Source organism: Hemicordylus capensis, chromosome 4, assembly GCF_027244095.1.
Source record: "Hemicordylus capensis ecotype Gifberg chromosome 4, rHemCap1.1.pri, whole genome shotgun sequence".
Taxonomy (NCBI): Eukaryota; Metazoa; Chordata; class Lepidosauria; order Squamata; family Cordylidae; genus Hemicordylus; species Hemicordylus capensis.
In genome coordinates this window covers 10,648,833-10,937,190 of record NC_069660.1, presented here as the reverse complement: position 1 = coordinate 10,937,190, position 288,358 = coordinate 10,648,833, and the positions used below count along the sequence as shown (strand labels likewise).

At 45.7% G+C, this 288,358-nt stretch overlaps 1 protein-coding gene across 6 annotated transcripts; it reads right to left on the bottom strand.

Annotated features, from left to right (window-relative positions):
- Positions 1–69,091: 69,091 nt before the first annotated feature.
- Positions 69,092–247,953, bottom strand: KCNQ2 (potassium voltage-gated channel subfamily Q member 2). Of its 6 annotated transcripts, XM_053245603.1 has the most exons (17): positions 247,199–247,953; positions 172,182–172,272; positions 170,256–170,382; positions 166,626–166,801; positions 165,686–165,811; positions 161,760–161,870; positions 160,312–160,407; positions 156,006–156,100; positions 132,791–132,820; positions 125,267–125,335; positions 122,939–122,968; positions 108,415–108,638; positions 103,681–103,789; positions 101,715–101,846; positions 96,960–97,061; positions 83,943–84,066; positions 69,092–83,124 (listed from the first exon to the last, which is right to left on the bottom strand). In XM_053245603.1, exons 1-17 carry the CDS (start codon positions 247,489–247,491, stop codon positions 82,402–82,404), a joined length of 2,658 nt encoding a protein of 885 aa, XP_053101578.1. In that variant the 5' UTR covers positions 247,492–247,953; the 3' UTR covers positions 69,092–82,401. The 6 variants fall into 6 exon arrangements, with proteins under 6 accessions (XP_053101578.1, XP_053101573.1, XP_053101576.1 ...); XM_053245598.1 differs by lacking the exon at positions 96,960–97,061 and having other exon boundaries at positions 247,199–247,951; XM_053245601.1 differs by lacking the exon at positions 96,960–97,061 and having other exon boundaries at positions 108,415–108,602; positions 247,199–247,951.
- Between the last annotated feature and the right edge of the window lie 40,405 nt (positions 247,954–288,358).

The following is a 288,358-nucleotide window of genomic DNA, read 5'->3' as shown; positions in this document are numbered from 1 at the left end:
ATGAATCAGTACAAGGCAGCTTCCTAGAGAGTTTATTATTACACTTCATCTGTTAGCCATGGGTAGTTTACACATTAAATAAAACAAAAACATAACAATAAATTAAAATCCATTTAACAATCAAGAATAAAAATAATATAAAGCAGTTTAAACCAGTTTTCAAACCTTGGAAGGCCAGACTAAAAAAGTAAGGACTTTCTTGAAGGTATATACTGTTAAGTCTTGGATATATGTGCAGAGTGTATGCCACCACATAGGAGCAGCTGTGGAGAAGGTCCACTCTTAAGTCACCACCACACAATCAGGTGGCAGCCAGAGACGATGCTATTTACATGCCGATGCTGCACAAGGGACGCCGGGGAAGCATCCCATCGCCACGGCGTGGTGTTTTAAAGCGGGAAGCCACACAATCTGCCACTTTCACACAGGTATTTAAGTTTGAACATAATCTGTCCTTTGCTATATTGGTCAAAGACCGAAATAAAGATTGATTAATTGAAGTTTGAACAGTGCCACAGCAGGGTGGCGCAGGGTGGCAGGAGATTGGAGGACAGGCAGGTTGGACATGCCCACCTCCTCTTAAGGGAACTCCTCACCCCATGCCGAAACGTTTCGGCACCAGGGAGCTGAAGCGTTTTGCTGCCTCTCCAAAGAGGCGCCGAAAGGCTTCGGACTCATCCTTATTTCAAAGTGATAACCAGCACTTTATAATTTACCTGGAAACTTATTGGCAGCCTGCGCAACAATTTATGTCACCTGGTGTAGTGGTTAGAGTGCTGGACTAGGACCGGGGAGACCCGAGTTCAAATTCCCATTCAGCCATGAAACTAGCTGGGTGACTCTGGGCCAGTCATTTCTCTCTCAGTCTAACCTACTTCACAGGGTTGTTGTGAGGAGATACATAAGTACGTAGTGCACCTCTCTGGGCTCCTTGGAGGAAGAGCGGGATATGAAATGTAAAAATAAAATAATAAATATAATAAATAATGTGATCTTTCCAGGACTAGTAATCCCTGATCTAAGTTTCACAAGGTAATTCTCACCTTGAAACCGTCATGTTCTCCATGCCTTAGTTTTCTGTTCTTGGAATCAGAGTAAACCCTGGATGTCATCGGTTGGAGTGGCAATTAGCTAGATAACATTATTTTGAATTTGTCATGAGCATTTTCAAAGAACAAGCATCTATTGGGGGAAGTTGTCTCTTTGAAAGCTACCGTGTGCATGGTAAACAGAGCTCCAGGCTTATAATGACAAGGAGATCATTAGTAATGAGGAATGTTTACCCTTCCAGGGTTGCTTCCCCAGGCTGAGGTTCATCTGCCAAAATGTGACAGGCTGGGTGTACACAGTGCTGGCAGGCCAGTAGGAATGATCAAAGCTGAAGCAGGTGGGAAGGTTTTGCAGGCCATAGGGAGGGCTGCACTGAAATCAAGAGAATTCCTTATCGTTATTGTGAGGTTACCAATTGGGGACCAAATAATGACAGATCAATGTTATTGCTAGGCACTGAAGAAAGGGATGGGAAGTCTCTTTGGTTGGGATCAAACCCCTAATGTGGTTTGGGTCCCCAGGTATTGCTGAATTACCACTCCCATCATCCCTAGCCACAATAATCAAGGGGGGTGATGGGAATTGTAGTCCAACAATATCTGGGGGCTCAAGTTTGAGAACCCCTGCCCCAGTGAATGCAGCAGCTTCTGATAGTATCTGATGACTTCTTTAATGACTTCAAGATGTCAGACAAATTTCAGCTTGAAATTTCACTTCATCAGCCAATTCTTTCCTGTTAGTAAAGATTAAATCCAGGAGCCTTCTTCCTTCTTCTGAAAGATGAAACTGTAAGCAAGGCAGGGCAAGAATGGATTGGGCATCCCACTCTTAGCAGAGTTTGACTTCCAGCAGATGTCAGAATGGTGGGCCCCTTTTTGGCAGTCTGATTTAGGAAAACATAGTTCCTGTCTTCTGCTTGGCCAGATGATCTCTAATAAGCCTCAATGATGTTATTGAGGTTTATTTCTATTTCTTACTGCTTTTATTTTTACACAGACGCTTTCAGCTGGGTTTCCATGTTCATCATATTTATGGATTTCTGTACAGGTGTATACAATGTTTACATATAATACAACTTCTCCTCCCTTTCTCTTCAGTCCATTTCTTTTGAGCAAGTTATTCCCCAGGAACTTTATTCCAATTATGACTCTCATTCTACCAACCTTCACTAATACCTATCAGATCATCTTTCCTTTGTTTTTTTAAAATCTCAAGATCATCCATTTGTTTCCCATGCTATAAGCTTTCGTGTAAAGACATGGGAGACTATAGGCATCACCTCTTCACTGGCTTACTCCCACCCCCAGAGTAAGTCCTTCTGAAGTCAATGGACCTTTCTTCTAAGAAAACATGCATAGGCTCAGGCTGCAGAGCGAACGAAATGTCTATTTGGATGTAAATTTCCACACTGGGAGTTTGAAATTTTGCCAAATGCTGGAGGCTTACAGTGACTGGTTACATCACTGTCTATCAGCCCTGCACCATTGATAAATATTTAACGGCACCTGTGTTCTCTTGGTTTGTTTCTAAAGTGTTGGGATTTTTCCATAGACTATAAGGGTATTTACACAACCACATGAGTGGGTGGGTGGGCGGACATGGAGATGAGAAGGAGGCTATTCCAAAATTACCTTTCCCTTGCCTCCCAGTTGACAGCAAAAATGTTGTTGCGAGCACAGACCACATACCCAGATGATTCATGCTGCACATGACCTATGCACATAATGACCTGCGCACGTAATGACCTGTGGATCATGACCTGTGCCGATAAATGGGGTTTGACTGGCCCACTAACACAGTTCTAGAAATATGCATGGCCACCAGCCCTGAGCCCCTGTGAGACGTTATATTAATATGGAAGTCTATTAAACTCTACAGTAAACATCATCAAAAGCCCTTGCTTAGGTAAAGGTAAAGCGTGCTGCCAAGTCGGTGTTGACTCCTGGTGACCACAGAGCCCTGTGGTTGTCTTTGGTAGAATACAGGAGGGGTTTACCATTTCCATCTCCCACGCAGTATGAGATGATGCCTTTCAGCACCTTCCTATATCGCTGCTGCCCGATATAGGTGTCTCCCATAGTCTGGGAAACATACCAGCGGGGATTCCTGCTAAATTGGCAAAGAGGCACCTTTTTAACGTGGTGATTCTCCTTATTTAGCGGGGGGGGGGGAGCAAGTGGCCCTCTCCACCCCCAGCACAGTAACTCCAGTGACTGTTGCTGGTGTCTGTCGTATATTTCTTTTTAGACTGTGAGCCCTTTGGGGACAGGGATCCATTTTATTTATTTGTTATTTCTCTGTGTGAACTGCCCTGAGCCATTTTTGAAAGGGTGGTATATAAATTGAATGAAAGAATGAATTAATGAATTAATTCAAACCGGCAACCTCTGGCTTGCTAGTCAAATCATTTCCCCACTGTGCCATTAGGTGGCTTCTTGCCTTGTTAAGACTCCTGAATTTCCAGAACATGGTTGACCAGTGGAATTAACAAAAAGGGTAGCATAAAGCCTTCACCCACTGGGGTTGGGGATGATGGGAGTTGTAATCCATTTGGGGATCCAAGTTTGTGAACCCTGCCCTGGCATAAGAGTTGTTATCAAGCTTGGTGGCTGTACAGTGCAGGGGCATATCTACAATAAGGCAAGGGGAGACAGTTGTCTGGGGGCCCACTGCCTGGGGGGCCCCCAGAGGCAAGTCACATGACTGACTCCCCCAGCTGCACACCCGCCCTGGCTTCCTTCAGTTGTATTCGTCCTCCAAAATTGATGTGGGTGTTAAGACCTCGAGCTACCAGAACAGCATGTCTTTCTCTGGTACCATGATATGCCTTGCATCGTCCACAATTTACAAAACCTTTAAAAAAAATAATTTAGGATGATGTTCTATTGTGGCATGTTGGAGATAGATAGATAGACAGACAGATAGATAGATAGATAGATAGATAGATAGATAGATAGATAGATAGATAGATTTTACTGTGCTTTTTGTTACCTGTTGTTACTTTTGTTACTTGTTGCTTTTTGCTATGAGGTTTTATTCAGCCTCTTTTAAGATTTCTTTACTTCATGAGCTGAGCTTCAGTGGGGGGGGGGGTGTTTAAAATGCCTTGCTACGCCCCTGGTACAGCGCCTATATGTCAAACTCCTAGATGGTGGTGCTTATGTACAAAGTAGTCTCTGACTACTCATGGGGATGGAGCAGTAGCTCAGTAGCCAAGCATCTTACTACAGAAGATCCCAGGTTCAATCTCCAACACTTCCAGGTAGGGCTGGAAGAAAGACCACCTTTCTGAAACCCCAGTCAGTGTAAACCATTCTGAGCAAGATGAACCAATGGTTTGACTTAGTATATGGCAGCTTTCTATGTTCCTGTGACTTCCACCATCTTGACTGTTTCGCGTGTGCCTAATGAGATGACCAGTGCTCCAAATGGCTACCATTCTCTTGGCAGAAGAGAGAGACGGAGAGGGGAATGTCGAGTTCAACACAGCTGCCGGCTATAATTTCTGTATTGTTCTTTCTGAATAATGTGAGACCAGGAAGTAGAGCTCTGCCAGAATTAAATCAGAGCAGCCAAGGATTTAAAGAAATAGTGCACAATGCATGGTAATATATGCTTCCCTAATTCATTGCAAGTGGCTGCTAGTCGGTAGTGAATCACTCTGATTGTATATGTGTTTGAGCTCTGCACGGAAATGTTAAGAATGTGTTTCATAGCACGTTGGTCTCACTTCAGGGGCAGGGGGGGCATTGCATCCAGAATAGACATATGACTGCATTTGGGGGCTCTCCCACCCCCTCCTCCACAGAGCAGCTCATGTGCCCCTCCCATTTGATGCTGGGTGTCAGGGGACCCTCCAGGAGGGGGTGAGACTGCAAGGGGAGAGGAAATAAGCTAAAACTGAGTGCAAGCCTCTTCCACAAGCACCGCAGAGCTTAAGACCTATGGAGTCCTGGTCCTAAAGGACAGGTAGTCTGGAATGGGTGAAGGCAGTCTTTAAGATAACCCATTCCCAGACCATGCAGGGCTTTGAAGCTCCATACCAGCACATTAAATAGAGCTCCAAAACAAATTGGTAACTTGTGTAACTGTTCTAAAATCAGCACAATGTACATTAACTGACTGGCCCCGTCAGCATCCTCACGCCCCCGTTTTGAACCAATTGCCACTCCCAGCTCTCTTTAAATCTCTAGTTCATGGAAGCTGATGCCACAATAATTGTGCTAGTATTTAAGGTGCACAAGAATTGGTTATTGTTTTCACTTCATAATACATGTTGTCCATCCTACTAAGATTTTAGCTCCCTCTTTGGAATCCAGCCAGTTATGTAAGCAGATAGGAACGGTGGGGTGGAGGTTTGCATTGGGTGGGTGGGTGGCTGGGGTTGGGGGAGAGACTTAAAGGTTTTGGTGGGGGGCTAGAGGGAGAGTATAAGGGCTCTGAATTCTTTTCTGGCTCAGATTTTACTTTAAGACAGAGATTTATTTATTTGATTGATTGATTGATTTCTATACCACCCTTCCAAACATAGCTCAGTGCAGTTTGCATTAAAACAAAACTAAAATCAATTAATTATTAAAATAAAAAACTGTAAAAACAACATAAAACCATCATTAAAACAATTAAAATAGTTTTTTTTAATTTTTAAAACCCTGGAAAACCAGGCCAGACCTTTATGGTTTAAAAACAGTTTAAAAACCCTGCAAGGTCAGGCCAAACAGATAGATCTTAAGGGCTCTCCTGAAGGCCAATAATGAACTCAGATTACAGATTTCTGCCGGGAGTTCATTACACAGCCCAAGAGCAGTTACAGAGAAGGTCTGCCTCTGAGTCGCCACCAGTCATGTTGGTGGTAACTGAAGACGGACCTCCTCAGATGACTGTAATGTGTGGTGGGGATTGTGCAGAAGAAGGCACTCTTTAAGATAATATTGAGTCAAGAAATCTGAATTTCTGATCCAGGAAATATGAGTTTTGGCAACACCCCTACATATGAAGCAGAATACAGTATTTGGAATCAGAAAATCCCTTGAAGAGATATCAGAATCCCCTACCCCACTTTAACATTCAGCAGAATGTGGAGCAGGGGCAGAATAATCTATTTATTTATTTATTTTTTGCTTGGGGCAGCAATCTATCTTCAACAGGGAAGGAGTAGGCCCTGGGACAAAATGTGAAGATGGGCCCTGCTTCCACCAGCCCCACCTTTTTCTCTTTCTCCCCTTCTTTTTAATGCCCCCAAAGGGTGCCAAAAACCTGTGTAATTGAAGACCTTCATCTCAGTCTCAGCCTCAGGAAGGAATAGGGAATGGGGAGGAGTGTCAGGCAGCATCTCTCCTGCCTCCACTCCATATTACTGGCCAGCTGGCTGATGCTCAGCAACATTTCTCTAGCTGCGGAACCTGTCAGTCAAGCTGAGGGAGGGGTGAGCCAAACCTGACACTAGCCAGCCAGTCAGGAGGAAAGGAAGTTGGAGGGACACTACCTGACACTCCTCCCTCCCTCCCTCCCCTTCTGGAGAGGATGAAGTTAAGATTGGGAGCCAATCTCATGTCAGTGGACTCAAGGAGGTGGGAGGGGGAGAGTGAAGAGCAAGCTGACACCTAGCCAGTGCCCTACCCCCACCCCTTGAACTCCAGATGTTAAAGGAGTTCAAATTCTCACCTGCTGCACCACTGAACTCCAGATGTTTGCACCAGGTGAGAATTGGGCTCCTTGTTATCTCATTATCTGAATATAGTGTGATCCACCCTGGATTGTGTGAAAGTTGACTGGACAGGAAACAGGAAAGCAAAAATAGCATGAATTATTCATTGTGTGTGTGTGGGGGGGGTTCCTTTGAGTAGAAAAACTAAATGATACAGAGGGGACAAATCATTTCAAGGACTTCTCTTTGCTGTGCTTCTCACCTTCAACAGGAATGTTGTTTTCCAACAGTGAGGAAACACAACTTAGGTTTGCATTTTAAAAATACACACACGTCGGTCTCAGTCACTCTGATTCTAACTAATTTTTTCAGGAGGAATCCTCTGACCTGCTGCCTCAGACAATCCATCAGTAGCTTTCTAAGTCTTTTCTTTACCTGTTGGTTGACAGCAACAATTTGCCAGTCCTGGAGGTGGAACTGAAATTTAGAACACTCATCAGACAGGCACCACGGTTTGCAATGAAAAGGAGGAAAGTCCATATCCACTGAATGCAGAAAGAGGGATATTTATGAGAGACCCTTCCAGGCAGTAGCTCAGCCATTTTTCAGCACAAATACCAGTAGTGGATAAAGCAGTGTAAACCAAATTAATCCCCTCAAGTAACCCAATCAGCTTTAGAGAAGTGACTCCAAGGGTAGCGTTGGCCGTCAATCTCAGTCCCACTTCAGATGAGCTTTTTAATCAACGCTTGTGGGTTTCGGGTGACGGAACAGCGCCAGTGTTACCTCTTGGAACCGGCCTCACACCTTTCAAGGGTTCTGTGAATATAATCTCTCTCTTCCAGACGCTTATCAATCTCTTGGAAACTAAGAATTGACAAACATTTTTAACTCAGTCCAGGAAACCAAGACCATCAAGGGACGGGCTAATACATTTGTCATTTGGTTCCAGAAACATAATCCTGCCGGAGCAACAGCTCAGTGGCTTCGTGTGTTGCTTTTGAAATGGAAAATCAATCAATTGAAAAGTTTCTGGAGAATGGAAATAGGCCCTTGTTTTGAAAGTGCTGCACCAGGCTGAATGTTGCTGCATTATGTTTAGAAGTCGTTTTTCAGCATGACCCCCCTGGCCCCAGCACACACACACACACACACACACACACACACACACACACACCTTTCTCCTTGTAGAATGCATTCAAAAGGAAGCCTAGTGTGCTATTCTGCATGTTATCTTTGCAATCCTCAGAAGAGCCCTATAAGGCACCAGTATTATTATCATAATTTTGCAGGTGTGGGGAGGGAAGGTTGAGAGAGCAAGTGACTTACCCAAAGCCACCTAGTGAGTCCCTGGCAGAAACAAGATTTGAATCAGTGGCTTTCTGGTTTTCACTTTTAATCACTATGCTGCTGTCTCTCACTGAGGTTTAGCAATTTGGAAAGATGTTGAAATGCAGTTCAATTACGGCCTAATTGGTTTAAAGGCTAGAGAGTTGGTTGATTAAAAAATTATGGAGCAAGTCAATAACATACCTACTTTCATTATATATTATTGCATTATGGTATTGTAGATTATTGTGTTATATACAGTGACACACCCCCCACCACCACCACCACCATAAGATTGAGGTTCTACATACCTACATACAGTGCTGACTACCACTGTATACATTACTGTATCTTCTCCTCTTGGATCATTATATGATCACTGAACAAGAAGAAAAAGGAGATCTTGTCTGATGTGGTTCTGATTAGTGCTGAAACAAAATGTCCCCCAGTTTCCCCCCCTCCCCCCATTCACAGGCTGCAGTCTTGGGGGCATTTCAGTGGTACTGGGGATGATACGAACGGGGTGAATTCATCAGCAGAGGTAATGGCTCCTGACAGCTGCTGGTCATTATTTGGACCCCAGAGAGAGAACAGGAAGAAGCGCCCTCACTCTGATTTGGCTTCGTGACCATACCACATACCTAAAGCCAAATCAGAGTAAGGGCAATACTTTCTGCCCTCACTCTGAAGCCTTGAGGGTAACTCAGCAGCAGCAGCAGCAGCAACAGCCACAAGTGAAATCACTGCTGTCAGGACCAAGAAACAAATGACTGCAAAAATAAGGAGAGCAGGGGGTGCTTGCATGAAACCTATCCCCCTCCCAAAGCCCTCAGTTTTGTGATCAAATAATTTGAAATACATTTTTCAGCTTAGCTCTAGTTCTGATCCCAAGTGCCTGATGAGCTGATCTCCAATAAGGTCGTTCACATGACCAACTTACCTGAAGTCAGAGAAGGCTGGTGGGGAGGCAGGCTCCTACCTACCTCCCCACACACCATCACTATTTTACTGAGGGCTCTGCTGCTCATGTGGCACACAAAAGGCACCGCAGCAAGCAGCAGAGCTGGAAGCTGGGGGAGGAATCCTCTAGCATCCCAGTGGGGGCTGTGGGGATCAATGGCCACTTGGGGAGCCATTCTGGGGGGACCCCCAATACCAGGAGGCTGTTGGTATCCTCCTGGTCAGGGGTCTACCCGTGTGCCACCATATGCCACAGCAGCACACAAGCAGGAAAACAACAGAGCATCCATTAACCTAGTTTAAGGGAAGGGTATTTAGGCAAGCTACCCACCTTGGGAGCACTGGGCTCACCCGCGAGTTCCCACGATCACTGGAAAGCGGAATCGCCCACTTTCCAGTGATCGCGGGAAAAGCCTCAGTATCAGATACCATATTATAAGACAATGAAGCCATAACTCAGTGAAAGTGCATCTGCTTTGGATGCAGAAGGACCCAGGTTCAATCCCCAACATCTCCAAGTAGGGCTGGGGAAGTCTCCTGCCTGGAACCTTGAAAAGCTACTGCCAGTCAATGTAAACAATACTGAGCTAGATGCCCCTATGTCCCTACACAGGATCAACTACAACTTCCTGTGTTTCTACCAGGGGTGTAGCTATAACTGAGCAGATGGCTTCAAAGAACCCAGGCCCCCTAGCAACTGAAGGACCTCCAGATCCACCCCTCCCTATTTTCTTCATTATCTCCCTCACTCTGAGGAGCTGCCTGGGAGGGGGGCAAACACGGGCTCCATCTCCCCTAACTGTGCCCCTGGTTTCTATAGTCCCCCTTAGTGCCCCTTAGAGAACAGAGATGGGACCATAGCTCAATATCTGCTTTGTATGAATCTGCTTTGTATGCAGGAGGTCCAAGTTTCAGTTCCTGGCAGCAGCTCTAGCTGGGATGGCTTTAAAAAGGGCTTGGACAAATTCATGGAGGACAGTCATTGACAGTCTATCAGTGGCTACTAATCTGGTTGATACAGGCCACCTCCAGCCTCAGAGGCAAGATACATGTAAATACCAGTTGCAGGGGAGCAACAGGAATAGATGCCTTCAACTCTTGCCTGAGGGCTTCTCTGGAGCCTCTGGTGGGCCACTGTGGGAAACAGGATGCTGGATTGGATGGGCCTTGAGCCTGATCCAGCAGAGCTGCTCTTATGTTTTTATCTCCAGGTAGGCCGGGAAAGACTCCTGCCTGTAACCTTGGAGAAGCCACTGCCAGTCAGCGTAGACAATACTGAGTTAGATGGACCAATGGTCTGACTTGGTATAAGGCAGCTTCCTATATGTTGTGTTTTCTTTGCAGTATGGATTAAACAAACAGTGACGCTGTTCACACAACCAAAAACTGAGGAGGACCAGTGGTAGGGAACTGTGCATGCTCCCAATTTTCAGTTGTGTGGGAGCATGGAGGAAGGAGCGATTGTGTGACAGGAGGAGGGACCACTCAGTAGTTGGAGGGAGAAGCGATTGTGTGGGAGGCAGGATCTGGGTATGACTGCATTTCCTCCTACCTTGTCAAATCCTGGGTATGAAAGCTGGGTAGGACGATGCTGTCCTACCCAGATCCTGTCTCCCACACAATCTCTTCTCCTTCCTCCTAGCTAGTTGTTTGCTCCCATACAACCAAAGACTGGGAGTGCTCAGTTTCCAAAGCTGGGTAGGACATGTGTCTACTCAGTTTTAAGTTTTTGTGTGAACAGCCTCATTCTTTTCCAAGGTGGTAGATGGAAAGCCAGCTGTCAGAATGCTCAGAAGCTTAGTGAAGGCAGCAGGCCAGACTGAGCAGCGCCACTGCAGCTTCACAGGGGCCCTTTGCCTGCATGGTCTACATTCAGCCACTGAATACGGCTAGCGGAGGAGAGCCAATCAGAGATGGACAAGAGCACTCCTCGGATCTCCTGCATAGCACCTTCTAAGCAAGAGCAGTGAGGGCAGCGGAAATTTCAGCAACAGTCCTCTTGATGCTCCACAATCATTCCTAAGGTGCCCTGGTGCCTGGAATGAGGAGCCTGCCCTACTCACCGAAATGACTAATTATAGCACTGATAGCTGTCAAAAGCTGCAGCCTCTCCTGGCTAGTAAAAACAGCTGCAGCTAATCAAGTGGAGTCCCGACAGCTCTCTTTATATACATATATACACTTTTGCAAAAGGGAGACCCTGTAATTCAAATCAAGCCAAAGATGTCACCTCTTTGGCAAGGTCTGAGTAAGCCATTCTGTGGCTTAATGGCATTCAACGTGCCAAGAGTTTTGAAAACCAGATTGGAAATTCAAATCAGCCTTTTCCATCAAGCTTTTCTTTAAAAAATAAAATAAAATAAAAGGAGAGAGCTAAAGAGAGAAATCCACATGATGAGATGAGCATTCAAGGATCTCTGAGAAGGGGAAAAAGGGAGATGGGAAAAGCAGGGGCTGATTGTAGCTGGAATCTGGAACAATGCAGTCGCCGAGCTTCATTTATCAAGGTATTAAGGAGGATGTCCAGGGTGGAATAAGGATGGCTCGATTCATTCATTACTGCCAGCCCAGGAACCACTGTGGAATTGCTGGTAATGTCTGTAGGAAGGAGTCACATGGGGCTGCCAATTTACAGTCTGTTCAGGATGGACAAAAGATGGTGGCTGGCATCCAGACGAACACTGCACTAGTGCCATGAACAAAGAGGCAGCCAAGCATGAGGGTCATAGAGTTGAGCGGATCCTCCAGTTGCTCAGTCCTTTGTACTTCTGGTCCACTTGCACAAGCATTGTAATTGCACAAAGATAGTGGATGGCTTTGCCCAATTCCCTGTGACATATACGAACTGAGGAAGAAGGTTCACAACAGGAGACACCACATTAGTCTGGGATGCAGGCTCCTTAGAACTGGCTAGCAAAACATCCATGCACAAGTTCAGTATGAGTCTGGAGGTACTTCTGCACACAATGTGCCATTAATGTAATTCACTATCAGAAGACGTGGCGGTGGTGGCCAGCAGCATAGATGGCTGTTGATAAAGCAGTAGTTGGATGCACGGGGGACCAGCCTATCAGCCATGAAGCAAAACAGAACCTCCATAGATAGCTTGTAGGAACAAAGAACAGGATGGGGAAGTCCTCCTTATGATCTGCATATGAGCCTCAGAGGCTGATGCTAAAAACCAACTTCTGCACTAGAGGAACCTGGGTCTGAACAAGCAAGGCAACTGTGAGGTCCTTCCTTAGAAGCTGCAGGAGGCTTCCTTTGTGTTCTAGCATCCAGAGGTGCTCTTGCTCCAGACTTTGGGGCTGAGGTCTCGGACCTTACCACTCGCTGGGAGCCCCCAAATCCTCTTTAGTCTGTCCTAGTGGTCGCCATGCCCCACTGCAGCCTGTGCTGAGCTGGGCGGCGGAGCGTGATTGTGAACTGCACCAGGTGCTTTGGAGACAGATGGGGGAGTGGGGAAAGAAATATTACCTAGATGCACCTCTGCTTGCATCACCCAGTAATATATCAATCAGGCCTAAGCGAGTCCATTAATCCATAGGAACATAGGAAGCTGCCATATACTGAGTCAGACCATTGGTCTATCTAGCTCAGTATTGTCTACACAGACTGGCAGCGGCTTCTCCAAGGTTGCAGGCAGGAATCTCTCTCAGCCCTATCTTGGAGATGCTGCCAGGGAGGGAACTTGGGACCTAGCTTCTCTTCCCAGGGTGGCTCCATCCCCTCAGGGGAATCTCTTCCAGTGCTCACACTTCTAGTCTCCCTTTCATATGCAACCAGGGTGGACCCTGCATAGCTAAGGGGACAAGTCATGCTTGCTACCACAAGACCAGCTCTCCTCCTAACTCCATCAGCTCAATACTCTCTTCTACCCCCATTTGGAGCAGCTCTCCAAAGTCCTTCCCCTTCCCTGCACAACTTTCACTGGAGATGCCAAGGAAGGGGCCTGGAACCCTCTGCACGCAACCTGTCTGCTCTGGCAGGGTGCTGCTGAAGGTCTCGCCCTCTTTCGTGCAGGATTTGTTTGAGTCAGCTGCAGTGCTCAGACTCTGGGTGGAAGATAGGAGCCCTTACTGAAATCTGAACGCCTCCCCCCTCGAATCCTCCCTCCACTTTTAGCCATTGCCAAAGATGCTCCCCTCTGCCCCCCCCCTATAATTCAAGCATTAGATACAGTAGATGCTTCCCCTGCCCCTCCTTTGTGGCAGCTCCCTCTTTGCATCCTCTGTGAGGCATGAACAGCACTGAACCACCTGGGCAACTGCCCTGGGTCAGTTCTTGAGTGCCCAGATTATCTTTTGCCCTGCCTGACCATCCAGGTGTGCTGCTGCCTTCACAACCTCAATGACAGCATCAGCCTCCTACCCTTCACAGCCCCCTGCCATGCTCACTGCATGGCCTCTGCATTCTTGGCAGGCACCCCCAAAGTGCCATAGCAGCACTTGCTCACCCAGCTCCAGCAAGAAGCTCCTGCAGTGTGTGCACATGGTGCTGAGTGACAGACAGCAGCACCTTCCTTCTTCCGTCCGCTCCCACCACCGAGAAGCCAGCGGGAAACCGGAGAAAGCATGTGGAGCTTGCTGGCACCATGCTTACAAGGGAAGGAGTGGGGATGAGGTGGAGCAAAGGCAACCTTGTGTGAGGGGTGATGGGGTAGAGATCTGGCTGCTTAAAAGGACAGCAGCTGACACATCCCAACTAAGGCTCTGCTTGTTCAAGGAACAAAATTGCGCTAGTGCAAGGCAGTTCAGAACATAAGGGCAAAACACAAGCTTTTGGCTATAACCTATAAAGCCCTAAACAGTTTGGGCCCGAGGTATTTAAGAGAACGTCTTCTTTGCTATGAACCACATCGCCCATTGAGATCATCTGGAGAGGTCTGTCGGTGGTTGCCACCAGCTCGTCTGGCGGCTACTTAGAGACGGACCTTCTCCGTTGCTGCCCCGAGGCTTTGGAACATACTTCCTGCTGAAATAAGAGCCCCCCCATCTCTTGCAACTTTTAAAAAGGTAGTCAAGATGCATTTGTTCACCCAGGCTTTTTGTTTTCATTGTGTTTTTAATCGTTTTAACATTTCAAATTTTAATTGTTGTAATGTTTTAATCTTTTATCTGTTTTTATTGTGTTGTTGAAAAGTGCCCAGGAACTTGCGTTTTGGGCGGTATATAAATGTCTTAAATAAAATAAAATAAAATAAAATAAAATAAAATAAAATAAAATAAAATAAAATAAAATAAAATAAAAAAATAAATAAATAAATAAATAAGAAAAAGAAAGAAAGAAAGAACATCCGTACATAAGAGCAGCCCTGCTGGATCAGGCCCAAGGCCCATCCAGTCCAGCATCTTGTATCACATAGTGGCCCACCAAATGCCTCTGAGAAGCCCACAGGTCAGAAGTGAGGGTATGCCCTCTCTCCTGCCATTGCTCCCCTGCAACTGATATTTAGGCATTGTGCCTCTGAGGCTGGAAATGGCCAATAGCCACCAGACTAGCAGCCATTGATAGATAGACCCATCCTCCATGAATTAGTCTAAGCTCCTCTTAAAGCCATCTTAAAGCCATCCAGGCTGGTGGCTGTCACCACATCCTGTGGCAGAGAATTCCATAGGTTAATGATGCACTGGGTTAAAAAGTGCTTCCTTTTGTTGGCCCTACATCTCCTGGCAATCAGTTTCATGGGGTGACCCCTGGTTCTAGTATTGTGAAGAGGGAGAGAGAAAATATCTCTGCCCACTTAATTTTTATATAATTTTTATACATTTTATATACATTTATATTTTTATACACACACACACACACACACACACACACACACACACACACACACACAGACGCTGTGCTAATACAGGCTTACCTGCACAAAGTTGCAGGGATGTCCACAGAAGTTTCACCCTTGGGCTCTTGCACAAAACTTCCCTGCAAGATAGATGAAGAGGGGATTTCACAAAAGGAGGCTCATCACCTTGCTGCATAATTGCAAATGTGTTTGTGCTGACAGCACAGCACTAGTCTGGGATACCAACTCCTGATGGAGGACGCCTGACTAGCACAACAACATGCTTGCTCAAGCGCAGCACTAGTCTGGATGTTAGCCAGGATAAGAACCTGCCTGGGACCATTTGGCTTCAGAAACTGGGAGAGAACCAGAGATGGAGAGATTCTTTGGGAGATGAGGCAAAGTTTGATTACCAAAATGGGGCAAGGAAGTGGGCTGGAGCTGGACTTGTGGACCAGGGGTGTGGACCCCCCACGCCAACATTTGCAGAATTCCCCCCTTCATTTTACTGAACTCCCCCCAAAACATATGTTTCTCCCCTTCCCGCCAATTCTCGTCCCAGTGCTAGATTTAGGCAAAAGCTAAGTAAGCTACAGCTTAAGGTCTCACATTATGAGGGGCCTCTGAATACCAAAAATGACTATATTTCAAGTTTTACATATATATTTTCTTAGTATGATAATGTCTGTTATACACACACACACACACACACACACACACACACACACACGGAAAAGACTAGAAAACAGACATTATTATTCTAAGACAATAATATCCTCACATATAATATAAGTTATATCAAAATTTTATTAGACCAGGACCTGGTTTAGACCAGCACCCACCATCATGCTTACAGGTAGTGTTTGCCTCTTCAGATGAACGCTGCTTTAAACATGAGCAGCATGGTTGCGGGTGGTGGTGGCAGGTGAGTGATGCGCCAGGTTGGGAATTCTGAGCCATTTTGTAAAGTTATGGGGCCTTTTAAGCTTGGCATAGCTTAAGGCAGGAGTGGGCAAACTTGGCCATTCAGCTGTTGTTGAACTACAACTCCCATCATCCCCAGCCACAATAAATTGTCCCTGGAGACGATGGGAGTTGTAGTTCAAAAACAGCTGTGCTCTTTCCAGATTACACTCTGTTCAGCAGTAAAATGCTTTGGCACCCCTGCCCCACCCCCCCAATTGAGGAGTTTACTCCTCAAGCTTTCCCTCTATCTGTACCCCTGCTGTGGGCCCAGCAATGCCCCTCATCTGACTCATGAACAGAGACTGTTCATGACTGATTTATCATGAACAGAGACTGCAACCCTGGATGCCACTCTTAAGCCTCTGCTTTCCGGCTGGTGGGTGGCATGCAACTTTACAAGTTTGCCTCCAGCATTTGTGAGATGAATTTGTCCTCAGCAGGGAGCTGCCATGAACACAAAGGAAAATGTCTGTCATTGCCGCCTTGTGTGCTGCCACCTAACGGTTTCTCTGCAAATTGTGATGTACACACACACACACACACACACACACACACACACACACACACCCTGGACAGAGGGGAGAAGGATGCATAAGTCAAACCTGGACGTCACCCTGAGCAGCCTGTGGCAGAGAGATCACTGTTCTGCCAGATTACGTGGCGTGACCGGCCGAGGCTTAGTGGATAAATATAGAGGCTTCCCAGTCATGTCCCAAACTTAATGCACTTCCAGAAACAAAGGCAGCTGTGACGTCAGCCGGTGCTTCCTCTGAGTCCTCAGTGCAGATGTTTCAGCAGAGCAGAGGCTGCAGCAGAGCTGTATTTATGAGCATGCCTTCACTCCAAAAGAAATCACAGAGAGGCTGCAAGGAGCTCATTTTCAGCTATCAAGGAAAACATTCGTCTCTAGTGGAGGAATCATAGTGGTAGCTACAGTATTTGCTCTGGATCCCTGAAATCAAACTTTTGTTGTTGTTGTTGTTGTTCTTATATAGGTTTTCAACCCCCCAAAAAGTCTCAGTGTCATTTACACAGAAAGCTGGCCCCTGGTTCTAGTGTTATGGGAGAGGGAGAAGAATTTCTCTCTCTCCCCACTTTCTCCACATCATGCAAGATTTTATAGACCTCTATCATGTCTCTCTGCAGTTGTCTCTTTTTCTAAACGAAATAGACCCAGGTGCTGTAGCCTTGTCTCATAACAAAGGTGCTCTAGGCCCCTGATCATCTTGGTTGCCCTCTTCTGCACCTTTTCCAGTTCTACAATGTCCTTTTTTAAATGTGGTGAACAAAATTGTACGCAGTACTCCAGGTGTGGCCGCACCATAGTTTTCTATAAGGGCATTATAACATTAGCCGTTTTATTTTCAATCCCCTTCCTAATGATCCCTAGCATGGAATTGGCCTTTTCCACAGCTGCCGCACATTGAGTCGACACTTTCAATGACTGATTTAATCAATCCATCAATCAACCTGTCCCTTTAATTTCAATCGGACTACTCTTGAGTAATTTAATCTGGATGTCAGCCACCAGCAATAGTCAATGGAGGTACACACACTGTGCTGGACTGAACAGAGGCTGGATCCTGCCTCCTACTAAATATAAAAAAGTCACCACTTTAACAACAACAAATATTTATATACCGCTTTTCAACAAAAGTTTCCAAAGCTCAGTTAGCAGGGGATAAAAACAATATTAAAAAGATAGATTTAACCAACAGCCTGAAAAAGAGAAAGCAGGTATGTCTTAAGCAAACCCCCTCCCCCACTGTTTACCATGATGAGCAGTGTTTGAATAGGGCTGGTTACATGTCCCCATTCAAATGAGCAAAGTGTGCTGTGGCTACAAATTACCTCCTTTGACTGTCCTCCAGCATCTGGATGTGGTTTGAACTTCCAAATTTTGAAGTGGACCAGCCTCATTTCACCATACCCTAAGTGGCAGAAGACAGGCTTGTTTGATGCCCTGCCCCTGAGCAATCTTGATGGTCTCCAAGTATATCTGCAGGGAGGCAGAAGGGGCAAGCATGACGAATGACAGGAGCTGTGCTTTTTGACAGCCGCAACAAAACTCAGCTGAAGAACAGAAGACATCTTCTTTCCTACACATGTTGTTTGCGGTCCCAGCCCTACATCAGAACTGGTTGGCGGTGGAAATGGCGCATCTGCCTATGACCTACCCAGTTCTTTCTGAGCCTTTTATACAGTTGCAAAGATGGGACATACACACACAACAGAAACAAAAACAAAAACAGAGGCAGAAGTGAGACCTGTTGATCTGAATGACTGAACTGAAACACCTCTTCTGGGAGGAATCCAAAGGTATTGGGAATGTGGAGCCATCAGCTGTGGACCACCAGTATCCACCTGCAGCATCCCAAGAGACAGCAGGAAACCACCACCTGCTTGGACAGATTCTCCATAGGAACTGGAAATGCTGTATCCTCTTTGATATCCAGGGTGAAGAGCTCAAAGTGTTCCTCTAACAGTTTGTCACTGCAGTGTCTGTTGATTGACACCCCCGCCCTATGCCCTTATATTTCCTAAGACATCCCCACCCCGAAACCTATGTCCCACAGGGATTTCCTGCTGCCATGTCTTTCTGCATCCTCAAACTGAGCTTTTATGGACATGCAAAGAGAAAGGTGATTGGGAATTGTTGTGGAGCCACCAATTTTAAGATTACAGCAGAAATCTAACCAGCAGGATCAAGAGTGAATACTTGGCAACCCACAGGCAGGGCTGCCAAGGTAGGATTGATTGATTTATTTTTAAAACCCACACTAGTCTGTGGGCAAAGTCAGAGGTCAGTTAAGGAATAACTTGGTGGGTCAGAAGCTCATCTTAAAACTGTGTAAATGTATGCAGTCATGTGTAAATTATGCAGTTTTAACTGAAACACATTTGATTGACTAAGAATTCTTTAATCAACTGGCAGATCTAATGTATTTTGATGAGGATTGTGATGATAACTTGAACTAACTGGGCAAAGAGATTACTTTTTAATGTGGTGATTCTCTTATATTTAGCAGGGGGAGAACAACTGGCCCTATCCATCCCCAGCACAGCATCCTTCCAGTGGCTGTTGCTGGTGTCTCCCTTATGTTTCTTTTTAGACTGTGAGCCCTTTGGGGACAGGGATCCATCTTATTTATTTATTATTTCTCTGTGTAAATAGAGAAATGTTCCCTCACTTTGGGAACTTTTGTTGAAAAGCAGTATATAAGTATGCATCATAGTCATATTGTTTTAATTGTGTTTTAAATTGTTGTACACTGCCTTGGGATGTATGTGTTGGGTGGTTTATAGATATGATGGATTAATAAATATATAGATACATTAAAGGACCTCAGCATACAAGTGCAATGCATTTTGGAGACAGACCTCTCCAGACAATTTGAATTCCAACTTCTAAATGTTGACCAAAAAGTTTCAGATATATATAAAAATGAAATTATTATCTCTGTTTGCAGCAGGAGCTCTCACACATGGGTCTCCAGTTGTTGTTGGACTGACTGACTGACTGATTAAGTGTTGTCCAGTCAGTGTCAATTCTCAGTGACCACACAGAGAGATTCTCTCCAGGATGATCTGTCTTCAACTTCTTGGACTACATCTCACATAATCCCCAGCCACAATGGCCAAAGGCCATTTAGTTTACAGGCTTCCAGTTGTTCATACCCAAAGAAAAGCATGTGAGTAAGGTTGGGGCAGGGGAGGTGAGCAGCAGGAGAAGAGAAAGCGCCACATTTGGGAGCTACTGAATGCAAGTATGGAAACTAAACCAAGAGCCCGTACAGCTAAACTCAGAGCAGTGCATGACATCATCAAGGTGATCTAACACTCTGGATCTGGTGTCATCTTCTGCTATGCCACGAAGTCAATTTAGAGAATACTGGTGCTATTTCAGCACTGCCTGTATTCCCGGAGGGGATGAGTTCAGTTCTGAGAAGGAGTAAAAGGAACATATCATCCTCTAGGAAGAAAAATATTTATTCCAGCACAAAGAGAACCTTCTTTGTAAGGAAATCCCTTGTGTCAATTACATTGTCAGGAAAGTTACCAAAGCATGAAATTCTCTCTGCGGTTCTAGTATATTGAAATGGAAGACACTTCTGATGAAAAATGCACCACTCCTGGTGGAAGAAGATACTCATACTGCTGTTTGAAACTTTCAATCATCCAGGAAGAACAAGCCCATGAATGCATTTTTCAAAGTGAAGTAAGTGTGTGTGAGAGAGAGAGGGGGGGAAGGAAGGAAGGAAGGAAGGAAGGAAGGATACTTGCCCATGCAAGTCCCAAAGGAACAGAAAATACCTTTAGATCTTGCCATTATTTTCTTATCCAAAGTGGAATCAAACAGAATTTGGAACTATTCCCCCCTGCTGAGAACTACAAAGTGGAATTTCTTCATGAGCAAAATCTTCCAAGAGGTTTTTGCACAAACTATTTGTGCAGGCAATCATTTGACAGTTCAGTAAAACCAGCCTTTGAACAACCAAGTCTCTTTATTTGCCTGTGCTTTTAAAAATCTGCTTTTAAAAGTCTCTTTTATTTGTGTGCAGCACGTATACTCAGGGGCAAGTCCCACTTTGTTCAGTGGGACTTAAGGCTTTGGGCTTCTTTTATGAATTGATATGTTAATTTTCTGCTAAAAAAACACACACACACAGTGACTTACAGAAGTTCAAAAAAACTACTCAAAACACCCAGTTCAAAAATGCCCTATTTAAAGATGTAAGTCCAGTTAGAATAAGGGTCTTTTTTAGTGGTGGCCCTTTACTTGTGCAATTTCCACTCTTGGACTGAGGTTCTTTTCCAGAAATGTCCACCAGCCACATTACTGCAGAAATCTGTTACAGTCAGAAAAGAGAGAGGCACTGAAAGAGTTGCTTTCCTTTGAGAGAGCCATCATAGATCAGAAGAGGGTGCCACTGAAGAATGCTTGAAAATGAAATGCAAGGGCAGCAGTCTGAATTAAGAACCAGCGACCTTGAACAGCAAAGAACACCGCTGGATTAGTCTCCTTCACATGACAGGTCCGAATGTGGACAGTGCACAATAATTCTCATGACCAAATCAGCTGGGTCTGCAGAGGGTTGGGGAGAAGGTAGGGGACTACAACCTGCCTCCCCCGACATGATTCAAGCCTGAAGAGGGCTCCACTGCTCACATGCCCAGATGACTGGCATGGCAAACAGGAGACAGGGAAAGATAGCTGAGTTTCCAGGTATCCTACAATGCACACTGCTGGATATATTCCCTGCTGCCAGGCTGCTCCCTCCCACAGACTCTATGGTCAAGATGGCTGCCGGCAACCTGGTAGGAGCTGCCTACAGCCCAAGACAGTGAGGTAGGAGGCGCACACACATCCTCCTACCTTACTTTTAGCCCAGGTTTAAAACCAGGGCTACCCAGGGGTGGCGTGCTGGGATTGAGAGTGATCTCAGTACTTCACATGACCAGCCCTACCTAGGGTAGCCCTGTTCTACCCCATCGGGCTGGTCTGTGAATGACCTCCTTTTCTGACATGAAACCAAAGCTTCTGAACTGTCTTTAAGAGAATCCCCATGTAGTAGGATGTAACCAATCAAGTGCATGCGTGGCTGGAGCTCTATTCCCACAAGTTCAACACAGGCACAGATCTGGATGTGAATAACTGTTCAAGCAAGAAGGAAGCCCACACAGACAACTACCCTACCTTTCTGCAGTCTTGCTGACTGCTGAGAGGACACTCTCCGGTGCGCCTGAATGCAGACATAAATGCAAGAAAAGGCGTGCAGAACCGTGGGTCCATTGGACTTGCAGTTCTGTGTTACACATGAATGAATGCACTCAACTTGCCTACCCTACCGGTGATCATGTGAACAAGCCTAATCTCTCTCCCAGCCAGACCTTACCAGATCACAAGCTTTCCACAGCCCTGAGATGATGCAATGTCTGAAAAAATAAACATAAACATGTAAAATAGCAGTTTTGTAAGCATTCAAAACTTCCTCCTCCAGTTCTCAACTTTCCCACCATTTTTGAATTCTTGTAGTTTAAGCTACGCTTTTTTCTCCCACCTTCATCCAAGGACTGCTTTAAAACAGAAAAACAAGGAGTTGATTTTTTTTTTTTTAATGAATTGGATGATTACAGGGGAAGCATATGTTAATGATCCTCCTCTCACCAAATGGTGAATTGGCAAACAAGTGTCCTTTGCATGTGGCATTTAACACATGTTAATCTTTGCTGGCGGAAGGATACACACGTGTTGTCTTGGCCACCAGATATTTTCCTTCTTCAACAAATAACCTGTCTACTCATTTCATAAATATCTTACAAAGCTATATAAGAAAAATGTGACTGAAAGCCGCAGGCAAACTTTTAGAAAAGCGTATGCTGAAATATTAAATAAATACAATGCTACATTGAGGTTCTTTCATGACATCAGTGCACTCAGTATGGTGCTTTGATGGCACTAAATATGGATACAATATTTAAAAGGTCCCTTAACTGAGAAACAGTGCAAATGCAAAGTAATACATGAATACCGGGATCACTGCATAAATTATATGCATTATTAGAGATTATAAACTCCTTTTGTAACTAGTGGTAATTTTCTAGATAAGAGGAAAAGTTAGAGGCAAATGCATTAATTTCTGCAAAGATAAAAACAGGGAAGTCCTGGAAACCTCCAAATGCTCCAGAGATTGAAGTATGGTTCATTGGAACATGGAAATAACTAAATTAATTATCCATCCTCTCTGATCATCAATGGAATCCTTGTTCCATATTGGACTGCTGACTGAAACTCAGCTGGTGGGGATGCAAGACAGGGCCTTCTCCGTGGTGGCACCTCAGCTATGGAACAAACCCACCACAGGTTGGCTATAGATGCCAGGTGGATTATTTTTGTTTCATCAGGCCTTTGATAAGTATTGAACTGACCTCTTCTATCACCTATTATTTGCCTGATTGATTGATTGATTGATTGATTAAGTGCCATCAAGTCGGTGTCAACTCTTAGCGACCACATAGATAGATTCTCTCCAGGATGATCTCTTCTCTTCTCTCAAGGAGAGGAGAGCTGGTCTTGTGGTAGCAAGCATGACTTGTCCCCTTAGCTAAGCAGGGTCAGCCCTGGTTGCATATGAATGGGAGACTTGATGTGTGAGCACTGCAAGATATTCCCCTCAGGGGATGAAGCCGCTCTGGGAAGAGCAGAAGGTTTCAAGTTCCCTCCCTGGCTTCTCCAAGATAGGGCTGAGAGAGTTTCCTGCCTGCAACCTTGGAGAAGCCGCTGCCAGTCTGTGAAGACAATACTGAGCGAGATGGACCAATGGTCTGACTCAGTATATGGTAGCTTCCTATGTTCCTATGATCTGTCTTCAACTTGGCCTTTAAGCTCTCTCAGTGGTGCATTCATTGCTGTGCAATTCATTGCATTATTTGCCTACCACCTGTTATTTATTATCTGTCCTGAAGCTTTTTGTTTGTTGTGTTTTTATTTACTTAAATGATATTGTTCTGTTTTATTTTTTACCTGTTGTGTGTCATTTTTGGCTGATCAGCTTCAGAGGGTCTTGGATGAAACTGATTTATACCACTGACCATGGTATCCTCTGGATTGCCTTTCTGGATTGGGACTGGCAGACACTGTGGTGTGCTTATTCTGGCCCTGTCTAGAGGGGAGGGTCTAGAGGTCACTCTGAAAAGTGTCACCAGGACATTGCTCCTTGGCCTTTGGCTTTGGGGGTCCTGCAGGGTTTTATCTTGCCCGCTTTGTCTACATGAAACTGCTGGGAGAAGAGATTTGCAGGGGCAATTCACACAACCAGGTGGGAGGAGGTGCAGGTGGGGGAAGGCTGCATGAAGTTTACCTTCCCCCCAGACAAGCCATGGAAGTTTGCTGGGAGCACGAACCGCTCTCCCAGACAATCGGCTGCTGTGCCAGGCAGCATGGAGCTCTGGAAGCTGGGACATCTCTGGAGTGCGGTGCATTGGAGGATTCCCTCAGAAGACAGGTGCTCTAGATGCCCATCTCTGTGTCTCCTAGGGCTAAATGTAGCCTGAGGAGACACACGATCCCAGATCCTGGGTTAACGATGCGTTGGTGCCATTAACTCAGCCATTTTCAGGCTAACAGCCAGGCTAGGCGGTGCTGCCATGCTGGGATCAGGCCCTTAGTCACGTCATCATTGGATTACTGCAATGCGCTCTACGTGGGGCTGCCCTTGAAGAATATTCAGAAACTTCGCTGGTGCAGAATGCAGCTGCCAGGGTTATCTCTGGAACTGCTTGCTTGGAGCATATTATACCAATTCCGAAAGAGCTGCATTGGTTGCCAAATTGTTTCCAGATTCGATTCAAGGTGCTGGTTAAAGCCCTTAATGGTTTGAGCCCTGGATACCTGAAGGACCACCTGCTCCCAAGGATTCCTGCCTACACAACAAGATTGTCAGATGGGCCTTTGTTCCATGTGCCGACATTGAGAGGGACTAAATTACCATGCAGACGGGACAGGGCCTTCTCAATTGAGCATTCCCCAGGCTCTGGAATGCTCTTCCCGTGAATGTCCACTCCTTGACTACTGTGGCTATTTTTTAAAACAACTAAAGATCTTTGGATTTGCACAGGCTTTTACCCCTTATTGGCCGCCAGATTTCTCACCTTTCTTGCTTCTGTTTATCTTTTTTTTAAAAAAATTGTTGGGGTTTTTTTTAATGGTTTTTAATGTTTAACTGATCATAAGGTTTCAAAAGTAACTTTTATGGAATTTTATTGTATTTTAACATCTGTAAACCCCCTGGAGACACATTATGAAAAGCAGTATAAAAACTGAACAATAAACAAACAAACAAACAAACAAACAATGCACTATGTGACAAGCGCTGTGCATTGGGGGATTCCCCCAGGAGAGGGGCGCTCTAGGCTCCTGTCTCTGTGGCCGCTGAGGCTGGAAGCAGCCCAAGTGTTCACATGGACCCTGGCACCCTTAACCTCAGCTAAAGGCCGGGGTAAAAATCAAGGTTTGGAGGGAGGGCAGCGCTGGGAGTGACCTCGCTCCCTACACTGCACAAAAGCAGCCTAGGCAAGGTTAGGCTGTTCGTGTGAATAGCCTTATTATCATTCCAATAAGACAGAAATATGCTTATATGGCTACACAGTTATTTTTCATACTGAGCTTATTAATCTGTGCCAAAAGAACTGTAAGTTATATCAAAAATGCTTTAGAACGGTTTTTCTGGGATTCTGGGATCCCAAGATCAGTTTTGATCCCTTCTCATATTTTCAGCACACTTTTCCTACAGGATCCTATGATGCTATAGGGCCTTTTAAGCTTGTGATCATCCTCATAAGGGCCTCAGTATGTCATAATCCAGCGCTGCTGGCCACGGTTATCCAGGCTTTGGACACATCTCATTTAGATGATTGCAATGAGCTCTATATGTGGAATAGATAGATAGATAGATAGATAGATAGATAGATAGATAGATAGATAGATAGATAGATAGTAGTACCCTCAAAAAGCATTCAGAAAAAGCAACTGGTCCAAAATGCTGTGGCTAGATTGCTGATGGGGACCTCTCGGATGCAGCACATCACTCCAATTTCCATCTGTTCTGGGTTCAATTCATTTGTGCTGGTTGCTACCTTTAAAGCCCATGATGCTTCGGGGCTCTGGGTATCTTACGGACTACCTACTCCAGGACTGCACAACTTCAACTCTCCAGCTGGTTTTGAACTACAACTCGCATCATCCCTAACTAGAGTTGCCAATTGTATGGGAGTTGTAATCCAACAGCAGCAGGAGGGTAGAAGTTGTGCAGTCCTTACTTACTTCCCTGGAACTACTCATCCATTAAGATCCTCATCCATTATGTTCAGGAGGTGTTCTGTTCCATATGCTGACACTTGCTGAGACTTGGCTTAAGTGCACACAAAACAGGACTTTTCAGAGGTGGCCCCCAGACTTTGGAACTCCATGGTACAGAAGATCTGGACTGTTTCTTCCTCCTGCCTCCAAGAGGATTCTAAAATACCATTTATTCCATCAGGCCTAAGGAGCTGTGGGGCTTTGATCAGTGACTGCAACTATCTTTTCATCTGCAGTTATTTTGCTATGTTTCAGGCTGTTGTAGTTGAGTAATTGAGTATTTTTTTACCCAATAGAAGATGACCTTGACTTTAAGGTATAGGTATAGTGTGCCAACAAGTCAGTGTCAACTCCTGGCGACTACAGAGCCCTGTGGTTGTCTTTGGTAGAATAAAGGAGGGGTTTACCATTGCCTCCTCCCACACAGTATGAGATGATGCCTTTCAGCCTCTTCCTATATCACTGCTGCCTGATATAGGAGTTTCCCATAGTCTGGGAAACATACCAGCGGGGATCCGAACCGGCAACTCTCTGCTTGTTAGTTTCCCTGCTGCACCATTAAGTGGCTTGATGGCATCAGGCAGCAGGACCTTTTTGGTGATGGCACCTCTTCTTTTGGATGCCTTCCTGAAGGAAGCCAATCAAGCCAGCTCTGTGTTTATTTGAGAAAATTAGCAGCTGACATACAGAGCAAGGATACACCGGTGCAGCAAGAGAGCTACAGGAGGGGTTTACCATTGCCAACTCCCACACAGTTGAGATGATGCCTTTCAGCATCTTCCTATATCGCTGCTGCCCGATATAGGTGTTTCCCATAGCCTGGGAAATATACCAGTGGGGATTCGAACCAGCAACCTTTGGCTTGCTAGTCAAGATGACTCCCTTTAAAAATATGGGTTAAATAGAGATTATGCTATTTACCCATAAGGAAGAGGGCCCTGAATTTAAGACAAACTCCCAGTTTCTAACATCAAAGAACTTGGGGGGAAACCTACTCTTGGATGCAGTAATTATGTTTTGGTTTTTTGAATTTTATTTTAAATTACTGGTTTTTTAACTTCAGGTTGTTAGCTACCTTGGGGCCAGTCAGTGAAAGCAGGAATACAAATTTTGAAATAAAAATTTAAAAATAAAATAAAATTTGCTTTAGGAATGTTCTGTCTCATAGTTTATACTCCGAAGCCCTGCAGAACTCTCCTCTGGCTCGCACTGTATCACTGGTATTTATCAGAATTGTTTAAAAATGTATTCCAGTTGCACAGCTTAGGCCCAAAAGCATACATTTGCTGCCGCTGCCCTGAGGATATCCCTCTAGTAAAGCTCTTCCCCAATCACGCTTAGTTCTGTAATCAACTATCCTTATGTTCATCAAGATGTAATACAATTTTGACAACGAGTCTCTAAATTTGATTGATGCTGATAAAGGCTTTTTCCACCCTCAAGCACTTGCAGTTCCATTTTAACATGATTTGTCCTAAAATGTAATATAAAGTTGAATCTAAAAATATTGAGGCGGGGCGGGGGGCGATCTGTAGCTGGCCCAAGGGTAATTATCTTTCATGGAAAGCAAACTGGTAAACTTAGGATGCCTGCAAAAGAAATAATGCTCATGCAGAGAAGTTAAACCATGTAAGCAGAAGATTTAAAACTTATCACCACAGAAGTTTCCAGAGGGGTGCAGATTTAGAAAGCCACTGTGATAGGAAAGCAATGCCAGCAGGGAAATCTTAGTGATGACAATCCTCTCCTTTATATTTATCCTGTCTCATCAGAGTAACTTTAGAAAAAGCATTGACACTTTTGAACTTTGGTGCTGGAGAAGACTTTTGAGGATGCCATGGACAGCCAGGAAAACAAACAAATGGATCATAGAACAAATCAAACCAGAATTTCCACTTGAGGCACAAATGACCAGGCTCAAACTCTCATACTTTGGACACATTATGCGAAGACCCAGCTCCCTTGAGAAGTCCTTAATGCTGGGGGAAATTGAAGGAAAGAGAAGAAGAGGACAACCAGCTGCAAGGTGGATGGACTTGATTACGACAGCAATGAATGCACCACTGAGAGACCTGAAAGGCTAAGTTGAAGACAGATCATCCTGGAGAGAATCTATCTATGTGGTCGCTAAGAGTCAACACCGACTTGATGACACTTAATCAATTGATCAATCAATCAATCAATCAATCAATCAGAGTAACTTCAGTACTCATCTGGGGCAGTTTCATGTCAACCGCCAGCTCCAAGTGAGTAAGCCACAAGTTCTGCTCCCAGCATGAAGCAGCCAATGTTAGTATCCCAGCCACATTTCCCTCAGGGAGGAGAGCTGGTCTTGTGGTAGCAAGCATGAATAGTCAAGGAGAGAATCGTCAAGGCAGTCTAACACAGACAGTTGAGAAGTGGAAACTTCTCTAAAATAAGGTGCTTGGTGAAAAGAAAACTGAAAGGGAAAATCAGGCGTGTCACTTCACTCCAGAATGCATGGAGTTTTTTTTATAAACCACAATACTAGAAGCCCAATTATAATGTATACCCAAAAAGGAGGAAAGGTACCACCAAGTCTGGGAGGATGCCAGTGTGGCTAACAGGTAAAGTCAGGGAAGTTATAAAGGGGAAGAAGACTTCCATCAGAAATTTGAAGGCCTGTCCAAATGAAGAGAACAGAAAGGAACACAAACGCTGTCAAAAGAAATCCAGATGATTTAATGTGTGTTTTTATCTCATGTTTTAATGTTGTGTTGTAAGTAGGGATGTACACAAATCGATTTTTCAATTTCAATTTGTACCCCAATCAAAACACCCCTGATTTGTTTGGGGTCTGAATCTGACCCCCTAGAATCACCCCAGATTTGATTTGTACCTGAATTTTCCAAATCTGAATCTGGATCGATTCAGATTCTAAAAAAGAGTATTGGGGCTAAAGGGGGGGGTAGTGCCCACTTTAGCTACCACCCAAATTTCTAAGAAATTGGGCAAAGGGGTTATTTTTAAAGAATTTTTGAAGTTTATGCATCTTTAAGCATTTTCCCATAGGGAATAATGGGGATTTCAGCAGCCTTAGTTATAACTCCCTGGGAGGGCACCAGGATGGCCCAGGGTGGTTTGTGGTGGGTGGTAGTGCCCAATGGGTGCAAGGAAGCTACCACCCGGATTTTAGAGTGATTGGGCAAAGGGCTGATTTTTAAATGATTTTTGAAGTTGGCATGTCTTTTGGGCAGATTCGGGGCAGAAAAGGGGTTTTGGGGGCAGAAGAGTGGGTCAGGTGGTAGTGCCCCAATAGGTGCCTGCTACCATCCAGATTTCAAAGGAATTGGGCAACGGGGTGATTTTTTTAAAAAAAATGTGAAGTTTTTAAGCTTTTTCCCCATAGGGAATAATGAGGGTTTCAGCAGCCCCATAACTCCACTTGGGGGGCACAGGGGTGGCCCAGGATGAGTGGTGGTGTAGTGCACATAGGGTGCCAACCACCCCCATACCCACAAGCCCATGGAGTACTGAGTTTTGTTGTTTCTGAGGTGTTCTGGGAGTAGATTCTCTGGTAGCAAATAAGAGTGGATTCATTGTTTGTCATTGAAAAACAAACCATCCAGGGCATTTGAACTGCATAATACATATACTGCTAGACCTGAGATTATGTAGGGGGGGAAGCATGGGGGGGAAGCATAGTGCTCTGCAGAAGGGTTAGTGAGTTTAGGGTTAATTTTTGTCATGGCCTCAGAATTCTGCAGTTGGGGGTGGGGGGTAAATTGGTACAGGGAGGAGGTGAGAGTCTGTGCCTTCCTGCCCACTCAGAACCTGTAGGCTGCTGGGCAGAGAATAGTGATATTGATATATTATGGGCACAGAGGGCTGGAGGACAGGCTTCTGTTTTTTAAAAATGCTGCCCCCCGCAGATCTTTGGAATGGGGGAAAAGACAGAATTGTTTTTTAAAACCACGAGGCTACACTACCCTTCTAACCACCTACTAGTACTAGCTAACAGGGATCCCTCCCACACAGAACCCCTGTTTAAACTTCTAAACTAAACAACACACAACTTTTTAAATTCAATTGCAACCCGAAACCTCCCTCCAAACAGGAAGGAAAAAACTCCAAGAATACACAGTTTCAGAGGTGTGTGTGTGTGTGTGTGTGTGTGTGTGTGTGTGTGTGTGTGTGTTAAAATGGGCACTAATCCAGTCTAGGACTTCACCCATGTTGTGTCCAGTTGTCCACTTCTGTGGGTCGCTGAGTCTACTCTTTCTTCTTCAAACTTCTTCTCCTACCTCATTCTTCAGATTGTGGGGGGAGGGGAGCTGGGGCAAAAGCCTGGAAAATCTGGGGGGAAATGGGGTGGCCAGCTGGGTGGCAAGGCTCAGGCTGGCAAGGCAGAATAATAACAACAACAATTGTTATTGTTATTATTACTATTATGCTATTTACACACAGTCTACCAGATGTTATTGACTGGATTTGGTACTTTAATTATTGGGTCCTTTCCAAGGGTCTAGGATAACTAAAGAAAAATTAAAGGTAGCATCGTAGTGTTTGTGCTGTCCCAAGTAGTGTGGCCTTCTGTAGCTGATGTCTTGTAATTTTATTGATGCCCAAGATGACAAGATGGTGTTCAAGTTCTTTTGGTACTGCACCAAGGGCACCAACAACTATTGTCACCACTATTGTTTTCTTTTTCCAGAGCCGCTCAATTTCAATCTGAAGGTCCTTCTATTTAGTTATTTTCTGCAGTTGTTTTTCGTTGACCCGTCTATCCCCTGGGATTGCAATATCAATTATCAGAACCTGATTCTTCTCGATGACTGTCAGATCCGGCGTATTGTGCGCTAAATGCCTATCAGTTTGTATTCGAAAATCCCAAAGGATTTTTGCCTCCTCATTTTCTGTGACTTTCTCAATCAGATGATTCCACCAATTCTTGCTTGCTGGCAATTTGTAATTCTTGCAAAAGTTCCAGTGGATCATTGCAGCAACTTTATTGTGTCTTTCCTTATAATCAGTCTGTGCAATTTTCTTACAACAACAAGGTGCTCAACCGTCTCATCCGCTTCCTTGAATAACTGACACTTACTGTGTTTCTAGGTCTTATCAATTTTTGCTTTTATAACATTTGTTCGTAGTGAATCTTCCTGGGCTGCAAAAATGAGACCTTCCATTTCTTTCTTCAGTGTCCCCTTCTTTAACCACTGCCATGTTGTGCTATTGTTGACTTTTGATTGTATGTCATTAAAGAACTGACCATCATGAAATGGTTTGTTGTGCCATTTTTCTTGTTGATTCCTCAGCTGCTGTTTTTTGTATTCATCCCTTGATTCCTTTATTTTCAACAGTCCTGTCTTACTCACTTCCTGTAGCATTTCTTCTTGGCTTTCATTGATGTATTCCGCCAATGCTCATTTTTCTACTTCAACAGACTGTCTGACTTGAAACATTCCACGTCCACCTTCATTTCTTGGCAGGTAGAGCCTATCAACATCACTTCTTGGGTGCAGGGCATGATTGATGATCAATATTTTCCTGGTTTTCTGGTCCAATTCTGCTTGTGTCCTATCAACAACACCTGCTATATATTGGATTACAGGAATTGCCCATGTGTTGGTTGCTTTGATAGTGTTACCACCATTAAGTGTGGAATTCAGTGTCTTTCTTACTCGCATGATATATTCCTTACTAACTTTGGTCTTCATTTCAGCATGCTTGATCTTGTCACTTTGGAGAATGCCCAAATACTTATAACTTTCCTCAGGTGACAGACTCGTTATGTTGTTTCCATTTGGCATCTCAATTCCTTCACTAGTTGTCATTTTTCCTCGATTTATTGCCAATATAGCACATTTGTCCAGTCCAAACTCCATTGCGATATTACGGCTATGAATTCTAACCGTATTGAATAATGACTTAATATTGGATGGTGACTTTTCCATAAAGTTTTAAACTGTCCATGTCAAGAAGGTGGGAAAGTTTAACTGATGTTTTTGAAGTTTGGTATCCAAGGTTTGTTTTGTTCAAGATAATGGATAGCGGAATTAGGGAGATTACAAAAAGTAAAGGCGACAATGAGTCTCCTTGAAATATTCTTCTCTGGATGTTAACTTCTCCCACTTCTTCTCCATTTACTTGCAAATGAGTCTTCCATGTGTTCATTGCCTTTTTTACAAAGCTATCATTCAATCCAGCCATATCCAGGCATTTTAAAATCCAGTTATGTGGTAATGAGTCAAACGCTTTCTTATAGTCAATCCAAGCTACATTTAGATTTGTCTTCCTTCATTTACAATTTTGCAAGACCATTTTGTCAATAAGAAGCTGATCTTTTGTGCCTCTTGTTTTCCGATGGTTTTCCTTCTGTTCCATTGGTAACAATCTGTTCCTTTCTAGGTGGTCTTTCACAGCATCTGCTACAATTGCTGTCATGAGCTTGAACATTGTTGGAAGGCAAGTTATTGGTAGGGATGTGCACAAAACTGGTTCGCTCGGTTCGGTTCAGATTCGAACCGGGTCCGAACCAGGAGGGGATGGTTTGGTTTTGGTTTTGTTCGAACCACCCCCTGGTTCAGTTTGGATTCGTACCAGTTCGGAGTGGTTCAGACCAGTTCAGACACTCCAAAATTGGTAGGATGGTAGCTGGCACCCAGAGGTACCTGTCACCCAAACCCCAAAGCAATCGAATACTTGTACGATTATTTATGAATTGTTGAAAATTATTTTTATGTTTTTCTCATAGGATATAATGTGACCTGAACCAGGCCATTATTCCTTCTTGTGGAGCACCCATGGGTGCCAACAACCATGCAAACCCTGAAGCAAGCAGACACCGCTACGATTTTTTATGAATATTTGCAATATTTTTAATTATTTTTCTCATAGAGTATAATGGGACCCAAACCAGTCCATATCCCCTATTGTGGAGCACCTAGGGGCACAAAAGCGGGGTGGGTGGTAGACAGACAGGGGTGACTACCACCCAAAAAATCCCAAGGCAATTGGACACTCCTCTGATTATTGGTGAATGTTAAAGTATTTTTGAATTCCTCATAGAGAATAATCAGGATTGCAGAAAATGTATAGCTTCACGTTGGAGGGAAAGGGGTGTAGTAGAATGGAGTGTGGTGGGTGGTAGTTCCTAGGGTGGGCAAGGAAGCTATCAGAATTATTTGAAAGGAATTGGGCAAAGGGATTATTTTTAAGTGATTTTTGAAGTTTACGCGTCTTTAAGGTTTTTCTCCATAAAGAAGCATGGAGGTGTCAGCAAATGTATAGCTTCACGTTGGGGGCAAAGGGGTGGCCTAGAGCAGTGTGGGGTTGGTGGAAGTGCCAGGTAGGGGCACGGAAGCTACCTGAATTATTTGAAAGGAATTGGGCAAAGGGATTATTTTTAAGTGATTTTTGAAGTTTACGCGTCTTTAAGGTTTTTCTCCATAAAGAAGCATGGAGGTGTCAGCAAATGTATAGCTTCACGCTGGGGGCAAAGGGGTGGCCTAGAGCAGTGTGGGGTTGGTGGTAGTGCCAGGTAGGGGCAAGGAAGCTACCTGAATTTTTTCAAAGGATTTGGCTGATTTTTGGTGAATTGTTGAAGTTTACGCATCTTTAAGGTTTTCCCCCATTAGGTATAATGGAGGGTGTATCGCGTCACATCAGGGGGAAAGGGGTGGCCTACTAGAGCAGTGTGGGGTTGGTGGTAGTGCCAGGTAGGGGCAAGGAAGTTACCTGAATTTTTTCAAAGGATTTGGACAGAGGGCTGATTTTTGGTGAATTGTTGAAGTTTACGCGTCTTTAAGGTTTTTCCTCATAAGGTATAACGGAGCTTTCAGCAGCCCCATATGTGCACTTGGGGGGTGCTGGGGTGGCCCAGAGCGAGTGGTGGTGTAGTTCACATAGGGTGCCAACCACCCCTATGGGTTTCTAACCCATGGGGTAAAGGGTTCTGTTGTTTCTGAAGTATTCTGAGTGTAGATTCTATGATAGCAAATGAGATTTTCAATGAGACACCATGAATCCACACTAATTTGCTATTTATTCCTGCAGTGTATCTAATAACAGGTATAGCCCAGGTGTTTATGGTTTGTATGGTGTTCCCGCCATTGAGTTTGGACTTGAGGATTTTTCTAACTCTCCTGATGTATTCACTTCAGATCTTTCTTTTAACTTCAGTGTGTGCGATGTTATCAGCCTGGAGAATGCCCAAGTATTTGTAAGGTTCTTTCTCTTCCAGGTTCTTGATGTTGCTTCCATTGGGCAGTTCTATTCCTTCTGTTTTTGTTATTTTCCCTCTGTTCATTATTAATGCAGCACACTTGTCTAGTCCAAACTCCATTGCTATATCAATACTGAATATACGGACAGTGTTTAGCAGTGATTTGATTTCTGACTGGGACTTTCCATACAACTTCAGATCGTCCATGTACAGCAGATGGTTTATTTTACTTGATGTTTTAGATGTTTGGTAACCTGTTTTGTTTACTATTTGTGAAAGTGGAGTCATGGCGATTACAAACAACAGAGGGGATAGTGAGTCCCCTTGGAAAATGCCTCTTCTAATGCTAACCTGTCCAAGTGTCTCACCATTGATTGTTAACTGTGTACTCCACATGCTCATTGCTTTTAAAATAAATATCTGAATATTTTTGCTGACACCAGTTGTTTCTAAACATTTTAGTATCCATGTGTGAGGCAATGAATTGAAGGCTTTCTTTTAGTCAATCCATGCAACACTTAGATTTGTTTTCCTTCTCTTGCAATTTTCTAAAATCATTTTATCAATCAGCAGCTGGTCTTTTGTGCCTCTGGTGTTCGAGCAATTTCCTTTCTGTTCAACTGGAAGCTGTTTGTTAGTTAATAAGTGTTGCATCGCTTCATCTGCTATTATTTCAGTTAATAATTTGAACATGGTTGGCAGGCAGGTTATCAGTCTATAATTACTTGGAACTGCACCTTTTGCTGGGTCTTTCATGATGAGATGAGTTTTCCCAGTTGTTAGCCATTGTTCAATATCACCTCCTTGCAAAATGTGATTGAACTGTTTTGACAGTTGTTTATGAAGGCTTGTTAGGTGTTTAAGCCAAAAGCCATGCAGTTCATCGTCGCCTGGCGCAGTCCAGTTTTTAATTTTCTTTGCTCTTTCACTTATTACTTCTGGTGTTATTATTAGATCTTGCATTTGTTTGTTACATTTTTTGACCTCTTTCATCCAGCCTGCTTTTTTAGTATAATCTATTGGATTGTCCCATAATTTCCCCCAGAATTGCACTGTTTCTTCTTTATTTGGTGTTTCTACATTTCTTGCAGTTTCTCCTTCTATGCTTTGGTAGAAACGTCTCTGATTCGACTGGAATTCTTCTTTGACACTGCTGTTATTTGCTGCTTTATTATTTCCAGGACTTCTCTAATTTTCCTTGAATCTAGGTGGTATTTTTGGATCAGATACTGTTTGGTGTTTTCATTCTTCAGCTTCTTGTCTTTCATATCTTTCAGTTTACTAGCATCTGATCTAAACCTGGAGATTTTATTTTCTAATCTAATCTTCCATTTAGGTGATGTACTGCTTTCTTTTTTTTACAGGTCCACTGATCTTATATCCGAGCTCTTGTGTTGTTATTGTTGCTGCACTGTACATGAGTTGGTTTGTTTCTTGCAAATTATTGGTTGTTATTTCTGCAAGTGCAGCACTGACATCTTTTAATGCCTGAGCAAGTTGTTTTTTGGCAACTGTTTTTAGAGCTGGAAGTCGAACCCTGGTGGTTGTTTGGTTCATGTGCTCAGTTATTTTTTGCTTTAGTTCTTGTTGCTTTTCTGTTAAACGGCATTTGGGTTTTTGAGGTGAAGGCAAAGGGGAGGTTGCCTGGTTTTGATTTTGAAACAGTTTAGCAACGGTGGCATCCTCTATTTCCAACACCTCCTCCACCTGTGCCTGAGCAACTACTTCAGTTGGTGTTAATTCTTCTTCCATATCTTGAGCCTGTGTTGCAATTTGCAGTTCTTCCAGCTCAACCCCTGTGAATATTTTGTTTCTTATTATGAATCTTCTCTGGTCTGCTAGTCTTTGTTCTGTCATTTTGGTATCCGGATGCTTCTCTTTCCAAATCTGGTACATTCTTTTTAAATAACCTCTTCTATTTGGACTAGACTTGTAATAGCTGATCATTATTTCCTTGTTGGCATTTTTCATATATTTTTTTCCGGTTAAGCGACGTTTCAGTCTCCAGCCCTGGTTGCTCAACTGAAGATCCTGAGTCCTGTTGCCCACTTGCCACCAAGTGTCCAGGAACTATAGCACCTGGCGCGGTCCTTGTTGACCAGGGCGACGACGATCGGTATAGATTTATTAAAGTTACGTCTCACCATATTGTTGATGGGAGAGGCACTCTTTGTCTGGCTCCTCTGGTGAGACCTGTCCAGTATGGTTGGACCTCTGGCATAGCTCTCACCTTCCTCGGGGCACGCAAGCCCCACAACCACGCCAAGGTATTGCCTCACTGGGAGTTGTGGTTGTTGTTGTTGGAAGCAGGGCTTTTTAAGGGGCATTCCCTGTCATTCATTTCATTACATCCCCTAGAGTATATGCTTTGCATAAAGAAAGTCCCAAGTTCCCTCCCTGACAGCATCTCCAGATAGGTTTGAGAGAGACTCTTGCCTGCAGCCTTGGAGAAGCCATTGCTGGTCTGTGTAGACAATACTGAGTGTAATGACTCTCCTCTGCTGACCTCTCACACTAGAGGGCAAACATGTAGCCATCAAAACTAACAGCCAACCATTGGAAGACTCCAAAATTTGTCCAACATCCAGCTTTTACCATGGTTATGTATGGATCCAAAAACTGAAAATAAAACAATATTTTGTATTTACAATATATACTCAAAGAAGATGGCATTTTGTTTTGTTGAAAGTTGTTGTTACATTCAGTGCAGAGTCTCTCTCTCTCTCTCTCTCTCTCTCTCTCTCTTTATATTTACACATGTTGCATGTTCCCCCCTCTGCATGCATGGTGCAGGATGCAGTGGTATATTACTGCTAGTAGTTCAGCTGCAATCAAAAATTCCCAGTTGGTGACCTTTCATGTTTTCATTGCCAAGTGAAAAACCAATGCATGATATGCTAATAAACCAGCTTTGAAAATTGCCTTTAAAGGACACAGCTTTGTATCACAACTAGAAGAACCTGGGCAAGAAGCAAGTCTGAGGAGTTGCTTTTTCTCCTTCTTTTCTTTTTTGCAGTATCTCTTCCTTGCTTCCCAACTGCACATTCCAACAGAAATACTTTCCATGCCAGCCTCATTAAGAATATCTTGGCCAAGCCCCTAAAGAACAAAAAGTAGTTCTCTCCCTATAGGCAGCTCTAACCAATTTGCTTTTGTCAATGTGATGCACCAGACAAAAATGAATGCCAAACTTACTCATTAAAACTCTTACAGTAACTAGCTTTAAAAAGGATCCTTATTTTCTGCACTTGGAGGGTAAATCCAAACAGGAGCCAACATACTGTGCAAATGTTATATAACAGTTGTTCAGGTTGTGCAAGAGACAGAAGAATTGTGCAGGTGTGTTGGCACAATTTTTGCATTTAGCACAACAGCACTCTTGCACAACTGTGCAATTGTTGATGCTGCAATGTGTACAAAACTTTGCACAGTTTGTCTGCCATGGCACCAAGGAAACACAGGTTTATACAGTTAGAATCAGTGGTGCACAATTGGTAACACTGAATACAGAGGCACTCTTATCCCTGGACTTTAGGGCCGAAGTCCAGGGCCTCCACACACCCCTGGGAACCCCCCAAATCCTTTTTATTCTGTCCTAGGTGGTGTGTTTGAGTTACCACATCACCTGGTAACTCAAGGTGATGTGTAACTACTGTGTGAGAGGGGGTGGGGGGAGGCCTCCGAAAGCCTCTAGGTCCAGGCTCCAAAACTACCTCGGTGCCCCTCTGACTGAATATAATATATCTCATTCAGTTTCCATCTGGTTTCAGACATTTTGTGGCAATAGGAACATAGGAAGCTACTTTATACTGAGTCAGACCATTGGTCCATCTAGCTCAGTATTGTCTGCACTGACTGGCAGTGGTTCTCCAAGGTTTCAGGCAGAAGTCATTTCAAGTCCTACCTGGAGATGCCAGGGATTGAACCTAGGACCTTCTGTATGCACAACGGAAGCTCTGTTGCTGAACTATGACCCTATGCTCCTGAGTAACCCTGGAACCGAAGCCAACTCACCCAACATCCAAAGCCCTGCCCAGGTTCCCTCCTGGTCTTTGAAATGTCACTAGAAACTATCTACATATTTCCAAGAGAGCTAGAAACTTGCTTTTTTGTATAAAGTTACTCATCATCATCAAGTGGTATTAATCCATTTACCATAACAGCATAACTCAAGGGGGGAAAGGAACACAGGAGCAGAGCAAAAGGAATAATGTACCCGATTGATTATCCAGCATTAAGGGTCTGGTATTAATGGCAGGACATAAAAATGAGGCTACATTCAAGGTAACTATGGCCATATTCACACATAAGATGGAACCATGGGTCCAGTGGACCCACTCCCTACCCCCTGCGTCCTCTCTGCAGCCCCTCCCCCCCTGCATCCTCTCTGCAGTCAGGGAGAAGGGAACTGGCTGTGCAGTCTTCCTTCTTGCATGAAGGACAGCCCACACAGCCAATCACAGCCAGATAGAGGGAGGATTTTCTTCCCTCAACTCTGGTTTCAAGGAATGCAGCCTGCAATTCAGAATTTGGCTGTAATGCAGGCTGTGTTAAACCTCAGGTCAGTGTGACAAAACTCAGTACAACCTGAGGGTTCAAAATGGAGTTTGCAAGGTGGAACCTCAGCTCATTCTCCACACAGAACTGGAGTTCAGAGGGGCTGTCCTTCATTCAGACATCCAGGTGTGGCAACCTCTGTCCCCTTCAACTCCAGTTTTGGGTTATGTGCAAATGTGGCCAGTATGAACCCCTTCAAAACAGTGCCTGAACAAAAATTCATCAGATCTCCCAATAAATGAATCTAAGTGGCAACATCAGATTTTCCCATGTATCCTTCTAGAAACTGCAACAGAAAAAATGTATGGGAGATTCTATCTCATCTGAATCACATAGTCATAAACATTGTGCCACTGGGATCTCTCTGAAGCATCCAGTCCACGCCCCCTAGACAGTACTGGGACCTAGGCCAAGATGTCCCCCAAGCCTGCAGCCAGATCTTTGAGGAAGTGAAGTGTTATAGCATTTTATAAAATGTGTAGACTTTTCTCAGATTCTAAATGCAGTTCATCAAGAAGGACTGCAGGGTTGAGAGAGCTCTGTTTCATTGTTCTCGGTGGCTCTTTCATGCCCATAGAGCTTATCAAAGCACCCTGTAAAAAACAATGATTCACAGTTATAATCTTTTTTATTTGGCTTTAACTTTGTTGCAGACAAGACTCACATGTTGTAGCACACATATTGTCACCTCGCCTCTTTGGGTGTTAAGACATCCCCAAGGTGCTTCCTATAGGATCTGTTTCCATGTAATAAAGGAACACCCGATACTTCTGATGTCCTTGTAATATCTCTTTATTGGAGTGATGAGTACCTGCCTCCATCACCCTGTCTGCCTGGAAATAATTTGGGGAACCTGGAGTATTTTGCTGAATCTCCTCCAGACCTCTGTGGTGGGCCACTGTGCAAAACAGGATGCTGGACTAGATGGGCCTTGGGCCTGATCCTGCGGGGATGTTCTTATGTTCTCCATAAATTCTGGGAACCGTGGGAACTACAATTCGTATGGCTCCCAGCATCTATGGATGCTGTTACATATGCATAGACACCTGATTCCAAAGGGCCAATGAGAGTCCACCAGGTGCTATAAAGCCTACACATCTGCTAGGGGTGTGCATAGAACCGTTCCAGGTGATTTGGTTTGAATTTGAACTGAATTTGTACTGAACGGTTGGTCCATGAACCGGTTTGTTAGAACCAGCTGGCAGTTTGGTTTGTGTGCTCGAACCGGATCAAACCAGGTCGGCCCAGTGCGACTTGGTTCAGGATGCTTGTAAAGGGGAATCCAGCCAGCCTGCACTGATTGGTGGGGTGGGGAGTATCAGCAGAGTCTAGGGGAGTTGCTTCTGCCCCGCTGCTGCTGCAGAACCACTACGGCAGGTAAGGTGATCTCCCACCTGCTTCCCCACCCACCCTTTCCAACCCCATTTCACTTCCTAGGGATCCCTGATGTGGGATTCCTAGAGATCCTCGCATGCGCAGAGGTCACGCTAATGAACTGGGACCCCACAAGCCCAAGATGATGGGGGGACCCCCCAGGCCCATGATGATCCTTGGGGGGCCGCCATCACTCCGTCACCTCCCCGAGGAGCCATGCCACCACTGGGGCAGGTAATGTAACCTCCGGCCACCACCCCCTGCCCACTCTTTTAAAACCCCATAGGGTTCCCCCAGGGGTTGTAAATGTGGAATCCTTACCAGATTCCCCTTTACCTGATTCAGTGGGGTTGAATCAGGTTGAACATGTTCAATCCCAGTTCTATTGCTTTGGGATTGAACATGTTCAACCTGATTCAACCCCATTTCTAGGCATGAACCGAACTGTCCGCCAGCACTGATGGGGGGAGCACCAGCAGGGCCTAGGGCAGGGATTCTCAAACTTGGGTCCTCAGATGTTTTTGGACTTCAAATCCCATAATCCCCAGTCCCAGTGGCCTTTGGTTGGGGATTATGGGAGTTGAAGTCCAAAAACATCTGAGGACCCAAGTTTGAGAATCCCTGGCCTAGGGGATCAACCACCAGCCCACCGCCACTAGGAGATGCCACTGTGCTCCTCTGCCCACCCTTTACAACACCATTTCATTTCCTAGGGATCCTTGCATGCGCTGAGGTCACTCTAATGGCCTCCAGGCTTGCGCGGAAGCCCAAACACGGGGGAGCCCAAATGGTGGGGGAGGACCAACTGGGCCTAGGGGAGCTACTGCCACCCCACCGCCAGCCTGAGCAGCTGTTCTTCCACCCTGGCAGGTAAGGTAACCTCCCACCCAACCACCCTTTTAAAACCCTGTAGAGTTCCCCCAGTACTTGTAAAGAGGAATCCTTACCAGATTCTACTTTACAAGCACTAGAAGTGAGATCAAACTGGTTTGACCCGGTCTAATCTCACTTCTAGTCACAAACCGAGCTGCCACCAGTTCAACAGAACTGGACTAGATTTGGACCAGGTGGTTCAGTTCAGATTCGGTTCAAACTCAAACTGAACCACTCTTAGCGGTTCTGTGCACACCCCTACATGGAACCAGCATGAGTACCCTGTTCTTGTATTGTTGGGGTGCTGCACAATATGTAAGCCAGTATTTTACTGGCACTGGTTCTGTGCTTTTAATTGCTGGAAGTCCTTCTATCGCCCCAGTTGTTTCTTTTCTCAGCATTTCAGTCCAAAATCTGAACCAGATGAAAGTTCAGATACACTCTGATCTCAGCTTCATTTGCTTTCCTTCCCAACAGCTGTTCCCATTGTTTTTCTTCTACAGTGTCTTAAAGAACAAGCCTTCTTGGGTCATCATCCCATTGATTGATGGACTCTTGTCCCTTATTGCTTCCCATAGAAACTTCCCCAAGGGACACAGAATACCAACTTCAAAGTGCACAGGAAATTTGTGGTTCTATCAACATGAACATGGTTATTATTTTTAAAGGTCATGACATCATCCTTCAGAGGGAGGAACTTGACACTTCTACTCTTTCATGTCATCGATTTGTGATACAGTTTGTTTATTTTCTATTTGAAACAAAAGAGGGAGGCCCTCAGAATGAAGCAAAAGAAAATGCAGGCATCAGCTGAGATGAAATCTTGCAGTATCAGGCCTCAGCAGCAGTCAGGCCTCTGGCAATCAGGCTCCAAGGGACCAGAAGCAAGTCCACAGCCCCTGTGCCCCACAAAACGCAGCTCCAAGGCAGCAGTTATCAGAGGGTCAAAGGCAGATGTTAGGGGTGTGCAGAACCGGTTCAATTCGAACCTCACTTAATAAGAACCAGCCTGGTTTGACTAGTTCAAGCTTGGACTGGACTGGGCCCCCGCCAATCCGAGATTATGGGGGGAGCATAGGTGGGGCCTAGAGGAGCCACCGCTGGCCACACCGCCACCGTGCTGGCTAAGGTAACATCCCACTCACCCCCTGCCCAACCTTTTAAAACCTGTTGGGTTCCCACGGTGGTTGTAAAGGTCAAACTGGTCGAACCTGGCCAGTTCTCCTCGAACCCAGTTCAAGCTCAAACCGGTCTACACGCCCCTAGTTCCGTGCAACTCCAAAGCCTGTCCACATTGCTAGTAAATGTGGAGAGGCTCCGTGGCTACTAAGAATGATGTCATCTCTGTAGCAACATTTCTCCCATTGGGAAGCATGACTACCGCAAGGACGCATGATCTTTAGTAGCCACGGAGCCCCTCTGGCTTGCCAGCATTGTGGACAGATGTTGGAGTAAAACAGAACCAGCATGTGTGCCCTATTCAGTCCCAGCCCAATGTCACTCCAGTGGCTCTTGCTTGTGTCCACCTTGTGTGTTTGTTTTAGATTGTGAGCACTTTGGGGATAGGGAACCCTCTAATTTATTTTTTAAGCCTTCTGTATGCAAACGGCTTTGAGAACTTCTGTTGAAAAGTGGTATATACATATTTGTAGTTTGTAGTTCATTTGTAGCTCCTGGAGGCACTGTTTAGAATGCAAGCCAGAGAAACCTGGGGATTGCCAGTTGGAGAAGGTGCTGAGTATTCGCTGTTAGCAACCTTAGCTTCACACACGCTGGGCAACATCCAGATTAGTCAGTTATGACCAGAGGTGCACCAAGGTAATTTTGGAGCCTGGACCTAGAGGGGTTTGGAGGCCCCTCCCTCTCCTGCAAATTAAGCATCATCATGCTTGGCTGGGTGACCACACCACCCAGGACAGACTAAAGAGGATTTCCCCCCCCCACCAGGGGCTGTGGAGGCCCTGAACTTCAGCCCCAAAGTCCAGGGGTAAGAGCGTCTCTGGTCATGGCGAAGAACTACTGAAATCAATGAGACAAGTTAGTCCTGACTAACGTTAATTTCAATGGCTGACATCCTGAATAAAGCTGTGCCCATGCATGCAAAGAAAGCCCATGAGCAGCAGTAGTATCCCTGTTTCTGAAGCAGGGGTGTTCTCCTGGGGGAGAAGTTTCACCAATCTTTCCTCCCTCCAGAAGCAACACACAACGATGTCCCTGAGAATTGCATGGCGAGAGGAATCCTTCTGGGGCAGGGCTGCTCAAATTCGGCTCTCCTGCAGATGTTGGCCTACAGTTCCCATAATCCCTGGCTTTTGGCCACTGTGGCTGGGGATTATGGGAGCAGTAGTAAAAAAAAACAAAAAAAAAAAAACAGGGGGCCTAAATTGAGCAAGCCTAATTCCAGAGGAAGGAGAGTCTGGCAGAAATTACACACACACACACACACACACACACACACACACACACACACACACAAACACCACAAGCATCTGCACTTCAGAAGCAGGGACTCTTGTCACTGCACAGGTGCTTTCTTTGCTTACATGGGCACAGCCTTAGTCAGGATATCAGCCAGTGAGACTTTGTCATAACTAACTCTGTTTAGATGCTGGAGTTCCTTGGCAGAGAGAATGGTCTTAAAACCTATTTAAAACCACAGTCCTTACTGGGGAATCCTATGTCCCCTAACTTCTAAGTTCCATTGAGAGCAGTGGGACTTACTTCTGAATGAATGCACATTGTATTCAGGGTGCACGGCTCTTTATTGTGGAAAAGAGGCGACTAAGAGGAGACATGATCAAGGTGTATAAAATTATGCATGGAGTGGAGAAGGTGGACAGAGGGAATTTTTTCTCCCTCTCTCACAGCACTAGAACCAGGGGTCATCCCATGAAGGCCGGGGAATTTAGGACCAAGAAAAGGAATTACTTTTTCACACAGTGCATAATTAATCAATGGAATTCTTTGCCATGGGATGTGGGGATGGCCACCAGCTTTATAAGGGGCTTAGACAAAGTCATGCAGGACATATGTCTAAACAAACAAACAAACAAACAACAAATATTTATATACCACTTTTCAACAAAAGTTCCCAAATCGGTTACACAAATAAAACAATAATAAAGTAATAAGATGGATCCTTCCTGTCCTCAAAGGTCTAACAGTCTACAAAGAAACATAAAACGTACACCAGCAACAACCACTGGAAGGATGTTGTGCTGGGGTTGGATAGGGCCAGTTGCTCTCCCTCTGATAAACAGAAGAGTATCACCACTTTAAAAAGGTGCCTCTTTGCTCAGTTAGCAGGGGACTGCTAACTATCAATCTAACTATCTGTCTGTCTAACGATCAATGGCTACTAGTCTGGTGGCTATAGGCCACCTTCAGCCTCAGAGACAAGATGCTTCTCAATACCAGTTGCATTGCAAAGGAGCAACAGCAGGAGAGAGGGCATGCCCTCACCTCTCACCTGTGGGCTCCCCAGAGGCATCTGGTGGGCCACTGTGTGAAACAGGATAGGCCTTGGGCCTGATCCATCAGGGCTGTTCTTATGTATCACGATGCACATTAGTTGTGGAGACATGCTATAGGGCAGGGATTCTCAATGTTGGGTCCCCAGATGTTATTGGACTTCAACGCCCATAATCCCCAACCAAAGTCCACTGGGGCTGGGGATTATGGGATTTGAAGTCCAAAAACATCTGGGGACCAAACGTTGAGAATCCCTGCTATAGGGCACTCTGACTGGTCTGTGACTCTCAGGGGGTCTTGAGAGGAGAATGCCTCTAATGAACATACCAATGAGGTAAAACAGCATCTATATTTCCCTCCATTCTCCTAAATTGCAGTGATTTGACATCTTGCGCCATTTCCCACCCCAGGCAGCCATCTGTATAGAATAAGAGATCCCTCTTGGTTCCTTGCAAGTTCTGCCGCTACAAATAATAATAGAAAGCACAACCCCACCATGGATTGGAAGGTATGTAAACATTCACCCCAGGGTTCTGTTTTCCTTCTGAAAATGAGACGAGGTGCAATCCAAATTGCTGAGCTGGTCTCTGGAACTCAGAGAGTCAGAAATAGGTTTATGTTCCAATGACTCCCTTGACATCCACAAAGCTGGCTGTGAGCGTAGGAAGTTTTCCTTTTCAGGTGAGGCAGATCTGCATGAGCAGGTGCTGCCTTTAAGACGCTGACTCTGCAAGAGGATCATCCTCTGGTGGCAACTGACGGTAACAACATTCTGTGACGTGTTGCCTCCCATTATAGTTCAAAAATCAAAGCCAATAGGAATAGTACCGTGAGTCTGTTTTCAAATCAGCTAGATCTGATCGAACCTCAGCAATTATCTATGGACATTTTGGGCACCCGTGTCTCTAGGAATAGAAGATACCGTATTAAAAATGTACAATACTTCAACTACTTAGTTCACTAAGCATTTTACATAGAGAAATAAAAATAAATAAATAAAGAGGTCTCCCTGTCCCCAAAGGGCCAACAATCTAAAAAGAAACATAAGGTAGACACCAGCAACAGTCACTGGAGGTCCTGTGCTGGGGGTGGATAGGGCCTGTTGGTCTCCCCCTGCTCAATACGGAAAATCAACACTTTTAAAAGGTGGCTCTTTGCTCAATTAGCAGGGACAATAAGCTATCAAAATTGCTATCATACAGTATAAACTACGTTTAAACTACAACCCCAATTAAAAATTCAAGGTCTTAACCTTGAAAGCTAGCCAAAAGACACACATCATATTTGTAGCTGACTATGGGGATGCTCTCTTTTGTAAATGAGGAGCACCAGGAGAAGTTGGTAGCTGACATATCATGCAAGGGTACATCAGCCCAAAAATGTTGCATGCAAGCAAGCTGTGCAAATGATGTTACAGTAGAGTAAACTCATTGGGAATATTGGGCTTACTCCTGTGTAACATCATTTGCACAATTTTAATGTTTGTTCAACATGCATAATTTGCACAATTTATGTGCATGCAGTGCTACTGAGTTGATGTACTCTTACACAGTATGCCAGCTCCTGGCAGCAGAAGTCTCATAGTCTAGAACAGTGTTTCTCAAACTTTTTGGAGTCAAGGACCGCTAAATTCTTCGTGCAGAGTTTCAAGGACCGCTACATTCTTCATGCGCAGTTTCCCGGACCAGCAGTTAGTAAAGGGGTTTCAAGTCTATCTATCTATCTATCTATCTATCTATCTATCTATCTATCTATCTATCTATCTATCTATCAGACTTCTATACTGTCCCAAACATGCATCTCTGGGCAGTTTAGAATGAAAATAATATAAGCATTAAAATAATTAAATTTGGAATCTTTTGCAAACATGGAATATTAGGGGTTCTTAACCTTGGGTCCCTCAGTTAAACTCCCATAACCCCCAACAACAATGGCATTTGGCCATTATGGCTGGGGATTATGGGAGTAGAAGTCCACCAATGTCTGGGTACCCAAGGTTGAGAACCCCTGAATCTAAAAGCCTGGGTGAACAAATTTGTCTCCAGTATGTCTTCAGTATGTACGGGGTGGGGGTGGAGGTGCTTCTGATTACTCAGTGGAGAGGGTATGTTGGGCCATTAGAAACATTCAAAAGCTACATGGGGCCAATGAAAACAACATACAAGCAAGCCCCACTGATGCAAGAGGGAAACAGCGTTCCCTCTCAAGGCACCTTGACCACAACAGGCAGCTGGTTTCAATCAACCAACCTTGGGCTGCAAATAATGAGCATGCAAGAACCAGCAGCCCTTCAAGTGGCGCCCACTGCCATACTTTTTCCTCCATGCCCCCGCACCGCATACAGTTTGAAGCTGTAAAGATAGGGAATAAGATAGATGTAGGAAGATCTCAGCAGCACATGGAGGCAAGACACAAGAAGGGTCCCATGCCTCCGTGATACTCTTCCTCTTCCGTGCCATGTGCAAAATTGAGGAAGTGAGTGCCTTGATTTCAGTTGGGGGGGGGGGTTGACTCCCAGTCAGGGACCGGCACTCAAGCCTTCGGGGACCGGCAGCGGTCCAGGGACCGGTGGTTGAGAAACACTGGTCTAGAAGAGGTTCACACAGCCACTGTCTCCTCCTCCTCCTTCCCTCCCCATCAACAAGTGGGCATCTTCCCAGAGGACCTTGTGATGATGCAGGCTCATTTGCTTATGGGGAGGGTGGAAGAAGGAAAAGCTGCCACTGATGCTGGATCCTACAGCAGTGGTGGAAGCATCTCTTCCTATCCCAAGGGCGGTCCTTCCATGAGGCAAGGTGAGGCAGTCATCTCAGTCAGTGGATTATTGTGGTGCCCACAGAGTGGAAGGTGCCCTCTGCACTGGAACAGTTCAGGACTACTCTCACCCTTGCAAGCTAAGAAATGCCCCCCCCCCCCATGACACTTTTACAAGGATCAATTTTGGAGGGGTTTGGCTTTCATCAGGGATGTGGTGCAAAATAGAATTTGGTGCCTTGCTTCAGGCAATACCTTAGGCTTCCCTGTCCTTTTCCACTCTTCCCAACTGTAGAAGATGGGGATTGTCAGCAGCAGCAGCAACTTCTCTTCCTCCTACCCTCTGATGCTAGGAAGTGCCATAAAAGAAGAGCCCCCCCCCCCGCAACTACAGTGAGCCCCAAAATACAGGTTGGAATCCAGCAGGAGCAGATTCTCTAAGAATTCCTGACCAGAGGTGATGGTTTCTGGCACCCTAGAAGCAGCGGGTTTTTGACTGCACTGACTGTGGCCATGAAATTAAAGTACTGAGTGGGGAGCAACGGAGGCAGGGCATAGATTTACATGCTAGCTAAGCCAATATTTTCTGCTGCAAAAGCAACATCCACCCAGAAAATTGTGTACATGTTTTGACTCGCAGTCCACAGTTGATACTATTGTTATTGTGTACTTTTATCTCATCCATAGCAATTCATGCAACATCCTGTGGGGTGTCAAGAGGCGTGGAGTTAGACAGCGTGGCTATACTTGCATCCCCAAGGGCACACCCCCTCCCCCACTCAAACTAAGTTTGGGCATAATGTCTGATCAAAGAAACAGCGGTCAAAAGAGGGGGAGGGAGGGAGAGAGGATACCTTCCAAAAAAAGCCTCCAAAAGCTTTATTTCCTAGTGTTCTGATTAAATAAAGATATTTTTTAATCAGATTTACTGTGTGCCAGCCTGAGTTCTATTATGCTCCAGTCACTTGAGTCAGCACCTAAATAGGAGTGTGTAGAAGGAGAGACTGAATTATTGGTCTGCCTGCAGTTTGGCAGCTAAAGAGAGAAAGGGCTGGGGGGCCGGAGGCATGGCTGACCTCTTCATCTCTCTACCCTGCAGTGTTGTTGGGATGGGAAGCGTGAATTGTGAGCAACCATATGGACTCACCAGTTAGAACTGAACCAGAATTTCAAGCAATGGAAGATTTAACCCAATCCTTTCTCGTAAGGCAGGAAAGCCTGTATTTTGTGGACTTCGGCTTACTGTATGATGAAGTTATTCAACAAGCAGGTCAGAAACAGGAACATAGATAGGAAGCCGCCTTATACTGAATCAGACCATTGGTCTATCTAGCTCAGTATTTTCTCCCCAGATTGGCAGCAGCTTCTCCAAATTTGCAGGCAGGAGTCTCTCTCAGCCTATCTTGGAGATGCTGCCAGGGAGGGAACTTGGAACTCCTGTGTCTCCTTAACAGATGTCTGGTGGTAATACATTTTCGGGGTGGGGGGGACTTGATAATACACAAATTACACAAGTGAGAGTTTGGAATTTGAAAGATGTGAATAGCATGGTGGGGGGGCTCCATCCAGATCAGGACCACAGCAAGGGGAGGCTTAAACCCTTTGCCTCCACTGCAGTCTGGATCCATATTGGGTCCTCACACAGCTGCTATTTCCCCCTGGAGAGAAGGTCCTCTTGCCAGCTGTGGATGGAAGTTATGGGACCATGGAAGGGGGCAAAGAGCTAAAGCCCTTTCCTCTGCACCATGGGACCAATATGGATTATGCATCTGCTTTGCAAGCAGAAGGTCCCAGATTCATTCCCTGGCATCTGCAAGCAGGGCTTGGAAAGAACCCTGCCTGAGACCCTGGAGAACTGCTGCTGATCAGTGTAGACAATACTGAACTAGGCAGACTAAGGCTCTGACTCTGTATGGCAGCTTCCTGTACTCCTATGTAGCAGCAGCAGCTGGTGGAAACTGGGGCGCGGGGGGGTGGAGTGGAAAGCAGAGTCTGCCTTAACTCCCGATGGAAGCTCCTGCCGCTGCCCAGCACTCCCTGTGGCAAATGAGCCGCATGAAACCGCCCCCACTGCTCAGCTGGCTAATGCGCATGTGTGGCAGCCATTTGAGGGGTCAACACAGTAAAAGCTTGAGGGGTCAGCACAGTGGGGCACCTGGCTCATTGGCTGCACAGAAGCCAGGTGGTGGTGGTGGTGGTGGGAGCTTTTACTGGGAGTTAAAGGTACTAGCCGACCCCGCACAGAGCATCTGTGTGGAGCTTTGGGGCTGGCTGTTTTCCCCTCCCTCTCCTTCATGCCCCATCTCAATTCTCTTCCCCATCCCTCCAGCCTCACGCTCTCTAGCCCTCCCCCCTCCCGTTCCTCCCCACACACAGAGCCTCACCAGGAGGCGGGAGGCCAAAAAGGGACCCGCCGCCCACCCTCTGCCGCCGTTTTTTCCTCCCTCCCATCCGCCCGCCACCATGGCTTTTCTCTCCCCCCCCCCCGCCCGCTGCAGCCTCTGCCACTTTCTTCCCCATCTCCTCCTCCCTCCTCCGTCCCTCGGTTGGGGCCTCTCGCCGGAACTCTTGCAGCGTGTCGTGAGAGTTCTGCCGCCAAATCCTGGACACGCATGCCAGCTAAGAGAATTAAGTATATAGATTCTCCACCTTTTGCTTGTGCCTCCTGCAACCCCAGACTCCTCCCTTCAGCATTGTTATGTACATTTAATAAAAAACACACAACCAAACTCCCATTCTCCAGTCACAGTGCAAATGTGTGTTTCTTTGAGTTTGGCCCTCCAGATTCATGAAGTGCCAGCCTAAGTGAGTCAGTGGGTATACTCTGAGTACAGAGAGAGAAGCAATTGTACATGGGTTTTTCTCTTTTTTTAACAAAGTGAGACCAAAAGTTCAACCTGTGCCAGAGACCGTTGTAGGTGCCTCACAAGTGCTGTGCTGAGTGCAGATGAATCCAATCCAGTGAATAAAAGATGCAGTCAGCACTGGCATGACTCACTTCTGATTAGCAGCCATGCTATGAATAGGCAGAGCAAGCTCAGTGGTGGCAAATCAACACCTCAACATAGATGTTTCTTTTCTATAGGGCTCTAGCTATTCTCAGGACTTGTTGGGACCAGATTCTACACTACCAGATTTGCAAATTAGTGCCCATCCATTAGCAAACCAGTTGCCACTCACACACAAGGGGATTTTTTGGGCAAATATGGAGGATGCTGCCCAGATTAGATACCTGGAGGAATTTAAAGGAAGCTTTTCCAAAAGAGTTTTGGTAAGGACTAGGTGTTGTGGCCAGGGAATCAGAATCCCTCCCTCAGTCCAGAGATGATGCAGAAGAGTCAGGAGATTAAATTAATTTGGAAATTCCCATAGCCCAGATCCTGGAGACTCCTATTTCACTGGAACCCCTGCACTAGGGGAATTAGGGGACCAGTTCCAGACCCCCTTCCATAGCCCAAGGATATGACTCGATGCTCATCCTCCAACTCAGAAGAGGCCCTTGAGGACCCAACAATTGAAGAGAGAGCCACCATCATCACCACCACTGAATTTGGTGCCTCTAATATTGGGCAAAGCCTCTTTAAGCAGCTTCACCACAGAAATGACAGGGCTAAACACCCTAATTAATCAGCAACCTACACAAGGCTGCAATACCTTCCAGGTCTTTTGCTGGAACAACATTGTGTTTGCTCTGGCATTACTCTCCAGCTCAACTATTCCTGTTTTTAGCTGTCTTAAGTCCTGACCTCTTTGCCTCACTCTTGTTCTCTCTTGGAGTCCAAAGTCTGGCTTTGCCTGGGACTCTTGCTTCAACCCAGACTCCTGCCTTGGCTGAAACCCTGACTTGGCTGATGACTGTACCTGGGACAAGGCAGTAGCACAATTTTTTAGTGGGTATGTACATATAGGTCATAAATCCCTAGCTTGTTATGAAAGCTTCTCTTAAGTGAAATTTTGGGAAGACTATGGTAGTGCCTACTCAGAAAGACACTGCCAAGCAATATTCAAGGAAACTAAGGGGCTGTTCTCACGATTAACAAAAATCGGGCTGGGAGAGCCTAGCCCAATTTTTGTTAATCGTAAGAACCACCGGGCTCGCAAGCAAGCCCAGTGGATCTTGAGCGGCTAACCCACTCAAGTAGCCCACCCCTTAGCCTGGGTTTGCGGAGCAAGCACTCCGCAAACCCAGGCTATCTACTCATGAGTAGACCCCCGACCAGGAGATGAAAAGCTGCCTCCCGGCTCCGGGGGTCTCCCCAGTATGCCCTGCACACTCACGCAGGGCATACTGAGGCTTCCGGGTGGTGTGCGGCCCCGCTCCCCCCAACCCCCCCTGGCTCCATCATGGAGCCGGCAACTGTGTGGGCAGCCGATCCGGCCAACCAGGGCTCTCTGTTTGGTCGTCTGCATGGAGAACGGGCTTAGCCCGTTCTCCCCACAGTTTTGGAGAAAGCGGGTCTCACGGACTGTGAGACCCGCCTCTAAGAGTTTCGATCATTACTAGTGAAACTTCTTAGAGTGCTTTTTTACCCAGCTAAAATTTAGAGGAGTAAACTGACAAATGAGACCTAGAATTGGATGTAGCTGTTACTTATTCTCTGAAGACAAATTTGAGAGCATTGGAGAGTATGAAAGAGGCTTTTTCCCCAGGAAGGGGTTTTTTGGGGGTGGGGGGCATGCTCAGGACAGATTGGCTAGTGTCTGATCTCTGGAAGTGTGTGGTTAGACTTCCCTTCTTGAGGTATTCTATGGTAACTTCTCTGCAACTACCTTCCAGCATGCACCTGCTTGCCACATACTGTATCATGGGACAAAAGTGGGAAGTGGCAGATGACTTTTTATTCTTTCCAACAATGATTTGCACATTATCTGTTTGTTTGTTTTTTAAATCAAGCTTTGAAATGGATCTCCCTATAAAGACAGATCTGAGGTTCAGAGACTGAGGTTGGAATTATGTTTGTCCTTCTTCCTGGCAGTATTTGTATTTGAAATAGGCAGATCATGGTTCAGAAGGCAGCTTTAAATAATACAGCATGAGTGATAAATAAATTATCAAATAAGAGCAAAATGGTGTTTGTCTCCTTCCCTTGCCCTTGATTTGAAGGGAAAGAGGTCAGACAGGCACAGCTGGAGAAATTTTTCTTACATAGACAGTCTTACATAGCACAAATGAGTTAAGGTAGATTTGTTTTGGTAGCATTTTGGAGTAGCTAGACTCTATAGGACCCAGATCCTTTTTGACTGGTGGTTCTTCTCCTGGCTTTCTTAGTTCTATTTCAAATGGGATGAGACCACTCAAACCGTTCTGCTGAAGGTTGGCTCTTCTGGTGAGTATCTACTGTGCAATGAGGAACCCACATTTAAACCTGAATGCAGAAGGTCCCAGGTTCACTCTCTGACATTTCCAGGTAGGGCTGAGAGAGTTGCTGCCAATTAGTGTAGACAATACTGAGCTAGATGGACCAATGGTCTGACTCAGTAGATGGCAGTTTCCTTTGTTCCACTGGTCAACTGCAAAGGAGCCTTGACTCTCTTCACTCCTACATGTCAAACAACTGCTGAAATTTCTCCTTCAGCACGAGTCTTAGAACTACAGAGGCTATGCCCTCTTTGGCAAAGCAGAGTGGGAGAATACAAGTAAAACTGCTTTTCAACAAAGTTCCCAAAGCGAATATATGGATACAAATAAATAAAATGGCTCCCTGTCCCCAAAGGGCTCACAAAAGAAGCATTAGACACTAGCAACAGCCACTGGCAGGATGCTGTACTGGGGATGGATAGGGGATGGAATGTGCTAAATGTTTTTCATTCACTATAAAGGGCAATTCACAAGACCAAACTTCAAAGCTCAGTTTCCACAGTGCTGAGCTGTATGTGAACCATCTTGTTGGACCAGTGGTCCATCTAGCTGGGCATTCTGTTGCTGGCAGTGGCCATTGGGATGCCTTTGGAAACTTCACCACAGGGTGTTAAGGTGCTGGCTGTCCTGTTTTCTCCCTTGCATCCAGAGGTATAGTGCCTCGGAACATAGAGGTTCCATGTAGCTATTATAGTAAATAGATGTGGATGGATGCATCCTCTGTGTTGAGCCAATCTTTCTAAAAAGCTATATAAGCAACTGATCATCACCACCACCTCTTAGGGGGGGACATTTCATAAGCCAGGGATCCTTAAACCTGGGTCCTCAGATGTTGCTGCAGTACAACTTCCAAAGGCAATTTTGGCTGGGGGTGATGGAAGTTGTACTGCAACCACATCTGAGGAACCAAGTTTGAGATCTCCTAGGGCTGAAGCCTTTGTTTTAAACAAATTTTGTGGAAGTTTTTCATCTGGTGTTTAAGGGAAGGGAAAGGATCTGTGTCATATCTAAGTTGCCATAAATCTGTTCTAATCATTACCTGCTAATTTAGAACAACGGATATTGGAGCCCAAGCTAGACCTGAAATCTCCCCCCCCCCCAATCCCAAGTAGATTAGGAAAAGGATAAAGGCACTTTGCAGATGCTTGACAACACTCTTCACAATTACATCATACTTTCCAGGTCGAGTCCTTGTAAAATGGCTCAAAAATGAACTTCCTTCAGATTACAGAAATGCACATGAAGTTAGAGTTTTAGCAGTAATCCTCTCTGTATGATTGCAGAATTATCTCTAAAGCAAACAGTTCCTCCAAATTCTTAAAGAACAAACTTCTGTAGAATTCTTTTTGATACATCCGGAAATTGAACTGCCCAAAGTGGCATCCTTCAAAGCCAGTTTTTTTTTAAAGAAGAAAAATAACAGAAGGAGGAAGACACATTCTAATTCCAGATTTGCATTGGTGTGATGTTGTCCCTCCCTGCCTTGAATGATATTTCATATGTACGCTATTGGACAGCCTTGAAGAAAATCCCCATGGAAGAGCTCATTCATCACCGCCACTCATGTCACTTGAATTTATTGACTGTGATTGCTTGAAAACCACATATGCCAACCGACCATAGAATGGGTGCATTTGTTTAACCATTTGGCTTGCTGAGCCCCACTGGCTTGGCTGCAATTACAGCACAGCACATCTGTATCCTGCAGCAAAAAGGGACTCCTCCAGACCAAGCAGGAAAAGCAGCCTAGCATTCTGTCTCTGGCATGCCAACTCCACCACCTAGGGGACATTCTTGGGTACTGATCTCTGCAGTTTGAATCCTACTTACAGGTTCAGACTAAAATCAAATGGTAGCCCAGGAAAGGGGCGCCTTTGACAACTCCCTCTATTCGTGCAGTTTTTCAATGCCTTCTTTAAAAAAAAGAGAGAGAGAGAGAGAATGCATAGTCCTTTCCGTGACTTGGAAGCATAATCAGCATGCTTGGCTTATTGTCTTCATATGAGACAATAAAACTGTACATGTGGCTCTCTAAATCTGTTTATTCATGCCATATATAAGCAGATAAAATAAATTTGCTTCCTCTAGTCTTATAGAATCTTTCTACTCTCAAGAATAAATGAAATACCTGGTGCAAAAATACAAAAAAATAATAATCATAGGGTCCTAAGTCAAATTTCTTCAACCACTATGCTATGGGACACTGACTAGTGTGTGACATTGACTCCCTTGGTCGGCTCCAAAAGCAGGGCCCACACATACTGTGCAGCACCCTGTGGGCACTGTGTGCCCTGTGGGAACTGCTGCATGTTTCTAACACACCACCCACACAATTGAACAATAGTGCTCTTGCTTGCACAAATGCCAGCAATTGCACACATGCCATTGTGCAATGGAATAACACACGCCGTTGTGCCACCAGGAATAATGGCCATACAATCGTGCAACTGCTTTCATACCACCTCTGGCATTTGTGCAAGAGCACTCTGCACAACTGTGTGTGGATAGTGTCTTAGGTACGCTCAGCAGTGCCTGTAGTGTGCAAAACATCCATGGGATGCTGCAGAATAGGCAGGCCAGTGAGTTTAAACTTGCCGCATAATGCACCAGGAAGGATGAAAATCTAAACAAGTTGTTCTAGTAAGAACTAATCTGCCTACTTTCCTTTCACTACCCCTACAACTGGACTAAATTTTGTCCAGATTGGTAAGGAAGTTTACAAGTTAGCCCACTTACACCTCAAACGTTCACACGTCTGCCATCTTGAACTGGGGTGGGTGACATCATCACAAATGACACCATTGAGGTGTCCCTTTGTGTCACTCACTATAGCTGTACCAAATTGTACCAGGGGTTTCCCAGCAGTTTCTAGTTTCTCTGCTACAGCAGTTTCAGGGGGCTTTAAATACGGGGCTTTGGGCATTTCTACACAATTGGAAAGGGATGATTGTGCTGTCAACACTTGTTCATGTATTGTGCACAAAACTCTCTTCTCTAAGCTGAACGTCGGATGCAAGGGTCGAGAGAGACTCCTGCCTGCAATCTTGGAGGAGCCGCTGCCAGTCTGTGTAGATAATACTGAGCTAAATGGACCAATGGTCTGACTCAGTAGAAGGCAGCTTCCTATTATTCCTAAGCACAACACTTGCACAAGTGGACCATAAGCACAAGAGACTGAGAAGCTGTGATCCATTCAGCTACTACGTGACCTTCTTGCATGGGTATATCTGTGTTTGCTGCTTTCGTGTAGTGATTGTCTAGATGTCAGCCATTCCTTTTTTTGCATATTTAAAAAATATCATAGCCAAGAATGGTCTGTCCAAGAACCTCAGACAATAAACAGTCTGAGCCAAATGTAATCTTCAAGTCAGTCAATCAAAGGAGAATGGGAAAGCCCCCTTGCTGTCATCCACTAAATCCCCGATGTAATTATCACAAGCCAAACAGATCTCGCTTGCTATAAGTACCTTATTAAAACTACAAGACCCATAAACATCACCATCTGGCTTGTCTATAATATCAATATCCCCAAGCTGTTCTAAAAATAAACTCCCTTCCTGAGGAGCAGAGACAGGCCCAGAGTTTCCCTCAATGAAAAGCAGCCATTTTAATGGAAAGCCTGTGGCCAATACATTTTTGCTGATACCATCGAACAGGAAAACATTGAAGCGTAGCTCATTTTTGGGACGGTCCTGGGAACCAGAAGACATAGCTCCTTTTTCTCCATGACTGCTTAAGCAAAGAAGGGTTACATTCCAGAACAAGAACTGCTCATCCCAAATGGGAGCTGGTCCCTGCCCAGGGGTTGGCTTACCCTTAAAATGTCAAATAAAAAAACCCATTAGAAGTTATATCTAGAAAACAGAAAAGTATGCAACAATCTTGGCCAACGTATCGTCATTTGCTCATCCGTCAAGGTGTAAATTATGAACTTAAAAAGCTAGAACATATGCAGGATTGGAATATTTCTTGGTTCCAATACCATCAAATCAATGCTTTATTTAAGCAAGACTGTAAAAGGGGTTTCAACCAATTAAAGTCAGAATTTGAACTACAGCTGTGCGATAAAGAAGAAAAACTTGTATCCAGGATGTATGGTCTATTACTATTGGAAGATACAAGAACGGAGGTAGTAAAAACCTCAATGATTAAATGGGCCCAGGAACTTGGTTATAACATTGATTTTGAAAAATGGGAAAAACTTTGGATAAAAGATATAAATTTTACTGCTTGCTCTAACCTAAAGGAAAATATTTTGAAAATGATGTATAGATGGCATCTTACGCCCAAAAAGTTGGCCATAATTTACAAGAATATGCCAAATAAATGCTGGAAGTGTAAGAAAGAAGAAGGTTCTTATTTTCATTTATGGTGGACATGCAATAAAGTGAGAGGTTATTGGGACTTAATATATAACGAACTTAAAAAAAATTTCAAAATGACCTTTCCTAAGAGTCCAGAATCCATACTATTAGGTATTGATAACAATGCTCTCCCAAGGAAATATTGGACCCTCTTCATGTACCTAACAGCGGCAGCAAGACTGATATTTGCACGCAAATGGAAAGATAGTCAATGCCCATCTAAAGGGGATTGGATCCTTAAAATACTAGAATTGGCAGAAATGGCGAAATTAACATCACTACTAAGAAATAAATTTGAAGATTTCAAAAAAGAATGGGACCCTCTTCTAGTCTATTTAAAAATACACCATAAAATGGATTTTTCTCAGGCCTTTGAGGGCTATTAACAAATGCGTCAAAATATTCTTAAGTTTATATGATTTATTGGGAAGAGAATGTTTAATTTACAGGCAAGAAATGGTTATTGCCAATAACACTTGTTCCAATGATTGAGATGGAAGTCTTCATCGTATGTCTTCGTGAATGTTTGTATAAGTTGTGTTTGTCCTTTTGTGTTGTGAAACTTGAATAAAAAGTATATTTTTTTAAAAAGTCAAATAAAAAAACCTTGTTCCAGATGATGTAATTCCCTAGCCAACTATCTATGACCTCTTTGTCATGAACCTTGCCACCTATTAATATCATCTGGAGAGATCCAGTTACGGTTGTGGCTGGCTTGTTTGGTGGCAGCTTGGGACCAGGCCTTCTCTGGTAGGGATGTGTGAATTGATTCAGGTACAAAACAATGTGAACCCAAACCTACCTGTTTTGGGCAATTTGTGGACAAAACAAATCACCCCTGTGCTAGCTGGCCAGATTCAGGTCCAAAACAAATCACTCAGATTTCAGACCTGAATAATTTGTAGATTCAGACCTCCATTTTGTGGCGATCTCTCTTGCTGTCTCCATTTTGTATCAGGAATTTAAAAATAATAATAATTCAAAAAAATCCTGCCAAGCTTTAGATTGGTGACTTACAGTGTGCAATGATTGGCTGGCGATTCCCCCCTGGTTCCAGATTAGCCCGTTTCCATTCAAATTGTGTATTGCCAGGGGTGACTGACCGCTCACTGGCTAGGGGAAGGGTCGAAGGGACAAGGGTGGGGGGAGTTCAAAGGAGGAGTTTTCAAATGTACTTAAGGAGGCAGCCAACCTTTTCCTTGTTGGAGAAGGTGGGGGGCAGAGGAGCTTTGCCTTGCCTTGCCTGACTGCCATCTGGGGTGGATTCTTGGCTTTTTGTTCCTGCTTTCCTGATTGAGAAAGAGCAGAGATTTTTTTTTCACACACACACACACACACACACACACACACACACACACACCTGCTGCTGAGAGAATCACTGCCTGCACCTGCTGTCTGTGCAAATCGATTTGGGTACAAAATGGGTTGTACCTGAATCTGTCTGTTTCAGGAGATTTGTGGACAACACAAATTGCCCCTGTGCTAGCTGGCCAGATTCGGCCCCAAAACAAATCAGGTGTGATTCAATTCGAGTACAAATCGGATTTTAAAAAGTGATTCGTGCACATCCTTGTTCTCTGGGGCTACCCCAGGGCTCTGGATTATGCTTCCATCAGAGTTTCTCTTTGCTTTTATGAAGACCCTCAAGATGCACCTGTTTTCTCGGGCTTTTAACTGGAAATTTAAAACTATTTAACATGTTTTCATCTTCTGAGATTGTCTCCTTTGTTTTGTGAATTTTAACTGCTTTTATGTTTTGCATTTGCTGTGTTTTTAACTTTATACACTGCCTAGAGATGCATACATAAGGCGGGATGGATAGATAGAGTGAGTGAGGGAGGCTGAGCTAGAGATGAGGGTTTCCCTTCCTTCCGTTTAACAACTGAGCCACTTTTTGTTGTTGTTGTTGTTGTTGTTGGGTTTTTGTGTGGAGGGAGTCCCCTTAGGGCAGCAGTTCTCAAACTTGGGTCCCCAGATTTTGGACTACAGCTCCCATCATGCCCAGCGACAATAGATGATGCAAGCTGTAGTCCAACAACATCTGGGGACCCCTGGCCAACCAAGCCATTGCAAGGGATGTGTAATATCCAAAAAATAACAGCCTTGTACCTTCTCCCTGGTAAGGTCTATAAAAAAGGAGAAGCACAGAGTTCTGCCTTCTGCCACAGGGAGAAGGCGATGGCATGGAGAAGGAAGCGGAGCCGCTTGTCATCTTTTACTAGATACTAGCTTAACCCACGCAGAGCATCTGCATGCTAGTATTTGATTGCTCCCCTCACCCCCTGCAACAACCCCCTCACCTAGGATATCTCTCCACTCTCACCTGAGGCGCACTCCTGCTGCTCCTCCTCCTCCTCTATTTATTTATTGATTTGATTTGATTTGTATATCGCCCTTCCAAGATGGCTCAGGGCGGTTTACAATTAAACCACTAAAACAGTAAAGAGCTAAAACAAATTTAAAACAATATAACAACAATTAACAATTTAAAAACATTTTAAAACAACAATAAAACAATTACAGTGATTAAAAGCCCCCAAATTGGGGTTAGAATATTAAAACAGATTTAAAAACCTGGAAAGCCAGGCCAAACAAATACATTTTAAGGGCTCTTCTGAAGGCTAATAGAGAATTCAAATTGCAGATTTCCGCAGGAAGCGCATTCCATAGCCCCGGAGCAGCTATAGAGAAGGCCTGCCTCTGAGTCACCACCAGACAAGCTGGTGGTAACTGGAGACAAACCTCCTCAGATGACCTTAATGTGTGGTGGGGATCATGCAGAAGGAGGCACTCTCAAAGGTAACTCAGGCCTAAGCCATTCAGAGCTTTAAAGGTAATAACCAGCACTTTGTATTTTGCCCGGAAACATATCGGCAGCCAGTGCAATTGTTTCAAAATAGGCGTAATATGGTCTCTCTGGCTTACCCCAGAGACCAGTCTGGCTGCCGTATTTTGAACTAATTGAAGTTTCCGAACTAGGTACAAAGGCAGCCCCACGTAGAGCACATTGCAATAGTCAAGCCGGGAGGTTACCAGCTGGTGCACCACTGTTTTGAGGTCATCCTCCTCAAGGAACGGGCATAGCTGTCGAATCAGCCGAAGTTTGTAGAAAGCACTCCTGGCCATGGCCTCTACCTAAGAAACCAGGGTGAAGCCTGGGTCCAGGAATACTCCCAAGCTGCGCACCTGCTCCTTCTGGGGGAGTGTAACCCCATCCAGCACAGGAAAATCTAACTCACTCCTCAGATTCTGAGCCCCCACATGAGCACCTCCGTCTTGCTTGGATTCTGTTTCAATTTCTTATCCCTCATCCAGCCCATTACTGCCTGTAGGCAGGCATTTAAGAGAATGAGTGCCATTTCCTGAAGGTGAAAGGGAGAAGTAGATTTGGGTGTCATCAGCATACTGATAACACCCAGCACCAAATCTCCTGATGACCTCACCCAGCGGTTTCACGTAGACATTGAAAAGCATTGGTGACAGAATGGAGCCCTGAGGGAGTCCATATAACAGCTCCTGCTTTGAGGAGCAACTGTCACCAAGTTCCACCATCTGGGATCTACCCGAGAGATAGGAACGGAACCACTGCAAGGCAGTGCCCCCTATTCCCAACTCCCCCAGTCGATCCAGAAGGATACCATGGTAGATGGTATTGAACACCGCCGAGAGATCCAAGAGGACCAACAGAGTCACACACCCTCTGTCGATTCCCCAGTAAAGGTCATCCATCAGGCCAACCAAGGCTGTCTCAACCCCATAGCCAGCTCTAAAGCCAGTTTGAAATGGGTCTAGATAATCACTTTCCTCCAAAACTGCCTGGAGCTGGTTAGCCACCACCCTCTCAGTTAACTTGCCCAGCCAGGGGAGATCGGAGATTCCCATTGTTTCCATCCCATTGCTTCCATCCTCCTCACCCCTCCTGGTCACTCCTCCATCCCTTTACTCCATCCCCTTCACCCTTCTTGGCTGCGGTGTTGCTGGCACCTATTGGCCAAGCTGCAGCCCCTGTCCCCAGAGACCTCCCCACCCTCACCTGAGCTCAGCTCTTCCCCACAAGAGCAGTAGCACCAGTGGCTGGCCGGGTCTTTCCTCACTGCCGCCGCCACCATGGCCAACCTTAAATATTAAAAGTTTGGTCAATACATATGAATAAGATTTTTAACTTCACAGAGGGCTTCAGCTGAGTGTGGAGCACTTGCTCTGCTCCAGAGAGTCTCAGGGTCAGTCCTCTGGCATCACCAAGTATTGAACACCGCCGAGAGATCCAAGAGGACCAACAGAGTCACACACCCTCTGTCGATTCCCCAGTAAAGGTCATCCATCAGGCCAACCAAGGCTGTCTCAACCCCATAGCCAGCTCTAAAGCCAGTTTGAAATGGGTCTAGATAATCACTTTCCTCCAAAACTGCCTGGAGCTGGTTAGCCACCACCCTCTCAGTTAACTTGCCCAGCCAGGGGAGATCGGAGATTCCCATTGTTTCCATCCCATTGCTTCCATCCTCCTCACCCCTCCTGGTCACTCCTCCATCCCTTTACTCCATCCCCTTCACCCTTCTTGGCTGCGGTGTTGCTGGCACCTATTGGCCAAGCTGCAGCCCCTGTCCCCAGAGACCTCCCCACCCTCACCTGAGCTCAGCTCTTCCCCACAAGAGCAGTAGCACCAGTGGCTGGCCGGGCCTTTCCTCACTGCCGCCGCCACCATGGCCAACCTTAAATATTAAAAGTTTGGTCAATACATATGAATAAGATTTTTAACTTCACAGAGGGCTTCAGCTGAGTGTGGAGCACTTGCTCTGCTCCAGAGAGTCTCAGGGTCAGTCCTCTGGCATCACCAAGTTATTGGTGATGCCAGTTACTGTAGAGTAACTTTTTTAGCTGTTTCTAGGGATTTCTTGCAATGATTATGCTAAGTATCACCTTATGTACATAAGCAGAGAGTTGCAAGAAAGAAAGACATTTTAAAATTTGACAAGAACACACAGTTCTCTTTCTGGTGAGATCTGCCTGAATATCTGGCCTTGTGCAAAACTGTGCATTACAGAGACAGTGAGAGGCAATGAGTCTTACAGCCCAATCCTATGAGCTTCTGTGCTGAATTCTGATTGCAGAAATGAGCCCCAAAAGGGTCCATATTTATGAGAAAGGCAGTCATAGGGATTGAGCACTCTTCTAGCTTGTAGAAATGGGCATTGCTGCCCTCTGCTGGCAAGTGACATATCTTCCCAAAGAGCGATTTTGCTTTCCTGTCCAGAGAATTATTGCTGTGTAGAAAGCTCAAGAACCGGAGCTATAAAGCAGCTTCCAATGTCCCAGTTTGCTGCACCAGCTCTGTTCATGCAATGGAGTCACCCAAGAAAGGCAACACATGTCTAAGTTCTCACCATTCCTATTTTCCATCGTTGGTTCGTTTATATAAGCAATAGACATGATTGTTCCTAAGTGCCTTCTCCAACCCGCTTCTAAATTAGCTAAATTATATGGAAGAACTACGAGGGCTGAAGTGGCAAGCTGGACGGATTGAGCTCAAGTGGAGAAAGACTCCATTTGAATCCAACAGATTAAGCACAAAGAGCATTTGAAGATCTATGCTCTGGCAAGGCGTGCAGCAAAGAAACAGTTGTTTTCTGCTCTCAGTCCTTCTGCAAGCATGACTAACAGAGTTGTCTAGGGCTATGAGAGGGCTAGTACATGTCCCTCCTCCCCTGAAGGAGTATTTGGATCCATCAGTTACCCATTGTGACATTTTAATGAGTTCTTTGCAGATAAAATCTCTCATATTTGAGCTGAACTAGACTCCACAGTTATTGCAGAGTCTAATGTAGAGGTGTCTCGTTCTTCTTGTGTGGTTAAATTAGATTAATTTCAGTTTCTGATTCCCGAGGATGTGGATACTTGGGACACTGCGCCTCACCACCTGTTCTCTCGAACCCTTGCCCAATATGGCTTAATGACCAAGCAGCAAAGTTATCAGAGAGGGCCTTGTTAAGATCATTAATGCTTCTCTGAGGGAGGGCAGGATGCCTCCTTGTTTCAAGGAAGCCATTATTAGACCACTCCTGAAGAGGCCTGCATTGGATCACTCAGAACTGGGCAATTATAGGCCTGTCTCCAACCTCCCAATGACCAGGTGATGGAGAGGGTGATGGCATCTTAGATCCAGGCTGTCTTGGAGGAAGCAGATTATCTTGGCCAATTCCTTCTGGAGCACGTGGGCTAAACATTTGAGGTGAACTTTCCAAAGGGAGTGCAGAAAGGTGTTGAACGAAATGTGAGTAACTGGCTGACAGATGATGATATGATGGACGATTTAAAAAAAAAAAATTTAGGACAATAAATTTTTTATTGAACCAACAAACTACCAAATTATACAGAAGCCTCCCTGCTGCTTTGCTGCCACAGAATAGAAACCATCAGTACCATGGACAGCTCTCCTCTCGGTGTATCTTGGAAGAGCCTAAAGCAGGGGTTCCCAAACTTGCATCCTCAGACTCCAACAACATCTGAGGATGCAAGTTTGGGAACCCCTGCTTTAGGCTCTTCCAAGATACACCAAGAGGAGATCTGTCCATGGTACTGACTGGTTTCTATTCTGTGGCAGCAAAGCAGCAGGGAGGCTTCTGTATAATTTGGTAGTTTGTTGGTTCAATAAAGTAGTTTGTTGGTTCAGGGCTTTGAGAAGCCCTGGCCTAAAGGATGACGAACTCTTGTTTTCAGATGATTCAGTTAAGTAATTATGTTGATCCAAACTTAATTACGTTGGATCAATTAATCTGGATTAATTCTGAGTATAAAGGCTCGATGCTGCATTTCCCTAAAAACATTTGCCCCTTACCCAATGGCTGTCCTTAAAGCTCTCTAGATTCACTCACCACCCCCACCACCACCACTGTCATCACTATCCTTTTGGTTATGGGTCTAATTAAACTTGCACCCTTCTGATTACCCTAGTAATGGGAACTACCATGAGCTCTATGTTGTTTGTCCATGTGTGTAAACAGCAGCCATGTGGCGAGGGGACATGATCCGGTTTGGGATCCTGGTGAAGTGGAGGGGGGGAATTAATTGCTTCCACATGGCACATTCCTGTGGAACACACACAAAGAATGTGCAAATAATCCAGATCAGTGTTAATCCTGCCACTAGTTACATCTTTACCTGCACAATATTCCAAAGGACACTCCATGCTAGTAAATTTGGAATAAATTTTTGAATGGAAAAATAGGTTACACACTCATAATCACTTGGAACCTCTATGCTGTGGTGGCCAACTTGACTCTTCCCAGCTGATGTTGGACTACAACTTCCCTCATCTCTAGCCACAATAAACTGTAGCTGAGGATAATGGCAGTTGTTGTCCCCTGCTAACTAGGCAAAGAGGCACCTTTTTAATGTGGTGGTTCTCTTTATTTAGCAGGGGGAGAGTAACTGGTCCTATCTACCTCCCAGCCCAAAGTTCAGTTCAAATCAAAGGGGTGATTTTTAAATGATTTTTGAAGTTTGCACGACTTTAAGCTTTCCCCCTTAGGAAATATTGGGGATTTCAGCAGCCTTAGTTATAACTCCCGGGGGGGGGCACGAAGGTGGCCCAGAGTGGGTTGTGGTGGGCAATAGTGCCCAATGGGTGCAAGGAAGCTACCAACCAGATTTCAAAGGAATTGGGCAAAGGGGTAATTTTTAAAGCATTTTTGAAGTTGACATGTCTTTGGGGCAGATTCAGGGCAGAAAAGGGGTTTCAGGGGCAGGAGAGTGGGTCAGATGGTAGTGCCCCAATGGGTGCCTGCTACCATCCATATTTCAAATAAATTGGTAAAAGGAATGATTTTTTAAAGAATTTCTGAAGTTTGTGCATCTTTAAGCTTTTCCCCATAGGGAATAATGGGGATTTCAGCAGCCCCATAACTCCACTTGAGGGGCACCAGGGTGGCCCAGAGTGAATGGTGGTGTAGTGAACATAGGGTGCCAACCACCCTGAAACCCACAAGCCCATGGGGCACTGGGTTCTGTTGTTTCTGAGGTGTGGATTCAAAGTTTGTCATTGAAGGCTGCTGAAATCCCCATTATTCCCTATGGGAAAAAGCTTAAAGAAATGCCAACTTCAAAAATTCTTTAAATACCACCCCTTTGCCCAATTTCTTTGAAATTTGGGTGGTAGCTTCCACACATTGGGCACTACTACCCACCCCACACTTTTGGCCCCGGGACCCTTTCTTTTGATCCAAAACAATTCAGATTTGGAAAAGTCAGTTACAAATCAAGTCATGGATGTTTGGGGGGGGGAGGCAGATTCAGACCCAAAACAAATCAGGGGTGATTCAATTTGGGTACAAATCAAAATGAAAAAATTGATTTGTGTACCTAAGGTTGGCAGGTTTGGCCTTTTTTAAGCCATACTTTGGGTTACAGCCCATTTGACCCACGAGTATACCCCTTAGGTTCTGGCAACCGTACATCCCTATTCTTTAACCATCTTGATTACAAATATGGCATATGGTTACAGGAAACATGCTAAGGACCTGTGTGTGTGTGTGTGTGTGTGTGTGTATAGAGCTAAAACGGGGTCTGCGAGGAGAGCAGGTTTGACCTGCTCTCCCCGCAGATGATCAGGCAGCCCTCCCTGGGCAGCTGGATTGGCCTCCCAGATAATTACCATCTCCATCACAGAGCCAGTAGGGGTGGCAGGGTTCAGAGGCCTCCCAGCTCCCAGAAGTCCCATAAGGTACCACGAACCCCTGACACCAGGAAGCTTGTTGTAAGATCCCTGTTGGGGGGTTACTCATGAGTCGGTGCAGCATGGTGCCACGCCAAATCCTTTAACCTGCTTTTCGGGTGCGAGTTAAGTGGCAGCTACCCAAGAGGGTTTGCTGCCGCACCAATGTCGGGAGCCACACAGCTCCAGGTGGCTCTCACATGCAGTGGAAACTGGGCTGGGCTTCCTTAGCCTGGTTTCCGCTGCCCATGAGAATAGCCTCGGTGAATCCTTTTTACAGCGGGTTGCATACCTGGCTCAGGACAGTAGAGTGAAATGCACAAGAAAACTGGTTTGAGTCCATGAGCCTTGCCTACACATTTTGGCCTGCGGTACCCTCGCAGGGATGGATGCTCATAGTGATTTTTTTTTTTTTTTTTTTTTGCAACATCTACTCTCCTAGAGATGGAAAGTAGGTGATAGCATTGTTGCACTTTCAGCTTTCTGGGTGTATCACTCTTCTTTATCCCTACCTCCAAACAATTAGGATAAAGTTACAGGCATTTTTGCATAGAGAAAAGGATTAGGGTAGCAATGAACAAATGGTTGTCCTCTTTCCATGGAGTAATCTTTGGAGGACTTTCTTGCCAATTTCATTTCCTTCCTTCTGACAATGTTGCTAAGATTGCAGATTTGTCTGCTGCAGGTCCAATGATCAGGACAATAACAACAGGACACACACTGAAAGCTGAAGCTACTACAATGCTTTCACCTATTTCCCATCTCTAGGAGGAGGGTCGACATTGCCAAAAATCACTGAGCATTCATTTCCCTCCCCCGCCTGCCCCGCAAGCTGGTATTGACCATCTCATGTACAACTTGAAGGCAATGTTGAGCCCTGTCTCATGTTTAGGGACCTGGGCAGGTGGGCTTGCAGGGAGGAAGGCTACAGAAGTTTACCTCCCCCACAGATGACCTGGTCCCAGTTGCTGGGTGTGCAGATCACATGCCCAGATGATCCACTGCTACCCCAGGCACATCATTCCAGCCCCCAGAAATCCCACAATGCACCACACACATGCATAGTGCATTGTAGGTATCTCCCCCACCTGGCAATGGCCAGGCACCCTTCTGTGTGCAGCCAGTACTGACACAGGGCCACTTAAACAGGGTTAAGGAGCACTCGCTCCCTTACCCTTGTTTAACAGCTGGGCTTCATAGCCAGGTCTGCTGCCAAGGAACCACCAGGAGCCTTGTGGTTCCTGGCAGTTCTCATGGGCAGGCAAGCCTGTGCTTGACTGCTTTCACCCTGACTTGGCTGCTCATGAGAACAGCCTCATTGTCTCATTTGTTTATTGAGTAGGATTGTGATCTGGCACAATCTGGAGAGGGTGCCTCCATCATTACATTGGCTAGCATGCTACGGAAGTCCCAAGGAAGCGATAAGATTTGTGATGCCATTGTTCCAGACCTAGAGGCAGCAGCATTGCCATAGAGAACTAGCAATGATAGCACCACAAGTGTTACCGTATTTCTTCCTTTTGCCGCAGATGGGCAAGACGGAGGTGATGCTGGTACCACCACCACCACCGGTTTTCTACAACAGAACTGCTGCCTCCATAGGATTTGTATATCATCTCAAACACTGATCTTTAGAGACCTGGGGTGGAGCAGAGTGGCAAAGGGTGCACACACGGTGCAGAATGCAGCCCATCTTTAATCAGAAAGTCCCAGATTTTAGTCTCACCTGCCCCCACCATAAGCTTATTGGCTGGCTTTAGACAAGCCAGTCTCATAGGGCCAGTTCATAAGGTTCAGTGGACCTGCTCTCAGTGGATCCCACTTTCATAGGGTTCAGTGACTCACGGTTCTGTCCCTGCCCTCTCTCTGCATTCAGACCTACTGCAGTCTCGCTGACCTGCAGAGTGGTGGGGGAACGGACTGTGTGGGCTTCCTTCTTTCTTGAAGGATAGCCTGCACAGCCAATAGGAGCCAAAGTGTGGGAGAAGCTTCCTCCCTGAACTCTGGTTGGAGGCAAAGGGAAACTGCATTCCTGGACTGGATGCGATGAAGACGCCACTGAAATTCAGTTATCGGTGGTGTAACTCATTACAAACTGCAGGTAATAAATTGAGTTAGTGGAAGGAATTGCAGACGTATTTTTTCTTTTAACTATAGTTCCCCAGGTTTGGACAATCAGCTAGCAAAACCAGAGGTGAATGGATCTCCAGTTTTGTGTTTCATCTGAACTCGGCCATAGTCTCAAGAAACTGACCTACCTTGCAAGATTCTTGTATGGGCTCCAAATAACATATGGGAAACACTTTGCTCAGAAGCATTATCAGTGCCAAGCATTATTATTAAATCCTCCCATGTAGGAGGAGAGGATGTCCCTGATTTCTTCAGCCTGTTCCTTTCCTGGTCTAGTTATTCACTCCATATGCTGCAATAAACAGGATATAGCATGCAGGACAGGAGACATTAGTGACAGGAACAAGAGATGGATCAACCAGGGTTATAACCTGGCAACACTAATCTTCAACAATATAGTGTGCTTAACTGTATGCTTTCTATGCTTTTTTGTTGTTGTTGTTTATAACAAAGCATGGACAATCCTCTGTAACTTTGTCTTTATTGAATATCTTGGTTTTTGCGCAAACCTTGCTCCCCTTACACCTTTCCTTATGACATATAGGCATCCTCCATACAAAACTACTCCCCCAACCTAGCAAGGGAAATCTGTATTTGGAAGCAGTTTTCTGCATGCACACAGCTGACTTCAAATATGTGCTTGTGACCCAGGGAAGTAGCTAGCTAGATCTTTCTTCATTGTGCATAGTGATGTGCATTGCCACTGAGAGTCACTGGCTCTTACACATAAATTGTGCACTGGAACGAGTTGGAGCTATAGTCTACATACTTCAGAGATCATCTACAGCCTTCTGCTTCAGCATTTACAAACCCATCCATAAGGCTCTTGACCGAAATTTCAGATAGCACAGGGACATAGTCCTTCCCAGTGGTTGCCGTTCATTTGTGAAAATTCTTTCCTTCTAGGTTAGAGAGGTCTGTTCAAATCGGAGCCTGTTCACCTTCCAGGAGAAATGCGAGGACAAAACACAGCCACATGCAGCATACCCAATGGTCCTGCAGTTTTTTAAAAACTGAAATGGGGGCTGTGAATCAAAGCAGTAGCACTAAGCTGGGTGCTTAACCTTTTCTCTAGAGGCCATTCTGCAAATGATGTCCTGTCAGTGGCTGGAAAAGATACATTTTCCCTCTCCTCTAGGAATTAAAACATGGGGTTTCTGACTGTAGAAACACTGTGTGAAGGAGATCCTGGCCATATTCTTCAAGATCTCCCTTGCCTTCTTCTAGTGTAACAAAGTCACCGTTTGGTGTCCTGTGTAAAGACAACCGACCTTTCTTTGATCTTTTGTTAGAATCAGCTACAGGATCCTTAAAGACATTGACCCCAAGGCTGTTGGTAACCACATAACTACATTTGAAGGTTTCTAAAACATGGGGTTGCTGCAGAGAGAAAAAAGCAGCTGGGGCATTTTGATCAGAAAATTGCCTGCAGAGAAATGCTTAAGCACCCCTCACCCCTCTGATCCAATTGAATTAGCTGTCCCTCTCCAAGAGCTGTGTTTCAGTTAAAACAAAAACCTGATGCAAAATCATGTGTGGGCCTTCCTCATATCTACTTTAGCCCCAAGACTTTTTTGTTTGGGCAGGCTTTTATGGCCAGGTGTAAGTAAGTACCAGGTAACTTGTAATTCAGCATAGTATTTTATTCCTCCTCCTTCTCCACCATCACCACCCACCTTAAACTCCTGTTTGCAGCCCCAAGAAGAGACAGGACAAAATTGAAATACTCAGAATTTTTTCCCCTTTCTTTTGAAATGTACTGTAACACATTCAACAAAGGAAAATAATCATAGTAATAATAAATTTCCAATCGCTATAGTACAAGATAAAGTGTGTTCCCATTCGATACATTACAAAAATGTCTTAAAATTGTACATCAGTACCAAAGGCATTATGAAATATTCTTTGGAGCAGGAACAAATGTGCAAGAAAGCCAAGGCAACACAGCAAATGAAAGGATGCCGAGAAGCCATCTTTGCTGTCAGAACAACGATCCAAGATCGAATGCTTGGTTGAGTGTGTGCGGTGAGCAGCGTGGTGTTGAGGGGGCAGCAGAAAGCCCCTTAGTGGACAAACCTAATACAACAGCAACTTTGCCCTGCCTGGAAAATCCATCACCACCTATAGAACAGAGCTACAGTATCATATTGCACCACTGAGCCATCTAACTCTTCTTTCACACATTGGTTAGGAATGGATCGATGCCAGCATGAAAAATGTACTGTAACACAGCTATTGTGGCATGTTTCATCCCATGTAGCCCACTCCAAGTTTCTATTCATAACGGATTGCTAGAAAGGTTAAAATGAAGTTCGCATACATGGGCTATTTTCTGTGTTGGGAAGCCCAGATCCAGTGGTAGCTGTAGGGAATACCAAGCACATGAAAACCCGTGCCCCCCGAGGCATATGCACAATCCCCATTCACACCCCAAATACTCATCTAACCAGTTGAATAGGACTCAGATGAACATCATGGTGTGGGTGGAGATGTGCATCTGAAACACAGCAGCAAGGCTGCTGATGCCCTTGGATATTGCTTGATGGATATGGGCAATTTTCCTAACGAGTTTAAGCAGATGGTAATTCCTATCCTGCTATTCAAACATTCAAAGCCCTAGGTTAATCCACTTCCAAATTATTTTCTTAAGAGGCAGGTGGATCAAAAATAAAGATGCAGATGTAACACTGGAAAGGCAACATGATATTATTCTCCAAAGAAAACCGGCATTCGTTGAGCAGGCTTGCAGAGTTTGGCAGAATCTTCCCTGGGAAATAAGAGAGGTGTGTGGCCCTTACTACATTCCCACTTACAAAGATGCATGTTCGTTGTTGTTGGACCTTCCTTATAATATGGCCTTAGTACAGGAAAAGGACTTAGATTCCTTAGGGTTGAAGGGTGAGTGGTCTTTGATTTCCATCACTGGCATCATCGCCTAATCTCAGAAGATCCCACTGCATGAGTCTGGTCTCAGCCTCCTTCTCCTTTCATGGTGTGGGCCATGGCCTAGTCCTCACTCAGGTAGGAAACTCATGCCTGGGCAGTACAACTGCAGGTTGGGGTTGATATAACTTAATATCCTCTGAACAACAACCTCAACGCAGAGAAAGGTAGTGTGGCAAGGAGAAGGCTAGGCTAGAAAACAAACTCTTTGAGAAAATGCTTTCCTTGATGTAGTTTTCTGTGTGTGGCAATGCCGTGACAATGGAAGAGTGTTCCATTGTATGAGCCCTCCATCTGCAGTTTGAAGGGGTACAACCAAGACACAGGTTTACCATCTCAGTGAGATGTGGGCCTATGTGTTCCTGTGAAGGTGTACATCAAGGTGTGTATATATGGATTTGTACACACAGGGGTGTGCATATATGGGTCTGTACAAGCGGCAACACACACATCATTTGGCAGCCAAAGTTATATTGTCCTTAGGTACAACCCAAGAGGAAAAGAAATGGCACTAGCCCCATTGAAACCAGTGGGCCTAGAACAAAAGGTTGCATAACTCCCATCCATTTGCAAATTTGCTTCCAGAACCAAGTCAAGGTCTGGTTTTAACCTTGAAATCCCTTTATAGCCTGGGACCTGCATACCTTAGAGAAGACGCCTACCTTTATGAGGTAGGGCTCTATGGTGAATTCTTACAGCAGAAGAGCTCAGGAGGGTGACAGGTAGAAACAAAGCCTTTTCTGCCTTAAACCCAAGGCTCTGGAATGAGCTCCTAGCAGAGATGTGGCAATGCAGCTCCTTATTCCGAAAACCATGCAAGGCAGATCTGTTTGGGCAGGCTTATAAGACAGGAGCTGTGGAAGAAGAGCCTGGTAAAGAAGCTTGTCTCTTCCGCTTTGCAGAATTATGGATCCAGCCAGTGTTTTATTGAAGCTTAAATTTTGGTTCTGAAGCCACATCAAACGAGGCCAGAGGTGGAATAAAAATAGAAATAAACACCATCTGGGAGGCTTGTGTGAGAGCCTCCCCACAGTTGTACACAGCTAATATGCACATGTGCAACGCTCCACCTCCCCACGGATTACCACATTCAGAAGTGGGGCTGCTTTACCTCCCTGGCTTCTAACTTGATTGGCAGTGCCTGGTCTTGCTTTAGTGGTTCGTTTCCCTGGTGGATTGCATCCCTTTTCTTCTGTAGTACATGAGAGAATGTTTATATAGCATTCACCTTGTGCATAACTCACAGCCCTGATGAGAGACATGGTGAATAGGCAGAAATACAGCATTCATGAGCAGACTGGTATTCTTTCACTATGTTGCTTTGCTTGTCCCCTATCTTTCTTGAATTAGTCAAGAAATGTCTCATATCTTTTGCGTTCTGGTAAAATATTGTCCTCATATAAGTATAGAAAAGCATTCAAATGCAGCATTCCTCATAACAATTTCTAAAAGGAGGGGTATTTCTCTTTCTGTCCAATGACACAGTCCAGACACACAACTGGCAAGTCATGTTTAATACATGATTTGGTGTTGTCTAGGAAGTAATTTAATTGCAGGCTTATTACACATAACAAGATGCAAAGCCTCAACAAGGAGCCCAAAACATAACGTTTATTGGGGAAAATTCAGCATGCTTGGCCTGTATTGGTATAAACCTTCTCCGGGGCACAGAAAAATTGATTGATACTTGGAAGAGGTTCCACAAGTAGTGAAAAACCTCAGAAGGGTATGATGTCTTGAGCCCTATTCACGTGGTATGTTCAACGCATGTGCAATTTGTGTGCAGGGCACACATACAATTATTTACACATTATGTTCAATGCACATACAGTGGTACTCTTCCTATCTGCACCCTGCACTTGAAACACATGCACAGTCATTCACACAAAAACATGCACATGTGTACACCTTGTGCACACATGCAATGTAATGTCTGAATGGGGCTTCAGTTTCCTATTCTGGTGCTGCCCTTTTTTTCTTCACCTTTTAGGTAGCAGACAGCCTCCATAATGGGCAATTTATTCTCGATTCATTAATATACGTTATTACTCCCACACCCATCCCCTATAGATGCATCCCTTATTACTTCATCTCATCTGAGCAGTCAAAAAATTAACAATGTATTTCTGTCTTCATGCAAGGCAGATTTTGCAAGAGCTAAAATGCTAAGCTGAAAAGAAATTAACTGAACGTCTGAACTGAGTTGCTACATCAGACTAAGGGGTCCTTCCAGTCCAACAGAGCTCAACCAAGGGCTTCCTGGAAGCCCCCAAGCCAGGGGCAAGGACCCCAGTCCACCACTACTGTGTCTCCTCTCACCTACCAACTGGCAAGCAGAGGCATACAGAAGTTCCATTTAGTGGTCATGGAGAGACTTCTCCTAACATAACATGGGGAGACTTCTCTATGAATTTGTGCCATCCCCTTGAAAGCCATCTCTGCCAGTGGCCGCCACCTCCTCTGGTGGCAGTGAAATCTGTAAGTTAAATTATGAATCAGCCTCTGAATGAGGGCCTGCCCCCCTCCCCATCTCTGTACTGTGCCGACAGTCTCTCAATTTCACTGGGCGACCTTAAGTTCTACTAGCAGAAGCATTAAAAGTGGTCTTTCCCCACTTTTAAAAAAATACAGAAATGGCGTATGTGAATTCCAAGCTCCAGAGATCCTGCTCCAGCTCCAACCACATGCAAAAGGGTGCTGATATATGCTGGAGAAGAGTGTGGCTGGGGGTGCACATGGACATGAACACGAGAATGTGCATCCCATTCAGAAAAATATGGCTGCAATCCAGACGAGCCCACATTGCTTTTGCAAGAGAGAATCGGGGTGTGATACTCTACCCCCCGGTGCTGAATCACAAACCACTTCTTCAGAATGGTTTGGAGTTAAAGCCACGAGTGTGCACAGCATTGGTCTGCAAGACCCAGTCTTGGAGGCTGGAGTTAGGGCCTGCTTCTTTGGGAGCTCTGTACACAAGAGGTTCATAAATGGTACTCCCAACTTAATGAGAGCTAGTGCCATATAATGGCTGTGCTACAAATCAGGAAGCAGGGGAGTAACCAGTTGCAGGGGAGTAACAGCAGGAGAGAGGGCATGCCCCCAACTCCTGCCTGTGGCTTCCAGCGGCGTCTGGTGGGCCACTGTGTGAAACAGGATGCTGGACTAGATGGGCCTCCCTGGGCCTGATCCAGCAGGACTGTTCTTATGTTCTTAAGTCACTGATTCAGATCTCATTTCTGCCAATTTATTAGGTAACCTTGGGCAAGCCCTCTCAGTCCCATATCTACAATACCAGGATACTACGACTTAATTACCTTACAACACAGCTTCCCAATCTTGGGTCCCTGGATGTTGTTGGACTACAACTCCCAACATCCCCAGCCACTGGGGATGAGAGGTGCTGTAGTCCAGCAACATCCAGGGATCCAAGATCAGGAACCTCGGTCTTACAGGAATGTACCAAAGATGACCACACATCTGAAGCACTTTCAACACTGAACAGCAGTATACAAATGCGAAGTGCTTTTAATTTTCTTCTTGTACAAGTAGCTGCAGAGGGCAATTTGCATTAGGGATGTGCCGTGGGGGAGCGGGTTGAACCCTCCCCCCCATATCGCAACCCTAACTGCTTCCCACCAAAGCTGAGTTAGCTACCGAAGATAAAAACTTATGGGCACAATTTGTGCCTGTTCATTTTCCACTCAGTGACTAATAGCAGTTTAGGGGGGATTTAGTTCAGGTTATCAGAATGGGTGCAAAGGGTTAATTCCCCCCCCCACACACACACATACACGCTGTGGCCCCAATGCAAAGTGAGGCACCCCTATGGCTGCTTCTCCAAGAGGAAACCTACATTGGGGTTCCAATCCAATGAGCTCCAGGCAAGGAGGTATTTCCTGGTATGGAGCATCTTATTGCCTTGGAGCTCTTTAAATGCATCTAACTGGGAATGCATCTATGAACTTGTGCATCTAACTAGGAATGCATCTATGAACCTGTAGTCTTGTTAAGTGGGACAGCAGCCTATTTCCCTGGAATGGACCGACTTGGGGAAGAGAGCTGATCTTCTGGTAGCAAACATGACTTGTCCCCTTTGCTAAGCAGGGTTCACTCTGGTTTGCATTTGAATGGGTGACTACACATGAACACTGCCTGCTTCAGATAGTCTCCTTAGGGAATGGGGTCATAGCTCAGTGGTAGAGCATCTGCTTTGAATGCAGATGCTCCCAGGTTCACTTCCTGATATCTCCCGGTAGAGCTGGGAGAGACTACTGCCAGAAACCTTGGAGAGCCGCTGCCAGTCAGTGTGGACACCACTGAGCCAAATGGACCCAAAGTCTGACTAAGCAGAAGGCAGCTTCCTAATTCCTAATTTTGTATCCCCTGTATTTCTGTCCTATACAAAAGTATAAAGGCATAGTGCCTCAGAGACGAAGTGGTAAACCAGTATTCCTTAGTACAAACCCAGTTTCTGGTATGAACTTATGAGGTTGTGGGCAAAGCACTGCCCTCTTAGCTTCAGCCCCACCTCTTCATATGTAATGGCCTACTTGGCAGGATTGCTGTGAACCTTAGTGAGCTCACTCATATACATTATACATTCATTTTGGACACTCCGTGCTGCTCTGCGAATGCTGAAAACCAGTGACTGACATTCTGGTTGCAGAAGCACTGATGCAAGGGGAAAGCCCCAGTGTTTCTGAAAAGCTCAACTAACTCAATTCCACTGCTCGCTCAGCAAATGGGGCAAATTTTGACAACCTCCCCTTCTCCGTGCTCTGTACCACCCTCAAATATGTCCCCAAGGGTCATGCAGCCCTCAGGAACATCTTTTCGGGTGGCACGGAGGGTTTCTGGGGGAAGGGGAGGTTGTCAAAAATCTCTCTCTCTCTCTCTCTCTCTCTCACACACACACACACACACACACAGAGTGTTAGTCTGGTTGTCTTCAGACTAACTTCAGCGTTAGTCTTCAGATGCACAAACGTTACACCAGTGCTTCTCCTGTTGCACCAGTGCTGCATTAGTCAGGATGCAGCCAGTATTATTAATCAGATGTCTCAACATATACCACCAAGGTGCATGTCATAGAACTCAAGAATTCACACTTTGTTGCAGAAGATAGATATTATATGTGGTAAATTCACAGATGTTCAGTACAGGAGGACCTCATTTTTCACAGGGGTTAAGTTCCTGTCTACAACCGTGAATGCCAAAACCACAATATTTGAAACCTTGTAGTTACAGGAAACTTGGGTTTAGGATCCTCAGCACATATAAAAGTGCTATATATCACCACAAGAGAAGGGGAGCAGAAAAAAGAGGAGTACAGCACAGCTCTGCAAGTAACGGCCCACCAAACCCCCAAATCCTCTGAATTTCACCAAAAAACCCAACAAAAAGTCCTCTAAATACCGGGGGGGGGGGGGTGGGTAGGCAGAGGCCCAACATGACTCCACACTGCCTCCAAGCCAGAAATGACACAAAAAATGACATTGCAAGTATGAAATGTGCAGGCAGGAACCGCAAATAGCTGAAAATCACCCCCACAAAAATGGCTAACAGGTGTCTATAGCCCAAACATGGATTGTTGAAACCATGATGGGAGAATCCATGGAAAACAAGGGTCCCTTGGATATCAACATCACCTGTCAAATCTACCACGACAGTAGCAAATTTACCCCTGCTGCGATGGATGTTCCCTGCTACCATTTGCACATCACTACATGTTCTGCAATGTTCCTTTTTGCAAAGATCTGGGTGCTCTTCCCCCCAGAGCTCTGAATGGAAATCTGGCCCCGCAACCCCCCCCCCCCGCGAGGGGGCACATGCTCCTTAAAATGTCCCGGGGGCAGGGGTGGCTGTGCTGTGCTGCCACCAGCCCACACTGCACTGGGTGGCCAAGCATGCATGCAACTGTGCTGAGGGCAGGCTGCGGCCAGCCTGTGGTCTGTTCGCGACCCGCCCAACCTCCTCTCATGTGCAGAGCAGGAGCTTCTCCGCCTGCCCTGCAGCGCATCTGCACAGTGTGAGCAAGCACATGATGCACATATTGTGCAAGCCAGGAGCGGAGGGTCTTGTGAGGGAGTTATGATGAGGCCAGCACAGCAGTCCCTTTGAAAAGGAGGAGAAAGGACCTCATGGAGAGAGAAGTAGAAGGCTGAGGATGGCGGAAGAGTGCTCAGAACGCGCACTGCCACCTCATGTGCTTCGACTCTGGCTTCCTCTCCCTGGTTGCTGCAGCTTTGGCAGCCCCAGCCAACAGCCGCGCTGGAGAACCGACGCAAAGGAGACCTCTTGAAGAGGTAAGTGTGTGTTTGTGTGTGTGTGTGTGTGCGTGTGTGGAGAAATCCCAAAGCCCCAGGAGTACAGTACCTTTTAAAAACAAGGATGGACCAAAATGTCACAAAATACTCCAAAAGCTTTTGGAGTATGCAGAATGCTTCTTCAGGCTGGATCTTCAGCAAAACATTAAGGGGAAGGGGAGGGAGAGGAAAAGGTGAGCATGATGTAAAAGATCTAAAACAGTCTTTATAAGCTGATTCATCACGCCTCCCTTCCTTTTCTCCACCCCACTGCCTGTTTTGCTTAAGGTCCAGCCTGAAGAAGAGTTCTGGAGGAGTTTGCTCACTGCTTTGAGATACTATGTGGTCCCAATAAAAGGAAGTTCCCTACCGTGAGGCCACTTGGCTGTTCTCTAAATACATGTTAAAAAATACTCTGTGTCATTGCGCATGTCACCGTGTGTATGTATAAAGGGATAGTGCTTATGGCAGGGGGTGGGTGCAAAAGGTCTCTAGGTCCAGGCTCCAAAATTACCTACCTGTAGGTGCATCTCTAACAACAGTCTTGGCTCCCACTCATCTCAGCTGGCATACATTTGCAAGCAAAGGCTGAGAGTGCATATTATGTAAGCTAGCCTCAGAAACACATGGCCACTATATTGTAAATAAAATTTTCACAACCTTTCAACAGGAATGAGGGCCATGAGCAGGGTTCCCTCTAAGGCACACACATGTGCACGCGCACACAAGTTTTTGGTTGTCTGCTCAGTTAATATTTGATCCTGCTCAGGCTGATTCAGGAAGGCCCCACTCTGAATGCATGTTTGCACAACACTGCCTTGATACTGCTGCCTGGGGGTGGAAACCTCATTCTGCACATAGAAGAAGAAAACATAAATGGAACATTGGCCATGAGTGACATTATTTCAGAACTAAAACTATCAACTTGGTGAACAACTATCAAAAATTTGTATTTACCTCTCTTTAAGCATAGTCTAAGGCAATAGGGCATCAACACCTGTAATGCACCAAAGGCCCAATGGCCCAGTGTATTCATATTCAGTATTAACTCCACGACAAAAAAGACCCTCACTCCAGCTATTGAAGTGACCACAAACAGTTGTGAGGGAACTCTGTCCCATGTCTGTGTGGTCCACATCACTCACTACAGCTCGAGAACTTAAGAACATAAGAAACAGCCCTGCTGGATCAGGCCCAAGGCCTATCTAGTCCAACATCCTGTTTCCCACCCTGGCCCACCAGATGCCTCTGAGAAGCCCCCAGGCAAGAGGTGAGGGTGTGCCCTCCCTGCTGCTGTTGCTCCCCTGCAACTGGCATTGAGAGGCATCTTGCCTCTGAGGCTGGAAGTGGCCTATAGCCCTCAGACTAGTAGCCATTGAAAGACCTGTCCTCTGTGAATTTGTCTAAGCCCCTTTTAAAGCCATCCAAGCTAGTGGCCATCACCACATCCCGTGGTAGAGAAGTCCATAGATTAATTACGCACTGTGTGGAAAAGTACTTCCTTTTGTCAGTCCTAAACTTCCGGGCTACCAGTTCCTTGGGAGGACCCCTGGTTCTAGTGTTGTCTAAATTATATCAGTGATAAATGCCAAGGGTTTATACATCTGCATCCTTCTGCCAGCAAAGCCAAGGTTTACCTAGGCCAAACAGGGCAGTCTCTTGAGTAGGAAACGAATGGGCACAAATCAGACATTAGATACAGCAGAAGCAAATATCTGCCGTTCCTTAAGATGTCCTATTTCTAAACTCAGGTTCAGAAGCAAAAAAAAAAAAAAGGCTTAACAGACAGGTACATCAGACAAGTGCTGGACTGGAGTTCATTCATCAGCTTTGAATCATGATTCATATTAGTTGATGCACTACAGACAACAATGATCTTATGCCTGACGCCATGCGTGTTGAGGCTAAGATGATGCTGGGAATGATGATGCTAAGGATGGTGCTAAGATAATGTTAAGGCTAGATGATGCTGGGAATGATGATGCTAAGGATGATGCTAAGATGATATTGAGGCTAAGATGATGCTTTGCATGCAGAAGATCCCAAGTTCTCAATCCCTGGCACCTCCAGGTAGGACAGGGGGAAACTTGTTTGAAACCCTAGAGAGCTGCTGTGAATTAAATGTAGAGCAGAGTTTCCCACCCTCAGGTCCCTAAATGATGTTCCCATCATCCCCAGTAACAATGGCCTTCTGTCACTGGCAGGGGATGATGGGAGTTGTAGTCCATCATCATCTAGTCGGGAACCTCTGGTATAAATGATACTGAGCTAGAGAGACCAAATAGTCTGACATGGACTAAGGTAGCTCTATAAAGCCCCAGCACTGCACCTCTGCTTTCAGGATATGTTCCTTCACTTCAAACATTTTTACACTGCACAACATTTCTCCCCATTCTCTACTCCCAGACTCATCTATGTTTGTATCCCTTATATTCCAAAGCACATCATCTGTTAAGTCTCAAGATGCTGCAAGACACTGTTAGTGGGAAGAGACCATGCCTGAGCACTGCTCCGTGAACTCTTGCAGAGGTGCAAGCAGAAGACTTCTCACAGAGCAGCACCCACAATGCATCTGTCAGGAGATGGTGTTGCTGTATGGGCGGGGGGAAACACACACACAGCGAAGAAAGAAGGTGCAGGCTGCAGCCTATAAACACTGGAAGGGCTTGTGGAAAGTCTTGCACAGAAGCTTCCAGAGATGAGAGAACTCTGGACCTGGGTCACCTTCCTCACAGAGCGCTCTTCTGCTAAGTCAGAGGCCGCCCTTCCATGGATGAGAGGCTTTCTAGAAGCAGAAGGGCTCCTTTAGTTCCAAGCCTCTATTCTTCTTGCTGCAAAATACCACTCCAGCTAGCATTCATTCTTTTTATGATCTTGAATATGCACTTTCCTTTTTTTGACGCTGGCTGACTTCCTGACTACTAGCCCTGTGCGGGTCCAACCAACAGAGATGCACACACACAGAGGCTGCACAGCTGAGTGGATGCTCAAAGTTGCACACTCTTGTGCTCTCGGTCTGCTTGCGCAACAAGGAGAGTGGATAGCCCTGCACCATATATGGACCGAGGAAGAGGTCTAACAGCAGGAGGCATGCCACAGGTTGTGCAAGTGTGCCTTGCACTTCATTAGTCTAGCGTCACAAGTGTGCCTTGCACATCACTAGTCTGGAATGCAAGCTCCCAACATAACAGAACTGGATAGCATAACATTCTTATGGTAGGAACATAGGAAGCTGCCATATAGTGAGTCAGACCATTGGTCTATCTAGCTCAGGATTGTCTTCACAGACTGGCAGCAGCTTCTCCATGGTGGCAGGCAGGAATCTCTCTCAGCCCTATCTTGGAGAAGCCAGGGAGGGAACTTGGAACCTTCTGCTCTTCCCAGAGCAGCTCCATCCTGAGGGGAATATCTTGCAGTGCTCACACTTCTAGTCTCCCATTCATATGCAACCAGGGCAGACCCTGCTTAGCTAAGGGGACAAGTCATGCTTGCTACCACAAGACCAGCTCTCCTCTGGTCTTGTGGTAGACCAGAGGAGGTAGTGCAACACGTAGCATTAGTCTAAATGCCATCCATTCATTCCATCCCAATCTGGCACAATGGTCGAATCCCCATCATGGGAAACACCGAAGATGAGAGTAAGTGTGTCTACCTAGAAAGAGCCTCCTCTAGTGCAAGTTCTTTATGCGAGGGCATGCTTCGGAGTGACTATATTTGGCTTAAGTTCAAGCACACCAATTAAGCAGTTCTGTTGGCGAGAAGGGTGGGAAGTGGACATTCTGGCAATGATGGGAGTTGTAGTCCCACAACATGTGGGGACCCAAGTTTGAGAACCGGCAGCCTAGGCTGACAAAGAGGAGAGGAGAATGGTCTTTAGGTACCACCAACAAAGCAGTGCCCTGGCAAGCATCTGCTATGACATACCTTGCTGAATAACAAATGGCTACAGTTGCTCAATAGATACGGACTGCCTTTCACACCATGACTTGCATCACATCGTGACTTGCATCTCACATTTTTGAGAGTGCAAGCTAAGACAGAAGATTGAATTGAAAATGTCCTCCCCTGATCTATACCAAATATTTATAAATGGACGCTGGGAATCCACCTCCCTGGCTTTGCACACTGCTTGCTTTTCTTCCTAGCGGTTCCATACTAGAACATTACTAGGCTTTTAAAACAGTGAAAAAGAAAAAGGCTGCAAACCTCATTTGACACCACTTGTAAATAGATACAGGCCGGGGAAATCAAGGCAAGTAGCCCCAGACTGGGCCCAAATTTTACAAAACAGAAACAAAGAGGAATCAGGGAATATCCACAGAATTTGGGTCAGGTTGGAGGGAAAAAAGGAGTTTTCTTTGCAGGCAGTGTGGTGTATGCTGAAGCAGCCAGGCACAATATAAAGTGTGGATGTTACCCCTTAGAGTTGCAAGATCCAGAGGCTGTTAGCCTCCATTTAACCTATGACCTCCTGTATCTAAAGCAAAGTGTCTTTCATCACAGCAAAGCATCTCTTTCTTTGTACATTGACCACAAGACTTTTGATCTTTTGAGCTGCTGCATTCCTCCTGATGGAATTCCAGGCTTCACCGATGCCCTGCTTTGGAGGCACTGCAAGGCATTCTTATCACGGAAGATTGCTCCTCGGCTGCTTCCACAAATGACACAATGAATGCCTCTTCTCCCCTCTGGTCTTTTTGAAATTGCAAACGTAGCTACTGCAGCATATAGTGTGGAAAACAGCCATTCTAAATGGGAACCGTTGACCCTAGAGATGTGGCTATGAAACATGTATGATCTAACGAGCAGAAAGCAGAACTCAATCCTTGCAAATGGACACAGTCTTAAAGGATGAGCATTTGTCGTTTCCAGCCACCATTTCCTACCACAGCACACGGACTTTCCTCCAAGGGGGCATGTTCTTCCCACATCGGAGAACAATATTCCAAAGAGTGCAAAAACATTTAAAGATCCAAGCATGCATGTCGAAAGCTGGTCTGAGATGCCATCTTGCAGATGTGATTTTTAAAAAAAATAAAAATAAAAATTGAAGCATCTCATGTGAAAGCAGCCTCATGGCCCACAGAGTTTGCTGTTCATTGTATTCAAGCACTCCAGCTGAAGCTGCAGCCCTATCCTGACCCAATATTACAACATAATTTTCTTTTTTGTTACTCAAAATTTGTACACGTGTCACTCGGACACCAGGCATTGCTTGTGAAACCCTTACTATGGTATGCTCCATCCTTGGAAGATCCTACTGCTAATTTCCACACAATTATGATTAAACAACCATTTGTTGATACACACAATGTGCATAAGATCTGGTTCCCCCTCCCCGAAGACATAACTAGGGACACAGTTCCTTTGTATCACCAGCTTATTTTTGCGGATGATCCAATAGCTCACTGCCACTACCTATTATTAGTAAAAAACTGTTACTCACCAATTACTCAACCACTCTTTAGTGATGCCTGTGACCTCTTGAACTGAAAACATTATCGAGAGCCATGGATACCAACCCTGGAGTACAATAATAATTTCACCTATCAATTTTAGAAAGGTAGTAAGAAAGAAATCCAGACATTTCAAGGCATCAAATGATTCACTACAATGTCCTCTCTGTGCAGAGAACTGGCACAGCAACTGCTCCCCCACCCCCAGAATAAGATGCGACAAACATCCACAACATCTGGGTCACCGAATGTTAGCTCTTCATCTTCTGAAGATGCTCAGAATGTAGACACCACGACCAGCCCATGCTCTGGAAGATGTTGCCCTCACTGTCTAGGAGTCGACCAGCCCATGTCACTGAAAGGTCCCTCACCCGTTGCTGACCGTGGTGGAGGCCCACAGGGTGTGCAGAGATCGGAATCTGTATCGGACTCCCCTTCTGCAATGTAGGGTCTGATTTTAGCCACAGCTGTGTAACACCCGTTGTTAAGGACGTCCAAATTTTCTTTGGACTGAGAAATGCTAAATCCGCTGAAGGAACGTTCCAGTTCCTCATGGTCAACTGATGGGATGGAAATAGAGGTGTCGCTGTCCCTCAGGGCACTCTCTGGATGTTTGGCGGTAATGTCTTCATTCTTGGCATAGTCGGCACTGGCCCTGTTCCCACCGCTGTAGGCAGATAAGGAACGCTCATGTGAAGGTGGCGGTGGGATCCTAACCAAAGAACCAGGGTCACCAACTGGGGAGGTCCCGTGGCTCTGCCGCTGATATGGCTGCCAAGAAGTGGACGGGGGACATGAGTTGTTTGGCACCGTTGTGGCTGGTGGTGCAGAAAAATTCTTCTGTCCCATGGAACTCGTGGAGCGAATGATCTTGATAATGCAGCCGTTTTTGTCAATGTGCTCTCGGCTGTCTTCTGGACTGTGGTAGGGTGGTGCTGGATCTGGTTCTTTGGACCCAAAATAAGCTTCAGTTTCTGTTGGTGGGATCCCCATCCGTTGCATGTAGATGTTGACCAGGAAGTCCAACTTCTTCTCCATGGACAAAACCTGGAAAATATCAGAGAGGTTCCAGTGCATCATTAGTTACAAAATCACAGGCCCAGAAGGCCTTGTTCTTATTCCCACTTCATTTAAAAAACAAAACAAACACAGCATGAATTCATAGATGCAAGTGCTTCGTTATTCAGGATGTCGGCCTGCACAGCAAGCTACGTGTTTAATGTAATGTGTAACGTGACTCTTAGTATAATGGTTCAATAAGTTCTTAAAAGTTTTTAATAGGGATATCTGGCTGTGCGGGCTTCCTTCTTGACAGAAGTACAGCCAGCACAGCCAATCGGGCAGGAGTGAGGGAGGAACTTCCTCCCTCAACTCTGGTCCCATAGGACCCAAACTGCAATGCCAGTGATCAAAGGCAACACTGGAACTGCAAAACCAGAGTTAAGGGTGATGAAACTCCACTCTGACCAAAGATTCAGAGTGGAGTTTGGCGAGGGAAACCAAAGGTCCCTTTTCACCCTTAACTCCAGTTTGCCATGTTCGGATGTACAGCTTCAGAAGCCCGAAGTGAAGAGAGCTCCAGTTTCCAAGAAGGTCTAAACACAGCCAAAGGGTCATGTACACGGTTGGCATTATATACCTATGGGAATGGCTACTCCCATATGAGCCTGCCCAACCATTTACATTCATCTGACAGGTTCACACATTCATCTGACAGGTTCACACATAATTCGGAACATACCTGTAAAGCAGGCCTGCTCAACTTAGGCCACCCAGCTGCACTCTCATGAATTCATGGACATCAGAAACAGCCCCGCAAACATCACATTGTAGGAGGCTGAACGATTTCAAAACAGGCCACGTACCTGCTTTTCCACCTTTCCAAGTCTGCCCATCATACTTGGATCTTCAGGAAGCTCCCCTTCAGCTGGACCTTTGGTCCGATCCTTATCTGTCATTGATGGCCCTCGTCCAACGATCTGGTCAACTCTACCAGGAGCACAAACCCCACCCCAGAAAAAACCATGAAGTTAGCGAGCTACATCAAGGACTGGGAACTCTGTTCTATGCTTACTCCTTGGTAGGGCAAACCAACTGTCTTTCTCTTGGCTGATAAGTATCACAATTTTTCACACAAAGAGAGGGAGGTAGCTAAATATAAACTTGGATGCAAACACACCTCTCTATTTCTGCAAGTGGTATTGGTTCAAAACGCACTGGTTCCATTTCTAGAAAAATTATCTGGCACATTATGCATAGTAAACTTGTCCCTTGTGAAGAATCTGGCATCAAGCTTGCTTTAATTCCCAAATAACTGGCATTTAGATTAACCTTCGAATAGATTTGTATGCAAAGTTCACCTTATGTTTCTAATCTAACCCTATCAGGGACCTGGGAGCCTCCAATATGGTCTGCCTTGGTTGTATATTACAGAACTGAAATATATAATGTGAAATAAAAAATAAAAATCAAGTTGTCATTTTAAACTGTAGTGGCTCGTCCTAATGAACTGGGGCTGAGGGAGACCAAACGAGGCAGCTGCACTTCATTTGGCACACCTCTTGCTCATTAGGACAAGCTGCTAAAGGTTTAAAATGTACAGGTTTGAAAAAACTGACCCAAAAAAGAACTTTGAATCCAAGGTTTCTGGGTTATGAGTTCTTAAATTTTTATCACACCAACTTGTAGTTCTGCATTTCAGGAAAATAAACTGGTGTTTCAAAATCTCTGGCTCTAGGATCTTGCTCACAAAAACTGAATTTTGCCTCCACAGTGCAAAATTCCTTGATACATGGACATCTCTCTAGGTCCCAATTTGTCATTTATTTATTTTTCTCTTTGCTAGATTGATTTACAGATCATAGAAACAAACAAATGTCTCAGAAAGGAACTTATTTTTAGCACTAGGTTTACATAAGCTGTTAAAGGATTGCTTGTTTTGACCGCAATATGTATTCATGTTGTTTATCAGCTTCAGTCTGGTATTTTGTCATTCTGTTTAGTGTGAGCTGCTTTGGATGTATTTGTATATGAAAAAAGTATACAAATAAAGCTGGCTGTGACTATGCTTTCTTGGGTAATAATCTTGTGGTTTATAGCAGTAATCACCCAATCTTTCAAAACCACGATCAATTTTAAAACCAACCAGCAACATGGGACCAATTTTTAATTTTCTCACTTGAGACATCCTCCTTTCCCTACTCTCGAGGGTGACTATTGTATTTACCTGAATCCAAAACTAGTTTCCCCCCAAGTTTTTTAAAATTAGAAATCAAAAGGTCATCTTAAATTTAGGCCCCCTCCACACATAACGCCAAACTCACCTCCGGTTTGGCCTCTGTGTTGTCTGAATGATCAGAACCGTGGTTCCCGGACTTAACCATGGTTCCATTATTGGCCTCAAACCTAGGAATGAACCCTCAGTTTGTAATGAGTTCCACTCACCCACCCAAGGGTCCATTCCTTCCTCGGTTACATCGGGATTGGGATTCTTCCCCAAACCAGAGGAAAGAGAGGAAGCTCCTTCTATGGGCTTCCCTCCCATTGGCTGGTGCGGGATGTCCTTCCAGGGTTGGAGAAAGCCCACAACGCCAGTCCCTCCCACTTTGCTGGCTCCTAGACTTGAGAATGTAATCATCTTGGAGTGTGTGTGGGTGGAGGCAAAGCTCGTATCCACTGGACCTGCAGTTTGCCATTCTGTCCTAAGGGAGCCTCAGTCCTGTTCCTTTTGAGTAAATGCAGCTATAATCTGTATTTAACGTCTATTTTTAAGAGGGTCATCTGAAATTCAGGGTCATCTTCAATTTGGGTAAATACAGAAGATACAAAGGAAGACTGTACAAGTCCTGCTCCTTTCAACATGTATGGAAAAGAACCAATTCTGGCAGGTGCAACTTTTCTTACCCTTGTGTGACAAGCTGCACGGACCAAATTTTGATATAAGCCAATAATGGTAAACAACAGGTCTCTCCATCTCTTCTGTGTCTCTGCTAAAACGGTGGTGATGACATTGGTGAGGCCGACCGTAGGTCAAGGATGCAATGGACTTGTGAGTCACAACCTCAGCTGAACACAGTGTAAGGGCACATGGCAAATATTAACTGCTTTGTAATCAATTTCAAAATTCCCTCCTTATGAGGGCCTTCTTTATGAGGCAAGGCTACATACAATGGGGCTTTTTAGTTTGGAAAAGAGGACATTAGGGGGAGACATGGTAGAGATTTATAAAAATATGTGTGGAGTAGAGAGGAACTTAGACCTGTCCTCCATGAATTTGTCTATCAATGGCTACTAGTCAGAGGCAAGATGCCTCTAAATACCAGTTGCAGGGGAGCAACAGCAGGAGAGATGGCATGTTTTCCTCTTGCCTGTAGGCGTCTCAGAGGCATCCAGTGGGCCACTGTGGGAAACAGGATGCTGGACTAGAGAGGCCTTGGGCCTGATCCAGCAGGGCTGTTCTGATGTTGGATTTAATTGCTGCAGCCTTCCACAAATAAACTTGGTCACGGATGTTTCATGCTGAGAATTCTTGGTTAAAAGATCCCGTCACCAAATACCTTGGGTGAATGTCATGACAGTTAAACAGGTCTGAAACATATTGATATTTGTAGGGTAGCAAAGACCTTGATCGTTGCTAGATTATAAAAGGTGCAAGCAATCATAGGAACATATGACATAGGAAACTGCCATATACTGAGTCAGACCATTGGTCCATCTAGCTCAGTATTGTCTTCACAGACTGGCAGCGGCTTCTCCAAGGTTGCAGGCAGGAATCTTTCTCAGCCCTATCTTGGAGAAGCCAGGGAGGGAACTTGAAACCTTATGCTCTTCCCAGAGCGGGAATATCTTGCAGTGCTCACACATCAAGTCTCCCATTCAGATGCAACCAAGGCAGACCCTGCTTAGCTATGGGGACAAGTCATGCTTGCTATCACAAGACCAGCTCTCCTCTCCTATCATTATGCGAGACTGTACACACAACCCAATATCACTAATTCCCTTTGATTCCTGAAATGAAAACAATTTGCACCAGTGGGACTGTAGTTTGTAAGACCAGGCCACAGAAAATAGCAAAGCAATACTTCCATTGCGTCCAGAAACATGTCATTAACAAATATTAAAAGCCAATCTCAATGAAATACTTTATTATGAAGGAACATCACATTCCTTGCTGAAAATGCTTGCCAGATACCCGACCAAGGATTGATTTGGCAGCACTGTCCTGCTGCTAAAGCTAATCCTGTCAGTTGTCTGTAAGGGAGCCCTATTTATTTATTTAACCACTACCATTTTCCCCATGCTGACTAGGCAAAGAGACACCTTCCATAGTGGAGAAGATACATAAGATGCTCTGAGGTTTTTTTGGAGGCATAGCAGGCACATTTAAAATGTGGGGAATGAACATCAGTTGCACCATTCTTAGAATGTCTCAAGAGTTGGGCATATCCCAAAATCTCAATCGCATAAATTATCTTTAGCTTTGATAAAATGGAAGTGCAGTTTACTGCTCAGTTCTATTTCCCAGCATCCTTTGGAAGAGCGCAGATGTAAAAAAAGCGGGTGTCACTCCCACATGATATGATAGGCTTCATTCTACCCGATGAGCAGGCCTTTGGACCTAACCCTCAACCCTGGTCAATTTTACCTTTGCATAATATGCCAGAAGTGCACAGGTGATGGAAAGAAGAAGAAGAACAAAACTCAAGTCCATTAATCTGTTTGAAACCAAGTTAGTTGTCCGGAGCAGAATTTAAACAATGCTTCTTATGCAGTTCTGCAGTGTAAGCAACACAGCTCCATGCACAAAGAAATGAGAGAGAGAGAGTTATGAGACTGAATGCAGACAGACAAAGGAGGGGGAGGAAGGGTTAACAAGACTCAAGGTCATACAGCAGCACTTTGCAAAGTATAAGTGCTGCCTCCGTTCCACAGAATAACGAAAATCAAGGAAAAGGGTGAGACACAAGGCCATGTCCAACACTGCAGCCACTCAAATTGCCTTGATGTGGCAGAGGAAAGAGCAGAGTTTTATTTGCATCTCTTTTATGAGAATTCAAACTCATTGATGATGGCCCTGTTCAACCCTTGTGTGGTTTACTAGGCCCTTGTGTGGTGGAGAACCACCCAACCTTGCATCCCAGATGTGGTTGGACTTCAGCTCCCATCATCCCCAGCAATTGTGGCTCAGAATGATGGAAACTGTAGTCCAACCACATTTGGAGACCCAAAGTTGGGAACCCTTGATATAACACTCTGATGCCCAGAAGCCCTGAACTGAGGGAGAGAGTAATTGTCCATGTGGGGCCGTTTGTATGTTGGAGTTTCAGCTAGGGATGTGCAAAATGTTTCATGCTTGGAATGGTATGCCTCAAAACAGGATGTTGAGAGTGTTCCAAACACAAATGGAACAACCATCAAATGAAGGACTCATTCTGTCAGAACAACCGGCTTGACCAGTTGTTCCGACAAACCAGTTGTTCCCCTGGTTTTTCCAGTTCCATGGAACGGAACGCAAATGCCCGAAGTGTGCTGTTGGAAGAACTGATCGAGCCAGACATGCTGACAAAATGAACCCTTCATTTGAAGGGTGTTCTGTTTTGGCTCGGAACACTAGCAATGGCTGTTTCGAGGCAGGGTGTCCAAGCTCGAAATGTTCTGCACATCCCTAGTTTCAGGATGTCCCTCAATGCTCTCTCAGTGGCATAGAGAGTAAGTTTATTTTGTGACCATCCAAATTGGTCACAAAATAATGGCCAAAGGTCTCCAGGAGAGTGCAGAGATTTGCCACCAAGTATGTCCTAGACCCCAAAGTGTACGGGTGTGAACATGATAATCTGGATTGGAGTTATAACTCTGCGAATACCCCATACATTTCACAACTCCAACATTTGTATACTAAGTCTCAGTGAACACTCCAAGGGACTGCAGGAGGGGGGATTTTAACATAGTCCAGACCATGTAACCCAGTTGTGCGAATGCTAACTTTGTGGGATGTTAACGAGGATTTCAGTTAGTTTCAGCATACCTGAACTGCACCTAAGAACAAATATGAATACAACTTATACCACTTAACAGTTAGTAGGGCTGTTCTCACAATCCTCAATAAGGTAGGAGATGGATCCTACCCAAGTTCGGGAGCTGTGCATGTTCCCGTTTTCCCATTGTCTGTGAGTAAAGAACAAAGGAGGAGGAGGAGGTGATGGTCTATTAAGCAGCAGCTAGGTGGAGAGTTTTTCACTTCTACGTTATTAAAGAGTTGTGTGCAGCTGTAGGATAGGATGGAGCCCTCTGACCCAGTTCCACTTAGTAGACGATCCCTTCCTCCTACTCCTACCTTGTTTTTAACTCACACATGATCAGGAAACAAGAGTGTGTGCAGTTCCTGAACATGGGTAGGATGCATCTCCTATCCTATTGAGGATTGTGAGAACCAGCCTGTTGATTACTGATAAAAGACAGTCAACCAAGTGAGGGTATCTAATCACGCCCCATCATCATAATGTGAGAGGGAGAAAGCCTTCACTATACATTAAATCATCTGTAATGAAGAGTTTCCATCTTTGAAATGATACCAAAAGAAAAATGTACATTCTTGGTTCAGCCATGGTGCAGTTTTCTCTCATGCTTCATTATGCTCCATGCTTACGGAAACATGCAAAGAGGCGTGTCTGGAGATTCACCCTCTGGCCAAAAGCAGACAGCACAGATCAAGATGGCTCAAAAGAGGCAAATAAATAAATAAATAAATAAATAAATAAGAGGGAGAGAGAAAGAGAGATGAATTTTTAAAATCAACAGTTTGGAAAGTGTGTTCAAATTGCCTTTTGAGCACAATCCAGGTACTGTCGCAAACACCTTCATCCAGGTCACATGACTGGCTACTTACCCTCAGACTGGTTCAAAAGATTAGTGAGGCATTCCTGACAACGCTACTGTTCGTGGCTCAGAACAGCAAACACCAGTAGCAGATTGCATTTAAAAAAGAGAACACCAGTCTGGACACACCTGAAGAACCAAACCATGTGTTCAAAAATGTCACACGGTACACTTCTTCTGCGACTGTACTTATTCAGAACTGCCCTACTCTGCATGTAGAAAGGTAGCACATCAGAGAGAATTCTAGGTGATACTAGCTTTCCAGGAGAAGGGAGGTTTCAGGGACCAATCAGTGATGTGCTCTCCCATCTGCATTTGAAACAGAACAGGAAGACTGTACCGTGCAATATTTCCGAATGTGTAGTTTGGCTCTACACTTCTCTAAAGCTAACAGAAACCCGCCTCTGAGAGCCCTGGATATCTCACCTGAGACAGGTGGTGTCTGGGGAGAGGGCTTTCTCAGATGCAAAGCCTGACTTGTAGAATGCACTCGCCAAAGAAGCTTGCCTGGTGCCTACTGCTATATCCTTTTGGCACCAGCGAAAGAGGCTTTATTTATTATTCTTTGTTTGTTTTGTTTTCCCAGGACTTTTAATTTGTGATCTGTTTTTTGATGCTTTAACTGCTAACTCTTTGACTTTTTCCTGCTGCTGATTTTGTTGCGGTCCACAATGGTTGCCTTAGTTTTGATTTTATTGTCTTATTGTAGTTTTTATTAACTGCCCTGGAAATATACCTATCGAAGCACAGGGTTTAAAAAAATAAGATAAAGGAAGCACTGGCTAATACCCAGGCTAGATAACTGATAACTGCTCAAGGGTAAGTAGCATTTGTTCTGTGGCCAATGTTGCCACCAGGTTAAAAATCTAATCCTCCATACGTCTACTTTAGAAGTGTCCTAGGAAGAAGGCTGGTTCATATGATTATTAATAGGGCAGGACAAGCATCCTACCCAGGTTCGGGATGGCACACACTATCATTCTGTGATCATCTTTGAGCAAAAAGCAAGGTAGGAGGGGGAGGAAGTGATTGTGTATGATGGATGGATAAGGTGGCTCTGTCCTACCCAGCAGCTATATGGATAGAGCGTCCTACCCAGCAGCTATATGGTAGCTCTGCCCTACCTAGCAGCTATATGGATAGCAGCTATAAGTATATACCCAGCAGTGATAGATAGGGCGGCTCCATCCTACCCAGCAGCTATACCCCACTGATGAACAAGGTAGGATGCAAAGTTGTCCTACTCAGTGCAAGCCTCACACATTATTACTTCCTCCACCTCCTACCTTGCACAGACAATTAAAAACAGGAGAGCACACTGCTCCCACACTTGGGTAGGATGCTTGTCTTACCCTATTAATGATCATGAGAACAGTCCTACAGTAAGGTCATTCAGAAGACCTCAGTTGGACGCTCAGGAGGGCTGGTGGGGAGGCATTGGCCATCTTGGGCTATGCTACACCGCATGCACATGGGTTGCGTTGTGGCGAAGTCCAAAACTGGAATCAGGAGGAGGAAGTCCTCCGGCATCCCAGTGTGCCCCATGCCAGCAATGGAGTGGGTTGCTCTCAGCAGAGCAGCTGCTGTGCTCAATGCAGCCACTCCTCCCACGCCCCCGGCTTGCTGCCCCAAACGGGAGTGGGGAGGAAAGCCTAGCTACCCAGTGGTGACCACACTCTGCCTTGGTAAAATGCCAGCTGCAAAAGGTGGGCTACCCTCAACTGGAATAGCTGGGAGCAGAGGGCTTCCCATGCTCCAGACCAGGGATTCTCAACGTTGGGTCCCCAGATGTTATTGGACTTCAACTCCCCTAATTCCCAACCAAAAGCCACTGGGGCTGGGGATTATGGGAGTTGAAGTCTAATAACATCTGGGGACCCAGCGTTGAGAATCCCTGCTCCAGACAGCATGAGCTGCCTGGGGTAACCTAGGCAGCTCATGTCATGAGAATGTCCTCAGTATGTTCCCTTAGTAGGGTTTGTGACATTTCCACTCTGAACAGCACTTGACCAGCCATCCACTCGCCAACCGTATCTCCAAATACGTTTTTGAAACCGCTCATCTCTTCCATTTCAAAAACCATCTGCCATGTGACAGGCGAGAGGGGCTGCTGTTTAAGAAACATAAATCCAAGCTCACTTGGCCACGTAGTGGTGGTGGAGTCCCCTTCTTGGGATCCTTTCGGTCTTAGATAGCTAACTGGATTCTGCCAATATTCAACGGGAGTGCATGTAATAGCACATCCCGAAATTTCCTTTCCTCTTCAGTAGCAAGCTGCACTGAACTCCTCAGTACTGAGAAAGCTAGACGGTTACAAAAATAAGCACTGGAAGCCCCTGCAAGGCTGCGAATAGTTAAGAAAGCGGCTTGGATGAGAATGTTTTCCCCAGAAGCAGCACACTAATTAATCGGAAGGATTTAAGACCTGCAGTTTGCTATTTTAAAACTAATCAGTTTCCCTTAGCTACGTGACACATAGACGGACCAGCAAAACACGGAAGCACAATGAATCCCTAAACATTCAGTAGACACTGAAGCTCAACAGACACAAATCGTGTGTGGGAGTGTGCGCACACTTGTTTGAAATGTCTTCCTTTAGAGGCTGCTCCACACAGCAGGGTGTTCATTTGCAATGGCTCACCATGTGGATTCAGTGATTTGGACCGCACCGCCACAGGCATTTACGTTCGTTGGTTTGCCATGCCATGGTGGTGGGCATCCCAGATCCATGTGGCAACCTGCTCAACTGCAGCTTTAGCAGCCTCATCATTATGCTGGGTCACTTTTCTGCTATTCATGTGAACCAGGCCAAAGAGTCAGGTTTTAATTAACTGGTCTGACATCCAAACTGAGTTATCCGGTAGTACTACTCAGGAGTTACTCTAAAGTAACTACTTAATTCCAAAAGGACTATCCCAGAGTAGTCTGGACATCAACTCCTGTCTTTGGTCATTGTCCGGCTACATGTCCCTGTCTCCTTTACCGAGCCTGGCTGGACTTATCGGGTCCAGCCGCAGAGCAGGGACAGGGAGGGGGTTGAGCATCATTGCCTCCTCCGCCCCAGGCTGCTTGCTCCTTGGGTCTGCCCCTCTCTGGGGGGCCCTGACACTCTCCACCAGCCAGCCTCTCATCCCTGGATGGCTCCTTATATGCCTCCTCACAGGCTATGCATCGCCTGCCCCCAAGTACAGGGCCAACACCCCTCTTTATTACCTGTAGACTACCCTTTACAGCTGTTGCCAATGCCTCTCCGCCTTCTCCTTTAGGAGGCATGCTGCTGATGTTATCCTCGCACGCCTCCCCTTCGGCCTTATCAGGGCTCAGCTCCTCTTCCACTGGAGCTGAGTCCCTGCCTGTTGGCAGTCTTTCCTCCATCTCTCCACGGCTGCCACCTGTCCCTGTCACCTTGGGCCCTCTCACCACTCCGTCCTCTGAGGTAAGGACAGCCGGCCTTGCTGGACACTCATTTTGTAAACAGCATCGCCAGCAGAAAACAAACCAACCTAGAACACATGTTCGCTGCATTACTGCATTTCATAGTGTGGGCCCAGTGCCTAAATGGGATTCAAATTAGCTACAGACTCAACAACTGGCTATGGAAGACTCATAGAAGGGGCTACTCACACAGACATTTTGTACATGTACACCAGTGTTCCCTCTAAGGCATGCACAGGTGCGCACACTCACAAATCTTTTGATGTCTGCTCAGTTAATTTTAGATCCCGCTCAGATTGAACCAGGAAGGCTCCACTCTGAATGCTCATGCGCACACACACACGCCCAGAACAAAACTCATTCCGCACACAGATGGGGGGGGGGAGAACACTGATGTACACCTACAATGTTTTGAGTGTACACTTCAAAATGTAAAGCATAAAGAACTGGGGGATAAACTTGTGTTTGCAAATACATGTGTATCAGTAGGGAGGCAGAAGTGGCTATAATCCCCTGCCTAGTGTACTGTTAACAGCAATCCTGAAAAGGTGAATGTGTGTGGTGGCCTACTTCAGGAGTTTTCAGTAAGGACAAACAAGAGCGGGGGGGGGGGGGGACACGCATAGTAATTTGAATCAGATGGGCAAATTGTTAATACTCAAGCACAAACTACCCACAAAAAGCATTTTCAAGGCTTCTTGACTTCCATGTGCTTAACTCTCTCTGACTGAAATCAATAGCACTTAAAAGGTACTTTGACTGGATCTCACCCATTGTTTTCTGTTTTACATTTTGAGTCAGCATCATTTAGCATGCTGTCACCCTTGCACTATGAGCTTTACAGGACAGCCTGAAATCTAAATAAAAGAATGTATTTTTATTGCTGTGAAATCTATTGCCCACTGAAATAATTCAATCATGGAATGCATTCTTCTTACTGAACTCAGGACCAAACAAGGTGGGAGATCTGTGACTGGATCTTCTGCTGGTTTTTTAAAATAGCAAATACAGCCACTGGGGTGGGTGGGGAGGAGATGAGTAAATCAGCAGTGGGAGAGCAGGCAATTGTATCATTATATTAGGGGGGAATTATATCATGCTTCCGCGCCCAATCCGAATCCCTTCCTGAACCTGTTTTTTGCCACAAGGAAGGGGAACAATCAAAGGGTTGTTTATTTACTTATTGATTATTATTGATAATGTAATAATAATAGTAGCAATTGTAATAATAATTTAGTAGTAGTAGTAGTAGTAGTAGTAGTAGTAGTAGTATATACCCTGCCCCCTCAGTGCACTACTGTTTAAGGCAGCTTACAACATTAATAAAATAGATGCAATATAGAATTAAAAAATTAATAAAGTTACTTATTAACTAGAGGTTTTAGAGTTGGAAAGGACCTTGGAGGTCTCCTAGACCAACCTACTACTCAGTGCAGGAAGCTGCCACAGTAACTCTTACACATGGATGTCTAGTCTCTGCTTGAAATCCCCCAGTGAATGTTTCCACTGTCAAACAGCTCTTGCAGTGAGGCAATTCCTCCTAGTCTCTACCCAGAATCTGCTTCCTTGTCATTACAACCCATTGGTTCTAGTCCTATCCTCAGGAACAACAACAACAACAACAAAAATGGTCTGCCCTGTTTCCACCATACATTTGAAGACAGTTCTCCTATCCCCCTTTCCTCTCCTCTCCTCTCCTCCAGGCTAAACCTCCCCTGTTCCTTCAACCGTTCCTCATAGGACTTAGTTTCCAGAGTCTTCACCATATTTCCTGCCTTGCTCTCAACTCATTCCAGTCCATCAATGTCCTTCTTAACATGTGGTGCTCAGAACTGGGCACAGTGGTCCACATGTTGTGCAGGGCTAAGCCAGCATTTCCATTTGGCCTGTGCTAAGGAAACACCAGCAGTCTTGCACAAGACCAGTCTCGCACAAAGTACCTTGGGTAAATAGTGCAAAACGTGAAAAGGGCATGGTCCAAAAGTCCATGAGCAATGTGGTTTCTCTTGAAGGAAAATGTTCTGTGAGTGCAGGATTGCTGTTCATACACACCAGCTGAGTTTTCATTGGCTCCTAGAAGAGAATGGGGCCCCTAGCTCTATCTGTGGACTCTGCACATAACTCGGAGAGTCACAGCCTGGCCCTTGAGTAACAGCCAGGAGGGAGAAGAGCCAGGCAAATCCCCAAAACCATTTGCTACAGTGTAGGATCCAGGCCCTGAAAGTAAATATGAACCGGGCAATTAAGAGTGCCAGGAACCAGACGTCAACCCCCAAAGATGGCCTCTCCTGAACTGGATTCACCCAACCAGACCCAGGTGTACTAGAAACCTTTTGCCCATCAGTACCCACTGACTGACACAGGCAAGAGGCAGCTGAGAGATGGTGGAAGGCTCCATTCCAGGTCTGAGGGGTTGCCCCTTGAAGGACCCACACTTAAACAGGGTGGAGCCTGAGGCCTTAGTCTCAAGGCATAAGGCATAAAAGAGCTCAGCTGGAGCTGGGATTCAGGTCGACCACCATGCTCCCTTGGAACTCTTTACAGTCCTGCAGACTGGCTTGGCTTATAGGCTCTAATGAGAGACCAGGACAGGAGATGATGAGGTCATTCTCATGACCAGCTCTACCCGGGTAGGAGAGCTATAGCCCAGGTAGGGCTGGTAATGAGTACCACCAAGATCAGGATTGGGCAATCCTCAACCAGGTAGCCCGGTATTAAACCCGGGCTTAAAGTTGGGTAGGAGGATGCACATGAGCCTTCTACCCCATTTGCTGGTTGTATGAACGTTTGCGTTGCCTGCAGCCTGAGCGTCCACAAAGCCAGGTGACTAGAGCACCCAGCAGCAGGGAAATCCACCAATGCATCACACTCGGTTCGTGCAGTGCATTGAAGGATGCCAGAGGACTTCCTCCTCCGGCTCTCAGCTCTGCTGATCACCACCATGCTACTCAAGTGGGCGCAAGATCAGCAGAGGTCTGAGAAGTTGTGAGGGATAGTGCACGGGAAGGCAGGTGGGAGCCTGCCTCCCTCCAGGCCTCCCCGACCCCAGGTAAGATGGCTGTGTGTATGACTTCACAGGCTTTCAGACTCTGTCTGTTTATAAGCCCTGAGCCTTTTAAAAGCTTCCAACATGCATTTTAACATCATTGCCATTGTATTTTAATCAGTATGGGCCAAGGTTTACTTTTCCTATTAGTAGGAGATAGCTATCATTCCTACAAGGGTTCTTTTTCATGGAGAATGAAACTTCAGCAACAGAACACCATGACTTTTACCATTCCAAGCAGGAAAGCCTTGAATGCTCCAAGCAGGAAGCCTTGAATGGTCCCCTCAAAGGGAAACAAATGATTAGTTAAGTGTTCTTTGGCCATTTCCGAGTTTGCATGGCTGTGAAGGCCCACCTTTGGTGTCTCTCAAAGTAAAACTTGAAGCACATCCAGGAGAGCAAGCCATTCGGTGTGATATGCATCAGCAGCATGTGACAAAATGTCATCATTTATCGTGGCATGAAAGGGGTTTGACAGGAAGCAAATGAAAGATTCAGAAAAAAGAGGCACTAGGCAAATCCTAACCTAGGTGAGTACTGGGGTGATTCTTTAGGAGGAAATCCTTTGGTTGGATACTTCTTATGCCGGGGAGTTGAAGGGGGCGGGGGGCCCACAATCATATCTATCCTGGCGAAAATAAATGAGAAGAAAAAAGACACCAGCAAAATGCATAATGAAGCAACATGTCGGAGAAAAAGTTGACTGGAAAGTTTGCAGAGAACAACTCAAAAGACAGGGAGAAAGAGGAGAACGTTGAAAATTATATTCCACTCTGAATAGAAGGCAGTAATCACATCACTTGATTGTTTGGGAAGCCACCAAATTTTACCCAACTGAATGAAAGATGTCAGAGGTTTGAGCAACAATGGAATAGCCCTTCTTCCATTCAAAAAGGCAGCTGCTCTACAATTAATAGGCAACACATGCTAGAAAAGCTGGAAAGTTTTTGGAAGATATTCCATTAGAAATATAGACTCCTTACTCTCATGAGACATGGAACACATCCTCAGCTAGTTTGAGAAAACACAGGCTTTGAAGGAGGCAAACACACCCATGGATGGGATGGGACAAAAGACAGAAACAAGATATATCAAAAAAGAATGTCATGGTATACTTCACAAAAGCAGCAACAGATATCATGAGTGGTGAAAGAGGAAGTATGTATGAACACCCCCAATATAAAAAACATTGCAACATTGCCTTTAGCCAGCTGAAATCTGGTGTAATTACTGTTGGGAAATAGTTACACAAAGTCAAAATACATGTTTTACAGAATTCCAGGTTCATTCCTCCACATTTTTTAAAACCAAATTTCTCCGTAGCAGGCTACAACTCTTTCATTGGCTGACATCCTGCCTGACAGCACATGTGCAGCAGCTGCATGCCAGACTAAAGCAGTGGAGGTGCTCATGAAGGGGAGTGATTTCTGCAAAAGTGCTCTGTGTCTCTCAAAAATATGTCCCTGAGGGTCATGCTGCCCTCAGGGACATATTTTTGGGTGGCCAAGAGTGCTTCTGAGATCAGTCAAAATCTCCCTACTCACGTGAGCACCCACACTGCATTAGTTACCCTGCACACTCACTTTGCCATGTTATTTATTTATTTATTTATTTGATTCATCATATGTGTATACTTGTCACGCACTCGCTCTCAGATAGCAAGGAGGAAGGGGAAGCTGACAGCCTTTCAGCTGATGCAGGGGTGCCGGAGGGGCAGAGCCCAGCTGTCAGTTCCCAACAGATGGCTGAGGCAGGTCCGGCTGATGTTTCAGAGCAGGCACAGCAGTCTGAGGCAGCAGAGACAGCGATGGACAAATCAGAAGATGAGCTATGCAGGCAAACCCCACTGACTCCACAATAGAGGCATGTCCCAAGACAAAGAACACAGCTGGAAACTATCAGGAGAAGTAAACGTCTCTTGCAGAGGGGCAAGCCGAGAGTTATCAGCTTGGACTATAAAGCACGTCAACAGCTTTTCATTAGCCGCTGGAAGACAACGTTTGTCAACCCTCCTGTCGACAGCTTTCAGCCCAAGCCAGATAGAGAGAACTATTCCCGAGCCGTGTTTCACTTCTGCAGCCCAGTTGTATTGTGGACTATCTTCCTGGACTTTCCTTCCGGGTGGCCAGATTGCTGACAATACTGCCCACTACCGAAGTCTCTAGGCAGCTTACAACATCAAAACAAACCAAGAAATTTTAAAAGAATTTAAAACATATAAAAGTTCAAATTAAAATAACTACCCATAAAAACCACCAAATAGCTAAAACCACCAAATAGCTTGGCTGAAGAGATATGTCTTCAGTTGTTTCCTAAAGGTCAACAGGGATGCAGCAACTCTCATCTCAGCAGGAAGTGCGATCCCCAGCTCTGAGGCAATTACAGAGAAGGCTCGCCTTTGAGTCGCCACCAGGCGAGCCAGCGATTCCCTCAGACGAACCTCCCCTGAAGATCTTAATTGGCGACAGCGCACATAACAAAGAAGGCGTTCTCTGCTAGTTTGGATGCTGACCTTTCTTTTTATTGTATACCAATCTGCAAGTTTTTTAAAAATTAAAGTGGCTTTAAACTATCTTAAATAAAACAAAGAAAGAAATCCTGAGCAGAAGAAGAGTAAGCAGAGAGGAAGGGATTAAGCCTTTTTGCTCTGGATGTTTTGCTGCTTAAAATCACCTTTTGCAAACTTTTTTCACCTGCAGGGGGGAAAGATACAGAGTTCCCTGTATCTTTTCATTCTAGGGGTGAAAAGGCAACTTGGGGGATATGACTCAAAAGCTACTAGAGGGTAATGGGATAAACATTTCATTCTACCCAGGCTAAACCTTTTACCCTTGGTTAAAAAAAAACTAAACTCAAGAGCTCCCTGGAATGTGTGGTTTTGGACTCAGTTGACATCCAGCTTCAGTTATACCATTTCCCAAGTGATAATTTACTATAATCTGCACATTTAGCTACTTGGTAGCTGGCTGTTGGTGTCATTCTACCAAGTGGCAAGGGGCTCCCAACTCTCTGTCCCCAGATGTTGTTGGATCTCCATCTTTCCTAGTCAAAAAGGTTGATTGTGGCTGGGGAAGATGGGAGTTGTAGTACAACAACATCTGGGGACCCAGGATTGGGAACCCCTGCTTTAGGGCCCCGATTTGCAGTCAAACAGGCAGGAACAGCCAACAAAGACAGCTGCAAGAGGTTGGAAGGCTCATCGGCCTTGTCAGAGTCTTTATTCTTCATGGTTGCTCTCCTCTGCCCATGGATTCAAGTGTGAAACAGCCAGGCCTAGCAAGACAGGTCCCCTGGAATCCTTAGGCTCTAGCAAAGGAAGCCTGCAATGTTTTATCTGTGCATTGACACAACTGAGAATGAACTTTTCTTTTTCAAAGCAGACAACTCCGATTCCATCCCACTCCATCTACTCATTAAGCATCCTGTAAAATAATGTTATTTTCCCTCTTTGGCTGAATCCCCTGCAGCGCCACTCCCAGGTGTGTATGCGGGCTGTGTAATCTGCATATATAGTAGAATATATATTAAGTTCTGCTGAGCTTTACTCCCTGCCCTATAACAATTTCTTCTGGGTGCGTGAGCTTAAAAAAAAAATGTTCAAAAGCAAAACGATTATTAAAATAAGAATTGGTTGAATCATCTCTTGATTTAGGTTTTTTTCTTATACAGAACCCTAATACACAGTGAGGTGCTTCACACAATCAGAGTGTGAAGCGCTGGAGGGGGTTCTGCGGGGAGAGCGGTCCATGAACTCGCCCCCAAACCAAATCGAACCGGGGGAGTTCGAGGGGGTGCTGGACCAAACTGGCCCAGTGCCAGACTCAAACCGAACTGGACCAGCTGGTTCCACACACATCCCTACCACAGATGCCGGGTCCACAATTAACGAGGTTCTCCTATACATTATTTCTTTCCAATTTGCGCTGAGTGAACACCCCACCCCACAGTATTCAGCCCCTGATATTGTCCCCCAGTTTTACCCCAATTTGGGGTGAAATTTTGATTTCAGCTAGGGACCACTCAACCCTAGCTCAGGCATGCTTAAAACAAAAGGGAAGGCCTCTAGATTCCTTTATTATGGTCATCGACCAGACAAGGAAGGCCTCTAGAGTTAACTTCTTTTCCTACTGGCCACTACTGTTTGTCAGAGGAGATTCCTGTGCTGACCCAAATCAAAGATAACTGTGGGTAGCAAAAAGTTCTGAACCTCAATGGCTTCTCTCTGCTTCACTAAATTCATTTTTTTTTAAGGAAGAAATGCAGCTGGAAAAAGCAGATAAATGAACAATGATCTTTTTTCTATCCTATCATCTTATACAAAACCTAAGGGTATTTTCAGATACCATGTATCCAAGGCAGTAATTTTCAGTGGATGACATGAGCTGCAGCCCTCTGGCAATGGAAAGAGAGCTGAAGATCCACAAGAAGCCCTCAGTGAAGACTTCTTTCCGCTGCAAACCAGGCACAGGGGGGAGGAAGGAGTGATTTTTGCATCTCTCCCCTTCCTCCAAAGCCCTTTCCATTTGTATAAAACTGACTCAAGGGTCATACAAGGGTCTCAGGAGCATGGTTATACCAGTGGACAGAGCTTCTATACAGAGGAGGGGGGAGATGTGAAAATCACGTCCGCCCTCCCTCTCTGCATGCTGTCCGCTGCTCAAAGAAGCCTTCAGTGCAGGAATGCTGAAGGCTTCTTGAGGACCTGCAGCCCTCCTTCAGTCACCATAGGAAGAATGGTGGCAAGAGGGTACTCACCGTGAGGAGATTATCAACCAGTGAGCACCCTACTGAACACTCATCATGCATGCATGCTTTTAAAAATGGCAGCCATGTTATTCAGTGCAAGGGTGGAGAAAGCTACCTACACCTGAGAATTTTAGGGCGATCCCAAGAGTAATATGTCTATAAAATTACTGTTCGGATCACCCTAAAGTAGATCGGACATTGGAGTAGGTGGCTTTTTTCTTGCACTTGATAGTACGGCTGCCATCTTGAAAACAATCAGGAATGCATGGAGAGACTTCAATAGGGCACTCACTGGCTGTCATAACCACTCAGAACTATGAGACTCTGAAGAGCCAATCTGAGCTTCATGCTCTATAATACAGTACTTGCAACCCACATAAAAATAGTCTTTACTCACAAAACCCAGTGGCTTTTCCCTGCTGGACAAAAGAAAAAGGTTAGGGGGTGATTGCCAATACAGTCACCCCATGAATCATGATAACACTTGCTCAGTGGGTGGCAGAAAGCAGAATACTGAAAGAGGAGAGGCTCTTGCCTGGACTGGAGGTTTTTGATCCGGGAAAGCATATCCAGGTGTCCCGCTGAGTACTGTTCAATGACGTCCATTACGTCGTAGGGCCGCAAGCTCTCCTTGAACTTCCGCTTGGAAACCAGAAATCTCATAACACTAAAGCAGAAAGAGAAAGAAAGAGTGGCAAGTGGAAATTCAGAGCGATGTGAGAGGGATCCTTACCCCCGCTGATTACTATCTCTCTGTGCTAGAGATGTGCAAACTGGCTCGAGCTCAAGCTGGTTCACCATTGAACTTGGCTGGCTCTAGGGCTCTCCACCAGTTCACCCTTGAGCTGAACCAGACCCGATTTGGCTGGAACTTGAGCCGAACCCCGTGGCCAGTCTGGGGGTTCTAACAAATTAAAGTTTATTTATTTTTGTAGAAACTCACCACCTCCTGGGGGTGCTGTTGTGGCAACGAGTGTGAGTCTGACGGGTCCCCCTCCCTTCGCCAGCCTCCAATCGGCCTGGTTCAGGCCATTTTAGTCCATTTTCAGCCCATTCTGGGCCTCTTCGCATGGGTGTGGGCCATTTTGGAGGCCATCACACAAGTTCACTGGTCATCTGCATGACCAGGGGGGTCACGCAAAATATGTTCTTGACAGCCACATAGCCCTCAGGGACATATTTTTGGGAGGCTCAATTTAGACTTGGAAAAGAATATTCTCAAATGAATATTCTATCCATTTGATAGAATTGATAGAATAATTCTTCGTAATATTACCTTCAGTTCTAATTAATGCACTGGTGAATATTCTTTCCAAGTTGGGAAGAGGCGATTGGTGAAAATCGCCCCCCACAGGAAAACCCACACTGATTTAGTCTGGAATGCAGCACTGCACTTGGGCTTCATTAGTCTGGATGTTGGCCATTGCATCTTCAGGATGTGGTTTTAATCTGCTGCTGACCGTATTTTGATATCTTTTCCTATTGTGGTTTATGAGATGTATATGACTAAAAGGATATATGTTAGCTGTCTTCAGATATCTGAAGGGCTGTCACACAGATGGAGCAGTTCTCTGCTGCTTGTTTTCTGAGGGCTAGAACCAATGCCTGGAAATTAAGGCGGGACATTAGGAAGAATGTCCTAACTGTAAAAGCTGTTCAACAGCCTGCCTCGTACAGGCAAATCTTGGTATCTGCGGGGTTCTGTTCTGTGTGGGAGGGCACAGATGCTGAAACCACTTTCAATGAAGCCACTGACTCTATGGGATGTAAAAACAACCACCACCACCCACGAAAGAAGACCTCTACCGTGATTCACAAGTGTCCTGCTGTCCAGGAATGCGCCCCCTGGCCCAAATTCCCCCTTTCATTTTCGTGAAAAATCATGGGAAAATGCTTGTTTAAAAAGAAATCAGGCACAAAATTGCTCCTTCCAACAACATGGTGGCCAGAAATGACCTCCACAGTCACTTCTGGCCCTCTAAGAACTGTGGATACATGGGGTTTAAGACTTTTGTATCTGCGGATAATATAACTGTGTGTCAATTATACACCTGTGAACACATGAAACCACAGATACAGAGTCCGCATATAACGAGGTCTGCCTGTACAGTGGTTGGCTACCATCGAGAGGGCAAGCTCACATGTTCCCATCAGTTAAGCTTCAGAAGGTGGTGGGAAGCCTATGAGAGCTCCTCTGAAAGACTGGATAGAACAGGCAGATTCATGTGGCAGAATACCAGAATTCGGCTGGTATTACATCCATTTCTTATGCTTCACTGCTATGAAACAAAGCAAATGGAAACATTTCCACACAAAATTGAGGCAGTGAAGCCAGATTTTACCCGCTTGCATCTGCTGCTGTATTTCAAGGACAACGAAGAGACTGATGGAAGCCAGTCAGTAGCAATGGAGCCTACAGCATTCTTCAGCATCATTTAGATTTATTATGGGGTCCCCACCCCGCATCCAACATTTACACATCCCTCTCCATCCTCCCTTACCACACTGCCCTGATGCCGACTTTAAGGCCCGGTGTCAGATCTTCGGTCACAAATTCACAGTTGCAGGTTTTGTTCTCATCAGGAATGTCTTCTCCAGGGAGGCTTGCATCTAGGTTAAGGAAGACAGAAGGGGTGGGCGGAAGCAGAGAGAGCATAACTAATGAACCTCTCAGTGTCGTGGAGAAAGCAGACACATACAATTACTAGGCAAGCAAACAGGAAATCTGGACAAGGCACGAATGCATGCAATGGGCTACAAACGTACACAAATAACGACATGTCTTTATTAGATAGCCTTCCGTCGTGTAGTGCAGTGAAAATGGTCCTCTTCTGAGAGGCATTTGGGGCAGCTTAACACGATCCACCACAGTCTAGTGTCCTCCAGGGAGCATCTGTTCCTGGCAGCCCTGTCGGCCGAACTCCTGTTCTTGAACCCAGCTGCTGCTACTTGCCTGACATTTGCAACCTACCTTTGAAGGTGGGCAAAGCTTGTCAGGTGGATGCCAGCAGCCTGGCTCAGGATCCAGACTTCAGCAGGTTCAGACAACATGCCCACTGGGACTATGTGGACTTCCTGCTATGGACGCAGGGGGGTCTCTGGCAGTTCACCCTCCCCCTGCCAGCCTCCCCTCCCCCGGTATCCAATCAGCCCAGTTCTGAGCCATATTTGGCCTGTTCTGGGCCTCTTCATGCTGGTGGCGGCCATTTTGGAGGCTGCCATGCATATGCACTGGCCATCTTTAACTCTCATTAGAACATAAGAAAAGCCCTGCTGGGTCAGGGCAAGGCCTATCCAGTTCAGCATTCTGCCTCTCACAACAGCCAACTGGCGCATGTGCGAAATGCGCAAGTGTGGGGAAGAGGGAACTGTCCCCTCCCTTCGCTGCTCCCTAGCACCTGGTCTTTAGGGGCATGCTACCTCTGATCCTGATGAAAGTATATAGCTACCAAGGCTAGTAGCCATGGATAGAGGAGAGGAGAGCTAGTCTTGTGGTAGCAAGCATGACTTGTCCCATTAGCTAAGCAGGGTCCACCCTGGTTGCATATGAAAGGGAGACCTGATGTGTGAGCACTGTAAGATATTCCCTTCGGATGGAGCCGCTCTGGGAAGAGCAGAAGGTTTCAAGTTCCCTCCCTGGCTTCTCAAGATAGGGCTGAGAGAGATTCCTGCCTGCAAGCTTGGAGAAGCCACTGCCAGTCTGTGAAGACAATACTGAGCTAGATAGAACAATGGTCTGACTCAGTATATGGCAGCTTCCTATGTTCCTATGATAGCCCTATCCTCCATGAATTTGTCTAACCCCTCTTTTAAAATGATGTATATTAGTGGCCATCACCACATCCGTCAACAGCAAACTCCGTAGTTTAACTATACATTTTGTAGAGAAGTACCTCCTTTTGTCTGTCCAGAATCTCCCAGCATCTAGTTTCAACAGATGACCCCAGGTTCTAATATTATGAGATGGATAATATTTTCTATCCATGCAGTGTATAATTTTAGACACCTCTATCATGTCCCCCCACTTACCAACCATCTTTCTAAACTAAAAAGGCCCAAATATCGTCATATTTCTTCATAGAAGAGTCGCTCCAATCCCCTGATCAGTTTGGTTGCTCTTCTCTGAACCTTTTCCAGCTCTACAATGTCCTCATTAAGGTTTGGCAACCAGGACTGTACACAGTATTCCACATGTGGTCTCAAAACTGATTTGTATAAGGGCATGACTATATTAGCAGTTTTATTTTCTATCCCTTTCCCAATGATCCCTAGCATGGAATTAGGCTTCTTTACAGCTGCCGCACACTGGGTCAACATTTTCAAGGAACTGTCCACCATGACCCCAAGATTCTTTTCCTGGTCAGTCACTACCAGCTCAGACCCCATCATCAAATCGGCGAAGTTTGTATTTTTAGCCCCATGTTGCATCAGACAATGTGCATAAGAAGGAAACAGGGTGGACTATACTCCATTTGAGAAGGCAGGGGCGGGGGGGGGGGATCATAAAAATCTGTTTTCAGTGTTCTGCAACTCCATGTTCCTGGTCAGGCTCAACTTTAATGAGGTTAAGGTTTTGCAGTTAATAAAATGGCAGTTTATTCTGCATGAATATTGGGTTTTCAATGTTTTCAATGATTTTAATTGTAAACTGCCCAGAGATGCAAATTTTGGGCGGTATAGAAATATTTTAAATAGATAAAAAAATTAAAAAAAATATTTTAACTATTATTGTTTTCAGCAGAGTTTTAATACTCAATGATCTCAATAACAGTTAAAATATGATGTTCAGAATGTTTCTGTATAAGGGCAATGAAATATGCATTTCCACACTTCTACATTTTTAATGACCTTTTTTAATGTTCAATTGAAAGCTAAAAGTTTAAAAAACATTCCAAAGTTTAAAAACTTTTAAAAAACTAAACCACAGATGTAGCAAAATAGCAAACTTTTCAATGTACGAAACGTTTTGAGGTTTGTATGTATATTTTGTATACAAAATGCTATCCTTAGAATGAACACAGCACTGATAAGTCCTTCATGGGGCAGCCTCGGCGAAAAATACTGAATATCCGGACAGTTTTTAAGGACTTCCTAGCGAAAGAATTATTATCACAAGCTTCAGGTAACAGAACGGACTATTATTACAGCACATTTCTCTATGCTGATTTTAAAGGAGTGGAACTTTGCCAACATCTCCTATAGATTTATGTACTTTGGGAAATAGTGAACTTGTTTTACTGAGGGAATCTAGCACGATTCCCTGAGAATTATCAAATTTTGATAAGTGGCAGAGGAGAGAATAGAGTACAGCAAGCAGGAGCCTAAGACACTGGTCAAAAGCCATCACCATAGCAAGAAGATGCTACTTTCAGAAAAGATTTTGTCTTTATGGAATTTTAAGAGCTTGGCTTCAACACCAAAATAACACCATGTCCCTCTTCCCCCTACCTTATCCTCCACTCATTCCATTCACTCCTCCTGTGGGGAAGGCACCTTAAGCACCCAAGCAGCCAGGGCCTGGGTGACAGGGAGGGACATCTGGAGAGCTCACCAGAAGAGAGGAAGCCCAGTCAAAGGAGCAGGCAAGGACAGGGTCACTGCTTCTAGCAGCAGCGGTGATCCCACTACATTGCTGCTTGGCTGCTCCGTCTTCGTTACCGCTGCTGCTGCTGCTGCTGTAGGGGCCGGCTCCAGGAGTGCAGCCACCTCCCCACACTGCCGGTGCAGCAGGGGGGCTGGAAACAGCCCCCCTCTGCCTTACCCTCTGCGAAATCCCACTCGCCCACCCCAGCCCAACTCGTTCGACTGCTCCCTGAGGTACTGCCAGTACTAGGGCAAGAGAACTGAGTGAGAGGTGGGGAAGTGCAAAGAAAATGACACCTCCAAGGAAATAGAGTTCTTTTGTGAACTGTGCACTGGACACCGGGAGATTTCAGGTGTCCCTCTAGCCACCTTCTTTCTTCTTCTTCTTCTTCCTCCTCCTCCTCCTCTTCCTCATCTCCTTTCTTCCTCCGTCCCTTGCTGGGAGAAAGCTTCCCTCTCTCGCTCTTCCTCACATGGGAGGGGCTGAGGAAGGAAGGAATGACTCGCCAGCAGTGCCCTCCCCTCCAGGCTTGCCATTGGGGCACAGCACAGTGGGAGGGGAGAAAGGGAGGAGTGGTTGGCTGCGCTCAGCATGATGGTGGGGGAGAGGAAGAGGTGACTTGGGGGCAGGGGGAAAGGTTCAGTTCAGTTCCCCCCCCACACACACACACACCTGCATGTGATCCCACATTGTGCAACTGGAAACTGTTAAAAGGAAGGTGCAATGTGGCTTGACTTAGAGGGAAAGGAGCCGGTGGGTTCACGTGACATGCTGGGACCAGAATGTGCAGCTCCCACAGGGAACATAAACTTTCTGGGAACCAGCTGTTCATGGCAACCAGATCTGTGTGAAGCCTCCCATTATTTCAAGCAAGTCGATTGGGGTCAGGGGCGTAACTCTAATAAGGCAAGGGGAGACAGTTGTCTGGGAGCCCACTGCCTTGGGGGCCCCCCAGAGGCAAGTCACACGACTGACTCCCCCAACTGTGCACCCGCCTAGGCTTCCTTCAGTTGTATTCATCCTCTGAAACTGATGTGAGTGTTAAGACCTGGAGCTAGCAGAACAGCAAGTCTTTCTCTAGTACCATTAAATGACTTGCATCGTCCACAATTTACAAAACCTTTTAAAAAATAATTTAAGATTTCTTTACTTCATGAGCTGAGCTTCAGTGAGGGGGGGACATTTTAAAATCTTGTCTCTGGGCCCATAACAACCTTGCTACGCCCCTGGTTAGGGTAAACTGAGATTGGCCATTTGGGACATCGTGAAGAATATTGGTTTATTCTAGCTCAAATGGAAAGCAGATTTTCATGGGGACATAGGATGAGGACACCGCACGCTTCAACACTCAAGGATGTTACGCAGAACCAGGCTTAACCATAGTCCCATATTACATCCGAATCAGGCCAATGTTGAACAAATCTCCTTCCTCTGCCTTTCTCTTCCACTCTGCCCCACTTCCCTTGTGTGCCTTGCCTTTTTAGTTATGAGACTGAAGAGACAGCCTGTGTCATTTTATGATTGGTGTAAGCTCTCTTGGGAGGCAATATTTGTCTGAAAAGCACAATACAAATACAGGAATAAAACAGAACTGGCCGGGCCTTCCGGTTCAAGCCTTCCACCAATTCTCCTCTGCCTTGAGCCACCTCACCTTCTGAGTTTTGACGAGACGCAGCTCCCTTGATACGGAAAGCTTGCCGGGCTCGGCTCCGGTCTCCAAAGCTCCAGCTCTTCGGCACTTTGCTTGGGCTGTCTTCGATGCTCTGGTCCGCACTGGGGGATCTTCGGACACCCGGGGCCTGAGGGGAACCTTTACCTTTCGTGGCGGCACCTCGGGGGCTGGAGAAGACACGATCTTTCAAGCTGACCTTTTGACTGTGCACAGAGACAAATCGAAACAAGAGACAAAAAAAGAAAAGGGGGGAAGAAGAGGAGACAAGCGGGGGGGGGAGTCACTCCAAAAACACCATGGCGGCTCCCCTCCAGCCATTCAAAACCAATTGTCTTTCAAAGCGGCAGCGGTAGAAGCAGCGGCAGTGTGAGGTGGCTTTTAAGGCTAAATTGCTTCCAAAAGGCATTTCAGGAAGGGTTTCCATGGTAATGAATGAAGATGAGGTGGGATCGTTAACTGAAGAGGAAAAATGAAGAATGAACATATAAACATAAAGCGACCTTGGTATGAAATATTGTTGAGTGCGATGGGAAGGCCCAGGGGGTCATGTTGGTACAAAGCATAGGGCAGGCGTGGCCAACCTGAGGCTCTTCAGCTACTAGACTACAATACCCATAATCCCCAGCTGCGTTACTGCAGCTCCAACTGATAATGTGAGTTGCAGTCCAACAACAGCTAGAGAGTCTCAGATCAGCCACCCCTTAAAAAAGGATTGGGCAATTATACGCAGGGAACGTACACAAGGATCAGCTATTCAAAGTATGGACCTTGAGTCTTTTTCTTAAATAGGGACAATGAGAGAATAATCTCCAAGATATACCAATCATAAACAATTTCTGCCAATATCCTAGCACAGAGAGCCTGGATCAGCCGCCCCATACAGATGTACACTTAAAACCTTCTACCCACTAGAACAAAGTGGGAGAAGAAAGCCCTACAGAGCTCCTAGTTTCCATTAGCCTCACTAGCCACAATGCAAAGTTCTATGTTACAGTCAAGACAGAAGCAGCACGTCATGGAAAATATTCCCTAGATTCATCCTTATTGGAAGTCCACAGTTTGAGACCTATTTAAGAACATCTTATATGTGACAAAATTTGTCATTGAGAGCTTTTAGTACAAGTATTAGTGAATCCTCCTTTCCGCCATCTTTGCTCTAAGTCATTTTGTCATTCTACTTTCCCCCATGACATCCATACACATAACATATCTGACAATGTAGTTTACCTTGATGTAATGACCCATTTCCTAGGGGCTCCTTGCAGATAAGATAGGGGCATTGAAAGGGTTAAGCATCTGCTCCTCCCTGCTGGCTCTCCTCAAGTTCCCTCCTCCCAAAGGTTCATTTTCTTTCCCTTTCTAAATGGCATTGTGTATGTGTGTACTGTGTGTTTTGTTATGTGCATTTGTGTGTAACACACAATAAATCCCTCAGGGTTTTATTGTGGAAACCCTTCGGGAAACCCTTTTATTGTGGAAACCCTTTCCCTCAAGGGGAAAGGCAACTCAAAGGTAACAGGCAGGCAACTGATCTACTGAGTGAGGGGAAGCTATTTTAAACATCTACTTTGCACTGGGGAGCATCACACGTTTAAACAAAGAAAAAACTCATTTGGTGGAAAAGCCATTGTTTGCTTTGCATGCATTGACCATGAAGGAAGATTAGAGTCCTGCCTCCATGCCATTCACTTAATTTTAATAGATGGTTTAGCTGGAGAAAGAGGATAGCTTAGCTGTTAACAGATCAGAGCTGTTACTGTTGCTATTGCTACTGCCAGTGCCAAAGGAGTCATAATGTAGGACCACAGCATTCTCACACCATAGAAGAGCTCGAATGAACCTGGTGTTGGAAGTGAAGGACTTTGTGCTGTCTCTTGTCTCAATGACTTATGAGGACAGACTAGTGAGACAGAGGGCTAGAGGGTCAAGACATTGGTCATCCCTTCTCTATTACTCTGACACTATCCCTTTGGAATGTAGATTGCTACTCTTAGGGACACTTCCTGCCTGCCTGCCTGCCTGGTCACTTCCTCTCTCTCTCTCTCTCTCTCTCTCTCTCTCTCTCTCGCTCTCTCTTTCCTTCCTTCCTTCTACCTTGCAACATGCAAGCTCCTCTCCCTGCACCATGTGTGCAGAGATGCAGAATCCATCTGTATCCAGCTAGCTAGCTAGATTAGAGATCCAATCTCCTCACTTTCCTATCTAGAATGGAGTTCTCTAATAAATGCCACTTATATTGATTTGAAACTATGAACTGGCTCCAAGTTACTTTACTCTCAGCATACACACATGCTTAACTAAATTCTGCTGTGTTGTTCCTCTGTGCACTCTGCTATAATGAAAAAGGTTTCTCCTACCAAAGAGAATTCCCAATACCTGGGACAGTCTGGGAAACATACCAGCGGGGATTCTAGGTAGGGCTGGGGAATTCTCCTGTCTAAAATGTTAAAGAGTTGCTGTCAAACATTGTAGACAATATTGAGCTAGATGGATCAAGGCAGCTTCCTATGTTATGTTAAGTCCTCTTGAGATCCATGAGGCAAGAAAAGCAGGATATAAATGTAATAAACAGAGAAGCACCTAAGATAAGTTAGAAAACATATAGCTAGTCACACCTTAGTAGGACAGATCTGTCTTACTTGATCTACCCAAGACGGCAATTCTAGGTGCAACCGTCCTGAGGGAACCACCACTGTTATCCAAAGTTATATCACTGAACTCAACAGAATGCAAAGGAAAGCAAACTATCAGGGTACCCTGAGAAACATTTTTTTAAAAGCACACCAAAAAACCTTGACATTAATTGTGGGTAACAGCTAAACCAAGATGAAATCCTTGAACGCCCCACTGCTCCGAATAAAAAGAAAGCAGAACCTCTTCCACACCTCTTGAATTAAGAAAATCAAATAAGATGTTCATAAGAGAGCTAGACCCACTGCTACATTCAGGTTGTCATTCAGCCAGACAATCGGTTTCCAAATTAATTAAAAACCTTCCAGGGTTTTAAAACTGTTTTAAAACTGTTTTAAAACTGTTTTAAACGTTTTAATTGTTAATGGTTTTATGCTGTTTTTAAATTGTTCTGTAATGATTGTTAAAAGGATTGATTTATGGGTTTTATTTTTATTGTGGTGCACTGCTCAGAGCCATTTGGATAGGGCGGTAAATAAATGCAATTAATTAGTTAATAAATAAATAAGTAAATAAGTAAATAAATAGCTGCAGCATGCAGGCAAAGTTCAGCAGAATTCAGTGCAGTTAGGAAGGCTGCAAGAACCAGGGAGAGGCGGGGAAACAGAACGGCAAGCATTTGCAGCTGGTTCAGGACCATGGTTCCATCCATACAAGATGTCTCAAGGAGAGGATACGGAGGCACCAACAACTCAGGCTGGCCGGTGAAAAGGCATTTCTGTGATGGCGTGGGCATGGAGATTTGTTACGTAGGGGTGACTAGGTAAGGGGAGGGTGGAAAGGGGTGAAAAAAGACCAGCTTTTGCTTGTTGGCACCCTTAAGAACTATGAGCATGGTGCACTGTATCAGACACTACAGCCTCCAGGGTTGGCAGCCCCCAACTCTAACATCTTGTGGAAACACATATTAGGGCTGAACAACAGGGATGTGCAAACAGGTTCGACGTTGAATGTGTTTGATGTCAAACCTGTTCAGTTCGACGGTTTGGGGTCAAACCAAACCATCCCCTGTTCAGCCCAACCCCGGACCGAACACCCCCTGACTGTTCGGGAAGTTTGCAGACTTTTTGTTTTTTTAAATTAAAAAACTTTTTTTAAAACTTACCCCCTTTGGGGGAGTTTTTTGAGGCAGTGGGTAGAGGGGTCTGCAGAGTTTCCCCCTCCCCTTGCTGGCCCCCCTTTTTGCCGCCACCAGCCGTTCGGCCAGCTCTTCGACTTGTTCAGGTCTCCCCCCTCTGGTGCAATGGCCATTTTGGAGTCAACCGTGCCTGCGAAATTGGCCTTTGCATGGCCTTGGTCATGCAAAGGCCAACTGCAGGTGCGGCAGCCTCCAAAATGGCTGCCGCGCCAGAGAGGGAAGGCCTGAATGGGCCCATGAGCCGGCCGAACACTTGGTGGTGGCAAAAAGGGAGACCGGCAGGAGGAAAGGGAACCCCCACAGACATAGACACACACACACACCCCGCCGCCACCTCCAACAACTCCCCCAAAGGGGGTAAGTAAATTTTTTTTTAAAGTTTGAACACCTCCACCCCCCAGACCAAACCAAACCAGGGTGGGGGTTCGAGGGAGTGCCAGACTGAACTGGCCCGGTCCGGTTTGAGTCCGGTCTGGACTTGAACTGAACCAGGCCAGCCAGTTCCATGCACACCCCTACTGAACAACACTTTTCAGCACACATCCAGGCTGCCCCCACCCAATGCATCTCCACATTGCGATCTCCCCTATTTCCTTGTAATGTGTAGTTTCACTTACTCTACCATGGTCACATCATGCGTCCCCCTTGCCACTGGCTGCCACTGGAGGAAGGGGCAGAGAAAACAATGTCACATCATAGGGCAGGGGTCTCCAATGGCCAAAGGCCATTGTTGCTGGGAGTTATGGTCTGGGGACCCAAGGTCAGGAACCCTGTCAAAAGGTAAGGAAAGTACTCATTGTAAGGAGAATACAACATGGTGGTGCTGGTGTCAGCAGTAGCAGACCTAATATGTCTGCCATAACCTGCCATTTGGTCCTTGCTACACTGACTTGTGGCTTGACTGTACAAATGCAGAGAAACCCTGCCAATTTTGAGCTGAACACTAGGTCACCAGCTTTCATTTCCAAAAAATCTGGCATCCTGAGTTGGATACTTCTGACCATGTGCAAAGTTATTTCCCCTCAAGGGGAACAAAGCTTGTTTCTTTGTTATAAATCTTATTTCTTTATTTTTCTAAATTGACCACTTTGAGAACTTTGCTTGAAAAGCAGTATATAAATATTCGGCGGAATATATCCTACCCCTGCAGTACAATAGTGTTCAGGGCAGCTTACAAGAATAACAAAACAATGAGACGACAAAACAAAAACATGTCCAAATTTAAAAGTTGGAAACAGGACCCAATTAACACCAACATCTAAAAGTGTTTTAAAAATAAAAACCCACCAGATGCAGACTTTAGATGAAAACAATAAAAAGCCTCTCAAAAGGATGGGGGAGGTGTTAAGAAAGGGGTTAAGAGCAATGTGCCCCTAATCATGAAAGGAATGCTTCATCCTTTGTCTCAGCATGTATCCTGAGACATGGTATCCTGTGTCATGTCCCTCTTGTTCAGGCCACATGTGCATATGTCAATGCACTGTGCATACATTCACACTGCAAGTGCATGCACATTACATTGTCCGTGCAGCTACCCTACCTGAGCACACCTCTTGTGTCCTAGGACAACTCTTGCATTCTCACTAATAGCAAAAACATCTGAGATGGAATTTACTCCAGTTTTGTATCTTCCAATTCTGGCAATAGGTCTGTAAGCATTTTATTTTCTTTGTAAACCACGTTGAGAATTCCGTTTAAAAGCAGTATTCCGCAGTAGTATTAGTATGTATGGTATGTAGTATTAGTATGTACTAATATTCCATAGTAGTAGTAGTAGTAGTAGTATGTATGTATGTATGTATGTATGGGCAGATATCTCAGGTTCTGCTTCATCTGAAATTTGCTCATTTTCCTTTCATTTCCATTTTGTTCTCTTCTGCTAAAAATCCTTGAATTTATTTATTTTTCCATTACCAATAAAATTCTGCATTCAAATATGTTTTTAAAGCATTTTCATGTATTTCCTAGCCAAACAACTGGTGTGAGAATGTGTTGCAAAGCACACATTTAAATATGATTTTTTAAAAAATATTAACCTTAGGGAATGCATAAAATCTGTAGAAATCACCCTATTTTATAAAATCTGATCTTAGAAATCTGGTAACATCTAAGAGAGTCATATTCTGGTTGCATGTTACTCCTACTTACTACCATCCCAGGGGTGAATTTAGGGTACGGCAGGCAGGGCACATGCCCCGGGTGCCACTTGAATGGGGGTGGCATTTTTTTAAATTAATTTTTTTTTAAAATGGCCACTGAAAACAAAATGGCCACTGTGCATGCTCAAATGGTCTCTGTGAGGCCCTAGGCCATGCCAGGCCTCACAGAGGCCATTTGAGCATGCACGACGGCCATTTTTAAAATATATATATATTTAAAAATGGCCACTACACCATCTCCTTCCCCACTGAAATAAAGCAAGAAACTCCAAGTATTCTTCCCCCTTTGTCCTGGTCTCCCACTACACTATCTGCTGTTTTAGTGACTTCCTCATACTTTGAGAAATCAGGCTTTTAAAGTTCAATGGATGACATCCTTGGTGCATCCTTGGAAAGTTAGTCTGGATGTCAGCCAACATTTGCCGCGCATGCTTTATAAAAATTATGCATACAGGTTATTGGAATGCAAAGAAATGAATTTTACTCTTAACTCTGCAACTCATACGTAATATAAAATGATGGCTTTGGGTTTCAGTTTATTAGCATCTCAAAATGCAACATTTTGAGTTATACTTCACATTACTGCCATTAAATTAAGAACCCACTGGACTTCATTTTCATTTCAAAACAGTAAAAAATGCATATTTTTTCTCCTGGATCTTAAAAAAAAAAAGTCAGCACCATTGATCTTCCTGTAGCAGCAGGACTGATTAATGTAAAGATTCCATATGCACACCAATATATGACAACATATCATAATCCTACCAAATGCAACTATCTTAACTTGAATACCCAAACGGACTGTGGGGATAAATGTTAACAAGGCAATATTCCAAATTGCAATAAGCACTGACAAAGAATAAAGGTGGACACATCCTTGCCACAGTCAACTTGCAATCTAAAGGCTGTTACAGCTGCGACCATGGAGTATGAGAGCATTTTCCAAGACAAAAGCAAACCGACAAGCAAATCTTCCCTAGCCAAATGTTTGAGGTTTTACTGTTTTCAGTATGGACAAATAGACAGAAACATATGACTCAAACCTCAAGGAAAGAAGAAAACTATTGGTAAACATGCCCAAAATTCAAAACAAGACGATGAACTGGGTCTCACAATCAGTGAGACCCGTTTTTGTCTGGTGAGCAGGAAGAGCGGGCTAAGCCCACTCTCCCCGCTCACGAGTGGGCAGGGAACCCTGGGCGGCCGCCCACATGATGGCCGGCTCCGATATGGAGCCAGAGGGGAGTGGGGGGAGCGGGGGCCATGCGGCCCCCGCAAGCCCCAGTATGCCCTGTGCGAGTGCGCAGGGCATACTGAGGAGACCCCCGAGCCGGGAGGCTGCTTTTAAGCCTCCCGGCCGGGGGTCTACTCATGAGTAGGCGCGGCGTGAAGGCGCGCCACGGCTACTCACGAGCGCAAAAAGCAAGTTTGCAGGAGCGCTCACTCCGCAAACCTGCCTTTTGCCAGGGGTTCTCGAGCGGGTTAGCCGCTCCAGAACCACCAGGCTTGGCTGCGAGCCCGGTGGTTCTGACGACCAACAAAAATTGAGCTAGCCTCTGCTAGCCCGATTTTTGTTGGTCGTGAGAATAGCCCCGATATCAAGTGAACTCCACCAGCAGTTGAGCTGATCCACAGAACCAGGAAAGGACCATGACCAGAAAAGATATAGTAGAAAAATGAGCCCTTGAAGATTGGAGGAGAGCTGGTCTTGTGGTAGCAAGCATGACTTGTTTGCTTAGCTAAGCAGGGTCTGCCCTGGTTGCATATTAATGGGAGACGATGCATGAGCACTGTAAGAGATTCCTCTCAGGGGATGGAACTGCTCTGGGAAGAGCAGATGGTTTCAAGTTCCCTCCCTGGTTTCTCCAAGATAGGGCTGAGAAAGATTCCTGCCTGGAACCTTGGAGAAGCCACTGCCAGTCTGTGAAGACAATACTGGGCTAGATAGACTAATGGTCTGACTCAGTATATGGCAGCATCCTATGTTCCTAAGATTAGGCAGAGCTGGAAATATTTCCATCTCTTGTAACAGCCTCCTTGCCACTACCACAAAATCTACAAATTACTTCCAGTTGCCTTCGAGTGACTGGAGTTCACTGCCAGGGAGTGGGATGGGGAAATTTCACTTAATGCCCCCATCCTGAAAACTTCTCAGCATGCTCTAGGTGATACCACTCATGATTACTAAGCCCACAGTCAAACATCTTGGAAATCAGTGCTGCCATGTTGGAAGAAGCCATGGAATTCAGACATCCTTGGACACCAAGTGAGTGAAATTTCAAGGGGAAGGATACTCAGGTGGGTCAACCGTCCTAAGCCTTTTTTGGAAGGGCAGTATATAAATCAAATAATAAAAATAATAAAAATAAGCAAACACTGAAAGATCTGGCCCAAAACCTCAGAGAGAATTAGAACAGAGAATTCTACATCTCCTGCATCCGGCTAATCTAAAACTGGTATACTAAAGCCGAAGATCATGTATCCTTTTCTCTATACCCACTCAGAGATGAGATTTATGACTGATTATGAATGTAACTTTGTATTCTGCTGATACATTTTTTAAAAATAAAAAGGGAAGGAGAAATACAGTTTGGAATACTAGACTCAGAAAGTCACAAGACTGATGATATTACGAGCCAAACTGGATTCCAAAAACTGACATGCATCAATTGCATTTTGCAAGCATCCTGTAGCATTCTAACCTGCTCTTGCACTGGCAAGTTCACACTTTATGCAATAAAACAAAACCAACGTCCACCATTCAAAGCATGCAGAGGGGAAAATTAGTTGTTTGATAACCATAAGGTGTGCATAAGCCACCTGAAAGTTCAGTGTTTTTAAAGTGGAGGGAACTTCATCCCAGGTAAAATGGCGGACAGTTTTAGACACTTTGAAGTTTAAAGAGGCTGTCAGTTCCTTATGAATGTCAAACTGCTGCGTCAGGAAACACACATCACCACAAAGTATTTGAAGTTGATTAACTGTCACAGAGTCTGTCGAGATGCTGCAAGACCCAGAATCTATGATTCAGTCATTTTTGTTTCAACTCAGCGTCAATGCCCAAACCATGTTTAATGGTAACTGGAGTTATACACGCATCCACTAAAGGAGGACTTGCAGCTAAAAATGGGTTGAAGATTAGTCACCTGTAACTGCGTAGTAGAAGTGCTGGAAGAGCCAGACACATTTTCAAATGCCATTAAGACCAAATCCATGAAAAAGAAGCCCACTCTCCGTTATTCAGTGCCATCTAAAAGGAACCTTGTTCAATGGTCTTGCAAGACAGTCAACACATGGACTTCCCAATTCTAATTCAACTGGGGGATCCCAATTGATAGCAATATTGTATAAAAGTGTATATTTTCCATGGTTATGGTCTACTGCATCTTTTTCGTTGCTATTTGTCTTTAACGTGCAAGGCAAGATGGCACACTTCAAAATCTCCTCCTCCAGTTTCTATGTAATGTCTAATTGGGAAGAGGAAAGCAAGCCACCAATGTCATTTTTCATCAAAGGGCATTGCAGAGGGTCTTCCTTTGAATCAGCTCACCAGGGCACCTCTATTAAGCAGATGAGTGGTCAGAACAGAAGATAGCAGGGGAAAGAAAGAGACAGAAAGAGAGAGGATGAGCCGTGCAGCTTTGGATTAGTTCAGTGCAAAGCAATTCCCGTGGTACCTAGAGTTTCCTGAGCAGCATCCACAAAGTGACTTTCTGCATGGATTGCTTTTACTGGAAATGAGGGGAAAGTACAAACATTAGACCAGATGGCTCATGCCTAACAGGAAACTTTGATAAACTGTAGAAAGTTATTGAGAAGGCCGCATTCATTATGGATTAAGGTGGGGGAGCGAGTTTATATCTTAGGCATAGCGCAATAATCATAGGGCTCATGGACAGCTTTGCAATCAAAAATAATATTACAGCTACCCCCTTCTGCATTAGAAATGGAAACATTACTTCCTCAGCCAGCATCTCTAATGATACACAAAAAGAACCCTTGAGGATGAGTCAGGATTACACTCTCAGATTAATTTGGAAGTCTTGTTTGTAATTTTTCCCCCCTCCCAAATATTAATTATTGGAATTTTCTATGCTTGCAAGAGTCGACCAATTCAGTTCTCCAGCAAATCCTTTTGCAAGGAGAGGAAGAGGCAAATACTTCCCCACTTCAGATGTTTAAAAGCATGAGATAGGCACAAGACCTAAAACTGATAAACTCCACAGTTTTCTCCATTGAACTTTGAAGATCTCAACAACAATGAAAAGAACAAAAAAAGAAAAGATGGGTAGAATTTCTATGTTGTCCCGTACAGTGCACAGTATCTGAAGTGACCCAAACTAACACAGATTCAGTAATGCTGAGCAAAACTAGATACTGTAAGAGATTTTTTTTTCCGGGGGGGGGGGCAGCTGCTCCATGTCTCTAGAAACATCAAAGACAGACGTGTGATGTGATGTGACCAGTTTTACATCCCCCTTCCCCCTCACATCCTGGGGTGGTGGAGGGCAGGGAAGTGCAAAGTGCAGTGCCATCACATCATTTGCCTTTACGTTTGAGGTTTCCAGAAAGGGAGAGTAAAGAAACATACTCCATGTCTCTGTGTCTCTTATAACATCTAGTTTGGCCCAAAGTAGTAGCACAGTACTTCTGCAAAAGGAACTAGCTTCACTTGCACAAAGGGAGGGAGGGATTTCACTCGTACCCCCAAAAAATCTGATCCTGAGAGTCTCCCAACTCCCATGGACATATTCTTTGAGGAGGCACAGAGGGCTGGCTACAAAAGGAAGGGGGGTTGGAAAAATCTCCCCCCTCCTTGTGCAAGTGAACCAGCCTTCTTTCAGGGAAGTAATAGTTTGGATGCTACCCCACCACTGTGATTTCATGGAAACTGTTTGGTAAGCCACTAGGCATATCCTTTGAGCTACACTGTACCAAAAACAACATCTCAGAGACATTTAAAATGCAGAAGGGGAGGAAGGAAACCCTGTTTGGCTTGCACAGGGGTAGCAATTTGAACTTCATAGCCTGAAGCCTTCAGTTTAGTAGCAGAAGGGATGTGCAGAATGCCTTCTGCTCTGCGGCCTCGGCTGTGAGTTCAAATGGAATCCACCCTCTCTTTCTCAAGGACACCCAATTCCTCCTTCCTAGCAAACACCAGAGCCTCTTCATATGATCACAGGCCTGTATCAAATAAAGTGGCTGGCTGATGGCCTCTCCAGGCACGCAAGGCCAATGGGTTAGACCGTCTGACATGCACAGATGGCCCAGACCTCCTACAGACACCCCACTTAAATGAGACGCATTTAAAAACTTCAGTCTATACACGACAGGATTTTTACTCAGCACATGTAAACGATGAACCTCCCAAGGAGGCAGGCATTGTCCACATGTTACAGAAACACACTGTAAATCAAAACCATGTGGGGAAAGTGTCTTAACATCCCTGCAGCAAGGTGCCCCCTGGAAACAATCAACGAGGGGAGGACATGAAGCTCACTTGGTGATCTAGGACTGGTCACTTCCTCTCAGCTGAACCTACATCAGAAGGTTGTTAGGAGAAAAAAATATGGGAGGGGAAACCATGTCAGCCATCCTGAACTCCTTGACGAAGGGCAGAACATAACAGCAATAAACAAAATAAATAAATGCAAATACAATCAGACTGGAAGGGGACAGGATAAGTGATGGAACAGCTCAAGCTTATCCAGGAACTGATCAACTAACCCTTCCCAACAGTGGGCCAGCCCAGCACACATTGAGGATAGTGGCTTTCAATATTTTTAGCAATTTTCTTCAAAGAAAGAAACCAGGACTATTTCTCATAATGGATTATCCACCCCGGTTCTAGCTAAGCCACATCATGTGAGTGACTTGTCTGTATCTGCAAGTCAAGATCAGGAGTGTCAAGATGCTAAGGGGAGTTTTGAGCCCTATTGGACCATCAAAGTACATTATCCTGATCTGAGCACTGGGTTTGCTTTTGGGGGGCCAAGTAAGAGAAGACACAACATGCCCCTTCTGCTTTCAAGTCTTAATCTTGTGTCTACAAGAAGATAGCAGTTGGGGAACCTTCTAGAAAGAAGCACCCAGCAGCAGGTGAAGAAAATGCTTCTTTTGACAATGGTGAAGCGTGACCAAGGGTCAGGAAAAGGCATTTTGCCTCCTCCGGCACCTTCTGCAAATACCACCTTTCTTTTGCCCAGTAATGGCTGCAAAACAAATGAACGGGCCCTCAGAAGTTGGTGTACATATACAAAGATGGCATCCCTTCTTGTCCTGCAGCTAGTCGATGCAGATAGGTGTTGCAAGTTCCTCCTCTAAAGCTGTTAAATCACCTACAAATGTTGAATAGCTACATGATAGGGCCAAATTAAGCTTTATATGGGTCATATGGCCGCTGCTGATCCCCATCTCCCCCCACCTCTATCTGGTAATGTCTGGTGGGGAAAATGTGTGAGATCAAATCATCGTGTTCAGTGTCTGTCCTCGCCTCCTGCTGGTCCCCTACAAGTAGAAGCCAATGAATCAGAGAGGGGCACGGAAATGTTGACCATAATGATATGATGTCACACATTTCTTTTTCCAAGACTTCACTCTAAGGAGATACAGGTTGGCAGATGCCATGCCTCTCCCATGATGCTTAGGCCCACAGAAACTATTCTCACCTAGCAGTTCTACAAATGTAGCTACTATTCCCAGGGGTCCTAAACAAAGATTAATCACCAAACTGGCAAGTCAAGTTTTTGCATCAAAATCACAACACTTCCTGTGCTAAAACTAAAGCACAACCTCAGAGCCAGAAGCTGAATAATTAGTATTATTATGGCCCGCAACAACATATAATCCAGAAACACACAGTTACTGAAAGACTAACCTTTTGAGATACTGGAAGCCTTACACAGGTAAAGAAATGGTGTGTAGTGTCCAAACCACAGGTGAGAACAATGTTACACATGGTCTCCACTAGCAACAAGTTGCTAGAATATTTGAGATCATCTAAACACATACCTTTCAGTTGAACCTGCTTAGTAGGCTTCGCTCCTCATCATGCCAGTTACGGTTTTGAGTCGGCTTAATAATAAAGCGTACCGGTTTTGCTTGGGAGCTAGCAGTGAAGCAGTTTGGAGCCATCCCTCTTCTACACCCCCTCAGTGCTCCAGAAGCAGGTCAAGTGCTCTGTGACCAGCATAGAGACTCCTTCCTAGTAAAGCTATACCATTAGATGCTCAGGCACTAGTCCTGCTTGAACAGCACCCTTGTGGCCAATCCTCAATGCTCAGATGAATACAGATTTTCTGGACCAATATGCCAGTGTGGTCTTGTGGTAGCAAGCACGAATTGTCCCCTTTGCTAAGCAGGGTCCACCCTGGTTTGCATTTGAGACTACATGTGTGAGCACTGTGAGAGAGATTCTCCTCAGGGAATGAGGCCACTCTGGGAAGAGCACCTGCCTGCTTGCATGCCGAAGGTTCCAAGTTCCCTCTCTGGCAGCATCTCCAAGATAGGGCTGAGAAAGACTTCGGCCTGCAGCCTTGGAGGCCTGCAGCCTTGGAGAAGCCGCTGCCAGCCTGCGTAGACAATACTGAGCTAGATGGACCAAGGGTCTGACTCAGTAGAAGGCAACTTCCTATGTACTTTATAAAACTGATAGGGAAACATACATTTTGAAATTGAGATTTTCAGAATACGTTAATGAGACATCTTGGACTGATGCACCACTTGCTGTTTGCCTCACTGCAAGGATCCATTTACTGCAGAGGTCTCAAACTGTGGCCCTCAGGCTGCTGTTAGAATAGAACCCCCATTCTCCCCAGCCACAACGCCCAGTAGCCAGAGATGATGGGAGTTGTAGGCCAACATCTGCAGAAGGGCCACAGTTTGAGACCCCTGACTTACTGGAAAACAATGGTATGTGACAGATGTGGGTGAGTACATGAGCATCCTTTCTTTCACTGCTACTTGGACCAAAAGAAAGGCAGAAATAGAGGTGAGGGAAGAAGGGAATGCAGAGAATGACAACCACCTATTTATCACTCTTGATGTCCCAGTTAGGGAAGCACAATTTTAAAAGGGCAAATGTCAGGCTACATCAACCCTATCCATTTCCCATGGGAGGATGTACCAGCTTTTCCCCAGGGAATAGACTTCCCAGGCTTTTCCAATCCATTTCTGAGTCTACGTATGCCACATCTGAACCTGGGTTTTGATGCTGCCGCAGCCCCCCACACCAGAGACTCCACTGGTCCACACAGCTAAATGGCTCATTGCCATCGGGAAGAAGGAAAAATGTAACCGAAGGACCACCATTTCGGGTAAGTACAAAACATGCAGACATAGGTCTCACGGGGCAGGATAAGCATGTTAAAGATTTACAATGTTTATTTGAATGGCTCTCAGCTCCTTGTCGCCACGAGCATCACACGCATGACACATGGGAACACAAACTTAGAGAGAGAGAAAGAGAGAGACGAGAGAATGCATGAGAACAGACTCTTGGAAAACAGATACAGACCTTGGAGATGGCTCAGGTTGCTGCTCTTTCCTTTAAACAGAAGCAAAAGTGCATTAGCAATGGAGTCAGGTGAGAAGAGGATGCTACAGACACAGGACAGACCAAAAAGAACAAAACACAGAGGCAGGGGTGTGAAGATTACCTGGAGGAAAGATAAGGGGTGCACAAAGCCTCAGAAAAGACATCCACACAAAACAGGACCCAGAAAACACACCCACACAAAACAGGACCCACAAAAAGCTTGAAACGCTTTTAAAACTCAATCCATTTCAACGACAGGGCTTCAAAGTCATGCCGTGCAATGATACGCTGGCGGAAGCCAGGAATCTGCACAGGTGTAAGAAGCCATTGTAGCTGCATCGTGTCCAAATGCACAAGCAGCACAATTGCACAGCTTATCTTGTGGAAACACAGCCTAGGCTGCTAAATGCTCTTGTGTAAGCGCACGGGGTGCACACGTTAGCGCCAACTTATTTCTTAATTCAATAAATTTTTATTGAATTTAACAATATCTTAAACATCTCATTACATTCAATTAAACAAAAGACTTCCAGCTCACCAATCCGCGCGAATCACTAACTATACAATTAACCCTTGCTATAATAATTCAAAACATATAACCTATATCTTACCAAACTCGATTTTAGTCTACTCAACCTGCTAATATTACTAAATTTCAACCCCTGTTGAAAAATCAATATTAGGAAAATAGTTCTTTAGGTACAGTAAGAATGATTTCCAATCTTCTTTAAAACCTTCCAAATTTTGATCTCTTATCAGTACTGTACGTTTTGCCATCTCCGCATATTCTAAAATTTTTATCAGCCAATCTTCTTTTGTGGGCAGTTCATTGTCCTTCCATTTCTGTGCATATACTTTTCTGGCCGCCGTGGTTGCATACATGAAGAATGTTAAATTGCTTGTGGAAAACTCTCCTTGCATTATCCCCAACAGGAAAGATTCTGGGCTCTTAGGAAATGTCTTTTTTTTAAAAAAAAAAATTAACTCATTATATATCATGTCCCAAAAGGCCTTTGCCTTCCTACAAGACCACCACATATGAAAAAAAGTTCCTTCACAATGTCCACATTTCCAACATTTGTTTAGCGCCAACTTATTTCTTGTGTTATTGCAGTTGGGCAAGCAATGTGAGCTCCCAGCATAGTGGAACATTTTGCACATGAATGTTGTGCTATTTTAATGTTCCTCCACAACTGTAACATCACACATCATATTAGCCATTTCTCCCCATTGCTGCTTCCATAAGCAAGACCTCCTCCTTCCTTGTGTCCCAAATCTGAATATCAAAAGCACACTGTGACATGTTATCACGCCAGTTACACACAGTTACACATCTGGGGACCCAAGCTGGACTCAACAGCAGGTACAAAATAGCCTGACCTAAGACTTAACAAGTGCTGCAAACTTGTAGTTTACAAACGTCTCTCTCCCAACCAAACCAAGTGGAAAACAGGAAAATCCACCACTACTGACAAGACCATCTGAACAAAGCAGGTGCTTAAAAATGTTCTGCAACCATTCTGAAGGCCCTGTGGGGTTTAAAAAGTGGGATGTAAATCAAAGTATATATGCATGCATGCATACAGTGTTAAGGGCTAACCTACCTGCATTAAATGATCTTAAGAACTCAATCAAGCAGATACCCACAAGGTTACATCGGTTCTACTGTGGTATCTGTGCCCCACAAAAGACACACAGAATTTGAAAGTTTTTGGAAGGGAATATTCATGTAAACTCTCTTGAGAGAGGATAGGTGATGCATAAGGTAATATATATCCAAAAAAAAAGCACCATTCCCACATGCACACAAAAAAAGAAAGCATTTTACCAGGTAGCAAATGCAAGAAGAGCAATGCAGTGTGTGTGTGTGTGTGTGTGTGTGTGTGCGCGCGTGTGCGCGCTTGAATACAAATGCATGGTGCATTTTTTGCCCATTTATCTTCTTCAAAAGCAGCAGTTCTAATCAGTCTCCTATTCCAGTCAAGAGTTCTGGTTTTGAAAAGCAAGTATTTCTCAAGACTACTGAGAGAACCATACAACTAAATTGCCTTTGAAGACAACACAGTGAAGAAATAATTTATTCCAGAGGTTCTCAACCTTGGGTCCCCAATGCCAATGCCATTGTGGCTAGGGTTTATGGGCACTGTAGTCAACAACATCTGGGAACCCCTGAATTACTCAATTCAATGAAGTCTAAATTCAGCATCCATTTGAGGTTTAACTCTGTTTTAACCTTCCTTACCACTCTTGATATCATTTCCGCTTCTTATTCTCCCAACCAAGCCAACCTCTCCTTGCAGTACTAACCTGAAAGTCAATCCAGATTTGCTCTTCAAATTCCTCAGGAGCTCCAGCTGGTTCAAAGGAGGAATGAGTCTAAATTGGTAGGAGAGAAATGGAAGAAAAATCATACGTGGACAGAGACAGAGGCAATACATGGCGACTATTTCTCATCATGGAAACCATCTCCCTCCCCTGCAAATCTGCCTGGGCTGTAGTGTGTGGGGGCAAAGGGTGGGGTGGGGGAACAGATAAAGAGTGTTTAAGAGCTTGGGCTATTCTGGAAGCACTCCAAAAGCCGCAGAAAGGGAAAGAGAAAAAGTTCTCTCTCTCTCTGTTTAGTTCTAAACTCCTAGAAGATGATGGTAAATGCTTTTTTTATGCTGAACACAGCAGTCACTTGTCTGTCACTTTGCTGTGACTGTCGCTTGGAGGTCAAAGCTGACAGCCAAGTTTTCCCACCACATCCTCAATTTGTGCACCTTTCTCTTTAGATTACAGTTTGCTTGAAGGTCCGTTTGACTTCTGGAGCTTCCTTTGCATGCAAGCTCTGCCATCTCGTTCTTGGAGGTCAAGGCTGCAGGCAATGCTTAAAGCAGGACTCAAGGTTGGGAACCCTGGTGCTACAGTATGCTCAATGGTCTCTGTTTGGTCTCTGGAGTCCCAACCTTGAGTCTCCAGAGGTTGTTGGACTACAACTCACATCATCCCCAGCAACAACAGCCTTTGATTATTGTATCTGGGGAACGATGGGAGTTGTAGTCCAACAACTTCTTTGGACTCAAGGTTGGAAACGCCTATAAAGGGGATGCAGCAGAAACTGAGGACGGCAGATGAGAGCGAGGCCGGATGTCACAAAAGGCTAACACCATGGAGGAGTCAATAGGATTCTTCTTCTTCACAAGGTGCATAATTAATTGGACTAATTGTCACAAGATGTGTTGATGGCCACTAGCTTAGATGTCTTTAAAAAGAGATTAGAAAAACATGGTCAAGAAGAGGTCCATCAATGGAGATTAACCACGATGGCTATTTTTGGAGCCTCCATGTTCAGAGGCAGTATACCATTGAATACCAGTTGCTGGAGAGTAATAGGAAGACAGGGCTACTCACAGGTATAGCTACAATTGAATAATGGAGGACAAATATCCCTGGACTCCTGAGAGAGGGGGACCTCCAGCTGGGTGACAGCTTGCTCTTGGTTGAATGTCCTTACAAAAATTCCCATTTATAGCATCTTAATGTGAGCATTTTCAATATTCCCTGAGCATTTTCAATATTCCCTGTTATAAGTATCTTAGAAATAATCATTAACAACATGGGTAGTGAAAGTATCAAATCAGGCAAGAAGAACATTATTAGACTTAAGAATTAATGTGCAATGCATTCCTCAAAGATAAATAAGTGAAGTGAATATGAGACAAGTTGCCTGGGAATTCTTTATGGTTAATTAGAGTTGTGGTTTCTGGTTGGTTGGTTTTGTTTTTTAATCAAAAAGACAAAAGAGAGATATCACTGAAGAGGTATTGGCGAAATACGTTGGCTAAGTTGCTGCAGAGTGTTGCAATGGTGAAGCATGAGCTCTGTCCTCGCAAAGAACAACTTAACCAACAACGTGTGAGGCTTCCTTTGCAGTGCAGCAAGCAATTTTTGTTGCTTTTCCCTCCCTGCAAAAGCCCTTTCCCACATCCAGGAATAGGTCCCTGAGGGCCGTATGACCCTCACAGACATATTCCTGGATGCAAAAATATCTTTTGCAAAGGGAGGAGGGAAGCAAAAATTGCTTCCTCCTCCTCTTTCCCATGTATAGCAACTGTAAGGCAAACCTCGCACACTGCTAAGCTGCTCCCTGCGAGAACAGAGCGCTTGCTGCTATTGTAAGGCTGAGCAGCTTGTCAGCCAGTGACCAAAAGCCTACTCCCACATACCTAACAAAAACGTACAGCAAAGCACAGCAAACCAAGGCTTTTGGAAAGTGGCGTGTGCTTGGAGTCTGTGATATTTTAATATTCTCTCTTTTCCCAGAAGAGGTGTTGGTTTGCTTGCAAGAAGCAAGCTTCACTCGAAGAGCTAGACAGTCACCAGAATAAAAATATGCAAAAGTATATAACCACCAGAATAAAGCACATATTTTTAATAATAAAAATACACAAAAGTATATAACCACCAGAATAAAGCACAGTGCATGTGACTCATCATAGCCAAGTATTAGAACTCCTCTCTCTGGGCTCTTCTTGCACACATCACTCACCAAGAGCTAAAGTATCCATTAGGTAGGAAAATGACTACAGCATGTAAAATATAATACTAGCAATCGTTCAGTGCCCATAGCAAAAGGAACACAGGTGACTAATTACTGGGAAGCATAAACATTATTAAGGCGAGGTCAAGTAAGGCTGAATCATGCCCCAAAGCAGTCAGCCACAACACCACACACACAAACACAATATGGGCCGAACAACACAATACACACTCCCACAAAGGCACGCGTGCATACACCACAAAGGGTTAATTTTATCAGTTACAAAAAACAATTCCAAGAGGGTAGAGGGGAGAATGCAGAAGAGCAACCTGAGGTAAAAGGTCGGAGAGCAGACAGGTAAGGTGGGAGAGTGGAAGTTAGAGTTAGATGAAGACTGCTTGGTTCAAAATTAAAAGGAAGTTGCCTTATACTCCCTGTTCTCTATTGTGCTCTGGATTCTGTGGGACCAGCACAGCTACATACCCATTCTGCAGTAGTGAAAACAATAAAATGAGAGGTTCAAGACTGCTCCCTCCAGATGCAAGGAGCTAAAAATGGTGTATTACAGTATGTTTAAACTGGTCAGGAGCTGTCTATAACTAGGTCATGCAATTACCCAAGGTGGGTTGGATCTCTGAAGCCAAAAGAATATTTCAGCGAAATCCAGCTCTGGGGTGAGATTTCTAATCCATCTATTAGTAAGTGCCTGCGTTGTCATCAACATGCTTTTCCATGTCCCGATCCCAGAGCAATTTTACAATGGTTCTTAAAACAGTTGTAATGTGTCAGGAAGAATGGGCGTATAAATAAATAAAGACATGCTGCTTAAAAAGTCACTGTGACGGCTTTAAAATCTTGCTTCTGTCTTTACTCTGAGAATGAAGAAGGTGGGGAAGGTGGAGAGGGAGAGCAGGGGAGGGGGAGAGGTCCCATGTTGCAGGTATGATTAAAGATGGCTCCAGAATTCAGCCATTTTAGAGGATGCAAGCCACTAATTTCTAGAACTAATGTAAGTTCTAACTGCGATGACAGTAGAACATCCTGCCCCAAGCCGTCGTGGGCCTTTCTTCGCTGCAGGTTTTCAAACACAGGCTGAACAAGCATCTGTCAGAGATGTGGCAGCAATGTCCTGTCCGGAGCAGGGGGTCAGACTAAATGACCTCCAAGGTCCCTTCCAACCCTAAAACTCTAAGTTGGAATTGGAAGGGTACATGAGATTTGCTGGTCACAGAATAATTCATCAGGCAGAGTATCATATATATTACTCCCTAGACTGAATGTTCCCCACTTCCAGCCTAGGTCGACCCACTAAAATGATACCATTTCACCTATTATGTGTGTCCTATCTTTTGGACCAATACAGCAGCCACTATCTACACAGGCAGCTGCCCAAAGCATCTTTCAGTTCCAGGATGCTTTTCCAGAACCTGAGACATGGCATGTAAGTTCTTTTAAGCTTACAAAAATGCAGATGGCCATTGTGGCTGGGGATGAGAGATTTGGTCTTGTGGTAGCAAGCATGACTTGTCCCCTTAGCTAAGCAGGGTCCACCCTGGTTGCATATGAATGGGAGACTAGAAGTGTGAGCACTGTAAGATATTCCCCTCAGGGAATGGAGCCACTCTGGGAAGAGCAGAAGGTTCCAGACCCTCCCTGGCAGCATCTCCAAGATAGGGCTGAGATGCCTGCAACCTTGGAGAAGCCGCTGCCAGTCTGTGTAGACAATACTGAGCTAGATGGACCTATTGACCCACACTCAGTATATGGCAGCTTCCTATGTTCCTAACATGTGGAAACCCAAGGTTGAGTGGAGAGCCAGTCTTTCAGTAGCAAGCATGAGTTGTCCTTTTTCTGAAGCAGGCTTCACCTTGGCTTGTATTTGGATGGCTGACAACGTTAGCACTACCTGCTGTAAGATATTCCCCTTAGGGGATGGGGCCATAACTCAGTGGAAGAGCATCTATTTGTGCGCAAAAAGTCCCAGGTGCAATCCCTGGCATCTCCAGGTAGGGCTGCGAAAGGCACCTGCCTGAAACCTTGGAGAAACTTCTGCCAGTTGGCACAGACTGTACTGAAGTTGATGGACCACTGGTCTGGCTCAGTATAAGGCAGCTTCCTATGTTCCTAACTAACCACTGGTACAAAATATCTCCCAGTGGTTTACAGAGCCAGCCCACTTCTATAATTTCAGTAAAAGATGTATCCACTTCAGCATTTGATTTCATCATGCAGATCTGTGCCCATAAAATCTGATGTCCAGTTCCAAGAAACCGAGACCCACCACACTGTTTATAAGCCAGATTTTTTTCCCGCATCTGGAGGCTGGCCAGAGAGAAAAGGTGCATTGGTCATATCCAGAGGGTCTTGCCCTTGCTGCTGAGTAATTGCACATAATTCACAGAATGAGAAATCAAGAATTCTGAGCCCAGTCGGTAGGGGACGGCTTCTTGGAAAATAAGAGCTCCAGGTTCAATTATTTTAGAACTGGAATGTTGGACACAGGGTGGCCTTGATATCTTCTGAAAGACAGGCACACATCCTTCCAGACTACTTGGGTTGATCCCCCCCCCCCACTTTGGGAGTTAAAAGAACTCCTGAATCCTAAATCTAGTTCCCATTCGCAGAGGTGAGATTTGCCAGGCACCTGCTTTATCAGGGATGAGTATCATTTACCCTGGGAAGAGCAGGTCAGCAGCAGTAGCAGCACCTGGCTTCCTCTCCACAGCTAGCATCACTTTAGTTTCTTCTAGCACAGAGAGCCAGCATTGTGGTTGTGTTGCTATTTGATTGATTAAGTGCTGTCAAGTCGGTGTCAACTCTTAGCAACCACATAGATAGATTCTCTCCAGGATGATCTGTCTTCAACTTGGCCTTTCAGGTCTCTCAGTGGTACATTCATTGCTGTCGTAATCGAGTCCATCCACCTTGCTGCTGGTCGTCCTCTCAACTTTTCCCAGCATTATGGACTTCTCTGGGGAGCTGTTGCCATGCCAATGCTGAAATGCTCTTTTCCCCTGAGTAGAAGCAGTGCTGCAGAGTTATACCCAACAGAACTGTTCAACTCTTAAGGGCTGAGGGAGACAGCCAAGTTATCCCTGCAAGTAGAGGTGATGAAAGGAGGAAATGGGTGCGAAGGGAAGCCTTTGCAAAGAAATTTGCTAGGCTGCTTGTCTCTTGGCTCATTTTGCCTTCTTTAGCTAGTCATTAAATGCTCCTGCTGCATTTTTTTTTAAAAAGAGGCTCTGCTTAGTATGCGGTAATCCTTAGATCAATGGCAAAGATTCATGGAGGACAGGTCTGTCAATGGACAGGCTACTAGTCTGATGGTTAAAGGCCACCTCCAGCCTCGGTGGCAAGATACTTCTCAATACCAGTTGCAGGGGAGCAATGGCAGAAGAGAGGGCATGCCCTCACCTCTTGCCTGTGGGCTTCTCAGAGACATCTCGTGGGCCATTGTGGGAAACAGGATACTGGACTAGAAAGACCTTGCGCCTGATCCAGCAGGGCGGTTCTTATGTTCTCATGTAAAGAACACAAGCTGGTCAAATTCCAGGCCTGAATTATGCAGTCCATTTCATCCACTCACATCTACCACTAACATGCAGCGGTTACAGCCTGATTATGGAAAACACTTCCTTTAAGGAGACCAGAATAAATTCCTTCAAAAGCTGGGGTGTAGACTGCATTCATAAATTACCAAAGTGGCCAGAAACCCACCAAAAAAATCTCTTCTCATTATTCCAGATTGGGACAACCTGAGGCTCTCCAGCTGTTGGACTACAACACCCATCACCCCCAGCCACAACAGAGAGCTGGAGAGAGCTCAAGTGGTGGCTAGGGATGAAGGGAGTTGTAATACAATGCCAGCAGTAATGCCTCAGGCTGGCTACCACTGCATTATTCAGTCCCCCAGCTCTGCAGTAAAGCTGAAATTCTGATCACATGGGACGAGACTGATTAGATCGTTATCTCCCATACGATACCACCATCGGTAGCCAGATGGACGAGACGGCACTTGTGTGAGAAGGAACAAAGTTATCAGCTTGGCTCCTCGTGATCAGAGTTTCATACACGCCCTGAAGAACTCGATCAAAAGGAAGATGAAATTGAGTGGCTACCAGGTAGCTTCAAGAACCTAAATGGGGTCACGGATTGTCAGAAGTGCGGCCATTTCCATTTAAAAAAACTTTTTATTTTGGTATTTCCACAGTACAAAATAAGAGGGTTCTCCTCCCAGATGATGCTGGAATACAATGCCTTCAGACGTCATAACAAAATAGCTGGGACATGCTTACAAGCGTAAAAGTGTACTTCTGGGCAATGGCCAAAAGCTTCCATGATTGAGAGGCTTGGGCACTCAAGACTCCTGACCACAGAAGTTTCCCCCATCACGGATATGGTGTTCCCCTCTTCAGACAAATGCTGCAGTATCCTTTAGCAGTGCAGTGAAGAGGGGTGAGTGACAAGCCAGGGCAGGGACTTCCTGGCTATTATTCCTGGCAAAGAACTGGCTGTTTTGTTATAATGTCTGAAGAGGGCTATTGTGTCTGGGAATGATGGGAGTTGTAGTCCAACATTATCTGGGGAGCCAAGTTTCTTGCAGAGCCTAAGGGACACCACCAGTCAGAGTAGACACTTCTGGGAGAGATGGACCAACAGTCTGACTTAGGATAAGGCAGGTTCATACCTGCAGTGGCTACAAAGAAAAGGGAAACAGGATAAACGGAGGCTGTGGTGGAGAGGAGAAATGTTAGTAGAAAAGAAAAGAGAGGGAGGGAGAAGGGCATAGCAGGGTGCTGTACGAAAGCCAACTGGTACAAAACACTGTGCACACTTGCTCGGGTAGCTGCAGTAGTGTCTGTTTATTCACAGGTGGGCAGAGGAAGAAAGCCACAGGCCAAGCTGATGGCAAAGACTCAGAAGAACTCTTCCAGATTCTAAGGACAACCAATCAGCATGGCAGCAGGGCATTTTGTATGCTTGATGGAGAAAACCAACTCATTCAGTCACCTATTGTCACCCGTCTTCTTAATTTGCCCCCCAAGGACCATCTTTCAACCACCCCGCCTCCCTTTCCCTGTGCAAAAGCAAGCCAGGACACGTTTGCAGAGAAAGTGCATGGAATTTACATTCTGGTGGTGGTGGTGCTTGGTGGTTTGGCAGTGTGGCTGTGTTCCTGCATGTTGCAGAGGGGCTCTCTTCCATCTCTCTTTTAGGGCACAAAATAAAGCTTTAGCAGGGTTCATTCCCAAACACAGGACAAGGAGCAACACACAACACAGAGAGTTCAGTCCACATGCACTTCATACCTGGAAGCACCATAGGTTTGCGTTTGCGAGCTTTTTGTTTCAAGTGTTTCCAAAAAAAGAAAAAAAAGAGAATGGGGTAAGAAACAGGAGATAAAAATAGAAAAGGGGAAACAAGAGTTGTTTAAAAAAAATAAAGGAAGGGAGGGAGAAAAGAAACAAAAAGAAAATTAGCACACGAGCCAAGTGGATTCCATTGAACAGGTAAGCTCTGAAAATGGCTATGCAGACAGCAGCACAGCCACTGATTTATCAATGATGATTAATATTGGGTTCTGCTTCCAAAAACTGAACACTGGACCTTGAACACTTGTATTTCTGGATTATAACCAATAGCATCAGCCTTACAGTCTGTATCAAAAATAGAAGTGCAGAGGAAGAATTAGAACAGGGACAGGCAGAAGATAGACTCCAGCCTACCAGCCAACTTCTAGTGGGTCAGCTAACACCTGCTAGTTGCTCAGATTCTTGCTGAGAATGCCGATGAGGTAGAAGTTGGTCTGACCCAGCAAAGGCACTTTGGGTGATTCTTAAGCAAGAAGCTGCACTGTAGTTTAGTTGTACTTTAATTCAGGGCTCCTCAAACTTGGGAGCTCAGATGTTGTTGGACTACAACTCCCATCATCCCTAGCGACAATAGGTAAAGGTGTAGTCTAACAACATCTGGGGACCCAAGTCTGAGAACCCCTGAATTAACTGGTAAGAGATCCTGAGCACACACCCTTGCTCTGTAAACCTATAAACCCCACAAGCTTAAAATGACAACTATGCAGCTGCTAAGTTTCAAAAGTACCTGCTAAGTTTCGGTCAAGCTAATGTAGCATCCCAATCTTATGCATGTTTACTTAGAAGTAAGTGCCACTGAATTCAGTGAGGTACACCCAAGTACCAAGATTTAGTACCAAGCACACCTAAGATTTAGAGTACCACGAGAAGTCAAACATGTAAATGGTAAAATATGTAAAATTCATTTTCGACAGTTCCTGTCACCAATTGTACTGTTTATGAGCTCCGTGTCAGGTTTTTCTCATCCACTTTTTCCTTCCCTGGGCACCTGATTCCCTCGGGCTCCCAAAATCTCAATTTCCCCTGTTTCCCAAATCCCCCACCTCCCTCAATAGCAACATAGTGAACATTGCTATTGTCAAACAATTGTAACCCTCGCTGATCTACAGCAATCTTCCAGTAAATTCACATCTACTTTCAGCCCACCCCTGGTGCAAAAATAACCTAGGACAGGTTTCCCAACCATGAGTCCACAGATGGTTGTTGGACTACAACTCCCAATATCCTCAGTCACAATGGCCAAAGGTATTGTATTCCATCTTCATCTGGGCACCCCAAGGCTGGGAATCCCTTTCCTAAGGAATTGTGTAGACTGAACTGCATTCCAGGTGTCCTGCACAATTCCTATTTGGCTTTTAATATTTCCGATAGACCTTTCCAAATGGTCTTAATAGGCTACAGGGTTCACAACAGAGAAGGCGCTCTCTTAAGTACCCTGGACCTAAGCAGCTGAGGGCCTTATAGATAATAACCAGCACTTTGTATTTCATTCGGAAACATATTGGCAGCCAGCACAGTTCTTTTAGAATTGGTGTTATATGGTCCCTTCGGGTAAACCCAGAGACCAATCTGGCTGCCTCATTCTGTACCAATTGCAGTTTCTGAACTACGTAGAAAGGCAGCCCCACATAGAATTCATTACAGTAGTCAAGCCTAGAGGTTACCAGCAGATGTACCACCGTTTTAAGGATATTTGTCTCCAGAAATGGACGTATCTGGCATATAAGCCGAAGCTGATAAAAAGCACTCCTGGCCACAGCCTCAACCTGAGAAACCAGGGAGAGTTTGGGATCCAGGAGTACTCCCAGACTATGAACCTGATCTTTTAGAGGAAGTGCAACCCCATCCAAAGCAGGCAGATCTAAACAATCTCCCGGATCCTGACCCCCTACAGACAGTAACTCCGTCTTGTTAGGATTCAACTTGAGCTTGAATATCTTCAAGGTTTACCCCTGGAAACATTCAACCTGGAGCCATGATGGGCAGGGTCTGCCACCACAAATTTGTCCCGATTTGTCATTCACACTTTATATTTTCAAATGAACACTTAAACGTCTTTTTTAAAAGTAGTGACAGAACAAGGCAGAATGAATCTCTGAAGGATGAACGCTGCAGGCATTTGTGGGAGTTCCATTCCCGCGGATAACGAAACCACGGATAAAGATAACTTAACCCTTTGGGGATTGAGGGTTAGGTTCCTAAGCACACTGAAGTGTGCTCAAAGTCAGAAGAAAAAGCAAGAGGGTGCAGAAATAAGTACATTGCCTGGCTTTCCAGCTATGCCCCCCAAACTTCCAAATCCTCCGATTTTTGTTTTTTTGAGGGGGGTTGGGTTGGGGAAAAGAGCCATGAAATGGCTTAGGACTACAAAATAGAAAAAGGAAATGACATCAGAAGTCATTTCTGGCCATTCAAGAACCACAGATAGGCAAATATAACCCTATTTTCACCCCCTGAATAAAGAAACTGGGTCCCTATGACCGAACCGCAGATATGTGAAACTGCAGGTGCCGGGACCGTGGATTATGAGGGCCACCTGTATCAAGACACTTTAACTACAGGTTAAATCCCCCAAACTGGTCGAACTAGAAAGTCAACTTCAATACATTTACGAAAAGCAAAATACCTACACATCACACAACAAGAAGATTGCACAGAATAGTAGTTGTTATTTAAATAATAATAACTAATTCAAAATCATCCAGATCACTGTGGGTATGCATTTAATCTGATTCATGTCAACCTCAAAGATCCTCAATGTGATTTGAGTCAACCAAGTTCCATTTAAAACATTCAAATCCTTATGTTTTCAATCTTGTTGCTAACGTTCTGACCTAGTTTCAGTTGGCACATTATACCAAGTGAACGTACCTAAACATTCGGACCACTTTTCATCAGGTTTTATCACAATTGCTTTCTGCACAATGTTGCATTTATTTGTTCAGTCTGCATGACTTCTTATTGTATACTTTAGGCAGCACAAACCCTGTTCAGCAACCATAGAAATTATAAAGGGATTAGGAACAGGTTGCTCAGTACACACTGGGTTAGATACTCTGGCTCCGTCAGTTCACACTGTGATGGTCATGGTCAAGTTACGTCTGGGCTAACACTTCAGACTGCAGGTAAGGCTCATATGAATAGACATCCCTCCATATAAAACAAAACTCCTGCATGCTAATTTCCCATGCACAGAGAATTTGTTTTATAGAAAGGATATTTCATTGCATGAGCCCCACTTGCAGTCTGAAGTATTAATTCAGACACAAGGTCACAACCTCATGGAGTACTATTATTTTTTTTGATTTTTATTTTATTTATTAAAACATGTTTAATAAAACTGTTTGTAATGTTTTAATAAAAATTAAAACATTACTAGGCCTTAATCTCCTGGAGACTTTGTGGTTCAGGTCACTGGAGATTGTTTGGGGTGAAGGTCCATGTTGTTTATCAACTGCAGAGTTCCTGAGAGATCATTGGTGTTGGAGAAGCATAATATTATAATATTGGCTTACACACAGTACCATGCAGTTAATCAACAGGAGCAGACCCCACTTGCACTACCTGCAAAGATGTTAAGAACAGGCCTGAGCTGCTGTGCAGGTGGGTCTGTCCAACTCCTACAAATGCCTGCTTAAACACAGGCAGCGACATCACCCCCATTAAGAACAGACCTAGAGCAGCGCAGGTCGGTTTCTTACATCCCCGCAGGAAGCATAGGAGCAGTCTGCCACCTTTCCCTCTGTTCTCTATGCAGCATCATTAGTGGCTGGCATCCTCCCTAACCATGCCCCCAAGCAGCAGGAAGAAGTGCCCTGCTACAGAGAGCTTTCTGAGCTCAGCAACATCCAACGTGCAAGGGATGATTTTCACCAGGCTCTCCCGTCTCTGGAATGGGCCCGCCCTGCTCAAAAGTATGTCCCTGAGGGTCATGCAGACTTCAGGGACACATGTTCAGGAATCACAGCCAGCTTCAGAGAGATTGATGAAAATTGCCCTTCTCCCGCAGCACCAGTGCAGTGTCAGCTGCACCCGCGCCTCATTAGTCTGGGTGTCGGCCAATGCCTCTACAGATACGAGGCCTTGAAGCACTCTCTTTTTAAATCAATGAAGCATAGCGATCTCAGCTCCCCTCCCATTTCTGAGTCTTCTCCAGACACCTTCTACATATTCTCATGCCGTCTCTGACATCTAGAAATTAAAAGCCTCTAATTCTCAGCATGTCATGTAGATTACAACCATATACTCTGGATAGACAGCCCATCTGCCCTCTTTATATGCATACATTCTGCTGTTCTCCCACTGCTTAGTTACAGACCAATCCAACAGTGCTTAAAATGCAACCAGAGTAGCTCTCCTAGTAAAGATGAAACATGGCCTGTAATAAAAAGATTCTCCAGTGGCTTACAAGCATTAATTAATCCCCTCCGTTTTGAAGACAAGCGTTATTAATCCTAATTAAAAAGAGCGAAGTTAAACCTTCAGAGTCTGTGACCTTCCTGGGATCAGCCTGAAGATCTGGTTGCTGCAGAAGAGACTGTAACAATTCCACACCTGTACTGCCATCACTCAGGCACAGAAGGATGAGGGGAGAGAGGAGAGCTGGTCTTGTGGTAGCAAGCACGACTTGTCCCCTTAGCTAAGCAGGGTCTGCCCTGGTTGCATATGAATGGGAGACTAGAAGTGTGAGCTCTGTAAGATATTCCCCTTAGGGGGATGGAGCCGCTCTAGGAAGAGCAGAAGGTTCCAAGTTCCCTCCCTGGCTTCTCCAAGATAGGGCTGAGAGAGTTTCCTGCCTGCAACCTTGGAGAAGCTGCTGCCAGTCTGTGAAGACAATATTGAGCTAGATAGACCAATAGTCTGACTCAGTATATGGCAGCTTCCTATGTACCTATGTAATCTCATCTGGGCGCTTTCCAGGTTAACTCTTACCACAGCATCACTACAGATCTGCAAAGTGTGCTCCTGCACTTCCTGTGTTCTGACACCACAGTCTCTGCGCTGACAGCAAGGTGCCTTTCACATTCCCTATGCCTTCTTTCGGATTTTATTGCCACGTTACAGTCTTATAACATCACATGTGTGGCATAAAAAGCTGTATTTCCCCGGAGTGGAGCTTTTGCGAGACTGCTCCCCCTGCTGGTGGCTTTGCGCAACAGTCTTTATTTGCTGTTTCAATGCGCTCTGCCCAACGCCAAAGCATTTTACCACTGTTGAGCAGGTAAGCTGGAAAGCAGCCTGCTGGAGTAGAAGCTGGATATCTGAAAACAGTCGCTTTCTTATTTCTTCGTGTAAAAGAAATACTCCAAGTGTTACTTTGGAAACATCTGAGCAAGATCTAAGCCCAATCCACATGTTAAGTTTAACGTGTGGACACTCTGTGTATGTGCGCGTGCTCCTCACACCGTACTGTCCCACATGAAGGGTAGCCTGCAAGTTGCAGGCAGTCCCCACATGCATGATAGGCCTCCTGCAGAATGACTTTAAACAGCTTCCAGGCAGCAGCACAGCACTCTTTCACAGGAACAGCGATGTTTTGAGGTTTAACTTGTCCATATTATAATACAACTTTTATGGTTTACTCTGTCGGGCTATTATTATGCATTGGTCTATGACGGTAATAAAGTATTCGGTTTGCTTTCCTCTTTTGTAGAGAAGCGGGAAGCTTTCCGACTGGCCTGAGATGTGAACCTTTCAGCGGACAACGAGAAACTGAGGAGGATAGTGTTGAGCGTGTGACCTCAGGTTGCATAAGGGGAGGAGCTTCTGCCAAGGAAAGAGAGAGAAAGAAGCTTGGAAATTTCCCCCCACCAGGTCTTCACATAAGCACAAGGCCCAGTTTTGTGATGGACAGAGACCACCCAGAAGAACAGCTCTTCCAACATTGGGGTTGCCTTTTAAGTTGCACAGTAGTCTCAGTGGGTTCCTATTATTAATGGAGAGCTGCCTGTCATGTCAGCCACTGCTTTTCAAGTCTTCTCAGTTGTGCGATCCTGCCCAGCCCCCACGCGGAGCAAACCTCCTTAGCCCTACCTCTACCAGTCACTGGGAAAGGCAAGGGGGTGACGAGGACCCAATCGGAGACTGGGGCCGGTGCTCCAGAGCGGCATCTTGGGTGTGGGAGTGGAAGGAGAAGACCAGTTGAGACCATCAGATCCTGTGCATTCACGCGAGAGTCAGAAGTCTTGTGAGACCGGGCTTCAGGCTTTTGCAAGACTTGTGGAGGGTGCCGAGGCCTATTTAAACCTTTGGCCAAGAATGAGAGAGGGCCAGAGGAGGAAGGAGGCAGATGCTCCCTCGGACAAACGAGTGGGTAGACTATGGCCAAGCTAGCCAATAAGGGAGACGGGGACCGCGATGCTGCATAACCACCCACCTCCCACTGACAGCCTCTGTACCTCAGCTGAAGCCACAAGGAGAAGGACGGTCCACCACAGGCCAGGTGGAGGGAAGGACCCACACCAGTTTCTTAAACAGTTTATCATGTGGTATGGACAGGGGCTGGGGGACAGTGCTGTTTGAGAAATACAAGTATGCAGGACTACTACTACTACTACTACTACTACTACTACTTATTATTATTATTATTATTATTATTATTATTATTTATTAATTCAATTTCTATACCACCCTTCCAAAAATGGCTCAGGGCGGTTTACACAGAGAAATAATAAATAAATAAGATGGCTTCCTGTCCCCAAAGGGCTCACATTCTAAAAAATCATTCTACTTCACCGCTTCTTTGGATCGCAGCCAGCTTCTCTTCAGGTAAATGTGAATCGAGCCAAGTAAAACTCTTCCGACGTATCTGGGCAGTGGGGGAGAGAGACATTCAATGGAGAGAGTGCACGTCCTCGAAAACCAGCCCTACCATTAGGTTCCTGGTGTAAAAATACAGCCACAGCTCAGGGGATTCATCCCATTTTCAAGAGCGCCTTGCACAATTTCACATAAGGCACTTTGAGAATGACAGAGCGCTTGGCATACTGACGGCTGGCCCAGGGATGCATTGCACATTGTGAAATCCACGGATGTGGAAACTGACATGGCCTGCTGTATTTAGCATCCCGGGCAATATGCAACCCCCACCCACTCGCTCCCTCAGCTCTCAATCACCATATTGTGTCAGCTGCCTGCAGGAAAATGACACAGCCTGTTTCTCAGCTAGGGAGACTTCTGGAAAGGATTCTTCCTTCTGGGAGCTTCCTTTCTCCAGGCATCATGATGGGGATTCCCCACGATTTCCCTCTCCACTATCGGTGCAAGCATATTCCACTGGTCAAGCAACTGCAGAAGACTGTTCAAAGCACAGTCCAGAATGCCTGAGATTTGTTTCTGCATTTTCTGATTAAGGCTTGCTCTCTTCAATCAAAACTGCTTGCTTACTAACTTGAGCTACAATCCTGAATTCCATCTGCCACAATACGCATGAAATAACACCAAAGGGAAAAGGAAGACTCTCGAGGTTTTAAAGAATGAATTTGGCCTTCAAGGTGGCTATCAGAAAATTCCTGTAGCTCAGGGGTTCTCAAATGTGGGAAACCATATGTGGTTGGCTACAACTCCCATCCACCTCAGCCACAAGGGCCAAAGGCTGGAGATGATGGGAGTTGTAGTCCAACAATGTCTGGGAACCAAAGCGTGAGAACTCCTGAGAACCCCTGAACTACAGAGTTTATTCACAATACATCCAACTAAGCAATACAGCACGAAAATCTCTCTCTCTCTTTATTTATTCATGACTTTAATGGCTAATATCCACTTACTACAATAAACCAACACAAATACAACACACATTTCATTAGATTACACCAACCTTTGAGTTTAATTCTAACCCCATACATAGTATTCATCTAGTAAATAAAACTGTTTCTACCTTGTTCCTAGTTTTTTTTTAAAAGTTAATCAATATCTGTAAGAGAAATACACACTACAAAAACCTCTGCAATTCCTACAGCACACCATCAACTTTAATTTCTCCCTAAACTTTTAATCAGACTGAAATCATCATTTCTCACTTTGTCCTTTTAATTCTAAGAGTCTGTTCAGGCTAATCCACCACCATTTCCCACCTGTCCAAGACATTAATATGGTTTGCCATTGACTTTAAGTAGATTGCCATTTTTTTTTTAACAGAGAGGTAATTCCCCACAGCTTCTGCAAATATTCAGCCCTTTGAGTGTTCCCCTATTTCCATTTCTTTGCATAAACTGGCCAACACCCTGATTAACATTGTTTACATGCAGCTGCTGCATTCTACAGTAAAGCCACGTGGGAACCCACGTGTGGGCAGGGATGCAATTTTTGCCCATCTCCCTTTCCCTCTGAAGCATTCTATGCCACCAGGAAATCTGTCCCTGAGGGCTGCACAGCCCTCAGGGACATGTGTTTGGGTGGCAAAGAGGTGGGATAAATTGGCAAAAATCTTCACCCATGCAAGTGCCCACGCAGCTTTATTCTGGAATGTAGCAGAGGCATGTTTGCTTGCTTTACTGCATGCAAGCAGTGTTGGTCAAGATCTCAGCCACTATACTTGCAGTTGTTAACATACAAACTATTGATTATTTTGTTTTACTGTCTAACTCTGAGTCAACATAGTTTAATAGACACATCAAAGGGTTCACTGCTAAATGCAGCTTAACTCCATTAATAATTTGCATCATCATCGTCCAAGTTGCTCAACCGCAGCGCCACCATATATGGACAAAGCTGGCTCTGTCTATCACACAAGGCCAATATTTCCCATTTCCAGTACCGCAGATTTTATAGATCTTCCAGGGAGTTAGGTATACCACCAAGTGTCCACTTTAAAACAGTTTTCTTTGAGATTTAATGATGTGGAGAATAGCGACCCTTTTTAAAACAAGTTCATTCAAACTGTTTCCTAGTACATTCATGCCTAAATCCTCGGCCCATTTGTTCATAAAATGCTTTCCTCTTTTCATTTTCATCAGTTTTTTCTCAGGGTCCTGTATGGATCTGTGATTAATATCAGGCTGTCATATACAAAATTGACCTCATGGCCAGTGTAACCTTCGGTCGGGAAAATCTATAGCAGAGCTGAGATCAGTGAAACCCCGTTGTTGGATGGGAATTCTGAACTGTGGAGGGGACGGGACCTGAGTTGGAGTCACTGGCTAACATCCAGTCTACCACTGTACTAGCACAGCATGGCCAATATCCAGACTAAGGAGTGTGCAGTTGCACAAGGAGGAAGAGCCAATTTTGCACCAGGGCCATGCTAGCCTGGATATCAGCCACCAAGCCTGCGCACAGTGCTGAAAGGCTGCCCCAAGTGAAATGAGTGTTGACAGACAGGGCCTTTTTGGTTGTGACCCCTCAGCTCTGGAATGACCTCGCAGAAGAGCTTTGCCATGCTCCTTCCCTTATGGTTTTCAAAAAAGATCTAAAAACTTACTTGTTTAGAAAAGCTTTTTAATGTGTTTTACTATATCCCGATGGGTTTTTTTTATTTTAATTGGGTTTGTTCTTATTGTTTTTATTCTACATTGTTTTATTGTGTTAAATTTCACCCAGAGACGGAAGTTTGGGGCGGTCTACAAATTTGGAAAAAGAAAAAGAAAAAAACCTTTTATATTACTTTTACCGTTCTACTTTTGTAAGCCACTCCATGCAGTATTGTATTGGAGGGGCAAGACATAAATATTTTAAATAAAATAAATATAATACATTGTGATCTCTGCACCTCTAACCCCTGCTAACTTGGCAAACCGGCACCTTTTAATGTGGTGATTCTCTTTATTTAGCAGGGGGAGAGTAACTGGCCCTATCCAGCCCCAGCACAGGACTTCCAGTGACTGCTGCTGGTGTGTTTCTTTTTAGATTGTGAGCCCTTTGAGGACAGGGATCCATCTTATGTATTTATTATTTCTCTTTGTAAACCGCCCTGAGCCATTTTTGGAAGGGCGGTATAGAAATCAAACAAATAAATAATAAATAAAAGACTGTTTGGTTGTTGTTGGTTTTTTAACTCAGAAAATAGTTGTTGCACATTTTAAAAGCCATGAGCCAAACTGCTGCATAATCTGAAAAACTGACTTATGTCTGTAAAAAATCATTGACATTCACTTCTCCTCCAGAATGACATCCTCTAAATAAACTAACATAGCTTATTCGTAACATCTAAAGTTTATGTGTGTGTCTTTGCTGTTCCATAAGAAGGGAATCTGATGTTGTGTTGGACTATTCTACTATGACGACGAAAAAGAAGAATATTTCAACCAAAATTCTCAAAGCGGTTTACACAGAAAAACAAATAATACATATATAAGATGATCCCCTGTCCCCAAAAGGCTCACAGTCTAAAAAGAAATATAAGGCAGATACCAGTAACAGCCGGCTGGATAGGGCCAGTTGCTCTCCCCCTGCTAAATATCAGAGAACCACCACTTTAAAACGTGTCTTTTTGGTCAGTTAGCAGGGGTTAATTCCATGCAGGGTGGATATAAATCAATGGTTTTTAAAATAAAAAATTAAAAAATGGATTTTTAAATTTAAATTGGATTTTAAAAATAAAATGCTTTTTGAGGGGGGGAAATCTATCTAAAGATAGTTTTCTATTTAAGATACATTATAGTCCAAAGGTATTCATCATGAAATAAGGATTGGTTTTTAATTATGTAGCATGAGGTTGTATATATGCAATGTTTAAATTTTTTGGTAAATGAATTCCATTAATCCATTCACAATGTCATGCTCTTCCAGAAGTTTCTGTAAGATTATTTTGGGCAATTTTTCTATCTAGAAGAGGACCAAAAATGAAACCTTCATCTGGTTGTAAATATTAAGATTATACCAGCAAGAATGAGTCTTTCTGTGAAAAAACATGATTTAAATCTAGTCTTACTGACTAGTGATTTAAATTGATTTGATTTAAATCAAATCCACCCTGGTTCTATGCCCTAGACCAGGGATTCTCAACGTTGGGTCCCCAGATGTTATTGGACTTCAACTCCCATAATCCCCAACTAAAGGCCACTGGTGCTGGGGATTATGGGAGTTGAAGTCCAATAACATCTGGGGACCCAATGTTGAGAATCCCTGCCCTAGACAATGGGTTCTCAAATTTGGCACCCCAGATGCTATTGGATTACAACTCCCATCATCCCCAACAAAACAACAACTGGGGCCCCAAGTTTGAGATTCCCTAGTCTAGACCATAGGTAAGAGTGCCTTTCCCTGGCATTGAGTGCTTGTCAAAATTCATCCATGGCCAATTTACCCTGCATGTGTGGCGATCCTCAGGGACTTGTACCCACATGCTCATTCTTCATTATGCCGTCTTGCTGGATCCTGCATGGGACTGGATGCCTAACACTCATAAGACAGCCTTACAGGATCAGGCCCAAAGCTTATCTAGTCAAGCATCTTGTTTCCCACAGAGGATGCACTTGGGAAACCCACAAGCAGGAGGTGAAGGCATACCCCCTCCTCTGCCGTTGCTCCCCTGCAACTAGTATTCAGAGGCATCCTCTCTCTGAACCGGAGTGTTTTTCACACAGGGCTTTTAAAGCCCTTTAGCTCACATCTCCTCCAGAATGGAGGGTGTGTGTTCAAATATTGGGCAGATTTACCCCAAAGTCCCTGCAAGTTATCGGGGAGAACTTCAGACACAATTCGGCTTTTTCACTGCATAGCCCGATTTATATCCAGGGTAAACAAAAAACAAACAAAACCCTTTGTGTGTCAGGTTTTTGGAACAACTTCGAGTTTGCAATAAAGCCTCACAGTAAAGCCTACTGTGTAAAGAATGCCCTGGGAGAAGCCTATAGACATCAACACTAATAGCCATTTGGTCAACCTGTCCTCCATGAATTTTTCTAAGCCCCTTTTAAAGCCATCCAAGCTGGTGGCCATCACATCCCATGGCAAAGAATTCCATAGACTAACTGTCTGAGGTAATACTTCCTTTTGTCCGCCCTAAATTTTCTAGCAATCAGTTTTATGGGATGGGCCCCTGGTGCTAGTGCTGTGTGAGTGTGAGTGTGTGTGTGAGAGAGAGAGTAACTTCTCTCTATCCACTCTCTCAACACCCTGCATAATTTTGTGAACCTCTATCAGGTTCCCCCGAATCTGAAAAGCCCCAAATGTTGTAGCCTTGCCTCAAAAAGAAGGTACTCTAGACCCTGATCATTTTGGTTGCCCTCATCCGCACCTTCCCCAGTTCTGTAATACCCTTTTTCAGATACAATGGCTCTGCTTGTGAATTCTGAAGCAAGTTCAAAATCAGGGCCATTATTTCAAGATTGTGCACAGTGCCCCATATTGTAGCACTATGCATTTCAGTGGGCCTCTCCCACTGGCCAAAATCCACAGCCAACAAGCCATTCAGATTGCCTGCTAAGGTCCGTCACACATAAAGATTTCCCATTAGACCAAGCACAGCTCACTTCTGATTTCTAGCAGACGTCTCTGGCTGATAGCAACGTTGCTGCCATTCAACCACACAAAATCCAATTTACTTCTTGGGGATTTTCAATCTGGCATGCAGCCATTTGAGAACAAATGAGAAGGAGGTGTCAGACAATGCATCATAACCTTCACTTTAGGCTATGGGAGAAGTTTTATGATACTAATTAGGATTTCTTTTCTTTTTTAAAGGATAAATCACTTTTCATTAGGGGACTTTTCCCTGCATTGTTGTACCTGCATTCCTACATGGTGCATGCCAAGGTTGCAAGAACCTAAGGGTTATACTTGTGGGTCAAATGGGCCGTAAGCCAGAATTTGGCTTTTTTAAAGCCAAATCTGGACACCTAGGTGCGTGCATGTATGCAGATGTGTGTAGGGAGGTAACCTGCAAGCCCCAATTTCTACTGCTAATTAAACATTCATTTATTTTAGTTTCTTGTTGCCCTATTCAAACACCTTCAGAGCAGCTTGTATGCACTTACATAATAAAAATACTACTCAAATTAGTTAAATTAAATTAGTTACTCAAATTAGTAGTTAAAGACAGCAATAAGAAACAGTTGACAAAAGAGAATAAAAACTAGAAATTTAAAGACCTGGGCAATTTTTAAAAAGTATTCAGTTGCTGCCACACAAGCCTCTTTGGAATTCTATGACCAGGGCACCTCAGTAGGAAAGCCCTATACCTGGCTGCCATCTGCCTCACCTCCGAAGGCAGGGCCATGAAGAATGATTGTAACACTTGGGCTGCTCATGTGGGAGAAAGCAATCCTTGCAGATATGGGAAGCACAATGAATTATAAACAGTGGCTGACATCCTGACTAATGAAGCCCCTGTGCAAGGAGAAAAGCACTCTGTGCCATCCCAAAATATGTCCTTGAAGGTTGCCCAGCTCTCAGGGACATATTTTTGGATGGCACTAAAGGCTTACAATTAAAGGGGAGATCTCTGAAATTACACACCCACACACATCTGGAACTCTTCAGAAGCACTGGTGTGCAATCCTCAGAGACGTATTTTGCAATGGTGCGCAATACTCGGGGACATATTTTCAGATGGCACAGAGCGCTTCCTGAGGAAGGGGAAGTCATTGAAATTTGCCCCCACCACTGAGCCAGCCATGGAGCTGAATTAGTTTAGCTTTCCAGAAGCAGCCAGCGGCATAAAATGGGCATGGGCAGCCCATATTCTCAGAACCCCGAGCAACTGGAAAGCAACAGCGGGCTGCAGGAGCACTGCACACTGCTGGAAATGGGCTGTGTGCTGCACCATGAGGAGCATGGTGGCAGGCAGCAGGAAGAGTGGTTGGTGAGCTGGCCAGCAGGGCAGCAGAGAGGCAAGTGCATGATCTTTGGACACATCTGCCCAATTGTAGCTCCACCCCTGGAAACACCGGTGCTTCTCCTGTTACACTAGTGGTCCATTAGTCAGGATGTCAGTCACTTTGTAGAGGGAGGTGTAATGCTGTTGAGGATCTCTCACTCTGTTTCTTCAGGTGGCCTATATACATAACTGCCAGAACCTAGTGCTCAGCCCAGATTCTCAACAGCATCAGCTCTTGGCCTCAGATGCTGAAAATAGAATATTTATTGACTGGTGTTAATAGGAGTGCAATTTCCAAGTGTCTGGTTTTGCTGCTACAGCTAAATTGTGCCAGGTATTTTTTAGATGTTAGTAGGACAGAGTGTTCTCACATACAGGTTCCAAGTGAGTTATTGTATTAAGTGTGCTGATTTTTAAGTCAGTTTTTTGAGAGCATAAGAGATTGTTCAGACTGTATCTTATTTGTTTATCCCCCTTTTTGTCATGACCGATGGTTTTGACAAATTTGATTTGAGAATGAACCACAGTGGCACAACTCACTTGGGCACAGGTGAGTCACACTTGGTGGGAGGGACCACATTCCTGTTGAGCCTGGTTGCCTCAGTTTGAAGCCTACTCTCTACATAAGAGGCGGTGGCCAGGGAACCTAGCAACCAGAACTTAGCGAAGAGGAATTAGCAAACAGGTATTAAAGGAGTTTTGCATGACGTTTAGTGGGGAAGTGTGTGGGGGAGCTTGAAAGGAGCCCCTCTTGATCACACAGAGCCCAGCGGGAAGAGAAGGTAAGTACTACTCCCTCTTTTATATTCTCAGAAAAGAAAGTTTAAACTGTTGAATAACTGACAACTCAGACTTTCAAACAAAAAATCTCCAGATACTCTAAACAGCTTACAAAATCAGTCATGATGGTAGAAAGCCATCAGGGGAGGGGGCACTTCCCAGTGCATTGCACAGAGTGAAGCATGTATGACTATCTGCTTGATGGGCAGAAGTCTTGGGTGTGTGCTTGGTGTAAGGAACTCCTGATTCTCAGGGAGCAAGATAGTTGCCTCGAAGCAAAGGTGGCTGATCTGGAGAAGCTCAGAGAGGCAGACAGGTACATGGAAAAGACCTTCAAGGATGTGATAGAGGCATCCCACACCCAGGCTGATGGCTACTGTGCTGTCATAGAGAATGAAGAATTCAGCAAGGGGACTGAAAATTAAACTGCTAATAACATAATGCCCTTATACAAATCTATAGTGCAGCCACATCTGGAGTACTGTGTGTACTGCTCTGATCATCATACCTCAAAAAGGACATTATAGAACTGGAGAAGTTGCAGAAGAGGGCAAACAAAATGTTCAGGGGCCCAGAATACCTTGCTTATAAGCTAGGGTAAAACACCCAGGGCTTTCTAGTTTAGGCGAAAATAATGAGAAGTTACATGACAGAAGTCTATAAAATTATGCAGGGTGTGGAGAGAGAATTTTTTCTCCCTCTTGCATAACACTAGAACTAGGGGTCATCTCATGAAAGTAATTGCCAAGGAATTTAAGACCAACAAAAGGAAGCACTTTTTCACAAAGTGCATCATTAACTTATAGAATTCTCTGCCACAAAGATGTGGTGACAGCCACCAGCCTGGTTAGCTTTAAGAAGGGTTGAGATAAATTCATGGAGGACAGGTCTGTCAATGGCTACTAGTCTGAGGGCTATAGGCCACCTTCGGCCTCAAAGGCAAGATGCCTCTAAATACCAGTTGCAGAGAAGCAACAGCAGGAGAGAGGGCATGCACATACCTCTTGCCTGTGGGCTTCTCAGAGGCATCTGGTGGGCCACTATGTGAAACAAGATGCTGGCCTAGATGGGCTTTGGGCCTGATCTAGCAGGGCTGTTCTTAGGTTTGGATGTCTTCATGTCCTGCTTGGGGTTTTCTCAAATGTCTCTGGCTGCCACAGCAGGGAACAGGAGGCTGGGCTAGATGGACCCTGGCTGCGCTTCCATCCACGTATCAACAAGATCCAAAGCAACTCATACAGAAATATAAAACTAGCCAAGTGAAGGACACCTTCACTGGAAAGCTTAGTCACAAGAGGAGGACAGGGAGAAGTTGGCACATGGTGGCTTTTCCCTGTCAAAAGTATTTTTGTTAGTGTCATGCTTATTTTATTTATTTTATTCTATTCAAAATATTTCTATACTGCCCAAAAAGGAACATTGGTACTCACCATGAAGGTTTCTTCTTGCTGGTGTAGAAGAGGTCACCCAACGTGGGTTATGTCCCCCCACATGCTCCAGGAGGCAGGAAGTAGAATTAATTGAAGATCCTTTAACCCAACCCCTGTGGGCAGATCCTCTCAGTTACCTCAACAGCTCTAAATCCAGAAGACCTTAACACAAAATGCCAGTAACAAAGGCCACCCTGGCCCAGTACAGCGTATATCCAGACAAAATGTATACATAGAGAACAAGCAGAGAAACAAAGAAGGAGAACACATGCCCCCTCCCAAGGGCAACAGATCCAGCCTAAGAAACAACCCCGGGTGGGCCTTGGGCGACCTCTTCTACACCACCAAGAAGAAACCTTCACTGTGACTACCAATGTTCCTTTCTCATCTGGTGTAGGAGGTCACCCAATGTGGGAAATACCACAGCACACAACCACTGGTGGGAACTAAGCCCAGGCTGGATCTATTGACCAGGAAAGTCCCGTTGCAGAACCCTCCAGCCGAATGCTGCCCTGGATGAAGCATGTTTGTCCAGTTTGTAGTGTTTGGGAAACGTGAAAGGAGATTTCCAAGTGGCCGCTTTACAGATCTCCTCCAATGAAGCCAGAGTTGATAATGCTGCAGAAGTGGCTGCAGACCTCGTGGAGTGGGCAGTGACATGTCCTGGAACCGGAAGATGCTAGGAGTCATATGCCAAAGAGATACAGGCCCAAACCCAACCAGCTATCACGGCCGCTGATGCCTTCATTCCCATCTTGGACAATCGAAACACAATGAACAGTGCATTGAACTTGCGAAAACTCTCTGTCCTGTCCAAGTAAATCCTAAGCACCATCCACACATCCAATCTGTGCCACTTCTTTTCAGCAGGCCTGCGTGGTTCAGGGCAAAAAAAGGGTAAGTAAATGTCAGCTGACAGATGGAATGGCGAATTGACTTTGGGCACCAAGGAAGGATCTGGGATGAGCCTCACTGAATCTTTGGAGCAAATACACAAATAATCTCTCATTGAAAGAGCCTGAAACTCGGACACCCTTCTGGCCGATGTTATTGCCAATAGAGAAGCCACCTTCCAGGTCAGCAGCTTGAGCAGAACAGATCGTAGGGGCTCGAACAATGGGAACTGCAATCCCTGAAGAACGACATGCAGATCCCAAGATGGAAACCGATGGCACACTGGCAGTGAGAGTTGAGCGGCCCCCCTCAGGAATTTTTGCAGTAGCGAGTGTTTAGCTTGATAATACTGTCTTTGCGGAAACAATATTTGCACCAGGCAAGCCACCTGACGTTTAAGAGTGTTAGCCTTCAATCCCAGAGAGGCCTTCCTGCAGAAAATCAAGCAGGTGGCGCAGCCTGATCGCAATAAACGATCAGGCCGCAAAGAATGTCTAGCTGCCCAGTGTAAGAAACTACGCCAGGTAGATTGGTAAATCCGATTCGACGCCTTCCTAGAAGCCAAAATGGTATCTATGACCTCTGAAGACAGACACTCCTTTCTCAGGAGGAACCTCTCAGCCTCCACACAGTCAACTGCAACCAGGTTGGATCTGGATGGAAGACTGGGCCTTATGAAAGCAGATCTGCCCAACTTGGCAGCCGAACCAATCTCCTTCTGCCAATGCCACAATCTCCAAGAACCACAGTCTCCTGGGCCAGAACACTGCTACTAGTATCAGTGATGCCCAACACATTCGGAGTTTCCGTAGACAGTGAGAAAGCAGCCGTATGGGTGGAAACGCGGACAGAAGACACAGTGGCCATGCAGTTGATAGAGCATCCATTGCTTTCATCCTGTGTGTAGGGAAGCCTGTATGAGCGGGTGAAGTACACCTCAGGGTCAAGTACACTGCCCAGAGCTCTAGCTAGGTGATGCTGTGACAGACTTCCATCTCCATCCAACAACACTGTACAGTCCGATTCCGACAGTGGGGCCCCCAACCTAGCAGGTTGGTATCCATGGTCACCCGTACCCTGTCTGGTTCCACAAAGGACTTGCCTTTGCTGAGATTCTCTCGAATAGTCCACTAGAAGAGTGACTTGCGAAGTACTCCCGAAATAGCCATCTGTTCGTTGTGTCTGAGGGCAATGCTTTGCTGAAAAGGAAGAAGAGCCCATTGAAGTTGATGCACATGGAACCTGGCCCAGGGCACTGAGTCCATGGCCACCACCTTGAGCCCCAGAAGTCTTGCCAGAGTGAGCGTTTTCACCGAAGCTTTTGCTGTCATTGCCCCCACCAGGGATGTGATGACTTCCATTCTCTCCTGAGTTAAGTAAAGTCGGCACACCCTGGTGTCCACTATCACACCCAAGTGCCAGAGCCTTTGAGTGGGTGTTAAATGGCTCTTCCCCTCATCTACCAGGAAACCATGGGCGCGAAGCGTTAACATAGTCTTTTATACTGCTGCTTGAACCTCTCCCTCCATGCTTGCCCTGATGAGCAAGTCGTCCAGATAACAATAAAGATTAACCCCTTGCAGCCTTAAGTGAGCTACAAGGGGAACCAGGACTTTCATGAAGACCCAGGGTGCTGAAGAGAGGCCGAGCGGAAATGCCAAGTACTGATAGTGTTTTCCCATATAACAAAAGCGAAGTAGTGAACGGCTGTTTGGGTGAATTGTTACATGGAGGTAGGCATCCTGAAGATCTACTGATGCCAGATAATCTCCTTCCTGAACTTTTTCCTGGCTACATATTTGTTGACCAGCTTCAGATTCAAAACGGCCCTTGCTGATCCGTCTTTCTTTGGTACTGTGAAAATTATTGAGCAGACTCCCCTGCCCTTTTAGAGATCTTCTCTATAGCTCCTATGTCCAATAAGCGTCAGATCGCTAGCAGCAGCCCCTGCTGCCATTGCCACAGAGCGTTTTCAGCTCTCTTGTAGCTTCAGCGGGAAGAGCTGTTGATGGGCATGTCCCTCCCTAAATGCCAAAACACCAAGGCTTTTCTTCTCGGACATTGGCCGAGAGGGATAGATAGAGCGAGGAATGGGAAAGGGGCAGAACCCCAGAGGAGAGCTAGCAGCAATACAGTAAAGGTGGAGATGGAATAGGATAACGAAGCAGAGGTGCTGTTTGTTTTTGTTTGTTTGTTTTTAAGACAGGAGGGAAACGGCAGCAGGAGCAAAGAGGAGGATAAAGAGACAAAAGGAGGTGGAAACACAGGGAAGCAGACCGGAGCAGAGGATCAGAAAAATGAAGAAAGTGAAACCAGAATAGAAGAGCAAGCTCTAGCAAGTGCGACTCTCGGGAGCAGAGGCAGGAAATAAACTGAAAGGATCCGCCCACAGGGCTTGAGTTAAATGATCTTCAATTAATTCTACTTCCTGCCTCCTGGAGCATGTGGGGGGACGTAACCTACGTTGGGTGACCTCCTACACCAGCTGATAACTTGCATCTCTGGGTGGTTTACAATTAAAATCATTTAAAACATTAAATCGATTAAATCCTATTTCTGCTTAGGCCAGAAATAGGTGTTATGAGGCCAGCTGGGGTTTGCTCTCCTTTCTCTACTCTCCTGAATCATCAGAAAGGGAACATTTGCAGTGAAGAGGCGGCAGGCTGGAGGAGGGATCCTGAGTAGTGTACAGGTTGTAAGATGTCAGTGTCCTGGAACCTTTAGGGAACAGTGACTATAGTGTGATCAAATTCAGCACATATGCAACGAAAGAATCGCCAAAGGATCTCTCCAAACCGGGGGAGTGGGCAAAAAAATGGCAGATGTGGTACAATGTTAGCAAGTGTAATGTGATGCATTTTGGGACACACACAAAAAAACCCAACTCCACCTATACACTGATGGGGTCTGAGCTGTCAGTGACTGACCAGGAGAGACAACCCTTTTACCTCCAGCAGCCTTTAAAAAAAAATTACATTTTATATCCCGTTCTTCCTCCAAGGAGCCCAGAGCGGTGTACTACATACTTAGGTTTCTACTCACTACAACCCTGTGATGTAGGTTAGGCTGAGAGAGAAGTGACTGACCCAGAGTTACCCAGCAAGTATTATGGCTGAATGGGGATTTGAATTCAGGTCTCCCCGGTCCTAGTCCAGCACTCTAACCACTACACCACACTGGCTTTTCCCTTTCAACCCCACCCTCTTGCTCCCACCCCAAGCCAGGAATACAGACCTGGGTTCATGTCACAAACTCATTGGGTGGTTTAAGGAAAGTCATTCTCTACTACCCTCAATCCTTCATCTGCAATATGGAGTTAATATTGACTTGCTAACAAAGCTGTCCTATGAGTCACTAAGACAGTGGCTGAACTAAGATGCAGAAATGCAGAAAAAACAGGAAGCATCCACTAAAGTCAACAAGGGGAGGGGGGAAACAAAGAGAGACCTTAGCCTGATTCAGACATTATGCTATATGAGTGTACAGATGTCTTGTAGATGTGTTTGTGTGAATGACTGTACCTGTGTTCATTTTAAAAGTGAACCTGAATACAGGCCTTTCAGATGCATTGTACGGGTAGGGAATGCACTTCCATACCTGCATTCAGCGTAACATGTGAATGACTGTACCTGTGTAAAGATCTGTACCTGTGTACACTGCACACTCGTATGAGTGTTGAACATAACATCTGAATGGGCCTCATGTCTCAAGAGGCCTGTGAACACGTAATGAGCCCAATGGGTTTCAGCCAAAGGCCTTCCTCAGGACCAATAATGAGGCCATACTCATGTGCAGTGGAAACCGGGCTAAGGGAACGCAGCCTGGTTTCCATTGCGTGTGAGAAGCACAGGGAGCCGTGCAGCTCCCAGCAGCAGCGCAGTGGCAAACCCTCTTGGGTAGCTGGCCACTTAACCCGTGTTTCACACCCAAAAAGCGGGTTAGAGGATCGTGTGTCACTGCTGCACGATTCTGTTCCACACAAACTCACGAGTAGCCCCCCCCCAATGGGGAGGCTACAACAACCTTCCTGGCATTGGGAGGCTTCCCAGAATTCCCTGCACACTCACGCAGGTTATTCTGGAGCTTCCAGGGGCCAGGAGGCCCCCGAAACCCACCGCCCCAACCAGCTCTGTGAAGGAATCATTACTGTATTTGTCTGGGCGGCCGATCCGGCCACCCAGGGAGGGCTCCCTGCTCATCTGCAGGGAGAGTGGGTTGAGCCCGCTCTCCCTGCAATACCTCTTTAGCCTCTTCACACTGCTCGTGTGGTCCATTGAATCCAATCCACTGTCCATTGAATCCAATCCACTGCTGTCCATTGAATCCAATCCACTGCAGCCTTGGGCTAAAATGTGTTGGGCTCCATAAATGTTTACAAACATCTTGAGACGTGGTCTCTTCTTGTTGGCATGAACTGAGATGCAAACAACAAACCGTGGTTTGTCATTACAAGAACAAGCAGTGGCAAGCTTCAGGCTCATGTGCCCCTTTCCCCCGCTTCCCCCTTCCTTTGCGCAAAAGGGGAGCAGGACGGAAGTCGCTGCTTCAGATTCACAGCAAACTGCAGTTTGCCATTTCATTGAAATGCAACAAACCATGGTTTGCCTTCCCAAACCATGGATGGTGACGCACTCTGAGCACTCTATAAAAGCTTATAATTAATGCACACTATAAAAGCTTATCTATTTACACACAGTCTACCAGATGTTATTGACCGGATTTGGTACTTTAATTATTGGGTCCTTTCCAAGGGTCTAGGATAACTAAAGAAAAATTAAAGATAGCATCGTAGTATTCGTGCCTATTATTATTATTATTATTATTATTATTATTATTATTATTAATTGGGAAGGCTACAACAGAGTTTGCCCCATGACAGCCCCTGAATGGCCTGCATCTTGGTCAAGCATCCCATTTGCTCTACAGAGAGCTAGAAGTCCCATACCGAACAGCAATAGCTGCAGACTCAGAAAAGCCTACAAATCCCAAAGCACCCACACCATTTCCAGGATTCCATGGGAAAAGAGAAAAAAATTAGAAGTCAAGCCCCAGAAGGTGGTTACTTGCTCCCTCAGAATGGGGAGGAAAAAGGAAGGATAAAGACTTTCCTCCTGGCCCCTGCTGGTCCTGGTAAGCAGTCTGTGGAGGGAGGGAAGTGAGGAGGTCTGACGCAAAGCTTCAAGAGGCCAAAGGGTCCCACCAAGTTTGTTTTCTTCCACCACACTTCATGTTCCCAGACTGTGTTTTGCGTCAGGACAAAGGCAGTCAAAGTGGGGCAAACCCGAATGGCTTCAAAGCTTCACCCAGCCCTACAAATCAGCCACCGAATTTACCTGAACCCAAGAATAGGATTTTTTCAAGTTCTTTGATGTTAGAAATTGAGGGAGTCATCTTAAACACAGAGTGCTGTTCCTTTGCAGTAAGTACAGGTATAACCTGTTTTTAACCTCTATTTTTAAAAGGGGGCCGTCTTAAATTCAGGGTTGTCTTCTATGCGGGTACACACACTATTTCCTGTAGCAAATTCATTCGTAACAAATGTCCAACCTAAATCACCACTACCACCAGCCACTAACCACCATGAAGACACACATTTTTGCTGTCAACTGGTTCTCTGCATACCCCTGAATCATCCAAGCGACACTCCACATCCTGACTGGATGTCTATTACCAGGAGAATTTGAACTCAGCTGCTTCCAGGATCCCCACGCTGTCTCCCTTTCCTCATCGGCACACCGGAAGCCAAAGGAACTCCAATTACTAAAGGCTTCTCCAGAGAATGGCAAACCAACTGTCGTTCTTGGAAGCAGTCACGGTTTGCAGAAAGGCAGATGTACCACAACATACCCACTACCCTGACAAAACAAAACAAAACCCCAACAGCTCAACATTACAGGGAGGTCTAGGAAGAGGGGGAAGGTTGTTTTTACCTACTTTTTAGAAGGAGCCCTTCAGGAGGTCTTCACACATGGCTGGAGTAACTGTCACAAAGCAATACCACTGATAATGGGTGCAAAAAAACAAATAAAAGTGAAAACCGACACAGGGAATACACACACACACACACACACACACACACGTAAGAAAAAGAAAATAAATTAATATCATGGAAATGGAAACAATGGAGAAATAGCAGTAACTGAAAATAATTTTAAATCAAAAGAAAAAAGCTCTAGTAAACTGTCCAAAATGCTGAAAGCAGAATGCCTTCTTTAACGCAACAAATATGAGTGTGCTGGGTGGAATTGTGTGTCCACAGAAGAGGAGAAGAAGTACAGAAAGGAGCAACTACCTGTACATGGGGACAGTGACGGTGCGCTCGTAGTAGTTCCAGGTAGAGTGCAAATCTGTTCGAGAGAGGTTAGTGGCGTAGAACCTCCACGCAGCCTGCAAGGAGAAGAAATGAGATCAGAATGAAAGAACAGCCAGTTCCAACAAGGGGACTTTAATTGCTGGCATCTCTAACTTACCCAGCCAAGGAGTTAATAAGAGGCTGAAGAGAACAGAAGGTCCTGCCTACTACTACTACACAGGAACAGAGGAAGCTGCCATATACTGAGTCAGGCCATTGGTCTATCTAGCTCAGTATTGTCTTCACAGACTGGCAGCGGCTTCTTCAAGGTTCCATGCAAGAATCTCTCTCAGCCCTATCTTGGAGAAGCTGCCAGGGAGGAAACTTGGAGCCTAGATGCTCTTCCCAGAGTGGCTCCATCCCCTAAGGGGAATATCTTACAGTGCTCACACTTCTAGTCTCCCATTCATATGCAACCAGGGCAGACCCTGCTTAGCTAAGGGGACAAGTCATGCTTGCTGCCACAAGACCAGCTCTCCTACTACTACTGATGATGATGATGATGATGATGATATTTATATACCACTTACAAACAAAAGTTCCCAAAGTAGTTTACATAGAGGAATAAATGAATAAGAATGGGACCCTGTCCCCAATGGGCTCACAATTTAAAAAGAAACATGTGATAGACACCAGCAACAGCCACTGGAGGGATGCTGTGCTGGGGATGGATAGGGCCAGTTGCTCTCCCCTGCTCAGTGAAGAGAATCACCACTTTTAAAAGGTGCCTCTTTGCACAGTTAGCAGGGGTCAGAGTAAAGGGCATGTGACTTTTCACAGGATCATGTATTTACAGAGTCAGATCACTGGTCCATCTAGCTCAGGGCTGGGCTGTTCTAACCCTCCAGCTGGTTTTGGACCACAGCTCCCATCATCCCCAGCCACAACAGCCAAAAGTCAGGGATGATGGGATCTGTAGTCCAACATCTGCAAGAGGACCAAAGTTGTGCAGTCCTGCAAAGTGTTAACTGGATTGAGCCAGGTGATCAAACACTGCGTTCCAAACAAAAGATCCTGACAAATCAAATCTGCACCACAGACAGGAAGGGCAGGGCAGGACGCTTGGGCTTAGATGGCTTGGAGCTTCCCATCTCATTTGCTGTCGCACCCCACAGGGCTGAAGTGAGGATAAAACAAGACAATGCCATTTACACCACTTCCCTGAGCTCTTGGCGAAAGGGCAGCATGCAAATGTGAACAGCGAATGAATCAAACCATAGCTGTGCACCATTTCATCTGATTGCAGATTCAGCATTCGCCTGGCATAGAGTTTGGTATTTGTTGATGCAAGGGTATAAATAGGGATTTAAAATCAAAAAAAGCACAGAGTCCTGCACACAGCCAGCCAGGCCTTTCAACTAGGGGAAATTATAAGCTGGCTTGTGCTGCCTCCTAAGAGAACAGATGGAACTCTGGCTTTTGGCTCACAGTCTGGTGGGAATTGGTCCACCGGGGACAAGTGTCTCCATTTAGTCCCTGAAGGGGACTCGTGCCACATCATTAAAAGAGAAAAAGAAAAATCACTGAACACTATTTTTAGTCTCCACCCTGGAGGGGAGGACTGAAGGCATGGCAGGTGCAGCAAACTAGTATCGAAAATGACTTGCTTACAGAAGAGACATTTTACCCTCGTTTTTGGAGGCGGGGCTGTAGATTGGGGTAGAGAAACTGCTTTGCATGCAGGTGGTCCCCGCTTCAATCCCTGGCAGCATCTCCAGGGAGAGCTGGGCAAAGACTACTGAAGCCCTGGAAAGCCACTGCCAGTCATTGCAGAGAATGCTGAGCTAGATGGACCAAGCGTCTGACTCAGTAAACAGCAGCTTTCTGTGTTTCTATTAGGACATGCATGCAGCTCTTGAGAACTGAGACACAAAATACACATAAAGATGTCCAGCTCCCTTTCAGATCAGAGCTACTCCTGCCAACTGGTCTTTTGCACACCTATGACCCTAACACAAACACTCCCCCCACCCCCATGAAAACTGCCCTTGAAGACTTGTCCGGCTCAGAAAGTCTGCCAAGACAAGCTTATGGGAGTTTGGGAAAGTCGTCTCCATCAGCAAGAGCAGTTGTGGTACTAGGCAGGGTAAGGAAGGAGAGCTGGTCTTGTGGTAGCAAGCATGACTTGTCCCCTTAGCTAAGCAGGGTCTACACTGGTTGCATATGAATGGGAGACTAGAAGTGTGAGCACTGGAAGATATTCCCCTTCTTAGGGGATGGAGCCGCTCTGGGAAGAGCATCTAGGTTCCAAGTTCCCTCCCTGGCAGCATCTCCAAGATATGGCTGAGAGAGATTCCTGCCTGCAACCATGGAGAAGCCACTGCCAGTCTGGGTAGACAATACTGAGCTAGATAGACTAGTGGTCTGACTCACGATATGGCAGCTTCCTATGTTCTTAGGATGCGGAGCAGGAAGCATGAGTCACAAGAACATCAGAAGAGATCTGCTGGATCAGACCACGGATGCAGCTACCCCAGCATCCTCCTGTTACCCACAGTGATCAACCAGATGCTTCCAGAAGTCCACAAGCATCGCCTTCCCTTGCTGCTAATCCTTAGCAAATGATGCTGCATGGCACATTGCTGATGAAGGTGGAGGTTCCCTCTAGCTATCATGACTCACTGCTATTGCTTGACTCATTTCTCACAGGCCCCCAGTTCCAAAGTCCCTGGAAACAAAGTCCTGAAGAGAATCCCGGAAGCAGAGGAGCAAGAGCCAGGGACAGAAACTGGTTAGACGAGGGCTAAGTACATCCTGATTAGCGCTGTGCTTGTGGAAGGATGTTATACTAGAGCAAGGCTGTTGTGCTAGTACTTGCACTGAATCCGGAGCACAAACATGTTTGCACTTGCGCAACAAGATGTGAAAACAGCGACACTCTCCATATGTTTCACAAGGAACTTGGCGCAGTTTTGCTAAATCGGGGCAAGATCCTGAAATCTTCTTGCACTAGCTGCACAACTTTGTTCATTGCACAAACACAGAATTCAGATGTCGGTCAAGGTCAGTGCAGATTAATGGAGGGGGGAACACGCACTGAATGCATTAGGCTACTGATTGTTGTGTGTGTGTGCACACACACAGACAGCAACACAATAAAAACTCACAGAATTCACCTTTTTATTTTTACACAGGAGTATACAGGTGGCCCTCGTTATTCGTGGGCGTTCCGTTTTTGCCTATAGGCGTGAATATGAAAACTGTGAATAAAAAAACCTTAACCCTATGGGAATCCAGGTAGGTTCCTTAAGCTTAAAAAAGGGCCCAAAAAAAAGCAGAAATAAAGGGACTAAAGCACAGTACCTTGCTCCACTGCTGTTTCCCAGACTAGGGGAAACACCTATATTGGGCAGCAGCAATACAAGAAGATGCTGAAAGGCATCATCTCATATATACTGCGTGGGAGATGGCAATGGTCAACCCCTCCTGTATTCTACCAAAGACAACCACAGGGCTCTGTGGTCGCCAGGAGTCAACACCGACTCGACGTCACACTTTACCTTTACCTTGCTCTCTAGGCCTCCAGATCTCCAAGAAGACCCCCACAAACCTGCAAATCCTCCAAAAAAATTGGAATTTCTGCCAAAAATCTCGAGGGGGTGGTTCTTTGGGGAAAAGAGCCACAAAATGGCTCCATGATGCAGAATGGCAGCCAGAAGTGACATTGGAAGTAATTTCCAGCCACCCTGAATCTGCAGATAGGCAAATTTTGCCTATTTTTAAAACTGTGAATAAAGGAACTGAGTCTCTTAGACCCAACCGCAGAGATGCAAAACCGTAATCCATGAGACCACAGATTACGAGGGCCACCTGTACTGCAACTTTTGATTGTGGATCCATAATTGTGAATAATGCTTAAAAATGGAATGGTGCTTTGTGAAAAACAACTCAGAATTAATTCCTAGACTGTTAAACAACAGTCTCACTTCTTTCTCAGTCTCCCTTTCTACGGCCTTAGAACTTTCATTCCCACCTACCTTGAAGTGTTTCACCCGCATTCTTGGAAGGTGGGCTCTTTTCAAAACTCAGTTCCAATCCTAGCTGCCTCATTGGTTTACAAGGATGCTAGTTAACTTAAATAGGTTGCAGGAGAACATTCAGTTGCTGTCACTGTTAAACCAATTGGGCCACTATATCGTCCTTCAGCACCTGCTTTAGGTTCACCTCTTTTCTTGCCAAAGGACACAGAATGCCATTCCAAAGGTGCCCATTCTAGCCCCAGCATCTCCAGACCTGGCTTGTTCACCTGAATCAGGCCTGCTGCTGGGTTCCTCCGCTTCTCAAAATGCTTCTGCCGATGCTGCTCTTGAACCTTCAGGGCAAATCCAGAACCTAGAATACCCTGGAATAAAGAGCAAGTTTCTTCGCAATAAACTTAGACAGACATCTCTTTTCAGAGCAGGTGGACAGGGAGGAATGGAGTCCCTGGATAATTAAGGGCATTTGGACCCAACTCTGTGCTCTATTGCGATAAGCAAGCCTTTGAACTGCAAAGGCCAGGTGAGTTCAATATTTACCAGAACCCACTGAGTTCAAAGCAAGATCAAATGGGCATATCTAACACATTGGGAGGGTTCAGACATAATGGGACACCACCATTTACTGCTATGAAAATGAGCCTGGCATATCTACAGGTTCCTTTTCCTTTTCTTCTCCAATTCCACATGCAAGAGGAAAGTGATGAAAAAAATTGTTTTCAGTCTGAAAGCCCCACAGTGTCCCAACCAGGGGCTGGGAAAGCGTGGGGGCTGTGCCAGCAGGTGTGTGCAGAGAGAGCACTGGGAAATGTAGTCCTTTCCTGCAGAGATCTATGGGGAAAGCACCTGAAAGGACTACACCTCCCAGGGCTTCCAATTTACCTCCCGACAGGCCCCGTGCACCTTCCCAGTCATCAGTGGGGCAGTATGAGGCTCTGCTTCCTGTAAAAGAGCTCCTTATATTGTGGAGACAGCCACTGCGAGCCGCTGCTTCCTTGTGGTTCAGAAGTGGTGGCACATGTTATTTGGCTTCAGATGTCCTGAAGCACAGGCGTAACCATTATGATAGCAAAATAATATAATCCCGGTCTATATACAACACTTCCCGCGAGCCTAAACACATGCAGATGCCTCAGAACACTGCCTCTGAATTAACCATCTTTGAAGCAATCTCACCTGTGCTATGTCTGACAAAGTACAACCATGAGTCAAACAGAGGGATAAAGCACTTAAAGTCTTACTGGTCACAAGTCTCAGGATGAAGACAAGAGTCCAAATGCTATTTCCACCAGTGATAGAGATATGATTTCAAAAAATGAAGCTGTTCACAAAAGGAAAAACTGGGTAGGGCAAGTGTCCTACCCAGGTTTGGGAGATTTGTGCGCTCCCAATTTTTGGTTGTGTGGGAGCAAAGAACTAGGTAGGAGGGAGAAGTGATTGTGTGGGAGTCAGGAGCTGGGTAGGACAGAGCCATCCTACCCAGCTTTCATACCCAGCATTTGACCAAGGTAGGAGGAAAAGCTGTCCTCCCCAGCTCCTGTCTCCCACACAATCCCTTCTCCCTCCTCCTACTTAGTTCTGTGCTCCCACACAACCCAAAGTTGGGAGCGTGCACAGCTCCCAAACCTAGGTTGGACACTTGTCCTACCCAATTTTCAATTGTGTGAACAGCCTCAATATAGACCAATAAAGATGTGGTTTTGCAAGTGCCACTTACAGCAGGGAGGGCAAAAAAGGAAACTCCGATCAGGGTGAAGGTTGCAGCAAGCAGACGCCCATTCCAGGTCTGTGGATACTTGTCCCCGTAGCCAATGGTGGTCAGAGTAATCTGAGGAAAGGTAGGCATAATCAAACATGGCTCTTCCAGGACAAATATTGGCTCTGTGCTAGAGTCTAAATTTTGTACACATTTAAAATAAGGCAAATTATTTGAATTTTGAATGTGAAACCTTTGCTTCTAAAAATTCTATTCTGAGGGACACTTCTAGACAGACTAAAATCTTGCTGATGAAGAACGGTTGAGAAAATGATGCTAAATATTCACTTGTCAAATACGTGTGTCACACCTCCAAAATATTCGGATCCAAGATCCAAAATCTTCTAAATCCAAAAGTAGGCAGTCCAGAAATATTGGACAAGATCATGCAAAGAAGAACACGGACCTGTATTTTTTGTAAGAAGATTTGAATTCGGAGAATTTTTCTCCCCACTGCATTCTGTTCCTCAGTGCTTGTGGGGAAGGGAATGGTATGGTAAGCTAATAAGCAGATAATTATTATTATTTACAAAATGAGCATGTCAAGGAGAAAGATAGGCTAGAATCTGTATTCCTAATATATTCATTTTATTTTCATTGTAGTTCTTATGACCAAGAACTTCCAAAACCATGACCCCGATGCACAGCCCAGCACAACTTGCATTGTATGTTGACTGTGTGTCAAGTCAGAGTTTGAGCTTTCCTAACTTCCTAAGCCTGTCTCCTGCTCAGAAGAGACATTTTGCTATTCAGAGAAAGGAAAGATACAGCAGGCAGAGATTTCTAACCATCCAAGAACATTTCAGAATCAGAAACCTGTATTTTTACTGCAGGAAAGGGATAAATACATGGTTGGGCAGTGCACAAAGACAGTGTGCTCAGCACCTTTCTGCCCTTAGCTATAGCCTTGTTCCACTCAGCTGCCCATCCTCTACTTGCTAGAATGAAGCATTGAGAGATTAAATTCCAACACTTCCAAGCTGATAGATGACAATTTCCCATAAAACTGAAACAACCACCCTATTACTACCTGGCGAGAAAATGGGCATGTTTTACACCTTATGTAAATGAGGAGGAGGATTTGGCAGGTCCAACAGAACTTTTAAAAAACCCAGCTCCCTAGGCAGTATGCTAATAGTCAGTTAGAAATTCAACAAAAGCCCTTTTCCCACCAGTGAATGTTATTAGCACACAGTGAAGTCCAAGGCCTTTCACCGTTCATCTTTCCAGCAGCTCCAATTCACTGGCCTCCCTTTCCCTTCCAAATAACCATTTCCATTTCATTAACCAAAGGTACAAATCAACGGCTGCTTCACACCCTTTCACTGAGAGACTAGATTGGCATCCAACCTCAAGGAAATGGTCTGTGGACACAATAATGCACTGTTCCCAGCATCCAACAGGCAAATTTTTGTCACTGGGAACATTCTGTTTTTTCTCCTAGTTCACACTTCAGTTGCACTAGTGAATGCTGCATGGAATATAATTATACAAGCATCCTTCACACTGGACTGGACAGTGTCCATGACATCCGAGCTGATGAGCAACATAAATCTTCTCCAACTGCCATCTATGCTGTTTGTTAATTTTCACATTACGAGTAACTTCTTTAGGGTCTGAGCACTCCACTGCCCCAACACAGCAATACAAGAGATCTCTTCACTCAAAAGGGAGCTTCACATCATAAGAAAGGTATAAATCCATGGTGAGCAAACACAGGCTGATGACATCCAGATGAATGCTCAGCCTAACCCAGATGTTGACTACAACTTCCATCCTCCCAAGTCACAATGGCCTTCAGTTAGGAGATGATGGGAGTTGTACTCCAGCAACAATTGCTCAACCATGTATGAGAACTCCTAGTGTAACCTATCACATAGGGCTGTTGTGAGGATCAGTGGGGAAGAGGAGAACTTTCTATTCTGCCTTGTGCTTTGGGGGAGGCAGGGTGGGATGGGAATGTAATTTCTCAGCAACCACAGGTTGTCCCCCTTGCTGAATCTTTGGGGCGGGAGTGGGCAGCTGGAGTTGGAAGGGATGAACCTACAAACTGCTCCATAAAGCCACACATACCTTTTCAAAACAGGTATGTGGACAACAGCATGGTCACCCTTCAACAATCCCCCCCCCCCACATCATTGTGAAAATCCTTTTCTAGCCACCACCCCACTCGCTGCACTCCAGATTGCTTTCAAATATTGGAGAACAAGACGTGGTTCCACACTCCACCCACTGTCATCTGAATCAGATGACCCAATAGCTCAGCAAAATGGTTTTCCTTCCAAATTTAGGGGGCTAATTTGGATTTGCTTTGTTGTTCCATCTGGGGCTCCGTCTCACTTTGCAACAATGGCCAAAACTGCTTCTCTTCAGGATTAGAAGAACAGAGAAACAAAAAGGGCAACTCAGTTGCAGAGAACTTCTCCTTAGTGGCTGCTTTGTTATTCTCCTAATCCTAAACCACAAGGAAAAAGACAAAAGCTAAACAAAAGAGCCACATTTCCTTGCTCATGTAGAAAGATTTGCCAGTACTGTGTGCTAGCACTGAGGCCTTTCTATTGCACAGACCTCATTAATTTTATAAAGTGTACTCACTGAACATTAAGCAACACATTAAGTAGTAGTATTATAAATTATTAAGCCACAAACACATGTGCAAAGTCTACGATCAAAGAACAAAGGCCAAAAACTACATCTTGGGTTCTTGTGGGTACTTTTCTAAAACCAACCAAGATCTGGCAATAAAACTGGGATGGGCCACGACATCCCCAAATCTTATTCTCCAATTCAAACAATATGACTTCCCCTTCAAAGTCTCCATTGAAGCTTCACTGCCTTGATGCTCATTCGGGGGTCTCTGATCTCCTTTATCCTAAACAAGCAGTCATCTTGGATTACAAACCATTTGCCAAACTCATGCACAGAAAATCCAAAAGCTGTGGCATTCAGATAGACCTAGAAAGCTGCCTTCTCCCAAGCCAGACCACTGGTCCATCTAAGTCAGTATTGTCTACACCAGGGATTCTCAACATTGAATCCCAAGATGTTATTAGACTTCAGCTCCCATAATCCCCAGCCCCAGTGGCCTTTGGTTGGGGATTATGGGGGTTGAAGGCCAATAACATCTGGGGATCCAACTTTGAGAATCCCTGGTCTACACTGACTGGCAGTGGCTCTCCAAGATTGCAGGCAGGAGTCTCTCCCAGTCCTACCTGGAGATGCTGCCAGGGACTGAACCTGAGACCACTGTTCCCTCCAACAGAGATTCCCAGATGTTGTTGACTACAACTCCCAGAATCCCCAGCTGCAGTGGCCTTTGGCTGGGGATTCTGGGAGTTGTAGTCAACAACATCTGGGAATCCCTGTTAGAGGGAACACTGCTTGGGACCTTCTGCATGCAAAGCAGAGATGCTCTACCACTGAGCTATGGCCCCATCCCATAAGGGGAAGATCTTAACTATGTTCACATGTAGTCATCCATCCAAATAAAAACCAAGGTGTCCCCTGCTTACAAAGGGGACAATTCACACTCGCTATCATAAAACCAGTTCTCCTCCCCATGTATGCTGCCACGTTGAAAGGTATCATCCATGTGCATTAAATACACTTCAAAGAATTTCAAAGCAGCAGGGAAATGCTTGACCAACAAGCAGAAGGTTCCAAATTGGAATTCTTGCTGCTACTATATTCGGCAGCAGCGATATAGGAAGATGCTGACAGGCATCATCTCATACTGTGTGGGAGGAGGCAATGGGAAACCCCTCCTGTATTCTACCAAAGACAACCACAGAGCTCTGTGGGCACCAGGAGTCAACATCGACTTGACAGCATATTTTACTTTACTCTTTGCTGTGACAACAGGAAACTGGTCTACAGGCGATACTCACCAAACCCCACCACAGTGCGTCTGCGTAGGTGTCAAAGTGCTCGTTCTCCCCCTTCTCAGCCAAGTACACCAGGAAGGAGGCTAAAATGAGGCAAAGGAAACCAATGTACCAGGCAGTGATCAGCTCCTGCAACACAGTGAAAGAGGGGGGGAAAGGAATGGGATATTTTGGTCTTGCCCGTCCCAACGCCGGATACTAACTAGAGCTCATGAACAGCACAGCACAAGCAATCAGCAAAGAGCACACAAAGTTCAGCTGAGGTGAGCTTGACCTGGGATGGGACTGCAAAGTGTGGCGATAAAAGGAGAAAGATCATTAGGCTTCCACTCACTCACAGTCATTTCCCCAGACTGGCATATGTCCTGCTGATAGGGGTGAGATATAAAATAAAATAAAAATAAGCAGTAAGCTCTGTTATTATGAACAGCAGCTCTTAGTTCTAAAATCTCAAGTGGGTTACAGTTAGGGTTGCCATGCCCCCCAGAAATGAGGGTAGACCCCGGATTTTGGCTCCTCCAGCCGGCTGCTAAATTCCACCCGGATTTACACTGATTTCAAATGCGCTGCTCGGATTACCCAGATTTTAGTCTGGATCCGATCACATGGGCAGAGAAGGAGGAGAAAGTATACAAATCTGTCAACCAAATAAATAAATAAATAAAATGCAAATTAGTTGCCACATAATTTGCATAGCATGCAAATTGGGCCACCCGGATTTGGGAGGCTTGAATCTGGCAACCCTAGAGTGCTCCAATATATTCACAAATCCGCAACTTTTCTCTCCTAAGCTCCTACACAATTCACTCTTCATGCTCATCCCCTGCCAGAGATTCCAGCCAAATGGCTGAAGGACCCCTGGTCACCTTAGTCACCCAAAGACAGATCCTGACACCACCACAGAAGCTATCGGGGCCTGTTTGCCTGGGTCTCCGATGCTCACCTTGCTATGGGCATACACCACTGATCCCAGAAGCTTCCAGGTGCCTCCTCGGCGGTCCATTCGGATCATGCGCAGAATCTGCAGAAACCGCAAACTTCTGAGTGCAGAGGTGGCAAAGACATTCCCTTGGGATCCAGCAGCCAGCACTGCAATGGAGGCTATTAACACCATGATGTCTGTACATGTGGAAGATGAGCAGAGTTGTAAAGAGGAGCCAACTTTAGTTGTTATTTTTCTGTGTAAACCACTTTGAGAACTTTTGTTGAAAAGTGTTTTATCAATATTTGTGGGAGGAGGAGGAAGACAAAGCTTGCAGGGGGAAATCACAGACAGGAGGTGAATGCTTCACTATTTCCCAACCAGTCACCAAATCCCCCCTACAGGTGACCCTTAACCAGTTCCGAACCCTTTTTTCCCTAGTCGGCACCCAAACCATAGGAAAGTCCAGCCGGGGAAAATATAGCCCTTCTTAAGACACACCTGTTTCGCCAGGCATTTGCCCTTTAATATATATATATTTAATTGATTGTGGCTGGCATTTCTGTTGTTCACCTCCTAGAGTCTTTGGAGGAGGTGGTATACAAGAAGTTTAGATCGGTAGGTGGATAGATCGGTAGGTGGATAGATAGGTAGCCAGCCATCAGGGGAAGTGAAGGGAAGAGTTGAAGGTTCCATCTTCCCTCCCTGGCAGCATCTCCAAGATAGGGCTGAGAGAGACTCCTGCCTGTAACCTTGAAGAAGCCGCTGCCAGTCTGTGTAGGCAATACTGAGCTAGATGGATCAGTGGTCTGACTCAGTATATGGCAGCTTCCTATGTTCCTGTGTAACTGATAGGCACTGGAGGACTTTAGTGCCCCTCCCTCCCACCCACTGATCTTCCCCTACAAGCACCTCTCCTGCCCCCCATATCTCCATTCCCTTTGCAAATGAGAAGCCAGGAATCTACATTTGCCAATATAACCCCCTAGAGTTCCACCCTGAGACACTCCAAAGGGTGGTGTTTAGAAAACTGACATTTCCTAATCACCATGACAGCATCATTCCCATGTCATGAAAAAGGAGAAAAATCTATTTGTCTTTAGGGATCCAGAGCACACAAGAATAGCCTATTCTCTTTGAGCAACCTGTGCTTGTCACACAGCAACGTTGTGAAATAAAGCACAAGCAGGGATCAAGATACCGATGGCGTTTCAAATCCGAGACAGCTTCTCAAATCATGCCTGGAAGGCTAGAGGAAGCTAATTCAGACCCTGGAACTAAGTTTAAGACCAGAGAAGGGATATCATGGTCGACACCATCTGCCGCCTCAGAAGAGCCTTCAAGGTCAGCCGTGGGTAGTGCTACACATTAATCTGTGCAGCATGCATTACAGTAGGTGTGACCCCTGGAGGTTCTGAAGGCAATTAAAATAATTACAAGGATTCCTTGCTCTCCTCCCCACTCCACAGAGTTGTTCTAAAAATATTCCCCTCTCAGCCAAATGTGACCGAATGCTAACCATTTTAAGAGAGCCTCACAAACTGATGATGTAGACAATTCTGCTCTGCCCAGTGCTTCATTTCCAAGATGAGAAACTGAGCTCGTGACCGACTGGAAACTGCAGTCTTTCCGCTGAGAATTACACAGGAAGTTGCCTTATACCAAGTCAGTCCATCTCGCTCCATATTGCCTGTTCTGACCGGCAATCCTGTATGGACAACAGGGTTTCAGAAGGCGTCTTTCCCACCCACGCACCCACCCAGAGATGCCAGAAATTGAATCCAGGACCTTTCGCATGCAAAACAAGTGCCCCACCCTCAGGGGGATGGGGGGAAGTATCCTTGACCCCAGGCGGGTAGGGGCTGGCATCCTGTATATGCTCAGGAGCTTAGAATTGAGTTCTAAGATTCAAAGAGGAGCTTGTGGGAACTCTGTTTCTATTTATCATTTCAGAAATTCTAGAGGTGGCTAGGAAGCACGCAGTTGACCAACATGTTGATGGATTGCTGGCAGGAAGAAGCAACGAGGTGTGGCCTATACGCCAATGTTCATGTTTATTAATTATTACTAGCTGGGCCGGGTACAGAACACCTGTGCCTCTAGTGTCACTCGCCCTCCCAGTGCCACCGTTTTCTAGCTCCGCAGCCCGCCGCCACCGTTTTCTACCCACCCACCGCTGCTGTTTTCTCCCCCCGTACTGCCATTTTCTCCCTCCATCCACCGCCACTGATTACTCCCTCCTGCCCACCCACCGCTGCCATTTCCTCACACACACACCCTTGCTGCTGTTTTTTTCCCCACCTCGCCCACCAGTGTATCACTTTCCTCTCTCCCTGCTGGCAGCTTTCTCGCAAACTCTCACGAGAGCTGCCACACATGGGATTAGTGATGGGTATGCCTTAGAGAAATATATAGATAGATAGCTTATTAATAATTACATTTGTAACCCATCTTTATTGCATCTTGGAACTCAAGACAGTGGCCATCTAGACTAATGAAGCACCAGTACTATGGGAGAAGCATCAGTGCTTTGGAAGAGTTCAACCCATTCTGCTCCACAGCTCATGCAGAGGGGAAAGGAAGTTTCAACCACCACCCCCATCCTTAGAAGCACCTTATGCCACCCAAAAATATGTCTCTGAGGGCTGTGCTGCTCTCAGGGATGTAGTTTTGGCTGGCACAGAGTGCATCCCTCCCAGGGGAGGAAAGGACATCAAAATTTGCCCACTCCCCACCACACACACACACACACACACACACACACACACCATGGTGCAGCACCAGTCTGGAGTTATTCAGAAGCACTGCTGCTACACTGGTCCTTGTTCCATAGCACAGGTGCTTCGTTAAAATGCATGTCAGCCAGTGTACATAAAACCATAAAATTGCCTGATACCGAATCAGACTATTGGTCCGTGTAGCCCATTCTTGACTGCTTCGAATTGCAGGGGCTTTCCAGGCTCGCAGACAGCGTTCTTCCCCATTGCCTTTGACCCACTATCCAGCTACCCAATATCCATTTAGCAGGAAATCTGAAGGACTGAAATGCGGACCTTCTTGCATGCAAATCATGTGCTTTTCCATTGAGCTGTGGCTCCTCCTCCAAAAACGTGAGCTTTGCCAAAGCTCCATATCCCCCTGGTGGGACTTGAGCCCCTATCTCCTGCTCTGCAACTCAGCATTGTTACCTACGAAGCTCTTGGGGTGGCTACAGTTCATGGGTAAAACACTGGAGACACACCCCTGCCATGGCCGCCACCACCGCAGCAACTCCTGAGGCTGCGGAAGCCCTCGGCGGCAAGTCAGCCCTTTTTCCATTCTTTCCTTTTTACAAAATTGAACGTCAATGGCACCCCCGAACTGGGCCTGAACTGGTTTGAATTTGAACCGAGCTGGGCCCCTTATTCGAGGTGCCCAAATCGAACATGCCCAGTCTGCTTCGAGGCCGGTTCAGACCCGAACCGAACTGGGCAAACTGGTTTCATGCACATCCCTACTGGTCAGACCTAGACCAGTTTTGCTTTAGCAGGCTTATTGCATCACACCCCTTCAGGCCACCCACTGCAACGAGGAGGCTTCTTGAAGGCAGACAGATTCACAAGGCTCCCTGCAACTCACAAGGAGCCAACTCCACCACAAGGTAGTTCTCACCAATCACACAAAAGGGTTTGCGGGCAAATTTCAACCGTCCTCTCCAGCCCCGATAGCGGCAGCAGCAGCCAGCTGCCCAGATTCGCACAAAGTACTCCACTCCAAAGACCACGATGGTGACTATTTCCTGCAAGGGAGACAAAATAATGTAATGAATCCAATGTGGCAACACAAAAAAAGAACAATTGTGCAGAAGTCATCTGTTCCAGAGTTTGGACCAGGAGAAGAATAAGAGATATACGCTAACCGATCAAAGCAAGGGCACTTCTATGCTCTACAAATCCAATTCAGCAAACATACACTAGATTTTCTTCTTCTTCTTTTTGGCAAATTCAGTGTCTTCAGTCTTTATTTGGTAGCACTTAGAAGCTAGTTTCTTCAGCAGATTATTTGTATTTGTTATTCATTTATGTTTTGTGTTTGTTATTTGTTTACATGTATGCTGCAGTTGTTATCCCACCTTTCTATACTAAAATATGCTCAAGGTGGCTTGCAGCATTTAAAAACATCACAAACAATACATTTCTACAAACAGAATCATCAGCTAAAAAAGTAAAAAGCAGCAGCTGAAAATAATCACAATTTCAAAAGGACCAGATCTTTTAAAACCTGCTGGAAAAGGACAGTTTTCAGATCCTGCGAAGGAGCCCCAGGCATGCAAAACCTTAGCTTTCCAGTCCCTGCACCCAAAATATTCCTCCTAAATGGGTTTTCCCTGCCGCCACCAGCCTTTACAGGTAGGCTGGGTACCTGAAACCACAGCTTAAACCTCCCACCACCACCTCCGCAAAACATACAAGGCATGGCCCAGTGTTTTAATACAGGTATCTCCCTTGCACCCAAAAAGGGATGGGACCAAATCCAGTACCTTTTAGTAGCCATGGCTCAAGCATCTCCTGAGAACAAACAAAGTTCCTTTGTCCCGCCAGAAACAAAAGACTGCTATAACCATGCTTAAAGGATTAGGTTCCAAAAATCAACCAAGACTGACAGCTTCATGGCTTCATAACATCCACGCTAGGATGAAGGAAGAATGCTTTATGCTTTTTTGAACATTTTCTTTTCATTTTGATTGCCTGTGAACTGTTCCTTTAATTTTTACTGTAATAACACAGGAACATAGGAAACTGCCTTATGCTGGTCCATCTAGCTATTGTCTACCCAGACTGGCAGCGGCTTCTCCAAGGTTGCAGGCAGGAGTTTCTCTCAGCCCTGTCTTGGAAATGCCAGGGAGGGAACTTGGAACCTTCTGCATGCAAGCATGTAGGTGCTCTTCCCAAAGCAGCCCCATCCCCTAAGCACTGAATCTGTTACAGTGCTCACACATATAGTCTCCAATTCAAATGCAAACCAGGGTGGACCCTGCTTAGCAAAGGGGACAATTCATTATTTTAACTCTGTTCTGTGCTGGGATTTATACTGCTCCATTTACTTGAATCCAAAACTAGTTTCCCCCCAAGTTTTTTCATGTTTGAACTCAGGGAGCCATCTTAAATTCAGAGTCCTCTTCCTTTTGGGTAAATAAGGGTACAACTGGTATTTTTTAAGGGGCTCATCTTAAATTCAGAGTCATCTTGTATTTGGGTAAATACAGTAAGTTAAGCTCTGCTGAAAATCATAGCGGTCCTCTCACATGGTGAGAGGGTGTGCTCAGACCCTCTCCTGATCCGTCCCCAGTAAGCACTCCCTTCAAGCGCTGGCTGGGAGCTTCTCTCTCTGCCTCGCGAGGCAGAGTTGAAGTCCAACAACATCTGGGGACCCAAGTTTGGGAACCCCTGATTTAAATGATTGATGGGAACTTAGGCTTGTTGGAACTGGTTTGTTTTTTGTTTTTGTTTTTTTTAAAAACCGCAAAAGAGAGAGAATATTTGGAGCATGCACCCTCCACTCTTTCGTTCAGCCTTCCACCCCTCCTTGCTCACTTACCAAAATGTAGAGAGCACCTTCAGAACTCTTCTCATACTCCTCAATGGTTGAAAAGACAGAGAGCACCAGGCAGGAGAAAACGAGAAGAAAACTGGGTCGCATGAAAAGAAAGCAGAAAAGAAAAAGAAACAAAATTAATGCTGCAGTTAAGTATTTTCCATCTATTCCTTGGCCTCTCCTTTCTCCAGTCCCGCTGGCCAGCCTATATATATATATATTTGTGGAGTGCACTCCACAAATGGTCAGAAATAAAACCATTTCGGAACATAGGAAGCTGCCATATACTGAGTCAGACCCTTGGTCCATCTAGCTCAGTATTGTCTACACAGACTGTCAGCAGCTTCTCCAAGGTTGCAGGCAGGAATCTCTCTCAGCCCTGTCTTGGAGATGCCAGGGAGGGAACTTGGAACCTAGATGCTCTTCCCAGAGCAGCTCCATCCTCTGAGGATATCTTACAGTGCTCACACATCAAGTCTCCTATTCAAATGCAACCAGGGCAGACCCTGCTTAGCTAAGGGGACAAGTCATGCTTGCTACCACAAGACCTGCTCTCCTCCCATTTAAAACTCCCATCATCCCCAACTACAATTTATTGTGGCTGGGGATGCTAGGTGTTGTAGTTCAACAACATCTGGAGGAACCCTGGTTGGGAACCACTGATCTATAGCAGGGCTTCTCCATAATTCCCAAACAAAGGCCACTGAGGCAGGGGATTATGGGAGTTGAAGTCCAATAATAGCTGGAGACCCAACACTGAGAACCTCTGGTCTATAGGATGCTCTTTAGACAGGTTTTCCACATCACAGGGTTTGGAAGACGGAGTTTAAAACTTCTTCAGGAACGTGGCCTACCAAAGACAAACATATTACTGTCTATGATACAACGAGATCCCCCTGAGAAGAGATCTGGATTGCCAAAAATAATCCAGCAAGCAGGTCAACATTGGCAGACAGCAAAGATAATGGGCCAAACAAGCAAGCTGATCTAAATGAATTTACTAGCCATGGAGTGCAGCTCCAAGAAAGCAAGCCTGCTCAGAAATACAGTAAAATTCCCTGTTTTGCGAAACAAACAAACAAAAACATTAAATAATTCATCCTTCTAGCTTCAACCATACACTGCTGTAAAAATCAATTTTGAATATTTTTAAGGCTGTGTGTGTGTGGCTGCTGCCTTGACATTTTCTCCCAGAAAACTATTGCTGTTTCCTACTAAAGAACTGACTGATAAGGAATTATATCTACCACATAAAATACCAGCGACAGAACAAGCAGCAACCATCAACACCAACAGGGAGACCATGAGTTTCACTATGGGAAGTTTTGAAAAATGTGCATTGCACAGAAACCACAGAGCAAAAGTCAGAAGTCAGAAAATAGAAACGTGCCCAGCACACAACTCTAAAGAGCACTTTAAACACAGTATGTGTAAAACACAATATTTCATAGGAAAGTACTGAAAATTAATTGCTGACATAGCATAAAAGGAAACAGCTTTCAGGTGAAGCACATACAAGTGTTGTCTAACAAACAGTAATTACTCATAATAATACAAACAGTGAGAGTGAGAACAACCACAATTTGTGGCTGTCAAAGAGTTCTAAAGAGTGCCGTCAAGTTGGAAGTGCTCTGGAAATTTGTCCTGTAATTTGCTCTGAAGAACAGGCACCCAAGTTGTTTCAATAAGCCTATTCTTCAGGATTCTAAGAGAGCTGCCGATTCCCTTAAAGGGAAAGAGCCCCCTCCATCAATGACTCCAAAGTCAAACTGCACACAGATTTCTTCATTCACAACAGTCTGCACCTCAGCAGTCCATGCCAGGGGTTCTCAAACTTGGGACCCCAGATGTTGTTGGACTACAGCTCCCACCATCTCCAGTCACAATGGCTGAAGAGGCTGGGGGTGATGGGAATTGTAGTCCAATAACATCTGGGGACCCAAGGTTGGAAACCCCTGCTCTATCACAGGCATTATACATCTGGATGCCTCTAAGTGAATCTGCAGTTATAATTCACTGGGTACCTGCCTATGCTGGTTGCCAATTTGCCACTGAGCCCGATTCAAGGTTTTAACACTGCCTTATAAAGCCCTGAACAACCTGAGCCCCAAATACCTGAAGGAATGTCTTCTCCCATATAGACCTGCCCATCAGTTAAGATCTGTAGGAGAGGACCTCTTGGTAGTGCCACTATTATCAGCAGTTAAAGGGGAAGGAGCACATAAAAGGGCTTTGTCTGTGGTGGCCCCTAGGTTGTGGAATGCCCTCCCCTCTGAGGTTAGCCAAGCTCCGACATTGTGTACATTCAGGAGAATGGTGAAGATGCACCTCTTTACCCTGGCCTTTGACTAGAGATGTAGTGATTTTTCCCCAGTCAGGCACTGTATTTTTACTGTATTTTTTATTTTATGATGCTGAATTTTAATTATGTTTTATATTGGTTTTATTGCAACCTGCTCTGAGACCTTTGGGTATAGGGCAGACTAGAAATGTAAATAAATAAATAAATATGCTGAATCTGCAATTATTTTGTCTCTGCTAGTTTTGCATTATGTGTGCTTGCTATTCACTGGAATGCTTTGTAATCAGCCCAGCCTTCTGTGTGTCTGTCTTTTAAGTTTCTTGTACCAGAAAATATCTTGCAATGAGGACCTTCTTCCTTATCGAGTAAAACAGAGACCATAAGAAAGTCACCTGACTGCACATCCCTCTTTCACTCCCTTTTCCATCCTAGCATCGTCATATTCATATAACCTACCCACTCATTTTGTATTTTTCAAAAGCAATCTGTCTGGTAGCTTGCTTTGGAAATAGCTCACATCTTTCTATCCCAGTGAGGACCCACTGAATATTTTAGAAAATCTATTCTTTTTTTTAAAGAATTCCTTCAACGCAAAGGTTTTCAGGATGACTTGCAAGCTAATGCAAAGAAAGAGCAACAGAAAACACAAATCAGTACAGAATTAAAAAGCCTAAGGATCTGCAGAACTTTTTGAGCTTAAAACGTTCAGACTTGAAATGGGCCATTTCATGTGTTTCGAGCTCAAAACAGAATGGCCTTCAAATGAAGGACCTGTTTTGAGCTCAGAACTGAACAATGCTGTTCTGAGTTGGAACATTTTGAGCATTCCAAGTGCCATTTTGGACGTCTGTTTTTCCCTTGCTGACTGGTTTTGGCACTGGCTTCCAATGGGCTTGCGGTCTTCTTGCTTCTTGGTTGGTTTGTTATCATACAAATCAAGTTTATTTGTATGGTAACAAGCCAACCAAGAAGCAAGGAGATTGCAAGCCAATTGGAAGCCAGTGCCAAAATCAGTCAGCAAGGGAAAAACAGGCATCCAAATGGCGCTCGGAACACTCAAAATGCTCCAAGCTCATTCTGTCAGAAAAACCAGCTTGACCGGTTGTTCCAACAGAACGTTGAGGGCATTTGCGTTCCATTCCAAGCTAGGAATGAAACACAAATCTCATTCTGTACACATCCCTTTAAAAGTCTGAGAAAAAAGCAAAAGGTTTTCACTTGGGATCAAAAGGGCTGGTTTTAAAATATGCAACCAAACACAAAATTTGCAGTTCTAAAAGAATAGCTGTATGGCACAAAAGCTCTATTATGTTAAGATGATGTAAAAAGTGACTTGTGTAACAATGAGAAAAATAGTCCAGGCTCCTCTAGAACCCAGACCCCAACCTCCCTCTGCCAAAGACCCTTCCTGCAGACTTCCCTGAGTTCTTCCCAATGAACAGAAACACTCTTCTGCAATCAATCATGCTGTCAAAACTACAGGTGTATGATGTAGCAGCACATGCTACACACCCAAATTTTGCTCCCGTACTACTGTGCAATTCTAAATTTTCCCTTTAAAAAGTCCTGCGTTATAGGCATTGTGGAGTATGCACTCAGGATTCAGTTTGTTTCAAGTTTTTAAAGATAGAAAAATAGCCTGCCTCTGCGAGCAGAAATTGGGAATAATAATAAACAACTTTCTTTTCTGGCCACCCCCTAACAAAATGTTCTCTGGGTGGCTTACAACACAACATTAAAACATAAGATAAAAACACACAGTATATTAAATCATAATAGACCAAAAAAGAGGGAGAAGGAAAATACAATACAAAACAATTTAAAAGTCATCTTTAAAAAATCAGTTAAAATCAGATCAAAATTTAACATTTAAAGGGCCCAAGTGAACAAAAAGGTCTTCACCTGGCATTTAAAAGAACAAAGTGATGAAGCCAGGCGAACCTCACTGGGGAGGCTATTCCCTGAAAACATCGTCATAATTGGGCTTATCACAGACAGGGGTCTGTCTTTCTGCTGTTACTCTGTAAAGCACACTTTTCTGTGCTGCATCTCTCGCCAGGCAATTAAACAGGAGGACTGACCCCAAACCCTCAGCTCTAGCATTAAGAGAAAGAAGGAAAGGAAAACATATCTGGCCACTTTCTCCACACCAGCCATAGTTTTATCAACATCTATCATGCCCACTCCTGTTTTAATACTCTTTTTTTCTACATTAAAAAAAAAACACCAAATACTTTAACCTTTTCTCATAGGCTGGGAAAGTGGAGTTTTACAATTAAACTCACATGAAAATGGAAGAAAACAACAACAGATAAAGGCTATCCTTAAAAGGCTATCCTTCTATCCTTAAAAGATCAAGGAAGGGAACGACATGGAATGCAAAAGGCCAGACACTTGGCCTCCGGTGTATTGCTGGATCTGCTTCTGTTTACCCAGGCTACCTTAGGTAATTGTGCAGAAAAGAGCCACACCAAGTGCTGGAAAAAGGAGGAGGCAGAAATTTGGGTCACCCAATCCTGTCTGACCTAGATATACCCACGAAGAACTACTTAAGGCGTGAAGAATGCGGTAAAAGAAAAGCAGGATGCTGGTGGGGAGGATGAGAAGGATGTGACAGAAATGACAGAGAAGACACACCATAGATGGGAAAGGGAGAGGCAAAGAAGATAAAATAAGGAAGGATTCAGCATGTTCTCATCGGCAACTCTGGTATCTCCTCCCTAACTCTAAACCAGAGGTCCTCAAGCTTAGGTCCCCAGATGTTGATGGACTACACTGGACTACTCTGTGGCCAATGGAAGCCATAGTCCAACAACGCAGAAAAACTTTCCCACTGGAAAGCATGGGGGATGATATATAAGAACATAAGAACAGCCCTGCTGGATCAGGCCCAAGGCCAGTGTTCCCTCTAACAGGGATTCCCAGATGTTGTTGACTACAATTCCCAGAATCCCCAAGGAAAAGTCATTGCAGCTGGGGATTCTGGGAGTTGTAGTCAACACATCTGGGAATCCCTGTTAGAGGGAACACTGCCCAAGGCCCAAGTAGTCCAGCATGCTGCTTCACACAGTAGCCCACCAGATGCCTCTGGGTAGCCCACAGGCAAGAGGGGAGGGCATGCCTTCTCTCCTACTGCTACTCCGCTGCAACTGGTACTCAGAGGCATCTTGCCTCTAAGGCACGAGGTGGCCTATAGCCACCAGCCATTTATAGACCTATCCTCCATGAATGTGTATAAACCCCTCACAGACAGAGACCCTGCAAGCTCTTTTACTAGTATAAGTATAAAGTTCATTAGAATTATCTGCGTATAAACAAAGAACAAGATATCTGTTTTATTTGTATGATGTATCACTTTCCCCCTTTTTATATAGGATACCACTTTGATCATATTTATTTATTTATTTATTTAACTAACACATTTTTATACCGCCCAAAATGCAAGTGGTTTACAAGAAGACAATAAAAACAACCAATAAAAAGATCAAAACATTGAAACAATTAAAATTTAAAATGTTAAAACTATTAAAACACAATTCAAACAATATCTGATTAAAAGCCTGGGTGAACAAATGCATCTTGACTGCCTTTTAAAAAGTTGTAAGAGATGGGGAGGCTCTTAGCAGGAAGTGTGTTCCAAAGCCTCGGGGCAGCAATGGAGAAGGCCCGTCCCTGACCTCTCCTGATGATCTCAATGGGCGGTGTGGTCAAATAAGACGTTCTCTTAAATACCCAGGGACCAAGCTGTTTAGGGCTTTATAGGTTATAACCAGCACCTTGTACTTCACCCAGAAAGTTATCGGCAGCCAGTGTAGATCTTTTAAGATAGGAGTTATATGGTCTCTCCGAGATGACCCAGAGACCAACCTGGCTGCGGCATTCTGGACTAACTGCAGTTTCAGGACTACATACAAAGGCAGCCCCACATAGAGCCCATTGCAGTAGTCAAGTCTGAAGGTGACCAGCAGATGTACTACCAGCAGAGGTCATTTATCTCAAGAAATGGACGCAGCTGGCGTATCAGCCGAAGCTGATAAAAGGCACCTCTAGTCACTGCCTCAACCTGGGACACCAGGGAGAGTTTCATGCCCAGAAGCACCCCCAGATTGCATACCTGTTTCTTCTGGGGAAGTGTGACTCCATCCAGAACTGGCAGATCAAAATAATCTTCCGAGTTCCAACCCCAAACAATAAGTATCTCTGTCTTATCTGGATTCCGTCTCAGTTTGTTATCCCTCATCCAGCCCATCACTGCCTCCAGGCAGGCATTTAGGGAGGTTATGCCTTCTCCTGATGGTGTTGACATGGAGAAATAGATTTGGGTGTCATCAGCATACTGATAACACCCTGCACCAAATCTCCTGATGATCTCTCCCAGCGGTTTCATCCCCAAGGGACACCATCTGGAATCTGCCTGAGAGGTAAGAGTGGAACCACTGCAGAGCAATGCCTCCCACCCCCAACCCCCTCAGATGCTCCAGAAGGATACTATGATTGATAGTATCAAAAGCCACAGAGAGGTCCAAAAGGATCAACAGAGTCACACTACCTCTGTCAATTCCCAATTGGAGATCATCCATCAGGCCAACCAAGGCAGTCTCCACCCCATAGCCCACCCGAAAGCCGGACTGAAACGGGTCTAGATAATCAGTTTCATCCAAGACTTCCTGGAGTTGGGAGGCCACCACCCTCTCAATTACCTTGCCCAGCCACGGAAGGTTGGAGACAGGCCTATAGTTGCTCAACTCTGAGGAATCCAAGGCAGGCTTCTTCAGAAGTGGTCTAATAATTGCCTTCTTGGGGCAAGGAGGCATCTTGCCCTCCCTCAGAGAAGCATTTATGATCTCTACTAGGCCTTCTACAACAACCTCCCTTCCAGATAGTATTAACCATGTCAGGCAAGGGTCAAGAGAACAGGTGGTAGACTGCATTGCTCCAAGCAGCTTGTCCGCATTCTTACAAGTCACAAACTGAAATTGATCCAGCCTAACCACATAAGAGGAGTCACTGGACACCTCCGATTCAGACACTGCAGTAATTGTGGGGTATAAATCCAAATCGGCCCGAATATGAGAGATTTTATCTACACAAAAAACATTAAACACGTCATAGCAGGTAATAGATGGGTCCAAATTCTGATTTGAGGGAGGAGAGGCACTCACTAGCCCTCTCACAACCCTGAACAATTCCGCCGGACGTGAACTTACGGATGCAATACGGGCTGAAAAGAATCGCTTCTTTGCCGCCCATACTGCCAGAGCACAGATCTTCAAATGTGCTCTATGTTATAATCTGTCCGATTTGAGTCAAGTCTTCCTCCACTTGCACTCCAGTTGTCATATTTGTAAAATCAAGATAGAAATAAATGAGATGGTAATCATAAATTTTATATCCTGTTCTTTATTATGTTAGCTGATTATACCAATGAGCACTGACACTTTGGTTTGAAGTTTCGTGCACAAATCCAATCAAATACCTACAATCAAATAAGCAAGGAAGCTCTCCCAATCCTTCCAGACAACGCAGGAAAGGGGAGGATAAAAGAGAAAAAAATGAAAAAATGGACCATGAAATGAAAAAGGTTTATTTATCAAACAAACAATCTAAAGAAGCCCCATTTATTCTGTACTAGTATTTTTAAGCCCGTTATGATAACGGGCGCTAGCTTTCTATCCCGTCTTTTCTGTCTCTCTCTCTCTCTTTCTGTCTCTTCCCCCCCCCCTTGTCCCCTCTCTCTTTTTGTTTTTTGTTTTGTTGTTGTCTCTGTTTTTGTTCTTCCTTATTTTGCTTTTACTTTGGGGGGGGTGGATGAATAACGGCCAAAATGGCCCATGAGAAGGTGGCCGCCCCCGCCTATCGCCCTCCCGCGCACCCAGCTGCCGGAGCCCACCTTACCCGCTCCAGCCCGAAGGAGAAGAGAGGAACTCGGAAACAGAGCTATTCTCTGTGTTAAGCTGCTGCCTATACTGTCGCAATGGACGCAATAGGCGTCCTTTGCGTCCATAGCGGCAGTTTGAGCAGTGACTTAGCACAGAGAGGAGCTCTGCTCGTGAGCTCCTCTCTTTTCCCTCGGGCTGGAGCGGGTAAGGTGGTCTTCAACAGCTGGGAGGGCGATAGGCGGGGGCGGCGACCTTCTCATGGGCCATTTTGGCCCTTAATCTTTTTGGGGGGGGAGCGGGGAAGGTGATTTTGGGCAGCTGGGAGGGCGGGTGAGCAGGCAGCAGCGGCGGCTGTGAGCGGGCCGGGGCCTCGTTGGCGGCTTCGCCGCCACCTCGCCCAGCTTCATTTTGGGCAGCTGGGAGGGCGGGTGAGCAGGCGGCGGCGACGGCTGTGAGCGGGCGGGGGCCTCGTTGGCGGCTTCGCCGCCACCTTGCCCAGCTTCCCTGTCCCCCGTCTCGGTCTTCCCCCGCCGCCATTGCCCTCACCTTTTTCAGGGCGGCCGCTTCTGGTTACCTCGGCCTCCTCACTTTCCCCCGCCGCCACACACCGGCTAATGGCCGCCCGTGGCTGTGGGACACTGGTGTCTGAGGTCCTGTGTCCCTTGGGCTCTTCTGGGCCTGCGCTTCGCGCAGGCCCAGAACAGCCCAGGGAGGCAGGGACGCAGATCCCCAACGTTCCAAAGCCACGGCCACTCACTTAGCCTTTTATTATATAGGATAATGCACTCTGGCTGCCGCTAATAGACAGCAAGGAGATCTGGAATATTGTAACAGTCACAGAAGACAGGTTCTAAATTTCTTGGCAATCAGTTTCAAGGGATGACCCGACGTTCTAGTGTTATGTGAAAAGCTTAGAAAAATTTGTCTCTCTGCACTCTCTCCACACCATACATCATTTTATAGACCTCTATCATGTCTCCCCATAGTCGCCTCTTTTCCAAACCAAAAAGTTCCAGATGCTGTAACCTTGCCTCATAAGGAAGGTGTTCCTGGCAACCCCTAATCATCTTGGCTGGCCTCTTCTGCACCTCTTCCAGTTCTACAATGTCCTTCTTAAGCTATGGTGACCAGAACTGTATGCAGTATTCCAAATGTGGCCACACGATAGATTTGTATAAGGGCATTATAATATTAACATTTTTATTTCCAATCCCCTTCCTAATGACTCCAAGCATGGAATTGGCCTTTTTCACAGCTGTCCCACATTGTGTTGACACTTTCAACGAGCTGTCCACCATGACCCCAAGATCTCTCTCCCAATCAGTCACTGACAGCTCTGACCCCCATCAGCAAATATAGGAAGTGGGGGTTGCCCCAGTATGCATCACTTTACATTTGCTCACAATGAACCGTCACATTTGCCCACACCCCCAGTTTGGAGAGATTGTTTTAGAGCTCCACACAATCTCTTTTGGATTTCAGTACCCGAAACAGTTTGATGTCATCTGCAAATCAGACCACCTTGCTGCTTACCCAATTTGCAGATCAATTATGAATAAACTAAAGAGCACAGATCCCTGGTGGAACCCACTTCTTATTTCCCTCCATTTAGAACTGTCCATTCATACCTACCTCTATTTCCTGTCCTTCACCCAGTTACCAATCCACACATGAACCTATTTCCATATCCCATGACTGGTAAGTCTTCTCAAGATTCTTTGATGAGGAACTTTGTTGAAAGCTCAATTGGATCACATTTATTTATTTATTTATTTAACTTTTTTTTTTAATCCACACGCCTGCTGACATTCTCAAAGAACCCCAAAAGGTTGGTGAGGCAAAATTTACCTTTACAGAAGTCATGCTGGTTCTTTTTCAGCAGGGCCCATTTATCTACATGCTTAACATTTTTATCTTTGAGAATGCTTTCCATCATCAATTTGCCTGGAACAGATCTTAAACTAACCAGCCTGTAATTTCCTGGATCCCCTCCCCACCGGGTCCTCTTTTGAAAATTGGTGTTACACCAGCTACTTTCAAGTCATCTGGTACAGAGCCTGATTGTAGGGATGAGTTACATAGTTTTGCAATGAGGCTGGCAATTTCACATTTGGGTGCTTTAAGGACTTTCAGGTAGATGCCATCTGGCCATGGCGTTTTGTTAATTTTTAATTTTTCCAGACCGTTTAGAACGTCATCTCTCATCACTTCTGTCTGACTCACTTCTTTAGCCTCTGTCCCGGCACAGGTAAATGTGCAGTGTCCTCTGCCATGAAGACAGACGCAGAAGACAAAAGAACTCATTCAGCTTCTCTGCAATCTCCTTATCCTCCTTAATAATCCTTTTCACACTCTCATCATCTAAGGGTCCATCTGCCTCCCCTAGCAGGTCTCCTGCTTCTGATGTATTTAAAGAAGTTTTTGTTATTCCCCTTGATGCTTTTAGCTAAATGTTCCTTCATGTGCCTCGGATAAGACGTCAGATATATACCTGATAATATATTACCTTGCAAAATACAGGGCTAAGTAAAATTGAGCAGTGTTTGTTGCTTTTTTAAACAGGGTGCATAGCAAGATTTTCAGCAGAAAAACGGTACTGGGAAAGAGTGCAACTCCTCCTCCTGCTGTTGCTACTGCTGCAGTGGGTCAAGTCCACCTCTCCTTCACATACAGCAGCTGCTTTTTGCAAATAAAGATATTGGGCAGTCTAAAGCATGAAGCCTTTTAAAAACAAATTAAATGTCGCATCGGGTTTGGTGTATAGTTTGGGTGCATGGTGCATTTTGCAGCATTTACCTGGGGTTGCTGCCATCTGACTGACTGCTATTCCAGAGCAGACTTGCAAACAGCCACTCTCCTGAGGTGAGCAACAAACTTCTCTAGTTGACCAGTCAGGAAAGCTTCTAAACTGGAATCAATGAGAGCCTTTTTCTGAACAAGGATGTGTGGGGAGAGAGGCTAGTACCTTTTGTGGATATATTTGCAAGACTACATAAGCAGTTCCTTGCACTCACCCCTTCATTTCTTGTTTATTTCTATCTCATGTCTAAAGTAAATTTGCCAACATAGAATCAGTAGAGGCTCATCCTAAGAGCAGCATATGGTTCCCGGCAGCCTGGTTGCACCTGTTTCTCCCATCATGCCCTGCCCTGATGTTAATGAGAGCTGTGCTGCCTGCAGGCTGTTCATTCATCAAGTATACCTGTGTGGACTAAGGTCTATCTTATTAATGGTCAGACTGCAGGCAGAGCAGCTCAGCTCTCATTGATAGGGGTTGGGGTTGGGGAGAAACAATTGCAATCAGCTGCCAGGAACCAGAGGCTGTTGCACCCGGTGTTCTGTCTTCCTCATAGAAACAGAAAAAGTCTAGAGATTTTAAATTACTGTTCCTTTAAGGGGGTTGATTATGAGAACCAGCTGGAAGGGATCAGTGCATCTACTGTATAAAAGAGAGCAGAGAGAGCACACTCTTGCCTTGGGCTTGACTGATGGCTTGCTCAGTTTCTGATGGCTGTGTTAGGCTAAGATACTGCTTATAATGAAGGACTTTGTGGACCCTATCTCTGTGTCTCCTGAATGCAACAAACTGGCAACAAAGCAGGATGGTTTCTTTTGCAAATGAATCTATCGGTGTCTTTTCTCCAAAGCCCAGGTGAGCCACCAGTTGCATTTCCTGTCTGGATTTGAATGTTTGACAATTATTTATTGGCAATAAGGAACAAAGAGATTCCTGAAGCAAGAAAATGTGCTTTATTTCTCCACTGCTTGGGAACAGAAGGTCAGTTTGTATTTTATAACTTGCCACTTTCAGATGATAAACATAAGACTGCACTTCCAGCTTTAAAGAACTTTTTTGTGTCAAGAGTAAATGTAGTAGCTAAAAGTTACAAATTCTGGTAGCAGGAACAGAGAAGTGGATTATCTATACTACAATGTATTGCTGCTTCAAGAGATTTAGTGGACTCCTGTAACTTTAGAGTAATGCCAGATTGGAGACCAACTGATTGAGAAAACATCTATGCTACATATTTGAGAATGTTTGCTGCTAAAGATCTGACCTTGGAAAAAGCTATAGTGATTACAACACAACTAGAGACGGCTGTGGCAGAAACTAAAACCATAAACTTTAATAAAGGAAATGGAGTACACGCTGTGGATTCTACAGATAGGAGCCACATGACAAAGTCATGTGAAAAGAGTGAAGAAAAGAGTAACAGACTGGCGTAACAAAACCAAGGAGAACAGAAAGCTTGCTTTTGCTGTGGGTCATTGCACATTTGGCAAATTATAGCAGATAAGAACAGTTTAAAAGCAGTATTTTCTCCTGTACAAAAATACTAATGAACACACAATCACTCTAAAGGTCTTTTCAGTCAGACCACAAGAGCTGGTCTTGTGGTAGCAAGCATGACTTGTCCCCTTAGCTAAGCAGGGGCTTCCCTGGTTGCATATGAATGGGAGACTTGATGTGTGAGCACTGCAAGAGATTCTCAGAGGATGGAGCTGCTCTGGGAAGAGCATCTAGGTTTCAAGTTCCCTCCCTGGCATCTCTGAGATAGGGCTGAGAGAGACTGCTGCCTGCAACCTTGGAAAAGCCACTGCCAGTCTGGTTAGACAATACTGAGCTAGATGGGCCTATGTTCTGACTCTGTATATGGCAGCTTCCTATGTTCATATCCCTTGAGAGTATATGGTACAGAACTGCCACTTGGGATTGGCAGAGAGTTCCACACAGCTGAACTAGTGCACTTGAAGTAATGTGGCTTGCTCTTCCAGGTTGGGGCTCCTATCAGCTCTAAAAAGTGCATTTCTGTTAGGTGGATTGTAATATTGATGTAGGATGACTTGGCTTAGCTGATTTCCAGTAGCCCAAGCTGGGATGGGCTTGCAGGGCTGACTCTCATCACCTCTTTTCTGTGCTGTTCTTTAGCTGCCATTAGCTCTTTCTGCAGGCGAGCAGCTTTCTCTCTCTCTCTCTCACCATTCATGCTCTAACTATGCCTGATGTTTTTCCTGTTCTCTCTTCTTCTCAAGTTCTCTCTCAGCAGCTTGCTTTTTCTCCCTCTCCAGCTCTGCCTGGCACTGCTCTGCAGTCTTCCTGGCGCTCTCTCGTTTCTCCTCCTTTCTTCTGCAGTAGCTCCTTGTGTCAATGCTCTTCCACCTCCAGCTGCAGAGCCTTCTGTTTAGAGCAGACCTGCACAACATAAGGTCTGAAGGCCAGATCTGGCCCACAGGGAGTTTTTTCTTTGGCCCCAAGAAAGGAATATCCTGCAGCAAGAGCAGCAGCCATGAAAGAGCTCTTGGCCTTTCAAACTGAGTGGCAGCAGCTCAATGCAGCTGGCCACTTGAGACCAGGTGTTCCTCCAAAAAAAATAAAGCCTACTGATACCAATCCTCTGCCCCCTCACTTTTATTAATATTTTAAGTTTTAATGTAGTAATTAACGTGCATTAAATCGACCTTGGCACCATGTAGCAAGTCAGAGTTGGTTCCAGCCCACTGGGGCATTTGAGTTGTGCACCCCGGGTTTAGAGGTTCCTTCTCCTGTTTGCTCCGGGCTTCAAGTTCTTTTTTCCTTCTTGGCAGCTACCTTCTTTTTCACCTCTTCTTCAGCTGTTTTTTCCTCTCGTGCCTTCTCATTCTATTCTTCATGTTGCGCAAGGTTTTGTTCAAGCCACCTTTTCTTCTCCTCTTCCATCTTCTCTGCACACTCACGAGACTGCCGAACATTGCGAAGGCGCTCCTCCCGCTTCAGTCTCATCTCTTCCAATCGCTGCTCTTTCTTTCTCCAATTTCCATTTCTTTATTGATCAGCTTCCTCTTTCTTTAGCTAAATGGAGTCTCTAACCATTGCTTCTCCTTTTCCTTGGGGTTGGTTTGGAGGGGAGTGTTTTGTTTCAGGAATGATTTTATGCTGCTGTTTCTCCTCACAGAGCTAGGAGTCATCATGAGCATCTGATTCCTCTACACAGTGCGTAAGAATTGAATGAAAGGGTGGACAACCTTGCTGGAAGGAAACTGAGGGGCGAAAGTCTTCTTTCTTGGAGAGAGCTCATCTTCTGTGTGCTGTCCCTCATCTAGCTCGTTAACTGGTCTCTTATAGCTTTGCTTTCTCCTGGCACTCTATGGTTGCTTTTGAACCTCTTATGTATGTTTTTTTAAAAAAAATTAACTAGATCTGTTTTATATTAGCATATTTTAATTGTATAATTTTATACTCCTGTTAACTTTTTCTATGTGAACTGCCTTGTGATTATTATTAATGAAAGGCGGTATATAAATTTAACAAAATAAACAAACAAACAAACAAACAAATAAATCACTCTTTTCAGAGCAGCCCTCTTTGCTTCTCTCTTCTTACTGCTGTTCTGCAGGTTTGATAGCTGGCATGCTGGCCTTGCAAAAATGCAGGGACATCTGGGGGTTTTCCTCAATCTCTTGAGAATGAGAAACAGGTTGCAATACTAGCCTAGATTCAGTTATTTCTTCACCCTCTATTTTCTCAGTAGCAGTTTCACAGCTCACATGCCCAGAAGCAGGTGATGACTCCTGAACTTTTTTCTTCAACTGAGGCTTTCTGATAGATCTCAGTCATTCTTTCTCTTTGGCAACTCAGTGAGCATCTCTCATTCAGAGAGGCTCGAGTAGTCACAGAGCTCCTGCCCACTATTAGTAGTACTACTAGTAGTATTTATTTATTCAATTTCTATACCGCCCTTCCAAAAATGGCTCCGGGTGGTTTACACAAGAGAAATAGCAAACAAATAAGATGGATCCCTGTCCCCAAAGGGCTCACAATCTAAAAAGAAACATAAGATGGACACCAGCAACAGTCACTGGAGGTACTGTGCTGGGGGTGGATAGGGCCAGTTACTCTCCCCCTGCTAAATAAAGAGAATCAACATGTTAAAAGGTGCCTCTTTGCCAAGTTAGCAGGGGTTAGACTTCGACATACAGAATGACAGCTTGTTTGCTTTTGGAGTTGTGGGAGTCTGTGGATTCTCATTTAAGTTGTGAGAACTAAACAAAGTTTGTGGGGTTTATATTGGTGGCCTGGGATGGATTATCAAGTGGAAGCAGCAATAAAATCATACAGTCACATAAGACAGCAGTAACAAGGCCTATACCATTACAGCCAATGCCACTTCCAGATGCTGCTTGGGGAAAGGTAGCCATTGATATTGTAGGCCCTTTGGATGGGGCTTCTGTGGATTGCCAATATACCATTTCTTTAATTATTATTATACTAAATGGCCTGAAGTAGCATTTTCATCATAAACTACTTCTGCTATAGTTGTAAAATTTCTTACCAGCATTTTTAGTAGGGAAGGAAATCCTAAAGAGAGAGTTTCTGATAATGGGACTCAGTTTATCTCTTGGGAATTTGAAACATTTCTAGCAGAAAGCAATATTATAGATAAAACACCTGTATATTACCCCCAAGTGAATGGGGAAATTAAAGGTTCAATAGAACCTTAAAAGATAGTTTACAAACAGCAAGACTAGAAAGGAAAGAATGGGAAGCCTTTACTACTGAATTCTTACAGGTATAGAGAGCTACACATCATGCAATAACATAGAAATTGCTTGCAAATTGTTGCATGGGAGAGAGATGACTAAATTGAATGTGGCTGAGGGAGAAAAATCAAGGCCAGAAATTTATTCGGAGCAGGATATGAGAAGAGTGGAAAAGGAGTCCAGAGTGTATACAGATCAGTCTTGGGGGGGCTAAGGCACAAGAATTTAAATGTGGTTCATATGTACGGGTCAAGAAACCAGGAATTAGAGGGAAAGGGAAGAGCAGATTTACATCTCCTCGTAAAGCTGTTGAAAGGAAAGTATACCTATCAGTTGTTGGATGGGAAGAGTGTGGAATGCTTCCCATTTCACTCTTGTAAAGAGGAGGGTGGTATTTCATAAACAGCACCAATAATTCTGATTCGGTGGCTGAATTTCAAACCAGAGAAGAGGTTCAAAGCATTCAAAGGGAAAATGAGCAGGATCAAGAGGAAGGGGGAGCTGAAAGGCGATCAGTTCATGCAAGACATCTACCAGTATGGACTAAGAATTATATACTGTAAAAATTCTCTTAATTTTAATTAAGAGGGGAGAAATGTGGTGATGTGATCTTAAATTACTGTTCCTTTAAGGGATTGATTAAGAGAACCAGCTGAAAGGGATCAGTGTATTTAATGTATAAAAGAGAGCAGAGAGCAATGAGAGCGCACTCTTACCTTGCTCAGCTCCTGATGGCTGTACGAGGCTAAGATACTGCTTACAATGAAGGACTCTGTGGACTCTATCTCTGTCTGTCCTGGATACAACAGTCAAATTATCTGCAGGCATGAATGACACCTCCTGGGCATCATTCATGCCTGCAGATAATTCAACTCTAGACTTTTTTCTGTTTCTACAAGGAAAACGGAACGCTGGGTGCAACAGCCACACCGTTTCCATTCTGACTCTAACTTCCCAACTTCCAGCTTTACTTTATGCCTATCTCAATATTTCCTGTGAGTCCCCAGTTTCTTTAATCTCTTGTGTATCCATCTTGCTTCCAGAGGTGCTCCCCAACCCCACCCTGAGCTTGGTTGTTCTGAGTGAGTGGCCCCCCACCTTTGTCCAGCCAATCGAAGATGCCCGGGAGTGGGAAGTTTGGTCTTTCATGGTTGCCTACCGTAGGTTCTGCATCTGAGGCATTTCTTGTGTGCATGCACTGGGGCTAGTGAACAGTTTTACAGAGGGGCTATGCGGATGGTGCATGCTCAAGTAAGGACTCTGCCCTTGGCTTGGCTGGTCAGAGGAGTGGGAAGATCGGAGGTGGCTGCTGTGACCTTGGGTGTAAGGGGAAGGAGGAAGGCTCAAAAGAGCTTCTTCTCTGAATTTTTCACTGTCAGAGTTTCTCCCCCAGGAAATACAGAGTAAAGACTCTGCTCCCTCTTCCTGTGTTTTGAGTCTGTCGCCTTAAAAATAACCTTGGGTGGAGAATGCTTTTGAGCATGTGCAAAGCTACTCCTAATTGGAGAAAGCCTTTTTTAAAAATGGTGTCAGAGTGGGCTTGAGTATATATACAAGCAGACCGTTTTAAACAAAATGATCTGTTTTCCAGGCATTTGTAACATTACAGTACACTGTAAATAAAGAAGCATGCTGAAAAAAACCTAGTGCTATCTAAACTGATGGGCTTATACCATCATATGTGTTCCTTCTCTCCCTCCCCCTCCCTCCCTCTGTCTCCTTTCCCCATCTCCCTTTTGCCTCCTATGCTCCCACAGCCTCTTCTCTTCCGATTGTGTCTTCTTCCTCCCCACCTTCTCTCCCGCTCTCCCCTTTTGCCTCTCTTCCTTCATATATTGTGCAATAGCCATTAACTCCTCACCCCGTCTTGTATAGTTTCGTATTTTTGCTGCTGCAAAGGTTGCCAAATACTGTTATTCGCACTGCGCTTCTGCTATAAAAGAGTTAGGCAATGTCCATTGCTCTGTTGCCTGCTCAAAAGATCTTCTGTGAACAGCTAAAGAGGAACTTCACACATACCTGCTGCAGTCTCACCTTTTCTAGGCACAGGTTCAACGTGCCCCGGCAGGTGCCCTCCCCCCACCCCAGCAGCCCCCCAAAAATTGCACACTGCACTATGACCACACTGCTGTTATACTGCCACCCAGAACAAAATCCGCTCACTGATAACAATAATTAGAGGGAACACTAGTAGTCTCCCATTCAAATTCAAACCAGGGCTGACCCTGCTTAGCAATTCATACTTGCCACCACAAGACCAGCACCATCGGTAGAGCCAAAGACCCTTCCAGCCCCCCAAATACTGCGGGGTGAACAGCATGAGCCCCAGGAATATTGGAATGGACACCTACCTGTCTTAGCTTAGAGCAGCTTCTGCTAACTGGGCATAATGGTAGCTCTCTTGGGAGGTGGGATGGGAAGGACAACTCTCTCTGCCCTTCCCAGTGGCCAGTGCTGGGATCTCCCCTGTGTTTCTTTTTGGATTGTGAGCTCTTCGGGCAGAAGCAACCCTCTTCTCATTCCTTTTGCTAGATGAACTTCCCTGAGAACTCTTCTTGTTGAAAAGTGATGCATACATATTTACTACAACAACGAGGGAACTTCTAGATCATGCCACAAAAACATCCATGCTTGATTGTAAAGGGTGCATAACAGAAACACCAGAATAGATTCAGACAGAGGCCACCACTTCACCCCAAAGCCAACACTAAAATGATTGCTGTCACATGAAACCCACTGGACTGCTGTGCTGACACTTCATGCAATTCAAAAGTTCAGCATTAATCTGTGGCTCACAGAACACAGTTAATGGCAATAAAGGAGGTGAGACTGACATTTACAGCCATCTTGCACAACTCCTGCTAAATTCTCCCAAGGCCTCATTAGCAGCATGTTGGCTGTTTATAGATAGGCCAGAATAATCAATAACTTGTTAAAAAATAGTTTTTCTTGATGAGAACTTCAGCTGCTGAATGCATTTTTTGTATACCTCCAGCAGCCAAACTGGATCCCTGCCCTGCATTTCAAAGAACCATAAAACTGTTAGGAAGGACTGGAAGGTGATCTCACCCAACTTCCAAATGGCTTGCACAAGCACACCTAAGAGACCACTACTGCCTCTCCTATTTCTATCAAGACTGATCAAGAGCAAACCGAAAGAGTTACAGGATCTTGACAACTGCCGCACAACTTTAGCTAGAAATTCACTCACGTCTGGGCATTTTTCTGGACAGAACCTTTGTTTGCCCTTAGAGATGGACAGAACCAGTTAATTCTGTTCCAGAAAACTTTGGTGGAACCTGAATTTTTATCTAGATGTTCAATGAGCTGGTCAGCAGATGTTGCTATGAGAAATGTATGAGATCCCTGCTTGGTGTGTGTACAGAGAGTAAGATCACACTAGGAAGAGTGTGGAAGCCTGAAGGAGTGTGTGCAAAGGAAGTAAGACTGCACTTGGAACTTGCATGAAAACTTTCAGTGTTTCGCATTTCATTGCCAAGATAGAGGCTGTGATATGTCTCAGTGGCAAAGTCCAAATTTCCCACAGAGAATGCCAGGTTCCAACTGGACCACTTCCACTTCTAACAAACACTGTTCCCAATAAGGTGTGCGTACGTGTGTGCGCTCACAAGTTTTTTGATGTCCGCTCAGTTAGTTTTAGATCCCGTTCAGGTTGAATCAGGAAGGCCCCACTCTGAATGCTTGTGTGCACGCACTGCCTTGATACTGCCTCCCAGAACAAAACTCATTCCGTACATAGATGAAAAGAATGAGAGAATACTGCTTACAAACTCAAACAGAAAGGATGATAAACACTTCATATATTACATTTTAAAGTGTATACCTCAAAGTTTTTAAGTGTACACCCCCGCCCCCTGCCAACCCCCCCCCCCACAAAATGTGGCTGAAACAAGTAGAAACAAGCACACAGAAACTGGCTGCATTTTCCTGTTGAATGGACCCTATAGTGTTATGCCCAGTGCTCATACAATGTGTACACAGGTACAGAACTGGACAGAGATACAGTCTTCCACATGTTATGTTGAACACACAAATAGCAGTGCACTTAGAAACATTAAGCCCTGTCCAGGTGTTCAAAGAGAACACAGAACATCCTTATATGGCTGGGAGTCGGTTGGCAGTCCCGTCCCCAGCCTATCACTCACTCTCCCGCAGCGGTGGATGGCGAGGGTGGCGTGGGGGGTGGCAGAGAGCAGAGGTACCTTTAAAATCAAATTAGGAAGTGCTTACCACCAGGACCGCCGGCACCTACAAGCGTCCGCAAGCAGTGGCATTCTGCCCAGCAGCAGCAGCGTGGCTCCAGCACACACCTGGCTTCTGTGCACATGCAGAGGCCATTTGCATGGTCATCCTGGTGTTGCTGACCACACAAATAGCCTCTGTATATACGCAGAGGCCAGGCAAATGCCAGAGCCATGCCGTGCCGTGCCGTGCCGTGCGCTGCTCTTGGAAGCTTGCAGGTGCTGGCAGTACTGCTGGTTACCACTTTCTAATTTAAAAGGTACCTCTGCTCTCCTGACCCACTCAGAGCAGCATTCGTCTGGAGAGACTAACGCTGTAAACACGACTGTCCCCGTTCCCAAGATCATGACAGTTGAACGCCACTCAACTGAAGATGAAGAGCAGGTAGGGAGTGTAAGTGATGGTCTGCGGACCTGCTTCCAGCCCTGTGTTTTTGACAGCGTTTTCTTTGAATGCTATGAAACGCTGCCTTATACTGAATCAGGATCATTGGTCCATCTAGCTCAGTATTGTTGTCTACTGCAGGGTGTCCAAAGCAGCTGTCCTGCAGACGTTGGCCTACAACTCCCATCATCCCTGTCTCCTGGCCACTGTGCCAGGGATGACGGGCGTTGTAGGCCAACATCAGCTGGAGGGCCTCGGTTTGACAGCCCTAGTCTACACTAACCGGCAACAGTTCTCTGCAGTTTCAGAGATGGGGGTCTTTCTCAGTCCTACTTGAAGATGCTAGGAATCAAAACCGGAACCTTCTGCACACAAAGTGAATGTTCTACTGCTGCACTGCAGCCTGTCCTATCTGCATCCTTCATTTCAGGAGGTCTTGACCCAGGTTCACTATTAAAATGCATACCACTGGCGTCATTCATACACAAATGTATATGTGGTGTACAGTGCAGGTGCAACATAATAGGGCTGTTCTCACAACCATCCATTTCCAGGAAAGAAGCAGTAAACCTAGCTCTTCAGACTCGTGTGGTGCCACAGGAATCCCACCAAGCAATCTTTCCCAAATCTCTCTAACTCAGATCCTCTAAATTGCTCTGAACTAAGATAGGAGAACAACCTCTTACTGCGATCCTTTGGTTGCCTGTGTGCATGCAATGTTTTAACTTGTTCTTGGGACCTGGCAGCCATTAAAACAATGGAGCGCCACAGCTACAAGGGCTTCCATCCATAAATGTGCTGCTCTGTAGGGATGTGCCAATGAATTTGAATTCAAACCTGTTCGACATGCCCAGTTCGGTGGTTTGATGTCAAACCACCCCAGAACTGAACCGGCTCCTGTTCGGCCTGATCTCGAACCGAACAACCCCCCAGTTTGGGTGTTCATGTTAAAAAAAAAATTATTAAACAAACACTTTTTTAAAAGTTATAAAACTCACCGCCTCCCACTCCAGAGGCTTCTCCAAGGCCATGTGGCAGGGTGGTCTCCAGAGATTCCCCCCTCCCCCTCTGGCCTCCATTTATTCACAAATAGCCCGTTCCAGGCCTCACCTCCATAGCAGTGCCCAGAGAAGCCCCCGGAGTGGGAGGAGGTGAGTTTCATAACTTTAAAGAAATGTATGTATGTATGTTTGTTTGTTTGTTTGTTTGTTTGTTTAAAAAATTACAGAGAGCCCCCCAACCTGAACCATACTGGGGGGTGTTCAGAGATGTTCAGGGGTATCCAAAACCAATCATGCCCAGTCCAGTTCAAGTCAAGACTTCTACCGAACCAGGCAACCTGGTTTCCTGCACACCCCTACCACTCTGCAAAACACACTCTGGGGCAGGTCTCACGATCAGTGAGACCCGCTTTGACCAGGTTAGCGGGGAGAGCAGGCTAAGCCCGCTCTCCCCGCAGACAAGCAGGGAGGGAGCCCTGGGCGGCTGGATCGGCCGCCCACACGACTGCTGGCTCCGTGATGGAGCTGGCAGGGGCTGGGTGCATCGGGGGCCACGTGGCCCCCAGAAGCTCCAGTATGCCCTGTGTGAGCGCACAGGGCATACTGGAGAGACCCCCGAGCCGGGAGGCTGCTTTTAAGCCATGGCACGGAGCTGCACCGTGGCTACTCGCTATCCCAAAAAACAGGTTTCCTGAGCGTTCGCTCCACAAACCCAGTTTAAAGGGGCGGGCTACTTGAGTGGGTTACCCACTCAGGAACCACTGGGCTGGCAGCCGAGCCCGGTGGTTCACACGGCTGTAGAAAATCGGGCTAGGGGAGGCTAGCCCGATTTTCTACAATCGTGTGAATAGCCTCTCAATTTCTTGTTGCTTGCAACAGCTTCAGCAGGGCTGGTCCTGCCTCCTGCCCCTTCATGCCCAATGAGAGGGTAGTTGACAACATACGGAGGGTTGCCAGTCTACTGATGGCACAATGCATGATGGGATACAGCTTTCTCTACTGGGCGGACCCAGCTCCTAATTTCTGGTCTGCAGACAGCCGCTGCCTTGAGCATCTGAGTGCTGGGTTTGCAAACCCAAACAGTAGTTCTGGTCATCTGGGAGTCATGAGGTAGGAGCAATCCTGGCCCTTCCACCTGCCCCCAAGTGGTTGTGCGAACAAGCCTAATGTCTGAATGGGGATCTGGCAGCAAACCCAGGTTTGTTGCTGCGCACTGTGTAAAGCACAGGGCTCTTTTGAAAACCACAAAAGAACCACAGCCATTCAAAGCAGAGAGTACTGTAGTAGTCTGCCGTGGCGTGATTTCCTATGGGCAACTCTTTATGTTAAATTAGAGGAAAACAGGAACAGTTAGATCTTGATGGAACACAGGCATCCGTGTTCATTTCACCATGAAATAGAAAACCAACAGCCACAGAATACTCTTAGCAGATTATGTCTTTTTTACACAATAATGAAACCAGAGCTCAGACGAGACACCAGCTTCAGTTATTAAAAGCCGCAATATTCCTCCTCGCTGTCACCTTTAATATCCTGGCAGCATGAAATGTGCAGATTAAAAGCAAAAGATAAATTCTGCCTATAAACACCGCCATGCAAAGTGGGTTCGGAATGGCATCGACATAAAGAGGCTGAGAAGCAGAAGCCTGCAGAAAGCGGCAGCATCTGGCTTCTGCGTCAACCTCCAGGCTTTGATCTTGAGCAGGGTAAGAGGAGATGCATGTACCGTTCTGAGAGCGTTCACAGAGGAGGCTGACAGCAAAGGCAACACAAGCATACGGTCCGGATTAAAACAAGGCTCATATCAACAGCTCAGGCGGGGGAGAAGCGAGGAAGCAAAAGGCAGAGGATAAGAAAAGGCTGCCTGCACGATGAGCCACCAGGCAGGTACACACAGCCATTTGACCCCCACGCTGGCACCAGATGCTGGGGAAATGCTCCAGATGATCTGGCAAAACTGTATAGATACACAAGCTATCTTGTGGGGTAGCTCACCTCAGGGTAGATTCGTTAAGGCTTCCTGTATCATCCTGCCAAGTGTTATTCGACCACACCTCACATACCGATGTGGAGTAAAATGGCCACCGTAGATTTTTAGAGCTGGAAGGACCCTTAGAGGTCTTCTAATCCACCCCCACCCCACCCGCTCACTGCAGGAATCTGCTATAGCACCCTTGGCAGATGGCCGCCCAGCCTCTATTTGAAAACCTCTAAAGCAGGAGAACCCACCGCTGCATGAAGCAAACTGTTGCACCGGCTGAACTGCTCTTACAGCGAGGAAATTCTTCCTAATGTCTGGTCTAAATCTGCTTCCTTGTGATTTCTATTCCTGCCCTCAGGAGCAACCATCCATTCATCAGAATATAGGCAGCTGCCATATGCTGAGTCAGACCACTGGTCTATTTAGCTCAGTATTGTCTACAAAGACTGGCAGCGGCTTCTCCAAGGTTGCAGGCAGGAAACTCTCTCCACCCTATCTTGGAGAAGCCAGGGAGGGAACTTGGAACCTTCTGCTCTTCCCAGAGTGGCTCCATCCCCGAAGGAGAATATACAAGCGGCTCACACATCAAGTCTCCCATTCATATGCAACCAGGGCAGACCCTGCTTAGCAGGGGCGTAACTATAATAGGGCAAGGGGAGACAGTTGTCTGGGGGCCCCAGAGGCAAGTCACATGACTGACTCCCCCAGCCGCACACCCTCCCAGGGTTCCTTTACTTGTATTCATCCTCCAAAATTGATGTGAGTGTTAAGACCTGACGCTACCAGAACAGCGTGTCTTTCTCTAGTACCATTAAATGACTTGCATCATCCACAATTTACAAAACCTTTAAAAAAATAATTTAGGATGATGTTCTATTGTGGCACATAGGTGTTTTTTATATATATATATATATATATATATATATATATATATATATATATATATATATATATATATATATACTATATACTATACTATTCAGCCTCATTTATGATTTCTTTACTTTATGAGCTGAGCTTCAGTGAGGGGGGCGCATTTTAAAATCTTGTCTCTGGGCCCACTCCAACCTTGCTACGCCCCTGCTGCTTAGCTAAAGTCATGCTTGCTACCACCAGACCAGCTCTCCTCTACCACAAGACCAGCCCTTCCTTCTTCTATGGGACAGCCCTTCCGATATTTGAAGATGGCTATCATATTGCCCGCTCCCCTACCACTCTTCTCTTCTCCATGCTAAACATATCCAGCTCCTTTATTTATTTTAGTATATGTATTTATTTTAGTATATGTTTATACCACCCCAAATGCATTACTGTGGTTCAGGCTATACATCAAAGGTCTTCCATCACCATCTTGATCTCCCAAGCTTGTGGGTCTTTAAGCAGAACCAGCCAGCCAACCTTAATTGGTGGTGGGGCAGGCCAAATTTTTAAAGCCAAATTTTGGGTTATAGCCCATTTGACTCACGGGTATACCCCTGAGGTTCTGGCCACCCTATGCCGATTATGACCTTCTAAAAAGTCAGCATCAACACTTTGACCCGAAACTAACCTGGAGGCCATGCAACTGTTACACATTACATTGCTGGTTTTGAGTGTGTTCCCTTTTGCGCTAGCAGCTTTTCAGGGCAGCCCCACACATAGAGGGTATCCTGTAGCACCTTCTATGTGGGGCTGATGGGAATCATCACAACATCTGGGGACCCAAGTCTGAAAACGCCTGCTGTACATATTTTCAAGTTGCTACAGTTCGCTCAAGTCCTTCTGCTTCTTTAGGCATGTTTTAGCATTCAAGAACTGATGTGCCCAAGCTCTACTCTACTCTACAAGCACTGGGGGGTAGGAGGGGTTAGGACGACTGGAAGATGCAAAGGGGCTATCGGGAACATTCTGTTGTAGACCAATACACAAATGGACATCTCCATGGGGCGTGCAAGAACTGCTGTAGCATTTCTGATTCTCTGTTGCTGATGTGGCATTGTTCACAGCTCAGAGGTAGGGCACTTACTCTGTATGCAGGAGATCTCAAGTCCAAACCCTGACCACTCTAATTAAAAGAACTGTGTGATGGGAAAAACCTTGGAGAGACCTGCTCAGGCCCAATAGGCAGCACTGGGCTGGTGAGAACCGTGGTTTGATAACTCAGCTTTCTATATTTGGGACTTTCAGTTCCTGCTCAGGATGAGAGATGTAACTTCATGGAGCCGGTGTGGCATAGTGGTTAGGATGTAGGACTAGCACCAGAAAGACCCGAGTTCAAATCCCCTTTCAGCCTTGAAACTAGAGTTTGGATAACTTCATGGAGGAGAAGTCTACCATCGGCTACTAGATGGAGGGCTGTAGGCCACCTCCAGCCTCAAAGGCAGGATGCCTCTGAGTACCAGTTGCAGGGGAGTAATGGAGGAGAGAGGGCATGCCTTCAACTCCTGCCTGTGGCTTCCAGCGGCATCTGGTGGGCCACTGTGCAAAATAGGATGCTGGACTAGATGGGCCTTGGGCCTGATCCAGCAGGGCTGTTCTTATGTAACTCACTGGGTGCCTCTGGGCCAGTCACATCTCTCTCAGCCTAATCTGCCTCACAGGGTTGTTGTGAGGATAAACATAGCCATGCTCTGGGCTCCCTGGAAAAAGAGAATAACTAGAAAAGTCGTACATCAATAAATACATGTTAAGCCTGACATGAGCAGCTGACCCCAGGTTGTGATGGCTTGTCCAAGGCTACAGGGTACTTCATGCCTGGGCAGGAATTTGAACCCAGATCTCCCAAATACAAATCAGTCAATCACTCTACTCACTGTCCCACACTGGCTCTCAAATGAACGGCTCAGGCACTGTGGGACGCACAGCCTTCTCTCCTACTAAGCTGTCCCAATACTTCAGCCTATGTGTTTGAAGCTGTCCTCCCTCCCCGCAGTTAGAGGATGGGGCTGTAGCTCAGGGATAGAGCATCACCTTGCTTGCAGAAGGTCCTCAGTTCAATCCCTGGCAGCAGATCCCCAGCGTCCCCCCACAACTTTCACCCACGACTCGAGAGCTGCCATTGAATGCAGTCCTGTGGAGGAAAGGCAGAAGGAAGAGAACACATTTGTGACTTCCGACTGCATGTGAATGATTCATGGCAGGGAGGGGGAGCCCCAGTTGATGGTTATGAAAGGTTTGCTTGACTTTATAGATGACTCATCCTGGAGATCTCACTTAGGAATTAAAAATGGCATTAAGCGACAGGAAAAAGAAACCCAAACAAATGTAGGACAAATAGCTGAGCCTGCGTGCTTTTCTTCTGGGCCATCTAATTTGAATCTCTTTCCAAAGCAGAGCATCAGTCCCAAGCTGACCATCAGAGCAGGAGGAGAATTACAGCTAAACAAATGTTTAACTTTCCTCCTGTGCTGGAGCAAGCCATCCCAACAGCTTTAGGACAAACAACATATGTCTGTGCAGTTTAGTGGAGAGCTGGTCTTATGGCAAGATAAAAGTAAAGAGTGCCGTCGGGTCGGTGTCAACTCCTGGCGACCATAGAGCCCTGTGATTGTTCTTGGTAGAATACAGGAGGGGTTTACCACTGCCACCTCCCGCACAGTATGAGATGATGCCTTTCAGCATCTTCCTATATCGCTGCTTCCCAAGAGAGGTGTTTCCCATAGCCAGCGAAACATACCAGCGGGGATTCAAACCGGCAACCTCTGGCATGCTAGTCAAGTCATTTCCCCGCTTGGTCTTATGGTAGTGAGCATGAATTGCCGCTTTAGCTAAGTAAGGTTCACCTTGATTTGTATTTTGATGGGCGATTATATGTGAGCACGGTCTGTTGCAAGATATTCCCCATAGGGCTGGGCTGGGCAAACGTGGGCCTCCAGCTGTTGTTGAACTACAACTCCCATCATCCCCAGTCACAATAAATGGTGAGAGTTGGAGGACCATGTTTGCCCACCCCTGCCTTAGAGGATGGGGCACAGCTCAGTAGCAGAGGATCTGCTTTGAATGCAAAAGGTCCCAGGCAGTCTTCCCTCTAAGGCAGGCATCCCCAAACTCGGCCCTCCAGATGTTGCTGAACTACAACTCCCAGCATCCCTAGACACAATTTTTTGTGGCTGGGTATGCTGGGAGTTGTAGTTCAGCAACATCTGGAGGGCCGCAGTTTGGGGGTGCCTGCTCTAAGGTGTGCACACGTGCAGATGCTCACAGATTTTTTGATGTCTGCTCAGTTAATTTTAGATCCCACTCAGGTTGCATCAGGAAGGTTCCACTCTGAATATACGTGCACGCACACTGCCTTGAAACTGCCAACCAGAACAAAATTCATCCTGCACACAGATGAAAAAAATTAGAGAGAACACTAGTCCCAGGTTCCATCCCTGGCAGCATAGGAAACTGCCATATACTGAGTCAGACCTTTGGTCTATCTGGCTCAGTATTGTCTACACAGACTGGCAGCGGCTTCTCCAAGGCTGCAGGCAGCAATCTCTCTCAGCCCTATCTTGGAGAAGCCAGGAGGGAACTTGGAACCTTCTGCTCTTCCCAGAGTGGCTTCATCCCCTGAGGGAAATATCTTCCAGTGCTCACACATCAAGTCGTCCGTTCATATGCAACCAGGGCAGACCCTGCTTAGCTATGGGGACAAGTCATGCTTGCTACCACAAGACCAGCTCTCCTCTCCTCTACCACAAGACCAGCATCTCCAGGTAGGGCTTGGAAAGACTCCTGTCTGAAAGTTTGAATAGCTGCTGCCAACCAGTGTAGCCAATACTGAGCTAGCTGGTTTGACTCAGTACAAGCCAGCTTCCTATGTTCCTGTGTTCCTAGTAACAAGTCAGGAATTTAATATCCTGAGAGCCAGAGAAGGAGGACAGTGGGTCTCACATAGTGGGAATACAAGAAAGCAGCATGGAATACAAAAAAAAAAAAGAGTATGAGATTTGAACTGGGGAAATCTGGGTTCAAATCCCTACCCAGTCATGGACCTCCCTGTTATATATTCAGCAGAATTAAGTGGTTAAGCTTTTTCCAGAGTGCACCATTTCTAGCAAGGGGCTTGAACATGTAAATTGTTTATTTTATTATTATTTCTTGTTTGCACAGGCAAACAGGTGTTATTGACTGGTTTGTTTTATCCAGACATTGAGTCCTTCCCAAGGACCTAGGATGCCAGAATTTTGTTATCAATATGGTTGTCGTTATAGGTATCGCCGCAAAATGTAGGCTGTTCCCAGTAAAGTTGTTTTTTGTAGTTGGCTGATGGTGATTTCTGTGGCCCCTATGGTGCTGAGGTGCTCTTCAAGGTCTTTTGGAATTGCACCTAGGGCGCCAATTACTACTGGGATTATTTTGGTCTTCTTCTGCCATAGCCTTTCAATTTCGATTTGTAGATCGTTGTATTTTGTTATTTTTTCTGTTTCGTTTTCTTCTATTCTGCTATCACTTGGTATTGCTATGTCGATTATTTTGGCTTGTTTTTCTTTCTTCTTGACTACAGTTATATCTGGTGTATTGTGTGGCAGATGTTTGTTTGTAAGCAGTAGTAGTACTAGTACTAGTAGTAGTAGTAGTAAGATTTTTATGCCACCTTATCCAGGTGGCTCTAAGCAGTTCACAAATCTTCTCCCTCACTGTACAAAAACCACTAAAACAAAATCCCTTAGAATAGCAGAATACTGGAATATGGTTAAACCCTTATTTCTGCTCGTTTTCTACAGGCAAGGATTTGGGTTTTTTAAGGTGACAAAGGGAAATGCTACACCAGCATCCTGCATTGAATAGAAGACCTCCAAGGTCCCTTCCTGCTCTAAAATTCTATAATGGGATTACAGCTGGGGATGATGGGAATTGTAGTTCAGCAACAGCTGCAGAGCCTGAGGAATGGGCATCCCAGTTATAAAGCATGGCTGTCACATCTATATGGCGAAAGCACTGAGTTCAGAGTGACTCCATCCTTAAGTTGCCTCCCAGAAGAATCTTTCAAGCCATTTACCTGAATAAAGACAGAAACTAATAAAAATGGTACCACTGAATAGTAAAAGGCTAATGAACTGCAAAGCAAAAGATTCAGCAGCAGGAGGGTGGGAAAACCCTAAGAAGCTAAATCTGCCAAAAGCCACAATTAATCACATTTGCTCATCAACCAATTTATTTAATTCATTGAGTTCAAGAGAAAATAAAATATTCTCCAGGCCCCTAATGCAGCACAGATTCAGTAACTCCTGCATCTGTTTAATTGTATTGGCTCCTGTCTCACTTAGTCTGTCATTAAAGTAACCACAGTACCAAGAGAGGCAGCAGCAGCAGGAATTCATAACACATTTGTTATCCACAGCCCCATCAGATGGGGGGGTGCCCTCTGGGGAGTCACTGCAGAAACAGGATCCACAGAACAGAGAAAGACTAATGGGCTTCAGCAGAGTGAGAAGGACACGTAGCTTCTAAGGGGCCTGGAGAAATCAAGAACTCTAGCCCTGTTCAGCCATGACGTTGTACAGTACCTGCTGTGTTCAGGTGTCTGTACACACGTTGTTGTTTGTGAATGACTGTTTTGGTGTTCACCGTAAAAGTAAACCGGGGGTACAGCCCCCCTGAAATGCAGGACACAGACAGGAAGTACACGGCTACACCTGCATTCAACATGTGAGCAGACCTAAGAAGAGCCCTGCTGGATCAGGCCCAATTCCTATCTAGTCTAGCATCCTGTTATACACAGTGGCCCACCAGATGCCTGCAAGAAGCCCACAGGCAAGAGGTGAGGGCACTCTCTCCCACAGTTACTCCCCTGCAACTGGTGTTGAGAGGCTTCTTGCCTTTTCGGCTAGAGGCGGCCTAAGCCCTCAGACCAGTAGCCACTGATAGACCTGTCCTCCATGAATTTATCTAGACACCTCTTAAAGCCATCCAGGCTGTTGGCTGTCACTGTTGGCGCTCTGACCCTGGACTTCGGGGCCGATATCCAGGGCCTCCACACACACCCTGGGGGCTCCCAAATCCTCTTTAGTCTGTCCCAGGTGGTGTGGTCACTGCTGGCTCACACTGCACCAGGCGACTGAGCGTGACCTGTGCTGGGTGCTTTGGAGACAGAGCGGGGAGTGGGGACACACATATGCATCAGTGGGTGTGTGGGATGATGCTTAACTTGCAGTGGTGGGGGTGGGGCATCCAGCAGGTTGGGAGGGGGCGGCTATGGGCCTCCAAAAGCCTTTAGGTCCAGGCTCCAAAATTACCTAGGTGTACCTCTGGCTGTCACCGCATCTTGTAGCAGAGAATTCCACAGGTTGATTATGCGTTGTATGGAAAAGTACTTCTTTTTGTCGGTCTTGGCTGGCAATCAATTTCATGGGATGACTCTTGGTTCTAGTGTTATGCGAGAGGGAGAAATATTTCTATCAAATTTCTCCACACTGTGCATGATTTTATAGACTTCAATCATGTCTCCCCTCAGTCCGCTTTTTTCTAAACTAACAAGCCCCAGATTATATGAGGAGAACTGGTCTTGTGGTTGCAAGCATGAATTGTCCCCTTTGCTAAGAGGGGCCCTTAGCTAAGCAATGGGGGACTACATGTGAACACTGCAAGATATTCCCCTTAGAAGCTGCTGCCAGTCTGTGTATACCAGGGATTCTCAATGTTGGGTCCCCAGATGATATTGGACTTCAACTCCCATAATCCGCAGCAAAAGGCCACTGGGGCTGGGGATTATGGGAGTTAAAGTCCAATAACATCTGGAGACCCAACGTTGAGAATCCCTGGTGTAGACAATACTGAGCTAGATGGACCAGTGGTCTGACTTGGTAGAAGGCAGCTTCCTATCTTCCTCTGTACATAGCCCTATTCAGACATTCTAAAAGAAAGGCTGAACACAAGTACAAGCCTCTGAAAGCATGCTGAAAGTCCCCACCTGGCACGTAACTCACTCCATCCCCCAGCGTGTCACTCACGGTTATGGCATTTGTCTGAAGAGGCAAGTGCTGTAAGTGTGATGGTGAGTGCTTCCGTGATCGGTGCCCAAGCCTGAAGCATTTGCCATCACGCTTACAGCATCCGCCTACCCAAACGCCGCGAGTGACATCCTGGGGGGCGGAGTGAGTTACATGCCAGGTGGGAGTTCCAGCACGCTTGCAGAGGCTTGTACTCACATACAGCCTCTCTTTAAGAATGTCCAAATAGGGCTTTTGAGGTCTGAATTTGCAGAGCTTAGTACATTTCTGGGAACTAGCTGACCCCGCACAGAGCATCTATGTGGCGCTTTGGGGCCAGCTGTTTCTGCTTCCCTCTCCCTCCTGCCCTGGTCTCTCCTCTCTTCCCCTTCCCTCCAGCCCCACGCTCTCTAGCCCTTCTTCCCTCCCGTTCCTCCCCCACACAGAGCCTCACCGGGCAGCGGGAGGCCAAAAAAGGCCCCGCTGCCCACACGCTGCCACCGTTTTTGTCTCCGTCCGCCTGCCGCCACTTTTCTCTCCTCCTCCCTTCCGCCCGCAGCAGCTTTTCTCCCCCCCTCCACCTGCCCGCTGCCACTGCTTTTCTCTCCCCACAGCCTGCCTGCTATTATTATTATTATTATTATTATTATTATTATTATTATTATTAATTCAATTTCTATACCGCCCTTCCAAAAATGGCTCAGGGTGGTTAACACAGAAAAATAATACATAAATAAGATAGATCCCTGTCCTCAAAGGGCTCACAATATAAAAAGCAACATCAGATAGACACCAGCAACAGTCACTGGAGGTACTGTGCTGGGGGTGGATAGGGCCAGTTACTCTCCCCTGCTAAATAAAGGGAATCACCACGGTAAAAGGTGCCTCTTTGCCAAGTTAGCTTTTCTCTCCCCCCCCACCCACCCGCCGCCACTTTCTTCCCCCTCTCCTCCTCCCTCCTCACTCGGCGCGCCGGAACTCTCGCAGCATGTCGCGAGAGTTCCACCACCAGATCCTGGACACACATGCCAACTAAGAGAATTAATTTTATAGATTAGTAAGGATAGGCCAAACTCTGCTCTAAGAACGTTGGTTTTTGTTTCATCCGAACATTTTCCAGACCTTCCATTTCACCACAATCCTCACCAGTTGGATTCTGAAGGCTCAGGTTCTGGAAGATTCCAGCAGTTCCAGAGACTTCTGCAATGCAAGAGGCCTCTATGGATGTGTGGCAAGGCCAGTCCCATCACAGCACACACAAGGAACCACAAGGGATTCTGTGAAGTTCTAGCTCTATGCTATGGCACTGATCCAGTGCAGGCAGGACCACAGAATTGCTGCCAAATTATCTCTGTAAAGAAGGCATGGTGTTTCTAATCAGGGAAGATGTTCTAGGCCTGTCACACTTTAGATTCAACACATGTACAATCTGTGTACAATGCCTGTGCGTGCAGCTATTCACACATTATGTTCAATGCACTATATTAATACACTTCCTATCTATACCCAGAATTTGAGGGATGCTGTATCCAACAACTTCACTTTTTAAATGGACATATGCAAGCCCTAGTCACACACTGTGGTCAACTCACATAGAATCTGTGTACACTTGTACAGATCTGTATGCACAGTTATTCAGACATATGCATTAGCACATTTTCCACCTGAACTCTGCATTTGAGGAAGCTTGTACCACTATCCCCGCTAAGGTGTGAGCGTCCACGTGTGCACCAACTTCCCGGGCCCCGCACAGCAGTTTCTGGTGGGCGTGCAGTCTCTACTGCACCTGCCACCCAACTGCCCAGCACCCCATTTCCCCCCTCCCCAGTCAAGCCGCCATCTCACCTCCGCTGCCTCCTTCCTCCCCCACGGCAGCCAGACCTCCTCCTCCTCTCTGGCTGCAGGACGGAGCAGCCAGAGGAGGATGGGAGGAGGTGGCAGCGGCTTGCCCACTCCCCCAACCTTAAGAGACCAGGGCTGCCAGGGGGCCTTCCAAGAAGACCTTTGCCCCCCCCAAAAAAACCCAGCATCCTCTTCCATCCAGAACCAGAAATGGTGCTCTCCTAAACATTGCCTCCCCTCAGATTCCTTGTTCTCAGACTATGGGGGTGGATCCCTTTGAGAGATCTCAAGTTCCAGGGCTGAAGTTCCTGAGGTCTCCCCTTTCTAGTCAAGACATAGATGGGTGAATGCCCACTGGCAGGGGAACTTTGCTGATTCACACTTTATTTGTGGGGTGCAAAAACGACACATTTCTGGGAATATGAAAATGACAGTTACAAATTAGAACTAGAAAAAATTAGGCTAGAAAAAATAATCTGTTCCAGCAAAAATAACCAGGAGTGTTGGAGCCTCTGAGAGTAACAGCTATATGGTGATGAAGAATAGAGCCCACTGCATTCACACATCTAACAAAGTGGACTTCCTCTCATTGAATATACTGTAACAATCTATGTGGTAGCTTTTAAGATGCCACAAAACTCTTGGTTCTATAGGGAGAATCAAACAATGCCTTTATTAGGACCAACCAAAAACAACAAAGTAGAGCAAACTTTCCAGTCCCAATAAAAATCCTTGCTTGCTTGCTTTTTCTTTCCTTGTTTCTATTGGACCAACACAGCTACTCATGCTTTTTAATTCTAAAAGGAACCCAGCTGCCTGAAATGCCTTCTCCAACTGCCTTCTCCAACTCTAAACAATTTTAGTTGGCACATTTCCTATAACCCCATATACAAATCACAGTGCAAGCAGAAATGTATTTTTCTGCAGGTCAATATTCAGTCCAAGTGAATATCCTCTCCCACATTCCCTCTTCCCCAGCAGATGCACTCCAGCCCCACATGTGTGGTTCAGATTTGTGCCCCAATAATTTCAAAGGCCATTAGGACTTCCAGACCCCAAAACCTGAGAGGGCTCCTATACCTGATGGGAAAGCGGCAACTCATGAAATTCTCTCCTCCTCGCAACATTTAAAGACACAAGGGGGCTTCTCAGAGTCTGGATTTAGCAACACTGGTTTCTATCCTTCACCCACTCCCCAAACTGCAGCTACCTGCCTACAATCCTAATCCCCACTTTCTCAGTCTTCGGTCTGAAACTCGTCCCCATGCACACCCACATTCAAATCAGGTTGTTGAATATTCTGCACAGACACATGCGCACACACACACACACACACAATCTGAGATGCAGGACACTGTGTGTCGGAAACAAAATGATGCAGCCGGAACCAATTATGTGGATATTTCCCATGTGGTTTGTTGTCCAACTGGGAGGAAGGGTGACAAGGCAAGACCCACAAGACTGGGTCCTGCCCATGTCATTCCAGTATTAACACATGGCGCATCATGGTGGCTAGTACTCAATACCTGCATAGCACCCCCTGCCCAGCAGCTCTCCCCACCAAAGAGCCCAGAGAGACCCGAGCTGGGGACAGGGGAGAGGAGGACAGAGATGGTAGTTTCCCCCTGCACGATAAGCATTAACCCGTGTGTGGTGAGTGTGAGTTATATGCTCACACCAACTTATTTATCATATTTTTACACTGCTTGATATGTAAATCTCTAGGCAGACTTATTTATTTACTTACTTATTCCTCAAACTTATATACCACCCAAACATTCATCTCTGGGCAGTTAAAGTAAAACAATTAAAGCACATATAAAAGTTAAAACAAATCAACAGTTCAAAATCAACCATAAAATTAAAACAGACAATTTTAAAAAGCTGAAAAAGCTTGGGCGAAAAGATGGGTTTTCAGGTGTTTTTTGAAAATTGCCAGAGATGGGGAGGATCGTATCTCAGCAGGGAGCACATTCCACAGTCTCAGGGCAGTGACCAAGAAGGCCCGTCTCTGTGTAGCCACCAAACGAGTTGGCAGTAACTGGAGATGGACCTCCTCAGATGACCTAGTGGGCAGTGGAGCTTGTAGTGAAGAAAACGCTCTCTTAAATACCCAGGGCCCATGCTGTTTAGAGCTTTAACTATACTTTGTATTTTAGGGCTATAACTAGTACTTAGTATTTTGTCTGGAAACCTATTGGCAGCCAGTGTAGCTCCATCAGTAAAGGAGTAACGTGGTCTCTCCGAGATGACCCAGAGACCAACCTGGCTGCTGCATTCTGAACCAACTGAAGTTTCCGGACTATGTAGAAAGGCAGCCCCATGTAGAGCACATTACAGAAGTCAAGTCTGGAGGTTACCAACATATGTACCACTTTTCTGAGGTCATTGATCTCAAGAAACGGGTGCAGCTGGAGTATCAGCTGGAGCTTATAGAAAGCACCCCTGGCCACCGCCTCAACCTGAGATAGGAGAGGTATGAATCCAGAAGTACTCCCAGACAGCGAAACTGTTCCTTTTGGGGAAGTGTGACCCCATCTAGATGCTGCCGCTCAGGACAAAACTCTTTCTGCTCACTGATCATAAAAATTAGAGGGAACACTGGCTTGTACCCAAGTTCACTTTTTAAATAAATGCTAATAATGCATTCACACCAAAAGATTCCATGTGTACACACACATCTATACACACATGCATCATAGTAAGGCTATTCACACAAGCAGCTGAGTCCAGGCTAGGCTCGGCTGCTTGTGTACCACGCCAGGATCCCTGCCCTGCCTGCCCGACCCTGCTTTTAACCTCAGCCTTTAACCAAGGTTAACGGTGCAAGCACACGCTTAACCCTGGCTCCGGGATAGTATCAGTGCTCGGGCTACTTGCAGCCCGAGCATGCATAGAGTTGGGTGCCTAGAGTGTCCGACTCATGAGGGATTTCCCCAAAGCACCACATTCATCTTGCGGTGCATTGTGAGATATCCAGAGGCTGGGATGCACTGTCGCAGAAGATCCGTGCTGCCAGAAGCAGTGCAGATCATGTGGGCATGCGGTGGCACCCCCATGAAGACACACAGGGACCATCTGGGGGGGAGGTAGGTGGAACCCTGCCTCCCTGCCCCCGCTGCAATCCCTGCCCCAGCAGGGTTCGTGTGCATAGCTTTAATGCCTGAATAGGGCTAACTGGACATGTACAATTGTTCAAACACCTGTACACACATACAATCATCATGTCTGATGAGGGCCTGTCCATCGTTTCCAGACAGTGCGACTATGGTGCAGGAATCCTTTTCTTGAAGTGGCAGGAAATGGCACTTTTGGAGCCAAATAGCTCTTTGGAGGGGGCGTGGTTTTCAACAAAAAAAATGGCACAGAATCACCATCTTGAGTTCAGATAGGGACTTTGTGCAACTGCTATTTTTTTATGAGAAAGCAAGTTCTTGACTAGACAGCAAAGCAAAGCATTTTTCATCACGTCTTATTTGTCCCTCCTCCATTCCCCTTCTGTAAAGACAGGAATGGGAGAGACAAATGCTGAGAGACCACACTGGCCACTCTCTAGGATTCCAGTTGTATTCAGAACTTTTCTGCTGCCAGCTAATCATAATACCATCAAGCAAGAAAGATAACTTGGCCTTCAGCATCCACTATCCTCACATCACTCACTCGGGCCAAACTGGTCCTTTTGGCCAAGAGAAACTGGTGGAAAGGAACCCTGGAGCGTTCCCAAGCAAACAGAGGAATTGTACCCCAACCTTATCTGGGGACCCAAGATAGAGAACTCTTGATCTAATCCATTTTACAGGGTTGTTATGAGGATATACTGATATGTTATAGCCCTTCCTTACAATAGAGAGAAAAAGAAACCTAAGAAAAGACTTTCCAATCAAACTAAAAGTGCTTATAAACTTATAAACTTCTAACACAATTTGAAAGAACTGTATATATATATATATTTAAAAACAACCTTAAAAAGTAATTATCATGATTTGTCTTTTATTGTTCTCATAAACTTGCTGTATATTCTCATTCGTCAGCTCATCAACCTCCCTTCTTGAACTCATGCCTAGAAGTGAACTCGACACTCCCAATATTTCAATAGTAAAACTGACATTCTTTGCATAATGAAGGCTTTGAGAAGCAATTTCATTGGCAGTACACACACAAAAGCACAAGAAATAAACAAGACTCAAGGAGCCTCTGTGCACTGCAAACATACGAAAAAAGAACTGCAATACCCAATATGAACACTGCATATAAACCTGAAAATTACCCCAGACAGCAGCAAACTATAGTGAAATGTCTAAACCTGTTTAGATGGAGATTACATTGCCATGTGGAGAAATAAATGAAAGGCAACAAATGTTGATAAACTTTATTACAATCATAGATCAGACTGTACAACAACAAAAAATTACGTAAGACTAGAGCGTATAATACAAACAACGTAGCAAAACCTAGCCACATTGAAAGTGATCTCTTTACAAAAGTTAGATAACAAAAACTCTGAATAAAATTCATCAGAGTGACCTGGAAACTTCCCCAAAGGAGGAGAAATTAGTTTTGAACGAGCATAGCTATAAAATTTACAATATAAAATAACATGAGGGGTAGTTTCTACGACACCCATTCCACAGGGGCAAATCCTTAAATTAAACGGAGTCCCTTTATATCTACCATCCCTAACAGCCGTCGGAAGGCCATTTAGGCGGGCAAGAGTAAATGGATGCCTAAATTTAGGGATAAGAATATTATCTAAATATGCTGCTGGTTTGGAATTAAAAAGTTGTTTCCCCAGATAGATACCACTCCTTAGACAGGCTGTATCCACTTGTAATTCTGTATTGGCAACCAACATAATACAAACCTTTCTGCTTTCTTTCTCCTGCTGTCTTATCTGCACAGATTCCCTTGTTTTAGATATTTCTCCCATTCCCTGTGCTTTCTGTCCTTCTTTTAATGGAGGGAATTTCAGAAAATCACCACTAATTGCTACCAAGATCACTGCAGCAGTTAAGAGATTTCAGATTAGGTTCTTGGTCGGGGGGGGGCCTTATCTGCTGCCTCTATCTGCTGGGTTTTTAATTTGATTTTCATGGGGGTTAGAACATAAGACCCTAGCCACCTAATGGCACAGTGGGGAAGTAACTTGCCTAGGGAGCAAGAGGTTGCTGGTTCGAATCCCTGCTGGGATTCCCAAACTATGTTTCCCAAACTATGAGAAACACTTTTATTGGGCAGCAGCAATGTAGGAAGATGCTGAAAGGCATCATCTCATACTGCGTGGGAGAAGGCAATGGTAAAGCCCTCCTGTATTCTACCAAAGACAACCACAGGGCTCTGTGGGTGCCAGCAGTCGACACCGACTCGATTGCACACTTTAACTTGCATCTCTGGGTGGTTTACAAGATTAAAGTAAAACATTAATTAAAAACAAAAAAATTTAAAAGCAAGAAATTTAAAACACAATTTAAAATTTTAAAACAATATTCTAAAAACAACATTAAAACAATCAAAACAATCATGCCAAGAACCATCTAGTCCAACATCCTGATTCACACAATGGCCCACCAGCTGCCTCTAGGGAGCCCACAGACAAGAGCTGAGGGCATGCCCCCTCTCCTGTTCTTGCTCCCCTCCAACAGGTATGCATGCATGCAGAAGTTTCCAAGTTCCCTCCCTGGCATCTCAGAGACAGGGCTGAGAAAGACTCCTGCCTGCTACCTTGGACAAGCGAGCTAGATGAACCAAGGGTCTCACTTGGTAGCTTCTGTATTCCTATGCAGTTTCCTGCACCTCCCTCTTTCGAGATCAGCACCAATCACAGACCCCACTCCATGAATAGCCTGGCATGATTCAGCCAAGCCACATGCACTCATCATCATTCTCTCGGTCTCTCACCAGCAGAATGGCAACATTTCCGGCCAAAGCTGCACCTGGGACCGACAAGCGGAGTCAGACCATCACGCTGCAGCAATCACTATCGCCAAGTACCGTAAATTATTCCCCAGAGTCAGCGGAGATTAATCACTTGTATTATCGCTAACTCTTCTTCTGGCATACTTTAAACACAGCAAAAACAGAGGGAAGGAAGGTTTGGCCTGCAACAGAAATCGTCCAAGCCTGACTTAGACTGAGGATTCACAATCAAACCTTTCGACTCCCAAAGGGAATCCCATCACTGAACAGGCATCCAAGAATGCATTGAGAATTGAACAAAACAACACACTCAGATGGGATCTGGTCACTTCCTTTCGCAGAGGGCCCCACAGAGCTGTGAATGCAGACATGGAGAGCAAAGAAAAACCCCTGGCTGGAGCCCTGAAGATCTCCTGCCAGTCAGTGCAGACAATACTGAGTTAGATGCTCCAAGGATTTGACTCAGTAGAAGGCTGTAGCTCAGTGGCAGAGACATACCCTTGCATGCAGAGGGTCCCAGGTTCAAACCCTGCTGTTTCCATGGAGGGAGCTTGGACACTAACTTCATGGAGTCCAATCATCATTGGTGGCTTACTTGATCTGGTGGATACAATGAAGTGAGTACCAACACAGCCTGTATTTTGAAGCAGCGCCACTGAAGGAGGCCTTGTTTGGGCTGAAACGTGCCTGGCGATTCATCAAGACAGCAGTTAATTTAACATTTGGACTTCTTCAACTCCAGAACTTACAAGAGAAAAGCACCACTGGATTCTTTATGGAAGTGACTGTTCCAGGAGAGCTGGTCTTGTGGTAGCAAACATGACTTGTCCCCCTAGCTAAGCAGGGTCTGCCCTGGTTGCATGCTCTATTCAGCCTCTGTTCTGCAGTCAGTTTTGAAAAGATAATAATTTAAGACATCACATGTTAGCAGTTATGATTCAGATATTCACATTATCAAGATCTATCATGTTATTCTTTCTTGCACAGGTGATGACTGACCCTCCCCATGGGCAAACATCTCTCTTTTTCAAAGCCTGTGGGAAGAATTGTCTCTTGATGTCACTTGCAAATCTGGATCTAGCCCGGCCGGGGGGCGGGGTCCAAACCTAGGGTCCGCTGATGTTGTGGGGCATGGGGATTATGGGACTTGTAGTCCCACAACACCTAGGGACCAAACCACTGGGCTAGCCAATTAACAAGTGGGCTTTGAAGCTGACTTTCCAAATGTGTGGGTTAATTGCTGGTTGAAAGCAGAAAAGATCTGGAGAAACAGACATCTATTCAGAAGGGCGGTTCTGTCTAATTAGAATCTGAAAGCTTTTGCACAAGACTAAAGGGCTATTCACATGATTGTGTGGCTGTGGCTTTTGTGATGTGGATTTTGTGCACTTCTCCCTTTGGCTACTCTCTGTTGTTTTGCTCACTTTGAATTGCTGTAAAATCTTGCACCTCGGTTTTGCCTAGTAGGGTGGGTAGGATCCACACCTGTTGGGCTTTTAAACTTTGGGCTCTTATAAAGGGGAGCAATGCCAGGTGCACTGGTGCAATCCGACCACAGGCAGCTAGCAAAGGGGCTTAAAGGCAAAGCTACAACACCGGGGGCTTGTTAGTTTAGAAAACAGACGACTGAAGGAAGACAAGAAACAGGTCTATAAAATCATGCATGGTGTGGATAGAGAGAAATTTTTCTCCCTCTCTCATAACACTAGAACCAGGGGTCATCCCATGAAACTGGGATGAACCGAGGACACCCGAGTTCAAATCCCCATTCGACCATGATACATGCTGGGTGACTCTGGGCCAGTCACTTCTGTCTCAACCTACTTCACAGGGTTGTTGCGAGGAGCAACTGAAGTATGTAATATACACCGCTCTGGGCTCCTTGGAGGAAGAGCAGGATAGAAAATGTAATAATAATAATAATAATAATAATAATAATAATAATGATAATAATATTTAAAAAAATAACTGGAGAGGAGAGCTGGTCTTGTGGCAGCAAGCATGACTTGTCCCCTTAGCTAAGCAGGGTCTGCCCTGGTTGCATATGAATGGGAGACTTGATGTGTGAGCACTGCAAGATATTCCCCTCAGGGGATGAAGCCGTTCTGGGAAGAGCATCTCAGTTCCAAGTTCCTTCCCTGGCAGCATCTCCAAGATAGGGCTGAGAGAGATTCCTGCCTGCAACCTTGGAGAAGCCGCTGCCAGTCTGTGAAGACAATACTGAGCTAGATAGACCAATGGTCTGACTCAGTATATGGCAGTTTCCTATGTTCCTATGTTTCTAACTGATTGCCAATAAATTTAGGACAAACGAAAGTACCTTTTCACCCAACACATAATTAACCTATGGAATTCCCTGCCACAAGATATGGTGACAGCCAGCAGCCTGGATGGCTTTAAGAGGGGTTTGGATAAATTCATGGAGGAGAGGTCTATCAATGGCTACTAGTCAGAGGGCTATAGGTCACCTCCAGCCTCAGAGGCAAGATGCTTCTGAATTCCACTTGCAGGGGAGTAACAGCAGGAGAGAAGGCATGCCCTCAGCTCTTGCCTGTGGGCTTCCCAGTGGCATCTGAAGGACCACTGTGTGAGATAGGATGCTAAACTAGATAGGCCTTGAGCCTATTGATCCAGCAGGGCTGTTCTTATGTCACTGGCTCTTGAGGTATCTGGCCAAAGGCACTTTCCATCCTGGAGAAAAGAGCAATGGGTGGGGGGTGGGAGTACCAGATCCAGATCAGCACCACAGAAAGGTCTGTATCTCCTCTCCCCCAAAATGGCAATCCTGATGCGGATCACTATCATCCCATGACCACAACCACACCACAGCTACTATTTAGGAGCAAAAGCCAAGCATTCAGAGGCCAATGTCATGCTTAACATAAAGGGCAGCTTGGCCCTAAGAGCCGAAAGGAGACCTTTGTGAAACCACCTCAGCTCTCTGAAGAAAGGAAGGGGTTTTTTTCCCACCAGAAGATCTGACATTCTGCAGCATCACTGTCCAAGCAAGGAAGTAAATGTTGCCATTTAAAAAAACCCAAAAAACTCAACCCACCCTAACATGCAGGCTCAAGGCAGGAGGCAACCAGGTTAAAAATGCCCTAATCCATAAGTTCAATGCACATGTGGGAGGGGAAGTTCTGATGCACAAGGGGCGCTCTGTGCTTTTTGTGGTCACATTAGGGTCAAACTAAGTAGGTACATCAGAAGCTGCCTGATCCCAAAGTAGATCATTGGTCCATCTAACTCAGTGACTGGCCGCAGCAGCCCTAGCATTTTGGACAAGAGTATTTCCCAGCCCTACGTCGCGATATCAGAGATTGAACCTGAGGCCTCCTGCATGCTGAACAGATGCTCTACCACTGAGCTTCAACCGCATCTCCAAGCACATGCTTTGCAAGTGTCCAGGGGTTCTTTTAGGGGTATTTTTTAAAAAAATGTTAAATGGCTCACATCGCCTATAAATCAGGACTGGCAGGGAACAGGAGACTGTATCCCTACCCCACCACAGTCCCAATATGGATCAGGGCCTTTCGGAAGCTGCTCTTTGCCAAGGAGGGAAATGCCTTCAGTGCTTACTTCTCACAGTGCTGCTGTGCGGGACATCAAAGGGCTTTGGCCCTTTAGGACTGCACTCAGGGCAAGAGCATCCACGATTCTCCTTTTTCTGTAGAAGTAGAGCCGATCTGGCACACACGCCTCCTCGTGGGAGGAAGGGAGGCGAGTGATAATTCGATAGTCCCGGCTCACGGCTAGGAGAGCAATAGCAGTGAGTGAGAGACATTGTGGTTGTTTCGGTTTCCAAATGACTTGGTTTGTGGATTAATTGGCGATTTTGAGATTTTTCTCTCATATATATTTAATGCAACCTTAAGCTGGCTGTCTCCAGATAGTCATTTTCTTTTAATATGCTGTGTTATGGTTTATTGCAGTGTTTTCCCAAACTTTTTCAAGCTGAGGCACACTTGAATTTTAAAAATGGGTTGCAATACAGTCACACCTTTATTTTCTTCTTTTTGCTGCAGCAAAGCAAAAGGTGTGATTTTTATTAATTTATTTGAGTAAGCACCAAAAGCAAGGCATTTAAGCATTCGATTATAATGGCCATGGTCAACCCCTCCAGTATTCTACCAAAGACAACCACAGGGCTCTGTGGTCACCAGGAGTCAACACCAACTCGGTGGCACACTCCCTCCCTTACACACTAGGAAGGACACAACCTTCCTGATGTATAAGGCAGAGAGCTGGATCCCAAAGTAGGGATCAACTCCCCGATTTTGGAACCAACTCAAACCATCACTCACCATTTTGTTCTGAGGGGAAGAGAGAGGAGAGAGGAGACAAAGCCTAATGAGCACAACATAAAAAGATGTAAACATATTGCTTCTTGTATGTTTTGTTTTACTTATGGTTTTATGCTAACTGCTTTGGGAGGTTTACCTGAAAAGTGGTATATGAATGCTGGAAATACATAATGCATCCGGAAGGACGCACCCCCTCCTGGTGTATAAGGGAGCAAATCTGGTCCAGAATATGCCCCTTCCCTTTGAAAAAGGGTGTGGACTGAATCCAAAAACTCCCCGCTTTTAGAGCTGGCTCTTCCCTTATGCACAAGGAAGGACACATCCCTCCCAGTACCTAAGGGACCAAGCTGGATCCAAGAAAGGAAGATCCTGCTTTTGGAGCCAACTTGCCTCATAATGCATTGGAAAGAATGCATCCTTCCTGGTGCACAAAAGAGTGACAGTTTAAACTCCACACTTTTGAAGCTGATTTGGTGAGTCAGCAAGGCACACCAGCAAATGTTCAGTAACATGCTGGCTGGTTTAACCCTGGTTTACTGTTTCATGAACAAACCTTATCAGCCACTTTGAATACCTGCCTATGTAGAAAAGCACGATATAAACAGACATTGGGTGGGGTGGGTGGGCTGGCCCTTCCCAGATCCATCACTGTCACTCTATGATAAATTAAGCAGACAACTCCCCTTAACATAGGGGAGATATCTAGCTGCATAGCCTGGATTCCTAGCTGCTCTCCAGCACGCCTCCAGCACCAGGTTCATCTCAGTAAATCCAGCATCGGAGAAGAGCATCTTCACATACTCCTACAGCCTAATTATGATAATAAATTCCAGTCTGGAATGTTTCGCATCGCCATGGTTGCCAAGGAGACTTTGCTTCCCAAGCTACAGGTCTGTTTTCTTTCAAGAGAAACAAGGAGCTCAGAGTACCATTCAGAGATGCCACAAGAGATCCCCTTCCTTTGGTGACCAAGGGATTTGGTGCCTTCATCTTGGTCCAGCAAGAAAACTCCCAGGTCGTAATTTAATCTGATCTGTGGTTATTTATGCACAGATTAGGAGCCATAAATGCATTTTAAGATGCCATCAATTATACATTGATGACATTACAAGAATAAAGGCTGGCCATAAATACTTCAGGCGAGCAGGCAGTGTTGACAGACACGCACATGTACTTCTCCTTACTTTCAAATTAAACACGAAGGCTATTTTTTTTCCCATTCAGACTTTGCAACATTCCAAAAGTCAGTAGCATGTCTTTGCAGACAAATATCTCCTCTCTCATCACTAGCATTTTAAGGCCAATCCATATAGCCCCAAAAGTGGATAGAAGAAATGTACGCTGCCTTAGAACTATGCTGCCCTATCAACAAAAGCTCAGAAGGTGTGACAACATATGAAACATATAAAGTAGTCTTATGCTAAGTCCAATCATGAGTCCATTTAGCTCAGGGGTTCCCAAACTTGGATCCCAGATGTTGCTAGGCTGGGTCTACCCCTAACCCTGCTGGATCAGGCCCAAGGCCTAACTAGTCCAGCATCCTGTTTCCCACAGTGGTCCACCAGATGCCATGGGGAAGCCCCCAGGCAAGAGGTGAGGGCATGCCCTCTCTCCAGCTGTTGCTCCCCTGCAAATGTTATTTAGAGGCATCTTGCCTCTGAGGCTGGAGCTGGCCAATAGCCACCAGATTCGTAGTAGCCACTGATAGCCCTGTCCTCTATAAATTTGTCAAAGCCTCGTTTAAAGCCATCCAAGCTAGTGGCCACCACCAGATCCTGTGGCGGAGAATTCCACAGATTAATTATGTGCTGTGTGAAAAGGTACTTCCTTTTGTTGGTCCTATGTTTCCTGGCCATCAGATTCAGGGGATGACCCCTGGTTCTAGTGTTGTGAGAAAAGGAGAAAATTTCTCTCTGTGTCCACTCTCTCTACTCCATGCATAATTTTATAAACCCCAATCATGTCTCCTTGTAGCTGCCTCTTTTTCCAAACTAAAAAGCCCCAGATGCTGCAGCCTCATAAGGACGGTGTTCCAGGCCTGCACATTTGCCAGTGCTACATGAGTCGAAACCATCAGCAGCACCTGGAAGCTTCTCAGATAGCATTCAAACTTTGTTTGTCTAGATGTCAGCCATTATATTATTCATTATTATTCTTATCATCATCTTCTTCTTCTTCTTCTTCATCTACTTCATCTTCTTCTTCTTCTTCATTTCTCTAAGGCATACCCATGGCTCATCCCATGCGTGGCAGCTCTCGCAAGAGTTCGGAGAGCTGCCGGATAGCCACGGAATGGGTTAGAGAAAAAAAAGATGGCGGTGGTGGCGGTGGCCAAAGAAGATGGCGGCGGGTGGGCAGCCAGCCTCGACTGGTGGACAGGAGGGCAGCCAGAGTGGCCGCAGCTGGCAGGCAGGTGGCCAGAGCGGCCACTGGGAGGAAGCGCTGCGGCAGGCTGGAGGTGGTGGCGGGCCAGCCAACCCACGGGAGGAAGTGCAGCGGTGGGCCAGAGGAGGAGGAAGCGGGCCAGCTGGCTGCCAGGAGGAACTCTGGGGGTGGGCCGGAGGAAGTGGATGGACGGCCAACCGGCGAGAAAAGGTGGCTGCCGGCAGGAGGTGCCAGGCTGGAGGTGATGGTGGGCTGGGGTGGCCAGTGGGAGGGCAGCTGGCCAAGCGCCGGCGGGTGGTGCAGAGAGATAACAGCTAAGGCAAACGAGGAGCAGATGCTCTGCGCCCAGCGGAGCTAGTTATTATTATTATTGCTAAAGGTATATACCACTTTTTTTTTTAAAAAAAGCTCCAAGTTGTGTACAAAGTACCATAAACACACATTCATTGAAACAAAAACAAAAAACCCCAATAAAATCCTAAAAAACCTATCCATAATCACAATAAAACCACCTAGCAATTACCAGCCACAGTACATTTCCCAACAGGGACCTCTGCACTCTTCCACATTCCCATGTGCTACAAATTCCATTTCTCGAGCACTAATCAGTAGACTTCAGCATCTCATTTCCTCAGTACCAAGTTAATTTAATCCTTTCCCCAAGAAAGAGCAGAGGCAAGGAAAACATGGCTTCAATTAAACTCTATTTAATTTGTTCCAAGGCTTTTGGAGAATGAGAAATGACTGATCTTCCACACCAACTCAGCTGAGCTATTTCTGGCCATGTGAGACTTCTGCAGACTCACAGCTTCTGGCCAAGTGCAAGACAAAAGTGGCACCGTCTGAAAGAACCTGGACTGAGCCAAAATGCTTCCCCCTTCACACCAGGAACATAGGAAGCTGCCATATACTGAGTCAGACCCTTGGTCCATCTAGCTCAGTATTGTCTACACAGACTGGCGGCAGCTTCTCCAAGGTTGCAGGCAGGAATCTCTCTCAGCCCTATCTTGGAGATGCTGCCAGGGAGGGAACTTGGAACCTTCTGCATGCAAGCAGGCAGGTGCTCTTCCCAGAGCAGCCCCATCCCCTTAGGAGAATATCTTACAGTACTTGCACATGTAGTCTCTCATTCAAATGCAAACCAGGGCAGACCCTGCTTAGCAAAGGAGACAATTCATGCTTGCTAACACAAGGCCAGCTCTCCCACCCATTCTTCCTTCCCCAGGAATGCCAAAATATAAACAGATGTCCTATAGCAGAGGTGGACAACCTGAGGCTCTTGAGCTTGATGCTGGACTACAACTCCTATCATCCTTAGCCGTATACATTGTCTATAGTTGTAGTTCTGGAACAGCTGGAGAGTCTCTGGTTCCCCACCCCTGCACTATGGCAGTGTTCCCTGCAACAGGGATTCTCAGATACTACTACAACTCCCATCATTCCCAAACAAAGGTCATTGCAGCTGGGGATGATGGGAGCTATAGTCATCTGGGAATCTCTGTTACGGACAACATGGCACTATGGTATCCTTCTTTTAAAAATAATAATAAAAGTTTTACCCCACTTTTGCTGTAAAAAAAAGCTTCAAAAAACAAAACAAATGCAATTCAACCAACAAAATATGTATGAGCTACATTTCTATAGTGCCACTCAAACACCCATGGTAGTTTACAGATAATGATTAAAGCAATAAACAGCAAAAGCAAATTAAACAGCTAAAATCAATTCAAGCAGCAAAACAAACCAACAGATAAACAGAAAAACATCAAATACAGCAGATAAAAGGTCATTAAAAAGATCTCCGATACCAAATGACACCCAAGAAAACAAGTGGACTTAACCTGAAGCATAGGCTAATGTGTCCGGATACTGTTTCTTAATGTGGGAGCCAGCCCAAAGAATTCCATTTCTCTAGTCAGCAGTAGCCTACCTGCAGAATTCCAAAGAAAGGACCTTTGGAAAAGATTTTAATTTTATTTTCAATATGTGGGAGATTAATAATACAGCAACACAATTGTAGAAGACGGTAATTGTTTCTTTGAGGAAATTTCCCATCTTTTTTTCCACACCCAAGCCAAAATGTTGTTTGTTAAAGTAAGTGGAGGTATACTCTAAATCTCCTCAAGACTATCTGTTACTTTTATGCTGCGAAGAAAGCATATGCCAGACAGTGGAAGGCGCAAACAACTTGTATAAACCCTAACACTAGTGCACATGTTACAGCCAAGATTTTTAATCTAGTCTGTGTCATGGCCCGGTCTGTCACCGCCTCCACTCACAGTACCAATTCTTGAGTCATACGCTGAGGAGGTAGAACCAGCACCAGCCCAGCCCGGATCTTGACACCAGACCAAAACATAGGAAGCTGCCATATACTTAATCAGACCATTGGTCCATCTAGCTCAGTATTGCCATCTAGCTCAGTATTGTCACCACGGATGTGGTGATGGCCACTAATATACATCATTTTAAAAGAGGGGTTAGACAAATTCATGGAGGATAGGGCTATCATAGGAACATAGGAAGCTGCCATATACTGAGTCAGACCATTGGTCCGTCTCACTCAGTATTGTCTTCACAGACTGGCAGCGGCTTCTCCAAGGCTGCAGGCAGGAATCTCTCTCAGCCCTCTCTTGGAGATGCCAGGGAGGGAACTTGAAACCTAGATGCTCTTCCCAGAGCGGCTCCATCCTCTGAGGGGAATATCTTACTGTGCTAACACATCAAGTTTCCCATTCATAAGCAACCAGGGCAGACCCTGCTTAGCTAAAGGGACATGTCATGCTTGCTGCCACAAGACCAGCTCTCCTCTCACGGATCCCCCTCACCCTGAGAGGGTTGCTGGAGCTGGACTCTGGAGCTGGAGTCCCCAGAGTAGCCCCTCAGGGCCTGAGCCTCAGAATGCAAAGCCAGCTCACCATCACACACCCCAGATATCTGCACACCAGTGCTGATAGCAAGCTTGGCAGGACAGATGGAAAAGGAGTGCCAGACTCCAGAAGGCTGCCGCTCCAAGGAGCAACCGGTCCCAAAGAGCTGTCCATGGTGCTGCAACCAGGACAGGACAATATGCATTCTATTGATACTGTGCTCATGGTTAACTAACTGTTTATTTGTATACCTCTCCACCAACACACACCCATGCAAAATCCTTCCAAATGCTTTAAAGTTAACCACTGCTCAGTCAAGTGGTATGCAACAGAGAAATAATAAAACCCAAAAGAACCTGGATGAAAACAAAAAGCTGCCCTATTTTCCAGTACATATAATTTGAGATTCCTGTTTGGTAGAAGATGAAATTTAAATTCCTGCCTTCATATCCACAGCTGTAGGGTCACATGAAAGAAGTGGGTTATCCTGCACACGTCCAGCAAATTCCTCCATGCCTGAGGCTTTTGCTCTACTGATCTGACCGCACAATCGCAATTCATTCTTAAGACATAATGGAATCATTTTCCTGCAGGTGCACACTCAAAATGCCTAACTGGCCATGAACTTAATTTACCAATGAACGTTCATCACTAAGGTTGTACAGTCTGTTTGTAAGGTTGTACAGGAATTTGGTGGGGAGGGGGAAGGCAGGGATGAACCTACCTTCCCCCCAGATGAGCAAGGAGCTCATCTTCGGTGCGCCATTGTGCACTCACATGATCCACAGTACTCCCAGCAGTGCAGATCACTGGAGGTGAGTCCCAGCCTCCAGGAATCCCAAAATGCACTGCGCACGCAGCACGGTGCATTGAGTCGGGTGCTCTAGGCGCCCGACTCTGTGTGCGCTCGGGCTGCGTGCGCCCCGAGCACACACACAACCCCGTACCTGGGGTAAAGGGCCCTCAAGTGCTCTTTAACCCAGGTAAAAGGGCAGGTAAAAATCCCAGAAAGGCAGCGCTGGGATCAGCCTAACCTGGGTTGGACTGCACATGTGTACAGCCTCGCTGTCTGATGGAAAGGGCATGGCTTTCTCATGGAGATGGCTAGTATGTAGACCTCTAGGCGATCTCTGCAAAGGACACTTCACCACAATTTGATGCATAAATAAATAAATAAATAAATAAATAAATAAATAAATAAATAAATAAAACTCCTGCAAAATCTCATAGTGGTGTGGGGTTTTTTTTAATCCCATAAATAAATATTCAAGCTTAACATCCTGCAGTGCTGAAAGGGAGCCGGCCTGGGTGGTATTCAGAGTATCAGCAACAGTGAGCGTAGCGGAGTATCCCCATAAGCTTTGAAAGCCTGGGAAACCTGTTAAGGTTTTAATTTATAATTCTATCATATTATATTTACAGCTCCAAATCAGAGTTACAGATCAACTTGTACAAATTATTTACAGTTTAACCCTGGCCGACATCCAGACTAATGCTGCACTAGAGCAATGATGCCCCCACCCAAGAAGACCACGCAGCTGAGTGGTTGCTCAAAGGTGGCCAGCCTCTTGAGTTCCTCATCCGCTTGTGCAAGGATAGGGGATAACTTTGGGTCACTGCTTCCAACATATACGTGAACTGAAGAGGAGATTTCACAACAGGAAGCATGTCGCAGGTCTCATAATAACCATAATGACTACAGCTTTATTTGTTAGCCCTATAAAAAGTTGTTCTCTGGGCAGCTCACAATAGAACAGCAACAGAATAAAATAGACAAAACACACCATACAAAAAAAAATTTAAAACTTTTTAAAAAGGCATCAGTGGTCTGGAACACATGCTCCTGGCTGAGCAGAACCGGCTAGCATAACTTCCTTGGACTAGTGCAGCATCAGTCTGGATGTCAGCCACGATTTGTTTCTTTAAGAAGAAATATGCTGTGGCCAAAGAAAGACAACAGTGCTACTGAAGCACAGAGGGGATACAAGGTGTACCTGCGAGAGATGTCCCCAACACACACACACACACACACACACACACACACACACACACACAGCTGATTCCAGCCACATTAAGGTTCAGTTACTGCAAGGGTTCTCAGACTTGGGCAACCAGATGTTGTAGGCCAAGAACTCCCACAGGGACATGGAAAGCTACCACAGACCAAGTCAGACCATTGGTCCATCTAGCTCAGTATCGTCAGCACAAAAACAGGCAGCAGCTTCTCCAAGACTGCAGGCAGGTGTCTCTCTCAGCTCTGTCTTGGAGATGCTGGGGAGGGAACTCGGAACCTTTTGCATGCAAGCAGGCAGGTGCTCTTCCCAAAGCAGCTCCATCCCCTAAGGGGAATATCTTACAGTGCTCACACATATAGTTACCATTCAAATGCAAACCAGGGTGGACTCTGCTTAGCAAAAGAGTCAATTCATACTTGCTACCACAAGTTCTCCTCCCCGTACAATTGAGTGGGCATGCTCTGGTTACATTTCCACTGGAAAAACTCACAAGAGAAAAAGATAGGAGGGGCTATCCCTGACCATATCATTCATGACAAGAGACGTATAATACCTCTTTTGCTGCCAAGAGAGACGCTTTGAAAATCTGCAGATGCTCATGAGCCAAATTAGTGTCTTGGCACTGATGCAAGCATGCATCCAAGCATCCTGCTAGCCAGGGCCCACAATATGGCCACCACGTGACACAAAGAACAGTCATCCATTCTGCAAACCAGTGAGCATCAGCGCACCAACTCAGCCTCCAGAGAGAGTCACTGCCCCAAACACAGTGCTTTGCGACTGAGTCAGTAAACACGTTTGGTGGTGAGTCATTTGAGCCGTGAGAAATCAAGCAATATCTGTGCATGTGTGAATCAACCCATCGCCCCATTTGTTTCTTGGGAAAACACTCCAAAATGACATGTCTTCATCAAGAGTGGCAGTTGCCCAGCGGAAGATGCTCAAACTGAACAGAAACATTTTGTACTCCCCAATTCCCGATGTGAGACCCAAGATGCTGGCGCAGGGAATGAATCCACACTTCTTTCCTTTCGGGCTGCCAGCATACTGAACAGGTAGCAGTTTCAATGGACCAAGCTGGCGTTTATTTGCCTTTTTAAGACAATAGGAGCTCTCAGGTCTAAGTGCAGACATTAAGAGCCCCACACCACACAATTTGCATGGCAAGCAGCCCTGCTCTGCTGGCACCGAAAACTGAAGTTTCCCCGACAAGCTATTCCTATAGGCAGGGGGAAATGGAGAGGCTTGAAGAGCAGACAGACCCTCACCATTCTGGGAAGGGCTCATAACAGACTAGCCCTCAACAGAGAAGCTCTTTAGTAGAGGAAGGAAATTGTCAGTTGGCTGTACATCCTCCTGGCTGTTACTCTTGCTGCTAACCTTCCCTGCCGCTCCACTCCTCCAAAGTGCCATCGAGTCAGTGTCAACTCCTGGAGACCACAGAGCCCTGTGGTTGTCTTTGGTAGAATACAGAAGGGGTTTACCATTGCCTCCTCCCGCGCAGTATGAGATGATGCCTTTCAGCATCTTCCTATATCGCTGCTGCCCAATATAGGCCTTTCCCATAGTCTGGGAAACATACCAGCGGGGATTCGAATTGGCAACCTCTGGCTTGCTAGTCAAGTCATTTCCCTGCTACGCCATTAGGTGGCTGCTCCACCCCTCCAAACCACTACAGAAATTAGCTGCCAAAGATAACAGTAATAATCATAATACATAATGAGGCTATGCACACAACAGTGTTCCCTCTAAGGCGTACACACGTGCATGCACTCACAAGTTTTTTTGTGTCCGCTCAATTAATTTTAGCTCCTGCTCAGGTTGAATCAGGAAGGCATAACTTGAATGCATGTGTGCACACACTCTTGTGATACTGCTGCCTAGAACAAAACTCATTCAGCACACAAATGAAAACAAGTTGTACTAGTAAAAACTAATCAGCCTACTTTCCTTTCACTTCCTCTACATCTGGACTAAATTTGGTGTAAACTGAGGTCCACAAGTTAGATCTCTTGAGCCTCAAATGTTCATGTGTCCATCATCTCGGATCAGGGTGGATGTCATCATTACAAGCTGCACCATTGAGGTGTCCCTGTGTGTCACTCACTACAGCTGTTCCAAATTTGGTTCCAATCCATTAGACAGTCCTCAAGTTAGTGCACTTGTGCCTCAAAGGTTTATGAATCCGCTATCTTGGATTGGGGTGGGTGACATCATCACAAATTACACCATTGGGGCATCCCTATGTGTCCATTCAGCTGTAGCAAATTTGGTTCAAATCAGTTAGACTGTCCACAAGTTAGTGCACTTGCACCTCAAAAATTTACATCAGCCATCTTGAATTGGGTGGATGACATAATCACAATCTTTTCCGTTGAGGTGTCCCTATGTGTCCCTACAGCTGTAGCAAATATGATTCAAATGAGTTAAGCAGTTCACAAGTTAGCTCACTTGCACCTCAAAAGTTTATAGTTCCTCCATCTTGAATCAGGCTGGATGGCATCATCACAAACTACACCACTGAGGTATCCCTATGTGTCACTCACTACAACTGTACCTCATTTGGTTCAAATCAGACAGTCCACAAGTGAGCCCACTTGCGCCTCAAATGTTCATGTGTCTGCCATCTTGGATTGGGGTAGATGACATCATCACAAACTACACCATTGAGGTGTCCCTATAGCTGCAGCAATATTGGTTCAGATTAGTTAAGCAGTTCACAAGCTAGCTCCCTTGCACCTCAAAGGTTTACATGTCTGCCATCTTGAATCAGTGTGGATGAATTCATTACAAACTATGCCATTGAGGTGTCCCTGTGTGTCACTCACTGCAACTGTACCTAATTTGGTTTAAATTGGTTAGACAGTCCACAAATTAGCCTGCTTGCACCTCTGATATTCACACAACCACCATCTTGAATTGGAGTGGATGACATCATCACACACCATGCCATTTGGGCATCCCTATGTGTCCCTGCAGCTGTAGCAAATTTGGTTCGAATTGGTTACGTGGTTCACAAGTTAGCCCACTTGCGCCTCAAAAGTTTATGTGTCTGCCATCTTGGATCGGGGTGGATGACATCATCACAACCTATGCCGTTGAAGTGTCCCTATGTGTCCCTACAAGTGTACCCAATTTGGTTCATATTGGTCCAGGCGTTGCGAAGTCGATAGAATGCCAGGTGATCTCAGAAGCCTACTGGAAAGTAGGCTAAACATGAGAGAACACTGGCACCCAAGCAGCCCATCCTGGGTTGGGTTGCTCATGTGGAGTACCAGGGTCACTCCCAATCCCAGCGTTTCCGCTCCCACAAGCCCAACTTTTTACCCCGGCCCATAACCAGGGTTAGAGGACACCCTCAATCCCAGGGCTGGGGTGGAGTGAGTGAGTGAGTGTGTGTGTGTGTGTGTGTGTGTGTGTGTGTGTGTGTGTGTGTGCATGCGCACGTGCTTGGGCTGCACAGAGCCCAAGCACACACAGGAGCCTAAAGTGCCTGTCTCACAGGGGATTCCCGCAAGGCATCACATTGTGGTATACCTGGAAGCCAGGAATCCTGGAGGCCTGGAGACCAGGACAGTGAGGATCATGTGGAGGGCGCAATGGCGCACCAAAGTGGAGACTACTGATCATCTGGGGGTGAAATAGGTTCAACTCTGCATTTCGCCATTCCCCACCCTCCCTGTCCCCAGAAACGGTCGTGTGCACAACCTAATAATTTATACTTCTGAGCATTCAAAGTATTCCGTTAGGGAATAAGATATGTACTCCTAGCCCCCTACTGTGGTTGGGGAGCCAATCTGAAAGTGAGTGGCTTCCCTAAGGCCTTCTCGTGAGTTAGTGGTAGGTGGGATCTGAACCAAGGAACTGACAGAATCACAGAAGGGCAGACTTGAAAGGAACCTTGGCCAGATGGCATTTGAAAACCATTGGTCACATGGGAAGGAAGCTGCTTTATAGCAGCTCAAATAATGGGTACGGTTAGCTCAGCACTGTCCAGCCTGCTCAGCTTAGGCCCCCCCAGCTGTTTTTTAAATACAGCTCCCATAATCCCCAGTCACAGTGGCCAATAGCCAGGGATCACAAGCATTGTAGGCCAACATCTGCAGGAGGGCCAAAATTGAGCAGCCCCGGTCCACACGGACTAGCAGATCTTCTCCAGGTTTCTAAGCAGACATTTCCTAGCTCTACCTGGGGATGTCCGGGACTGAAGCCGACCCCTTCAGCATGCAAGCAGATGTCCCACCACTGGGCGATGGCTCTTCCCCGTCCAAGCTAGTGGCCATCAAAACAAATCTTGTCATTAAATTACTTGCTATGTGGGGGGAAACTATTTCCATTTGACTGTCCTGAGCATGCAACCAATCTATTATGTTGGGTGACTCTGAGTGTCATCGGATGTAGTGATGGCCACCAATCTAGATGGCATTTAAAAGGAATTAAGACAAATTCAAGGAAGACAGGTCTATCAATGACTACTAGCCTAGATAGCTGCGTATTTCCATCGGGATCAGAGCGGGCATGTCCCTGAACACCAGGTGCTAGGAAACACCAATTGAAGTGAAGGTTTAGGGTTGCCATGTCCCCTGAGATTTAGGGTAGCCCACGGATTTTGGCTTCTCCACCCGGCTGCTAAATTCCACATGGATTTATACAGATTTCAAATGCACTGTCCGGACTGCCTGGATTTTACTCTGGATTTGATCACATGGGAAGGCATTCGATCACAAGGAGGGGAAAGTATACAAATCTGTCAAATAAATAAATAAATAAATAAAAATGAAATGCCAATTAGTTGCCACATAATTTGCATAAAATGCAAATTAGGCCACCCAGATTTGGGAAGCTTGGATATGGCAACCCTAGGCAGGTTGCCCTCTTTCCCCCACTTGCAGGCTTCCCAGATGCCCCTGGTCAGCCACCGTGTGAGGCAGAACACTGGACTAGAAAAGCCCTTGGCCTGATCCATCAGGGCTTTTCTTACATAGTACGCAGGGGGGCTGCAAGATCGCAGTCCAAGGATGCTTGCTGGGTCTTGACATGCAGCAGGAGAGGATTTCTCAGTGGCTTCTCCTGACCACTGCCCCCCTCCCCCAGTCGAGCTGTCCTCCTCCTCCAAATAGCTGCAGAGACATCGCAAGAAAGGGCGGGGGGCGGGATTCTCAACAAAGACTATCTATGAAAGGGTGGCCATTTTGCAAAGCCCGCCCCCCTCCCCTGCTCAATAAAGGCCTCCGTTTGGATAAGGGAAGTGTGAAAACAGCAAAACCCTAGGCTGGAAATGGAAGCCAGGATGTGCTGAAGAGCAAATGTCACTGAGACCAACCTAGAAGGTGTTTCCCAAAAGTGCCGTCTGCGTGGTTCTTAGGAGATGTTTTAGGGGGCACAGCCACTGTCAGCGGAGAAATGAGTGACATCTAATGAGAACCGACAGTGTGCTGAGGGGCACACACCTCACCGCAAGGCAGCATCAGCTCCTCTCTGGATTCATCCTCTCCTCTCCTTAGAGCAGGGACAGGGTGGAGAAAAGCAGGCAGGGAGATCCAATTAGAATAGATTTTTCTGATCAATGATGAGCAAAAGCTGCTCAAAAATGATGAAAGGTGCACATGGGGCATTGCCAGCTGGTCTTCTTTGCTGCTATTAGATGTGCTGCTGTGGCGCTTCCGATCCCTCCACTCAGAGTATGGGACGGGGTTTCCACCCAGCCTGGTCCCCATGCCAATCAAAACAGGTGCTGGGACTGTTTTCAATGGGTGCAAAGGAATAAAAGTGTGGTTTGCATAGCTGCCAACTCTTGTTGAGGATGGAGGGAGAAAGTGATATGGTAGCCTCATCCCAGCCCCTTCCCTAAGAGACTTGTATTGTCCAGGATGTTGCCAGGATTGGTGCAGGAGTCCCTGCATCCCTCCAGCTGCATCCCTCCAGCTCTTGTTAGGCAACAATGCCCAGTAGACAGGAAGAGTGGGAGTTGTAAGCCAACAATGGCAGGACAGGAGAGGAGAGCTGGTCTTGTGGTAGCAAGCATGACATGACCCCTTAGCTAAGCAGGGTCCACCATGGTTGCATCTGAATGGGAGACTAGAAGTGTGAGCACTGGAAGATATTCCCCTCAGGGGATGGAGCCACTCTAGGAAGAGCATCTAGGTTCCAAGTTCCCTCTCTGGCAGCATCTCCAAGATAGGGCTGAGAGCGACTCCTGCCTGCAAGCTTGGAGAAGCCGCTGCCAGTCTGGGTAGACAATACTGAGCGAGATGGACCAATGGTCTGACTCAGTATATGGCAGCTTCCTATGTTCCTAAACCACTTTGGGAACTTTTGCTGAAAAGCAATATATAAATATTCATCATAGTCATCATCGTATTCCTTTCCCCAGCCAATCACAACTCTACACCTGTATCATCTTCAACAGCAGGGGTGCCCAGAGAAGGCCTGCTGATACAAATGTTAGTATATGGTAGGTGTATGTGTGAAAAAGCAGTCCTTTGGAAAAGCTCATTTATACAGTTGGAGATCTGGGTACCCAACCTCATTCTTGGAATACTGTATACTAACTACCTAGCATTACAATTTACCATTGCTAAGCCAAGACATAAAAGTCAAGCCAGCAAATGCTTCTTGCTGCTGCTAAACATATTGTGCTGTGTCAGCCCTCTCTTGGCAAAGAATGTTTTGGTGGGGGTAGAGGAGGAGACAAACTGTACCCTGCACTTTTGACAGCAGAGCAGAAGTTCATATATCTGCAGTAGGGTTGAGATGCTGTTGGATGGACTAGCCAATTAGGGAATGGCAGAATTAACATGTTATGTTATGCACAAGTTATGCTCAACACACATACAGAACAGTGTACAGATCTGTTCACACAGACAGTTCTTATGTTGAACACACATACAGAAGCACACTTTCCTACCTGTCCCCTGCATTTGAGGGGGTCTGTACCCAGGTTCACTTTTAAATGAACACATGAACAGTCATCTACACAAACATGTGTCCATGTGTTCAAAGTCCTGAACATACAGAAAGTGTCAGTCTGCCCAGAGCTACTTAGGGGCAGCTCTTCCATGAGACAAGTGGAGGCAAAGGCCTTAGGTGATGAGTACTCTATGGGGCAGCAACTGTGGGTCTCACCCCCCACTGCAAGTATCACTCACCTCCCTGCACCACTGCTCAGTGTTCCCAGGTCTGGTCTAGGGATGTGCAAACTGGCTTGACGTTGAACGGGTTTGATGTCGAGCCAGTTCAATTTAGCGTTGAACCGAACCACCCCCCGTTCAGTCCGGCTCCAGACCAAACCCCAGCGGGGTTCATGAATTTTTTTTTTTTAATCTACCTTTTTTCCCCAAAGGGGAAGGTCCTCGAGGCGGGGGGGGGGTGTCCGCAAAGGATCCCCCTCCCCCCACTGGCCTCCATTCTCACACCCTCTGGCCTGTTCAGCCAGTTTTCCAGCCCATTCGGGCCTCCGTTTTTCGTCACGACAGCTATTTTGGATGCTGCCGCGCATGCACAAATGGCCTCTGTGTGGCCCTGGCATGATGCTGCCGCTGTCCCCCCCACCCCCTCAGCTTCTGAGCATGTGCAGTTTTGCCGCTGTCCCTGTCTCCAGCTGTCCCACGCTTTCCTTAGCAACAAATGTGGACAAACTTTGTGCTGGAAGGTAAAGCGCATCAGCAGCAAGATACAGGGACCATACACACTCTGCCAGCACTGCTCTCTGACCTGGACGGTGAGGCTAGGGAGGAGAGTGGGGCGGCACATCTGCGACTTGCCTCAAGCGATCCACGGAAACTACCCGCCATTGGGGCTAGTGTATAATGATGGAAGCTGGGGAGTCCACCATTCATATCCCTGTGGAAGCATTCCACTCCTGGGTACATTCGCCATCTCTCAGCCTGCCTACCCTACAGGCTTGTTGTGAGGATTGAAGGTGGAGGAAGAACCACATATGCTTCCATGTTCTTTGGAAGAGGGGTAAGACACAGGTAGTGTTTTATAGTGCAAGGGTCACACTAGGGCTGGAAGCTCACTGGGTGAGAGCTTTGGACCAATCTCTCTCTCTCTCTCTCTCTCTCTCTCTCTCTCTCTCTCTCAAAAGAACATAAGAACAGCCCTGCTGGATCAGGCCCAAGGCCCATCTAGTCCAGAATCCTGTTTCTGGCCCACAGTGGCCCACCAGATGGGTTAGGTGGCTAATAAATCAGTACCAACTACATATAAACATAGGAAGCTGCCATATACTGAGTCAGACCATTCATCTATCTAGCTCAGGATGGTCTTCACAGACTGGCAGCGGCTTCTCCAAGGTTGCAGGCAGGAATCTCTCTCAGCTCTATCTGGAGAAGCCAGGAAGGGAACCTGGAACCTTCTGCTCTTCCCAGAGCAGCTCCATCCCCTAAGGGGAATATCTTCCAGTGCTCACACATCAAGTCTCTCATTCATATGCAACCAGGGCAGACCCTGCTTAGCTAAGGGGACAGGTCATGCTTGCTGCCACAAGACCAGCAATCCTCTCGTCGTTCACACGACGAAAGTAGGATGGTGTGTGTGTGTGTGTGTGTGTGTGTATGTGTATGTGTAGCAGGAACCCACCAACCTTCCCCCAGATAATTAGAGCCTCTTCAGGGCTCCACCGCTTGTGTGCTCACGCAACTAGAATCAAGAAAGGAAACGGGGTCCACAGAATGGAAAAACAAGAACAATGAAAAGAAACCCGTGGACAAAAGAAATAATGAATACAATAAAGAATAATGTATATGATGTATATCATAACAAAATGAAAAACCAGCTATAAACACACATTATAGCACACAACCACATCGGTAACATACAGGTGAACATGGATAAACATAAGGCCATATGAAACTGCAAAATGCAGTAACAAAATACACAAAACCATATGTGCAGGTGTCCAAATGGAGTCCAAAATGTCCAACATAAGAACAACCCTGCTGGATCAGGCCCAAGAAGGCCCATCCAGTCCAGCATCCTGTTTCGCACAGTGGCCCACCAGATGCCTCTGAGAAGCCCATAGGCAAGAGCTGAGGGCATGCCCTCTCTCCTACTGAGGATTTTCCTGCAAATTTGAGATTAATAACATTCCTGCTGCCAAAAGGAATGCACCCTTGCAACCATGACCTCCCCCTTCAGCACTGCAAATGCTGACATAAAAGTAAAAGCACAACCTCATCAGGACTAGTGACTTATTTGTGGCAGAACTTCAAGCTATATAATTCCACATCGGCCAATAGTTGTTCCAGGCCAGGAACTGGCTCTGCTTCTTGCCGCTCATAAATACAAAATAAAATAAAACTTTTAACACATTTTAACTCAGCCAGCATTTGCTTATTGCCTTCCATCAAACAGCTTCCCATCAAAACATTTCTGCAAAAGGTGTGCATTATGTCTCATCAGGATGAGCCAAAAACAGCTAGTGAATACATGAAGCTGCTTCAGGGGCCTAGCAAGGTTGTCGTGGGCCCAGAGACAAGATTTTAAAATGCTCCCCCTCACTGAAGCTCAGCTCATGAAGTAAAGAAATCTTAAATGAGGCTGAATAGTGGTAACAAAAAGCACAGAAACATCATCCTAAATTATTTTTTGAAAAGGTTTTGTAAATTGTGGACGATGCAAATCATTGAATGGTACTAGAGAAACACATGCTCTTCTGGTCGCTCCAGGTCTTAACACTCACATCAATTTTGGAGGATGACTACAACTGATGGAAGCCCGGGCGGGTGTGCGGCTGGGGGAGTCAGCCATGTGACTTGCCTCTGCAACCCCCCCCCAAGGCAGTGGGCCCCCAGACAACTGTCTCCCCATGCCCTATTATAGTTACGTCCCTGAGCTGCTTTATACTGAGTCGGACCATGGGTCCATCCAGCTCAGCATTATCTACACTGACTGGTAGCAGCTCTCCATGGATTCAGGCAGGGGTCTTTCCCAGCCCTACCTGGAGGTCCAAAGGATAGAACCTGAGACCCTCTGCATGCCAAGCAGATGCTCTATTACTGACTTACAACCCCTCAGCAAAACTGACCTCAAGAGGTGGGGTTTGCATGGCTTCATAACATTTTACATCTCTAGATCTGGCTCAGTAGCTTCAGGAGTTCTGTTCTCCTAAGAAGCTCAGAGCAACTGCAGAGCATGCCCTCTCTCTTGCTGTTACTCTCCTGCAACTGGTATTCAGAGCCATCCTGCCTTTGAGGCTGGAGGTGGCCTATAGCCCTCCGAATAGTAGCCATTGATAGACTCTCCTCCATGAAGTTATCCAAACCCCTCTCAAAGCCATCCAAACTAGTAGCCAACACCACATCCTGTGGCAGAGAATTCCACAAGTTGATTATGTTAGTTAGTTATAAGTTTATTCGGTCATTGACCAGCAAACATTTACAATAAACCAGTACGTATTTTACAAATAATATAACAAAACTTGGCCATAACAGAAATAATATCAGTGTCCTCATTAATTAAAAGATAATTTAAATAAAATTCATCAGACCGGCCAGGCAAATTGTCTAACATAGGAGATAAAAGTCTTAAACAGGGTTCCCTATAAAAATCACAATAAAGAATAACGTGCGAGGTGGATTCCATAACCCCTTTGCCACATGGGGGTTGATTATGCGTTTTGTGAAAAAGTACTTCTGTTTGTTGGTCCTAAATTTCTTGGCAATCAGTTTAATGGGATGACTCCTGGTTCTAGTGTTGTGCATGAGAGAGAAGAATTTCTCTCTGTCCACTTTCTCTACACCATGCATGATTTTATAGACCTCTATCAAGTCTCCACACAGTCATCTTTTTTCTAAACTAAACAGCCCCAGGTGTTGTAGTCTTGCCTCATAAGAAAGGTGCTCTAGACCCCGATCATCTTGGTTGTCCTCTTCTGCACCTTTTCCAGGTCTACAATGTCCTTTTATAGATGTGGTGACCAGAATTGTACACAGTACTCCAGGAGTGGCCACACCATAGATTTGTATAAAGGCATTATAATATTAGCAGTTTTATTTTCAATCCCCTTCCTAATGATCCCTAGCATGGAATTGGCCTTTTTCATAGCTGCCACACATTGAATTGACACTTTCAACGAGCTGTCCACCACAACCCCAAGATCCCTCTCCTGGTCAGTCCTCAACAGCTCAGATCCCATCAGCGTATACTTGAAGTTGGGGGGTTTCGTCCCAATGTGCATCACTTTACACTTGCCAACATTGAACCGCATTTGCCATTTTGTCGCCCACTCACCCAGTTTGGAGAGATCTTTTTGAAGCTCCTCACAATCCATTTTGGATTTCACTACCCGAAAGAGTTTGGTGTCATCTGCAGATCTGGCCACCTTGCTGCTTACCCCTACTTCAAGATCACTTATGAATAAATTAAAAACCACCAGTCCCAGTACAGATCCCTGGGGATCCACTTCTTACTTCCCTCCATTGAGAAAACTCTCCATTTATCCCTACCCTCTGTTTCCTGTCCTTCATCCAGTTAACAATCCACACATGTACTCGTCCCCTTATCCCATGACTGCTAAGTTTTCTCAGGAGTCTTTGATGAGGAACTTTGTCAAAAGCTTTTTGGAAGTCCAGGTATGCTATGTCAACTGGATCACCTTGATCCACACACCTGTTGACACTGTCAAAGAACTCCAAAAGGTTCCTGAGGCAATATTTACCTTTGCAGAAGTCATGCTGGTTCTCTCCCAACAGGGCCTGTTGTTCTATGTGCTTTATAATTTTATCCTTGAGAATGCTTTCCATCAATTTGCCTGGAACGGACGTTAAGCTAACCAGCCTGTAATTTCCCAGATCTCCTCTGGATCCCTTTGTGAAAATCAGTGTCACATTGGCAACTTTCCAATCCTCCAGTACAGAGCCGGATTGCAGGGATAAGTTATATATTTTTGCAAGGAGATCAGCAATTTCACATTTTAGTTCTTTGAGGACTATTGAATGGATGCCTTCTGGCCCTGGCAATTTGCTAGCTTTCAATTTTTCCAGACAGTTTAGAACATCAACTCTTATCACTTCTATCCGACTCTGTTCTTTAGCCTCCATCCCCAAAAAGCCTGGTTCAGGAACAGGTATATGCTCAGTATCCTCTGCCGTGAAGACAGACACAAAGAACTTATTTAGCTTCTCTGCAACCTCCATATCCTCTTTAATAATCTCTTTCACTCCATCATTGTCTAACAGTCCAACCGTCTCCCTGGCAGGTTTCCTGCTTCTGATGTATTTAAAGAAGTTTTTGTTATTCCCCTTGATGCTTTTAGCTAAATGTGCCTCAAACTCTCTTTTCACCTCCCTTATTGTCACCTTGCTTTTCTTTTGCCAGAGTCTGTGTTCTTTTCTGTTCTCCTCATTTGGGCAGGCCTTTCGATTTCAGAAGGAAGTCTTCTTCCCTTTTATGGCTTCCTTGACGGTACCTGTTATCCGTGCTGGCATCCTCCTGGACTTAGTGGTACCTTTCCTCCTTTGGGGTATACATTTTAACTGGACTTTTAGTATTGTGGTTTTGAGTAAACTCCATGCATTCTGGAGTGAAGTGACTCTCCTGATTTTCCTTTCAGTTTTCGTTTCACCATACTCCTCATTTTGGAGAAGTTTCCTCTTCTGAAATGCAAAGTGTCTGTGTTAGACTTCTTTGGTGATTCTCTCCCCACATGTATGCTGAATTTGATCGCACTATGGTCACTGTTCCCTAAGGGGTCCCTGACACTGACATCACGGACCAGGTCCTGGATGCCACTCAGAATTAAATCCAAGGTCGCCTTCTCTCTGGCTGGTTCCAAGACCAACTGTTCTAGGACACAGTCATTCAGCGTATCTAGAAATCTGACTTCTTTGTCATTACCTGACTGTGAATTTACCCAGTCTATGTGTGGGTAATTGAAGTCACCCATTATTACTGCCCTGCCTCTCCTTGACGCCTCCCTGATTTCCTTCTGCAACTCCCAGTCACTGTCAGCATTTTGATCAGGAGGGCGACAGCATGTCCCCAGTAGCACATTTCCTTTCAGGCCTTGTATTGTCACCGACAGGGTTTCTGTGGAGGACTACGCTCCTCCTAGATTTTCAAGCTTGTTAGCACAAACTCCTGTGTGCTTTTTATGTGGCTCTGCTCTATCCCCTTCTTTTTTGTCTGAATATTTTACACCCTCACACCTTAAGGGATGGCATTTGTCGAACCAGATACTGCCCAGCTTCTGTCGGCTATTCCCCAGGCGTCATTTTAAAAGCTGTTCTGCAACCCTTTTGCTTTTAAGCACCAGCAGTCTAGTTCCATCTTGGTTCAAGTGCAGCCCGTCCTTTTTGTACAGGCATTGCTTGCCCCAAAATGTATCCCAGTGCCTAACAAATCTAAACCCCTCCTCCCGGCACCAAGGTCTCATCCACGCATTGAGACCCCTCAGTCTGTCTCACTGTACCTGCACATGGAACAGGTAGCATTTCTGAGAATGCTACCTTGAGGGCTCTGGACTCCAGTATGCTACCTATCAGCCTAAATTTGGCTTCCAGGACCTCCCGACTACATCTCCCCACATTGTTGTTGCCGACGTGCACCATGACAGCTGTCTCCTCCCCAGCGCTGCCGAACAGCCTATCTAGACACCACGTAATGTCCACAACCTTCACACAAGGCAGGCAAGTCACCGTGCTCTCAACACACAAGTCACTGCACACTTCTCTCCCCTTCCAGGCAGGGGCGGCACTACCATTGGGCAACAGTGTGCAGTGAAGACAAGCTGCTCCATGGGGCCATGGCAGCCAACCAACAGGTTCATGGCCAAATATCTCCTGCCTCCACAGTCACCTCCCTCCTTCCTTGGTGCTGGAAAAGAACCAGCGCACTTGGGGCCAAGCAAGCCACACACTGCTTGCCTCTGCAGCCACCCACTATACAGTCCAGGTTTCTCGGGTCTCTCTATAGTACACCAAAGTGTGTCACCGGTGCTGTACTGAGATTGGAGGCTAGGGATGCGTGAATTGGTTTGAATTCGAACCAGCTCAACATCGAACAGGCCCGGTTTGAGGGCTTGACATCAAGCCAGCCTCGAACCGAACCAGCCCCAGTTCAGCTCGAGGTTGAGCGGAAACCACCACCCCCCAGCTGGTTCGGGGGTTCTCCAGTCACACAGGGGTCCAATGAGCTTATGCGGCAGCCTCCAAAATGGCCACTGCAACTATACAGAGGCCTGAAACAGGCCAAAAACTGCCATTATGAGACCAAGGAGGCTGGCGGGGGAGGGGGGATCTCCAGAGACACCACACACACACACACACACACACACACACACCTGCAGCCACAGCAGCACCCCTGGAGGTGGTGAGTTTATACACACACACACACACACACACACACACTTATTTATTTATTTATTTTAAATGTCGGAACCCCAAAACCGGCTCAAATTTGAGCCAAACCGGCTGGTGTTTGGGGGTGTGCAAAACTGAACATGCCCAGTCCAGTTCGAGTCCAGTTCAGACTCAAACGGAACCGGGCAAACTGGTTTTGTGCACACCCGTATTGGAGACTAGCTTTGCAAGAGTACAGATTATGGATAACGGCAGTTAACTATTAGCATAGATTGAACAGTATGCCTTTGGGGTTTGGCCGCTCTTACTTTGAGTGATAATTTCCATTCTAGCTGGCGGAAATTCATTATCCAGGAACTACTTACCTATGATCTATCTCCAACCAATCTGTGTATGCTAAACAGGGAGAAGGCCAAATAACTGATTGTGCATCATTTTTTTAGATCTAGACCAGCAATTTAATTTGAGCTGAATTCTTAACTTTTATAGAACCCTAACCAAGACTGATGGGAGAGCAACGGCACTCTATCTTCACACTTTGACATCTCCGAATTATCGTTGGGCTTCCTCAAGGGCAAGATTCAATGCCCTTCCCTTGGTGCTTCTTGAGAGTAGACATAGTAAGAAATTGAATCAATAACACATGTGCTTTTATATTGTAGATTTTTATTCTGATATGCGACACAATTTGATTTTGCCCTTTTGATTGGAATTTCTGGGTCAATGATGATTTTTATGTAACATTACTTTTAGCAGACCGAAGGTATCAGGTCACCTATAACGTTGTACTCCCTAAGGGGAATCTCGACAAGGAGACACGCAGTCTCCTATTCAAATGCCAACCAGGGTGGACTCTGCATAGCAAAGGGGACAATTCATGCTTGCTACCACAAGAACAGCACTCCTAGCAGAGAAGGATCAATGGTCAGACTCATTTATATAACTTCATTCTAGTTGGATAGCATAAAAAGGTCAAGATGGTGCCGATGAAGGAGAGAGGTTTTTGTGGCTTCAAAAACATGCCTACTCCCAGGGAGATACCAGTTCCCGGAAGGAATGTCAGTCTTCAGGTCTCACCACTGGTTGTATGCTCTCGGCATTCCTAGGCAACAATATCTGCCTCGAGTTAGTTAAGCTCAGGTCTTATCAGCTGTATGTAACAAACACTAGCTGGCATCAGAATTAAGATGGAGATAACAAATCGTAGTCTGGAAACTTCAGTTAGTTCAGAATGCGGCAGCCAGATTGGTCTATGGGGCAACCCGGAGAGACCATATGATGCCTGTCTTGAAACAGTTACACTGGCTGCCGATATGTTTCCAGGCAAAATACAAAGTGCTGGTTATTACCTTTAAACCAGGGTTTCTCAACGTGTGGGTCCCCAGATGTTATTGGACTTCAACTTCCATAATCCCCAGCCCCAGTGGTCTTTGGTTAGGCTTAGTGAAGTCCAATTAAATCTGGGGACCCACACGTTGAGAAACCCTGCTTTAAACCCTTAACGGCTTGGGTCCGAGATATCTTAGAGAGCGCCTTCTTCTGCATGATCCTCACCACACATTAAGGTCATCTGAGGAGGTCCGTCTCCAGTTGCCACCAGTTCGTCTGGTGGCGACGCAGAAGCGGGCCTTCTCTGTAGCTGCTCCTGGGCTGTGGAATGCACTCCCGGCAGAAATCCGTAATTTGAGATCATGACTGTCCTTCAGGAGAGCTCTTAAAACACTATCTGTTTGGCCTGGCCTTCCAGGGTTTTTTAATGATTGACAAACTGTATTAAATTGTTTTGAATTGCTGCCCGGTTTTTCTAGGGTTTTTTAGCTGTTTGAATTTATTCTGTTTCTATAGTTTAATTTTAACTGTTAACTTGTTTTAATTGTTTTTACTGTGCTGTAAACTGCCCTGAGCCATTTTGGAAGGGCGGTATATAAAGCAAATAAAATAAAATAAAATAAAATAAAAGTCAACTCCAGTAAAGGTGAGGGCGGACTCTGATCCCTGCTAAGAGATGACACCATGCTTCAATCAAGAAAGAGGCATTTTGCTGAAATATGTGAAAGCATCTGAAATAAAATAATCAACACCTAACTGACCACTTTCCCAATCCCTAACTTATTGCTGGGTATGATTCACAGTGGCTGTAAATAACAAGCTGCCATATTCCGGCAGTAAAAAAGATGCAGACTAGTAACTGTGAAGTGGAAAACTGAATCCTATTAACTCACTCTGGGCTGGTTGACATGCTATGGCTATTGCATGTAACAGGCAAACTTTATTTTATTATGCATATTTACATTCAAATGCTGTTCTTCCTCCAAGGAGCCCAGAGCGGTGTACTTGGTTATGTTAATCCTCACAACAAACCTGTGAGGTAGGTTAGGCTGAGAGATAAGTGACCAGCCCAGAGCCACCCAGTGGGTTTCATGGCTAGGTCTTCCCGGTCCAAGCCCAACACAAAATACCCACTACACCACCCTAGTTCATTCTGTAATGAAGTTCTTGGGGATGAAGCTGAAGTTCAGTGGTAGAACGTCTGCTTAGCATGCAGGAGGTGCTAAATTCAATCCCTGGCAGAATCTCCAGGTACAGCTGGGAAAAACTCATGCCTGAAATGTTGGAGAAGTTGCTGCCAAAGTTGAGCAAGATGAACCAGTTGTATATGGCAACTTCCTATGTTGTTCTTGCTGTGTGATGCAATGCTTGTATTCAGAAAACGTCATGAAGTTTGTGCTATTTTCTACACAAAAATGTAAATCAAGATGTTCATAGGATAAAAAGGCAAAGCTGGAAGAGTGGGTATTTGTTCACATTTTCATTGCATCAAAATACAATCTCCCTGCACTTTTGCTATTGGCGAGGGCTGAAGCATAAGGGACTAAAATGTTAACCCAAAGGTTTTCAAACATGGGTCCCAAAATGTTTGTTTATTTTTATTTATTATTCATTTTTATACCACCTTTCATAATGCATTGCAAGGCAGTTTACAGAAGTTAAAATACAATAAAATTCCATAGAAGTTACATTTAAAACCTTAAAATCAAACATTAGAACCATAAAATGCCAAGAAACAATTAGAAACAAATGCAAGAAGGCTGAGAAACCTGGATCCTCTAGGAAGTAAAGGCCTGAGTAAATTTAAAAAAGTATTTAGTTGTAGTTTTTAAAAGCCGGCACACTTGTCATAGAGCGAATGTTACTGGGAGAGCATTCCTGAGCCTAGGGGCAACAACAGAGAAGGCCCTGTCCCTTGTGCATGACAATCTAACCTTGTGATCACATCAACTGAGATAGGCCCATGGTTGTCATGGCAGCCATGAAGTCCTGAGCCGCTCCTGCTAGGGGGGCCTCAGCGTGGACATTGAAGTCCCCCAAGACAATAAGCCTAGGGAAACCCAACTCCACCTCTAAGACCACCCCCGCCAGCTCAGGAAGGGAGACTGAGGTGCAGAGGGATGATCAGTACACCAAAAGAATCCCTATCCTATCTCGTAGGCCCACCCTCAGGGACAAACACTCAAAATTCTGATATTGCCTAACCGGGCATCTGGAAAGGGGAATGGACTCATGATCGATGACCGCAACTCCTCCTCCCCGAACCTCAAGGCAGGGCTGCTGTAGGATCTTGAAACCTGGAGGGCAGAGCTGGGATCTTGGTCACACATACCAGGTCAGCATGCTCACCCACAATTAAATCATGGTTGAGAGACATTTTCGCATTTAGGAACATAGGAAATTGCCAAATACTGAGTCGGACTACTGGTCTATCTAGCTCAGTACTGTCTTCACAGACTGGCAGCGGCTTCTCCAAGGTTGCAGGCAGGAATGTCTCTCAGCCCTTTCTTGGAGAAGCCAGGGAGGGAACTGACCTGGCATTCAACAGAAGGACCCTAATCCTTGAGGGAGTGTTCCCAGAACTCCCTGGTGCAGAAGGATTGAGAGAAGAGCCAGAAAAAGGAATAGGCCTCAGTTGCCTAGACCGGTTTCCCAGGTAACAGCCTGTTATTTTGATTTTAAAACAGCAATTCTACCCTTCTCAGCTCTTGATAACCATTTCCTACCAACAGCAGGCAGCCACCATACTTGTTTCACTGCATCATGGGTGAGGTTTTCCCCCATCCCTCCTTAGCCCTATGAACTAGTATCCATCCTGCCTCCCAAACTCAATGGTCTAGTACACGGATTCTCAACGTTGGGTCCCCAGATATTATTGGACTTCAGCTCCCATAATCCCCAGCTCCAGTGGCCTTTGGTTGGGGATTATGGGAGTTGAAGTCCAATAACATCTGGGGACCCAACATTGAGAATCCCTGGTCTAGTTCAGACATCTCATTCTCTGTCCAACAGACCATGGCTGATTGGACTGGGAATGTGTCATCCACCCATACACTTCCTCTTCCCTCCGTTCCTTCTCCCCTCGCACATCTGTGTAGACAATAAATTCATATTCTACTTTAAGGATATTCACACGACTGGAGGTGGGGCAGGCAAGTAGATGGGGGCAAGGCTACAAAAACTTACCTGCCCCCAGACAATCACTGGATGTTGGTGGGAGCATGGGCGTAGCTATAATTGAACGAAAGTGTTCAAAGAACACGGGCCCCCAGCTCCTGAAGGCCCTCCAGCTCCATCCCTCCCTATTTTCTTCATTGTCTCCCTCACTCAGGGGGGCCGCCCGAGAGAGGGATGAACACAGGCCCCCTCTCCCCTAGCTACGCCCCTGGGTAGGAGCATGGACTGCACTCCCACATGAGCCACGCTGCTCTTGGCAGTGCGGATCTTTGGAGGCCAAGAATACAAACCCTGGCCTCCAGGAATCCCATAATACACTGCTCAATGAGTGTGATGTATTGGGGATTCCCCCAGGAGACGGGTGCTCTAGGCACCCATCTCTGTATCTGCTCAGGCTGCAAGCAGCCCGAGTGTTCACAAAGACCCCAGGGTTAAGCGTGCTCTCGCACACTTAACCTCGGCTAAAGGCCAGGGTAAAAAGCAGAATTTGGAGGGAGGTCAGCACTGGGAGCGCTGAAAGATGCCAGGAACGCTGACCCAACATTGCACATGAGCTACCTAACCCAGGTTAGGCTGCCCTAGCGCAGGCTAGGCTGCTCATGTGAATAGCCTTTTCATTTTGTTTTCCAGGAAAACACAGAAATGTAAGTGGGGAATTAATATAACTAATATTTATTTTCTGATTAAATCTGAACTTACTTTACTATTTTAAGGACATAAAATGCATTACTAATGAGTTAGCACATACAATTGTACCCTGGAGACTCAATGGAGTCTCCAAGGTACAATTGTATGTGCTAACTCATATTATGTGCTAACTCATATTAGTATGTGCTAACTCATATTAATGATTAAAGTATTGTTAACATCATCCAGAAACAGAAGGAAAATACAAAAAACTGCAACACCTGTTTGCTAATAGCAGGCTACGTGTATCCACCATGGGCAATGGTCCCTCTTTCAAGTTCTTGCCTACTCTGGGAAAAAAATTAGTATGTCTCCAGCCTAACAAAGTACAATGTTAAAGACTTTAATTAAATCTGAAAACTGAGTAAAACTTTGTAATAACACTGAGCTCTTCAGCAGTATAATCATCGCAGTAAGTGTTCTAGTAACCATGGACACAATTGGCCACGAAAAAGCTCATATCATGCCACTGAAACAATAAATAGTATATCCTTGAAAGTGCTGTCATCTCAAGTCTCTTTCTCTAACCAGAACCTGTTCCCGAAAGATACATTGCTTCCGATGCTGAACGTTCATTTTTAACTCCAGCGGCTTCAGAGAACTGAAGGTCTGCTTGGATCGAAGAAGCCTGTCTCACTCTTTCACATGTTCGTTCAAAAATGATGTATATATTTGCAGACACGATCCGTTTCTTTCACATGCTGCAGCAGATGGAGGAATCCAAAGCAAGCAAAAGCATTTGAGACCTGTGCTTACCTACAATATGTACGGGTTGTAATTGCCCAGCACTGAGCATAGACTATCCTGCATAGTTATTACAAAGCATTTTAAAGAGTAAAGGCAGCTAACACAATAGTTAAAAACCCTGCCTTAAGAAACAAATTCATTTGGCATTTTAAAGAGGGAGTTTTCCCCCACAAAAAATAAATTCTCACCAGGGAGGACAGGAAAGTGTCAGGAAATCGCCACCACCTCCCCCAATTTTTCTAGGCTTCTGCCCATCAGGTTTTCATATCTCTAGATTCAAATCAGTGATCCATCCATCCAGCCCATATTGTCTATTCTGATGATAACAGCAGTTCTATTCTCACGCATGGTTTTTTCCTCCAGTCCTGCTTACCAGTGATCCTTTCCACTGAAAGGACTGAATCTAGCACCTTCTACATGCAAAACAGGTCTTCCCCCAATGAGCTACAGCTCCCTCCAACATGTAAGCAAACCATATCAATAAATGACTGCATTTAAGCCCCAGCAACAGCCAGATCCTATGACTTGCTGTGCAAAGCCAAAAATGAAACGGAGGGTCAAGGACAAAGGTTTTTGCAGAACAGTCACATTGCTTGGAGAGCAGCAAGTCTCCCAAAGTAAAACACAAGAACACACACAAGAGAGTATAGCGCAAGCGCAAAACAATTCACATCAGTAGAACCAAGGACTCCACTTGCACAGTCCAATTTTATTACTGCAAAACAGTAGGACTGCCATTCTGGTAAAGAAGCCTGCAATTAATAATACAATCGACAAGTCAGAAAAGCACTGAAGCCTTTTGCAGCAGCTAAAGTCAAATGACAAGGTAATACACCATCAGGAAAGACCAAAAGGCATGACAAGTCCAGGAAGAACAGGAACGTCTTGGCCTAGGCCCTAAAAGAAAGCAACGAAGGCATCTCGGGACCTGCCTAGAGAGGAAAACCTGCATGTGGGGCACCACAGCCAGAGAAGTCCTTGCCTCAATAGCCCCCCTCCTCAGCTCCAGGCGTGCCTGAAGAAGAACATCCGCTTATATGTACTGAAGAAATTTAATCCCCTGCCTATCAAGCCATAGACAATAGAAGGAATACATGGAAAGAATGCAACAACATCAGATATGAAAACAAAGCAACAGACATAGAACCATAGCAATTCGGCATAAAGATATCCTTAAAACAGTCCTTGGATGAATCTGGCTTTTTTCCCCCCCCTGGGTTCTCTGTTTCTTTTTGGAATAACAGCCTCTTTGGGATCACTTAATGAGAAATCTCTTTGGAGCACTCCAATCTGAAAAATGGCAATGCCCCAAAATGGTTTTGGATGCCATTGCTACACAAAAGACCAATAAGACCCCAGTCAGCAGATCTTTGGTGCCGTATTAAAACCAAAACAGAAAAGGGGGGGGGGAGAGAGAGAAAGGCTGCACATTAACAAAATATCTCTCACCCATATCTCCTAGATGTCAATATCACTCTATTGGAATAATGGGAATTCCAGATGGAAGCAGCTATGGTCAAAATTGAGATAACCCCTTTCTCTTTGTTATAAACACAGACATACAAATGCACATGAAATTAGGAACTCATTTATTTATGGTCAATGACCAAATAATGCACATGCAATTGTATGGTTCCAACTGAGCAATCTGTGCAACCTTTAAAAGCAGCACCAGATTGTCAACATCAGCCTTTTGTCCCCTCCATTTCCCTCTCTGCTCCTGCTGCAAAAGCCTCCAACTCTCTAGTCCGTATTTCTTCCTAGAGTCATCTCTCAAGCATCTGCAGTGTGAGCAAAAGACAGCAGGCAACAGAGATCTCTTGGATCAAGTCCACACGCCAGGCACCAAAGGGGGAGGGGGAAGAGAGAGATGTTGAATGCTTGCAATCTAAAAGCAGGAGGCGGGGGCAGGAGAATGAGAATTAGAAAGCCATTGACTTGGAGCTTGAGGGGGTCTGTGTGCTGTTCAACATGCAGTATTGCTACCGTGATTCCGAGAAAGGCTAAAGCAAAGCAACGAGAAATGCTGATCTATGTATTCCATCTGAGCCACTACAGAACAGCATCTCCTCTATGCACAAGCATCTGCTGTACATTACAAGCCATATCCTTTTACAAACAGGCCAAGGGATAAGGGAGCCCTGTTAAAGGAGGGGGAGGGGGAGAGAGGCATTTTCTTAGTGCTGGATAGGGAAGAAAGAGACACTGTGCTCCAGCAGATATACTCATGGACAAAAACTTGGGTTCGAATCCTGTGACTTCCTAGACCCAGTGTATTACAAGGTACAATCTCTGACTGTACAAGGTACAATCTCAGGTACAGTTTCCCCTGTCTGTAAACTGAGGCAGTTGTGACCAATGGCAGGATGAACATGTAAAGCATCACATGCATCAAAAGTGCTGCATCAGTGATCTTCAAGAGAAGCACAAATGCAAGGGGGGAATGCAACATGCCAAGTTATTGTCTTTCTTATCTTATTCCTCCAACTGCTTGCAAAGACAACCACCCAGTCTCAGAGACCTCAGATAGACCAATACTGACAGCCAGGAGCTGTCATTTTTGCTGGGGATGATGGAGGGAAGATAAAGACATGAACAAAGCAAAGAAGCTTTTAAATCAGGGCTGCCCAACTTCAGCAGATGTTAAACTGCAACTCTCATCATCCCTGACTATTGGCCATTGTGGCTGGGGGGGGGGGGAGTTGTAGTCCAAAAACTGCTAGAAGGCCAAAGTTGTGCAGCCCTGTTTCAGGTGAGATTAGGATTCCCATACGGGTCTACCTAGCTCCGTTTTCTGTCTCCAACAGTGGCCAAATGAATGGAAGTCTTCTTCAGAGAGGTTCACAAAAGAGGAGGTTAGCAAGCTCCATCCTCTGATTTTTACTTCTGCCACCTGCACCTCATTTTAACTACCAGAATGAACAGTCACAAACTGACTTGCAACCAAATCGTCTGCCCGTTTACTAAGAAATACTGCCCCTTCAATCAACTGGAACTCACTCCTAAATGCACACAGCAATGCACACAGTTCGGAGGGTCAATTTTTATCGACTTAAATTGCTTTGCTGTCAACACAATCCAGTGCATGTTTACTCTGAAGTAAGTCCCACTATGTTAGTAGAACCTACCCCCACCCCCACCCCCACCCTGTAAGTGAGCAGAGGACTGCAGGCTGAATACTGTGACCATCACAAAATACTGAGGCAATGAGTTCTAAGGATTATTTATGCTTTGGGTTTCTTTAGGATTTGCTGCTAATCACTCTTAACAGATAACTCTGTTCTTTTGTGTGAGGGTGGGTCAGTTTTTGTTCATTCTAGATGGAGATGGGGAAGTTCCTCCCACCACGACACCAAATTGCTTTGTACTTCATAACCCATTTTTTCTCCTTCTACCTCTGGAAGGTTTTCTAATCAAGGCACACATCTCCCTTTTGTGAGAATGTTAGAACCTAGGCCAACTGGTCAAGTTTCAGAAAAACCAATGTATTAGGCATGCTAACTGGCCCCCACAAGGAGAAAAGGGGGTGTCCAAATGAAAAACTGCCTATTCAACAGTTTTGCCACTCACAGATGGGCTCTGTGCCAAGGCTGCCCTTCTAAGAGCAGGACAGAAGAGCAGCGGGTTTGGATGCAAGAGAGAAATATGGTGGGGAGACCAGCAGAGAAGTGTTGACAAGGGGATGGGTGGAGGGGAATCGTTACAATGGACTGGAGCGGTCTCTCTCCAGCAAGCCTGGACGGTGTGAATGTTTGCAGAGGAGGATGGAAAGAAGAGAGAGAAAGAGAGGAGACAGAACAGAAGGAATGGATGGTGTGGGGGGGCGTGCTTCTGGAAGAGAGCGAGTGCAGGAGAAAGGCTGAGCGCTGCGCACCGCGTGAGCAAGAGACGGATGGAGACCATGAATGAGGACGGTGATGGGGGGGGAGGGGTCACCTGGAGAGTTACCGGGAAGAATGGATGCCCCTGGAAGGAAGGAAGGAAGGAAGGAAGGAAGGATGGATGCGGTGCCTTTCGAAAGAAGAGTGGCTGAGCATGAAGCCAACAGAAAGCGAGGCAATGGCAGGAATTCGCCGCCGCTCTGACAAGGTGCGCCCGGGAAGAGCGTGCCGGCGCAGGCTGGAGGAGGCCGGCGAAGTCTGAATCGCAGCCGGAGGGAAGCTGCCCCCGCCATCCGTTCCGATCCCCCTGCCCGCCCGCCGGCGGCTCCCTCCCGGCTACTCACACGTAAGCGTGGTAGATGAACGCCCAGCCGCGGGGTCTCTCGAGCACGTTGTAGAGGAAATTCTGGAGCTTGCGGTAGAAGGCGTTCCTCTTGGGCGGCTTGCCGGAGACGGCCGAGCGGGGCTTGCTGAGGATGGAGCCGCGCTTGCTGCCGCCCTCGGAGCCGGCGATGAGCAGCGCCCCGTCGCGGGTGGAGTCCGGCGCGCCGGCATCCAGCCCGACGAAGCCCACCTTCAGCTTCTTCTCGCCCGACGCGCCCGGGTACACGCCTCCGTTGCGCGACTTCTGCACCATCCTGCTGCTGCTGCTGCCGTCGTGCCGGCGACCGGGGAGGGGGGAGCCGATCTGGGTCTCAGAGGGGTTGCAAGGGGCGCAGGGGCGGGCGAGGGCGCTGCCCTGGGCCGGAGAGAGGCGTCGGCATGGCAGGTGAGGCGCCGGGGAAGCAAGCAAGCAAGGAAGGAAGGAGGCGCCCCTACGGCTGCAGCGAGGAGGAGACGCGGAGAGAAGGCAGGCGCAGGGGCGCAAGAGCCGAGCGAGCGAGCGGGGCTCCTCCTGCGAGGTGTTCAGCCCCCTCTCCGCCCGCTGTTGGCGCAGCTCCGCCCGGTCGCCGTCAGCCGCATCCCCTCGCTCTCTCCCTTAACCCTTCCCTCGCCTCCTCGGGGTTGCCTTGCCAATCTGGCGAAGGGAAAACGCAAGCACTGGTCCCTGCTCAGCCCCCACCCGACCCGAGGGAGCTTCATTCATCCCTCTTCCTCTAGAAGCGCTTTTCCATTTAGGACACGACAAAGAGTCCCTTTCCGGATTGACCCCCTCCCGTTTCTAATTTTTAAGCGCGCCTCTGAGCATGTGCAGAGCGCCCTGGTGGCTTTTCCACCGCAGATACGACAAAGAGTCCCTCCCGGATTTTTCCCCCTCCCTTTTTAACTTTTAAAGGTGAATCTGAGTAACGCGCAGAACGCCGTGGTAGCTTTTCCATTCCACACCTGACGAAGAGGCCCTCCGGCATATGCTTTTTCTGACTTTTTAATCTTCAAACGCGCCACTGTGCAGAGCGCCCTAGCAGCTTCGCCCTGCGAGACAAGATGAAAAGGCTCTCCTGGAATATTTTGCCTTCCTCTTAATTCTTAAACGCACCCCTAAGCGTGTGCAGAGCGCCCTGGTGGCTTTCCTATCGTAGCCACGACGAGGAGGCCTTTCTGGAACGTGTTTTCCCTCCCTTTTACGTTTTAGCGCCCTGGTTTGGAACCCGCTGCCCGGCCCGACCGCATTTGTATGAAGTGGAAGTCCCAAGGGGGGCTCCTCTCCCCAAAAAGTGCACCGCGGGCAAGGTGGCAGGTTTAGGATTAGCGAGCAGGGCTTCATCCGAGACACTGGTTTTTGTTTTAAGAAAGTAAGCGTTGCGCCTCTGCAAACTCATAATATATGTGTACGCAGGCAGGCAGCGTGCTCCTCCCAAGAGAACAGCTGCTTTCTGCAGCACTGGCTGCCAGTGGAAAACCTTTCCAGAACCCACTGGATTAGAAGAGGAAAGAAAGCCACAGAAAGGATCCCAACCAATCAAAACCAGGCTCTGCCATCATCATCGTTATAACTTTTAAATCCTTATTGAAGCTGTTTCTTTCCTCCAAGCATTTGCCCTTTAATTTAAGTTTGTTTTTAAATCCCGGATGCTGTTCTTGCCTTGTACACTGCCCGGAGTCTGTGGATTGGGCAATATATTAAATCTTTAATTAAATAAATAAATAAGTTAAATAACACGGAGCCTAAAAGCCCTGGCAGGCACCCAGCACAGACACCAGAACTGGGCATAGCAAGCAGAATGATCTACAAGGGTAACAAGCAAAGCAGAAGACTGCACAAACTGGACCAGATGATAGATTTGGCTTAGGCAACACTTAAGAACAGGGCCTTTTTAAGACTCCTGAGAGGCCTCAGAGCAGAATGCTTATTTGAGCGTGCCCCCCCACCCCACCCCTCTCTCTCTCTCTCTCTCTCTCTCTCTCTCTCTCTCTCTCTCTCTATATATATATATATATATATGCATAGTTTGAAAAAATAGATCTGCATATGTCCTTTTAAAAACACCTCTATACTGACTTCAGAATTAACACAACAGTATGTTAAGATTTTGCTACTGAAGGAAGAACAATACACTGCTGGTTTCACTGTTGGGAGAATGGGTCTTGTGGTAGCAGGCATGAATTTTGTCCTCTTTGCTAAGCAGGCTCTGCCCTGGTTTCAGGGGCGTAGCAAGGTTGGAGTGGGCCCAGAGACAAGATTTTAAAATGGGCCCCCCTGCTGTTCTGGTAGCTCCAGGTCTTAACACTCAAATCAATTTTGGAGGATGAATAGATTTGAAGGAAGCCCAAGTGGGTGTGCGGCTGGGGGAGTCAGTCATGTGTCTTGCCTCTGGGGGGGGGCCAAGGCAGTGGGCCCCCAGACAACTGTCTCCCCCTGCCCTATTATAGTTATGCCCCTGCCTGGTTTGCATTTGAATGAGAGACTACATGTAAGCACTGTCAAGTATTCCCCTTTGAATGGCATGGGGCCACTCTGGGAAGATCATCAGAGGTTCCAGGTTCCCACCCTGGCATCTCCAAGACAGGGCTGGGAGAGACTCTTGCCTACAACACAGGAGTATTGTCTGCAACCAGTGTTGTACACAGTCTGCGCTACCAGTATAGACAATACTGAGCTAGATGGACCAAGGGTCTGACTAACTAGAAGGCAGCTTCCTATATTCCACTTGCTGCAACACCCTATTCACACACACACAGTAGCCCTGCTCAGTTGTAGAAAACCACTTTGACCACTTTTACTGTATCTACCTGAATACAAGGTTTTTCCCCAATTTTTTGATATTAGAAATCAGGAGTTCACCTTAAATTCAGAGTCCTGGCTGCTCCTTTCAAGTAAAAGCCAGTGTAACATGTATTTACCCTCTACTTTTTAAGGGGATCATCTTGGATTCAGAGTCATCTTTGGTTCAGGTAAATATAGTATGTTGAATAGTGAGGCTTTTAAAAATGTTTTTTAATGTGCAACCAATCATAAAACATGTAGTTCCAAAAGAGGTGTGGGGGGAGGGCAGATCTAAAGGAACATTTGTGCAGTTCAAAAATTCAAGTCATGCAAAAGTTGTATTATGTTAGATGATGTGAAAAGTGACTGCTGACAATGAGAAAAAGCCTAGACTCCTCTAACCCAGACCCTGGTTAAGTGTATCCGTTTCTCCTCCCCTTGCCAATGACACTTCCTGCAAACTCCATTGCAACTCCCCACAGAGTCTTCACCAATGGGTATCACATTCTTCTGCAATTGTGCTGTCAAAGTCCCAGTTCTGGGGGTCCCCCCCCACTTTGTGGAGGCTTCTAAATGCCAGGGAAAGTGACCCTAGGCAACAGGATATGTGCACAGACAAGGGAAATGCACAAGTGTGTGTTGTAGCAGTTTGAAGTTGAAACAAACATAAAACTGTTCTTTTACTTTGCACGTGTCGCCAGCACTGCTGTTCTGCAGGTTCCCAGAAGCCTCTCTGCTTATGTTTGAGACTACAGGCTTGCCGTTCCCACTCTTAGCATGCTCAGGAGCCTCACAGGATCATGGGCTCCCTGTTTGTTGGAATATGGGGATGGGTCACTTAGCAAGCAGTGAGACGATCACCCCCAGGTTTACCAGCTACCAAGCAAACTGAAAGGGGATTTACCTCGCACCTTCCCCTCTATTGGGAATGTCTAAGCTGACCTGAGTTAACTTTTGAGTTAACTCCACTTTCAAGGTCTCTCTGTCCATAGACTGGCCCTTTCCTTCTCCTTCCTCTGCGCTTGCCTCAAACAAGCAAACACTAATCATCTCAGCAGAAAAGCAGATAAGTCACTGTAAACACTACTCCTCTCTTCCCCATCACAAAAGAGCTAAGTGCACAATAGGAACTGAACACTCATTAAAATTACTGATCAGTTTAACAAGTCCTTCCAACCTGACAGGTACTGTCCTTGCATGTCCATTCAGTACATTTACATACAGGTTGTTCTTGACCATTATGCCATTGTGTTTTACTCAAGCACAGCAAACAAAGAAAATGGACCCTTTTGAGATCCACTGAGCGGCCGGAATGTCACCTCGATGGTGGCAGAGACCCAAATGACATTGGGCCATTTTCAGCCCATTTCAGGTCTCTGCACACACATGAGCATGTATGTGCAGAGAGCACCGAAATGGGCCAAAAATGGATGGACCTGTCATTTGGGTGGCAGGCAGACCCAGGGAAGGAGCTCTTGCTTCCTCCCCTGCCTCAGTATCACCTCACCTCCATGAGTGCCTGCCAGCCATCCCGTGTCTCGGCTACCATTCCCAATGCACAGCGGCAGCTGAAAAAAGGTTTTTTTTAAGATTTAACTTGCCCCAGCCCCCTGAAAATTTGCCCCCTCTAAGAATTTGCCACTGTAGGCAAGTGACTATCTTGGCTAAGCATTAATCCAACCCTGTAAATATGAAGAAGTAGTAGGTGAGACTTGTTGACTGCAAAATTATTTTGCATACACTTCAAAAATACAAGAAAGTAGGGATGTGCAAACAGGTTCGACCCCGAACCAGTTCAATGTTGAACCGGTTCGGTTTGAAAGTTCAGGGTCAAACCAAACCCGCCCCTGTTCGGTCTGACATCGGACCGACACACACACACACCCGACTGTTCGGGGGGTTCACAGGTTTCTTTTGTTTATTTTTTAGTAGGAATTTTTTTTTTACCTTTCTCCCTTTGGGGGAATTCCTTGCGGGGGTGGGAGGGGGGTTGTCCGTGGAGGTTCCCCCTCCCCCCACCAGACTCCATAATCACCCCTTCCAGCCCATTGAACCTCTGTAGTTCAGCATGGCAGCCAAAATGGTGGCCACCACACATGTCTGGGATGGCCCAGCGCATGCACTGCGGCTGCCATTTTGGCTGCTGCACCGAACTAGGCCCGAATGGGCTGAAGTACCAGCTGAACGGGCCGGAAGGGGTGATTACAGAGGCCAGCTGGGGGAGGCGGGACCTCCATGGACCCCCCCCTCCTGCCACCCCAAGGAACTCCCCTGAAGGGGAGAAAGATTTTAAAAAATCCACTTAAAAACCATTCGTGAACCCCACTAGATCGAACCAAACCTGGGGCGGGGGGTTGAGGAGGTGCCGAACCGAACTAGTCCGGTCAGGTTTGAGCCCGGTCTGGACTTGAACCGAACCAGGCCAGCCAGTTCTGTACACATCCCTACAAGAAAGTAGATTTAGGTCATAGAATTTTGTATTAATGTGCTTGCAAAAGGGAAGCAAAAGAACAGTTTTACATTTGTAGGATTTCAACTTCAAACATTATTCATTTATTGAATAATTACCATACATAGTAAATTGGAATCATTATTAATTGGAATCTGAGAAACATCCACTTCTCATGGACATGATGTTATTTTTGAATTATTGGTCTGATTACTGAGTGTTTAAAAGCTGTTGAGAACAACAACAGTTAAAACATGATTATATTCAGAATTTCTTCTAGAAAACATAGAATACATTACAGGCAGACCTCACTATACATGGATTTGTTATCTACAGTTTCACATATCTGCGGTCAAATCATTAATATTTGACCTCAGCAAACACAGAAAAAATGTCCCAAAAAATGGGTTAATTTTATTTATCCATGGTTTGGAGTCTGACAGAAATGACCTCAGAGGTCATTTCTGGCCACCATTTTGTAAAAGGGAGCCATTTTGTGGATAATTTAGTTTTAAAAAATCTCCCCCCCCCATTTGGGGGGGCAAATTCGGGGAGCGGGATTGCTGGATAGCTGGAGGCCCACAGAGCACAGTAGGGCACTATTTCACTATTTTTAATTTTGGGGGGTTATTTTCCCCACTATTTCCAACCCCCCGGGAATCTAACACCCCTCCTCCAGTTCCCATAGGCACAATGATTCATTATTTGCAGTTTCATTATTTGCAGATGTAGGCGAGGAACAGAACCGCAGTGAATAACAAGGTAGGCCTGTATTTAAACCATTCACCCAGCATATTCTGGTGTAATAGGTAGTATATTCAGCAACATTATTTATGCAAAGTGTGGTGAAGTGGATTTGCACAAACAAATCCACAAACAAACCCTTCCCCCAAAAAAATTAGATAATAATAATAATGGGCTCCAGTCAACAGTCCAGACTATTTTGGAATCACTGATGTTTCCAGATGCTTTTCAAAGGCAACCCCGCATAGAGATCATTGCATTTGTCCAATGGCAATATGATGAAGGCCTATATCACTAATCATGGAACTCCCACGTAACATCTAATTTGACCCTCAGAAATAAGTTACAAAAATTGTGTTAAGCAATCAACTGTTTAATCCCCAGTATTCATTCAGCCCAGCAACTCCTTTTTATTTTTTCCAGATTTGTGCCAGGTCTCTGAAAGGGTTGTAAATCACAAAAGAATATCCTGGAATATGTAGTTGGGGGGGTTGTCTATGAGTTCTAAATTATTGTCTTTTAATAGGACTGTGCGACCAGCAGCAAGGTGGATGGACTCGATTACGACAGCAATGAATGCATCACTGAGAGACCTTATTTATTTATTGTTGCATTTATTTAATTGCTGCATTTAAGACCAAGTTGATCATCCTGGAGAGAATCTATCCATGTGGTCACTAAGAGTTGACACTGACTTGATGGCACTTAATCAATCAATCAATCAATCAATCAATCAATCACAAAGGGTTGTTTGTTTGTCCATTCCCAGATTGAGTTTTGTCAAAGAGCCCTTGAATATCCACCTCTATGCAAGATGAATCAGCTCTCCTGAAAAATCTCTTGGGCTAGCCAGTGAAGGACTTCCTCCCCACCTTTCATCTCCAGTGCAAACTCTTCCTTCTTTAGCTATGCAGCTCCTTTTGGCTTCTCTCCCTCTGGGACCACAAACCATTCCCTGCCTCATTTATATTGTTACCTTGAAGGTATTTTTAGATTGTGACCATGTTGACCCTGCATCTCCCTTTCCCCAGGCTTTATAAATTTAGCTCCCTTAGTCACTCTTGACTGACAAGCATCTCAGCTGACCTTTTGGGGACGTTTTCTCTTTTATCCGTCTTTTACTCTGGGAACAAAAGCAGCGCTGTGATCTGCTTATCCTGCATATATGTATATTAGCCGTACTCATTGTTCATATAAAACATTGTCAATATACAGAGTCTTACCTTGCTGCTTTCACTGCAATCACCTTCTCCACACAACCCTCCAAAAATGAAAAAGAAAAAACACCATTGCGATTCTCATTCTGCACACTGGGGGGGGAAAGTTTATGAAAGCACACACTTCTTTTAATTTTAAAGTTTCTACTCCACGTAAGAACTCATAACAGATCAAAACATTAAAGCAGTAAGGTGAAGAAGAAGAAGAAGAAGAAGAAGAAGAGGAGGAGGAGGAGAAAAGAGAAAAAGAAAGAAAGAAAGAAAGAAAGAAAGAAAGAAAGAAAGAAAGAAAGAAAGAAAGAAAGAAAGAAAGAAAGAAAGAAAGAAAGATGCTGAGATAAAAAATAAATGTATCCTAGCCATCATTTCATCAGGAACTTGTAAGACAAAAAAACAGCAGAATAATAAAACCACACTGCACAGAAGTCAGATACATCAGATAGATTTTTTTTTTAAAAAAAAAATTATATCCCGCTCTTCCTCCAAGGATCCCAGAGCAGTGTACTACATGCTTAAGTTTCTCCTCACAACAACCCTGTGAAGTAGGTCAGGCTGAGAGAGAAGTGACTGGCCCAGAGTCACCCAGCTAGTATCATGGCTAAATGGGGATTTGAATTCAGGTCTCCCCAGTCCTAGTCCAGCACTCTAACCACTACACGACCCCTGAAGAGGTCCTGCCCCATGTACCCCTGCTGACTGAAGTTCAGCAGAAGTTGTCTAGAAGCAGGACCTCTTCAGGAGTGGTGTCCTCATGGAATGCCCTCCCCAGGAAGGTCTGCAAGACTCTGGCACTGTGGGCCTTCACCTGCGGGCTCTAAGCTTGGTTCTTCCAGAATATCTTTGGGACAAATTCATTTGGTGTTTGTATGGTGTGGTTTTATTTTTCCTTAAAGCGGTCCTTAAAGTAGGTTTGGCAACTCCTCCAGCTTGTCACGGCACCTTGAAATTTAAGTATGGCACCTGAGTCACTAGAACCAGGGGGTCATCCCATGAACCTGAAGGCCAGGAATTTTAAGATGAACAAAAGGAAGTACTTTTTCACATAGCACGCACGTAATTTATGTATGGAATTATCTGCCACAAGATGTGGTGATGGCCACTAGTTTGGATGGCTATAAAAGGGGCTCAGACAAATTCACGGACAAGTCTATCAATGGCTACTAATCTGGTGGCTTTAGGCCACCTCCTGCCTGAGAGGCAAGAGGCCTCTCAATCCCAGTTGTAGGGGACCAACAGCAGGAGAGAGGGCATGCTCTCACCTCTTGCCTGTAGGCTCCCCAGAGGCATCTGGTGGGCCACTGTGTGAAACAGGATGCTGGACTAGATGGGCCTTGGGCCAAGCTACTCTTACCACATACTTACCACATACCACATACTTTTACACACACACACACACACACACTGGCAGGTGGGGCGGGAGGAAGAGAGCATTTCCCAGTTCCCCACAGGTGTGTGTTGCTAGATATCCAACATTCTAATGATACCCGCAGTAGCACAAGCTTCTCTGCAGCAATGGGCTATAATACATACATTCTGTTTAGGGTGCCCCTTCTCCTGCCCAGACCCCATTAATCATGAGTGCCTCTGGTGGTCTGATGCGCCTCTTTTCCATCCTCTTCTGCATTGCGTGGTCATTCTCTTCTGCCCTGAGGGAAAGCTCAGATCAATGTTTTTGCAACTGCTGGCCGAGTTACTTTGTTGGCCCTGCCTCTTCTTGTTTTGGTTGGTGGTGTATTTCCTGAAAGCTGGTGATATGCCAAGAAATGCTGATATCCAAGGATATAATCTGTAAGAGGAGACATCCTGGGCATTCCAACTAGCTGTTGGAAGCTGTGCCCTTTGCCCTAGGATCTCGTCTCTCCCAGATTTACGAGAATAGATTGCAGGTCCTCCCACGGTCCAAATTAAGATGTGACATGGTAGAGCTCCTGATGCTGTTTCAAAAAGCAGCTGTGGGGAGAGCCATTCATTTATTTAAAATATCGGTATTTTGCCCCTCCAGTGCAATACTGCTCAGAACAACTCACAGAGACAATAAAACTATAGGAACATAAGAAAGTGCTTCATGCAGACTCAGACCCTTGGTCCATCTAGCTAAGTACTGTCTTCACTGACTGTCAGCAGCTCTGCAAGGTTTCAGGCAGAAGTGTCTCCCAGCCCCACCTGGAGATGTTGCCAGGGATTGAACCGGGGACCTTCTGCATGCAAAGCAGATGCTATTTCACGGAGCAACGGCCCCATTCCCTCAGGAGAACTTCTTGCAGCAGACTGTGCTCATATGTAACCACCCATCCAAATGCAAACAAAGGCAAATCCTGCTTAGCAAAGGGGATAATTTATGTTCTCTGCACAAAGAGATGCATACAGGGCAAAGGGTTAAATGCCCCTCCCACTATGGAGTGGCGCCAGTCCAAATTGATACCCACTCCCAGGGGCATAGCTATAATTGAGCAGATGGGTTCAAAGAACCTGGGCCCCCAAGTCCCAAGAGGCCCCCAGCTCCACCCCTCTCTATTTTCTTCATTATCTCCCTTACTCTGAGGGTCCACTGGGGAAAGAGGCAAACACGGGCCCCCTCTCCCCTAGCTGCACCCCTGCGCCCCTGCACCCACCCACTCACCTTCTGCCTTCTGGGTGGGAGGGGTGGGTGAAGGAGAGTTCCAAGCATGAAACTGCATGATTACTGCAATGTGCTCTATGTAGGGCTGCCTTTGTACGTACGTAGTTCGGAAACTGCAGTTAGTCCAGAATGCGGCAGCCAGGTTGGTCTCTGGGTCGTCTAGGAGAAACCATATCATTACTGTGTTGAAAGAATTATACTGGCTGCCGATAAGTTTCCGGACAAAATACAAGGGGCTGGTTATTACCTATTGTTGGAATATGATACACACCTTATCAATGATGCTTGCAGCCATTATCCTCTCATGCCTTGAAGATATTTTATGATGGCACTGCTTTAAGGAATGTCTCAAAGGGGAGGGGGGGAAGCAGGCCATGGCCGCAAGCAAGAAGTCTTGAGAAGCGTGAGTGAGAAATATGATACTATATGATACTATATAATATGATAATATGATACACACCTTATCAATGATGCTTGCAGCCATTATCCTCTCACGCCTTGAAGATATTTTATGATGGCACTGCTTTAAGGAATGTCTCAAAGGGGAGGAGGGAAAGCAGGCCAAGGCCGCAAGCGAGAAGTCTTGAGAAGCGTGAGTGAGAAATATCGCACTTGGAAGCAAATCGGAACCTTTGGGGTTAAAAGTAATGCTTTGGCTTGTATACAACGCACAGGTGCAAAAGTTGTTTATTGCCCAGTGTATAAGACGGATGAACTACCAGAGGGGGGCCAGCTGTACCCAGAAGCTTTTTGCTAGCAATGAATAAAGCTTTGTTTGAAACTTTGATACTGGTGTCCAGTGAAAATTTACCTAACCAAGAGAAGGGAGAATCTCTCCCTTCTAACACTATAAAGCCCTAAACGGCTTAGGCCCTGGGTATTTGTCTTCTTCATGATGAGCCCTACCTCCTGTTAAGATCATCTGGAGAGGTTTGCCTGCAGTTGCCGTCAACCCGGTTGGCAGCTACTTGGGAACGGGCCTTCTCCATTGCTGCCCCTGGACTTTGGAATGTGTTCCCTGTTGAAATAAGAGGGGGCCCCACCCCCATCTCTGGCAACTTTAAAAAAGCCACTGAAGACACATTTATTCACCCAGGCTTTTAATTAAATTTATGGTTTAAAATGGTTAATGTTGATTTTAAATGATTTGAGGAACATAGGAAGCTGCCGTATACTGAGTCAGACTATTGGTCTATCTAGCTCAGTATTGTCTACAGACTGGCAGTGGCTTCTCCAAGGTTGCAGGCAGGAGATGCTGGCTGGAAACCGCCACAAAAGGGATACCATTTTCTTTGTTGTCATTCTCTCCATGGAGTTTCTTTGTTTGAGAGGAGACTCTCTTGAGAATATGGATGTCCTAACGGCGCTGTAATCAATCACATGCAGAGAATCTGCAGAAGGTTTTCTTTGTTTGTTTGTTCTCTTACAGAGTATGTATAAACAGAGTGACAAACAATTCATCACACTATGGTTCCTGGGAATGGAAACCAAACACCCTGAAATGCAGGGGTTCCTGCCCGTGTGTCCCCAGATGTTGTTGGACTACAACTCCCATGATCCACAACCACAAAGGCCAAAGGCTTACAAGAGCCATCATATGTGCCATGTTTACTCAGGACTAAATTGCACTGCATTCAGTGGAATTTACTCCCAGGTAAGTGTGCATAGGCATTTCAGCCTAAGGCTGCAATTATCGCTCCTGAGCAGTGTTCCCTCTAACAGGGAATCCCAGATGTTGTTGACTACAACTCCCATAATTCCCAGCCAAAGGCCAACACAGCTGAGGATGCTGGGAGTTGCAGTCAACAACATCTGGGATTCCCTGTTTAGTGGGAATGCTGCTCCTGAGTAGTTCTAAAGCATCTAGGGCAGCATTGCCCTAGGTGGCCAAAGGCCATTGTGGCTGAGGATGATGGGAATTGTAGTCCAACAACATCTGGAGACTCCAGGGTGGGAACCCCTGTTCTAGTTGCCAGACTCTTCAGGAGCAATGTCTGCAGTCCTGGGCTGCAATCCTACGCACAGTTACCTGGGAGTAAATTCCACTGGATGCAAATATCAATTGCATAGCACAGTCCCAGGGAATGAAAACAGAACACACGGAAATGCAGCCCTGGATGTTTCAGGACTACTCAGGAGCGATATTTGCAGCCTTAAGCTGCAATGCCCATGCACACTTACCTGGGAGTAAATTCCACTGGATGCAGTGGGACTTAATCCTGAGTAAGCATGGAGACAGCTTTCGTAAGCCTGTAATGGTCCATGCAATAACATTAATACCAAATGTCATTGATGTTCCAGCTCACAATTCAGAGAGTGGTTGTCTAGCCAGGCTCCAAGGCAGAATCTCACTTTCTCTCTTGAATGCATGGGCGCCTTCAGTTTCTCCCTTTCTGCGGTATTACTGTTAAATGAGGCAGATCTTTCCTTAAGGCCTTACAGAGCCTGCAGCACTAGCTACTCAGTTTCCAAGATCTTGCAGAGAAGGAACAACAGCTTGGCTCGGCTTGCTTTAAATACTATTGGGGACTGTCTGACTGGTTAAGTGTGCTGTCAAGTTGATTTCGACTCCTGGCGCCCACAGAGCCCTGTGCTTTTCTTTTGGTAGAATACAGGAGGGGTTTACCATTGCCTCCTCCTGCGCAATATGAGATGATGCCTTTCAGCATCTTCCTAGATCACTGCTGCCCAATATAGGTGGGAAACATACCAGCAGGGATTCGGCAACCTTCTTCTTGTTAGTCAAGCATTTCCCCGCTGCCTCATTAGGTGGCTTGCTGACTGGTAGGGTCCTCCAAATAAATAGCTTCTCTCATCAGTATCGAGGCTGAGAGGTGGGGAAGCAATACATATACGCCCACTTGTGGGTTGTGTTCAATACCAGAAACCCTGATCCAGACACCTTCCCTGGATGAAGTTCAGCAGATCGCCACTAGGAGCAGGGCCTTTTCAGTAGTGGCACCAGCCTTGTAGAATGTCCTCCCCAGGGAGGTTCAGCAGGTCTCAACATAATATATACCAAGCTAAAACCTCACTTTTCCAAAAGGCCTTTGGGTCAAAATGATGCTATGTTAGTCAGACAGGCCTCTTCTTTGGTTAGCTTATTTTGTCAGTTTCCGCTTACAATCAGGGGCAGAGCTAAAATTGGCAGATGGGTTCAAAGAATCCAAGGCGCCCAGCTCCTGGGAGCCAACTGGATCAGCCCTTGCCCCTCCCCCCAAGCTTCACCTGCCCTCATACCCAGCTGGTGTCATTGTCAACCATTCCATGGTTGGGCAACATGATTGAAAGGGTGGTGGCTTCTCAACTCCAGTCAGTCTTGGAAGAAGCAGATTATCTGGGCCCATTTCAAACTGGCTTGCGGGTGGATTATGGGGTGGCCTTGGTCAGCCTGATGGATGATGTCCAATTGGGAATCAACAGAGGGAGTGTGACCCTGTTGGTCATCTTGGATCTCTCGGTGGCTTCGATACCCTCAACCATGGTATCGTTCTGGACCGCCTGAGGGGGTTGCGGGTGGGAGGCACTGCCTTGCAATAGCTCCACTCCTACCTCTCTGGTAGATTCTGGTAGAATCTCTGGTAGATTCCAGATGGGGTCACTTGGAGACTGTTGCTCTTCAAAGCGAGAGCTATTATATGGCATCCCTCAGGGCTCCATTCTATTGGGGGCAGGGTGCCTCTGGGTACCAGTTGCAGGGGAGTAACAGCAGGAGGGAGGGCATGCCCTCAACTCCTGCCTGTGGCTTCCAGCGGCATCTGGTGGGCCACTGTGCGAAACAGGATGCTAGACTAGATGGGCTTCCTTGGACCTGATCCAGCAGGACTCTTCTTATATTCTTATGTTCTTACCAGTGCTTTTTAACATCTACATGAAACCGCGAGGAGAGATCATCAGGAGATTTGGTGAAGGGTGCTATCAATATGCTGATGACACCCAGATCTATTTCTCCCTGTCATCAGGAGATGACTTAATTTCTCTAAATGCCTGCATGGAATTGGTAATGGGCTGGATGAGGGAGAACAAACTGAAATTTAATCCAAACAAGACGGAGATACTCGCTGTGGGAAGCCAGAATTTAGGAAGTAGTTTAGATCTGCCTGTTCTGGATGGGGTTACACTCCTCCTGGAGTACTCCTGGACCCAAACCTCTCCGTGATATCTCAGGTTGAGGCAAAGGCCAGGAGTGATACCAGCGACGTCAATATCTTGAGACAAGTGACTTGAAAACAGTGGTGCATATGCTGGTAACATCCAGGCTTGACTACTGCAATGCGCTCTATGTTGGGCTGCCTTTGTATGTAGTTCAGAATCCGCAACTGGTGCAGAATGTGGCAGCCAGATTGGTCTCTGGGGCCACCCATACAGACCACATTACTTCTATTTTAAAAGAACTATATGGGCTGCCAATTAGTTTCTGAGTGAAATAGAATATGCTAGTTATTACCTATGGAGCCCTGAATGGATTGGGACCAGGGTATTTTAGACAGCACCTTCTTCTTCATGAACCTCGCTGCCTGTTAAGACCATCCGGGAGGTCCGGTTGCAGTTGCCACTGTTTCGCTTGGTGGCAACCCAAATCCGGGCTTTCCCTAGAGTTGCCCCGAGGCTCTGGAACACACTCCCCAATGAAATCAGAATCTCCCCCAACCTCTGGTTGTTTTTAAATGTCTTTTGAAAACATCTGTTTCATCAGGCTTTGAGTTTATGATGTTTAAAAGCCTTAACATTTTATTTATGGTAATTTCAATCTGTTTTATATTATTTTTAGGAATGTGCGAACGGTCCGGAGGTCCAATGGTCCGGTCCGGAGATTTGGGGGTTCGAGATCAATCTGAAACACACACACACCCAGTCCGTCCAGACCAGAACCGAACCACCATGACCAGTCCGCAATTTTTTTAATTTTTTTTAAAATAAGTATCTAAAAATACCTTTAGCCCCTTCAGGGGGCTTGCTGTAGGCCGCAGGGGGAGTGGGGTCCACGAGGGTTCCCCCTCCCCCGCCGACCTTCCTCATCACCACTGCGGCCGGGTAAATGTATCCCTTTTGGCCCTTTTGGGCCTCCATAATGACAAGTGGCGGCCATTTTGGCTGCTGCCGCGCATGCACAAATGCCATCTGCGAGGTCGAGAGTCTTGCAGATGATATTTGCGTATGCGCAGTGGCAGCCAAAATGGCCACCACTAGTCATTACGGAGGCCCGAAAAGGCCAAAAGGGATACACTTACCCGGCCACAGCGGTGATGAGGAAGGCCGTCAGGTGAGGGGGAACCCTCACGGACCCCCACCCCCCGCAGCCTACAGCAAGCCCCTGAAGGGGCTAAAGGTGTTTTTAGGTATTTATTTTAAAGCTTTTTTAAAAAAAATCACGGACCGGTCCGGGACCGAACTAGACTGGGGGGTGGGGTTCAATGGGGGCTGGACCGAACTGGCCTGGTTCCATTCAAGGCCAGTCCAGCCTCGAACCGAACCAGTCCAGAGAGTTCATTAGAGCACACCCCTAATGATTTTCAGATTTTAGTTGCTGTTTGTTTAAATTGTAAACCACCCTGAGATTGTATATAGGGCGGTATATAAATGTGATCCATCCATCCATCCATCAGTTCCTTGTTCAGGGAGAGAATGAAGAAAACACCCAGCCAACAATGATGCCATCTGGGAAAGGGCCACGAAGGCCCTTCTGGGTGCTGACCACACACCCCACGTGTGTGACATCACATGCAAGGGGTGTGGCTGGTGCACGTGAGGGGCCACCGGGTGAACACAAGCCCCCGCTCCACCAGCTACGTGCCTGCTTACAATGCTTTTGCTATAGAGCAGTGTTTCTCAATGTTTTTGGAGTCATGGACCAGTACATTATTTGTGTGCGGTTTCCCGGACCAGCTGTTAGTAAGGGGATTGCCCCCTCACCCCCAACCCCACACCCTGGCACCCCCCAAAAAACAATTTCGGACAGCTCTCAGGAGCTCATTTCTAGGCAGCCCTCACTGCTGGATAATGTTCATTTCAAGGAAGCGAAATGAACATTATCCAGCAATGAGGGCTGCCTGGAAATGAGCTCCTGAGAGCTCCCACTGGCCCCCGCTGGCCCAAAATTGTTTTTGGGGGAGAGTTATTACTGATGCCTCACGGACCTAATGCCTTGCGGACCGGCACCGGTCCACGGACCGATGGTTGAGAAACTCTGCTATAGAGAGAAGCTGTTCTCATGAGCAGCAAAGATGGGGCCAGGGCAGATAAGCCTGGGCTTGGCTGCCCATGGGGACCTGCGGGAACCGACTGGCTCCATAAGGCGCCTGGGGAGCAAACTCGCCTAGGGAGCCTGCCACTTCAACAAGGTTAGAGGAGTCAGCACTCCCTTAGCTAAGATGTGGTGACAGCAAACAACCTGGATGGCTTTAAGAGGGGTTTGGATAACTTCATGGAGGAGAGGTCTATCAACGACTACTAGTTGGAGGGCTGTGGGCCACCTCCAGCTTCAAAGGCAGGATGCCTCTAAGTACCAATTGCAGGGGAGTAACAGCAGGAGAGAGGGCCTGCCCTCAACTCCTGCCTGTGGCTTCCAGTGGCATCTGATGGGTGACTGTGCGAAACAGGATGCTGGACTAGAAGGGCCTTGGGCCTGGTCTAGCAGGGCAGTTCTTATATTCACTACGCACTCGCACAGTGCATTGTGGGATTTCTGGGGGCCGGGATGCATTACCCCAACCTCTGCACCTCCGTGCTGCAGGCATGCATGCACTGAACATCTGGGAGCATATTTCACACTCGCAACAGGAGAACCCAGTTGTCTGGGGGAGCTAAGTTTTCCAAGCCTTCCCCCGCCCACACACACACACCTGCCTGTCGCCCCATCTGCCTGGCTGTGGGAACGACCTCTTAGTGGCATGGTTTTCTTGTGTTTAGATGAGTGTTTCTCATTGGTTTTTCATATAAAAGAAAGCCTAGAAGGTCACCACATATGTTTCCATCCATCTGTCCCAACTCTGATATTTTTTGCATTTCCAGTTCAGTACAAACCAAATCCAGAACATATGGGAGGGGACCCTAGGGGACCTCAATGAGTTTTTGTTGTTGTGTTGTTGAACCGCCATCTTAGTTCAGGATGGCAGCTACTCCAGCTATAGACAGCACCCTTTTGTAACCCATGGGCTGACGGTTGGATACCAACCAAATTCACAGCGGTAAATTCACAGAGGTAATAGAAAACTCTTGCTATGTAAGAGTCACCATGTTTAAAAGAAGCAGAAAGTAGACTCTATTCATTCTACATAGTACTGTTTTTTTAGTTTGTCCAAAACAGACTCAAGGTAGCTAGCAAAGAAGAGGGATATTTTAATCTAGTTTAGTTTATCTTAGTTTAGCTTAGCTTAGTTTAGCTTAGTTAAATGCACATGGAATGAATTTCAAAGGCTCCCAAAATGAGAAACATGGACAGAACCTGATAGCAGAGCCTTCTGGGTCAGTGAACAGAGCCCAGAGTGCATGTAAGAAGTTACTACTGCTGCCTAGACCACAAGTATTGGGGCCTCTCCAGCTAGGTCTCCCTCCTCAGCAATGCACCATTGACTGCAATTTCAGGGCTAAGGATGAAAGGGCTGGTGGCAGAAGTAGGATCAACCTCACGGCTGTGCCACAATTCCCAGCCACTGTGTATTCTTGGAGCACATTTCCCACAGATCCACAAGCAGGAAAGAATCTTCCAAAGCCACCGCCCTCATTATGGCCTGTTAGGAGAGCTGGTCTTGTGGTAGTGAGCATGAATGGTCCCCTTTGCTAAGCAGGGTCTGTCCTGATTTGTATTTGAATGGGAGACGACATGTGTGAGCACTGTAAGATATTCCCCTCAAGGGATGAGGCTGCCCTGGAGACTCCTTCCCTGGAAGGATCTCCAAGAGAGGGCTGAGAGAGAGTCCTGCCTGCAACCTTGGAGATGCCGCTGCCAGTCTGTGAAGACAATACTGAGCTAGATGGACCAAGGGTCTGACTCAGCATATGGCAGCTTCCTATGTTCCTGTAATTGGCATCGGGCAGCAGCATCCCTGTTCAAGCCACTCCACCTGGGGATAGGGCTGGCACTGCTGGCATATCCTGCCTTCTTCGCCAGTGGAAGGCGGTAGATCAAATTGCCCCAACTCAGCACTGGCAACAAAGAGATCCCACTTTCAAATGCCTTATGAATTTTTTAGAGAAGGCCCAAAGTGCCTCGCTGAGTCAGCCAATCAGAAGCGGCAGATTAGCAAGAGGTCTCTTTAATTATTAAGCAAGCGCTGCCAGACGCGAGGTCAAGGAGGAGAGACGGAGTCGATCCTTCCTTGCTCTCTGCACCAAAGGGAGAAACAACACCAGGGACACGCGAACTCCCCTGGCTGGGCTGGCCAAGCCAGGGAGGGTCACTGGGCAGAAATAGTGGCCACGCTGCAGAAGAACAGCTGCTGCCAGCTCTCTTCTCCTGAATCGTCATCTCCAGTGTTTTCCTTCTGTGTGGAAGTGCCAGGAAAGGGTTCTGGCTGAGACTCTACATAAATCTTGGTCCCGCAACCTTTAGTTAGTGTAGGGGTTTCCAAACCTGGCTCCTCAGATGTTGCTGCACTACAATTCCCATCATCCCCAGCCATGGTGCCCATTGTTGCTGGGGATGATGGGAGTTATACTCCAACAACATCTGAGGACCCATGTTTGAGAACGCCCCCCACCCCCGCCACGCAGTTAGTGCATTAATAGCTAAAACTCTAACCCTCTTAAAATTGGCTGGGAGCCCATTTTAGAACAGGGGGCAGCGAATTTCAAATGGTAAGATTGAGATTTAAGGAACATAGAAATCTTGGAAGCTGCCATATACTGAGTCAGACCCTTGGTCGATCTAGCTCAGTACTGTCTGCACTGACTGGCAGCGGCTTCTCCAAGCTCACAGGCAGGAGTCTTTCCCAGCCCTATCTTGGAGCTTGCTGCCAGGGAGTGAATCTGAGACCTTTTGCATGCATGCACTGCCGATGCTCTGACACTGAGCTATGGCCTGACAGCACTCACATGTAGTCTTCCATCCGAATGCAAACCAAGGTGTGGACACCGCTTAGCAAAGGAGGCAGTTCATGCTTGCTACTCCTCCCCATGCTTGGACCAAAGCCAGCTCCCAAGGGTGCTAACATCAGAAGGGACCTGCTCCAGCCTAGTGGGTGCCAAGACCCAGGGAAGCAAGATGTCAGTCCAGAAGGGGTGGAAACAGGAGCATGGTCCAAATCAGACAAGGTTGAGTTCCCAAGAATTGCAGATCAGGGACTGAGGGATCAGAAACAGGAGGGTGGGGGTCAAGATTATAGACAGGCCTAAGAAGAGGGCCAGAAACAGGCATGGAGTCAAGCAGCACACGCTCAGCAGAATCCTCACACAAGTTGCTCGGACCGAGGAGGCACAGGAGGACCTTCCATGAGGCACGATGAAGCGTTCGCAACAGGCAGCAGGGAGTTAGGGCACCAGTGAGGCAGCGAGATGCCATCCAGGATCTGTTCCCCACCCCCTGCCACCGCCGTCGGGGCATTGCTAGGTACTTAAAAGATCTGAGCCCCAGGCCCACAATCTGACGCCTCCCCAAAGACTGGGGTAATTAAAACCCAGTCAAATTAAAGCTGCCAAACTAGGAGGGATGAAAAGTAGGAGAGAGAGAGGTCCCATATTCATCTTTAATGTGCTGACCTGGGGGCTAAAGTGTCTGAGCCTCCGCACAGCACCTTTTGGGGGGGATCGATGTAGCATTGTCCTGTATGATATGGGAAGTCTGGGGCAAAACTCTCTTGTCCCATAAGGGACCCTGTGTCTCCTGCTGCCGCCCACTCACGGTGTTATTTGCAGTCTCTGGGGTTCTCCCTCATGGCACTCACATTGAGCCCTTTGAAGTCTGGATGAAGCCCATCTTATAATGTGGAAGAAACCACAAGGCAAAAGAAGCCCCAATTGCCCAGCAACCTTGCAGGAGCGATTGCCTGGTTTTATTTACATCTTGCAAGTTGCTGATCATTTACTTATTTAATGTAAATAGACAAAGAGACTCCTGCTGACTCACCACTTCTGGCAGGGAGGCAAGATTGTGTGTGTGTGTGTGTGTGTGTGTGTGTGTGTGTGTGTAAGTAAGTAAATCTGGGGGATTCTCTTAATTTTTCACCGGACACTTGCTCCATGTGCCACTGTGTGAAACAGGATGCTGGACTAGATGAACCTTGGGCCTGATCCAGCAGGGCCGTTCTTGTGGTCTTATGTAATGGAATGTTGGCAACCCTACAGAGAAGTGTCAGCAGAGGTGACTGGCCGCCCCCGCAATCCCGAAGGAGAAGACTGATGAGCTTCAGAGCTCTGAGCCATTCATGGGGGCCCGAGCCCCATGGGTTGCCTCCTAATGACACCCCTGCCCACCACTTTAAAAAGGAGGAAAGGGAGGTGTGGGTGTGTGCATGGGGCTCTTGGGCATGCAGTTCTGTGACTTGGGCACAGAGGGGCATTGAACCGTTGCTGGGAGACGAAAGCTTTGAGGTGGTGCAGGAGGAAAAGCATTGGAGCCTGGCTGGTGGCTAGAAGGCCTGGCTGAGACACAAGCCTACTTATCCTCCCCCCCCCCCACACACACACACCCCTTCACAGAGTGTGGGGTGGAGGAGGGCTCATGGCCACTGACCACATCCCAGCAGCCAACATTTGGGCATTGGTGAGCAAAGGGGCGTGCCTGTGTTCTCCATGGTGGGTTTGGGTCTGCCACACACACCCACACACTGCCTCTTCTCCTCTTTTTGCCCCCTGCACCTGCAGTCCAAGCCTTCCAAACAGGATGGGCTAACACTCTAGAGTTAGCAGGGAGCTCCTGCATGCCAATCATTTGCCCACAGTCTCCAATCACAGTCACTCCACTACAGATGACACTCCACCCCCTCAAGGTTCTGAGCATTTCCAAGCGGAAGATTAGGGTCAAGCTGGCATCAGCTGGGGCAAAGGGCACTGGGCATACAGTGGCCACAGCGTGACTGCCCACTCTCCCCATTGCTATTGGCACTGAGCAAACAGCACCGTGCATATACAGGTTCCCCCAGGGAATGGGTGACTCCAAGGTGATTATCCATTAAATCCATGGTTAATTATGCCCATGTAGCCTATGCTGCTCTTATATTAATTAATTTATTATATTATATTATTATTATTATTACATTTATATCCCGCTCTTCCTTCAAGGAGCCCAGAGCGGTGTACTACATACTTGAGTTTCTCTTTCACAACAACCCTGTGAAGTAGGTTAGGCTGAGAGAGAAGTGACTGGCCCAGAGTCACCCAGCTAGTTTTCATGGTTGAATGGGGATTTGAACTCGGGTCTCCCTGGTCCTAGTCCAGCACTCTAACCACTAAAACACGCTGGCTCTCTGTTGGAAGAGAGGACACAGACTGTGTCTCTCGCAAGGGCAGTGCTTTGGGAACACTGTCTTCACTAGGGATGTGTGAAACGTTTCGGATACAAAACGTTTTGTACCCAAAATGATCCGTTTTGGGTGTTTTGTAGACAAAACAAAACACCCGTTTTCCAGATCCAAAAGTTTTGTACACAAAGCAAAATGTCCCTGTTTCGGCTACAAAACGTTTTGTTGTTTCGGACCTCCATTTTGTGGCAATCTCTGAGTCAGTCTCCATTTTGTGTTTGACATCTCTTTGAATTTCCCGCCCTTCCAGCCTTCCGATTGGTGACCTAAAGCATGGGCTGACCTGCTGACGGTTCCCTCCTTGTTCTCCATTGGCTCTTTTGCCTCTTACCACTCTTTACTGACCCCACATTGGGCAGGGGAAGGGTCAAAGGAGGGGCAAGTAGAGGTGGGGGGAGTTCAAGGAGGAGTTTCCAATTCATTCAGCAAGTTAGTAGTCACCATTCTGCCTTTCTGCTTCATTCGGGAGAGGGAGAGGGAGAGAGAGAGAGAGAGAGAGAACGAGAACTAGTTTGTAGCATTGCATGCCTCAAGTTGCCATGATGATGCCATGCCATTGCCTATGCCTGCCTTGTTGCCAGCCTGAGCCCAGCCTAGGAATGGATTCAGAGACAGAAGAGTGGGTTGGGTGGTAGTGCCCCAGTGGGTGCCTGCCACAACCCAGATTCCAAAGGAACTGGAAGCAACTGCTCAGTTTATATGGCTGCAGTGACGAAGCAGCATTAATTTTAAAGAGGCGTGGAAAGATTTACGACCCAAATAAACACATTTTAAAAATATTCAACTACACAATTGCTGGCTGGGGGGGGGACATGGATTCCCCCTGTTCCCAAACTCCTCCTTTGGTCTCTGGCGTGCTTTACATAAGGTGGGTGCGGTTAAGGAGGAAGAAAAGGCCTCCAAGTGCTGAGAATTCGCACTAGCAAGGAAGGAACACTTCAACAGCATACCGTGACAACAGAACCCAGTCAAAATAAATAATTTAAGTGTTAAAGTGGGACTTGGATCAACGTCGTCCTGTACGTGCCAGCAAAAAGCAGCAGGGGTGGGCTGATGCTGGGAAGGACAGATAACACCCAGAAATGTCCTCCCCAGGACATGGCAAATAGCAGCACTCGTGTGAATGGAAAGCAGACGTGGCTTGTCGAAGCCTGACCCTGGACACCCAAGGATCCCAGAAGCATCCTTTGCAACAGAAGAGGCACCACTCCAGCAGGCTACCTCTGAGCAAGCCACCTTCTCCTTCAGGAAGAGACGCCTAGGCATTCTTCACACAGGGCTCTTAGCCCATGTGTCCTCCAGAATGGAGAGTGTGTGTTCACCTATCGACCAGAATTACCCCAAAGTCCCTGCGAGCTATTGGAGAGCACTTCACACGTGATTAGGGTTTTTCATTGTGCGCTAGAGTGTAGCCCAATTTATATCCAGGGTAAAAAAAAATCCACTCTTTGCATTGGTTTGGGGGGGCGACTTTGAACTCACAGTAAACCCATGGTAAAGCCAGCTGTGTGGAAAATGCCCTAGACATTCACTGTGGCCAGCAAAAGGCAGAACAGTTGCTTCAAGCCTGGAGGCCTTTCAGACAGCTGGCTTGACTGCAGGTTTAGGGCATAAGGGATACTCCAATGCAAAAAGGGGAATTTTTTTTACCCCAGACATAAATAGGACTAGGTTCCGATATGGAGGGAAAAACCCAAATCATATTCACACATTTTATTATTTTATTCCACATTTTTTATTTATTTGTCTGTATAACTTGGCAAAGAGGCACCTTTTAACGTGGTGATTCTCTATATTTAGCAGGGGGAGAGTAACTGGCCCTATCCACCCCCAACACTGTACCTCCAGTGACTGTTGCTGGTGTCTATCTTATGTTCCTTTTTAGACTGTGAGCCCTTTGGGGACAGGGATCCATCTTATTTATTTGTTATTTCTCTGTGTAAACTGCCCTGAGACACTTTTGGAAGGGCGGTATAGAAATCAGATAAATAAATAAATAAATAAATAAATAAATAAATAATCAATCAATCTATTGTAAACTGCTTTGGGGATGTTTTGTTGAAAAGTGGTATAGAAATATTCATTGTATTTGTATTAGTGAAGTGCCCTCTGATATACCGCACCGACTTCGGGGTAAATCTGGCTGATATGTGAACGCACGCCCACCCTCCCCAAGTAAAGCCGTGGTTAGGTCACCATCTGAAAAGGGCAACTTTTCCAGGCTGCAGCTTTTCCTCCTGAGTCTGCAGACACAAGGACTCCAGGCGAAGGGCACAGGTTTGAGCTTCATGCTTGTAACCCCTCTTAGCATTCTGCCCAACTGGCTGTGAAACAGGTGGGTCTTTCTGCTTTGCCCAGCTCTGGAATTGTGACATAAGAACTTCGGAACCCGCTTTATACCAAGTCAGACCATTGGTCCATCTAGCTCTGTATCCTCACTGACTAGCAGCACCTGTCCAAGGTTTGGGGCAGGGATCTTTCCCAGCCCCACCTGGGATGCCCAGGATTGAACCTGGGACCTTCTGTTATGGCCCCATCCCCCCACACCACTATTAAGCACATGCAACAGCCAATTCTGATATTTGAGCCCAGTTCATGCAACGTCAACAGACGTGACTGCGTATCGGGGGAGAAAGTGGGGCTGCAATCACTGGCTCTGCCTCCAGATGGTGATGGATGGGGCCAGAAGGAACAACCCTGCTTCCCTCCTTTGTAACCCCAGATATGGATCATGGATATCCAAGGGAAGTCAAGGCTAGATCCCACAGTTACTGGCAAGTAAGTAAGTCTCACTGTGCCTTAGAAACCCTACATATCCAGTGAACAGGCCAGTCTTGGCTCACTAACCCATATGCATGATCCAACAGACACAGTAGGTGGATTTTAAAAGAAAAACGTTTCTAACCATCTTCCACCAATGGCTCTGATGGAAACTTAACAGTCCTGGGTAAGCAGTAGGGGCTCACCCTAACAAGACAGGGAGGCACCAAAGGAAAGACAGCTGCCTCTGGTTCCTCCAGGCAGCTGTGTTGTCTGCAGGCTGGTCATTTGTCTGGTAGAGCTCCACACACATTTGTAGCAGATTGGTGAAGTGGAAATTCTCCTTTCCTGCTGACTCAGCTAGTTAATGCTGACCTGACTGGCTAGATTGAACCAGCTCTGCAGCACAAGGGAAGGCTCTAGTGCTGAGTCATCACCTCTGCGTCTGAGATGCCTGGGTTTAACCTTTAGCTTTCAAAACCCAGAAAGCCCAAGGGGGGAAAAAGGGTCCTGGCAAACCCAGTTCTGGTAGGTTACTGCTGCCACCAAGCACTCTAAGGCTTCCAGAGAATCTGACCGTTGGACTAGAGTGCTTTAGTCCAGAGTCTCTCTGTAACTAAGCATTCAGCAAATACAAGAATCTTCTCCCCCTTGCTAATAGGCAAGAATAACACCAATTGTCCTCCCAGGCATCTGCCTGCACAGGGAGTTAATTGTTAGTTTGGTCAAGCTGTCTTGAGATGTGTTTGCACCAGAGAAAATCCCCCCTCCTCCTGCTGGGTGAATAATCAACTCTCCAAGGCTTATAAAAAGAACAGAGAAAACAACCTTTTATTCAATTACTACAGACTGGTTCCATCGGAGGCTTTTTAACTTTTTTCGATACACTTAAAAATACGTAGTTGGTTACAGAATACTTCAAAAGCGCCCAGATGGTTCTGGGGTGGCACACCTTGAAATCTTAGTTATTCAGTTACAAAGAACAGATATTTAGGAAAGCAAAGCACACACACAAAAGTAAAATAAATTCCTGACACACAGTCTGACTAAACAACAACTTATATACCGCTTGTCAACAAATGTTTCCAAAGCAGTTTACATAGAGAAATAATAAATAAATAAAGATGGCTCCCTGTCCCCAAAGGGCTCACAATCTAAAATAAAATAATAGTGAACAAATCGTTACCTATGCTGAAATACCCAAAGCTAAAAGCCCTGGCTTCTTTCCTTGAACTCACCAAAACTCCTGATGAGAATCAAGCCTCCTGCAGATCTCTTACCCTGAGAGATTGTCCTACAGCCTCCACCATGAAGCAGCTGACCTCACGTTAGTCAGCACTCTGCACAGACTTCCTCTCTTGTTCCGAGAATTCCCCCTGCAGCTTTCATGTCCCACCCACCTGGTGGACTGATTGGTCAAGTCTTGGAGGTCACCAGCCTGTCATTCAAAACAAGGGTTCACTTCCTGTTAACCCTCTAGCGGGAGGGGAGACTAGTCACTACAGCATGTCTGTAGCTCTTTCTGATGGATGGCTAACTTGCAGGCAGCGCGACTCTTGGGCATGGCAGGAAAGAGAAGAGTTGGTCTGGGGGAATAGAGCTGGCCTTGTGGTAGCAAGCATGAATTGTCCTCTTTGATAAGCAGGGTCCGCCCTAGCTTGCCCTTGAATGGGAGACTACATGTGAGCATTGTAAGAGATTCTCCTTCAGGGATGGGGCCACTCTGGGAAGATCGTCTTCAGGCTTGCATGCAGAAGGTTCCAAGTTCCCTCCCTGGCAGCATCCCCAAGACAGGGCTGAGAGAGACTCCTGCCTGTAACCTTGGAGAAGCTGCTGCCAGTCTGTGTCGTCAATACTGAGCTAGATGGACCAAGGGTCTGACTCCATATATGGCAGCTTCCTATACTCCTATGTTTCTTATGGCTGCCGGGAACAAGAAGCAGCTGCACCTCCTTTGGCAGATCCCAAGCTCATTAGGATGAGCTGCTCCTGTGGATAAGTACCTCTTATGGAAAGGTGACCAAATAAATGGCAAGGTAAATGTGACAGCTGAAAACAACCCAGCAAACCAGCAGTGTTTTTTGGACTGGTTTACTGTCAAAAAGGGAGCAGATCTCTTATTGATTAAGTTTTATATGCTGCCTAATCTAGATGGCTCTGGGCAGTTCACATAAATAAAAACAGATAAAACCAAACTTAATAACCCATTCTCCTGTCTTGGGGAAGCTTCCCATTGCTAGACAGTGCAAGACTGCAGTCAATCTATTTTCTTTTAACTAGCACGCATCAGCAAATCATGGTGTTTTCTAAGTTTAGAGAGGAAGTAGGCATATCGGAGGACTCTAAACAGCTCAGCTAAAAGAGAGCCAGCGTGGCATAGTGGTTAGAGTGGTGGACTAGGACCAGGAAGACCCAAGTTCAAATCCCCATTCCGCCATGAGACTCACTGGATCAGCCACTTATCTCTCAGCCTAACCTACCTTACAGGGTTGTTGTAAGGGTAAACATAACCATGTACACCGCTCTGGGCTCTTTGGAGGAAGAGTGGGATATAAATGTAAATAAATAAATAAAAGTTACCATATTCACTCAGATAGAAGATGACCCTGAATTTAAGATGACAAAAAATAGAGATTACTTGTATTTATCCCAAAGGAACAGCACTTTTCATTTAAGATGACCCCCCCCCCCCATTTTCTAACATCAAATAACTTTGGGGGAAACTCATCTTGGATTCAGGTAAATACAGTATCATCTATGCCAGCATTTTTTTAAAAAAAATTAAAAATAATAATATATTTTATGTAGTCTCCTGGAAACTGGTCAGCAAATCATGATCTCCTCACTTTTGCTACAGAGCAAGCCTTTCACTAGGCTGTTATCTAGCAGCAAAATTCCTATTTACACCCACCAGGTGGCACCATTGAGTCATGCTGTAGCCATTAAACAGAATTCAGAGGCAAAATTAATTTCATTGCCTCCCTCATTTAATAAAATAATAATAATAATAATAATTTGATTTCTATACCGCCCTTCCAAAAATGGCTCAGGGCGGTTTACACAGAGAAATAACAAACAAATAAAATTGAACCCTGTCCCCAAAGGGCTCACATTCTAAAAAGAAACATAAGACAGACACCAGCAACAGTCACTGGAGGTCCTGTGCTGGCGGTGGATAGGGCCAGTTACTCTCCCCCTGCTAAATAAAGAGAATCACCACGGTAAAAGGTGTCTCTCTGCCCAGTTAGCAGGGGAAATGAGGAAATGGTTAAAGAGGAAATGAGGGAGGCAATAGAATTCATTGGTTATTGAGTGTATGAATTTCATTATGCTTTTGTGTTGTTTTCCCTCCTTCCACTGTTTTTCCTGTATATTGGGGGTTGCACAGGATTGGTTGATTGCCTTCAGTTCTTTAGCTGAATCATGGTGTGGTGTGGTGTTTAAGAACTAGCCTCAGCCATGTTTGTACAGCACTGAGAATGATGTCTAACATCGAAACATTTGCTATTTTGCTACATTTGTGGTTTAGTTTTTTAAAGTTTTAAACTTTTGAATGTTTTAAACTTTTAACTTTCCATTGTGCATTAAAGAAGGTCATTGAAAAAAGCTATTAAAGAACATAAGAACAGCCCTGCTGGATCAGGCCCAAGGAGGCCCATCTAGACCAGCATCCTATTTCACACAGTGGCCCACCAGATGCCGCTGGGAGCCTACAGGCAGAAGTTGAGGGCATGCCCTCTCTCCTGCTGTTACTATCAAGGAGGTCTATCAATGGCTACCAGTCGGAGGGTTGTGGGCCACCTCCAGCCTCCAAGGCAGGATGCCTCCTTGTACCAGTTGTACAACGGAGTACCAGTTGCAGAGGAGAAACAGCAGGAGAGAAGGCATGCCCTCAGCTCCTGCCTGTGGCTTCCAGCGGCATCTGGTGGGCCACTGTACGAATTGAAACAGGATGCTGGACTACATGGGCCTTGGGCCTGATCCAGCAGGGCTGTTCTTATGTTCCCCTGCAACTGGTACTCAGAGGCATCCTGCCTTTGAGGCTGGAGGTGATCTATAGCCCTCCGACTAGAAGCTGTTGATAGACCTCTCCTCCATGAAGTTATCCAAACCCCTCTTAAAGCCATCCAGGTTGTTGGCTGTCACCACATCTTGTGGCAGAGAATTCCACAAGTGGATTATGCGTTGTGTGAAAAAGTACTTCCGTTTGTTGGTCCTAGATTTCCTGGCAATCAATTTCATGGGATGACCCATGTTTCTAGCATTATGTGAAAGGGAGAAGAATTTCTCTCTATCCACTTTCTCCACACCATGCATGATTTCATAGATCTCTATCAGGTCTCCCCGCAGTCGTCTTTTTTCTAAGCTAAGAAGCCCCAGGTGTTGTAGTCTTGCCTCATAAGAAAGGTGCTCTAGGCCCCTGGTCATCTTGGTTGCCCTCTTCTGCACCTTTTCCAGTTCTATAATGTCCCTTTTTAGATGTGGTGACCAGAATTGTACGCAGTACTCCAGGTGTGACCGCACCATCGTTTTGTATAAGGCCATTATAATCTTAGCCGTTTTATTTTCAATCCCCTTCCTAATGATCCCTGGCATGGAATTTATATCTAGGTAAACTGCTTTGGGAAAAGTAGTACATAAATATTTGTTGTATTTGTATTTTTGTGTGGAAAAGTGCTTCCTTTTGTCGGTCCGGAATCTCCCAACCTGCAGTTTCACGGGAATCCACATTTGGGTGCATCAGCCAGCTGGCCCTGGCGATTTGTCAGTTCTCCTCTTGACACTCTTAGCTGTATGTGCATCAAACTCTTCTTTAGCATTGCCTCCTTGCATTTCTTTTGCCAGAGTTTCTGTTCCTCCCTGTCCTCTTCATTTGGGCAGGACTTCCATTTTCTGAAGGAGGAAGTCCTTTTCCCTGGCTCTACTGGTTAGCCAGGCTGGCGTCCCCCTGGACTTGGTGGTGGTAGCTTTTCCCTCCTTTTCGGTCTCCCAGAGTTCAGGCGCAAACTTGCTCTCGTGTAAAGCCTGCATAGGCTCGCAGCCCTCGTCTTCCAAAGCCACCCATTGGTAACAAGCCTTGGGGCATCTGCCCGGCAAGTCTCTTGGGGGGCGGTGCCGCGCGCCCTGCGGTGTTTCGTTCCTTTGCATTCCGCCGCTCCGACTGTGGAGCGGCTGCGCCCGCCGTGAAGGGGTTAACTCAGGCCGGGAGCCGCGGCGGGGCCGGGCGACACAATGGACAGAATCAGAGCATGAATAATCCCGCAGCCACGCCCCCCGTCCCCGCACACACCCCCCCCCGCGGGAGAAAGAGTTTGCACACACAAGTCTTCTGCCGCGGCAAAGTGGCTGCATTGGAGTTGCGGCGGCCGCGGGAACAGCAGCAGCAGCAGCCTGGTGGGAATCCCGGCGCAGGTTGATGTCTCCTCAGTTGATTAGGCAGCCCTGCCGCTCTCCGCCTTTGCTCCCTGCCTGGGCTCAGCAGCAGCAGCACCCCCAGCCCAACTTTCTTTTGCGCTCTGCTGCCGCCTGCTCCTCGTCTGCTCCTCGGGGAGACCTTCTTCTTCTTCTTCTTCTTCTCCCCTTTGATCCGAGGCCATGAGGAGTGCCCCGGAGGAGCACTAGCTGCTGCCCCCCCCTCCATCATCTCCTCCTCTCCCCGCGCCGCCCGCAACCACCCCAACCCCCTCTGGCTCCTTCTTCTTAATTGTTTGCAACAGCATCCGTGGCAATGGCTACTCCGGGTCGGATCCCTGGCGCGCCGCTGGTGCCTTGCCTTCTGCTGGTGGCGGCGGCTGCGGCGGCGGCGCCCTCCGGGTCTGGGCAGGCGGTCTCCTTCCACGCGGATGTGAACGGCCACAGCTTGCACCCGCCCTACTTCAACCTGGCCGAGGGCACCAGGATCTCCGCCACCGCGACCTGCGGCGAGGAAGACTCCGGCGCCAAGATCCCCAGACCCGTGGAGGATTTGTATTGCAAGCTCGTGGGCGGCCCGGTGGCCGGAGGAGACCCCAACCAGACCATCCAGGTACTGAGTGAACTCCGACCCATCATGCTTCTCGTGGGAACTGCCGCCTTCTAGTTCACACACTATCTATCTATCTATCTATTTATTTATTTATTTATCAGGGGCGTAACTACCATTAGGCAAGGAGAGACAGTTGTCTCGGGGCCCCAGTGCCTCAAGGGCCCCCCAGAGGCACTTCACATGACTCCCCACCCACCCGTGTTGTACCCCCTGGATCTTTTAATTACCTAGCAACACCTTTGTAAGGGAGAGAGGAGGAATGATAGGATTTTCAATGCAAAAAGCTGGTATTAGCAGGTATGTTCCGAATTTCTTATTCATAATGGGGATGTGAGTGTGAGTGCACTATATATTGTGAAATGTGTTTGTGTGTGTATATTAGCGAGGGGCCCATTTTAAAATCTTGTCTCTGGGCTTGTATTTTTTGCAGATGTTCCAGTGTATCATCCCTACTACTTTTTCATGCCTTTGTTTGTAGTCAGTCTGTGCAATCTTTTTACAACAGCTGATTAGGTGGTCCACGGTTTCATCTGCTTCTTTACAAAGGCGGCACTTGCTGTTTGTTGTGGATTTTTCGACTTTTGCTCTTATTGCATTTGTTCTTAGTGCCTGTTCTTGTGCAGCCAGTATTAAACCCTCTGTTTCTTTCTTCAAGTTGCCATTCTTAAGCCATTGCAAGGTCTTGGTGATGTCTGATTTTCCACTTATATTGTGCAAATATTGACCATGCAGGGGCTTATTTTTCCATTTTGCTGCTCGGTTCTTGACTTGTTCTTTCTTGTAGGCCTGCTTTGTTTCATTGGTGTTGAATAGTTTCGCATTATTGACCATTTGAAGTGCATCTTCTTCACTGTCCTTGATATATTCTTCAAGGCCTCTTTTCTCCTCCTCTGCTGTTTGATGGACTTGCAGCATTCCTCTTCCACCTGAGCTGCGAGGGAGGTATAGCCTATCGACATCACTGCGGGGGTGCAGAGCATGATTGATGGTCATGATTTTCCTGGTCTTACGATCTAGTCTATTATTCCTGCAGTGTATCTGATAACAGGTATAGCCCAGGTGTTTATGGCTTGTATGGTTTTCCCGCCATTGAGTTTGAACTTGAGGATTTTTCTAACTCTCCTGATGCATTCACTTCCAATCTTTCTTTTAACTTCAGTGTGTGCGATGTTATCAGCCTGGAGAATACCCAAGTATTTGTAATGTTCTTTCTCTTCCAGGTTCTTGATCGATTGATTCGATTTCTGACTGGGACTTTCCATACAACTTCAGATCGTCCATGTATAGCAGATGGTTGATTTTACTGGATGTTTTAGATGTTTGGTATCCGAGGCCTGTTTTGTTTAGTATTTGTGAAAGTGGGGTCATGGCGATTACAAACAACAGAGGGGATAGTGAGTCCCCTTGGAAAATGCCTCTTCTAATGCTAAGCTGTCCAAGTGTCTTGCCATTGATTGTTAACTGTGTACTCCACATGCTCATAGCTTTTTTAATAAATATCTGAATGTTTTTGCTGACACCAGTTGTTTCTAAACATTTTAGTATCCATGTGTGAGGCAATGAATCGAAGGCTTTCTTGTAGTCAATCCATGCAACACTTAGATTGGTTTTTCTTCTCTTGCAATTTTCTAAAATCATTTTGTCAATCAGCAGCTTGTCTTTTGTGCCTCTGGTGTTCGGGCAATTTCCTTTCTGTTCAACTGGGAGCTGGGAGCTATGATTATTATTATTATTTATTTTCATTGCAGCGAGCGTACCCCCTTATGGCATGAAATATGCGCCTGTTGCGTAGTGCAGTGCAATGCAATGATTGCCAGGATTGTCAAGATTACTGTGCACCGTGTGTGTGTAGAATATCTTGCTAAAAATCATTCCTGCAAACTGAGCCTAGAACCTTGTCCCTTTCACCAGAGAGTGCACAAGAAGCTTTGGATTCACCAGCTCGCCCCCGCCCCACCTTCTCAGCCCTCTTCTCTTTTTTGTTATCTCCAGGTCTGCTGGAGGGTGGATTGATTCTCAGCTAATGGGACAGACACACCAAGCCCTGGGGGGAAAGTGTCATGCCAGTGTGTATTTGTGCCTGTTTGCACCCTTGGTGCCTGTTTGCTCTGCATGTTATAAAGTGGACTTTTGATGGAAACACTGGATTTAGTTGCCTTTTTATCAGCTCCTACTGAATGGCAAAATGTCAGCTTCCTGTTTTCAGGAGAGTGAAATGAATCTATCTATCCATAGCTCCCACCGTTATTCAGTCTAGGGCAAATACAGCTGGCCATTATTTATTATTTTTATTTATTTATTTAACATATTTCTATCCCACCCAAACTCACGTCTCTGAGCGGTTTACAACAGAAAGGTTAAAACATTAGTTAAAACAGAATAAATGACAGAAAAGTTAAAACATTAATTAAAATAAAATAAATAACAGAAAAGATTGACACATTACAACAATTTAAAAATTTAACATATTTTAAAAACAATGTTAAAGCTATTAAAACACTATTTAATTAGAAACCTGGGTGAAAAGATGCATCTTTAAAGACCTTTTTAAAAGTTGTCAGAGATAGGGAGGCTCTTATTTCAGTAGGGAGCACATTCCAAAGCTTTGGGGAAGCAACACAAAAGGCCTGTCCCCAAGTGGCCACCAGACGAGCTGGTGGCAACTGCAGAAGGACCTCTCCTGATGATCTCAATGGGCGGTGGGGTTCATGATGAAGAAGAAGTTATCTTAAATATCCAGGGCCCATTAGCCAGGTAGTTACCTCACTGAGATGTGCACATCACCACTTTTTGAGCTGGTCATCCCTATTACCCTGCCATATGGTGTGGGAAATCTTGCCACACTTCCACACCTGGTTAGAATTTCAGGGAAGGTTAGAAGTTCACCACTTGGCAGGTCAGTGCAGGCTGACCAAGTTATGCTGTTTGCATGATATTGCAAGTTAGTTAGTTTATCATATTTAGTTATTGCCTGATATATATTACATTTTTTCTATTACTATTATAATAATATAATATATTAATCTTATAATATGTTACTATTAAATTTATATATATATATATATATATATATATATATATATATATATATATATACTGCAAGATAAAAATAATCACTTTCACAGAATAAAAGCAATATATACTGTAGAATAAAACAAAACAACTTCACAAAGTAAAGCAATTAAACAGTTTAACATTAGTTTTAATTAAAGGCTTGAGAAAACCAGAGTGTCTTAAGGATCCTTTTAAAAGCAGTCAGAGATGGGGAAACTCTTATTTTGATAGGGGGTGCCTTCCAAAGCCCTGGGGCAGCCACAGAGAAGGCCCGGCCCCAAGATGAGCTGTAAAGGCGACTTAACCGGACCTTCCCAGATAATAGGTGGCAAGGTTCATGACAAAGGCGGTGCTCTTTTAAGTACCCTGGACCCAAGCTGTTCAGGACTTTATAGGTAATAATCAGCACTTTGTATTTCACTTGGAAACATAGCAGCAGCCAGTACAATTCTTTAAATATCAGCATTATATGATCCCTCTGTGTTGTCCCAGAGACCAACCTGGCTGCCACATCCTGTACTACTTACAGAGGCAGCCCCACTTGGTTGGAATGCATTGCAGTAGTCAAGCCTGGAGGTTACATACAGCATATGTACTACTGTTTTAAGGTGATTTACCTCCAGAAATGGGTGTAGCTGACGTATCAGCTGAAGCACTGATACAAAAGCGCTCCTGGCCACTGCTTCAGCCTGAGAAACCAGGTTACTACTTGGCAAATGATGGTCTGTTTCCATCCACTGTTAGACACAGTTTGACTGCCTTGTGTGCTCAGTTGCTCCTTCTACTTTAAAATGCTGCTTGTATTTTCTCTTACCAAGTTGCACCTGTGTCTGCTTGCCAAAAATAAAGATCACAATGCGACCAAAAGTTACATAAATATAAATAAATAAGGCTTGTCTGTTTCAGTGAGAGAAAGTTACAGGACTAGCTTAATTTTTTTCATTGAAATCTATGAGATTTAGATGTACTTACCTTTGCTGGAATTATTTTATTGTTTATTTGTTTGTTTGAACCTAAATTGTTACTTTGGACATACAAAAGAATCCCAGTGAATTTGTAATAAAATAATAGAAGAAAGTGGGGGGAAATGGGTTAGAAACAAGTTGTTGTAGTAAGAACTAATCAGCCTACTGTCTCTACGAGTGGACTAAATTTGGTTCAAATCAAATGTTCATGCGTCCACCATCTTGGATCGAGGTGGTTGGCATCATTACAAACTACACCACTGAGGTGTCCCTGTGTTTCACTCACTACAACTGTACCAAATTTGGTTCAAATTGGATAGACAGTCTTCAAGTTAGTGCACTTGCTTCTCAAAAGTTCTCACATCCACCATCTTGGATTGGGATGAATGACATCATCACAAACTACACCATTGGGGCATCCTTATATGTCCCTACAGATGTAGCAAATTTGGTTCAAATCGGTTAAGTGGTTCACAAGTTAGCTCACTTGCACTTCAAAAATGTATGGTCCCGCCATCTTGAATCAGGGTGGATGACATCATCACAAACTACACCACTGAGGTGTCCCTATGTGTCACTCACTATATCTGTACCTAATTAGTTTCAAATCAGTTAGTCCACAAATTAGCCCGCTTGTGCCTCAAACGTTCACGTGTGCACCATCTTGGATTGGGGTAGATTACATCACCACAAACTACACGATTGGGGCATCCCTATGTGTCCCTTCAACTGCAGCACATTTGGTTCAAATCAGTTAAGTGGTTAACAAGTTAGCCCACTTGTGCCTCAAAAGTTTATGCGTCCACCATCTTGAATTGTCGTGGATGTCATCACAAACTACACCATTGAGGTGTCCCTACAGCTGTTGCAATTTTGGTTCAATTAAGTTGTGGTTCACAAATCAGCCCACTTGTGCCTCAAAAGTTTATGTGTCCACCATCTTGAATCAGGGTGGATGACATCATCACAAACTATGCCATTGAGGAGTCCCTGTGTGTCACTCACTGCAACTATCCCCAGTTTGGTTCAAATGGTTTAGGCAGTCCACAAATTAGCCTGCTTGTGCCTCAGATGTTCATGTGACCACTATCTTGAACTGGAATGGATGACATCACACACCATGCCATTAGGGCATCCCTATGTGTCCCTACAGCTGTACCAAATTTGGTTCAGAGAGTGACTGTATGCCAGCTGGCACTTCTCCCAGGCCCCTTTCTGCTAACCCTTCCCTGTGAGAAAAGTATTTGGGTATCTGGCTGCTGATCAAATGCTTCTGCATTCTGGATGCGTAGTCATGTTAGTCTGATGCATCCAATGGGCTTTTCCCACTGAAAGCTAATCTTCAAGGGGGCTAAAAAAAACTCATTAGTATTGCTTTTGTGTTGAGTGGTGCTCTCTGGACTCCAGGCCTGTTTGGATAGGTGGTTTTAATGACTTCCTTGCTGCTAAACCTCTTTCTGGAGTCTGGGCACCCTCTGTTGTGTTCTGCATGATTTCTGCCAACCTTCGTCCACTGTAAAACCCTGAACAGTTCAGAGCAAAAGTGTGCCTTGTGCTGTCATCGTAAGCAGTAAGCCTGTTCAGAGTGAGGGACTGTGGGACAATGACGGGCCTACTGGCTGCCCTAGTCCTCTTCCATGTTTGCCAGATTGTGCTTTGTAGGAGATTAGTGCTTGACCTGAATACTGCAGTGCTGTTATATAAGATGGGCATTGCCTCTTGCCAATGCTCTTCAGTTAAAGTGATGAGGAATCTGACAACCAAGGTAAGAAATGTTTGGCTTTGTGCTTTTCCCAGCAATATTAAGTGTTTGAAACTGGGACAGAGAAAACCCAGGTATTGGATGTCAGGGTGCCTGAAATGTTGATGCAGATACCTTGATTGATTGATTGATTGATTGATCGATCGATTTTTATACTGTCTGTCATAAGACATCCCAAGGCAGTTTACAAAAGTTAAAATACCTCAAAACTCCATAAAAATCACATTAAAAATCTTAAAATCAGTAAAAACCATAAAACACGCACAAACACACACACACACACCCCATAAAAAAGACAAACGGATGCAGGAAAGCTGAGAGACCCCACAGCCCCTAAGGGGTAAAAGCCCAAACAAATGAAAAGGTTTTTCAAAAGCAGCCCCAGATGTCAAAGAGCAGACATTCACTGAGGGAGCATTCCAGAGCCTGGGGGCAACAACAGAGAAGGCCCTGACCTGTGTCCACGACAATTTTGCCTGTCAACGTTTGCACGCGGAGCAAAGGCTCCTCTGACAACCTTGTTGGGTGGGCAGAAACCCTTGGGAGGTAGTAGTCCTTCAGGGATCCAGGACACAAACCGTTAAGGGCTTTAAAGGTAAAGGTAATAACCAGCACCATGAATTAGATCCAGAAACATGTTGGCAGCCAGTGCAGCTCTTTCAAAATAGGTATAATATGGTTTGAGTGAGCAGTTCCAGAAAGAACCCTGGCAGCTGCATTCTGCACCAACTAAAGTTTTTGAATATTCTTCAAGGGCAGCCCCACATAAAGCACATTGCAGTAATCCAACTGCAATGTGGTAACCGTGGCCAGATCTGCCTTCTTGAGAAAGGGGCACAGCTAGCGCACAAGCCGAAGCTGTGCAAAAGCATCCCTGGCCACCGCCTCCACCTGAGCATCCAGAAACAGAGCCAGGTCCAGCAACATCCCCAAGCTGCACACTTGCTCTTTCACGGGGAGTACAACCCCATCCAGAGATGGTTGAATCATCTTATCGCTACTGGCTTTTCTGCTGACCAGCTGCAATTACTCAGAGCCTTCCTGTCTCCCTGCACTGCAGCTGCTCTATTTATTTCCCTCCTTATGTTTGCTGGCTTGAAGCTGATGCATCCTCAGCAATGTGTCCACTGCACAAGTGGAGGGAGGAGGGTGAAGACCCTCCTCCTCTGCTCCTGATTGGCTAGCTACTTGCCGAAGCTCAGTGTACCCCCTTCTCTTGGTCTCACTGTCAGGCTTCAGAAAATTAGCACTGAGTACTCCCGAGCAAGAAGTTGCCAGTTCGAATCCCCGCTGGTATGTTTCCCAGACTATGGGGAAAACCTATATTGGGCAGCAGCAATATAGGAAGATGCTGAAAGGCATCATCTCATAATGCGTGGAAAATGGCAGTGGTAAACCCTTCCTGTATTCTACCAAAGACAACCACGGGGCTCTGTGGGCGCCAGGAGTCAACACCGACTTGACGGTGCAACTTTACCTTTACTCCCATTGAAATTAATGCAAGTAAACTTGACGAGGATGTGAGCCAGTGACTGGAGTAGCCTATCTCCTGAACAGTAATGCTTAAATTTCAGTGTGTGTGAGGCCTGCTCAACTTTGGCCCCCTCCCCAGCTGTTTTTGGACTACAACTTCCATAATCCCCAGCCACAGTAGCCAATAGCCAGGGATTACGGGATCTGTAGGCCAACATCTGCAGGAGGGCTGAAGTTGAGCAGCCCCGGTGTACATACACACACACACAGCCACCCACACTTAAAGGTTATGGTTATGAAGTGGCCTCCTCCAGTCACTGGTTTACAGCCACATTAAGTTATTAATAAGTAGCCCTATTAAAATTGAGACAAGTTTACTTGTCCTATTAATTTCAGTGGGAGTACTCATGAGTAACTTAGTCTGAATGCAAGCCAGTGACTAGAGAAGCCTGAATCTCTCTCTCATATACACACAATTTCTATGGGATATCTGAACTCAAGTTTTGCGAAAGAAGGGGTACCCGTGCTAAAAAAATGTTGGGAGCCCCTGCTGAAAACGGTCTGGGAGTGTAATATCTCTTCTCTCCTGTGAAACTGCCTGGGGCTTGGTTACTCTTCTGAAACCCTTCTGTGGCTCCCTCCAGTGTCTGCAGTGGCATGAGTGGGTACTAATGATAGAACTTTTTTAATCATTTGGTCTGAATTTGAAATCATCTCCAAAGGGAGATACACCTGCACCTTTCATTGTTCATTTTTAGGTGGACAGCAAAAACATTTCAGTTCCAACAGGCTTTTGTGATTTAGGGAAAACCCGAGTTCGAATCCCCATTCAACCATGAAACTCACTGGGTGATTCTGGGCCAGTCATGTATCTCTCAGCCTAACCTACTTCACAGGGTTGTTGTGAGGATAAACATAACCATGTACACTGCTCTGGGCTCCTCGGAGGAAAAGTGGGATAGAAATGTAAAATAATAATAATTTATCCTGTTCTTGTAACTTGATTATATTTTTTTGTGTGGCAGTAGTCTTTGTATAAATTTATCATGAGCTGCCTTGATTTAGTTTTAGGAAGCTGAGATATAGTTATGAAATAAAATTTAGTGACTCTTGCCAAGTCTGCCTTTGTCTGCCTCTTGAACAGAACAAAATAATAATAATAAATTAGATAATGCTTTGCCTTATGTTCTGTTTCTCAGCTCTGCTAGCAACCAACCAACAAACGGAAGTACTTTTTCACACAACGCATAATCAACTTGTGGAGTTCTCTGCCCCAAGATGTGGTGACAGCCAACAACCTGGATGGCTTTAAGAAGGGTTTGGATAACTTCATGGAGGAGAGGCCTATCAACAGCTACTAGTCGGAGGGCTGTGGGCCATCTCCAGCCTCAAAGGCAGGATGCCTCCAAGTACCAGTTGCAGGGGAGTAACAGCAGGAGAGAGGGCATGCCCTCAACTCCTGTAGGCTTCCAGCGGCATGTGATGGGCTACTGTGCGAAACAGGATGCTGGACTAGTTGGGCCTCCTTGGGCCTGATCCAGCAGGGCTCTTCTTATGTTCTAACCAGATAATTGGTGCTAAAGACCGTGCTTCCATCCAAATGAATATTTCTGAGGTGAGTAAACATATCAGAATACAGACTGAAAGCCTTAAATATTTCAAATGGGTGCATTTCCTTCTGAGGCATTGAATTTCATTTACAATTTCATTTCATTTCATTCAAGTTAGTAACGTTTCTGTTCAACCCAAGCAACCAGTACTTGTCTCTGAATGACAAGCTATGCTGTGATTCCATGTGCTGAGCACCCTCTTTGTGGCTGGCGAGGCCTACTTCCCCTGGGTACAGCGGACAAGAGCCAGGCTACATGTCCAGTAGTTGGCAAAGTGCTTTAAAGCCAGGCAGCACTGAATTGGCTGCAGCGACCTCTTGCTCTGTCATGCATCAAATATAGGCCATTGTTCTCTTTCTTCCTCTAGAACCTATCCTCTAGAATCTTCCTCTAGAACTCTAGAAGGAGAGCTGGTCTTGTGGTAGCAAGCATGACTTGTCCCCATAGCTAAGCAGGGTCTGCCCTGGTTGCATATGAATGGGAGACTTGATGTGTGAGCACTGCAAGATATTCCCCTCAGGGGATGAAGCCGCTCTGGGAAGAGCAGAAGGTTTCAAGTTCCCAACCTGGCTTCTTCAAGATAGGGCTGCGAGAGATTCCTGTCTGCAACCTTGGAGAAGCCGCTGCCATTCTGTGAAGACAATACTGAGCTAGATAGACCAATGGTCTGACTCAGTATATGGCAGTTTCCTATGTTCCTAACCGGCCCTCCAGCTGTTGTTGAGCTACAACTCCCATCATGGGAACCTGGGAGTTGTAGTTCAACAGCAGCTGGAGGGCCAAGTTGGCCCATGGCTGTCCTAGAGGTACTGGCCTTTTTAAAGCAGAACAAGATAAAGCATTACTAGACAGCCGCCATGATTGCCATGGCTTCTTTGGGATTCATGGATCCGAGGGACATGGGGTTGAGGACTTATTTGCAGTTCTTGGCTTACTGAGCATGGGAAAGCCAACCATGGATTTGTTCTGCCATTACCTCTGTTGAATTCAGGACAATGAGGTCCAAAGGAAACACACAGGAAATTATGGGGGCGGGCAGGTGGGTGGCAGAGGGCAGGGAGTGAATGGGACCAAGACAATAAAGAGGCAACCAATTCCTCAGTGATTCACTACAGGGCTGCCTTTAGTACTGTTCCTCATTTTTTGTGGTTGTTGCTTTTCATCACCTCCCATTGTGCCTTTAAATAACTTACTATGTGTTTTGATGTGCTGTTAATTAGTAGACATGAAAAATAAATCCCCTTCTATACATGGCTGGCTTTTGCCCCAGATTTCAATACTCCAGTGAATCTGGGCAGATGCATTTTTCATTAAGGCAGCTAAATCCATTAATTTACTTTCTGTAAACTCCCTGGCTGGATGTACTATAGGGTCCAAAAGAAGAAGAAGAAAAAGAATTTGATATCTACTATGCATTCTGTGTTTCCAACTTTTTATTTTTGAGTATGATTATTATTTTTAATTGCATCTTTCTAGATGCAATTATTTGGAATTAATCCTTAACTGTCCTTGGGCTGGAAGTTCACCTGGATGGAGTATGCACTTCTTATACTCTGGCTTTTTGTGGCTCTAGTTTTCAAAAATCTACACTAGGGATTTATGCGTACATATCTTCTCCTCATGTTGTTATCAGTTAAAATGGTTTTTTGTCTTTTTATCAATCCCAGGTTGATAAGGTCCCAGGCAGAGTCAATGGCCAGTTCAAAACATATGTGATTTGTGGAGTGATCCATAGGATGGTAAGTGTTTTCTTAAAATATGTTTCTAAGATGGATATAACTTTCATTGCCTTTCAACTTCTGGTTTCCTTTTTTCTTTGGCAGCCATTGGGTCCTGCATTTATTAACAGAATTGCCATTTAAAAGAAAATATTTACTTTTTTCTGATAGTGATAGTTAAACATATCTTTTGCTTTAAAAGCTTCAGTTGCTCAAGTTGTTGGGCTGCAATCTTATGCACATTCACTTCAGAGTAATTCCCATTGAAAGCATAGGCCAAAATCCAAACTAATCTTCCACAGATGTACCAGCTCTCTCTGTTGCACAGTGGGGAAGGGGTGCCTTTTGTGGAATCCCCCGATTTTCTCTGCAGCCATGTATGCCTCCTAAAAATATCTTCCTGAGGGTCCCCTAATTCTCAGGGATGTAGTTTCAGGAGGCACAAGTGTCTGCAGAGGGAAGGGGAGATTAAGATCACTGAAAATCATCTGCCGCCCCCACTGTGC

Coding starts and splice junctions, on each gene's coding strand:
- KCNQ2 (XM_053245603.1), bottom strand. CDS start 247,491: ATGGTGCAGAAGTCGCGCAACGGAGGCGTGTACCCGGGCGCGTCGGGC. Junction 172,273..247,198: donor TTCATCTACCACGCTTACGT/GTGAGTAGCCGG, acceptor CATGCGACCCAG/TTTTCTTCTCGTTTTCTCCT. Junction 103,790..108,414: donor GTCTCGTCAAAACTCAGAAG/GTGAGGTGGCTC, acceptor TCCTTAACCTAG/ATGCAAGCCTCCCTGGAGAA.